The sequence below is a fragment of the Dendrobates tinctorius genome, unplaced genomic scaffold (assembly GCF_039654945.1).
Source record: "Dendrobates tinctorius isolate UK_male_01 unplaced genomic scaffold, ASM3965494v1 ptg000099l, whole genome shotgun sequence".
NCBI classification, from domain to species: Eukaryota; Metazoa; Chordata; class Amphibia; order Anura; family Dendrobatidae; genus Dendrobates; species Dendrobates tinctorius.
The window spans coordinates 1,512,087-1,799,152 of record NW_027361767.1 but is presented as its reverse complement, the minus strand read 5'-3'; the positions used below and the strand labels follow the sequence as shown (position 1 = coordinate 1,799,152).

The following is a 287,066-nucleotide window of genomic DNA, read 5'->3' as shown; positions in this document are numbered from 1 at the left end:
AAGAGACCAGTGCTGTGAACGCAGCTGAGATGGAAGTGCTGCTGAGGAAAATGCAAGCAAAATGTCAATATGTTGCCTCACATCATCTCCTTGTGAGTAAAGTTTTTCAGCGGACATCTATGTACACCTGCACCCTTCTGTAATCACTAATTTTAGAACCACTCTACTCTCAAAGAGACACACTATCCCAAAGTGTTCACCCCATACACTGCTGTTGGGCAGTTTTATGCAAACATTGTGCAGCACTGCTATTAGATTACTTCAGAATAGAGCTGTCACAGTATGAGGGTAATGTGCCAGCACTATATGGCATTGATACTTCGTGTACTGTACAATATATTATTTTGTAGTGTAAGGTGCAGCACTCCATTGCCATACACCATGTGGTCGGAGGTCCCTCACAGAAGGGATCACACAGGGTATCGTCCAATATAAGGCCCCCTTAGAACGGATCATCTGAGAGCACCAGGCACTGGGCCTGGATTGTCAGGAGTGAAGCTGAAAGCCGAGAGTCACTGGGCAGGACCACCGGAACCTGGAGACTGTCCTGTAAATGGTTACTGTGTACAAAAGTACAAGAGAATATAAGAAACTTGTCGTCCTCCTGAACGCTTCAGTCATTCTGAAATGCTGCTAACACCCATCATGGTCAAAACCAGATTACCGCTGCCTATTGAAGTCTATGTATGGGGGCAGCATCGAGACAGTAGTGGGAGACACACTATTATGACTTTCCTCCAAGGCCCCAATCTGGAATAGCAGGTCTTAAAGAGAATCTGTCATGACAATTGAATCACCCCACACACACTCCAAATTGCCCATATTGTCATGTATCCAGGGGCGCAACGGTCGCGGTCCCCCATCCTGTTATATATGTTCCAAATCCTGGTATACATTTTCCCCATCGTGATACACGTGTTCCCCATCCTTATACATGTTCCCCATCCTGGTATACATGTTCCCCATCCTGATATATATGTTCCCCAGCCTGGTATATCTGTTCCCCATCCTGATATATATGTTCCCCAGCCTGGTATATCTGTTCCCCATCCTGATATATATGTTCCCCAGCCTGGTATATCTGTTCCCCATCCTGATATATATGTTCCCCAGCCTGGTATATCTGTTCCCCATCCTGATATATATGTTCCCCAGCCTGGTATATCTGTTCCCCATCCTGATATACATGTTCCCCATCACGATATGCATGTTCCCCATCGTGATATATATGTTTCCCATCCTGATAAACATGTTCCCCATCCTGGTACACATGTTCCTCATCCTAATATAGATGTTCCCAGTTCTGCATAATAATAAAAAAATACATTCTTCTTCCTCTGCTCCGTCGACATAGGTTGACCTGTTAAGGGCTCGTGGAGGGGGAGGTGGGGTGGGCCAGCCCCAGCGTCTACTTTAGCTGGATGTGCGCCCTCAGACCAGGATTGGTGACATAGATGCCAGGAAGGGCTCCAGGATAAGGGACATATATACCAGTATGGGGGACATATATACTAGGAAGGGGCCCAGGATGGGGGACATATACACTGCTCAAAAAAATAAAGGGAACACTTAAACAACAGAATATATCTCCAAGAAATCAAACTTCTGTGAAATCTAACTGTCCACTGAGCACATCCCCCATCTGTGGACGTCGGGTATTCAGACCATCCTCTTGGAGTCGGTTTCTGTTTGTGCAGACACATGCACATTTGTGGCCTGCTGGAGGTCATTTTGCAGGACTCTGGCAGTGCTCCTAATGTTCCTCCTTGCACAAAGGCGGAGGTAGCGGTCCTGTTGCTGCTTTGTTGCCCTCCTACTGCTCCCTCCACATCTTATGGCGTACTGGCCTGTCTCCTGGTAGTGCCTCCAGCCTCTGGACACTACGCTGAATGACACAGCAAACCTTCTTGCCACAGCTCGCATTGATGTGCCATCCTGGATGAGCTGCACTACCTGAGCCACTTGTGTGGGTTGTAGAGTCCGTCTCATGCTACCACGAGTGTGAAAGCACAACCAACATTCAAAAGTGACCAAAACATCAGCCAGAAAGCATTGGTACTGAGATGTGGTCTGTGGTCCCCACCTGCAGAACCACTCCTTTATTGAGTGTGTCTTGATAATTGCCAATAATTTCCATCTGTTGTCTATTCCATTTGCACAGCAGCATGTGACATTGATTGTCAATCAGTGTTGCTTCCTAAGTGGACAGTTTGATTTCACAGAAGCTTGATTTACTTGGAGTTATATTCTGTTGTTTAAGTGTTTCCTTTATTTTTTGAGCAGTGTATATCAGGATCGGGGACATATATGCTAGGTAAGGCCCAGAATGGACGACATATATGCCAGGAAGGGGCCCAGGATAGGGGACATATATGCCACAAAGGGGCATGTGGGAAACACATATGTCTTTGCAGGATTTAGAATGCTACAAGGGCCCATACATCTGACCTACATGCAGGGATGTCCCAGGTCCATATTTTGCACCAGGTCCATATTTTGCACCAGGTTCCATCGGACTCTATTTACCCCACTGCATGTAGCTAATTGAAAGATAAGCCAATCTATACCGTGTTTTGTTGGTTTGACATCCTCTAGCTGGACTATATAGTAAGTGAACTGTCAGTCAAGCAGAAGATGATGGTAAAAACTGGGGAGTAGAGCTGGGGAGACAGAGGCTTCTGAAATGCTCCGCTCACACCCAGAGCATTTTAGCCTCTTTTGCATATGGATGAAAATGTGGATTTTTTAGTTATGGAGCTACAGCTTTTATAAAGAAAGGCACAGATTGGTTTATCTTCCAGTGACTAACATCATAATATGGGCAGGGTGGGGGGAGCAGAAGTTTGATCATCATGACAGAGTCACTTTAAGCAACATGGAAATGTTCTACTGGTGCAGCAGAAAGGAGGAGCTGGGCTGTAGGCATGATGCTAAACTGATGCAGCAGAGCAGGGACATTGAAGATTTATGTAATAATGACAGCTGATGTGGCAGAGCTGGAACAACAACAAAACAACAGAGTTGTAGCAGTGGAGGCTTATAGCAGAGCTAGAACAAGGATGTAGCAGAGTTATAACAGCGGAGGACGATAGCAGTGCTGGAACGGGGATGTAGCAGAGTTATAACAGCGGAGGCTGATAGCAGTGCTGGAACGAGGGTGTAGCAGAGTTATAACAGCGGAGGACGATAGCAGTGCTGGAACGGGGATGTAGCAGAGTTATAACAGTGGAGGCTGATAGCAGTGCTGGAACAGGGATGTAGCAGAGTTATAACAGCGGAGGCTGATGGCAGTGCTGGAACGAGGATGTAGCAGAGTTATAACAGCAGAGGCTGATGGAAGTGTTGGAACGAGGATGTAGCAGAGTTATAACAGCGGAGGCTGATAGCAGTGCTGGAACTAGGATGTAGCAGAGTTACAACAGTGGAGGCTGATAGCAGTGCTGGAATAAGGATGTAGCAGAGTTATAACAGCAGAGGCTGATAGCAGTGCTGGAACTAGGATGTAGCAGAATTATAACAGTGGAGGCTGATAGCAGTGCTGGAATAAGGATGTAGCAGAGTTACAACAGCGGAGGATGATAGCAGTGCTGGAATAAGGATGTAGCAGAGTTATAACAGCGGAGGCTGATAGCAGTGCTGGAACTAGGATGTAGCAGAATTATAACAGTGGAGGCTGATAGCAGTGCTGGAATAAGGATGTAGCAGAGTTATAACAGCGGAGGCTGATAGCAGTGCTGGAACTAGGATGTAGCAGAATTATAACAGTGGAGGCTGATAGCAGTGCTGGAATAAGGATGTAGCAGAGTTATAACAGCGGAGGCTGATAGCAGTGCTGGAACTAGGATGTAGCAGAGTTATAACAGCAGAGGCTGATAGCAGTGCTGGGACAACGATGTAGCAAAGCTGTACTAATTTAGTCAAAGTGGATGAGGAATTCCAGCACTAAATAGTGGCAGAACTCCAACTACTAAAATATTCATCAAGCCTTGTCTTGCCGCCTGATTCGAGTTATGTGGCCTGACGAGAGGCATCACAGGAATGTGACAGGTTGCCACAGCAAATCGACTCCCAGAAGCAGACAAAACAGGATGATGGAGAAAAGCAACGAGACTCTCACTATTGGCACCAGGAAAAGGCGAGTAACATGCACTAATCACTGTAGGTTTATAGTGAATGTTCATCGCACCCCAGGGCTGGATTCACAGCTACGCTGCTCAGTACTGATGTATAATATCCTCCATGCTGCTGCTCTTCTAATCAAGTACTGCATAGAGACAGGAGAGCAGGAATCCCTCATGTCTGTATGTGCGGTGTATGGGAGACATCATAATGCCTAGTCTCCACCCAGTAGCTTAAAGACAAATGAAAACTGAAGAAAAGGCCGCCCTGACTGTTTTAGGTGCTAAATCCCAAAATCTGAGACTACATAGCTTGTAGGGTGGATAATAGAATACCGACAGATATATAAGAGCATCTATGCTGTATACGCAGTGTCCTGGCCCAGTTTCTGCACCAGCAGCCCGTCCCGTCAGGTCACACCGGAGCAGCCGCTCCTGCTTACATTTGGGTGATTTTTCCACTTGAACCTCATGTAATTAGAAAAATGTATCATCATTAGACAAAGAAGCCTGCAACCCCTTGTGTCCATCTGTCAGATCTGTCACACAGCATTAGGATGAGGGATAAGCAGATGGCGCAGGGGGACGACTCCGCCTGCTTCACCGGGGATTTGGGAAGCTTAAGTGCTGCCATCCAGCACCGAGACACGACGTTACCCCGCAGAAGCATCTTCTCTCATTTTATAGGATTTTGGGGCTCAAAAAACAATATTCACACTCAGGCACGTCCCGGCCTGTTATGTTAGCATACACCTTTCATATACAGTGCTCAGCATTAATGAGTACACCCTCTTTGAAAAGTACAATGTTAATCAATTTCTCACTTCAGCACAATAAAAATCTCCATGTTGTTGACAGCTCTGAGTTTCTTAGAACATTTTTTACCTCATAACTTGAGAGTAAGGTGAATAATATAACTTTCATTACAAAATCTACAGGAGAGGTTCCCTCGTGGCCGCCCCCCATGCAGCCGTTCCCCTGCAGTGTACGCCGGACTGTGTCACCCCGGTTGGGCTTTCTGCTTCTTTAGCTAACAGCAGTGATCTTACAGGTGGATTTTCTTCATCCCTTCTCACCAGAAGACGCTCCTGTCTAGGTGGTAACTTCCGTGCTCGGCCTGGACGACTCTGTGAGATGGATGCAGTTTCATCTTCCATCACTTATGCTCCAGTACCTGACTGATAAGTAAACCTATGCTGATCTTCCTGTAGCCTTCACCTTTCTTGTGTAAAGGAATTATTTTCTTTCTCAGGTCTGGTGACATTTCTCTTCCATGTGGTGCTATTGCTGTCAACATGAAATCTGGTGTGATGACCCTTTTATAGTCACCTACTGTATGTAATGAATAGACTTACCTGTGGTTGGATTCTTGTCAAGTAGAGTTTTGTTGTCTAAACTTCAGCTTTGCTCCTAATACTTTCATTGGGGTGTACTTAATTTTGCAACATGGTCTTGAATGAATTTGTTCGCAAAATTACTTTTTTTGGGGTGTGCAAAATAACAAATTTGATTACATTTGTGGGAGTATTTTGTAGTATCGCGTCCCATAGAAAATGCTGAATCTGAAAGGAAATGAAAGGTTTTCTGACAAATCTGCTGGGGTGTACTCATTTATGCAGAGCACTGTTTATATTCCGTATCAATTCCCAACAGTTTTCAAGATCTCTGCTTGCTGTCATTATATAGGAATTTCATAATATTTTATTTCCAGGGGCTACAAAACAGTGGTGGTCACAAGTCATAGCTCTGATAACTCTGGCCGGCTGGGACGTCACTGTCCGTACTGGGACTCTGAATGTCGGAACTATGAAACTGGCCTTACTGGAATGAACCATGCAGCTGTGTGCAATGAGGTCCAGAAAATGAGCCATAAGGAAGCACATGCAGCCTAATCAGGGAAGCAGGCCATGTGTGGTAGCACCTATGGAGTTAGCATGTGGTCTCCTTGTACCCCTAATCAAACCACTGCCAAATACATGGCCAAAGACATCCCCATTTGGAAATGCTGGATGGCTTCCACCTTATTTGGGCTCCATAAGGCAACAATTGGGCGACTCCAGCTGAAGTTACCTTCATATCATATTTACTCTTCCTAAAACTTTCGAAGCGGATTATTATATCCAGACTCCCATTGCTTTTCACCTACCTTCATCACCCGCCTTATTTTCCTTTCCCACATCCCTTGGTTAATTATTACCTCTTTTCTTATGCTGATACCATTCTGATTTAGAGGTAATGCCAATTTGTCAGCTCTAAGACGAATTTCCACAGTCAGACTCGTCCCAAGCCGCTCCACTTAACAGGTTTCAGAGGTGCTGTGGTTCTTACCCTTTAATGCCTATATATCGGAATCTACAGGGTTTCCCATGTTATACCTGTAGAGTATCTGCCAACCGGAAACAGAACCAGAAAGACAGGGACAAGGACAAACATGTACCCAAATGTGAGCTCAGGGAAAGTTAGGTCAGGGTCCAAGAAGCCAATCAGAATAAATAGGAAGACAGGAGTCAGGTAGTCCAAAAGTCAAACCGTTAGGGCATGCAAGGGTTAATCAGGAGAGCACAGCAATTAAAAAGCACCATGGTGTTATCCAAAAGGTACAGACACTGGTGATTGGGCATAGTGGAGCAGCTACTGGTCACCAAACCCTTGATGAAGCTCCTGTGATCACAACACTAACTAATTGGCCTTTAAAAGGCCCCTCTAAGTACACTAGGGTTATAACACCTGAGGACGTCCCATCTAAGTACACTAGGGTTATATCTCCTGAGGACACCCCCTGTAAGTACACTAGGGTTATATCTCCTGAGGACACCCCCTGTAAGTACACTAGGGTTATATCTCCTGAGGACGTCCCATCTAAGTGCACTAGGCTTATAACTCCGGAGAACGCCCCCTGTAAGTACACTAGGGTTATATCTCCTGAGGACACCCCCTCTAAGTACACTAGGGTTATAACACCTGAGGACGTCCCATCTAAGTACACTAGGGTTATATCTACTGAGGACACCCCCTGTAAGTACACTAGGGTTATATCTCCTGAGGACACCCCCTGTAAGTTCACTAGGGTTATATCTCCGGAGATCGCCCCCTGTAAGTACACTAGGGTTATATCTCCTGAGGACACCCCCTCTAAGTACACTAGGGTTATAACACCTGAGGACGTCCCTGTCATGATTTGTAGTCTTGCCCTGTCCTGTATTTTGTATAATATGTCATTTAACTTTCCTCTGGTTCATTTGCTGTAAATTAACCATGTCTCCTTCCCCCAATACTTTGCAATGTCTTGTGATATACCTGGACCATAATCTAATTTAGGCTTGTGTCAACAGCTAGTGGAACTTTGGCTATTGTTTTCCTAAGCAGAAGATAACCTACAATACACATCCTGTAGACTCAGTGGAGCCCTTACATTTCTAGAATCTTCTGATGGACCAAACCATTGAATAGTAGGTGTGACCCCTACCCCCCTTCAGATGGACTGATCCCAGGAGCCCTGACAATACATTCTTGCTTTAAGATCAGATGTGAGTTGGATGCTAAAAGAGAAGGACGAGGCTGTCTGAGGAAGCTTCGGCCTCTCTGTGATCGTGGTGGATTTCTGGGACTCTTAAAGGACTATGGTTTTGTGATCTGGCACAAGGATTGTCGGGAGGTGCCCCCGAATCAGTTTCCTGTGGACTTATTTTGGGACTCTGCAAATTACCTTCATGTTGTTCCTGTTTTTTGGTCAATAAATCTGTTGGATTATTCCCAGGCCTGTTGTCCCTCCTTGCTCTGGAGAATACTCCCGTCACAAACTGGTTGGCAGCGCTGGGATCAGAGCAGAAGGAATGGAGGACAACGGCCCATCAACATCTGGAACCAGCACCGCAGAGTACAAGAACTGGACTGCGGTGAACCTACAAACAAAGGCCCGTGAACTGGGAGTCAGCTACAAGGGACTCTCCAAGGAGCAGCTGATTGAGGCTTTGGAAGCAGTTCGCCTGCAAGATGATGCTGAGGAAGGATTCTCACAGCAAAGACAGGAAAGGCGGCAGTCGGAGGTAAATACCCAAAAAAGTCAGTGGGTTGTGTGGTACGAGGAGGAGATGGCCTTGCTAGGAGAAGAGGCTACCATAGAAGATAAGAGGGAGGTCATGCGCACAGCCAAGGAGAGACAGCGCAGGATGGAGGAGAGGGCAATGCTGGAGAGGGAGATCACTTTGGAGGCAGCGAGAAGCTCCAGACAGACTGTACCCACAGCATCCCCCATGAGGGAACTCCCCAGAGTGTCCCGCAAAGACTTCAAGCCGTTTAATGAGGCTTCCGGTGACATTGAGGGCTTCTTCCTGGACTTTGGGCATCAGTGTCGATTAATGGAAGTCCCGGAAAGGGATCGCGTCCGACATCTTGTGGGGCTCTTAGAGGGTGGAGCTGCCGCAGCCTATAGAGCTATGGACCCTCGGTTGAACTGTGAGTATGCGGAGATTAAACAGACTATTCTAGAACATTATGCTGTGACCCCAGACACTTACAGGACTCAGTTCCGTACTTTAGCCTGTGATGAGGAAGTGTCCTTCAAGATGTATGCTCACAAACTCAAACATATATGTCATCGCTGGCTGGAGGCAGAGGAGGCCATAACCTGGGAAACGTTCCTGCAGGTCATCCTAAAAGAGCAGTTTTATTTTAAGTGCCCCGCTGAGATCCGGGAATGGGTGCGTGAAAGGAGACCAGCAACAGTGGAGGAAGCTGCAGCTCTAGCTGATGAGGCTCTCACCATCAAGCCTCAGTGGAAAAAATTACTACTCAGGGAGAAAAACACTACCAGCCCCCCAACGCTGGCGGCCCCTGGTCCTTCTGCCTCCAATATTCACCATCCCACTAGACCATCAACTCATGGTGACCTTCGTGTGACTGTGCCTCGCATTACTCCTGCTCCACCTTTGGGACTACGACGTGGAGGAAGAATCCCAGAGCGCAGATGCTATGGATGTGGGCAGCCCGGGCATATGCAATTCCAATGTCCAGGTGTACGGAGGCAGAACACCTACAGACCGCCTTTGCCTGTTCATTATCTACAGACCCCCTCACCTGGAGAAGAGATGGATTCAGTGCCTGATGACTTGCCAAGTGACTCTGATATCCTGGCTTCCCTACCAGGAGTCTATGGGGTGCGAGCCCCAGCCACCTGTTCTTCTGATCTTCAGCACAAACATCTACAGGAGGTCATGCTGGATGGTCAAAAAGTTGTTGGCTTCCGTGACACTGGGGCTTTTCTCACCATAGCCGATCCCCGAGTAATTCAACCAGAAGCAATTCAAAAGGGACCAGGAATTGCCATTGAATTGGCTGGAGGTACCCAGAGATATATTCCAAGAGCGAGTGTGATCCTGGATTATGGCTTTGGGGCCAAACAATGCATGGTCGGTGTGATGAGCGGCCTCCCTGCAGACGTTCTTCTAGGAAATGATGTGGGGAATCTTCATTGCCACTTTGTCGGTGCGGTAACCCGAAGTCAAGCCAAGAGAGCAGCAAATGTGGACGTGTACAACCCATCCATGGAAATGAGGCCACCAGAACCGCCGTCACAGCCGGTGAGTGATTCTTCTTGTGGGGATAATATGAATGTTACCTGGGATAAAGTTCAGTTTAGACAAGAAGTGGAGACTGACCCCACCCTAGCTAGTTTTAGAGCTCGAGCTGAAATAGGGCAGCTAGGGGAGAATGGAGAAAGAATTATCAGAGAAAATGGACTTCTGTATTGGGTTACCAATGCCGACACCCTAGATAAGCCCTGGACTTATAGCAAACAGCTGATTGTTCCTCAGAAATACAGAATTCCCCTATTACACCTTGCTCATGATATTCCTACTGCTGGCCATCAAGGCAAAACCCGCACCGAGAGGCGATTGACTCAATCTTTCTATTGGCCTGGGATTTCCCAAGCAGTGGCGCATTTCTGCCGAACTTGCGACATATGTCAGCGTAGAGGGCGACCCGGAGATCACCCAAAGGCACCCCTGCAACTGCTCCCTATAATAGAAGAACCCTTTCAAAGAGTAGCTGTTGATATCATTGGACCTCTGGCTAAACCAAGTAAATCTGGAAAGCAGTACATTCTCACTGTTGTGGACTATGCCACCCGATATCCAGAAGCGGTGGCCTTGTCAAGGATTTCTGCAGCCAAGGTGGCCGAGGCCCTGGTTACCATTTTCACCAGAGTAGGATTTCCCAGTGAGATCTTGTCGGACCAAGGCTCCCAGTTCATGTCAGAGCTGGTCCAGTGTCTGTGGCGCACCTGTGGAGTACGAGCGATCCGCACGACCCCGTATCATCCCCAAACAAATGGACTTTGTGAACGATTTAATGGCACTCTGAAGAATATGCTGAGGGCCTTCACTGACAGAGATTCAAACTGGGAGAAGTACCTACCCCATCTCTTGTTTGCCTATCGGGAAGTTCCCCAGGAGTCCACTGGGTTCTCCCCCTTTGAACTACTCTATGGAAGAAAGGTCCGAGGACCCTTAACCCTGCTCAAGGAATACTGGGAGGGGCAAGTTGAAGATACAGGGGCCCCTGTTGTCCCTTATGTCCTAAAGCTGCGAGAAACCCTGGCCCAACTTGCTAGTTTTGCCCAGAGTCATGTGCGGATGGCTCAAACCAGACAGAAGACATGGTATGACCGTAAAGCACGCTACCGGGAGTTTGTAGAAGGACAACAGGTCTTAATGATTGTTCCCCATCGGCAGAATAAACTGCAGACAACATGGGAGGGTCCCTTCCGGGTTCTCAGAAAACTGAATGACACCAATTACCTTCTTGCTTTAGATGATCAGGGGCTAAGACAAAAGACTGTCCATGTGAATATGATTAAGGAGTACCATGACCGGACCCTTCCAATGATAGCAAGCTGTCGGCTAGCTTCAGAGGACGGTCAAGAGGATGAGGACTCCCTACCTGATCTCGTGGAAGCAGCGAGTGCCCCATCCACTGTGGAACAGGTTCCTCTGGGAGATCACCTGGATTCCTTACAGAAAAACCAGATGCTGGGAGTGCTTCAACAGAGACGTGCTGCTTTCTCATCCCAACCAGGTCGAACCACCGTCACCCAACATCATGTGGACACTCAGGGCATCCGTCCCATACAACAGGCACCTTACCGGGTACCTGAATCAGTTCGAAACACCATGCAGCACGAACTGGAGGAGATGCTACAGCTTGGGGTAATCCAGGCCTCCCATAGCCCTTGGGCCTCTCCTGTGGTGTTAGTACCCAAGAAGGATGGGAGTACTCGATTTTGTGTGGACTATCGACGACTAAACGACCATACCGTCAGTGATCCTTACCCAATGCCTCGTATTGACGAACTTCTAGACCGACTGGCTGGATCCCGATATGTCACTATCTTTGATCTCAGTAAGGGATACTGGCAAATCCCTCTGACGGAGGAGGGGAGAGAACGGTCCGCTTTTATAACCCCCTTTGGTCTGTATGAATTTCTAAATATGCCCTTTGGAATGAAGAATGCCCCGGCCACCTTCCAGAGAATGGTGGACCAGATCCTCCGGGGATGTGGTGACTTTGCTTGTGCCTACTTGGATGATATCGCCATCTTCAGCCAGACGTGGGAGGAACATCTGAACCAAGTAGCCGTTATTCTTGACCTGCTTCTTGCAGCAGGCCTAACCATTCGACCAGATAAATGCCAATTGGGGATGGGTGAAGTCCAGTACCTAGGGCATAGAGTAGGAGGAGGGAAGCTCCGTCCCGAACCTGCCAAAATCCAGGCTATTAGAGACTGGCCTGTACCCCAAACTAAGAAACAAGTTATGGCTTTTTTGGGCACTGCCAGTTATTACCGAAAATTTGTTTCTCATTTCAGCACTGTGGCCAAGCCTCTTACCGACCTGACCAAGAAAACGATGCCCCGGCTGGTGATCTGGACTCCAGCCTGTGATGAGGCTTTTAACCAGCTGAAGGACGCTCTGGTCTGTGACCCTGTTCTGGCTGCTCCAGACTACAAGAGGAGATTCATTGTGCAGACGGACGCCTCTGCTTATGGACTGGGAGCTGTACTCAGCCAGGTGAATGCAGCTGGGGACGAGCACCCCATTGCCTACCTCAGCCGGAAACTGCTGGACCGAGAAGTGGCCTATGCAACTGTTGAAAAAGAATGTCTGGCTGTAGTGTGGGCCCTTAGGAAACTAAGGCCGTATCTGTATGGACGAGAATTCACTGTCATTACTGATCACAATCCCCTCACCTGGCTGAACAGAGTCTCTGGGGACAATGGACGCTTACTACGATGGAGCCTGGCTCTGCAGCCCTATAACTTTACCATACAGTATAGAAGAGGCAGCCAACACCAAAATGCAGATGGACTGTCCAGGCAGGAGGAGCCCTGAGTCCTGTCAGCCATGCCTGTGTGTACTTAACCAGTGACCTGTAGAGGTCCCTAGTACGTACACAAATTAGGAGGGGAAGGGATTGTCATGATTTGTAGTCTTGCCCTGTCCTGTTTTTTGTATAATATGTCATTTAACTTTCCTCTGGTTCATTTGCTGTAAATTAACCATGTCTCCTTCCCCCAATACTTTGCAATGTCTTGTGATGTACCTGGACCATAATCTAATTTAGGCTTGTGTCAACAGCTAGTGGAACTTTGGCTATTGTTTTCCTAAGCAGAAGATAACCTACAATACACATCCTGTAGACTCAGTGGAGCCCTTACATTTCTAGAATCTTCTGATGGACCAAACCATTGAATAGTAGGTGTGACCCCTACCCCCCTTCAGATGGACTGATCCCAGGAGCCCTGACAATACATTCTTGCTTTAAGATCAGATGTGAGTTGGATGCTAAAAGAGAAGGACGAGGCTGTCTGAGGAAGCTTCGGCCTCTGTGTGATCGTTGTGGATTTCTGGGACTCTTAAAGGACTATGGTTTTGTGATCTGGCACAAGGATTGTCGGGAGGTGCCCCCGAATCAGTTTCCTGTGGACTTATTTTGGGACTCTGCAAATTACCTTCGTGTTGTTCCTGTTTTTTGGTCAATAAATCTGTTGGATTATTCCCAGGCCTGTTGTCCCTCCTTGCTCTGGAGAATACTCCCGTCACAGTCCCATCTAAGTACACTAGGGTTATATCTCCTGAGGACACCCCCTGTAAGTACACTAGGGTTATATCTCCTGAGGACACCCCCTGTAAGTTCACTAGGGTTGTAACACGTGAGGATGCCCCATCTAAGTACACTGGGGTTACATCAGCTGAATATGCCGCTTCTAGGTTGTGCTGGCGGTGGGTGATGACCCACTGCACCACTGTCCGGAATTACCCTCGAGGGGCGTGACTAAGTGGCTACTGTACCTGGTCTTCACTAGGAGGTGCGGCCTGGTACATCAAACATCTCCAGGAATTCTCCTAAATCGCGGGTCTCAGGACCTCCATGTTCCCAAATGGAGTTTGCCCAAGCCAAGGCTTGTCCTGACAGCTGAGAGACCATAAATGCAATCTTGGTATGGTTCAAAGGGAAAAGATGGGCATGGAGTGTGAAGTGGCACTGGTCTATAAAGTCACGGCTCTTCTTGGGGTCTCCATTGCAGCGGGACAGTAGTGAAAGCTGGAGCTTAGCTGCATCACCTGAAACTGGTTTCTTAGACCGTTCCCCTGGAGAGGCTGTCTATCCTGAGGAAGGATGGCAAGACATGGTGAGGCACGGATCAGAGGAACAGAGTGGAAACTAAGGAGGACAAATCCTGCAGCTGGGTTGCCAACACATGAATTGCCTGCATCAGCTGGTCTTGACGCACACACTGAGCACAAACTTCCTCTTACAGAACTTGAACATAAGTCTTGGGGTCTTTGGGACACGATTTGTCAATGGGGTCCATGGCCTGAACTTACTGTGACAAAGGTGGGTGTGGACCCACTGCGCCACTGGCCGGGCTTAACCTGGAGGGGCGTGAATAAGTGGCTATGTTGTCTTCGTTAGAGCCTCTGATGGTGAGGACAGGCTTGGGTCATTAGGATAGACATCAGGTGCCACTCCAGGACAGTGCTTGGACCACAGGTCAGGGCAGGGATATGAGGCCCAGAGGGCATAGACAGAGACGTGGTAAGAAAGTCAGAGGTTGGCGAAGGCAGCACAGGTTCAGAATAAAAAGCTGAGATAATTAGCGTTGAGGTCAGACAGGACTGGAGTACAAGCCGGGCCAGTAACAGGAGAGTCAATACAAACATGCAGTTAGACAGGATATTAGGAGACAAATTGCACTAGGAACCTAAGTTCAGACATGGTGTGGAGGGCGGAGCTGCCTAATATATCCCTTGCTGGCAGGGGATAGGCCAGAGAACTTAAACTCTGCATGACACACAGGGGTTAAATTCCTGCATAGTCTATCCGCACCTTTCTGTAGCCAGATGGTGATTCTCAGCAAGAGAAGGATGTAGCAATGCTGGAAGTGTTGCACAAGGCAGCTGAGCGAGATGGCCTAACACTGAGACGAGCAGAGCGGTGAGCACAGTGAGTAGAACAGCACTGAGAAAGCATTCACGTTACCGGTGTGACATAGGTTTAGTAGGGTTAGATCACCTGAGGACGCCCCCTGTAAGAACACTAGGGTTAGAACACCTGAAGACGCCCCTTCTAGGTACACTAGGGTTAACTCACGTGAGGATGACCCCTTTAAGTACACTAGGGTTAGGTCACATGAGGATGCCCCCTCTAAGTACAGTAGGGTTGGATAATGTAAGGATAACCCCTCTAAGTACACTAGGGTTAGATCACCTAAAGACGCCCCCTCAAAGTACACTAGGGTTAGATCACCTGAAGACGCCCCTTCTAGGTACACTAGGGTTAACTCACGTGAGGATGACCCCTTTAAGTACACTAGGGTTAGGTCACGTGAGCATGCCCCCTCTAAGTACAGTAGGGTTGGATAATGTAAGGATGACCCCTCTAAGTACACTAGGGTTAGATCACCTGAAGACGCCCCCTCTAGGTACACTAGGGTTAGATCACCTGAAGACGCCCCTTCTAGGTACACTAGGGTTAACTCACGTGAGGATGACCCCTTTAAGTACACTAGGGTTAACTCACGTGAGCCTGCCCCCTCTGAGTACACTAGGGTTGGATAATGTAAGGATGACCCCTCTAAGCACACTAGGGTTAGATCACCTGAGAACTGAACTCAGGCTGACTAAGCGTAAATTATTATAAATAGTGCTGCTATAATTAGATTATATATTAAGGTTAATTATATTGTGTACTGTGAGTAGGTATTTTAGCGTGGCATTAAGTCCTAACTGGATCTTATATGAGCTGTGATATTGCCAGTTTGCAGCAGTATATAGTTGAGTTGCAGCCACGCACATATACGGTATGTGAATGTTGGTAAAATGTGGATTATCCATATAACACCCAGATTTAAATAGTGCAGCCTGTATGAATACTTCAAGTCCTGCTGCTAAAGTTGGGTGGGCTGCGGTTAGCAGAGTAATCAGATGATATCAGCGCCTGCACTGCTGGGAAATAATAGCGCTCGTGTGGGTAGAAAGGAATTATTGCTTTAATGCAGGTTGTATTACTTAAATATGGGTATTATATGGTCAATCCCCTTTTTACCAACATTGAGATATACAGTATGTGTGTGGGTGCAACTCAGTTATATAATGCTGCAAAATGACAATATCACAGCTCAAATAAGATCCAGTTAGGATATATGTCACATCTTTTTGCCTAATTATCCACTCACATACATATACAGTATGTGAGTATTCATGACCAGTGGCGTAACTAAAGGTCCATGGGCCCTGGTGCAAACGTTGAACCTTGGTCCCCACCTCCATGTTGGTCATATGTAAGGACCCTTGAACACTCTAGTTCCCATAAAGACACACTTACGCCCAACAGTGGCGCACGTGGATTTGTGGACCCAGTGAGCCACAGGTCCGGGCCTACCTAAGAAGGGACCGTAGATAAGCAGCTACCTAGGGTTCACTGGCGCTCCAGGTGTAGAGAGACTGGGCAGCAGGTAGCCACCAGGTACCACTTCTAGGCAGATCCTGGCACTGCAGCTGCTGACCCCAGGGGTCAGGTTCGCTGACATAGACTAGGGCGATGTTCAGACACAGCAATCTAGGATATTGAATCAGGAACTGGCTACACATGGATCGGGGAACAATGTTCAGGCACTGGCCACATTGACTAGGGGACTTCGGATTTAAGACTGGCTGTACCAGGACCAGAGGACAACGTTCAGGCACTGGCTGCACTGGGACGAGGGATTCAGGTTCAGGACACTGGCCACCCAAGGGTCAGGGGACTTCACAACTGCACTAGTAGAGCACGACACTACCTAATGACTAAACTTGTTGCTTGGTGACTCTCTAAGGGAAAGGTAGTCTTTTATACAGGATAACTCCCAGCAATAATTTGAGAGCCTTCCAGTAGCTGAAGACATTATGCTATATGTCTCTAAGCTACATGCTGTGGGCATTTTACTATATGTGCACGCTATCCCTTTAAGAGCAGGAGAGGCACTAGGCACACCACCGGAACTCTGCACAGAGCACGAAGGATGAAACACTGGGGACCACGCCGCGGGGCCAGGACGATGAGTAAGACAGCGTCACCTGCGAAAAGGGAGAAGGGGACACCCTGCAGGAGAACCGACTATAGCGCTACACTACTACCCTTATGCCCCCCCTTTCTTCAAGCCCGCAAGGACTCTCTGCAGAAAAGTTGGAGGCTGACACCTCTTCAAGGACTCCCATGACTTCTCTTCAGGACCACAAGTTCTTCTGTCCACTAGAAGAAAAGTGACACATCTATCTTCACTACTAGTGTGCTTCTCTCCATCAAGCCATCCTCAGCATAGTACTGGGCACTGGAAAGTCTTTCTCCATTTGACCCCAGAGGATTCAAGGACATACTTGAGTTCTTCCGCCTGGTTGGTGGATTGCAGAGACTTGGAATATGCCACTCCCTTGACGTTCTTTTCCCCAGACCACCTAGAGACTGAAGAATCCGCCTCTGTATCTGTGGCGCCCCTGAGGCTTCAGTCGCCCACCACAGAGGTACTGCACCTTCTCCTAAGGTGTATTGCCCCACCATCCAGGTAGGCTGGGAACTCCTTTCCGCATTCCAACACCTGCACCCCCACACACAGGATAATTCAGCAGGGACCCATCCATGCTTTATGCTGGAAAGGTCATAGGGTGCTTTTTGTGGTCCCTCGCTTCGTAACACGAGAGGTGCTGGGGAGGTGGGTGGAGTTAGATATAAAAGAGAGGGAAGGTGTAAGGATTAGTGGTTAGTTGGTTAGAGGAGAGAGAAGATGGGTGTCTGAGGGACGTGCTGCAGCAGGTCCCAGTGATCTGGGCTGCTGGCACGCGAAAGACCAGAGAAAGACTGATAAGATTGATAACCTAACCTTCCATAAGAGAGACAGAACAGATCGGAACGAAGGAGAATAGAAGGACGGTGGGAAGCAGGTTGAGAAAGAGAGAGAACCCTTCCAGTCCAGAGAGCGCAAAGGCCGGGGCCCGGTCCCCGAGGTTGATTGGATCTTTATGTCCGGCAACAGACACCGGAGGAGTAGTGAGCCGCTAACACCTTGCTCCCATCATAGACTTGTGACAGAACAGCAACTGAATAGAGTCGGGACGCAGTGAGGAGTCCCCGAAGCAGGCTACAGCTGTCTGTCATACAAGTAAGACTAGGAACACCTAGAGAGAGGCATTCCAGGGTAACTAAGTACTGGAGTGCTTCGCACCTAAAGGCGCATTGGAGGAGTCGTTCAGTAAGGTACATGTTGGCGGAGTGTGGAAGGGAGAATCCTATCCTGCCTGGAGGTTGGCTGGAGCCCTGACCTGGAGAACTGCAAACAGTGAGTAAAACTTTGGAACCGCATACTCTGGTGTCCTCCAGTTATTCCAGCACCGCTACATCTGGGTAACCAGCCTCCATACCATTCTGCGCCTCTCCTCATCCATTGCACCTACACTGCCCTGGGACTACAGCTCCACCTGTGGGGAGCTATACCATCTCTGCTGCACCACACCATCAGTCCTAGCGGATCTGCATGCAGCGTTGGCTTACCATCTTACTTGCCAAACACCACGGGTGGCGTCACGAACTACCTAATAAACTTTAACACCATTAACATCACCGCCATTGATATTGGGCGCCCAGGGCCACGGACCGGGTCGCCGCTGCTGTGACACTTTCCCGCCTCGACACCGGCCCGGTACCGAGTACCCCGCTGCCCTGAGTGTGCGAGGGCGACCCATTTCCATTTTCAGCCTGGTCTAAAAAAAATGACACATCCACGAAGTGGGGAAGTTCCTCTGGGCAGATCATTAGTACAGTCATCGGGACTGTGTGAAGATATCACCTCTGGTTCTCTTTCTTCGGAGATACCAGCACGTAGCAAGTCTGCGACTAGCCTACCTGGTGGAGAAGATGGCGACACTGCTGACTGACCTGAAAATATGGAGACCAGATACTTCTTGTGACTCGGATGTCCCCAACGAAGCACCACACGGGATTTCCAGACCAGAACACTGATTCAGCACAGGCAGTTGCCTCAATAGGCTGAGGAATGGGTTGTCTTTGAAAGCACAGGGAGAGACATGATAGTTTCCTCACAAACATCACCTGTCTAGTCTGCTCCTGGAAGCTGGGAAAGGAAGTCTTTGCACAAGATTCTGAATTCGGCTCGTCGACGACCCTTCGAAAGGCCACCAGGAAGGCCTGCAGGTTTGAAGTGATAGGAGCCCCTTTTTCCCATATGGGGTTGAGCCATGCCAGGGCATCTTCTGCTAGGTAGGACATCAGGAATCCCACCTTGGCCCGATCGGAGGAAAACTGCTGACTGAAAACTTCATAGTCTAGCATACACCACTCCAGGAACCCATGGTAGTCCTTTGGATCTCCATAGTAAAGAGGTGGATCAGACAGAATGGGTTCCACTCCAGAGGCATAGGTTTTGGGTTGCATAAGCGCAGCTGTAGGTACTGCAACTTGGGCTGGTGCAACTGACGTCAGGGATTCCAATTGGCCATCTAGTTGTTAGAATCTGTTCAGTTTGTGACTATCCAGTTTTCTTGTAGTGTTCTGGCTGATGGTCTTTTTCCCCTGGTGCTGGGTTTGTCTTGGTTCAGGTGATTGTATTACCCTTTATTAACCTGCACCTGTCTCCCATTCCTTGCTGGACAACAGTATTAATCCGCTTGAAGTCTGGCTTGGAGCCTTGCTTTGCCTTCTATGTGTTTAATTAGTGCAGTTCTGGGACCTCTGGTTCTGCAAGTCTTAGTTTCTGTTTTTCAGTTTGTTTCTGCAGCCTTATTTGTGTTTTCTGTTAGGAGGTGACCCGTTTTTGTACCCAGTCCTTAGATCTTTCAGGGACCCCCTTCCCCCTATCTATAGGTCTTCGCTTGAGATTAGCCTAGGATCGTCAGTGGGTCTATTCACAAGGAATGGGTCGCCCACCCCATCGTAGGGTATCAGCCTAGCCGCAGTGCAGGGTCAGTTTTCCCCCTCCTACCCTAGTCATGTGCTGCAGAACCGTAACACGAGTATCTGCAGATGGTACAAAAATTTTTTATAAACAAGAGAAAAAAAAAAGCTGTTTTGTCAGCTCACCAACATGTAGACAGGAATCAGGAGCACGGAAGACAGCGGTGCAGCAGGAAAATGAATCGATCACAAAGTAAGGTCCAGCTCCAGAATATCCATAAAAATTATTTCTTATTTATAATTCATTAAAAAATATATTTTTGATACAATTGGCATAAATGTCACAAGACCCCTATGTGGAGTTATATAGTAGCATACGCGTTTCAAACCTTGCGGTTCTTAATCATTGCTCCATGGATAGTCGCACAATAAACTGTAGGAGCTGATATAATAGGTAAAGGGCAGCCATTCAACAATTCACAAACATCAATTCAATCTATAACAAGAGTCAATGTTCAGACTCATATGAATAATGGCCTATGTCTCTGGTCCCTCTGAAGAAAAATACATCTGGCCTAATTAAGAGTGAATGCAGTGTTGTCACAGCTTCACCCAGAACGTGATAGGGCAAACCAAAATGGGAAAATGGAAAACACCTGCAAAGGAGCAAACCAAGAAGGGAGAATAAGGACAAAAGAAGAATCAGCATTTGGACAAAACATGATTCTTCTTACGTTCCTCCGCTCCCATGATGTGAAGCGTCCTCTTTTGTAGCTGACTCCAGTGTGCCGGCAGGGTCAGCGCATGATATCACTGTCATGCTCTGCTCGTGACCAGCACTCCAACGTCAGCTGCTGGCCTCTGATTGGCTGGTGGTGTATATTGCAGCGCAGGGAGCCGGGGAGTAATTTAATGATTATAATAAAAGTTAAATTTTAATATTATTTATTCACATGTCTATACCTTTCTTTAATTTTCTTTAATGGGTATACACTTCGTTTGAATATAGATATCGGAGGGTGGTACTTGTAAATGCCCCCATAAGTACATTAGGACTAGGACACGTGAGGGACGCCCTCAAAAAACAATTGTACTAGAGTACCTGAGAAACGCCCCACCAAGAACAATCAATCTATGAACAATTGAGCTAGAACACTTGTGGATGACCTCCTAAGAACAATTGTGATAGAACACACGTCCAGATAAGTACTTTAGGGCTAGAACACCTGAGGACACCTCATCTTAGGATACTCACGTTAGAAGACCTCTAATAACACCTGCGCTATAACACCTGAAAAGACCACCTCTAAGGACACCCCCTCTTCAGACACTCACACTAGTACATCTGAGACGACCCCATCTAAATATGCACATGTTATATCACCAGGCAAGGATCTAAAGACAATTATGATAAACGGCTGAGGAGACCCCTCTAAATACCCTTGCCATAGAATACATAAGAAAGCACCTTCTTTAGACACTTGGGCAAAAATAGCTGATAACGACTCTTATGGGGACACAACAGCATACCTAATGAGGCCCCCCCAGTAAAACACCATGGTGAATCCCCTCCTATACACACTTATGCCCCCTCTAAGGACACTCTGGGAGGTTCTTTCACTGTGATTGTCTCCAGCAGATTTCCATCCAGATATTTTCTATTGGACCACTTTAACAGTCCAGCTTTTCCTTATTAACCCTTCATGTGTATCTCAGGTTCATAATTTTGCCGTAGGACCTATTTTTTTTGTTGTTTTCTTACATTATAGAGCACATTTTACTATAAAATGCTCTGATGTTCCTCTGCTGTATTGTTTCTTTAACACATTCAATCCCTCTAGTCCCACAACAATATGGCTGCTCTGCCATGTGCCGCTGAAGGTCGGTATGTAGGTTTTTTTCTACAGGTTCCTCCACAATATGTCTCCATAGGTAGGCGGACACTTTTGTGTAGACGTTCCTCTGCCTCGTGTCACTGTAGGTATGGGGCTTTGCTTTGTAGGCTGGTGTGCATTACATTAGCGCTCCAGTCTGATTTAATCTATCCACAGAATACTATCATAGACGGATTATGGCTTGTGTTACACAAGCAGGTAACAAACGTGGTTCGTGGACCCACTGTGCCATGGGGACAGACTTGCCTAGGAGGGGCATAGCTAAGCTGTTACCTGGTGTTCACTGGAGCTCCTGATGGTGGAGTCAGGCTTAAGCTGCAGCTGGCCACCAGGTACCACTCCCAAGTAGTCCCAGGTACTGCGGCTGCTGACCTCAGGGGTCAGGTATGAAGACTAGATAGGACTAGTGCTCCATTCGGACTACTAGGTTCAGGATCCTCGGGCAGAAGGGCTACTGACACAGAGTCTCAGACAGGGCCGATTCGGAGACAGATAGGACAGTCCCCATACACAAAATATTCGAATAAGCACACGTTCAGACACACTGGTATCGGATATAGATTCAGGTACCACTGGACTGGCTTCAGGGTTCATGGAATCATATAATATTATATTTGGAGGGACCTACAGCGTCATTGTGTATCTTCTCCGTCAGTTTAATTCCATTGCTTCTCGGGTTTCCATGTGCAAATGAGAATAAGGATGATCCCTCTACGCTGTGAGCACCCTTCAGATATTTGTAGACATCTATTATGTCTCCTCTGAGTTTTCTTTATTGCCAGCTAAACTTTCTCAGATCCTTTTATCCGTTCCTCATAGGACATTTTGCAGTCCGATCACTATCCTTCAGTACTGGCCACACAAGGACCAGGAACTACGGGTTCAGGCCTGCCCACACAAGGATCTGCGACATCAAGTTCAGGTCTGGCCCTTTATACAAGATGACTCGAAATTATTGGCTGAGAGCCATCTTGCAGGGGCCTTTAAGAACAAGGCAGCATGCACTAGGCGTGCCGAGAACCAAAAAAATCGCCGAGAGACACGGCCTGGGTGGTATGTCGACATTCCTGCATGGAGGGGAGCCATGCTGGGACGCTGGCAGTGGTGTAACAGTTTGTGAATTTTGGGTGAAATTTGGCCACTCTTTTTTTATGCTGTTCATAAAGGGGCATTCCAGTACATTTATATTGCTGGCCTATCTCATCCATTACAGCTTGGTGGGGGTGCGACTTCTGATGCCCCTGCTGATCACCTGTTCCCGGTGTCGATCAGCCGTTCATGGTGTGAAGATCTAGAGTTGTGGGTGTTAGTAATCACCTAGGCAGGTTAACGATGCAACAAGTTTTATTTCTATCCATACAAGCATTTCAGTAAGTCCAGGTAGATGACCCCAATGTAATGCTCCCAGTCCACGGGATCAGCAACAAGTCAGTAAAAATAGTCCATGGGTTAATTCCTAGGGGAATATAGATCTCACGACCGAAGCCCGAGAAAACTTAGTTCCAAGTTCGATAGTCCATTCATGGGTTCTAGGAGCGGCCTTAACTCTGCTCCTTTCGCTTCAGATCCCCAGACACAACTGCACTACCCCATCAAGTCTATCAACTCTACTCCCAACCCCCTAACCAAATCCAACATTCCAACCCCCTTCACCAATGAACATTGAATTCACAGCCAGTGAAGTCTCCGGCCAGTCTGGAGTGGTGTGAACCCAAGTGGAACCCCTGCCGAGAGAAAGAAAGGCACATATCCCCCCACCAGATAAGGTCATTGCATGTAAATACAACATAAATTGAGGTAACTAGTCATCTGTGCTGGGAAAGTATTTCAGTTCCTCACATTCCTCCCCCACTTTTCCAGCACGGCAAGTATTTGGCTCCAATTCATGAAATTGACTATCCTTCTTCTGACGACAATTACCAGAGTTCGTGGCTTCCTCAGTCTGTCTCGGTAGTCCATCAGCTTGGCCGTGGTCTCTCCCACACTGGCGGGAGGTTATTTGGCATGTCGAGGTCTTCTGATGCAGCGGGAATGAGTCCTTGGCTTCGGGCTGCGACACTGGTCCAGTGGCACACCCACCCTGCTCCTAAGTTGTTGCCCAGCAACACATCCACAGGTAGGTGTCGCACTACCCCCACATCCACCATTCCCTTGCTGTGTCCCCAGTCTAAATGTAGTCGGGCTGTCCGAATGTTCAGAGATTTTCCTCCAGCTACGTGGACTCGAATGTGCCCGGCATTCCCTGGCGAAGTGTCCCCTGCGTCCGCAGTTATGGCAGCTTAATCCACCTCGCCCTGATGTGGGCCGTACTTGGGGTTTTGGGGGACCTCCCCCTCTTTTCTCGCCCCCAGCATTCCAGCCCCATTGCAGTACACTGTTCACAGGTTGGAAATGCGGATGACGTGGACCTGAATGGGCCCGGCATTCCCTGGCGAAGTGTCCCATGCGTCCACAGCTATGGCAGCTTAATCCCCCTCGCCCTGATGCCGTACTTGGAGTTTTTGGAGACCTCCCCCTCTTTGTAGAGTTCGAAATCCTCGCAGTTCCTCCTCTCGCTGGACCATGGGTCTCGCTGGCCTCTCGGGAAGCCCCTGTTCCCGACTTGCCGGAGCTGTTCTCCCACACTGCCCTGGACGATTGGCAGACCAATCATCAGCCAATCTTGCAGCCTCCTCCAGACTCCGTGGTTTTCTATCCGCCACCCATTCCTTTATGTCACGTGGGAGCTTGGACATAAATTGCTCCCGCATGAATATATCCAAGACATGTTCAGCTTCCCGAGCTCCCAGTCCTTCGATCCACTGAGCACATGCTGTATGTAATGTGTTGGCAAACTCCCGGTGCGTATGTGCATTAGGCTTTTCAGTCTCCCGAAACTTCCTCCGGTAGGTTTCAGGTGTGACGGCATACCTCTCCAGTAATGCGCTGCGAATGGTAGCGTAACACCTCTGATCCCCAGAAGACAAGTTATTAAAAGCTTCTCTGGCTTTCCCGGTCAGGCCAACACTCAAAAATCTCGGCCAGTCCTCAATGGACACCTCATGAAGCACGCAGAGGTTCTCAAATAATCGAAGATGGTAATCAATACCCGTGGTGTCTTCATTAAACTGTGGTATGTCCCGGTACCTCAAAGATGCAGGTCCCTCTCTCCCGTTATCCACTGTCATCTGCGCAGAGGGTGGTGGGGTTACGGCTACATGGACACCCAGATATTTGCTTATCACAGCCGCCCGTTCTCTTTCTGTGGCCCGCTCTCCTAGCGCAGCCAGCACCCGCCCCAACTCGGTCAATCGATCCTCTGCCATCGGAATGATTGCCCGCGGCTGTTGTCCGTCCACTGGGCTGTCCTCTTCTACATCTGGACTGATCTCCTCCTGTGGGTGTTCTCGATCCCACTCGTCCAAGCGTTGTATTAGGGCCATCCGGTTGTCCTCCATCGACCACTCCAGCTCTGTCCCAGAGCACAGGGCTCTCAGCTGCTCCTACTTAAGTCTCTTGTAGATGGAGTCTGCCATCTCTTCTGCCAAGTCACCATCAGTAACTTTCTCTGTTACGCTGTTCAGAGATAGGTGATCCCACCGCTGCCACCTCTTGAGAAGATCTAGAGTTGTGGGTGTTAATAATCACCTAGGCAGGTTAACGTTGCAACAAGTTTTATTTGTATCCATGCAAGCATTTCAGTAAGTCCAGGAAGATGACCCCAATGTAATGCCCCCAGTCCACGGGATCAGCAACAAGTCAGTAAAAATAGTCCATGGGTTAATTCCTAGGGGAATATAGATCTCATGACCGAAGCCCAAGAAAACTTAGTTCCAAGTTCGATAGTCCATTCATGGGTTCCAGGAGCGGCCTTAACTCTGCTCCTTTTGATTCAGATCCCCAGACACAACTGCACTCCCCCATCAAGTCTATCAACTCTACTCCCAACCCCCTAACCAAATCCAACATTCCAACCCCCTTCACCAATGAACATTGAATTCACAGCCAGTGAAATCTCTGGCCAGTCTTGAGTGGTGTGAACCCAAGTAGCCCCCCTGCCAAGAGAAAGAAAGGCACATATTCCCCCACCAGATAAGGTCATTGCATGTAAATACAACATAAATTGAGGTAACTAGTCATCTGTGCTGGGAAAGTATTTCAGTTCCTCACATTCCTCCCCCACTTTTCCAGCACGGCAAGTATTTGGCTCCAATTCATGAAATTGACTATCCTTCTTCTGACAACAATTACCAGAGTTCGTGGCTTCCTCAGTCTGTCTCGATAGTCCATCAGCATGGCCGTGGTCTCTCCCACACTGGCGGGAGGTTATTTGGCATGTCGAGGTCTTCTGATGCAGCGGGAATGAGTCCTTGGCTTCGGGCTGCGACACTGGTCCAGTGGCACACCCACCCTGCTCCTAAGTTGTTGCCCAGCAGATCAGCCGTTCATGGTATCAGGCCATCAGCTGTTCCCGGTGTCGGACGATCAACTGTTCCCAGTGTCGGCAGATCAGCTATTCTCGGGTCGGTTGATCAGCTGTTCCCGGTGTCGGATCATCAGCTGTTCCCAGTGTCAGTCAGCTATCAGGTATTCTCGGTGTCAGTTGATCAGCTGCTACCAGTGTTGGACGATCAGCTGTTCCCGGTGTCGGCCAATCAGAGGTTCCCAATGACGGCCGATTAGTTGTTCTTGGTGTTGGACGATCAGCTGTTCCCGGTCTTGGACGATGAGTTGTTTCCAGTGTCGGCCGGTTAGCTGTTCCTGATGTCGTACGATCAGCGGTTTCCGGTGTTGGACAATCAGCTATTCTCGGTTTCGGAAAATCAGCTTTTTTCGATGTCGGTTGATCAGCTGTTCCCGGTGTTGGACGATCAGCTATTCTCAGTGTTGGTTGATCAGCTGTTCCCGGTGTTGGACGATCAGCTGTTCCCGGTGTCGGCCGATCAGCTGTTCCCGGTGTCGGTCGATCAGCTGTTCCCGGTGTCGGACGATCAGCTGTTCCCGGTGTCGGTCAATCAGCTGTTCCCGGTGTCGGACGATCAGCGGTTCCCGATGTCGGACCATCAGCTGTTCCCGATGTCGGACGATCAGCAGTTCCCGGTGTCGGACGATCAGATGTTCTCGGTGTCGGACGATCAGTGGTTCCTGATGTCGGCCGATCAGCTGTTCCCGGTGTCGGCCGATCAGCTGTTCCCGGTGTCGGCCGATCAGCTGTTCCCGGTGTCGGCCGATCAGCTGTTCTCGGTGTCGGCCGATCAGCTGTTCCCGGTGTCGGCCGATCAGCTGTTCCCGGTGTCGGACAATCAGATGTTCCCGGTGTCGGACGATCAGCGGTTCCCGATGTCGGACCATCAGCTGTTCCCGATGTTGGACGATCAGCGGTTCCCGGTGTCGGACGATCAGATGTTCTCGGTGTCGGATGATCAGTGGCTCCTGATGTCGGACGATCAGTGGTTCCTGATGTCGGACGATCAGCTGTTCCCGATGTCGGACGATCAGCGGTTCCCGGTGTTGGACGATCAGATGTTCTCGGTGTTGGACGATCAGCTGTTCCCGGTGTCGGACTTTCAGCTGTTCCCGGTGTCGGACGATCAGTGGTTCCTGATGTTGGACGATCAGCTGTTCCCGGTGACAGACGATCAGCTGTTCCCGGTGTCGGACGATCAGCTGTTCCCGATGTCGGACGATCAGCGGTTCCCGGTGTCAGACGATCAGCTGTTCCCGATGTCGGACGATCAGATGTTCTCGGTGTTGGACGATCAGCTGTTCCCGGTGTCGGACGATCAGCTGTTCCCGGTGTCGGACTTTCAGCTGTTCCCGATGTCGGACGATCAGCTGTTCCCGGTGTCGGACTTTCAGCTGTTCCCGGTGTCGGACGATCAGATGTTCTCGGTGTTGGACGATCAGCTGTTCCCGGTGTCGGACTTTCAGCTGTTCCCGGTGTCGGACGATCAGTGGTTCCTGATGTTGGACGATCAGCTGTTCCCGGTGTCAGACGATCAGCTGTTCCCGGTGTCGGACGATCAGCTGTTCCCGGTGTCGGACGATCAGCTGTTCCCGGTGTCGGACGATCATCTGTTCCCGGTGTCGGACGATCAGCTGTTCCCGGTGTCGGACGATCAGCTGTTCCCGGTGTCGGACGATCAGCTGTTCCCGGTGTCGGACGATCAGCTGTTCCCGATGTCGGACGATCAGCTGTTCCCGGTGTCGGACGATCAGCTGTTCCCGGTGTCGGACGATCAGCTGTTCCCGGTGTCGGACGATCAGCTGTTCCCGGTGTCGGACGATCAGCTGTTCCCGGTGTCGGACGATCAGCTGTTCCCGGTGTCGGACGATCAGCTGTTCCCGGTGTCGGACGATCAGCTGTTCCCGGTGTCCGACGATCAGCTGTTCCCGGTGTCCGACGATCAGCTGTTCCCGGTGTCGGACGATCAGCTGTTCCCGGTGTCGGACGATCAGCTGTTCCCTGTGTCGGACGATCAGCTGTTCCCGGTGTTGGACGATCAGTGGGTCCTGATATCGGACGATCAGCTGTTCCCGGTGTCAGACGATCAGCTGTTCCCGGTGTCGGACTTTCAGCTGTTCCCGATGTCGGACGATCAGCTGTTCCCGGTGTCGGACTTTCAGCTGTTCCTGGTGTCGGACGATCAGATGTTCTCGGTGTTGGACGATCAGCTGTTCCCGGTGTCGGACGATCAGCTGTTCCCGGTGTTGGACGATCAGTGGGTCCTGATATCGGACGATCAGCTGTTCCCGGTGTCGATCAGCTGTTCCCGGTGTCGGACGATCATCTGTTCCCGGTGTCGGACGATCATCTGTTCCCGGTGTCGGACGATCAGCTGTTCCCGGTGTCGGACGATCAGCTGTTCCCGGTGTCGGACGATCAGCTGTTCCCGGTGTCGGACGATCAGCTGTTCCCGGTGTAGGACGATCAGCTGTTCCCGGTGTCAGACGATCAGCTGTTCCCGGTGTCGGACGATCAGCTGTTCCCGGTGTCAGACGATCAGCTGTTCCCGATGTCGGGCGATCAGCTGTTCCCGGTGTCGGACGATCAGCTGTTCCCGGTGTCGGACGATCAGCTGTTCCCGGTGTCGGACGATCAGCTGTTCCCGGTGTCGGACGATCAGCTGTTCCCGGTGTCGGACGATCAGCTGTTCCCGGTGTCAGACGATCAGCTGTTCCCGGTGTCGGACGATCAGCTGTTCCCGGTGTCGGACGATCAGCTGTTCCCGGTGTCGGATGATCAGCTGTTCCTGGTGTCGGACGATCAGCTGTTCCCTGTGTCGGACGATCAGCTGTTCCCGGTGTTGGACGATCAGTGGGTCCTGATATCGGACGATCAGCTGTTCCCGGTGTCAGACGATCAGCTGTTCCCGGTGTCGGACGATCAGCTGTTCCCGGTGTCGGACGATCAGCTGTTCCCGGTGTCGGACGATCAGCTGTTCCCGGTGTCGGACGATCAGTGGGTCCTGATATCGGACGATCAGCTGTTCCCGGTGTTGGACGATCAGTGGGTCCTGATATCGGACGATCAGCTGTTCCCGGTGTCGGACGATCAGCTGTTCCCGGTGTCGGACGATCAGCTGTTCCCGGTGTTGGACGATCAGTGGGTCCTGATATCGGACGATCAGCTGTTCCCGGTGTCGGACGATCAGCTATTCTCGGTGTCGGGATAACTTGATTTTATATCCCTTCAAGTCCAAAAATGTCTCACGACTAAAGAGTTAAATAATGACGTTGGCTACAACACCCCATATACAGTAGGGTGATGTGCACTTATGGGGGATTATCACTGCAAATGGGGGGCACAGCTCCAGAATAAAAGCAGGAACAAACAGCTCAAAAGCACAGCCATGATTCCAGCCCCCAAAATGAAAGCAGCGTTTTTATTGGTCGCCTACAATCCCCTTCTCACAACATCCCACCAGTTTTCCTTTTAAATTTTTCATTTTTCTCAAGCGCCCAAAACAAAGATGGCGCCCTCAGACGGTCACGTGCTGTAGCGCAGTCGGCATGGCAGCATTTGAAATAGCCCAGGCCAAAGACGGCGGTCGGGAGGGGTCATACAGAACTGGCTCCGCCTCTCTGACGGCAGTTTATTGGTTGGTTGTAAAGGTGCAAATGACGTCATCAGCCCGCGCGCTCTCTCTTTCTGTGTCTGCGCCGCTTGCGAGTCTCCTCCATCCCTGCGAGGTGAGCGGCGCCGGGGGGGATAGAGGAGCGGGAAGGAGCCGGCGGCGGAGGTAGAGGAGGGGGAGGGCCGGCTGCAGGGCCGGGGTGAGTGTGAGTGCAGGCGAGAGCTACAGGTGGGAGCCGGCCGGGCCGGAGGAGTGATTTATGGGGAGGACGGAAACCACAATATGCGACGGGATCCATTGAGCGAGACGTATGTGGCGGATAGGAGCCGGGAGGTGTGCAAGTGTGAACACGGGCTGTGATTGTTCCACTCTGACTGGGTCTGTAAAGTTCCCGGACCAATCATTTCACAGGATCTACTGGGGCAGAGGGTGGCATCTGGGATCTGCCATGGTAGGTGGGGGCAGCGGGATCTGCCGGGACAGGTGGGGGTAGTGGGATCTGTTGGGGGGCAGCAGAATCCGCTGGGGCAGATGGGGGGTAGTGGGATCTGGTGGGGGTAGTGGGATCTGTCAGGGGCAGATAGTGGTAGTGGGATCTGCTGGGGGCAGCAGGATCTAGTGGGGGTAGTGGGATCTGCTGGGGGCAGCAGGATCTAGCGGGGGTAGTGGGATCTGCTGGGGGCAGCAGGATCTAGTGGGGGTAGTGGGATCTGCTGGGGGCAGCAGGATCTAGCGGGGGTAGTGGGATCTGCTGGGGGCAGCAGGATCTAGCGGGGGTAGTGGGATCTGCTGGGGGCAGCAGGATCTAGCGGGGGTAGTGGGATCTGCTGGGGGCAGCAGGATCTAGCGGGGGTAGTGGGATCTGCTGGGGGCAGCAGGATCTAGCGGGGGTAGTGGGATCTGCCGGGGGCAGCAGGATCTAGTGGGGGTAGTGGGATCTGCCGGGGGCAGCAGGATCTAGTGGGGGTAGTGGGATCTGCCGGGGGCAGCAGGATCTAGTGGGGGTAGTGGGATCTGCCGGGGGCAGCAGGATCTAGTGGGGGTAGTGGGATCTGCCGGGGGCAGCAGGATCTAGTGGGGGTAGTGGGATCTGCCGGGGGCAGCAGGATCTAGTGGGGGTAGTGGGATCTGCCGGGGGCAGCAGGATCTAGTGGGGGTAGTGGGATCTGCCGGAGGCAGGTTGGGGGTAGTGGGATCTAGTGGGGGTAGTGGGATCTAGTGGGGGTAGTGGGATCTGCTGGAGGCAGGTTGGGGGCAGCAGGATCTGCTGGAGGCAGGTTGGGGGCAGTGGGATCTGCTGGAGGCAGGTTGGGGTCAGTGGGATCTGCTGGAGGCAGGTTGGGGGCAGCAGGATCTGGTGGGGGTAGTGGGATCTGCCGGGGGCAGGGTGGGGGTAGTGGGATCTGCCGGGGGCAGGGTGGGGGTAGCGGGATCTGCCTTAGGAATCTGGAGTTTTCCCAGGTAGATCAGGGGTCACCTTAAAGAACAAAACCCCGGACCTTTCTTGACTGGATCCATATCTGACCCTCCACATGAGATATTATCTCTTTGTCTGATCTGTCTCGGGATCACATCATCAGTTGCGCTCCTGACGATTGACAGTTGGGGTTGAGCTAACTGTCCGCACTGTGCACCGTCCGCTGCTGCGGTCACAGGCAGGATTCACTGCAGCATCAGAGGAGAGCGGATCTGGTGATCTTCAGAGTAGATCTTGGAAGAGTTGTTCTCATTGTCTTGGAGACTAGCCACCTCTGATAGGTTGCAGAGGTAGCTGGTAACCTAGGCAATGAGCAGTATATTATACATAAATATCTCTTCTTTAGGCTAGAGGATTATTAATAAGAGGTAGCAGATGATTGATGTATGAGTACATTCCAGTATACCCTCTTATGAAGATGAGACCCCGTTAATCAGATGTACTTACACTGACGTCAGTCTGATGCCTGCCGTGGTCCGAAACGTGAGATCAACGGCCGACGCTACTGACCTGGATCTGCAGATAAATATCTTGTGTCTATGGCTGCCGACCGATATCCTGTGTACACATCTGGGGGAGATCTGTGCTTTGCAGGGAGAGGAGAAACCTTCTGCTATTTAGAAGGAATCAGTTACCAGGTTTTTTTTTAGTATGTAATCTAAGAACAGTATAATTTAGGGGAATAGACCCTGATTCCAGCGATGTCACTCGGCTGCTTGCTGTAGTTTTGATTGAAAACTGTTTTCTCATTGCAGATCTCTGAATGCTGACCTCTGTATAATCCCAACACACCACTGATTGGCAGCTTTCTGCCTATGCACAGTGTACATAGAAAGTGCCAATCAGTGGCGTGGGTGGGGTTATACAGAGCCCTTGAATAGGGAGGCCCACATAGCAGCAGGTTTACTAATCCTCTATTGATAGCCACCTGCTGAAAAAACAGTGAGTTTATCAAAACTACAGTAAGCGGCTAAGTAAGTGACACATCCTTGGAATCAGGGTCTCTGACCATATATTATGCTACTATCAGATGAGGTGGAAAAATCCTGGTAAAAGGTTCCCTTTAAAGCCCCCCATACAGAAGTAACAACTGTCAGATGAACACTGGTTCAGCTGACTACTCTTCCGACTCCTCCATGCATGGGAGTGCTAGGATCTTTTGTGCAAGAGCTGCTGCCGGCCTCCTCCCCGCTCCTCCCGGCCTTAAACCGTAGGTTTCTTCAGCAGCAGAGTGTAATGGACAGTACCTGTTGGATTTACAGTACAGCAGTGCCCCCGGCAGGCAGAGGGGCAATACTGCACGTCTGTGAATATTGGTGATGTTGAGTTTTCCTTCTTTGTCTTCTTGCAGCCTGTGGTTGTGAAGATGGACTGGCGTCCGGATGAGGAAGGATTACAGCAAGTCCTGCAGCTCTTAAAGGACTCTCAGTCCCCAGACACAGCCACCCAGAGGGTGGTCCAGGACGTATCCTTCACATCACATGGTGATCAGTGTCTGCCAGCTTCTGCACGCTCACACTGCGTCTGGTCGCTGACTGGCGGCTCTTTCTGTGCGTCTATCCTTATACATGCAGGGCAGTTCTTGCTAAATGTGGGGGGTAGTGGATGTATAATATGAGGGAGCGGGGGTCTATATTCCAGTTCTGTCACAGCATATGGTCGCTCTCTTCTCCTTAACCGTCTCTCAGAAACTGAAGCAGCTGAATCAATATCCTGACTTCAACAATTATCTGATCTTTGTGCTGACGCGGCTCAAGTCTGAAGGTGAGAGGGGGATTGTCGGGTGTATGAACCGCCATGTCTGAGGGTGTGATCCCCCAGGTCACAGTGTAGGTGGGGTATCAACAGTGGAAACGTGCCATACTGGGGCTGATCTATGGGAAGGGGGTATGGTCATACTGTGTATAGAGTGTGTTTTCACAGGGTATGATATATGTGGCAGTTGGTGAACACATGGTATAGCGTACTGGGTCGTGGTATCTGTGGATGCTCGTCGTGCTGTACTGGATAGATCATGCACATGTGCCGACCGGGCTGTACTGGGTAGATTATGGAGATGTGCCCGCTGTGCTTGGTAGATCGTGCAGATATTGTTCGTGCCTTATTGGATCAATTTATGTGGATTTGCCCACTTGGCTGTACTTGGTAGATCGTGCAGATGCGCACTGTAGTAGGTAGATTAGCATGGATGCGCCAGCTGTACCACGCTGGGTAGATGAGCGTGGATGTGTCTGTCGGGCCGTAAGGTGTAAATTAGTGTGGATGTGCCTGTCATGCCGTACTGGTTGGATCGTGCGAATGCGTCTGTCGTGCCGTACTGTGTGGATTAGCGTGGATGTGCCTGCCGGGCCATACTGTGTAGATTAGCATGGATGCAACCGTCGTGTCGTACTGGGTAGATTAGCGTGGATGCACCCGTTGGGCCGTACTGGTTGGATCAAGTGGATTAGCATGGATGTGCCCGCTGGGCTGTACTGGGTAGATTAGCGTGGATGTGCCTATCGTGCTGTGCTGGGTAGATTAGTGTGGATGCGTCCGTTGGGCCGTACTGGTTGGAACGTGTGGATGCTTCCGTCGGGTTGTACTGTGTAGGTTAGCGTGGAGGCGCCCATCCGTCGGGTTGGATCGTGTAGATGCGCCTGCTGTACCATGCTGGGTAGATTAGCGTGGATGTGCCCGCCGGGCTGTACTGGGTAGATTATGGAGATGTGCCCGCTGTGCTTGGTAGATCGTGCAGATATTGTTCGTGCCTTATTGGATCAATTTATGTGGATTTGCCCACTTGGCTGTACTTGGTAGATCGTGCAGATGCGCACTGTAGTAGGTAGATTAGCATGGATGCGCCAGCTGTACCACGCTGGGTAGATGAGCGTGGATGTGTCTGTCGGGCCGTAAGGTGTAAATTAGTGTGGATGTGCCTGTCATGCCGTACTGGTTGGATCGTGCGAATGCGTCTGTCGTGCCGTACTGTGTGGATTAGCGTGGATGTGCCTGCCGGGCCATACTGTGTAGATTAGCATGGATGCAACCGTCGTGTCGTACTGGGTAGATTAGCGTGGATGCACCCGTTGGGCCGTACTGGTTGGATCAAGTGGATTAGCATGGATGTGCCCGCTGGGCTGTACTGGGTAGATTAGCGTGGATGTGCCTATCGTGCTGTGCTGGGTAGATTAGTGTGGATGCGTCCGTTGGGCCGTACTGGTTGGAACGTGTGGATGCTTCCGTCGGGTTGTACTGTGTAGGTTAGCGTGGAGGCGCCCATCCGTCGGGTTGGATCGTGTAGATGCGCCTGCTTTACCATGCTGGGTAGATTAGCGTGGATGTGCCCGCCGGGCTGTACTGGGTAGATTAGCGTGGATGTGCCTGTCGTGCTGTACTGGGTAGATTAGTGTGGATGTTTCAATGTGAAGCAAAAAGAGAAGAAATATGCAGCACTCACCGATGTAGCTGAAAAACTGTGAGTCTTTATTTCACATAATTTCCATCAAATGTGTGGACAATCAGGACGTAGAGGAATGCTAGGGGAGGGAGGTGCCGGACAACGGCCGTTTCGCGATTACTCGCTTCTACGGGTCCAGGTGGACCCGTAGAAGCGAGTAATCGCGAAACGGCCGTTGTCCGGCACCTCCCCTAGCATTCCTCTACGTCCTGCATGTCCACACATTTGATGGAAATTATGTGAAATAAAGACTCACAGTTTTTCAGCTACATCGCTGAGTGCTGCATATTTCTTCTCTTTTTGCTTCACATTGAAATATTCATGTTTTTTCATGCAAGCACCTCCATTTTTTGACTGAATTATATGCCGTAATACTTCAGATAGGTAGCTCCGTCTGGTAATGTGGTGATTTGTGTGCCCTAGTATGCCGTTCATTTGTTTGCTCTTTGCTGGGAAGATTAGCGTGGATGTGCCTATCGTGCTGTGCTGTGTAGATTAGCGTGGATGCGTCCGTCGGGCCGTACTAGTTGGAACCTGTGGATGCTTCCGTCGGGCCGTACTGGGTAGATTAGCGTGGAGGCGCCCATCGGTCGGGTTAGGTTGTGTGGATGCGCCTGCCGTACCGTGGTGGGTAGATTAGCGTGGACGCGCCTGCCGTACCGTGCTGGGTAGATTAGCGTGGATGCGCCTGCCGTACCGTGCTGGGTAGATTAGCGTGGATGCGCCTGCCGTACCGTGCTGGGTAGATTAGCGTGGATGCGCCTGCCGTACATGCGCCTGCCGTACCGTGGTGGGTAGATTAGCGTGGATGCGCCTGCCGTACATGCGCCTGCCGTACCGTGGTGGGTAGATTAGCGTGGATGCGCCTGCCGTACCGTGCTGGGTAGATTAGCGTGGATGCGCCTGCCGTACCGTGGTGGGTAGATTAGCGTGGATGCGCCTGCCGTACCGTGGTGGGTAGATTAGCGTGGATGCGCCTGCCGTACCGTGGTGGGTAGATTAGCGTGGATGCGCCTGCCGTACCGTGGTGGGTAGATTAGCGTGGATGCGCCTGCCGTACCGTGGTGGGTAGATTAGCGTGGATGCGCCCGCCGTACCGTGGTGGGTAGATTAGCGTGGATGCGCCCGCCGTACCGTGGTGGGTAGATTAGCGTGGATGCGCCCGCCGTACCGTGGTGGGTAGATTAGCGTGGATGCGCCCGCCGTACCGTGGTGGGTAGATTAGCGTGGATGCGCCCGCCGTACCGTGGTGGGTAGATTAGCGTGGATGCGCCCGCCAGGCCATACTGGGTAGAATAGCGTGGATGTTCTCCCCCCCCCCCCCCCCCCCAGGCCGTACGGGGTAGATTAGCGTGGATGCGCCTGCTGGGCCGTACTGGTTGGATCGAGTGGATGCGCCCGCCAGGCCATTCTGGGTAGATTAGCATGGATGCGCCCGCCAGGCCATTCTGGGTAGGTTAGCGTGGATGCGCCCCCCGGGCCGTGCTGGGTGGATTGTGTGAATGCACTCGCTGGGCCCTACTGGGTAGGACCTGATTAGGCTCATTCACGCTCTGCACACCGAGCCTATGGGGTCACCGTGTTGCGAAGGTCGCAGTATAATAACCAGTGTCTGTATTACAGATGAGCCCACGCGCTCCCTGAGTGGTCTGATCCTAAAGAACAACGTGAAGGCTCATTACCAGAACTTTCCCCAGCCAGTGTCTGAATTCATAAAGCAGGAATGTCTGAACAGCATCGGAGATGCGTCCTCCCTCATCAGAGCCACCATCGGTGAGTGCAGCCGTGGAGGTCTCTGCTGTTGGCCCCTGGACATGATGCAGATCCGTTATCCCTGACGTACAGTGAGGGCTCTTGTATTCATACTGTCTGATCCAGTGACCGTGTTATGGCCCTACACACCTGTCATCCGCACAAGTGTAATCCTAGCATTAGACGCTTAGTTGTCGCTTTTGTTGATGTTTTCTCTTCAGGAATCCTCATCACCACCATAGCATCAAAGGGAGAGCTGCAGACGTGGCCAGAACTACTACCTCAGCTCTGCAACCTGCTGAACTCGGAGGACTACAACACCTGCGAGGTGAGCACTGATGGCTATGAGCCTCCCTGAACCATCCTGTTATATATACCATGTGACTGGCCCAGGTCATGGCTGATCATCAGATATGCAGCGATCTGTAACACTACTGAGGCTCTGGGCCGCCGGGGTCTCCATCTGTGCATGCGCCGCCTCTAGCGGCCCATGGCTTCAGGAGGGTGGCCGCAGGGAGGCTAGTGGTGTGCTTGGCTCTGCTCGCCGTGGACGCCGGGCCGCGGCGTCGCCACGTTTCTGCCGCCGCCATCCTGAGGAAGGGACCCTGCTCAGGTGCACTCGGCACCGTCCGCCATCAACACGAGCTTCAGCATCGCCACACCTCTGCCTCCGCCGGATCCGCTGCTACACCACTGCCCCAACCTGCCTGTAACCCTGTGATCAGACTATAAGACCCCCCCATTTTTGCGCCCAAATTTTTTTGGGAAAAAGTACGTCTTATAGTCTGAAAAATACAGTAGTTTTTCTCATGTCACATGTAATGAATATCTCCTGCAGTATTACTAGTGCCAATTCCAGTGTCGGTAGTGTTACTATGTATTTTACAGTTATTAGATTCTTTAGAAGGACGTAGATCTGGGGATTTATTGTGACGGAATATAGGCTGAACTGGATGGACAAATGTCTTTTTTTTTTTTTTCAGCTTTGCTAGCTATGTTACTATGCTGTTACTGCTCCCAGCAAACCCTGACATGCGCCTTAATGCAGATCTGTGTAGAAACCCAAAGACTATCTCAGCAGTGACCCCGGTGGTCTTTGGACACCCTCTGATGGTGCTGTACAGGGGTCTTGTGGTCCGACTTCCACTGATCTGATATTTCTTCCTTTATTATTTTTAGGGGGCGTTTGGCGCTCTTCAGAAAATCTGCGAGGATTCCTCCGAGCTCCTGGACAGCGACGCCCTGAACCGACCGCTGAACATCATGATCCCCAAATTTCTCCAGTTTTTCAAGCACTGCAGCCCCAAAATCAGGTCCTTCCAGTCACTCCGGTCAGTGCCCTAAAGCCGCCTCTTGTACCCACATTTGACGCTCTCTCCTCCTGCCTCCAGGTCCCACGCCATCGCCTGTGTGAACCAGTTCATCACGGACCGTGCCCAGGCTCTCATGGATAATATCGACACGTTCATCGAGGTTTGTGTTCCTGCGGGAATCCGTGACCGAATCCCTGGATCTCTCCCAGGTGTCATTGGAGAGATGAGACTAACGAAGCCCCTCTTCTCCTCAGCACCTTTTTGCACTTGCGGTGGATGAAGACCCCGAGGTCCGTAAGAATGTGTGCCGGGCGCTGGTCATGTTGCTGGAGGTGCGGATAGACCGGCTACTTCCTCACATGCACAGCATCATCCAGGTCTGTGATGGTCTCTCCTCCTCCTGCTCTGTCATGGTGGGTCAGAGCCGCTCTGCTCAGTCGTGTCCTCCTCTCCCTCCTCCAGTACATGCTGCAGCGGACGCAGGACAGCGACGAGAACGTGGCGCTGGAAGCCTGCGAGTTCTGGCTTACGCTGGCGGATCAACCGATCTGTAAAGACGCTCTGTCCAATCACCTGCTGCAGTGAGTACCCAGCTTGGCTGCCCCTTTATATCCGGGGGAGCAGGTCTATCATTACACATCCAGGGCAACAAGGGAAGTGTCCCTGTCATGATCGGGGTGCAGAATATTTAAGGGGGCCCTTGATTAATTATCATAGATCGTAGTCTGGAGAGAATCTCGCTGATAATGTGCCCCATATTAGAAGTCTGCACCCCTCCTTCCGTACAGAGACCCTCATGGTTGTATGATTGGTAGTGGAGGTAGAACTGTGCTCTTTGTCTTGCAGGCTTATTCCCATCCTGGTGAACGGTATGAAGTACAATGAGATAGACATCATCCTCTTAAAGGTGAGTGCATCAAGTGCTGGACCTGTGAAGAGCAGGGACATGTCCAACCCATAACCTAATGGGTTAACCCATAACCTAATGGGTTAACCCAGAGCAAATAAGGCCGGTGCTAATTGCCCCATAATCAGTGAAGGGTTAATTCCTCACTCCACACACAGCAACCAGATTAGTGCCTAGGATCAAGTTCCTATCCCCAAAATGTAATATTCCATGAAAAGCATCCATGTCCTTGAACTTTTTTTTTTAGAGCATCAACCATTACAGCATTGTGTGGTAGAGAGTGCTGTAATCTCACTGCTCGCACAGTAAAGAATCCATAGTCTCACTGCTTTCATAGTATCACTGCTCGCACAGTAAATACGGTAATCCATAGTCTGACTGCTCGTACGGTGAAGGGTCCCGAGTGTCTCTGCTCACGCAGTAAATAATCTGTGTCTGTGATGATGATGCCTCGTCGCTGTTGCAGGCCCAGGTGTAATCTCATTATACAGCTCTGTCCCCTCATATATTTGTACATTGTAATAAGACGCCCCTAAGTCTTCATCATCCCAATCTGAATTCCCCCGGTGTGATTTCCCCCATCTCCTGCAGTCACCCATTCCAGTAGTAACCAGCGGGTGAGAGCAGTGTGGGGGGGGGGGGGGTGTTATTATTTTTAAAGCGGATGTATATAAGTAGATGCAGTTTGTAGTACTGGGTGGGGGGCCGCGTCTCTGGAGATGATGATGATACATATAACATGAAATCTATATGATGTTTCGCATTCATACTGCCTGATCCAGAGATCTGTCCTCACACTGCCCTGTATGGAGAGCCCGTTATACCATTCCCCGCCCCCCATTATACAAGCTCAAACACTATATTGAGTATATTATATCTTTCCCTTCCCCCATGTAATAAGACGCCTCTAAGGCTTCATCTTCGCAATCTGAATCCTCACCCCCCAATGTGAGCCCCCGTCTCCTGCAGTCACCCATTCCCGTAATAACCCTGACCGCTCTTCTCTGCACCCGCTCAGCGATCTCCTTATACACCGGAGACCAAAACTGTGCCCAGTATAAGTGTCCGCACCAGGGTATGGAGACCGTACTGTGTCCTCGTCATGAGCCTCGCCGCCTCCTCTAATCCTTCCCGTTACTTTCTTGGCCCTGGCAGCAGCTACCGGACACCGGTCACCGCTCTTCTGTTCTTGTGGCTTTTCTGTGTTTGGGGTAATGCCTCGGGTAATAATCTGTTCTGTCTCCCCAGGGGGATGTGGAGGAGGATGAGACCGTCCCAGACAGCGAGCAGGACATTAAGCCGCGGTTCCACAAGTCTCGCACCGTGACGCTACAACATGAAGAAGAGCGTGTGGAAGGAGAGGACGATGGTGACGATGAAGATGATGACGATGATACGTTGTCTGACTGGAATTTAAGTATGTACCGCTCCTGCGTAAGGCTCTCTTTACATTAGGACCCTCCTGAAGTGATGCAGATACCCCATCCCCTGAGTTACACTGAGGGTCTCTTGTATTCATACTGTCTGATCGGAGGGTCCGGGCTTGGCCTTGCCTTTCTCTGGGCCTCGGCCTCTCACACCTCTCTCTCTCTCTCTCTCTCTCTCTCTCTCTCTCTCTCTCTCTCTCTCTCTCTCTCTCTCTCTCTCTCTCTCTCTCTCTCTCTCTCTCTCTCTCTCTCTCTCTCTCTCTCTCGGCCTCTCGCCCCTCTCTCTCTCTCTGGGCCTCGGCCTCTCACTTCTCTCTCCCTCTCCCTCTGTGACTCTCTCGCTTTCTCTTTCTCTCTCGCCTTTCCTCTCGGTGACAGGGTGTTGTGTTTTTCTCAGGGAAGTGTTCGGCTGCTGCCCTAGACGTCCTGGCTAATGTTTTCCGTGAAGAACTTCTTCCTCACCTTCTTCCGCTTCTGAAGGACTTGCTGTTCCACCCAGAATGGGTGATAAAGGAGTCCGGTATCCTGGTGCTCGGGGCCATTGCTGAAGGTAGCACTCCTCATTTACTTTGGTTGTAAGGTGCTGTTTTAACCCCTGACATGCTCAATAGTCCATGTTCTGGTTGGCTGCAGGCTGCATGCAGGGCATGGTCCCCTACCTGCCAGAGCTGATTCCTCACCTCATCCAGTGCCTGTCTGATAAGAAGGCTTTGGTCCGCTCCATCGCCTGCTGGACACTGAGCCGATACGCCCACTGGGTGGTCAGCCAGCCCCCCGATCTTTATCTGAAGCCCCTTATGACTGAGCTACTGAAACGAATCCTGGACAGCAACAAGCGAGTGCAGGAAGCAGCATGCAGGTAACGCTGGCTGAAGGGAGAGGTCGTCTTTTAAAGCCTCCGTATAATGCCGAGGTCAGATGGTGTACTCCAGTCTATGCTGGGAGATGTAGTGTGTGGTCTCGGAGGATAATCTACATCCTCCATATTAGTCTCGGGACTACCAGGGCTACAGGGAGATATCTTGGATACTATCAGGGTAATATTAAAACTCCTAAATACAGCTTTGGATGTGACTGGAGTAATAAAGTGGTGAAGTCAGAAGACTGGGAATGGGTCGCAGGTGTATTCCCATTTGAGTAGACGATGGCGTATTGTTAGAATATCTCTCGGACCCTCCCCGAATCTGAGAATGAAGGTGCTGGAGCATTGCGCAGGGCCATGGACTACTGCTGTGGCCACTTCACCAGAGTCCTGCCAGTCGCTTCTCTCCTCTCTAGTGATGGCTTATCTGACAACTTTCGCACCAAACTGTTCTAGATTCTGTCCCATGTCCCTTTTACTATTTGTCATCGTGGCTGATAGAGGGGAACAGTAGCTTGCATTGGACTGACTGTTCTTGCTGAGATACAGATGAGCCTTTTCTCTCTTAGTGCATTCGCAACCCTGGAGGAAGAAGCCTGCACCGAGCTTGTACCGTACCTGAGCTTTATCCTGGACACTTTGGTTTTTGCCTTTGGAAAATACCAGCACAAGAACCTCCTCATCCTGTACGACGCCATCGGGACCCTGGCCGACTCGGTGGGGCACCATCTAAACCAACCGGTGAGTGCAGGGGAGGGGGGTATTTTTTTTATAAAGCAGATGTATATAAGTGGATGCAATTTGTAGTATGGGTGGGGGGGCTGCGTCTCTGGAGATGATGATGATACATATAACATGAAATCTATATGATGTCTCGTATTCATACTGCCTGATCCAGAGATCCATCCTCACACTGCACTGTATGGAGGGTCCGTTATACCATCTCCCCCGTTATACAAGCTACATCATGTAATGTATCTAATATATCTCTTTCCCTCCCCCATGGCTTCAGGAGTACATTCAGAAACTAATGCCCCCTCTGATCCAGAAGTGGAACGAGCTGAAGGATGAGGATAAGGACCTATTCCCCCTCCTGGAGGTGAGGCTCGGTCTGCATGTAGTGGGTGCTTGTGCGAGGGGTGGTCCCATGTGTTGGTATCTTGTATTCATACTGTCTGACCCCCGGTGACTGGCACAGGGTATAATAGTCAGCAGGTGCCACTTGCCCGTCTGTGTAACGAAGTGTTTTCTTCTAGTGCTTGTCCTCCATCGCAACCGCCCTGCAGAGCGGATTCCTGCCGTACTGTGAGCCGGTGTATCAGCGATGTGTCACGCTGGTGCAGAAGACCCTCGCTCAAGCCATGGTGAGTACATCTAACCCACCATCGTGCCTATGTGACGTTAACCACTTCCTGCGCCTTAGCGTAATAATTTGCTGAGAGCGTCAGCACTGCCATGGATGTCAGGATGCGATGCGTCGCCTCTGTACCCCCGGGATGCGATGCGTCGCCTCTGTACCCTCACATTATCTGCAGAGAGAGCAGGTGTAATTTACAGCCACTCCATCTCCACAACTGCCGTGATTTGGAAAAACTCCTAATCCCAGGACGCTGATTAAGAGCGGGGCACTTACTGCAAAATATCTGCACCCATCACCGAGACGTTTCCTGCCGCTGTGTATTGTGCTGATCCGTTTTCTCCCTGGCAGATGTACAGTCAGCATCCGGACCAGTACGAGGCTCCCGATAAAGACTTCATGATCGTGGCCTTGGATCTTCTCAGTGGGCTGGCAGAGGGGCTCGGAGGCCACGTGGAACAGTTAGTAGCCAGAAGCAACATTATGACCCTCTTGTTCCAGTGCATGCAGGTGAGGGCTGTGGCTTTGCTCTTGGTAAATCATGAGCTCCTTGGGGAAACTGACCGTGTTCTGAGGCTTCTCTCCCTTTTACTTATAGGACATCATGCCAGAGGTTCGGCAAAGCTCCTTCGCTCTCCTGGGTGACCTGACGAAGGCTTGTTTCTTGCATGTGAAACCTTATATCTGTAAGTAACTTATTGCATTTTATATGAGCATGAAGGGGTTAAAGCCGTTCCACGATTACCTGGTACATATACACTTATATCTCGATTTCTCATGGCGTGGGCACAGGGGCTGAACCAACAACGCAGATTTTGACTGCTTTATTCATCCAGTCCCTGCTTCTACCAGCAGCGATTGGAGCCAGATCTGATCGCTGCTTTCTAACCCCATAAATGCTAAGGTCAATCACTGATACCGGCAATTTAAAGGGATCCTGTCAGCTGATACATGCTGCTCACGGGCAACAGTGTCTGATTCATAACTTCACCTTTGCACTTCGGGGTAAATATAGTGTAAAGATCTGGCTAGCTAACATAGGGCGAGACAAGACCAGTCCGACACCAACCCCGGCCTGTTTCTCTAGTTGATTGACAGGTCTTTTCCATGTGTGTATACGTAGAGAGAAACCTGTTACCCATCTGGAGCGGCACTAGGAGACGCTGCCCAGGATGGCACTGGACTAGTCTCGTCTCGTCTCGTCTCCATTTTCCTCCAGTGATTTCTTCTATAGTTCCCACTGGATATATAAGTCACATTTTATCTGAAATTAGTGTTTCAGAGACATATGTAGCTGCAATTGTGTAGTTTAGGCTCTGATTTGTGCTACCAGTGGTTTGGGCAGCATGAATCGAGTGAAACATTCCACTGAATTGGAGGGTCAAGTCCCCCATGGGGACTAAAAAAAAAAAACAATGTAAAAAATATTAAAAGTAAAATGAAAAAAATCCCTGTTCTTTTCTTTACAGCGGAGTTTATGCCAATTCTTGGTACCAATTTAAACCCGGAGTTCATATCTGTGTGTAATAATGCCACATGGGCCATCGGGGAGATCTGCATGCAGATGGGTGAGTATATATGTAGTTCTGCTCCTGATCTCTGTATACAGGGCCCAGCTCACCTCTATTTACGGGCTGCCTCTGCCGGCAATGTCTGACCTCCCTGCTCTCTGCCAGGGGCCGAGATGCAGCCGTACGTTGCCATGGTCCTGAATAACCTGGTAGAAATCATCAACAGGCCGAATACGCCCAAGACGCTGCTCGAAAACACAGGTTGGTGGCATCCTGATATTTTCTGCTCCAGCTCAGTCGTCTAAGGCTAGTTTCACATTAGCGCTTTTGAGCGCAGCGACGGCCTGCGCACGGCCGCCGCTAAGCCCCGCCCCTGCCATGCCTCCGCCGGTAGCTCCGCCTGCCAACGCATGACGCTGCATGCGTCCTGCGTCCCCTATCTTTATCACTGGGGGCGCAGGCCGTGCGCAGTATGCGTTTGGCGGCGCATGCGTCCTTTTGACAGTGCGCCGACCAGCGCCAAACGCAACCTGCTGCAGTTTGGTTGCGCTCGGCGCACCGTCAAAAAGTCGCATGCGCCGCCAAACGCATACTGCGCACGGCCTGCGCCCCCAGTGATAAAGATAGGGGACGCAGGACGCATGCGCCGGCAGGCGGAGCTACCGGCGGAAGCGGGGCTTAGCGGTGGCCGTGCGCAGGCCGTCGCTGCTCTCAAAAGCGCTAATGTGAAACTAGCCTAAGCGAGTGCCAGCCGACGGCCCCTCAGCTGATTGCTCTCTCTCCTTAGGGGGTCTTATAGCATGTAAAGGGTTATTCTGAGTCTCTGCCAGTGCACAGGGCTTCGTTATACATCCACAGGAGCTCGTGACACCTCAGCCACTGCCTCCTACTCTTTCAGAATACACTGGACCCATCTCACATTAGATGTAATGTGACAGCAGCACACGCCTCCCGGGGTCTCCATGATGAGCACTTCCAATCTCCCGTACACAATGGGTTCTTCCAACCCAAAAGCAGGAAGTCTTACCCAGTTGTCAGATCATGCAGGGGCAGAGAGCCGACAGCTTCTGTCATTGTTGTGCTTCGTTCATGGGCCATGGCTGCTAGCGTTAAATGACACATGAACGTTTTTATAATTACAAGTATGAGAGAGGTTTTATACTTGGGTCTCCTTTTGCTTCCTGAAGCTTTCCAGGAGGTGATGGAATAGAGTAATAGCCTGTTCTTCCTTAAAGAAAAAAAAACCAGTGCATTTTTAATCCCTAAATGTTTTACTGAAACACTCCTGGACCCACCCAAATCCCCCACCCAAATGAATGTGGCTCACTAGATGCAGAAGGCCTATTACCTCTGGTCTAGGCCACAGGTGGGCAATTAGTCTTCCCAAGGGGCCACCTGAGAAATTCACTGTTGTGATGAGACGAACCAATAGGGTTTTATCTATTATATAAAGCTCAAGTGTATGTATGTTTGTATGTCTGGGATTGGCATCCGCACCGTCGCAGATACAGCCACAAAATTTGGCACAGTCACACGTCTGGACCCCGAGAGCGTCCTAAGCTATGTTGTGAGGCGAAATTTTAACCCTGCACGTTCCAATTCACCAAACAACTTTGCCCCTATCTACATAATGGGGGAAAAAGTGTTTGTATCAAGCCCCGCTCATTATGATGTCATAATGGTTGACTATGGGATGGAGGATATGTATGACGGGTATATGGGCACGGGACTATGGGATGGAGGATATGTATGATGGGTATATGGGCACGGGACTATGGGATGGAGGATATGTATGATGGGTATATGGGCACGGGACTATGGGATGGAGGATATGTATGATGGGTATATGGGCACGGGACTATGGGATGGAGGATAATTATAATTTGCTATAACTAACCACAGTTAGTTACTATGCCCGGGCAGCGCCGGGCTCTTCAGCTAGTCGCTTTATAAAAAGCAGTATAATGTGTGATGTCGATTCGCTGCTAATGCTAACAATACATAGTGTATTATACAAAACACGTAGCATAAGCTCTGGCAGTGGCTACTGCCGCTTTGTCGGCTCTGGCGGTGGCCACCGCCGCTTTGTCGGTTCTGGCGGTGGCTACCGCCGCTCTATCGGCTCTGGCGCTGCTGCTCTCGGTGTGCAACTCACCTAGCAGAGTCCATACTGAATGTCAAAAGCGCCCACAGACAGGCACGCACAGCGTGCAATGTCGCTTTTGTGCTCCTGGCCTTCATATCTGCGACTCCCGAGCAGGGCCTGGTGTGCATTTAGCTGTCCTCATCTATGGACGACAATTTGCCCCGGTTTGGTGTTGGTAACAATCTGTGAATCGCTCTCCATCCTGACTGCACTGATACGTAGTAACACATTCTCAGCTGTGTGAGTCGTTTTGATGTTTAGGAGCAGGATGAGGTCTTCCAGATATTTTCCGCCACTGAATTCAAACCGGACTGGTTTTTTACCATTATTATTATAGCGCCAATTATTCCTTGGTGCTTTACATGTGAAAGTGTATCCATAATTAAAACAAGTCACCGACTGGCACAGGAGGAGAGAGGACTCGGCCTGTGTGGACTCACGGTCTACAAGGGATGGGTGAGGCTATAGGAGGGAAGGGCAGAGCTGGTCCATGAATCCTGGTCCAGGTGACTCTGCTTTCTGGACCCTTTGTTCTCCAGCGTCTCATGTGTCCCTCTTCTCTCCCAGCTATTACCATTGGCCGCCTTGGCTGTGTCTGTCCCCAGGAGGTCGCACCCATGCTGCAGCAGTTCATCCGGCCCTGGTGAGTTGGGGGCTGTTGTTCCCCATCCTGATCTATAGCTGTGGGTTATATGGGATTTTCATCACCATCTTCTCATGTAACAGGTGCACGTCCCTGCGTAATATCCGCGATAATGAGGAGAAGGACTCGGCCTTCAGAGGGATCTGCATAATGATTGGTGTGAACCCTGGAGGAGTAGTGCAGGTATGTGGGACACGCTGGGGTCTCTTATTGGATGGGTCTCTACTGCATGGTCTTCACATTCATCTAATTTATGTTGCAGGATTTCATCTTTTTCTGCGACGCTGTGGCCTCCTGGGTGAGCCCCAAGGATGATCTGAGAGACATGTTCTATAAGGTCAGTCTAGGGGGGTGACTGGAGCGTGTGTGCACAGGTCCCACCATAAACCCTCCGAGGACTGGTGACCTGCACGGAGAAGGGTTAGGGTCATAGGTTGGGCTCCTTAAGCAGCGCACCTGTACCTTATGATTAGCAAGGAAAGCCCCCGACTATGGGGTTACCCGGGCCAGATTGTGTCATTGCTAATAACTTACTGAGGTTTGGTAGATATCCTAAAAGTGAGGACCTGTCGTTGAGACAATCCCCATAGTCTTATGAGTAAGGGGGTCTGAGTTTTGCAACAGTCGACAGCAACGGTCTAACGTGCGCTGCTACTTAAGTCCGACAAAAGTGCTCTGAACTGCGGATCGGTGGGTGTCGAAGGAAAGACCCTCACAGGTCTAAAAGTTAGTACCGGTCTTGTGGATAGGCGATACCTTGTCGTTACCAGAACACCGCTTTTAATTTGGCTTTCCTGGACATCACTTGTAGAATGGTCCTAGGCAAGAGCAGAGATTAAAGTCCGAGAGAAGCCTAAAGTGAACCTGTCAGGTGATACACTGCGCCTATCACCAAGGGCGGTATTCACTCTGAAAATATGAGCAGGGATCGAGAGGACTAGTTCCAGAAGAGACCCCACCCCCACCCCGATGGCTCTTCCTCTCCACCACACCCCCACCCCGATGGCTCTTCCTCTCCACCACACCCCCACCCCGATGGCTCTTCCTCTCCACCACACCCCCACCCCGATGGCTCTTCCTCTCCACCACACCCCCACCCCGATGGCGCTTCCTCTCCACCACACCCCCACCTCGCTGGCGCTTCCTCTCCCCCTAACCCCCCCCCCCCAGCTGACTTCTACCTGTCCCACTCAGCTAGATTGCTAGATTGACAGGGAGAGGCCTCTCAATCCATGTAGACCCTGGCAGAGGAGAATGAGCCCCGTCGCCAGTCTTCTCCATTCCTGACTTGTAGCACTGCAGCATTTCGGAGCGTTGCTTCACGCTGATCCCATGGTTGACGCAGCAGGTTCCCTTTAAGGGAGGGAAGGGATTGAGAGCGGACACCGGAGGACATGCTAACATTCCACCTTATCGCTTCTGTCACCTTCTGTCTTACAGATTTTGCACGGTTTTAAGGAACAGGTCGGGGAGGATAACTGGACGCAGTTCTCTGAGCAGTTTCCTCCTCTGCTGAAGGAGCGACTGGCTGCGTTCTATGGGGTGTAATGTGATCATGGGCAAATCTACACATACCCAGCGTGGGAGGTAACGGTCGGTGGGGGTGTACGTTGCGGGCAGTGTGTGCGTGTGAGAGTGCTGCGGGTGGTGGGTGGGTGTGTGCTGCAGGTGGGCGGTGTGTTTGTGTGTGCATGCTGTGGGCGGTGGGTGTGTGTGCTGCGGGCTGTCGATGTGGGGATGTGTTTGTGCGCTGTGGGGGTGGGTGGTGTGTGTGTGTGGGGATGTGTTTGCGCTGTGGGTGTGTGCTGCAGGCGGTCAGTGTGTGGGTGTGTGTTTGTGCGCTGTGTGTGTGCTGATGGTGGTCGGTGTGTTTGTGCGCGGTGGGTGCTGCGGTCGGTGGGTGTGTGTTTGTGCGCGGTGGGTGCTGCGGTCGGTGGGTGTGTGTGCGCGGTGGGTGCTGCGGTCGGTGGGTGTGTGTTTGTGCGCGGTGGGTGCTGCGGTCGGTGGGTGTGTGTTTGTGCGCGGTGGGTGCTGCGGTCGGTGGGTGTGTGTTTGTGCGCGGTGGGTGCTGCGGTCGGTGGGTGTGTGTTTGTGCACGGTGGGTGCTGCGGTCGGTGGGTGTGTGTTTGTGCGCGGTGGGTGCTGCGGTCGGTGGGTGTGTGTTTGTGCGCGGTGGGTGCTGCGGTCGGTGGGTGTGTGTTTGTGCGCGGTGGGTGCTGCGGTCGGTGGGTGTGTGTTTGTGCGCGGTGGGTGCTGCGGTCGGTGGGTGTGTGTTTGTGCGCGGTGGGTGCTGCGGTCGGTGGGTGTGTGTTTGTGCGCGGTGGGTGCTGCGGTCGGTGGGTGTGTTTGTGCGCGGTGGGTGCCGCGGTCGGTGGGTGTGTGTTTGTGCGCGGTGGGTGCCGCGGTCGGTGGGTGTGTGTTTGTGCGCGGTGGGTGCTGCGGTCGGTGGGTGCTGCGGTCGGTGGGTGTGTGTTTGTGCGCGGTGGGTGCTGCGGTCGGTGGGTGTGTGTTTGTGCGCGGTGGGTGCTGCGGTCGGTGGGTGTGTGTTTGTGCGCGGTGGGTGCTGCGGTCGGTGGGTGTGTGTTTGTGCGCGGTGGGTGCTGCGGTCGGTGGGTGTGTGTTTGTGCGCGGTGGGTGCTGCGGTCGGTGGGTGTGTGTTTGTGCGCGGTGGGTGCTGCGGTCGGTGGGTGTGTGTTTGTGCGCGGTGGGTGCTGCGGTCGGTGGGTGTGTGTTTGTGCGCGGTGGGTGCTGCGGTCGGTGGGTGTGTGTTTGTGCGCGGTGGGTGCTGCGGTCGGTGGGTGTGTGTTTGTGCGCGGTGGGTGCTGCGGTCGGTGGGTGTGTGTTTGTGCGCGGTGGGTGCTGCGGTCGGTGGGTGTGTTTGTGCGCGGTGGGTGCCGCGGTCGGTGGGTGTGTGTTTGTGCGCGGTGGGTGCCGCGGTCGGTGGGTGTGTGTTTGTGCGCGGTGGGTGCTGCGGTCGGTGGGTGCTGCGGTCGGTGGGTGTGTGTTTGTGCGCGGTGGGTGCTGCGGTCGGTGGGTGTGTGTGCGCGGTGGGTGCTGCGGTCGGTGGGTGTGTGTTTGTGTGCGGTGGGTGCCGCGGTCGGTGGGTGTGTGTTTGTGCGCGGTGGGTGCCGCGGTCGGTGGGTGTGTGTTTGTGCGCGGTGGGTGCCGCGGTCGGTGGGTGTGTTTGTGCGCGGTGGGTGCCGCGGTCGGTGGGTGTGTGTTTGTGCGCGGTGGGTGCCGCGGTCGGTGGGTGTGTGTTTGTGCGCGGTGGGTGCTGCGGTTGGTGGGTGTGTGTTTGTGCGCGGTGGGTGCTGCGGTCGGTGGGTGTGTGTGCGCGGTGGGTGCTGCGGTCGGTGGGTGTGTGTTTGTGCGCGGTGGGTGCTGCGGTCGGTGGGTGTGTGTTTGTGCGCGGTGGGTGCTGCGGTCGGTGGGTGTGTGTTTGTGCGCGGTGGGTGCTGCGGTCGGTGGGTGTGTGTTTGTGCGCGGTGGGTGCTGCGGTCGGTGGGTGTGCGTTTGTGCGCGGTGGGTGCTGCGGTCGGTGGGTGTGCGTTTGTGCGCGGTGGGTGCTGCGGTCGGTGGGTGTGTGTTTGTGCGCGGTGGGTGCTGCGGTCGGTGGGTGTGCGTTTGTGCGCGGTGGGTGCTGCGGTCGGTGGGTGTGCGTTTGTGCGCGGTGGGTGCTGCGGTCGGTGGGTGTGCGTTTGTGCGCGGTGGGTGCTGCGGTCGGTGGGTGTGCGTTTGTGCGCGGTGGGTGCTGCGGTCGGTGGGTGTGCGTTTGTGCGCGGTGGGTGCTGCGGTCGGTGGGTGTGCGTTTGTGCGCGGTGGGTGCTGCGGTCGGTGGGTGTGCGTTTGTGCGCGGTGGGTGCTGCGGTCGGTGGGTGTGCGTTTGTGCGCGGTGGGTGCTGCGGTCGGTGGGTGTGCGTTTGTGCGCGGTGGGTGCTGCGGTCGGTGGGTGTGTGTTTGTGCGCGGTGGGTGCTGCGGTCGGTGGGTGTGTGTTTGTGCGCGGTGGGTGCTGTGGTCGGTGGGTGTGCGTTTGTGCGCGGTGGGTGCTGCGGTCGGTGGGTGTGTGTTTGCGCGGTGGGTGCTGCGGTCGGTGGGTGTGTGTTTGTGCGCGGTGGGTGCTGCGGTCGGTGGGTGTGCGTTTGTGCGCGGTGGGTGCTGCGGTCGGTGGGTGTGCGTTTGTGCGCGGTGGGTGCTGCGGTCGGTGGGTGTGCGTTTGTGCGCGGTGGGTGCTGCGGTCGGTGGGTGTGTGTTTGCGCGGTGGGTGCTGCGGTCGGTGGGTGTGTGTTTGTGCGCGGTGGGTGCTGCGGTCGGTGGGTGTGCGTTTGTGCGCGGTGGGTGCTGCGGTCGGTGGGTGTGTGTTTGTGCGCGGTGGGTGCTGCGGTCGGTGGGTGTGTGTTTGTGCGCGGTGGGTGCTGTGGTCGGTGGGTGTGCGTTTGTGCGCGGTGGGTGCTGCGGTCGGTGGGTGTGCGTTTGTGCGCGGTGGGTGCTGCGGTCGGTGGGTGTGCGTTTGTGCGCGGTGGGTGCTGCGGTCGGTGGGTGTGTGTTTGCGCGGTGGGTGCTGCGGTCGGTGGGTGTGTGTTTGTGCGCGGTGGGTGCTGCGGTCGGTGGGTGTGCGTTTGTGCGCGGTGGGTGCTGCGGTCGGTGGGTGTGTGTTTGTGCGCGGTGGGTGCTGCGGTCGGTGGGTGTGTGTTTGTGCGCGGTGGGTGCTGTGGTCGGTGGGTGTGCGTTTGTGCGCGGTGGGTGCTGCGGTCGGTGGGTGTGTGTTTGTGCACTGTGTGTGTGTGCTGTGGGCATTTTTGGAATATGCTGTGACTATATTGTGTCCCTTCTCCTTCCTCCAGGTTCCTGTTAGGTCCATGAGGTAATTGGGATTGGTGTCCTACACCCCACACATCCAGTCTTTAGCGGGGTTTCAGGGAACAGTGTCCTGGGTCAGCGACATCCCTCCATTCCAGACTCCTTTCACCCGACTCCCAAGACACCTCAGCGGAGAACAGCAGGATGCAATCACTACGCCGCCTTCCCGCCCTCGGAGATCTTCATCTTTTTTTAATTTTTCTTTTCTAGTAACAGAGCATGATGGGGGGAGTTGTCTTAGGATTGAGATGTTAACCCTTGTAGGGTGGGGGGTGGAGGAGCTGGTCCCACATCAGGGCAGGAGGGTTAGACTATAGAGCGGGAGGGAGGAAGGGGATCTACGGCAATAGACAGTGCGGAGCAGGTTAGGGGTCACATTAAACAATAAAATGGCAAAAAAAAATCCAATCACAGCAGAATAGGGTTGTATCCACAGACAGGAAGGTCGGCCATCATCACAAGGCCCAGGTTCAGGCGGAGGAAGAGATCGTAAAGTCACGAGCTTGTTTATTTATTTTTTTTAATTTTTTAATTTTTTCTTTGCGTCTTACTACTTTTGCTCCCTTGCTAATTTGCACAAGAGGTTAATGGTTCACTACAAGTTCTCGTTTATCAGCAGCCTTTATCATCATGGCAGGAAGAGTCTCAGACGGGTTGAGGTTTCCTCATATTATTTTTTTTTAATTATTTTTATCGTAAATCATTTCCAAGGGGGTGAACGACTTTGCTGCAAAGTTCAGACCGGCCCTTTGAGGAAAGAGGTGGTTTTGTAGAAAGTGAGTAGGGGGCCACCTAGTGGGCAAAAATGAATTCTAGCTCCCGACGCAATGTCCGATCCTTAATGGGGTAATGGCGAATTAATGAATATTTTCATCAGAGATTTCGATCATTAATCATAGATTACGCCAGACCCTTGAACGTGACGTCGCTGTCGGAGGGGGCTTCAGATTAATGGGCATCAGCAATAAGGAGGAGCTTTATGTGTCTGGACTTTAAGGCGAGATAAGTGAAGGGTTTCTGTGTAGGACTAGATGGCCAACGCTGTGATCCCCTGCTGCTCACACTGGGGCCTGTAGGGGGCAGCGTTTTGCATTCATCATAATTGTGAGAAATGGTCACTATCTGAAAATGTAGGGGGCGCACTGTGGCAATGGTGTCCCCAAATAATGGCACTCCGAGCTTTTTACTGAGGTATATGGCACGGTTTAACCCCTACTTGTATAAGGGTAGACGCCATTTATGCAATGTCAACTCTGGCCTCCAGTACTTGGTGGTCCACCGGGGTCTTTGGCGAGAAAGTGGATGCCACCGCCACTAAAATTCTAAAATGTGACCAATTTGCCCCCTCCTCAGTGTGTGCAGGGGGACAGGTCATGCCTGATCCTCAGCGGGGCGTCCTGCCCGTGAAGGTCTTTAAAAAGTGATTGGGCAGAGCCAAGCAATCTGCCAATCCTTGAGTGCCATGGGCCATGCATGGTGTATCAGGTCATTCCTAATGGTAGTCGGCTTCAGGTGAGGCAGCGGGCGTCATGTCGGCGTCTTACCCGGCGCAGGGAGCAATAGAGGGCACTTGCTAAGGGCAAAGTCTCCATTCCCCCCACTTTTGCATTTAAAGCGTGGCGTGAACCAACCCGTATCTGGGAAGCATCAGACGGTCTGCGACCAACATTCCAGTTTACAAACCGACAGAAAGCGTATATCTATGTATTAATTTTATATATATATATATATATATATATATATGATATAAATTTGTAGCCATTTCCAGCAGATGGAGGAGGAGAAAGGTCCTGAGACTTGACTGACACTGTGAAAAGGGAGACGAGTGTGGACCGTGGCTTTAGGCTTGGTGTGGTCTAGGGAAGGGGGCCAGGGAGGGAGGGGAACGGTTTTAATAGGTAGAGCAGGGTTTCTGCGGCTTAGAGGGCATCCTGGTACGTGTTGTGAAGTGTGAGCTCCTGGGCCGAGGGGTCATTAGCATCCTCCCTTCCTGTTTTGTATAGTAGGGCACACCACTAGGCTCCAGGCGAATTCTGGGACTGTATATTGGTATTTGTGATGTAATGTTTCCTATGGTAAAACTGCAGTGTATTTAGTGTAAAGCCGTCTGCTTGCACCTTTGCTCAGATGAGAATTATATTCTCATTTTATGTATATTTTTTTTTTTTTTCTTAACTAAAATGCAGTTTTTTTGTGACTCTACTCGTCTACTGTCCTGTTATTTGTACGGATGGGACGGAGGGTTAGCATCGGTAGTGCCGGTGCACGGATCTCACACAAGATCGAGGGGAGATCCAGCTCCAGTGCGGAAAGAAGCATAAAGCGGCGCTCACCACGTGGAGCAGAATTGCTTCTTCAGTAAAGTCCCTGTATAACTTGGACCGGGGTGCACGGACTGGCCGGCGGCACTCCCCACTGGAGCGTGGTAGCTTCATGTATTTCTATGCAGCCGTCCTGCTCGTGTAAGCAGAGCCGCCAGCCAGTCCATGTGCTGCGTTACAATCTCTGCCCAGTTTTTACGGGCGTCTGACTGTGCTCTTAAAGTAAACCTGGGCGGGATGGGTGTTTTCAGGGCGGCACCTCCTTATTATATACCGTAAGTCATCGTGCACACAAGTTGGAGAAATACATAGTAAGGGCCCATTCACACAAGCGGATGAAAAATCGTTCAGTTTCATCCAGAAAAGTGGGAATATTTTTTTTTTTTCTCTCGCTTCTCATCCGTGTACAATCTGTTTCTACTAACCTTTTACAGTTTCTAATGGGTCTGTAAATATCGATGTTTCACTGTGGACTCTACGCCATCCATTTTTCTTTTTTTTTTTTTTTTTTACTTGAATGGAGGAGCCTCATCTGATTTTCGGAAGAAACTAGCACATGCTGCTATTTTTACTTTATTTTTTTTTATGTGCGCAGGTTTGGTAAGTAAAAAAAAAAATTGCACGTCTGCACCGCCCCGTCACAATCATGCTGTCCGGTTGCTTTCACGGATAGTAGATGGACCCAAAATCTGGTCGTGTGCATGAGGGTAACACTACTTAATTTATTAGTAAGAATGTGGGAAAAGGGTAAGTGATCCCGGCCACAACGGAATATACGATATTGGATTTGATAATGGTAATTACAATAAGGATAGTGCTATCACCTACAGACGTTCTAGTACATAAAATACTGCAAGGGAACCGTTCAGATCTCTAAAAAAGTGTGTACACGGCCCTGCTATGGAGCGTTTTACATATGCTTTATTGGGAATGGAATCAGTAATATGTTTGCTTATTCTTTAGGGAAGAGGCATACAGCCAGGCAGACGAGGATCGCATGCGCGGACTGGCCGTTGGATATTCCCACTCGAGCGTGACCGCATGTATTTCTATGGAGTTGTCACACACTTGGCTGGAGAACAGATGGCCAGTCCGAGGATTCACGTGCAGACTTCCCGCCACATTCTGACTAGACGTGTCCGGCCTCACTCAACACAATACATCTAGTTGGCATGTGACCACACATATGCAAATCCCATATTATAAGTCACGTGCCCACCAAGTCCGTACATTGGGGTTTTTTTTTTAAGGTGGGTCTCATCCAGCCAGTGGTCTGATTGCCAGATACTTGAGCTGGGGTTTGGCAATACTTATGGCACCAGTGCTGTGTAGGAAGGGTCTGTATGCATCATCCGTGACTAGAGGCCACTGCACCTTTTGGTTCTTGGGTTGTGTCTGAACTCTGGAGGTGAGAGATGGAGATCTGGAAAGCTGTAATAGCTGATGCACATTAGTAAGTTGTATTTAAGGTTGTGGTCAAACATTTGTTTCACAGACCGGATCTAGAACGTAATGTTTATGCCCATAGTGGGGTCTCCTGACCTGAACTCATCATCCCCCTATCCTGGGAATGGACTAATTTCTGGACAGGCCAAGGTTCTCCTAACTGCACTAGCCTCGCAGATGTGGATGCAGCTCTGCAGCCGGTCCAGCAACATGGGCCATAAAACATGGGCCTGTGAGTGTCCTAAATATGCTACCAACTTATGCCCAACATAGTAGGCAACAGAATTACTGCAGAATGAATTTATAAGTAAATGACATGGCGGTATAATTTATTACAAAAAAGGGAAGTAATGCGTTACTTTAATATGAAAGGTTAAACACAATCCCTGTCTGGGGAGGGGGGGTGAGCTCATCTGTACATAGCCAATCTTGGGTGATGGAAGGACTAGGGATGACGCAGCAGTGACCACTGGCCATGAAGAAGGACTAGGGATGGTGGAGCAGTGACTACCGGCCATGAAGAAGGACTAGAGATGGCGCAACAGTGAGCACCGGCCATGAAGAAGGACTAGGGATGGCGGAACAGTGAGCACCGGACATGAAGAAGGACTAGGGATGGCGGAACAGTGAGCACCGGACATGAAGAAGGACTAGGGATGGTGGAGCAGTGACTACCGGCCATGAAGAAGGACTAGGGATGGTGGAGCAGTGACTACCGGCCATGAAGAAGGACTAGGGATGGTGGAGCAGTGACTACCGGCCATGAAGAAGGACTAGGGATGGTGGAACAGTGAGCACCGGACATGAAGAAGGACTAGGGATGGCGGAACAGTGAGCACCGGACATGAAGAAGGACTAGGGATGGTGGAGCAGTGACTACCGGCCATGAAGAAGGACTAGGGATGGCGGAACAGTGAGCACCGGCCATGAAGAAGGACTAGGGATGGCGCAACAGTGACTACCGGCCATGAAGAAGGACTAGAGATGGCGCAACAGTGAGCACCGGCCATGAAGAAGGACTAGGGATGGCGGAACAGTGAGCACCGGACATGAAGAAGGACTAGGGATGGCGGAACAGTGAGCACCGGACATGAAGAAGGACTAGGGATGGCGGAACAGTGAGCACCGGACATGAAGAAGGACTAGGGATGGCGGAACAGTGAGCACCGGACATGAAGAAGGACTAGGGATGGTGGAGCAGTGACTACCGGCCATGAAGAAGGACTAGGGATGGTGGAGCAGTGACTACCGGCCATGAAGAAGGACTAGGGATGGCGGAGCAGTGACTACCGGCCATGAAGAAGGACTAGGGATGGCGGAACAGTGACTACCGGCCATGAAGAAGGACTAGGGATGGCGGAACAGTGACTACCGGCCATGAAGAAGGACTAGGGATGGCGCAACAGTGAGCACCGGCCATGAAGAAGGACTAGGGATGGCGGAACAGTGAGCACCGGCCATGAAGAAGGACTAGGGATGGCGGAACAGTGAGCACCGGCCATGAAGAAGGACTAGGGATGGCGGAACAGTGAGCACCGGCCATGAAGAAGGACTAGGGATGGCGGAGCAGTGACTACCGGCCATGAAGAAGGACTAGGGATGGCGGAACAGTGACTACCGGCCATGAAGAAGGACTAGGGATGGCGGAGCAGTGAGCACCGGACATGAAGAAGGACTAGGGATGGCGGAGCAGTGACTACCGGACATGAAGAAGGACTAGGGATGGCGGAACAGTGACTACCGGCCATGAAGAAGGACTAGGGATGGCGGAACAGTGAGCACCGGACATGAAGAAGGACTAGGGATGGCGGAGCAGTGACTACCGGACATGAAGAAGGACTAGGGATGGCGGAACAGTGACTACCGGCCATGAAGAAGGACTAGGGATGGCGGAACAGTGACTACCGGCCATGAAGAAGGACTAGGGATGGCGGAACAGTGACTACCGGCCATGAAGAAGGACTAGGGATGGCGGAACAGTGACTACCGGCCATGAAGAAGGACTAGGGATGACGCAGCAGTGACTACCGGCCATGAAGAAGGACTAGGGATGGCGGAGCAGTGACCGCTGGCCATGAAGAAGGACTAGCCATGTATGGAACCCCAGACCGAGGAATATTGACAGTCCTCTTGTGTTTCTTCCATCTTCTAATAGTTATGCCAGCAGTTGTTGCCTTCTCACCAAGCTGCTTGCCTATTGTCTTGTTGCCCAGCCTTGTGCAGGGCTACAATTTTGTCCCTGGTGTCCTTAGACAGCTCTTTGGTCTTGGCCAGGGTGAAGAGGTTGGAGTGTGACTGAGTGTGTGGTCAGGTGTCTTTTGTACAGGTAACGAGTGCAGAGTAGGAGTTTTCTTAAAGAAAAACTAACGTCGATGAGAGACAGAATTCTTGCTTGTTAGCCGGTGATCAAATAATTAAATTGCATTTTATTGCATAGGAATCCTACAATGTGATTTTCTGACTTTTTATTGTTAGACTCTGTCTCTCACAGTTGAAGCGTTCCTACTATAAAAATTACAGTCCTCTCCATTCTTTGTAGGTGGGAAAATGTGCAAAATCGGCAGCGGATCACTTATCCCCCCACTGTGTCTATGCAGAATCGGGACAGCACACGTGTATAGATTTTAATTTATTTCATTGCTATGCCGCTTTTTTACCAGCAGGGTGTGCACTCTCCTAACAACGCAAACAGCTGCTATTATCCCGTCCTTTGACCACGCCCCCATACATTTTATTGGTTCCTTTAGTGTTTCCATGGTTACATCTAGTCGCCGTTCTGCACAAGGTGTTCCGGTCGCAGTGACGTCATCTCCAGGCGTCGGGTGTCCGGGCGGTGTCCTAGGAGACAGGTGTGTAGAGCTGGTGATGGTGAGGAACGTCGCGAAATGTCTATCTGGCGGCGGCTACTCGGTGCTGCCCCTGCTGTGCGCCGTGTACACGGCCGGCTGCCCTCAGTGTGGGGCTCGTGTATAGAGCTGCCACTGTATACCGCCTGTATTGCCTGATACTCTCAGTAAATGGCTATCAAGCGTCATAGACTGGGTGTAGACGGTAACACTGCGGCAGTGTAGCAGATAGCTGTAGGTATTGTGACAGAGGCCTTAAAGGGGCTGTCACCGGCTGCCTTGAAGGGGCTGTCACCGGCTGCCTTGAAGGGGCTGTCACAGGCTGCCTTGAAGGGGCTGTCACAGGCTGCCTTGAAGGGGCTGTCACAGGCTGCCTTGAAGGGGCTGTCACAGGCTGCCTTGAAGGGGCTGTCACAGGGTGCCTTGAAGGGGCTGTCACAGGGTGCCTTGAAGGGGCTGTCACAGGGTGCCTTGAAGGGGCTGTCACAGGGTGCCTTGAAGGGGCTGTCACAGGGTGCCTTGAAGGGGCTGTCACAGGCTGCCTTGAAGGGGCTGTCACAGGCTGCCTTGAAGGGGCTGTCACAGGGTGCCTTGAAGGGGCTGTCACAGGCTGCCTTGAAGGGGCTGTCACAGGCTGCCTTAAAGGAAGGAAAGTGTCTGGAATGCCATAATAATCCCACTCTCCGCTTTGTATCCTGCTGGTGATTGTGGTGCAGCAGTGACATCGTGTAGACACGTGACTGAGCCAGCCAATAGCCAGCCTCGCCTGTCTTGCGCAGAGATTGGCTGTAGTAGTCAGGTGATATTGTGTGTGATAGCTGTAAGTCCACTATCCCTCCCACTTAGCATGAAAATACCATTTATTATACCCCTATCCTATACCCTCCTAGCCTGTCCGGTGGGCATTGCTGGTCTTGCTAATCTTGTCTTCCTTCCCACTAGTCTCGAGCACTGTCCTGTTTGCTTCTCGTGCCAGGAAGCAGGAGGATGAAGACCAGCAGCGCCCATCAGTCCAAACTGCAGCGTATGGGGGGTATTCATGAGAATACCGTGAAATAGCTTTAAAGGTGGCGGCCGTACTTTCTATTGGGAAAACCTGGTGACAGCTTCCCTTTAATGGAGAAAGCGTTTGTGCAGATGTAAAGGAAAAATCCGCATTGTATCTGTGCAAGATCTGATGGGCAGATTTGATCGTGAATTTTAGCCCCCCTGTGTTGAAAGCAGTGAGAGGATTCACTGCTGGGTCCCCAGGGATCAGCTGTAATGTATTGGGGAACTCGGCAGCAAGTGCTAAATTTACCTGTGGCGCCATCACAGGAGGAATGAAGCTTTACGCGTTTCTTCTTGAAATTAATGGGTTGTCTATGTAAGGCTATGTTCACACAGTCAGTATTTTACATCAGAATTTGTAAGCAAAACCCGGAGTGGAGCAATCAGAGGTATAATAGAAACACGTCACCACTTCTGTATTTATCACCCACTCCTGGTTTTGGCTATGTCAAATACTGATCATGTGAATGAGGCCTAATACACAGCAGGTCCTCCCCAGCGAGACTCTTTGTAACCACCTGAGCTTGTGTGAATCTATATGCGTATCCCAATGACCACAACGGCAGTGAGTGGCCCCTAGGTATCTGCAGCTCGTCTTTTATTTAGCCAGACTGGAATGACGCCAGACCAGGCCAGCTAATCAGAAGAAAAAGCGCAGATGCCGTCAGGCGAGAGGTTGGTCTCCTTCACCCGTCCAGCGGCTCCTGACCATTATCGTAGCCTGAGTGTGAAGATTCACACCAAATCTACTATCTACCATGTAAATCAGTGTTCCCCTAACTCCAGTCCTCATGGCCCCAAACAGAGCATGTTTTCAGGATTTCCTTAGTATTACACAGATGTGAGAGCCTGCGGCAATTTCTGATTCCACGATCATAATTTTATCACCTAAGGAAATCCTGAAATTTTGATCTGTTGGGATTGGAGTTTGGGAAACACTATGGATGTAGGAACCCCCTTGTATTAAAGGGAATCGGTCAGCTGTTTTTTGCTATGTAATCTAAGAGCAGCATGATGTAGGGGCAAGGACCCTGATTCCAACAATGTTACTTACTGGGCTGTGTTTTGCTGTTTTAATAAGATCATTGTTTTATGGTCCAACGACAACACTTATTAGTAGCTTTGTCACTATACATTGTCTGCCAGTCAGTGGTGTGGACGGGGTTATACTGGGCTCAGCATTTCGAGCTCTGCTAGAGCAGCAGGAGAGAAAGCTGTGAGTTTACCTGAACTGCTGCACCCAGTAAACTAAGTGACCCATCCCTGGAATCAGGGTCTCTACCCCTATGCTATGTTGCTGTCAGACTACATAGCAAAAGCCTCCTGCTTGATTCCCTTTAGTTATGAATGGCCCTAATATTGTATTTGATAGTGGATTTTGTTACCTAGACAGCCCCTTTAGGCCTCTTTGGTTGATGTGAATGATGGCCAATGCAATGAAATTAGCAAATTATTATACTCAGGCATACACGTGAATAACACAGGCCAATCTTCTGTCTCATGACTTACTTTTGCCTTCTAGTTTTCCTGCCTTTGGTGTAGATGCACAGATAGGACCGTTCAGGGACTTTGCCCACTGTGATTATCTCCATGGCAAGTGCCCGGGAGGCAGAGTCTGATAATGACTCTGATGGGGAAACTGGGGAAGACCCTGAAAGACAAGCAATGGATTATGTCTCAAGGGTCTTAAGTACTGTAACGCTACAAGATAAAGCCAGGCGACAGCCGCACAGTCTGCCAGTGGAAGCTCAGGATGGGATCCAGCATGGCGGCCTGGATCTGAAGAAGTCTCCTGTATCGGGGGAGGATGCAGAGGTGACGTCGCTGCTGTTACTTCTTCCCCTGGAGCTTATCTTGCACATACTGTCGTTTCTGGATGCACGGTTCATCCTCGGCGTGCTCCCCCTGGTGTGCCGCATGCTCAGAGACATCGTATCACAGAAGATTACCTGGAGGCTGAGGGTGCAGAAGAAAATCGGCTCCAGTTTCCCCGTGGTTAAACGTGAGTTATATTCCTGCAATTCATTAACCTCTCCTAATACACAGTGATCAAGACAGATAGAACTATTCTCCTAATATACAGACACTAATACACACAGACCTCTCCTCTTCCTAATATGCAGACATCAGGACACACAGACCTCTCCTCTTCCTAATATGCAGACATCAGGACACACAGACCTCTCCTCCTCCTAATATGCAGACATCAGGACACACAGACCTCTCCTCCTCCTCATACACAGACATCAGGACACACAGACCAGACCTCTTCTCCTAATATACAGACATCAGGACACGCAGACCTCTCCTCCTCCTAATATACAGACACCAGGACACACAGACCTCTCCTCCTAATATACAGACACCAGGACACGCAGACCTCTCCTCCTAATATACAGACACCAGGACACGCAGACCTCTCCTCCTCCTAATACACAGACATCAGGACACACAGACCTCTCCTCCTCCTAATACACAGACACCAGGACACGCAGACCTCTCCTCCTAATATGCAAACTTCAGGACACACAGACCTCTCCTCTTCCTATTATACAGACATCAGGACACACAGACCTCTCCTCTTCCTAATATACAGACATCAGGACACACAGACCTCTCCTCCTAATATACAGACATCAGGACACACAGACCTCTCCTCCTAATATGCAGACATCAGAACACACAGACCTCTCCTCTTCCTAATATACAGACATCAGGACACGCAGACCTCTCCTCCTAATATACAGACACCAGGACACACAGACCTCTCCTCCTCCTAATATACAGACATCAGGACACACAGACCTCTCCTCCTCCTAATATACAGACATCAGGACACACAGACCTCTCCTCCTCCTAATATACAGACATCAGGACACACAGACCTCTCCTCTACCTAATATGCAGACATCAGGACACACAGACCTCTCCTCTTCCTAATACGCAGACATCAGGACACACAGACCTCTCCTCCTCCTAATACACAGACATCAGGACACACAGACCTCTCCTCCTAATAATAATAATAAATTTTATTTCTATAGTGCTGACATATTCCACAGCACTTTACATTTCAGAGGGGATTTGTACAGACGATAGACATTACAGCATAACAATAATCACATAGATTATAACAGATACCAAGAGGAATGAGGGCCCTGCTCGCAAGCTTACAATCTATGAGGAAAGAGGAGACACGAAAGGTGGGTGGTAACAGTTGCCCTGATTGTATGGAGCAGCCATAATGTTAAGTGTGTAACAGTACAGACACAGAGGGCTAATGGATGCATAAAGCATGTGGGAACATGATGCGGGGAACCTGGTTATGGTAAAACTTTTGGCTGTGCCACACAGGGATAGATTAGGTTAATGTGTTGAGGCGATAGGCCAGTCTGAATAAATGCGTTTTCAGGGCACGCTTAAAATTGTGGGGATTGGGGACTAATCGTATTGACCTGGGAAGTGTATTCCAAAGAATTGGTGCAGCACGTGTATAGTCTTGGAGACAGGAGTGGGAAGTTCTGATTACTGAGGATGCTAACCTCAGGTCATCAGCAGAACGGAGGGCGCGGGTAGGGTGGTATACTGAAACGATGGAGGAGATGTAGGGTGGTGCTGAGCTATGGAGGGCTTTGTGGGTGAGGGTAATAAGTTTGTACTGGACTCTGTAGCGGATTGGTAACCAGTGTAATGACTGGCACAAGGTAGTAACGATTGGCGAGGAATATGATCCTGTCTGCTGCATTCAAGACAGATTGTAGGGGGGAAAGTTTGGTAAGAGGGAGACCGATTAGAAGAGAGTTACAATAGTTGAGAGGAGAATGAATAAGAGAAACAGTCAGAGTTTTTGCGGAGTCAAAGGTAAGAAAAGGTCGAATTCTAGAAATGTTTTTGAGATGCATATAACAAGAGCGAGCCAGTGATCGAATGTGGGGGGTGAATGAAAGCTCGGAGTGAAGTATGACCCCAAGACAGCGGGCCTGTTGCTGGGGAGTAATAGTGGAACCACACACTAATACGCAGACCTCAGGACACACAGAACTCTCCGCCTCCACAAACCTTAGGACACACAGACCTCTCCTCTTCCTCCTTATACACAGACACCAGAACACACAGACCTCTCCTCCTCCTAATACACAGACATCAGGACATACTTCTTCCGGCCCTTTTCTTCATCTTTTCACAGAAGAAGACTTTGATTGGACTTCTGCCTGTATAGAGCTCGAGGAGCAGCTCTCCCATTGGTCAGATAATGGGACTCCAGAACATTTCTCATTGGCTGAGGGCCATTACGCCCCAGTGGACGCGGTTCTCCTATTACAGGTGTGTCCGCGGGTCTGTGATTTCCTGTATCTGTAGCTCCTTACTAATGTCCATACAATACACCTGATCTATGACTTCTGGCGCTGCTGGACATGCACTGTGATCTTTGGTTCGGGCCCTCACCTGCTTGCAGAGGTAAGTCTTCTTCATTTACATGATCGGACTCCTTTATTCTACTTCTCAGGATGGCTCTCTGTGTGTGTCTGGGTCACGGGACAGGAACGTCTGCCTCTGGAATCTACAAAACCTGGGAAAAGACGAAGAGAAAGTTTTGGTGAAGCCCTTAGGGACAGAAAAGACCGGTACCCATAAGGTATGCACAGTACAGTTCACTACTGTTACACCAGAGGGTGCTATAAGAGTCACAATAGGTGTAAGATCATTCCTGCAGCACTAGGGTCCCTGACCTGGCCTTGATGGAGTAGGGCCCCTTAGTTACTTGTGTTGTCATTCTTCCTAGGGCTGGGCCTGGTCGCTTGCCTCCTGTGAGGATCGTGTCTGCTCTGGGTCCTGGGACAGCACCATGAAGATCTGGGATATTGGGGCTGAAGGTCAACTGGTCCAGGATATCAAGTAAGACCCCATAAAATGAGAAGTCCCTTGTATTATATCAGACCATATCTGGAGGTTACAGATAACGTGTCGCTACTCATCATAATTAAAGTGTCAAAGAAGCTTTTTGGTATGTAGTGGCCGTTGGTAAGCACTGTTGGTTGTGGGGCTCGGGTCATGAGACCCTCTTCGATCATTTGAGCTGCCAAGGGGTTGAAGTGTATGGGCTGAGTGAACGCGCTGTGGGTCTGTACTCTGCTGTGTGCACGCTCCTTCATGGCGCAGCGCTTCTCTCTCTTGTATTAAGTAATCTATGGATTGTCAATACCCCACCAATCAACCATTTGTGAACGGGGGGCTACTTCATGGTAAAAAGCCTTTCATATTTATTTCCATGTACACAGCCGCACTGCCCATAAAGGTTCACATACTTTTCATACTAAAAATGATAGTGAGAGAAGAGCTGCCGGCGACGACACTCCGCTCCAATGTCGACTCGTCTGTGGGATTGTCTGAATAAGTCTATCGTGAGTAATTGGGAGAGTCCTTACCACTGGAGCTCCTCGCTAGGGTCACCAGATTGATTTTTTTAGTGTCCTCTATAGTTTTGAAACCTTTAAAGGGGTTGTCTCATTATGCTAAATGGTTAAAATTGCAAAGTGCTTGTAAAGAAAAAGAAAAAAAAAACGGAGCTATTATTCAATTTGCCCCTTATTTAAAAAAATAAAAAATCTTTGTTGTACAGAATGGAGGAATTTTTAATCCTAGGTGACCAAAGCAGCACATGGGACAAATTAGAAGTGCGCGGTTACAGGCCCTTTGCCTGCTCCTGGAGTTGGCCAGATCTGAAGGGCCGCCGCGCTAGTACTGCCTCTGTCTGCAGCATTTGAGAAGGTGTCGTTTGGAGCCAGTGCCACTGTGGCAACCATGCTGGTCGCCATAACTGTCAATCTTTAGGAGCGCACTGCCACCAGCAAGCAAGAAGCCGGGAGTCAGAGGAGCTGTGCGCTCCCGAAGATGCGATCATGAGAATATCTGTCTAATACAGTATTAACTTAGGATGTTCATTCTGATCCAGTGGATGGTGCTGAAGCGTTCTGGTGAGGGCGATCGGCCTGTGAGCCTGACATATTAACCACAGGATGGCCAGCTGGTGGCTGCTGGGACATGCCTGTAATGACATCAGAAGGATAAAGTGAGCTAATATGTTCCTTCACAACTCCACGACCTAGGGCCAGGTCCACATGACATGTTTCTGGTCACGCATCCTTACATACATGCTCATTTACATATGGTACTGCCCTTATGTGTATGGGGGGCTTCAGGATTACCTCCTTTCCGAAATAATTAGTCCGGATCATGAGTTTCATCACCTCCGTTCCTGCTCTCACAGGAGGTGAGGCTCGGATCACACTACTGCAAGGATGGAAACTAACGGTAACAGACCCCAGTAAGTGTAACGGAGTGTGTTTGGGTGGCTCCATCTCAGCACATTTAGTTTTTTTTAAACCATAAACTTTTTATTAATTTTAATAGTCATATTTTACAACAATTTAGCCTTCAATCATTGTACATCGTTACAATATCTTCCTCAATCATTTGACAGCTGAATATCATTGGGATGTATAATATGGCTGCCCTATAATACCTCACCACTGAGGGGCAGCCCAGTCCTCCCTCTGTTATTGGGATGTATAATATGGCTGCCCTATAATACCTCACCACTGAGGGGCAGCCCAGTCCTCCCTCTGTTATTGGGATGTATAATATGTCTGCCCTATAATACCTCACCACCGAGGGGCAGCCCAGTCCTCCCTCTGTTATTGGGATGTATAATATGGCTGCTCTATAATACCTCACCACTGAGGGGCAGCCCAGTCCTCCCTGTTATTGGGATGTATAATATGGCTGCTCTATAATACCTCACCACTGAGGGGCAGCCCAGTCCTCCCTCTTTTATTGGGATGTATAATATGGCTGCTCTATAATACCTCACCACCGAGGGGCATCCCAGTCCTCCCTGTTATTGGGATGTATAATATGGCTGCCCTATAATACCTCACCACTGAGGGGCAGCCCAGTCCTCCCTCTGTTATTGGGATGTATAATATGGCTGCTCTATAATACCTCACCACCGAGGGGCAGCCCAGTCCTCCCTCTGTTATTGGGATGTATAATATGGCTGCTCTATAATACCTCACCACTGAGGGGCAGCCCAGTCCTCCCTGTTATTGGGATGTATAATATGGCTGCTCTATAATACCTCACCACTGAGGGGCAGCCCAGTCCTCCCTCTGTTATTGGGATGTATAATATGGCTGCTCTATAATACCTCACCACCGAGGGGCAGCCCAGTCCTCCCTGTTATTGGGATGTATAATATGGCTGCCCTATAATACCTCACCACTGAGGGGCAGCCCAGTCCTCCCTCTGTTATTGGGATGTATAATATGGCTGCTCTATAATACCTCACCACCGAGGGGCAGCCCAGTCCTCCCTGTTATTGGGATGTATAATATGGCTGCCCTATAATACCTCACCACTGAGGGGCAGCCCAGTCCTCCCTCTGTTATTGGGATGTATAATATGGCTGCTCTATAATACCTCACCACTGAGGGGCAGCCCAGTCCTCCCTCTGTTATTGGGATGTATAATATGGCTGCTCTATAATACCTCACCACCGAGGGGCAGCCCAGTCCTCCCTGTTATTGGGATGTATAATATGGCTGCTCTATAATACCTCACCACTGAGGGGCAGCCCAGTCCTCCCTGTTATTGGGATGTATAATATGGCTGCTCTATAATACCTCACCACTGAGGGGCAGCCCAGTCCTCCCTCTGTTATTGGGATGTATAATATGGCTGCTCTATAATACCTCACCACCGAGGGGCAGCCCAGTCCTCCCTGTTATTGGGATGTATAATATGGCTGCTCTATAATACCTCACCACCGAGGGGCAGCCCAGTCCTCCCTGTTATTGGGATGTATAATATGGCTGCTCTATAATACCTCACCACTGAGGGGCAGCCCAGTCCTCCCTGTTATTGGGATGTATAATATGGCTGCTCTATAATACCTCACCACTGAGGGGCAGCCCAGTCCTCCCTCTGTTATTGGGATGTATAATATGGCTGCTCTATAATACCTCACCACCGAGGGGCAGCCCAGTCCTCCCTGTTATTGGGATGTATAATATGGCTGCCCTATAATACCTCACCACTGAGGGGCAGCCCAGTCCTCCCTCTGTTATTGGGATGTATAATATGGCTGCTCTATAATACCTCACCACTGAGGGGCAGCCCAGTCCTCCCTCTGTTATTGGGATGTATAATATGGCTGCTCTATAATACCTCACCACCGAGGGGCAGCCCAGTCCTCCCTGTTATTGGGATGTATAATATGGCTGCTCTATAATACCTCACCACTGAGGGGCAGCCCAGTCCTCCCTGTTATTGGGATGTATAATATGGCTGCTCTATAATACCTCACCACTGAGGGGCAGCCCAGTCCTCCCTCTGTTATTGGGATGTATAATATGGCTGCTCTATAATACCTCACCACTGAGGGGCAGCCCAGTCCTCCCTCTGTTATTGGCATGTATAATATGGCTGCTCTATAATACCTCACCACCGAGGGGCAGCCCAGTCCTCCCTGTTATTGGGATGTATAATATGGCTGCTCTATAATACCTCACCACTGAGGGGCAGCCCAGTCCTCCCTGTTATTGGGATGTATAATATGGCTGCCCTATAATGCCTCACCACTGAGGGGCAGCCCAGTCCTCCCTCTGTTATTGGGATGTATAATATGGCTGCCCTATAATACCTCACCACTGAGGGGCAGCCCAGTCCTCCCTCTGTTATTGGGATGTATAATATGGCTGTCCTATAATACCTCACCACTGAGGGGCAGCCCAGTCCTCCCTCTGTTATTGGGATGTATAATATGGCTGCCCTATAATGCCTCACCACCGAGGGGCAGCCCAGTCCTCCCTCTGTTATTGGGATGTATAATATGGCTGCTCTATAATACCTCACCACCGAGGGGCAGCCCAGTCCTCTCTCTGTTATTGGGATGTATAATATGGCTGCCCTATAATGCCTCACCACTGAGGGGCAGCCCAGTCCTCCCTCTGTTATTGGGATGTATAATATGGCTGCCCTATAATACCTCACCACTGAGGGGCAGCCCAGTCCTCCCTCTGTTATTAGGATGTATAATATGGCTGCCCTATAATACCTCACCACTGAGGGGCAGCCCAGTCCTCCCTCTGTTATTGGGATGTATAATATGGCTGCCCTATAATACCTCACCACCGAGGGGCAGCCCAGTCCTCCCTCTGTTATTGGGATGTATAATATGGCTGCTCTATAATACCTCACCACTGAGGGGCAGCCCAGTCCTCCCTCTGTTATTGGGATGTATAATATGGCTGCCCTATAATACCTCACCTCTGAGGGGCAGCCCAGTCCTCCCTCTGTTATTAGGATGTATAATATGGCTGCCCTATAATACCTCACCACTGAGGGGCAGCCCAGTCCTCCCTCTGTTATTGTGATGTATAATATGGCTGCCCTATAATACCTCACCACCGAGGGGCAGCCCAGTCCTCCCTCTGTTATTGGGATGTATAATATGGCTGCTCTATAATACCTCACCACTGAGGGGCAGCCCAGTCCTCCCTCTGTTATTGGGATGTATAATATGGCTGCCCTATAATGCCTCACCACTGAGGGGCAGCCCAGTCCTCCCTCTGTTATTGGGATGTATAATATGGCTGTCCTATAATACCTCACCACTGAGGGGCAGCCCAGTCCTCCCTCTGTTATTGGGATGTATAATATGGCTGCCCTATAATGCCTCACCACTGAGGGGCAGCCCAGTCCTCCCTCTGTTATTGGGATGTATAATATGGCTGCCCTATAATGCCTCACCACTGAGGGGCAGCCCAGTCCTCCCTCTGTTATTGGGATGTATAATATGGCTGCCCTATAATGCCTCACCACTGAGGGGCAGCCCAGTCCTCCCTCTGTTATTGGGATGTATAATATGGCTGCCCTATAATACCTCACCACTGAGGGGCAGCCCAGTCCTCCCTCTGTTATTGGGATGTATAATATGGCTGCCCTATAATACCTCACCACTGAGGGGCAGTCCAGTCCTCCCTCTGTTATTAGGATGTATAATATGGCTGCCCTATAATACCTCACCACTGAGGGGCAGCCCAGTCCTCCCTCTGTTATTGGGATATATAGTATATCTGCTTTGACTCTGTGATGTTTTTCCTGCCATATGTATTTTAATATGATTTTTTGTAACTGAGTATTTTCATGGTGACTGTGATGGGGAGGTTGCGGAATACGTACAATATTTGGGGGATTATGAGCATTTTTACGGACTCTATTCTTCCTAACCAGGACATGTTGCGTTGTTTCATGCGCAGCATGTCGCCTGTGAACTTTTGTCTCAGAGCCTCATAATTTAGTGAGAGCATTCTATCTACTGAGGGGGGTAAGCGGATTCCAAGCTATATTATATTCTCACTGTCCCATTGATATTTAGGTTTACAGGATGTGGTAAGGAGGTTGTTAGATGTAGAATTTGGCATTTGGGGTTATTTAATTTATAGTATGACACTCGGGTAAATGTGTCTATCACTTTCATTACTCAGGATTGAGAAGGTATAAAATAATGTCGTCAGCAAATAGACCGATTATGTGCTGTACATCATTCCCGAAATGAGAACTGAGGCTGACTGGATAGAGGATAGATGGGTGATCTCCCGGTGTATGTTACCGCTAAATCCAAATTTGGACAGCACTTCGAACAAAAACCCACAATGCAACCAATCAAACGCCTTTATGGTCTCCAAAAAGAGGAGCAAAGAGGGAGTCCGCCTCCCCCCCGGCTATATGGATGATATCGATCCTCCTTGTGCCGTCCAAGATCTGTCTAGATTTAACAAATCCCACTTGATCTTTGTGCACTCAGGCCGGGATTATTTCTGAGATCCCATTAGAGTAAATTTTAAGATCTGTATTCAATAATGATATCGGCCTAAATTTTACGGTTTGATCAGGGGTTTTCCCTGGTTTGGGGATGGGTATAATTGTTGCCTGAATCATTTATTTCGGAATCTTCCCGATTTGCATAAAATTTTGGAAAATTGATGTCATGTGAGTATTCGCTAATTAGTCCATCAGGCCGGGGTCTTGTTGTTTTTCATTCCTCCAATTATTTGCTGTATTTCTGCTTGGGATATTGGTTGATATAATATATGCAATGCCTCATCTGTATTTTAGGAAGTTTTAGGTTATGTGCACATGTGACGGGGTATATGACAGAGCAATAAGGGACAACAGACCGAGGGACGATCCAACGAGATTTATTAAGGCAGGGAGCATACAACATCAAATATCCATAATGTCCTTGGAGTCCATGAGAAGTCCACAATAAGTCCACACAATGGAAACAAATCCGGGCACCTCACGATAGTCCTTGTGCCAGATGCAATAACAATAATCCTTGCAATAGTCCACAGGATTCCACACAATCCCACGGACGTCACGAGCTGGCCTCAACTCAGTTTGTGACTCCTTCACGTCTGCACTCAAATCACAACTGATCTTAAAACAAGAATGTATTGTCAGGGCTCCTGGGATCAGCCCATCTGAAGGGAGTAGGGGTCACACCTACTATTCAATGGTTTGGTCCATCAGAAGATTCTAGAAATGTAAGGGCTCCACTGAGTCTACAGGATGTGTATTGTAGGTTATCTTCCGCTTAGGAAACAATAGCCAACGTTCCACTAGCTGTTGACGCAAGCCTAAATTAGATTATGGTCCAGGTACATCACAAGACATTGCAAAGTATTGGGGAAGGAGACATGGTTAATTTACAGCAAATACAACCAGAGAAAAGTTAAATGACATATTATACAAAATACAGGACCGGGCAAAACTACAAATCATGACAGCACACATTGCAGATTTGCCTGCATATTTTTCTGCACAAAATCTGGACCTCTTGGCAGAAAACACAGGTAAAATTCGGCGCTATTTTGATGCGGATTTTCATGCGTTTTTTCATGTGGATTTGTCTGCGTTTTTGTAAGCTAAATAAAGATATGTTTAACAAAAATAAAAGAATTTGTGATGTCATTTCTGGTCCAACCCACACTCTATTACACAGACAGACAGATATATGGATAGATAGATGGTTAGACAGCTTTACGGCACAACAGCGTGAGAAACTTCTCACACTGTAGTGCCGCTAAGTGACAGGTGAACTCAGGTTACCTGTCGGCGGCGGAGCCATACAATGCAGAGGATTATCTCCGTCACTGTATCACTGGAGCCCCTGGAGAGCGGTCGCATCAGCTGATGTGACAGCTCTCCACGGGAGATTGTCGTGGGACAGTTGTTATTAATTGGATTACGTTGGACACAGGGAGTATAGTGTTTGTTTTTTAAATTTTTTTCAGGTGAGCAAGGGCTTCGGGGATTAGGTGTAGATAGTGAGGTTTTTTTTTTTTTTTGCTTTTTTTCACATTCAACACTTTAGCCGGATGATGGAACTACTACTGTCCCATCATTGGCTAATTTGTCAATCCATCACTTGTCGTCCCATTGGAACATGCACAGTTACCGCCCACACACTATACACGCACAGTCACCGCTCACACTCTACCCTCCTCCCGATCTGCAGCGTTTCATCCGCAGCAAAACCGCAGATCTTTTTTAGACCTGCATTTTTGCTGCGGATATGACCGATTCAATGCAAGTCAATGGGTGCAGAAACGCTGCCGATCCGCACAAAGAAATGAAATGCTGCACAAACTGAAACGCTGCGAATCTGCATTTTTTTTCTGCAGCGTGTTCACACCATTTTTGGATTTCCCATTGATTTACATAGTGTGCACTCTGCACTGCGGATTTGATGCAATTCCGCGCGTCCACAAATGATGCGGAAACTCATCAAAAACCGCATCTTTTGCACATACCCTAATGCGCTCCAAGAATTTATTTATTAGTTAAGGGGTGGGTTGGGGTATTACGGTATTTACCTGCAGATTATAGAGGGAGGAATAGTATTGTGAGAACGTGTTAGCAGTTTCCTTAGGGTTGTATATTATGTTTTTTTTCGGTCGTCCTGTATGTGGGATAATCTTTGTTTGGTCGTTTTGGCTTGGATTTTGTTAGCTAATATTTTGCCCGTTTTGTTTCCCTGCCGGTAATATTTGGCTTTGCTTTTCCGTAAATTGTGCTGATATTTGTATTGGGGCAGTTGGTATAATTCATACCTTAGTTTCTGTAATTCTTGGAATATTGCCTTTGTGGGGCGACGTTTGTGCGTCTCTTCTATTGCGACTATGTTTTGATTTCCTCAATTTGGCGTAGTCTTGCGCTTTTATTTTGGGACGCTATTTGGAGCAGTTTACCTCGGATGTAGGTCTTGTGAGCGCACCGTACTGTAGATATGGACACATCATTGATTGTGAAATATTCTGCTAATGCTTCCTGTAATTGGGGCCTAATTTTATGGGATGTAATTGGGTAGTTATTTATTCTCCATGTGGAATATGTCGGGTAGTTTTATCACTCTCTAATTTGGCAGGAGACCGGGGCGTGGTCCGACCATGTTATGTTCCCTATCGTGGCTTTTTGGATGTCCTGTAATAACCATTTATTTGTAACCATTAGATCAATTCTGAAGTCGCCTCTATGTGAGTGTGAGTAGAAGGTGTAATCACGCTCGGAGGTGTGCAGAACCCGCCAGACATCAGAGTTCTTCCGCTAGGGGGGTCTGAGAGAGTGATCGGGTATTTTCTTTCTTTTGAGGAAGTACCGATTTATCAATGTTGGGATAAGGGGTGATATTAAAGTCCCCACAGACTAACAAGGCGCCTTTTTTAACCTTTGCTACTACCGCCATGGTGTCTTTAAGGCTATGTGCACATGTTCGGAAATGTTGCAGAAACTTCCACAACATTTCCGCAACTCCCGCCGCGGGTAAAACTCATGCGAATTCACATGCGGTTTTCCGCGAAAACCAAGCGTTTTGCAAGCGTTTTTCGCTTGCGGAATGCTTGCACGTTCCAAGCGATGCTTGAAATCGATTGACAGGTTGGTCACAAGCATAGCGCTTGACAAGTGTGACCAACTTTTTACTATTGATGCTGCCTATGCAGCATCAATAGTAAAAGAATGTTAAAAATAATTAAAAAAAAATAATATATTGTTATTCTCACCTTCTGACGGCCACCGGAGTCCTTCCCACCTCTCATCACACTCCCGGCAGCTTCTGGTCCCAGTGATGCTTTGTGCGAATGACCGCTGATGACGTCACACTCGCAAGAGCGCGACGTCATCTCATGTGATTTGCGCAAAGCATCACTGGGACCAGAAGATGCCGGCAGTGTGGATGAGGGTGGAAAGGACTTCGGGGGCCGCCGCAGGGTGAGTGTATCTCTGTTTTTTTTCTTCTATTTTTTACAGCAATATGGTACCCAGGGCCTGGAGGACAGTCTCCTCTCCTCCAGACCCTGAGTACCATCCGCAAATTGAGCGCTCACTTTACACATGGTGGGCACAGCATGGAATACGACTGTGTTCTTTATCACAATTGTCACTCCTCTTTTTTTTTTATCAATTGCATGGGAGTGAAAGACCTTTGGGAAGTTCCTATTCTGCAGTCTGGGGGCGTCAGTGCTATTTACGTGGGTTTTCTGAACACCCAATACGTCGGCTTTTAGGGATTGGGCCTCTTTGCGTAACAGGGATCTTATAAACGGACTATTCCCTTTACATTAATGCTGGAAATGTCAAGAACCATGTACAGATTACAGATAAAATCTATGCGTCACCACTAGACAATGAGGAAAAAATGGGGGAATAACAAAAAAACAAATCTTAAATTTGTGAAAAACTGTAACCATTTCAAAAATAGAGTTCGGTTCTAAGTGACCGTCCTAGATATGCTCCGTTATCCGGTATATAGTGGGGGTATTGGGGGCTGATATGCTCCGCTATCCAGTGTATAGTGGGGGGGTATTGAGGGAAACAAAAATTCTCCTCTCATGCCTCCGCAGACCATGGTGAAAAGAAAGCCTTCAACGACCACTTCTGCAGGAGAGTAATGGCCTCTCGCTGGGAAGTCAGGACCTGCATGGCTCCGTTTTGGTGACGATCAGCTTCACCGGGTAGCCCCACTTGTATGCAATCCCGTTGTCCCGTAGGATCTTGGTGGCTGTGGAGAATTACCGTCTTCTGTTCAGGGTGACTGCGGAGAGGTCGGTGAACACCAGGATGATCTTGAACCTCTCCGGGAGCTCCGGTCCGCCCGCTGCAGCTTTACTGATGGCTTCTTTGAAGTGGTAAAAGTGAAGTTGGGTAATTACATCCCTGGGTGCAGAGGCGGGGGAACTTTTGGGTTTGGGGATTCTGTGCTCTGTCTATTATGAGGTCTCGCTGTTCCGCCTCGGGGACTAGTATGGAAAAAAAAATCTGTTAGGAACTCCTTCAATGCATCCGCAGCAACGCTTTCCGGTATCTCACTGAAGCGCTGATTATTGCACCTGGAGCCGTCCTACGGGTCCATCAGCTTCAGTTTTAGAGCGCGGGATCTCATCTGCCTCATTGTGAGTGTCCACGAAGTGATTGTGGGCTGTGGTGACTGCTCCAGCTTCTCCTCAATATGTGCTGTTCTGTTCCCTATGTGCACAATGTCTTTCTGTAGTGCAGTGAAGGCTGAAGTAATGTCACTCTGTATGGCAGCTTTAGCTCGCCTAGCAGGGACTTCAGTGTGGCCTCTGTAATGGGTGTGGAGCTGTGCCCTGTGTCAGGTGCATATACTTGCGGTTTGGCCCCTGATTTGTCCGGGCTCCCTTATGGTGATCTGCTCATCTCCCCCTGTACCTGCTCCATACGGCTGATGCTCCTCCGGAGAGGTCTGACCTGGTGTCAGGCGATCAGACCTCCCCAGAGCGCTCTACACTGCTGGCGACCACCTGGTGAGTGCTGCCGCTGCCATCTTGGATTTTGCTGGGCGCCGTACAGAGTCCGCAATCTTGCCCGGCGCTGCTCCTGCTGACTCGCCGCATTGCAGACCGGAGTGTGCCTGAGGCTGCGGTGAGTGTTTTGCAAGGGTTTCCCCGCCGTTTTATGCTGCTGTGAGCCGCTACAGGTCTGCAGTAGCACTGAGCTAGCGCTGCCTGCTACCGCTCAGCTCCTCATCCGGACACGCGCTCCTCCCAGCAGATTTAGGTTGCATCCACCATTAATCTGCAGATAATTATCTAACATGGAAGTACCTTCGAGAGCCCCTGCAGCAACTTGATGACTGGAAGCAAGCGGCTGCAGGGATAACTGAACTTCATTTTCTCCCAGTAGCTGCTATAGTCAGGTAGTCGCCATGTAATCTTCCTGCAGATTACATCTATACCCACAGCTAAATAGCTTTTCTAGAGGAAATAGGTTGCCTCTTAAGGGGGACTACAGCCCATAAATCTGATACCCTTATCGCCTGGAGACATGTGACACAAGCGATTGATCGTGGGCCTGAGATTCTTGTGACTTTTAAGACCATTAAGTTATAGAAATTGCTGACATCTGAGAACACAAAATAGTGAGAGTGAAGTTTTAGTGCCAGCCATACAATATATTGGTGAGGTACAATGACATCTTAGGACGGTATCCATGACATCTCGCCTTGTCTCTATACAGGGGGCAAGCCGCAATCCTTTGCCTGGCGTTTCTGCCGGACATCCTGGTGGCCGGATCCTATGATAAGAGAGTGAGTGTGTATGACCCGAGAGGTGAGATACCGTGTTGGGGGGACGTGTTTCCTTGCCTTGCGCCTCATTATAATATTATTGTATATTAGCCATATACAGTATTTATATATTTGTTGTACATAAAGGTCCAGTGACTTTTTCTACTAATTCTCTTTTCAGCTTCTTCACCATTGATAAAGTCTCGTAAGATCCATTCCAGCCCGGTGTTATCGCTAGCTGCCGATGACCGTCACATAGTGTCCGGAAGTGAGGACAGGACCTTGGTGGTGTTTGATCGCAGGGCTAATGCAGTTTTACAGAGAATACAGGTGGGGTTATAGGATTATTCCCCTTTCCGCCTCTCCTTCCTAGAAAATTATTCCACTTGTCCAGCACCTTAATGTAATAGTACGTCAAGGGCGATAGGTAGCTGGTGCTCCCCGACATCCTATAAAGTGATGGACGGGCTTGGCCATTGTTCTTACATGGTCACCAGCTGGGATTAGAGCAGACTCTGATCCTGGCGGCTAAGCCTCTCATTGCCAGGATCCAGTCTGGAGACTGCTCGGGACCAGATGAAGATTCCCAGGGCTGTGTCTCGTAGAATCTTGTTAGTGCAGATCAGTGGTTTGTCGTAATGCATATTTCAGTTTACATAAGTATGGCAGTGTATTGTAAGAGGATGAATGTGGAGGAAAGACCGGTTCCTCCCACGTCACCAATGTGACGTAACTACACAGGCACAGCTCTCCGGCGCCCCCTTCGTCTCTCAGGTCAGTAAGGGAACTGCACCTAGAGCAATTGGCCGCCGGGGAGGACGTCCTGTTACCCGCTGGGTATTCTAAGATCTGTAATAAGAGTAAAAGCATCAGCCCAAGATTAATTTCATGGTTTAATTGCCTTAAGGGCGCACTAGATAATTACAGAAATCTAAAGTAAGCTATACAACGGAATTACAGTGGATTTGCAGTCAGAATAAAAATATAACAATAAGGGTACAAGACTTAGAGTTATTAAGCTGGAGGTCAATTTATCAGGTTGTAGGTTGCATGTGGATGCCGGGAGCTCTGCAGTCCACAGGTACAAGAATCTTAGTTGCCGGACAGACCCCAAAGCGCGGGCCGCTGCTCCCTTGGCAGGTCTGTCCCCAGTTCCTTCTTAGATCATCATCTGGTTCTTCTGTGAGAGAGAGGCTGTCTGCCGTGTGCTCCCAGTTCTTAAGCATGCTGGGTTCCTTCCCCCGTATCAGAGGGTGGGCTAATAATCTCCACCCTTTAGCTCCCTGCAGAACTTATTCCCAATATCTAAAAAGGGGGTAACTTCCTCCAGGATGATCGAATCAGGACACGAGAGGTACCAGTGAAAGTGGTTTGTTTTGCCTGTCGTGTGGAGAGCAAACATGGCCCCATTGGGTCGCTGTGGAGGGCCAATCTCTATATCTCAGGTCCCAGAGCCCTCACCGACTCAGGAGCCGCACTGCCAGATGCGCGATTTCCTCAGGGTCACGCAGATATTTTTTTATGAGTGTATAACTCAAAAGGTGTGCTCATAATCTATGATCCTAGAATGGAGTCGGAGCGGCTGGGAGAGACAATGGATGTGTATTTCTGTGTCCAGCTGACAGGTATATTCTAATTCATGCCCCCATGCTGGCAGGGCTCCTACTCAAGCTTTGAAGTTCTTTTTTGGCCTTATCTCATTATCATACTAAAAGGCCTTGCTATTCAACATTGGAGCACTAAATCCTGTTTTCTTCAATATGCTTACAGGCCCTGGGGGGGTAGGAGCAGTTAGCTGCCTGTAATTCTTGTGAACTCATACCAAAATGGCGTCACGGGGACAGGCCAAGCTCAGACATGAGGCAAGCATTAGGCCCCATATCCAAGATGGCGGCTGCTCCTTCATCACAGATGGCAGCGTCTCGAAATAGCACAACTCTTTAATCGCGTAACTACAAACTAGCTAATAAATCACTAATCACTGGGGGACTGGATGTTGAGACCCCATATGTTCTCCAGAACGAGCTCTATAATGGTGCAGTGGCCACACATATGGTACGGGGGAGATCAAGTTATTGCCCCGGTTATCACCTACATTTTGCACACCAAAATTGTTCATGTAGCGACTATAAAATGTCTGGCAAAAAAAAATCATGTAGCTTACAGCGGCCTATAACTTCTGGGATCAGAGATGACTCCGATCTCAGCAAATTTAACCCCTGAGATGCCATAGTCAATAGCTCCAGCGGCTTCTAAGCAGTTAGACATTTCCCAGTGAATACAAAAAAATGATCACAAAGAGAGTCCCAAAACAGAACCAAGCAAACAAACACGACTGCATCGAAGGAAAAATAAAGAAAAAGTCATAATTTCAGAATATGGCACAAACCAATTTTTTGTTTCTCCTTCGCCTCATTGGGGGACACAGATACTGTGAGTGTATGCTTCTGCCGCTAGGAGGCTGACACTAAGTGAAAAAAAGAGGTTAGTTCCTCCTCCGCCATATACACCCTCGCCCCTATTGCGGGCGGAAATCAATTTTTTGCTTCGTGTCCATGGAGGCACACGTCTGTTTTTTTCTCCAGACTTTTTTCGTCTTTTTCCATGAAGTTTTGACAGGGGCAACGGATCCTATTGAAAGGGTCCGATTTCCCCAAACCAACAACGGGCAAGCATCTGCGAGTGTCCCTCCACATATCCTCTCCCGCGTCGTCGGACACGATGCCGGACTTGGCTCTGAGCACCCCTAGGTATTGAAACCATGGGCTGTACAGAGGCACAAGACTAGTCCGTGCGGCCCCCACTGCTCCACCAATGCTTAGACTGCGGTGCTGCAAGGTGGCGGACGGTCCCTCTCCTCACCCCCTGAAGAGGTTAGATGGAGCTAGGGTGCCTTCACCGTCCTGTTTTTATCAAGGCCCCCTCACATACCTGCGCTCAGGCTGAAGAGGCTCATCGGTGAGGAGAGGGTCTGGGAGGGCTCCTGCAAAGATCTCAGGGCTGGAGCCCCCAGCCGGCGGAAGCCACTGGCCATGCAAGGCTGAGGGTGTCTGGATCCGTCAGGCGGCGCCGCGCAGTTAGTGGCGCCATGTTTTTTGGGAACCGCCCACCCCCCGATCGGGTAGGGGAAAAATTGAGTCCGCGGCTGCAGCCGGAGCTAGGCCGCGGCGGGAAGTCCCGCCCCTGGAGCCACGCGTCACTTCCGGCGGCCCGCCCCACACTGGGCGGCGTCGAAGACATTTAGGCCCCGGCTTCGGAGCGCGGCTAGGCCGCAGAACGGAAGCACCGCCCCTGGAGCGGTTTTACATGCTTGCTCACTCCCACAGCTGGTGGCGCGCGATTTGAAGGAAGCAGCCAGGACGGGGGGGCGCAGGACTAGAGTAAGTGCTGCCCGAGAGGCCACGCTACAGGGAAAACGAGGTACTACCTCCTCCCCACATCCCCAGCAGCGGACAGATACAGTATGTCCGAAAAGGCAAAGACGCACACGTTCTTTTATGCTGCATGCATCTCTTGTCGGGCTGCATTTCCGCGGGCGCAGAGCAAGCGATTATGCGAAGCCTGCGAATCCGAACGCGCCCAGGAGCCCTCCCCTGCGACCGCGACCAATGTGTCAAATCCCCCGTAGTGGGGCCCGATCACTGTCACAGTCCATGGCGTCGCTTATGAGAGCAATAGAGTCCTTTCAAGCCCCAGATAGGGGCAGGGACGATGGCTCGCCGGCCTTAGAGGGAGCCTTCACCTCACAAAAGCCTCCGGCCTGCAGGGGCCGCTCTCACTCCAGGCAGACCCGGAGGAAATGAATCCACACGGTGTCACCCAGTCCATCTGGTGCCTTGGCATCCGTAAGCTCTGCTTCTTGCTCCCCGTCACCAGTGGTTGATAGCGAGCAGACCTCAGATTGCGACTCAGACGAGCCCCATGACCTGGACACTCCAGGGTCACGTGAAACAGTGGACAGCCTCATAAAAGCCGTCAATCAGACCCTGGGGATTGAGGATGATCCCGCAGCGGCTACGGGGCATAAAGTGAAATTTAAGTGAGTGAAACGCCCGTACAGAATTTTTTCCTCTCACCCAGAGTTTGAGGTTATAGTGCAGCGGCACAGAGAACGTCCAGACAGGCGTTTCTGGGGTCAAAAGGCACTTGAAACAAGGTATCCGTTTGCTCCGGACCTCCGTAAAAGATGGATGGAATCCCCGATGGTGGATCCTCCGGTTTCACGCATTGCCACTAAGACCCTGCTATCCGTCCCTAGTGTTTCCTCGATTAAGGATCCCACGGATCGCCTTATACAGAGCTTAGCTCGCTCAGTATATGAGGCGTCAAGGTCAGCACTCGCTCCCTCGTTCGCAGCAACTTGGGTAGCCAAGGCTACAGTTGTGGCCAAAAGTATTGACACCCCTGCAATTCTGTCAGATAATACTCAGTTTCTTCCTGAAAATGATTGTAAACACAAATTCTTTGTTATTATTATCTTCATTTAATTTGTCTTAAATGAAAAAACACAAAGAATTGTCCTAAAGCCAAATTGGATATAATTCCACACCAAACATAAAAAAGAGGGTGGACAAAAGTATTGGCACTGTTTGAAAAGTCATGTGATGATTCTCTAATTTGTGTAATTAACAGCACCTGTAACTTACCTGTGGCACCTAACAGGTGTTGGCAATAACTAAATCACACTTGCAGCCAGTTAACATGGATTAAAGTTGACTCAACCTCTGTCCTGTGTCCTTGTGTGTACCACATTGAGCATGGAGAAAAGAAAGAAGACCAAAGAACTGTCTGAGGACTTGAGAAACCAAATTGTGAGGAAGCATGAGCAATCTCAAGGCTACAAGTCTATCTCCAAAGACCTGAATGTTCCTGTGTCTACCGTGCGCAGTGTCATCAAGAAGTTTAAAGCCCATGGCACTGTGGCTAACCTCCCTAGATGTGGACGGAAAAGAAAAATTGACAAGAGATTTCAACGCAAGATTGTGCGGATGTTGGATAAAGAACCTCGACTAACATCCAAACAAGTTCAAGCTGCCCTGCAGTCCGAAGGTACAACAGTGTCAACCCGTACTATCCGTCGGCGTCTGAATGAAAAGGGACTGTATGGTAGGAGACCCAGGAAGTCCCCACTTTTTACCCCGAGACATAAAAAAGCCAGGCTGTAGTTTGTCAAAACTTACCTGAAAAAGCCTAAAACGTTTTAGAAGAATGTTCTCTGGTCAGATGAGACAAAAGTAGAGCTTTTTGGGCAAAGGCATCAACATAGAGTTTACAGGAGAAAAAAAGAGGCATTCAAAGAAAAGAACACGGTCCCTACAGTCAAACATGGCGGAGTTTCCCTGATGTTTTGGGGTTGCTTTGCTGCCTCTGGCACTGGACTGCTTGACCGTGTGCATGACATTATGAAGTCTGAAGAGTACCAACAAATTTTGCAGCATAATGTAGGGCCCAGTGTGAGAAAGCTGGGTCTCCCTCCAGAGGTCATGGGTCTTCCAGCAGGACAATGACCCAAAACACACTTCAAAAAGCACTAGAAAATGGTTTGAGAGAAAGCACTGGAGACTTCTAAGGTGGCCAGCAATGAGTCCAGACCTGAATCCCATAGAACACCTGTGGTGAGATCTAAAAATGGCAGTTTGGAGAAGGCACCCTTCTAATATCAGGGACCTGGAGCAGTTTGCCAAAGAAGAATGGTCTAAAATTCCAGCAGAGAATTGTAAGAAACTCATTGATGGTTACCGGAAGCGGTTGGTCGCAGTTATTTTGGCTATAGGTTGTGCAACCAAGTATTAGGCTGAGGGTGCCAATACTTTTGTCTGGCCCATTTTTGGAGTTTTGTGTGAAATGATCAATGTTTTGCTTCATTCTCTTTTGTGTTTTTTCATTTAAGACAAATGAAATGAAGATAATACCAAAGAATTTGTGTTTGCAATCATTTTCAGGAAGAAACTGAGTATTATCTGACAGAATTGCAGGGGTGTCAATACTTTTGGCCACAACTGTATGATATCATGGTCAGAAACATTAAACAAGGTCGCGCAGGAGCAGGATCTACCTGCAGATATTTCGGAGGTCGCAGGTCAGATGGCGATGGCCGGAGACTATGTAATCAATGTGTCTTGGATGCGGCCAATTGCTCGGCACTTGCTGCCACTAATGCAGTTTCGATCAGAAGAGCCCCATGGTTAAGGACATGGCGAGCCGAATCTTCTTCTAAGAAGTCCTTGACTTCCCTGCCTTATCAGTGCAGCTGCCTATTTGGGGAGACGTTGGATCAACTTATCTCCGACTCCACAGGAGGAAGGAGCGGGTTCCTTCCTCAACAAAGGGTCAAACCGTTTCAGGCACGTTTTCGGGCTTTTCGCAACACCGGGTGGACTACAGCGGCCAATTCCGCCGCCTCAGTCCACCCCGACCAGGATAGGGAGTGGCAGGTCTCTTATAGAGCTAACCCATTGGGGAGATTGCGTACTCGGCAGCCCAGATTGAGGGGATCCAGATCCCAAAGATCGTCGGCCAAATGACTCGAGGCCTTTACCAGACAACATCGGCAAGGTGGGCGGCCGTCTACTCTGGTTTTTCCACGTCTGGGCCAATGTCGCTCACGACGCATGGGTAAAGGAATTGGTGGCCTCAGGTTACAAAATAGAATTTGTCAGATACCCGCCAAGACGGTTTTTTCTTTCCCGGCTTCCCAGAGTGGATGCCCAGGCAAGGGCTCTATTGGGAGCCACCAAATCGCTCCAGCACAACGGAGTCATTGTTCCAGTGCCGGAACACGAAAAAAATCAGGGGTTCTATTTCAACCTTTTTGCGGTTCCCAAAAAGGACGCGTCTGTCAGGCCTGTTTTGAACCTGAAGCTTCTGAACAAATTCATCAGGATCAGACATTTCCGGATGGAGTCTCTCCGGTCAGTCATATCGGCCATGGAGCAGGGAGCATACTTGTCCTCAATAGATATCCAGGACGCATATCTGCATGTTCCCATTTTTCCTCCTCATCAGAGGTTTCTACGCTTCGCCATCAGCAATCTACGTTTTCAGTTCGTAGCACTACTTTTCGGGCTAGCCACGGCCCCCAGAGTGTTCACAAAGGTTATGGCAGTTGTCATGGCCATACTGCATTCTCGAGGCATAGTCGTCTTGCCTTATCTGGACGACCTATTGGTCAAAGGCCCTTCAATACGGGCATGCGAGGAAAATGTCAGCATCACGCTAAATACTCTTGCCCGCTTAGGGTGGTTGGTCAATGCGAAGAAGTCATCCCGTGTGCCAGCTCAAAGGATCTCCTTCCTAGGAATGAGTCTCGACACTCGCCGAGGGTTGGTAATTCTCCCTCAGGAAAAGGTGCAAGCGCTCCGGCAGGGAGTCCGGACACTTCGGCAACCCGTTCCTCATACCATCCGATCCGGGATGAGGAGTCTAGAGAAAATGGTGGCAGCAATGGAAGCGGTACCGTACGCCCAGTTCCATCTTCGCCCCCTGCAGCACGCCCTTTTGTCAACTTGGGACAAGAATCCCTTCACGCTCGATCGGCAGTGCCGACTGTCTTTTCAAGTCAGGCAGTCGCTCGGATGGTGGTTAACCAGTTCCTCTCTGACCCAGGGGAAACCTTTCCCCACAAACCATTGGTTGGTGATGAACACCGACGCCAGTCTCCTCAGCTGGGGAGCGGTGTTTCGCCACCACACGACCCAGGGACGGTGGTCTCCACAGGAGGCACACCTCCCGATCAACTTATTGGAGGTACGAGCAATTAGGCTGGCTCTGCAAAAGTTTCATCACTTTCTAGCAGGCCGCCCTGTCCGGATTCAGTCAGACAACTCCACGGCGGTGGCTTACATAAATCACCAAGGGGGCACCCGCAGCAGAGCATCCATGCGCGAGGTGGGGCACATTCTGCAGTGGGCCGAAGCAAACCACTCCGTGATTTCGGCTGTCCACATCCCGGGTGTGGAAAATTGGGCGGCAGACTTTCTCAGCTGGCAGGGTCTTGCGTCCGGAGAGTGGTCTCTACATCCCGAAGTCTTCTGGCAGATTTGTCAGCTGTGGCGAACTCCGGATGTGGACATGATGGCGTCCAGAGTGAACGCCAAGGTGCCCACATATGTTGCTCGGGCCAGGGACCCACAGGCAATCGCTGTGGACGCGTTGGTTCTGCCATGGAACCAGTTTCGCCTCCCAGATCTATTTCCCCCGCTGCCGCTACTCCAGAGGGTCATCAAGAAGATCAAGACTGAAGAGGTCCCGGCGATTCTGCTGGCCCCAGACTGGTCCCGTCGAGCGTGGTGCGCAGATCTAATGCAGCTGCTCGCCGACGTTCCTTGGCGCCTGCCAGAGCGCCCAGATCTACTTTCTCAAGGGCCGATTTGCCACCTGAACTCAGGGGCCCTGTGTTTGATGGCATGGCCGTTGAATCTTCGATTCTAACCCAGGCAGGGTTTGGGAGCAAGGTGGTCGCTACAATGATTAGCGCCCAGAAGCCTGCTTCAGCACGAATTTACCACCACACCTGGAAGGTGTTCTTTGCTTGGTGTCGAGGCCGCGGTGTTTCTGCGCTGAGATTCTCGATCCCCAACATCTTGACTTTTCTCCAATCGGGCCTAGACTCGGGCTTAGCCCCAAGTTCCCTCAGGAGACAAATATCGGCCTTATCCGTCCTGTTCCAGCGCAGAATTGCTACCAATCTGCAGGTGAAGACTTTCATCCAGGGAGTTTCCCACTTGGTACCTCCCTATAAGGCGCCTGTGGACGCCTGGGACCTTAACCTGGTCCTAAGTGTTCTGCAGGAAGCTCCATTTGAACCGCTTCAGGATATCTCCCTGAGGTACCTTTCCTGGAAAGTGGTGTTCCTAGTGGCCATCACTTCTATCAGGCGGGTTTCAGAACTGGCAGCCCTATCCTGCCAAGCCCCGTTCCTCACTTTACATAAGGATAAGGTTGTGCTCAGACCAGCCCCTCCTTTTCTGCCGAAAGTCGTGTCCTCTTTTCAAATTAATGAAGATGTTGTCTTGCCTTCATTTTGTCCAGCACCGGTGCACCGTGTGAAAAAGGCTCTTCACACGTTAGACCTGGTAAGAGCCCTCCGGAGGTACGTGTCGATGACGGCACCCTTTCGTCAGACGGACACGCTGTTCGTGCTCCCCGAAGGGCGCAGGAAGGGACTCGCTGCCTCAAAATCGACCATAGCCAGATGGATTCGTTTGACTATTCAAGAGTCCTACCGCATTAGAAGCACGCCGATTCCAGCAGGGATCAGAGCGCACTCTACTCGGGCAGTGGGCGCCTCTTGGGCGCTTCGGCATCAGGCTTCGACGGAACAGGTTTGCAAGGCAGCAACCTGGTCCAGCCTGCACACATTTGCCAAACGTTATAATATCCATGCTCAGGCCTCGGCGGATGCGAGCCTGGGTAGAAGGATTCTCCAAGCAGCGGTGGCGCACCTTTAAACAAGAGGTGTATGTAGCTTGGATCGGTGAGTCAATCTCCCACCCAGGGACTGCTTTAGGACGTCCCACAGTATCTGTGTCCCCCAATGAGGCGAAGGAGAAACATGGATTTTTGTGATAACTCACCGTAAAATCCCTTTCTCAGAGACGCTCATTGGGGGACACAGCACCCACCCTATTTGCCAGTTGCCTCTTGTTTTGTTTAATTAATATACATTTACTTATTTGATATAAGGGTGGTGTTTTGGACATGTTGTACCTGTATTAAGGCTGATTTTGTTGTCCTCCTACTGCTTTGGCACCAAACTGATTTCCACCCGCAATAGGGGCGAGGGTGTATACGGCGGAGGAGGAGCTAACCTCTTTTTTTCACTTAGTGTCAGCCTCCTAGCGGCAGAAGCATACACCCACAGTATCTGTGTCCCCCAATGAGCGTCTCGGAGAAAAGGATTTTACGGTGAGTTATCACAAAAATCCATGTTTCAGGTTTATTTTGATACATGGCTATGTAATTTTCATCATGCTGTGATTGCATGAGTCCACAGGGAACGCTCTAAAAATGTAATTAAAAAAAAAAAACCCACCGGGAATATTTTGTTTTTCATTACATTATGCATTTAACTACGCTAAGTAGAACAATTAAAAAAATGCAACTCTTCTAAAACTCAACTTCTCATGTTGATGATTAAACCGAATGCGGGGATGAGAAGCTGAAAGTTGGTTGCGTGTTAAACAGAAATTGTGATTAAGGGGGAAAAAAAAAAGTACCTCTGTACTAAGTATTGGGAATTAATTGTACATGCAGTTTTTTTTTTCCAGAAGTGGATCCAGCAAGAAAAAGAAAAACAAATTTTGTGTTCCAGCAAGAAGAATACAACATATTTTTATACTTCCCATTCCTTCTAAAATCAGTCCCTTCTTTTTTAGAAGGAATGGAAAAGTGTGAATACAACTCTTCCTTTTTGTCCCTTCTTTGATGCTTTAGGCTTCAAAAACCGTGACGCGGCTAAAAGTGACCGGTCCGTTCTTCTGGTGGCTTCCTGCCGTTAAAGTCATGTAAAATGACTCATATTTCAGGGAAAAACGTCATCAACATTTTCTTCGAGTCTTCTGCTTTGGAAACAATGGTGTATAAAAGGTGCCATGTGCCCATACCGGTAGAGTGATGCAGCGGGGGTTAATCATTTCTTGTTTCTCTCCCTCAGCTTGAGAACTACCTCTTCTGCATGTCGTATGAAGCTCCACAGCTATGGGCCGGAGACAACCAAGGCCTGATCCACGTGTACGGGAGCCACGGAGGGACATTCCAGCACCTGCGGGTACAGGAAATTGCAGTTGTCTGCATCCAAAAAGTACAGTGCCATCTGTGTTGTAGATTGAGACCCGGGCATGAATCCACGCCCCAAATACTGCTTACACCAGCAGTACGAAGCGAGGAGGGAAAGCGGCGGCTGAGTCTGTGCACAGCCGGAGTGTAACGTAGCGTCTGTATACGGCACATAGTAGGGTTATATATAGGATATACAATTACTAGAGTTGAGCGAAACAGGTCGGCCAGATTCATAAGTCGCCTACTTATGGCAAAGTTGGGTTTTGCCGACTGAAACCCGACCACAGCGTGAAGTCGGCCATGCGGTCGGCAAAACGAGCGCCAAAGTCGGATTTCCCAGAATGCTTGCACGTGACTTTTTTCAGCCACTGAGCAAGGACGTACACTGTAGGCAACGAGATGACATGTGCAGTGTCGAGAGAGAGAGTTTTCACGCACTTTAAAAAAGCGGTCCGGCATGTAGGTGTGTTTACTGTCCTCCACTCCCTGCCGACTTTGCTTCCCCATTGACTTGCATTAGGTTTTGTGTTTCAGTCGGACCTTCGACTTTTCCCGATAGTCGGCTGATTTCGTTCAACTCGACTTTTGAGAAAGTCGGGTTTCATGAAACCCGACGACCCTAAAAAAAGGCAGTCGCTCATCTCTAACAATTACTATTACCGACTGTGACGTCTTCCCCTTCTTTATAATCTCTCCTCCTCCCTTATTCTCCTTTTTTATTTTTCTGACCATTGCTCAGTGTTTCGACGTAGGTCACACATCCCAAGTCACTGGTATCTGGCATTCGACAGGTGCGCTGTACACCACGTCCACCGACAAGACCATGAAGGTAGGGGCGTGGTGCGTTCTGTATGACGTCATATTCTCGCTGCAGGTGGATGGATCCTGACGCCGCTTTCTGTTTCCAGGTTCACATTCCTACTGATCCTCCCAAGACGCTGAGCACACAGACGCACAACAACGTAGTCAACGGGGTAAGAACGCCACACAGGACTCGTCCTTAGGGCTCATACTCACTTGCGAGAGTCTCGCACGATTGTCGTGCAAGTCTCTCGCATGAAAACCTGGCACTGCCGCCGGCACTCGGACCAGACCGTGCAGCTGCATAGAAATACATGTAGCCGCACGCTTCGGTCTGAGTGCTGGCGGCAATGTCAGGTTTTCATGCGAGAGACTTGCACGACAATCGTGTGAGACTCTCGCAAGTGAGTATGAGCCCTAAGGGTGTGTGCACACGTTGTGGATTTTGCTGCAGATCCGCAGCGGATTTGGCCCTGCGGATCCGCAGCAGTTTCTGCTGCAGTGTACAGTACCATTTTAGTCTATGTAAAACGAAAAACGCAGTGCACATGGTGTGGATTTGCTGCGGTTTCAAAACCGCATCATATCAGGTATTTGTGCGGATTCCGCAGCGTTTTGGCACCTGCTCCATGACAGGTGTCAAACCGCGGGGGAAAACTGCAGGCTAAACCGCACTAAATACGCAGATAAACCGCAGATCTTTTGACCTGCTGATTTAGACAAATCTGCGCGGCAGAATCCGCAACGTGTGCACACATCCTAATGCTGCACCTTTCCATCAGCTTTAAAGGAGCTACGTGAGGAAACTATAGATTACCTGCCAAGGTTTATTAAGGGTATGTCCTTCCAGAAAATGATGTAGATTTCTGACATGGGTGGGATTTGAAGAAATCAGTGAGGGTCTGACCCTAAATGATCTGCAGAATGGGGCCCTCTTGCCTCACGCTCCATTCATTCTCGCACCTGGCTGTTTCTAGAAACGCTGTAGAGAATGAACGCAGTAGCAATCTGGGTCTAATCTGCCACTTCATGCTGTAACAAGGCTAAGAGTTCCCTGTCATGGATACAAATCCTCCGTTCTGCCGATTTGGTGCAGGTCCCAACAGTCGGACCCCCCCTCAATCATTACATACATGCATATCATCAGTTGTATTCACTGGACAGCCCCTGGAAGACTCTCAGCATTGCCCACGGTAGAGATGATGGAACGGCTGCAGATTACACTATCTGCATTGCGGATCTGCCTCACTGGTCAGTCAGATATGTTACTGGGTTTGGTGAAATCTCATCCCCAATACCCCTGTTGTAATTCACTATCCATCTCCTGCTCGGTGGGATAATATTTCTTTATTGAATACCATCAGTATGACATACGCGGACATGCTTTACGCCTCTTCAGTTCTTTATCCATAGCATGGCTAAATGCAGTAATCAGGTACCAAATATTTAACTCCTTCATATGCATCAGGTTACCACATTTGTGCAGTTCTCCACAGCATCATACACTTGTCCTGTATGTTTGGACGTCTGATGGAACTCTGCGTGTTTTTTGTTTTTTTTTGTTAGATCTGTCAATTTTATAAGTTTTTTACTATTTTTGGGAGAAGGGATTAATAAAGAGTGGCAAGTCTGGCTTATTTTTTATGGACTTAACCGTTATTGAAAAGTAATGTTAGTTTTGTTGTAGGGGTCATTGCGGTGCTGTCAATACAATTTTATATATACTTCTGTTTTATGTTTTTTTTCGCAAAGCATTTTGTAATTGGGGGAATGTTTTATTCCTTTTTTTTTTAAAAAACATTTTATTTAGCATTCTTTCTAGTCTCTTGAGCGTGTGATCCCATACACCTCGGTATAGCAGTATATTATGTCCTTTTCTATATTTGGCCTAATAGGAGTCCAAAGATGGCTGACATATCGGCCATTACTAAGCTCATCGTTGACAGAGAAACCTATTTTCACCCTGCGATTGGCTTGTACGGGCACCAACGAGGTGACACTGCGCACCCTTCCTATGTCTAACCGCTCTTAGATACTGTAAGTAGTATGGACTTGGCAATATATTAGATGCCCTTCGAATACCCTCTTATTGCCATTTGTCGTGAGAAAATCATCCGGCTCTTTTATAAAAGCTGTCCTAGTGTCGGCCATCACTACCTCCTGTGGTCGGCATCCTATAGTGACTGCTCTAACTGTAAAGAACCCTTTCCTATTAAGCTGCCAGAATCGTCTTTCTTTCTCCTGTAATAAATGTCCCCTGGTCCTTGGGAGGAATAAATTTATGTGCCATCCTTTGTATTGACCACACATGTAGTTATACATATAAATAAGATCTCCCCTGAGACGTCTTTTTTTCCTAACTAAACAAGCCCAACTTTTCCACCCTCTCATTATAAGAGATCCCCTGTAATTTTCGCCTTTAAACCGACTCTGCTTAATGCCTCTTTATCTTTGCATTTTCTTTTTTTTTTTCCCATCCATCTACCCAGAGCCACAACTTTTTTTTTTTATTATTATTTTAATCTTTGCATCAACATCACCATATGAGGTTTTTTGTTTTTTTTTGCAGGACGAGTTGTAGTTCTCATTGGTGTAATTTATTTTATTGTATAATGGAATTATTCTTACTCCATAGTTTTTGATTACAAGTACAGTGAAATAGTGAAGGGAAAAAAACCCTCACAATTCCACCGCAGTTTTTAGGTTTTTGTTTTTACCGAGTTAATTGTGCGGTAAAGATGGGTACATAAAATATTTTGATCAATTTTTGTTTTTTTTTTCCTGACAAGTGCAGTTCTGGCTTAATTATTTATTTTTATTTTTTACCATACAAGTTATTTAATATTTTGAAGGATCAGACTTTTACAGACCCCAAATATGTTTGCTTATTTATTTAACATTTTTAATCCCTATTTTTTTTTATTGAGAGAAGGGATATAAAATTCATGGGGAAGTGTGATAAATAAGATTTAATTCCTTCTCCCAATAAAAAAGAGGTTAGCAATAATAAAAAAAAAACTAAAAATGCCAACATTGCTCCTGTTGAAAAACAAATTAATAAAAAGTGATCAATATTGTATGTACCCCCAAAGTAATACCAATTATTTTTTTTTTTTTTACAAACCATTCAACCACTAATATATATACCTGAACCACGTTGCTGCCCATGGTTCAGGTTTAGCAAACACTTTCCTGGAGTGCTCTATCTCCAGACTCACGCTGAACGCTAAAAGCTCTGGCCTTCAGCCATTTAAGCCCACACCTGGTGACTCTTCCATCATGTGATCACATGATCCTGACTTCACACAGGTCCTGTCAGGACTCTGCATGTGGAGATATGGTGGACCCCTCCCACCCGCTCTATGGCAGTCCACTAAAACCAGCCCATAATATAACTGTCAATAAACCGTAACAACGCGTAGTGTGCTGGAGGAAACTATTCTGGCTTTACATCACTGATACCATCAGGCGCAGTGACACGTACAGTATATCCCCTACATCACATCACCAGTGACTCTGTCACATAGCCCCCCTCTGCTCAAAGCTGGTGGAAGTCCTGGAGTGCCAGAAACCACCTAGTTACCTGGGCATTCTTCCCCTTCTTTTACCTCATCCATCTCAGGAGTGCATGATCAGATATTAGCCTGAACTTCCTGCCTAACAGATATATCTCAGGGTGTCAATTGCCCACTTGATGGCCAAGCACTCTTTCTCCACGATGGCATAGTTCTTCTCACAGGAGGAGAGTTTCCTACTCAGGTATAGGACTGGGTGTTCATCGCCATCTATTACCTGGGACAGCACAGCTCCTAAACAGACTTCGGAGGTGTCCGTCTGGAGTACAAAATCCTTTGTAAAGTCTGGTACGACCAAGACTGGCTGTCGGCACAGGATGAGCTTCAACTCCTGTAATGCCATCTGTGCTTCAGAGGACCATTTGACCATCATTGACTTTGTGCCCTTAAGAAGATCAGTCAGGGGGGCAGCTATCATGGCGAGAGTCGGGGTAAACCGCCGATAATATCCCACAATTCCCAGAAACCCCCTAACCTGCTTTTTGGAGACTGACTGTGGCCACTTGTTTATTGCCTCCACTTTGTCTATTTCCGGCTTTATCTCGCCCCTTCCAATGATGTAGCCCAAGCACTTCGCCTCCTTTTTCCCGAGGGCGCACTTCTTCGGATTTATGGTAAACTCCGCTTTCCTTAATGCATCGAATGCCGCATGGATCTTCTGCACGTGACTTCCCCATTCTGGGCTAAAGATCACGATGTCGTCCAAGTAAGCGCTGGCGTACTTCTTGTGTGGGACTAGTATCCGGTCCATAGCCCTCTGGAAGGTAGCTGTGGCTCCTTGTCGGTTGAACGGCATCCAGGTATTGAAAGCACCCGTCAGGTATAGAGAAGGCCTTTTTCTCCTTGGCACTTGGAGACAGGAGAATTTGCCAGTACCCCTTTGTTAGGTCCAGGGTAGTGATGTACCTGGCTGACCCTAGCCTCTTAATAAGCTCATCGACCCGTGGCGTCGGATATGCGTCGAACTTGGACACCTCATTGAGCTTCCTGAAATTGTTACAGAAGCGCCACTCTCCATTTGGCTTCTGCACCAGGATAATAGAGCTGGACCAGCCGCTGTTTTACTCCTCGATGACACCCAGGCTCAACAATCTCCTCGCCACCTGAGAGATCACCTCGCATCGAGCTTCAGGAATCCGATACGGACTTTGGTTCACCCTCACATGTTGTTCAGTTAGGATCTCGTGCTCCACCACCTGTGTACTTCCTGGTAACTCCGAAAACAGGTCTCGGTTACCCTGAAGCAGCTCACGGCACTGTTGTTTCTGGGCCGGCGACAGTGTCTCTGCCACTGTGATATCCTCGACCTTGGCTTCAGGATGGGCCCGTAGGCACTGTGCTTCTACCGTATCCCTGTCTCGCCATGGTTTCAGCGGGTTGATACACTTGGTACAGCTTCCTTCTCCCTGGTTGGTGGACCTTACAGTTGAAACAGCTAACATAGAAAAAATTCAAAAAAATTCACACAACAAGATATGGCCTTACCAAAACCCTGTCGGATGCCAAATGTACATACTGTATAGCAGGATTCAGCGGGCCTCCACTAATAAAGGCAAGGGGCAGCTCAGGTGCAAACTACAGATAAAAACAACCACCCCACACCTAACAAACCATGGTGGTTGCCTTTATTAGTGGAGGCCCGCTGCATCCTGCTATATGTGCATTTGTCATCAGACAGGGTTTTGGTAAGGCCATATCTTGTTGTGTGAGTGTTTTTGAATTTTTTCTATTTTAGCTGTTTTGACATTGGTGTTAGGGACCTGCAATATTATGAGGACCCTTGACGTTGGCTTGCAGGCTCGATCTATTTTGGCCAAAATATTAACCAATACCTCATTTAATGTACTCAGTGTATGCATTAATTTTTTGCACTTATGTCACTTTTTGCAAGATGCAGCCGTGCCTCTTTTTGTTGGCTTGGTCTATTGGGGCGTCTGTCACTGTGTGTTGCATATTATAGTGCTGTAGCAACCCGCCTGATAATACTATGGGCGTCATTAATAGGTTGCAAGCCAGACACTTTGCATCACACTTATATGTGTGACTGGCGTCCTATGCAAGCCTTATCTATGTGCATTTTTCCTACTAGGCAGACAACCCCACCATGGTTTGTTAGGTGTGGGGTGGTTGTTTTTATCAGTAGTTTGCACCTGAGCTGCCCCTTGCCTTTATTAGTGGAGGCCCGCTGCATCCTGCTATATGTGCATTTGTCATCAGACAGGGTTTTGGTAAGGCCATATCTTGTTGTGTGAGTTTTTTTGGACCTTACAGTTGACATCATTCAAATTTTCAACCACCTCATGTGGCACTTAGCCACTTGGCAAGGAATTTGGTTTCCTTGGTGGGGATCAACATGAGCACCCGGTCCCCAGGGCTAAACTTTCTCAACCTCGCGGCCCGGTTGTAGACCCTCGCCTGGGCTTCTTGTGCTTGAAGGAGACTCTCCTTCACAATCGGCATCACCCTTGCGATTCGGTCCTGCATTTGCACATGCTCAATGACGCTACAGTGGGGTGTAACTTCTGCTTCCCCAGTCTCCTTCGCAACATCTAGAAGTCTCCAGGAGTGCTGTCCGTATAACAGCTCGAACGGTGAGAAACCCGTAGAGGCCTGTGGGGCTTCCCTAATAAAGAACAATAGGTATGGGAGGAGGCAAGTCCAATCTCGGCCATCCTTCTCCACGACCTTCTTCAGCATGGACTTCAAGGTCTCATTGAACCTCTCCATCTGTCTGCGGATGGTACACCGACGTTCTAAGTTGGGTAATCTGGAGGGCCTTGCGCAACTCCCTCATTACCTTGGACATACAGTTGTGGCCAAAAGTATTGACACCCCTGAAATTCTGGCAGATAATTCTCAGTTTCTTCCTGAAAATGATTGCAAACACAAATTCTTTGGTATTATTTTCATTTAATTTGTCTTAAATGAAAAAACACAATAAGAATTGTCCTTAATTAAAGCCAAATTGGATATAATTCCACACCAAACATAAAAAAGAGGGTGGACAATTTGTGCAATTAACAGCACCTGTAACTTACCTGTGGCACCTAACAGGTGTTGGCAATAACTAAATCACACTTGCAGCCAGTTGACATGGATTAAAGTTGACTCAACCTCTGTCCTGTGTCCTTGTGTGTACCACATTGAGCATGGAGAAAAGAAAGAAGACCAAAGAACTGTCTGACGACTTGAGAAACCAAATTGTGAGGAAGCATGAGCAATCTCAAGGCTACAAGTCCATCTCCAAAGACCTGAATGTTCCTGTGTCTACCGTGCGCAGTGTCATCAAGAAGTTTAAAGCCCATGGCACTGTGGCTAACCTCCCTAGATGTGGACGGAAAAGAAAAATTGACAAGAGATTTCAACGCAAGATTGTGCGGATGTTGGATAAAGAACCTCGACTAACATCCAAACAAGTTCAAGCTGCCCTGCAGTCCGAGGGAACAACAGTGTCAACCCGTACTATCCGTCGGCGTCTGAATGAAAAGGGACTGTATGGTAGGAGACCCAGGAAGACCCCACTTCTTACCCCGAGACATAAAAAAGCCAGGCTGGAGTTTGCCAAAACTTACCTGAAAAAGCCTAAAGCGTTTTGGAAGAATGTTCTCTGGTCAGATGAGACAAAAGTAGAGCTTTTTGGGCAAAGGCATCAACATAGACTTTACAGGAGAAAAAAAGAGGCATTCAAAGAAAAGAACACGGTCCCTACAGTCAAACATGGCGGAGGTTCCCTGATGTTTTGAGGTTGCTTTGCTGCCTCTGGCATTGGACTGCTTGACCGTGTGCATGGCATTATGAAGTCTGAAGACTACCAACAAATTTTGCAGCATAATGTAGGGCCCAGTGTGAGAAAGCTGGGTCTCCCTCAGAGGTCATGGGTCTTCCAGCAGGACAATGACCCAAAACACACTTCAAAAAGCACTAGAAAATGGTTTGAGAGAAAGCACTGGAGACTTCTAAGGTGGCCAGCAATGAGTCCAGACCTGAATCCCATAGAACACCTGTGGAGAGATCTAAAAATGGCATTTTGGAGAAGGCACCCTTCAAATATCAGGGACCTGGAGCAGTTTGCCAAAGAAGAATGGTCTAAAATTCCAGCAGAGTATTGTAAGAAACTCATTGATGGTTACCGGAAGCGGTTGGTCGCAGTTATTTTGGCTAAAGGTTGTGCAACCAAGTATTAGGCTGAGGGTGCCAATACTTTTGTCTGGCCCGTTTTTGGAGTTTTGTGTGAAATGATCAATGTTTTGCTTCATTCTCTTTTGTATTTTTTAATTTAAGACAAATTAAATGAAGATAATAATACCAAAGAATTTGTGTTTGCAATCATTTTCAGGAAGAAACTGAGTATTATCTGACAGAATTGCAGGGGTGTCAATACTTTTGGCCACAACTGTAAATAGTGTTCCCTGGTCTGTCAGGATCTCCTTCAGCAGGCCCATCTGGGAGAAAATATGGACTAGCTCTCGTGCTATACTTCGGGCAGAGGAGTTTCTTAGAGGTACCACGTAGCTTAGTCCATTACCACTAGGTTGTATTGATGACCCATGGCGGCCCGACCAGGTGCAATGCAATCCGTTCAAAGAGGACGTCAATTAGGATTAACGGAACTAGGGAACTGCAGAAGTGTGATACAGGGGCAGTTAGCTGACAGGGCAGGAGCAGCAGAAATTAACAATGTCCCTGTGACACACAGGCCAGTATAACCTCTTAAGGACTCGTTCTTGGGTCTTATCTACACCTAGGTGCCCCCCCAAGACATGAGCATGGGCCAGATCAAGTACCCTACATCTATAGGGTCCCAGGACTAACTGCTGCTCTAATACTTCCCCTCTCTGTTTATTGACCCGATATAGCAACTCCCCATTGACCGCAAAGTACGGGAACCTGGTGTTGGCCCCCAGCTCTTGGGCAATCCCATTTATCACAGTTACTTTTCCCATTTTTCATGGTCAAGTCCTGCATTTGGGCAGTTCAAAAATTCCCCTCAGAAACCCCCAGTTCAGAAATTTTAATCTCACTTGTCACCATTTCGTCCTCGTCACCAGCTAGGACACCCAAGGAGAACTCATCCATCTTTGATGGGTGATGGGGTTTCAACAGGGTTTAGCTGGCTCCTGTCTGCGTCCTTTGATATCTCCGCCTTCCCCCCACAAGTTCCAGAAAAGGCTGTAGTCCCTCCAAGTTATCACGGGGTGTAGCAAACCTTCGACCACCCCGACCTCATAGGGGTCCGTACCCTGGCTTGTTTTAACCGACACTCTGGCAGCAGGATAGTCTTTGGTGTCCCTGTGGATACAACGTTCACCCACGTGTTTCCCTGGGATCAATTGATGGGGAAGTGTGGCCCTTATCAGGGTCACCAAACTCCCTGAGTCTTAAGAGTACTTTTACCAGCACCCCATTTATTGACACAGGACAGGCCCGCGGCCCCTCAATGGTCTGATAGTCCACACTGCAGGCAGGGTAGGCATAGTAGGAGCAGTGCCTCACTAGGCTACAGTCCATCTCTTCAGAGGACAAGGGACAACGGGCGGTTCTGCGTCCAGGACCACAACATCTCCAGCAAAGCAAGTCTTTACCTGTGGCCTTTGACAACCCCTCAGTGACCCCTTGGGATCTAGTACTCCCCCCCCCCCCCCCCCCCCCCCCCAGTGGTGGCTTTATTACTCCTCTTTTGGGGCTCAGGTTCTCACTGGGTACCCCAGTATGAGGATGCACCACCCCCTAGCTTTCTTAGGGACCTCTCGACCCCCTGGAACCAGTCCACTAGGCTCAGCAGTTCTTCTGCATTTCGGAGATCTCCCTGGGCAACCTGGGTCTGCACCTACTTAGGAAGGGAGTGCACAAACCTGTCCATGACAATGCGCTCAACCATCTGGGGTGGAGTGGAGGATTCCGGCTGCGGCTATTTTTGCACCAGATGCAGTAGGTCAAACATTTGGGATCGAGGCGGTTTGTCCTTACAGTAGGCTCAGTTGTAAACCCATTGTACGTTGATCGACATGGTCACTTGCGCGCATGCCAAAATTTCAGTTTTTAGTTTGGCATACTCCTGCGCATCCTGCAGTGTCAAATCATAATAGGCATTCTGGGGCTCATCAGTCAAATAAAGGAGGCCAGCACCTCTGCCCACTGCTCTGGTGGTAGCTTCTCAAGCTCCGCCACATGCTTGAGCACAGTCAAAAAGGCCTCCACATCATCGCCCTGGGTCATTTTTTGCATGGTTCGTCTTACAGTCTTCCGTACGTGTCGTCACCTGGACTTAGGGGAGGGGCTGCTAGCCTTCCATGAACATCCTCTGCCAGTAAGTCAATCTGATGCTGCTGCTACATTTGTTGTCTAAGCAACTTACTGGTCTCTTGTTGCGCCCTCTGTTGCTGCTGTAATTGCTGCTGGTGTTGTAGCTGCTGTGCTTGTAGCAGATGTTTGAGCAGGTCCTCCATCTTGCCTGATATCTGCGCTGGCTTGTGGCCGCCACACGTGTTCTCTGGAAACGCTGCCCGCACTTCTAACACCACCTGTGGTAAGGCGGCTCACCCGTCTGGACACAGAGGTATAACTGGAACACTGTCTCATAAAGAAAAGGCTTGGTTTATTGCAGACAGCATAAACCAAGCTTGGTAAAGTAAATATGGCCCTCTGGGAAAATGGCGAAACAAAGAAGCAAAAAAAAAAAGGATTTTCCTTGCGAGAATCTGCCTGTTCCCAGGCAGTAATGCTAGAGGTTCAGGTTTAGACTCAAACTTAAAGCTCTGGCCTTCAGCCATTTAAGCCCAGACCTTGTGACTCCTCCATCATGTGATTCATCATCACACAGGTCCCTCCATCACTTAACCAGTGACTCTGTCACAGCGTGTTCATTACTTTTTCCTCAATATAATGACTGAATTTATGGACATGTATGGATGATTTCTTTGCTTGGATCTTCAACAATTAACACAACTGACATGATATATCAGAAGTTTTCTGAAAGTGCAGCTGCACTTGAAACCTACATATTTATATGTGTGGCTGACGTTATCCCAAAAAACAGCGCTACCCCTGTCTACAAGGCATATCCTGTATTGCAGCTTGGTCACAATGAACGGATAACGGCATGGTGGCTCAGTGGTTGGCATTGCAGCCTTGCAGTGCTGGGGTCCTGGGTTAAAATCCCACCCATGACAACATCTGCAAGGAGTTTGTATGTTCTCCCCGTGTTTGTGTGGGTTTCCTCCGGGTTCTCCGGTTTCCTTCCACATTCCAAAGACATATTGATAGGGAACTTAGATAGTGAGCCCCATCGGGGACAGAGCCAATAATGTCTGTAAAGTGCTGTGGAATTAATAGCGCTATATAAATGAGTAAAATAAAAAAAATAAAATAATGTGATAGAGACGTGACCTATACGGTGCAACAATGGTATGTGACCCGGATAATGAAAATAAAGGGAAGAAGAAATCTGAATTTTTATAATGGTAGAAGTGATAATGACACAAATCCCCCAACCCCTTCATCACCAATGGGTGCAGATTATTCACTAATAGCTAATACGGCTGAGAACTGGAGGCAATTATATATGTGCTGGAAAGCGAGGCTCATGTTGTAAAGTGACAGATTTAATAAGACATCTGTTTCCATGGTAACAGGAACCCTATCGCAGGTTTAAAACGACAGAGAGGATCCAGAAGGCCACAGCATCTGATCTCTACTACTCCTACGCTGATTAGAAGCACTTCACCTTCATATTAAATGGTGCAGGTTTCTTTTAGCAGGGCAGGGGTTAATCTGCTCAGTTGAGAGTTCTTGGAAGCTTTCCTGCATAAGGCTCTCAGCTGTTGACTGTTGGTCACTCCCATTTCCTATATAATCTGGGCCCTGGCACTGACTGTCAGAGCTAGCTTATTCTGCATGGCTGGAGATGGTTATTATTTGAGTAGGTATTTGGTGGGTTTATCTGTGACTGTTTCTGAATGTGTGATAATTCCTTTCTCCTAGTTTGGTTTTACCCCATCCTTCACTCCCTGGTGCATTCCTTTGTTGATTTTGTGTGTGTGTGTGTATATTTGTATGTTTGGTATTTTTCGTTACTCCTTTTTGCACTACTACTCCCCTCTTCCCTGGGTGGGGGAAAGGTACAGACTGAGGGTGGATTCAGGAGCTAGGGTAAGGTGCGTGGCCCTGGTGTCTTCACCATAAGAAGTAATCTGGGGAGCAGGGTGAGCTATGGCGCCCTTGGTGTTGGGGACAGGGAAGGAGCCCCTGGTCCTGGGACACCTGACAACAGAGTTGTGACAAACCCAATATAACTTACGATCATTGTAATACAACATATGTGGAATATTTGGTAACCTGTTTGATGTGCAATACCCGAAATGCAGACCCTACAAAACTGCTCAGTTTCTTTTAATGCGTGCTGGCATTAGCATACATAATTCTAATTGGCTAAGTTATCACTGTTGATATCGAGCTTGTGATCTAGGTATCGTACTGCCCCCCCCCACACACACACACACACACACCTAAGTTTCATTTTTTTTCTACTTTCCTAGGTTTTCTCTAAAGGCCCTGTCACACACAGCAATCTCACCAGCGAGATCGCTGTGTGTGACGGGGATCAGTGACCGCCCCCCCCCCCCCCCCCCGCCAGGCATCGCTGATCGTGCACGATCGTCCTGGGCCATTATTTGATCGTTGCTCTCCCGCTGGCCAGTGCGCATCGCTGCGTGTGGCAGCGGGAGCCAACGATCAGCGAGGCTCCCAGCGCTCTAAGCAGGCGCTGGGAGCTGGTATCTAAGGTAAATATCGGGTTACTAAGCGGCGTGCGTCACTTAGTTACCCAATGTGTACCTTAGAAACCTGCATGCTCCCAGCTCCCGGCACGAGCACGCAGGTTTCTAAGGTACACATCGGGTAACTAAGTGACGCAATATTTACCTTAGATACCCGCGTCCTCGCTGCTGCTGATCGCTGGTGAAGCTGCCTGTTTGGCAGCTCACCAGCGATCATGTAGCGACACACCAGCAATCCTGACAAGGTCATATCGTTGTCGGGATCGCTGGTGCATCTTTAAGTGTAACGGTGCCCTACGTCTGTTAGACAAAGAAAGACATTCCTGAGACCCCCCCTTATCTGATCATAGACTCCATCTTGAAAGGAAAAAGATGCATGTATAAAGAACCTAAGATGACTATAAATCCTGCTCTCACACCTGGATGGATGTTCTCAGTGTTAACATGACCACAGAAATATTATAGTCACTGTGTTCAGATAATGTGACAAATCTACAGATCGCTTCCGTTATAAATGATTGTGTTATGTCTTACCACAAAAAATGTCTCCCTTCTGTCTACTGCCTGTTGTCAAATGTGATCTGTCTATGGCAACAGAGACTCCGAGAGGGAGTACAGGATGTGGGGGCGGGTCTTTGCTGCTGTACAGGATGTGGGGGCGGGTCTTTGCTGCTGTACAGGATGTGGGGGCGGGTTCTCTGTTGGTGTACAGGAAGTGGGTCTCTATTGCTGTACAGGAAGTGGAGGCCAGTCTCTCGCGGTACAGGAAGTGGGGGTGGGTCTCTTGCGGTACAGGAATTGGGGGAGGGTTTCTGTTGCTGTACAGGAAGTGGGGGAGGGTCTCTTTCTGTACAAGAAGTGGGGGCAGGACTCTGCTGTACAGGAAGTGCGGGAGGGTCTCTGTTGCTGTACAGGAAGTGCGGGAGGGTCTCTGTTGCTGTACAGGAAGTGGGGGAGAGTCTCTTGCGGTACAGGAATTGGGGGAGGGTTTCTGTTGCTGTACAGGAAGTGGGGGTGGGGTCTCTTGCTGTACAGGAAGTGGGGGAGGGTCTCTTTCTGTACAAGAAGTGGGGGCAGGACTCTGCTGTACAGGAAGTGGGGGAGGGTCTCTTGCTGTACAGGAAGTGGGGGCAGGACTCTGCTGTACAGGAAGTGGGGGAGGGTCTCTGTTGCTGTACAGGAAGTGGGGGCGGGTCTGTCTCCTTTTTGCTCCTACCCTACGTACGGGTATAGCAGAGGGGCAGCCTTTTAGTTCACAGTGGGCAAAGCATTAGATCATTTTTAAGAGCTTTGCATTTTAGGAAATTAATGTAAGTTTCAGCACTTATAACGCTGGCAGAATGTTATTGAATAGGAAGCACATGCAAAAAAAAAAAAAGGATTGGAATTTATGTAGCGAGAGAATAGGAACACTTCACGACATACTAGATTGGTGTGGAGAGTTTCACCTTGTTTTAGGGGCTGAGGGCAACAAGACCATGCCTTCCTATAGATGTTGAGGGAAAGGTATACTTTAATCTGTCTTACTATGTGTCTGCTGGCTGTTCTTTACCAGTGAAGTGTTTTTAGATTCTCTGCCATAGATGCTTCTCATCTCCCCCCTTGCTCTTAAGTGACGGCTCTAGCGTCCGTCCAGGAGACCACCATAATGTGACTCCAGCTCCCCCCACTGTGGAGGAGTACATAGTGCATGTGTGCTGTTCCCATAGCTTTGTAACCTGTGCTCCCCATTTTAACTGTTTTGTTTTCCACCATTTTTTCCCACCAGGTATGTGCGGCTGGGAACACGGTGGCTGCAGCCTCTGGGGGACAGACGGTGGAGATATGGAGGTTTCCTGAATAACACACATCACCATTAACACTTGGCGTCTGAGTCTGAACAGCCATGCAAATATGAACAAGAAATATTCAATACGAGGAGGTGACCTGCATGTGAATCAATATTTTGCAGGGGACAAGGCTGGTGTCTCGGGGGTCCTCCTTCCATAAATGTGACATGTATGCTGAGATTTGCACATACAGAAGAAGGGCCGTTATGGTGAACAATAGAATGATGCCTGTTCATGCTGTCACACCCTTAACCGCTAAAAACAGGTGGACCTGGGGCTGATTGCTCTGATCGCAGGATGTCCAAGTTATCAGCCAACCAAAATCGGGAGCTGGACCAACCCTGGGTCACCGGCCTCCAACCTGTGGCTCTACAGCTGTTGTTAAACGGACAGCCTTCAGCATGCTGGGACTGGTAGTATCTGACAACCAGAGGTTGGCGGTCACTGATGTAACCAAATACCATCTCCTGATCTCAGTAGATCGGGCTTCCATACTCAGGTTTTTAGTCACCATATTAAAGATATGAAAATAAATTAAACAAAATCCTTGGAAAGAGTCCTGGCATCAGCGTCTTGTGATGTTCCTCCATAATACTGAATATTATAAGTTCCGGTGTTGCATTGATGAACCATAGTGATGAGGATGAACAGATCCTATCCTAAAAGAGGAACTAGCATCGCCCTGCAGAAAACTTGTATTTATGCGAGTGTGAGCAGATCCTTATATTGGGTGACCAGATATATCCGGATGCGCTTAAGGGCCCAATAGTGATTATTAAGGAACTGGGTCAGAACATCTAGAAAGTCGTCAGTCTTGTGGGGTGTTACTGCTATACGGCAGGTCTTATGGGGGTATTCCCGCTATATGTCAGGTACTGTGGGGTGCTCCAGCTATATGGCAGGTTTTTTGGGGTGTCTCTGCTATATGGCAGGTATTGTGCGGTGTCCCTGCTATATGGCATGTATTGTGGGGTGGTCCCGGTAAATGGCAGGTCTTGTTGGGTGGTCCCTCTATACAGAAGGTCTTATGGGGTACTCCCGCTATACGGCAGCTATTTTGGGCTGTTCTCTGTATATGGCAGGTCTTATAGGGTGTTTCCACTATATGGCATGTCTTATGGGATGTTCCCGATATACTCCAGGTCTTGTGGCATGTCGCCTGTGTATGGCTGCTCTTGCAGCATGTTTCTGCCATTCTTCAAGTCTTATGGGGTGTTCTTTGTATGGATTGGTTGGCACATACCAAAAGTGATCCATGGAAGGTCACGAAGAGCATTGCAGCTACGGTAGAAAGGTGTTCGGTCGCGTTGAGCCATCGCAGCTATGATAGGAAGGTGTTAGGACATACTGAACATTGCATCTACGATCGGAAGGTGTTGGGATACGCTGAGCATCGCAGCTGCGATAGGAAGATGTTGGGATACGCTGAGCATCGCAGCTACGATAGAAAGTTGTCAGGACACACTGAGCATCTCAGCTACAATAGAAAGGTGTTAGGACACGCTGAGCATCGCAGCTATGATAGATAGGTATGTAATCGCAAAAAAATTGCCCAATAATCACACATTCCCCATTAGGGGTAATATACCACTAATAGTAATAATCACTTTATGGTAACCAAATAGTGAAGAAATCTGGTACCACACAATGGTATAGATTATAAAATCACATCTTTATTAACATAAAAAACAATACACATGAGTACAAAGAAAGGTGTCAGACAATAAACAAAGGGACTAAAGATGTCCATAAGAAATCCCAGACTACCCTGGAAGGGGCGTAACTAATGCAGCTACCTTGGTCTTCTCTGTAGCCTCTGATGGAGAGGTCAGGCTTGTGCGGCAGGTAGCTGCCAGGTGCCACACCAGGGTGGTGTCTGGCTGTGGCTGCTGATCCCACTGGGGAACACTGGCAGGCGGGCACGGCTGACTGGGAAGGCACAGGGACTCTGGCAGGAAGGAGTGGTGTATGGAATAGGTAGGGACCTGTTCACACAGGAGGTTCAGGTACTGGTACGGGAAGGACGGAAATGTAGATGAGTATGAAGGAACAGGTTTGGACCTGTTCACACTGGAGAAGAGCTGCAGTTAGCAGCTAAAGGTTCTGCAGAACAAGGCAGGGCCCCAAGAGTGCGGAGCACAGGCAGGCGGAGAGGACACAATGATACACAGCAGGGAAAGGAACCACAGACAAGGAGACGGAGAAACAGAGGTAGGACAGAGTTCAGACAAGGTAACGGTACGGGACAAGGTACAGGACCAAAGGCACAGGGACCAGGATATTCTGCCTCCTGGAGGGCAGGCAGAGGTACAAGATACAGGACTAGGAATCAAGCCTCCAGAGAAGGCAAAACAGGACAGGATCTGGCAGCTCAGTAGCAAGACACTTAGTAAAGGCGTTGCTCAGGCAACTTCCACTGGGTCAATCTGCCCTAAATACTTGAGGCCTCTTGGTGATTGACCGGGAGCATATTAGGCAAGTGCACACTGATACCATAAGAACCAGAGTATTGGCGCCTCCCCCCCTATGCACACAGCCAGGAAGCAAGAGGCACACAGCATGGAGCCGGCAGCAGACAAAACTCACAGTATGGCCTGGAGCAGTGAGTAAGTTGGTGTGTGGGGGATGGGAGGCCATGCAGTGATGCCGGCAGGGTTGTTACAGGAAGGATTTAGGAAATGCAGAGCATCTAAGCTACGATAGGAAGGAGTTAGGAAATGCAGAGCATCGCAGCTATGGTACAAAGGTGTCAGGACACGCTAAGCATCGCAGCTACAATAGAAAACTTATGACACGCTGAGCATCACAGCTGTGAGAGAAAGATGTTTTAAATCTTTCCAGGAGCATGGCAGTCTGGTGAAGACATGATGAATTGAGGACTGGAGCTTGGCGGTTATAAATTGCTTCATTGTGAAATATGGTTGTCAAGTTGTTTCATCTTGTGAAAACTCTGGAACCTTATACCCATCCACTGCGTGGCTGCAACATTTATGGCAAGGAGTAAAGCCTGATGGATGACTGTGTATTGAGAGTGAGACCATAAATCTGAGTCGGATAACCCTGACAGGCGTAAGGTAGGAGAAGGGATTAATGGGATTTTCCATACCTTTAGGTGATCCACTACAGTATGCCAGTAGGTCAGTCTTTGGCATAAAGTTACTTGACAGACAGTAGGCCAGAGTTTTGTTTTTTGTTTTTTTTAGACTTTTCAAGTGTGTAAATCCCAGCCGTCATCCAATCCCAGGATCTGGCAATGAACATAACAGAGACACCAGAGAGGAATTCCCTCCCTGACACCAGGAAACACAAGGTTTTTTTTTAATTATTGATTGTTTTTTTTGCCAAATCCTATGGGAAAGTTTCTGGCCCTTTTGAGTTTCTGGCCCAAGTGTTAAAAGTCTTTAGAAGTAAAATTTATGGGCCTTGGTGCTGTGGAGAAAAAGTCTGGAGCTATCTATAATCTAAGAAAACAAATCAGGGAGAGCAGCCCTGGCCTGAACGTCGTGTCTCTGCAAGTTCATGTATCTCCTCCTCTATGTTCGGTACTTGTCAGCTGAAACGATCAGTGAGGAAATGGCTGTGTCTCCTGATCTGAACCCGACCGATCACCTATGGGGAATTCTGAAGACATGTTGTCATCACTCTCCCATCCAGCTTCCAGGCTCTAAAATGGGTTGTTCTTGGAGAATAGAAAAAGATAGATGATACAATGCAGTCATAGCCAAAAGTGTTGGCACCCGTCAAATTGTTCCAGAAAATGAAGTATTTCTCCCTGGAAAGTATTGCAGTTAAATTACACATTTTCTTGTACATATGTTTATTTCATTTGGGTGTAATGATACAACACAAATAAAAATAATTTGGACATAATTTCACACTAAACCCTCAAAATGGGCATCTTTTCAAGATTGTGGGTAAACAACTTTGTTTCAAGCAAATGATGCTCGCTCAAACTCTCCATCTCAAGAGATCTTGATGTCCTTTGTCCACAGAGTGCAACATAAACAGGAAATTTACAACCCATGGCACTGTAGCTTATCTCCATGGATGTGGATGGCAGAGGAAAATTGATGAAAAATTGCAGCAGGCTAGTCCGGATGGTGGATGAGCAGCCCCAATCAAGTTCCAAAGAAATTTAACCAGTCTTGCAGGCTCAGGGTGCATCAGTGTCAATGTGAACTATCCACCAACATTGAATTAAATGAAAGGCTATGGCAGGAGACCCAGAAGGACCCCACTGCTGACACAGAAATAAAAAAGCTAGACTGCAGTTTGCCAAATGAACATGGGTAAGCCAACATCTTTCTGGGAAAGCATCTTGTGGACAGATGAGTCCAAGCACATCATTCTATTTACCGAAAATGGAATGAGGCCTACAAAGAAAATAACACCGTACCTACACTCAAATATGGTGGAGGTTGAAAGATGCTTTGTGGTGGTTTTGCTGCCTCTGGCACTTGGAGCCTTAACTGTATGCAAGGCATCATGAAAACTGGAGATTACCAAAGGATTTTGGGTGGTAATGTAGGGCCAAGCTCAGGGTGTATCAGTGTCAACGTGAACTATCCGTCGACATTGAATTAAATGAAAGGCTATGGCAGGAGACCCAGAAGGACCCCACTGCTGACACAGAGAAATAAAAAAGCTAGACTGCAGTTTGCCAAATGAACACGGGTAAGCCAACATCTTTCTGGGAAAGCATCTTTTGGACAGATGAGTCCAAGCACATCGTTCTACTATTTACCGAAAATGGAATGAGGCCTACAAAGAAAATAACACAGTACTTACAGTCAAATATGGTGGAGGTTGAAAGATGCTTTGTGGTGGTTTTGCTGTCTCTGGCACTTTGAGCCTTAACTGTATGCAGGGCATCATGAAAACTGGAGATTACCAAAGGATTTTGGGTGGTAATGAAGAGCCCAGTGTCAGAAATCTGGGTTTGCATCGTAGGTAATGGATCTACCAGCAGGACAAAGACTCCAAACATACTTAAAGAAGCCACCAGAAATGGATGGAAACAAAGCTGGAGAGTTCTGAAGTGGCCAGCAATGAGTCCAGATCTAAATCCCATTGATCACCTGCGGAAACATCTTATAATTGCTGTTGGGAGAAGGCGCCTTCGCATATGAAAGACCTGGAGCAGTTTGCATAATTCCAGGTGAGAGGTGGAAGAAGCTTGTGGATGGTTATAGGAAGCGACTGATTGCAGTTATTTATTCCAAAGGGTGTGCAACCAAATATCAAGCTGAGGGTGCTGACAATTTTGTCCAGCCTATTTTGAGGGGTTTGTGTGAAATTACGGTATGTCCAACTTGTCGTTTTTTGTTTTTTTTTGTTTGTTTTAATGCACACAAAGGAAATAAAAATGAGTATAACAAAACATGTAATTGCAATAATTTTCAGGAACAATTTCAAAGGTGCCAACACTTTCGGCCATGCCTGTATGTCGCCAACCTGTTCATTCCAGGCCTAGAAGACTCGGTGCTGTCCTTAAAAATCATGGAGGTCATGCAAAATACAAGATGTAGTAGGTTTAATGTGGGGTGTACTCATTTTTTGCATCAACTAATATGAGTAAATCTTAATATTTTGTAATGAAGTTATATTAACCCCTTCCTGACATGAGACGTACTATCCCGTTCATGGGACCCGGGCCCCTATGCCCATGGACGGGATAGTACGTCTACCGCGATCAGCGGCGCCCACGTGGTGAGCGCCGCTGATCGCGGCCGGGTGTCAGCTGATTATCACAGCTGACACCCGGCACAATGTGTCAGGGGCGGTCACGGACCGCCCCCGACACGTTAACCCCTTGCACACCGCGATCAAACATGATCGCGGTGTACTGGGGGTCATAGGGAAGCATCGGCAGGGAGGGGGCTCCCTCCGTGCTTCCCTGAGCCCCCCACGGCAGCGCAATGTGCAGCGCTGCTGCCGGGGGCTCCTTTCCTGCAGGCCCCCGAATCCAAGATGGCAACAGGGGCCTGCAGGAAGCTGGCTTCCTCAGTGCCTGCAAAGCGCAGGCATGAGGAAGCCTTCTGCAGTGCCTGTGACAGATCGCTGATCTGTCACAGTGATCTGTGATGTGACAGATCAGCGATCTGTCACAGGACAGTGATGTCCCACCTGGGACTATTTAATAAAGTAAAAAAAAGAAAAAAAAGTGTTAAAATAAATTTAAAAAAATCGCCAAATAAATTAGAAAAAAAAAAAAATATTCCCCCAAATAAATCCATTTTTTAGAAATAAAAACAAAACAATAAAAGTACACATATTAGGTATCGCCGCGTCCGTAACGACCCGCCCTATAAAACTGTCCCATTAGTTAACCCCTTTAGCGAACCCCTTAAAAAATAAAAAAATAAGCAAAAAATAATGATTTATTATCATACCGCCAAACAAAAAGTGTAATAACGCGCGATCAAAAAGACGCATATAAATATCCATCGTACCGCTGAAAACATCATCTTGTCCCGCAAAAAACGAGCCGCCACACAGCATCATCCGCAAAACATAAAAAAGTTATAGCTCGCAGAATAAAGCAATGCAAAAATAATTATTTTTTATATAAAATAGTTTTCATTGCATAAAAGCGCCAAAACATAAAAAAAGACCTAAATGAGGTATCGCTGTAACCGTACTGACCCGAAGAATAAAACCGCTTTATCAATTTTATCGCACGCGGAACGGTGTAAACGCACCCCCCAAAAGAAATTCATGAAACGCTGGTTTTTGTTCATTCTGTGTCCCAAAAATCAGAATAAAAAGCGATCAAAAAATGTCACGTGCCCGAAAATGGTACCAATAAAAACGTCAACTCGTCCCGCAAAAAATAAGACCTCACATGACTCGGTGGGTCAAAATACGGAAAAATTAGAGCTCTCAATATGTGGTGATGCAAAAACTATTTTTACAACAAAAAGCGTCTTTTAGCGTGTGACAGCTGCCAAACATAAAAACCGCCATAAATAGTAAATCAAACCCCCCGTTATCACCCTCTTAGTTAGGGAAAAATAATAAAATTAAAAAAAATGTATTTATTTCCATTTTTCCATTAGGGCTAGGGCTGAGATTAGGGTTAGGGGTGTGTTGGGGTTCAGGTTGCAGTTAGAATTGGGGGTTTCCACTGTTTGGGCACATCAGGGGCTCTCCAAATGCAACATGGCGTCTGATCTCAATTCCAGCCAATTCTGAGTTGAAAAAGTCAAATGTTGCTCCTTCCCTTCCAAGCTCTGCCATGCGCCCAAACAGTGTTTTACCCCCACATGTAGGGTATCAGCCTACTCAGGTCAAATTGCAAAGCAATTTTTGGGGTCCAATTTCTCTTGTTACCCTTAGGAAAATAAAAAATTGGGGGCAAAAATATCATTTTTGTGGAAAAAAATTATTTTTTTATTTTCACGCCCGAGCGTTATAAACTTCTGTGAAGCACTTGGGGGTTCAAAGTGCTGACCACACATCTAGATAAGTTCCGTGGGGGGCCTAGTGTCGAAAACGGGGTCACTTGTGGGGAGTTTCAATAGTTTAGGTACATCAGGGGCTCTCCAAACGCACATGACACCCGCAGACCATTCCATCAAAGTCTGCATTCCAAAATGTCACTGCTTCCCTTCCGAGCCCCGACGTGTGTCCATACAGTAGTTTTCTCCCACATATGGGGTGTCAGCGTACTCATGACAAATTGGACAACAACTTTTGGGGTCCAATTTCTCCTGTTACCCTTGGGAAAATAAAAAAAATTGACGACTAATTGATCATGTTTGTGGAAAAAATACGATTTTTTTATTTTCATGCCCTGGCATTATAAACTTCTGTGAAGCCTTTGGGGGTTCAAAGTGCTCACCTCACATCTAGATAAGTTCCTTAGGGGGTCTAGTTTTCAAAATGGGGTCATTTGTGGGGGATTTCCACTGTTTAGGTACATTAGGGGCTCTCCAAAGGCAACATGACACCCGCAGACAATTCCATCAAAGTCTGCATTCCAAAACGTCACTACTTCCCTTCCGAACCCCGACGTGTGCCTATACAGTAGTTTTCTCCCACATATGGGGTATCAGCATACTCAGGACAAATTGGACAACAACTTTTGGGGTCCAATTTCTCCTGGTACCCTTGGGAAAATAAAAAAATGGTGACTAAAAGATCATGTTTGTGGAAAAAATACGAATTTTTTATTTTCACGCCCGGGCGTTATAAACTTCTGTGAAGCACTGGGCGGTTCAAAGTGCTCACCACACATCTAGATAAGTTCCTTAGGGGGTCTAGTTTCCAAAATGGTGTCATTTGTGGGGGGTTTCCACTGTTTTGGTACATCAGGGGTTTTCCAATCGCGACATGGTGTCCGATCTCAATTCCAGCCAAAAACGTCAAATGGCGCTGCTTCCCTTCCGAGCTCTGCCATGCGCCCAAATAGTGGTTTACCCCCACATGTGGGGTATCAGCGTACTCAGGACAAATTGCACAATATCTTTTAGGGTCCTGTTACCCTTGGAAAAATAAGAATTGAGGGTGAAAAGATCATTTTTGTGGAAAAAATGATTTTTTAATTGTACCGCTGTACGTTCTAAACTTCTGTAAAGCCCTTGTGGGTTCAAAGTTCTCACCACATATCTAGATAAGTTCCTTGTGGGGTCTAGTTTCCAAAATGGGGTCACTTGTAGGGGGTTTCCACTGTTTAGGTACATCAGGGACTCTCCAAACGTGACATGGCGTCCGATCTGAATTACAGCTAATTTTGCATTGAAAAAGTCAAACGGCGCTCCTTCCATTCTGAGCTCTGCCATGTGCCGAAACAGTCGTTCCCCCCCACATATCAGGTATCAGCGTACTCAGGACAAATTGCATAATAACTTTTGCAGTCCAATTTCTCCTGTTACCCTTGGTAAAATAAAAAAAATTGAACCTGAAGTATTTTTTTTGTGAAAAAAAGTTAGATGTTCATTTTTTTTTAAATATTCAAAAAAATTCCTGTGACGCACCTAAAGGGTTAATAAACTTCTTGAATGTGGTTTTGAGCACCTTAAGGGGTGCAGTTTTTAGAATGGTGTCATTTTGGATATTTTCTATCATATAGACCCCTCAAAGTGACCCAAATGTGATGTGGTCCTAAAAATAAAATGGTGTTGTAAAAATGAGAAATCGCTGGTCAACTTTTAACCCTTATAACTTCCTAAGAAAAAAAAATTTTGGTTCCAAAATTGTGCTGATGTAAAGTAAACATGTGGGAATTGTTAGTTATCAAGTTTTTTGTGTGCTGTATCTCTGTGATTTAAGGGCATAAAAATTCAAAGTTGGAAAATTGCGAAATTTTCAAAATTTTCGCCAAATTTCCGTTTTTCTCACAAATAAACGTAAATTATTTGAATGAAATTTTACCACTAACATGAAGTACAATATGTCACGAGAAAACAATGTCAGAATCACCGGGATCCATGGAAGCGTTCCAGAGTTATGACCTCATAAAGGGACAGTGGTCAGAATTGTAAAAATTGGCTCGGTCAAGAACGTGCAAACCACCCTTGGGGGTGAAGGGGTTAATAACCTTATTTTCATGGTATGGGTTAAAAAAATGTTCTATGAAACGCAGAATTGTGAAAATTTTAGAAATTGCTCTTGTATAAAATGAGAGTGATTCAAATGTTACTTTTCATAGGGGTGTACTCATTTATACTGAGCTCTGCATCTCCTTGTAAGTGTCTCTGACAATTTGGGGTTTGTTCACAACAAATTTTAAGTCTGAATTTTGCTGATAGAATTGGTGAGTTGAACCATGAGAGCGCCGAGAGGTTCCCGCAGCTCGGCAGGGTGATTTTGGTGCGTCTGGTAGGATCTCTGATGCCGTCAAATTCTGTACATCGTGTACTGTTTATTCAAATGGGATTAGTCCCGTTAAGCAGGCAGCAGCGGTCGCTAATTCAATTAGTGGCTGCACAAGAAGTCTTTGACGCTGCGAAGGCGGAGACACGACATAAATCCACAAAATCTGCCAGGCTGTAATAAAGTCACAACTCGTGATAATCTCCCTTGTATAATCACCACCACGTCTGACAGAACTCAGATCTTCCCAATGTCAGAAGATGTGGAAACAGTAATGCCACCTTGAATATCAGATTCAGAAAAACACTGATCAATCAGGCTTGGATCCAAAACAATGACAAGGTACCATTTTTTTTTTTTTACGTATGTGAATAATACAAGTACTCTTGTGCACGATGCCTAAGCTAGTGCAGCTTAAATGTCACTGGGGCACAAGATGTTTATGGTCATAGCAAAGGTGCTTGGTGATTAGTTTATTGGCACCGATGCTTGGTAGTTGTGGTATATTTGAACAGATGCTTGGCGGTTGGGGCCCCTTGGCATAGATACATAGTGGTTACGGTACCTTGGCATAAATGCTTGGTGATTACTGCTTATAGGCCCAGATGCATGGCAGTTATGACCCCTTGGAACAGATGCTTGGTGGTTGCGGCCCTTTGGTGCAGATGTGTGGTGGTTGTGGACCCTTGACGGAGATGCTTGGTGGTTGCGGACTCTTGACACAGATGCTTGGTGGTTGCGGACCCTTGACGCAGATGCTTGGCGGTTGCGGACTCTTGGCGCAGATGCTTGGTGGCTGTGGACCCTTGGCGCAGATGCTTGGTGATTGTGGACCCTTGACGCAGATGCTTGGTGGTTGTGGACCCTTGGCGCAGATGCTTGGCGGTTGTGGACCCTTGGCGCAGATGCTTGGCGGTTGTGGACCCTTGACGCAGATGCTTGGCGGTTGTGGACCCTTGACGCAGATGCTTGGCGGTTGTGGACCCTTGACGCAGATGCTTGGCGGTTGTGGACCCTTGACGCAGATGCTTGGCGGTTGTGGACCCTTGGCGCAGATGCTTGGCGGTTGTGGACCCTTGGCGCAGATGATTGGCGGTTGGGGACCCTTGGCGCAGATGCTTGGCGGTTGGGGACCCTTGGCGCAGATGCTTGGTGGTTGCGGACCCTTGGCGCAGATGCTTGGCGGTTGCGGACCCTTGGCGCAGATGCTTGGCGGTTGCGGACCCTTGGCGCAGATGCTTGGCGGTTGCGGACCCTTGGCGCAGAGGCTTGGCGGTTGCGGACCCTTGGCGCAGATGCTTGGCGGTTGTGAACCCTTGGCGCAGATGCTTGGCGGTTGCAGACCCTTGGCGCAGATGCTTGGCGGTTGCGGATCTTGGCGCAGATGCTTGGCGGTTGCGGACCCTTGGCACAGATGCTTGGCGGTTGCGGACCCTTGGCACAGATGCTTGGTGGTTGCGGATCTTGGTGCAGATGCTTGGCGGTTGCAGACCCTTGGCACAGATGCTTGGCGGTTGCGGATCTTGGTGCAGATGCTTGGCGGTTGCAGACCCTTGACGCAGATGCTTGGAGGTTGCAGACCCTTGACGCAGATGCTTGGCGGTTGCAGACCCTTGACGCAGATGCTTGGCGGTTGCAGACCCTTGACGCAGATGCTTGGCGGTTGCAGACCCTTGACGCAGATGCTTGGCGGTTGCGGACCCTTGGCGCAGATGCTTGGCGGTTGAGGACCCTTGGCACAGATGCTTGGGAGTTGCGAACACTTGGCGCAGATGCTTGGCGGTTGCGGACCCTTGGCGCAGATGCTTGGCGGTTGCGGACCCTTGGCACAGATGCTTGGGAGTTGCGAACACTTGGCGCAGATGCTTGGCGGTTGCGGACCCTTGGCGCAGAGGCTTGGCGGTTGTGGATTCTTGGTACAGATGCTTTGTAGTTGCGGATCTTGGTGCAGATGCTTGGCGGTTGCAGTTGATGAACATATTAGGTTGAGGGTTTCAACTAACTCGCTGTAACGCTAAGGTAAACACTGTCCAGCTCAAGTCTCTGATCAGATCCATCTTTGCTCATGATGGCGAGGATCAATCAGCTTCCGACTTCACAGGATGCACAAACCTGCAACCTCGCATACAGATTACATTGGCTATGCTTGAGCTGGTCAGTAGCCATACCAGACTACATACTCAGGAGAACAGTGAAGAGACCGGGAACCACTCAGCCAGGTTACACCAGGACCCTGCACTTGTAGCAGTGAATGCCGATCGGCCCAAGGACTCCCAATACCTACAGGAACTCTACAATCGCAGAAGCACCTCCTGGTGTGGCCCAAGAAGTCTTCTGACAGGTCAGTCACTACACTCTCCAGTATGCCGAACACTTCATGATAGTCTAGTCTCTGCAGAGCCATATTACTGCCTGTGAGGAAAGCTTGACTCACTGGCTTGAGGTCCTGCTAAAATAAGATCATCTGACCATATGTCTTTACATTCTGTACATACTTGGGGTCGTTGCGCATGGCGTTTTGGATGAGGTCTTTGCTGCAATATGTGGCCAAATCGAAAGAAAAGAAGCAACATGCATTACATAGCGGTCTGGTCCTATTTCTTGTAATGGCATTCAGTGGGATATGCAAGAAGTTTGGGCTGGTATATATGAAACTGGGGTTGTTGTATTAAGTCGTGGTGGTTGATTGGGTGGGTGGGCGTAGGCTGCCAGGCGTAACGCCATGCTGGCTCAATAGTCGCGACATTTCTGCCTGAGCTGTTGCTGTTCTCGGCTGACCGGCTCATCCTCGGGTGGTCATACGTGCAGCTCCCACCCTCTTTAAAAGGGGTTGTCCCATGAACAAACGACTTGGTAATAAGTTTCACCATTGGATGTGTTAAAACGGTTCCTCTGCTGAGATAATCTTGTACATGTGCTCCTCTATGTGCTGTGTTATGGCCGAGTCTGACCGTGCGGAAGCTTAGTCTGAACTCTTATTCCAAGGTCTATTGATTAGACTGTAATTTGTGGGACAACCCCTCTAACTGCACTTGTCTTCAGTTATGGCCTGAGGCTTTTATCTCTCCTCCTTTTCTGAGTAATTTAGTTCATCCGGTTCTTCAGCGTTTTTTGAAGATGAGCTATTCCTATTTTCTTACTGACCCAACTTGTTTCTATTCAATTCTTTTTATTTCTGCCAGTTCTGACCTTTTGCATTACATTGTTGTAATATAATGTCCCGGGCTTTTCTGACTACACTTTGTTAGCCATGGTTACCACAATTGAAGACACAGAGACTACTTTGGGGACAGCGACCTGTGAATTTCCTGCCGTTAAGCCCTCATCTCCATATGGAGGATAAAAGGATGAAAACCGGAGAATCTCTAAGGCTATGTCTGTACGTTGCGATTTTGCTGAATTTTTTTTCTGCAGGCAAAACCTACTCTCTTGGCACTAACGTTGCTTATAAAAAAGGCAGGTTTTGCCGCATTTTTTTGCTGAGTATTTCCTGCATTTTTTCTTCTGTGTTTTGTTGTCTTTTGTGTGTGCTGATAAAATTTAGTGCCGCCCCCCCCCCCCCCCCCAAAAAAAAAAAAAAAAAACATGATAGAACTTCCTTGGGGTTTTTGCACCAAAAAAACACAGCAAAACCTGATACCTGCATTTTTTGTTGCGTTTTTGCACTTACTCATTGCTTTCTACAGGTGGAAAAAAACGTTGAAAGAATTGACATGCTGCAGTTTTTCAAATTGGTCATGAAAAAAAACCCAATGTGTGTGCATGAGATTTCTGAAATCTCAGACTTTCCTGGTGCTGTAAAACGCAACTTAAGATTTACATTAAAAAAAGCCTTAAAAACGTAACGTTTGAACATAACCTTAGACTCCTCCGCTCCACTGTTTAGCCCAACACCAAGTCCACACCAACCTGACTGGTCCGCATCATACTTGATGGGCCTTGTGTCCCTCGATAAAGTTGGTTTCCTATTGGCAGATGTGTCACGTTGAGGTAAATGCACTTATTAGGTTCCCTCCTCCGGTAGCTTTAGTTCCGTGTACTTTGTACATATAGCGGGAAGGCCCTCCCCTTTGGGCAAGCCAAGTCTAGGTCCTTTCCTGCCCCCGTCTATTTTGAAGCCTCCTGTCATGTAGCAAGGTGAGATATTAGAGTTGGGGTCCATCCTGATGGATAGACCTTGTCGAGGTGGGATGGCTTTTATGCTTTGTGTTTTTGTTTTTTAGAGCAATGTTCTCCACACTTCAAGTTCTTGATACATACTCGCCTGTTTCCATGCTTCTATCCATCAAACCTGAACTGTTTTCTCCAGGGGTATACCTAGAAATAATGGGACTCCACAGTAATTTCTTCACTGATGCGTTTTCCAACTTTGGACACAGGTTGCCAACAGCAGTGCATGTCATTGTGGAGTAGTTTCTACGATTTGGCAACACATCCAAAAAAATAACTTCATTGTCCTGAGATGCACCACAAGGAGGCTTGGATTTAAGGAGGACTGCCACAGAAAATCCAGTTGTGAGCCTTGTGAAGAAGTAAAATGAGGTGTGAAGGTAGACCGGAGTAGAATTGTCCTTTTTTTAACTTTCTTTTGAAGCTTAACTTTCCTCCCTGACAGAGAGGCGTTTTGGTGTAAGGTCAAAATAATTACTGAGCAAAGTACTAAGGGGTTTTGTCACTTTTCCAAGGTTAAGAATCTTCCTGTGATCCGCTATCCATTTGTGTACTGGGCAGAGGAAAGAAAATTATGATCTTGTAAGCCGCAGTTGGGGCTAGAAGGAAAGACAGACAGGATTCAATGATGCCAGAGGTGGGCTCAACTAGGGCGACTGGTGAATATGCGGCAGCTGTCGGTGAGAACCCAGGCTTCTGATGTGTAGGCTGAAGGCCACAATCGGACCTCCAGGAGGAAGGCTACATAGACCGATTGCATGAAGGTTGACTTGGTGAAACAATATCTTGGACTTAAAGGGTTATTCCTACCCTAAGGATAGGTGATGACTTTCTGATATACATAGAACATCAGGAATATATATGTATATACACACATAGAATCGTAGAGTTGGAAGGGACCTCCTGGGCCATCTGGTCCAACCCACTCCTCAAAGCAGGATTCGCTAAATCATCCCATCAGATGTCAGTCCAGCCTCTGTTTGAAGACTTCCATTGAAGTAGAACTCACCACTTCTCGTGGCGGCCTGTTCTAGGACCTTTCCATTCTACTACAGATGTCTATGGGCATATATGTACGGCCATGCCAAGCATGCCTCAGGCTTTGTGATGGGGTTGGTCATCGGTGGGTGAACACAGATCCCCACATTGGTTGGGCTTGGGTAGTCGCAAAAGTTGGTGTGGCCCTGGCCCTGTTTGGTGTGCACCTCGCCAGCAAGAACAGTGATCTGGCGTGTCCATTCCACGGTCACAATGGCTCCATCACTGGATTTGTTTTTTGACACATATTGTGCCACGTTGGCTTTGCCTTTTTTTGTGTTAATTGTGTGTTGGGGACTGGTTTGGGGTATAACATGTGTGCGCCTTATGTGTGCGCCAAGATCTGTTTGAAAGTTTTGCACAGAGATAATTATTGCTCTGCAGCTAACAGCCTGAGGGGGAGGTGGGGAAATCTAGGACATGTCTCGAGGATGACAAGTGGGAGGAGGGGGTTCATTTCAGAACTAATTTTCCCACATCACCGGCCGCAGATCACATTGGAGAGAGACTCTGGGCAGCTGCTGCGCTGAAGAAGGTCTGTACCCCAGTGTATAATGACTATGCCATGCAGAATAGGCTTAGACACACAGTATTGTACATGATGGGCTTAGATGCAGCAGATGTCTGTGGATCCAGCATTAATCCTGATCTTAGACCTAACCTCCGTTTGTGACGTATGGCGCTGCGTGGATATTGGGTGCAATGTTGTAGTTTGGGGGGGGGGTGATGAGGAACAGGAAAAGAAAAGACGACGTGCAGCATCACCGGTGCTGGTCCGTTTATGACGTCTGCATGTCCTACATACTCTGTGTGCAGCAGGTAGGGCAGAGAGAGGTCTGCAGCCATGTACAACGTATTCCCTGCGAACCTTTCCACATTTTTTTCACTGATGCCCACAAACTTGTAAGTATTTTATTGGGATTTTATGTGATATTCCAACGCAAAGTAGAAGGTATTTGTGACGTGTAAAGGAAATGATACATGGTTTTCTAATTGTTTAAAAAATATAAATACAAAATTGTGATGTACATTTGTATTCAGACCCCTTCCCGAGCCAATACTACGTACAACCACCTTTCGCTGCAGTTACTGAAGCAAGTCTTTTGGGGTCTGTCTCTACCAGTTTTGCATATCTAGAGGATGATCTTTTAGCCCATTCTTCTTTTTCACAGATTCTCAATGGGATTTTTGGTCTGGATAGTGACTGATCCGTTCACACAAAGGAAGAGGCTTTCATCTAAACCAGTGTTCCCTAACTCCAGTCCTTACGACCCCCCTCATGTGTTCAGGACTTCCTTAGTATTGCACAAGTGATAACTGCATCACTTGGAAAGGCAAGAATTCCATCACCTGTGCAATACTACGGAAATCCTTCAAACATCACCTATTGGTGGCTCTTTAGGACAGGAGTTGGGGAACGCTCATCTAAACCATTCATTATAGCTCTGGCAGGATGTTTAGGGTCATTGTCCTGCTGGAAGGTGAACCTATGCCCCAGTCTCAAACCTTTTGCAACATCTAAGAGGTTTTCCTTTAGGTTTGCCCTGTATTTAGCTCCATCAACTCTAACCAACTTCCCTGCCCCTGCGGAAGAAAAGCCTCCCCACAGCAGGATGCTGCCATCACCATATTTGATAGTGGGAATGGTTTCAAAAATGTTTTCTTCTTGACACTATTCCATAAAATAATCACACAATGATGTCCAACAGTAAATCCATACCATGTTTGGGTTAATGTAACCCTTAAATACTACCGTACGTTATTCACAAAATAACCAAAGAGAAATTAATGCACTAGTAACACAAGGTACTTAATAATTAAAAGTAATTTTATTGATGTAACTATATTAAAAAGTATTAAAAGCAAGGTGCTAAGTCATTAAAAAAGGGACAAAATGCCATAGGGTGCCATGTAAGACAAGCTATTCAAAAATAGCAACCTAATGCGAAGCGATATACAATAAATCCTGAGAAAAATACAGGGCTGGAAAATTTGTATATAAATCATCAATATACTCAATATAGTGATAACCAGAAGATATGGCCAAGTAAAGCAGCAGACTGTAGGAAATAGACAGGAAACAAATAGCAGTCACAAAAGGATGAATCTGTGTTACTATGGGCAGTAATCATTACATGCCACATATAGGCAATGAAAGATGCAAAATCCTAGGTACTGCAGTTTACTGAGGGGCTGCTAATGGTGTAAACATAAGCCGCACTACTGGCAAATCAAATGTATAAAATGTAACAGCAATAGGGCATATAATACATGTGGTGTGCACGTGGGTATCCCGGGCGTTCCTCTGCCCCGACGCGCGTTTTGCACTGCTTCTTCGGGAATTATAAACCAGGATATTTTTAATTCAAGGATCCAGCACTGTTCTCTTTTTTTTTTTTTTTTTTTTTTTTTTTTTTTTTTTCCCTTTGGATTTATATTTGCGTCGACAAACACTAAATCTCCGAGCATGCCAAAATATTCGGAGATCACCCGAGCAACGAGTATACTCGCTCATCACTAGTGGTGACCTGTTTCAATCATACGTTTCCTCTGATTGTTCCACTCCTGACTTTGGCTTGCAAATACTGAACGTGTGAACGTGGCCTATGGACAGATTCTCCCTCCTGAGCTTGTGGATCTCTGCAGCTCCTACACAGTAACCATGGGCGTTTTGGCTGCTTCTTTAGTTAGTGGTGTTCTTGCAGGATGTCAGTGTAAGTGGTCGGCCATGTCTTAGTGAGTTTACATTTGTGCCGTACTGCTTCCATTTTTGGATGATGGATTGAATTTGAGCTGTTCTGTGCTTGGGCTTTTTTTTTTTTTTTGTATAACCACTTTATCCCTGACCTGTCTGGTGTGTTCCTTGGCTTTCATGCTGTTTTATCCCTGGTGTTCTCACACAAACCTCTGAGACATTAACACAGAACTGCTGTAGTTACACTGAGAATATATTACACACAAGTGGAGTCAATTTACTAATCATGTGACTTCTGGAGGTGATTGGTAACTCCGGATATTATTTAGGGGCATCAGACTACAGGGGGGCTGAATACAAATGCTCATCACAGATTTCAGATTTATATTTTGAATCTATTTAGAAAACCATGAATCCGTCACAAATACTTGCTACTTAGTGTTGGTATATCACATAAAATCCTAATAAAATACATTCACTTTTGTGGCCTTGAAAAAAATGTGGAAAAGTTCATGGGCTATGAAGAATTTTTCAAGGCACTGTACATAATGTACTGTATATATGATACAAGTTTAAAGGGGTTATTGAACAAACTACGTACAACATTTCCACAGTTTGGTGTTGGATTCCGAGAATGGGGGTCCTGTTTCCCCTTGTGAATGAAGTGATAGACTACATCTGAGACCACTTTTTTGATTTGGGTCTATAGGAGCAGTGCTGCGCGTGTGTGACCACCAATCCTGCCGATGGAGCTCCTGACATGCATTGCAGTACTGCTTCATACAGGGGACCCCCATCCCTGTCATTGTGGGGGCTCATGGAATAAAGATTTGGATGAACTCAGCGTTTTAAGAGAAGCCACCAGCCACCAACTAATGCGTATGGAGGTGAACGGACTCTCCCCTGATAGGAGATGTCTGTGGAATGGAGGAAGGGGAATGTTGGCATTCCATTAATTAGAGTGGTCTCATACCACTGTTAATTAGAAAGCTAGGGTTATTGGACAATCCCTCGCGGTAGGAAGAGCTATTGATGACGCAGTGAACGTTGGGTGACGCTCCCCCAGCTTTCAGCTGTAATTGCAGGCGAGCCCAGTGGTCAGGGGGATCGGCCAACCATCTAGTTTGTATGGGGCCTCCTGATCTGTCAGGAAACAAAGATGGGGCATTTAGAATTCAGTTTCCCCATCTTTTCGTTCGGTGGAGAGATGAGCAGATCTGGCAGTGGATCAATCACGGAGAAAACGGGAGCGCAAAGCCGAGCATTCCTGTATATGGGGGGGAGATTGTGAGCTGAATGATCATTCCTATGGCAGTGTATATGTGGCCACAAATACATGTTTGCACTTGTATATTATGAGCCCACTTGGCTTTGGGATTACGGTACTTTAGTGGCCATAAAGTTCATGGTGGACCCCCTAACAAAAATATTAGCAAGTCTTTTATATACTTTTTTCTTAATTAAAAACAAGTAAAGATGCGTTGTCATATTTATGACGAACTTTGACACTCTCAGTGCTGGATTGAATGTGTCGCATAGATTTATGTCTTTTTACATCAATTAAGGAATTTCCTTTTAAAACCTTGCGGGGCAACACAGAACTAGACCCCAATCAGAGAACCATAAAACATCCGGACTCCTTATCTATGAACTGGTCCAATGTTTATATTTATGTTTCTCCCTCTCCCATATTGATAGTTCTGCTTCACGTCACTTGTCTTATCTATTGCATTTTTTCTAGGCTGTATTGTGCATAAATATGTGACTTCAGATTTTGTATTAGTCTATGCCTGATGAAGAGACCTGAGTAGTCTGGAAAGCTTGCAATGTGTTACCATCTTTTCAGTTAGCCATTAAAAGGTATCAACTACTGAGGACTCTCAATCCTGAATATTTTTCTTGTCATTTACCAGCACTCATCTCTTCTGTCTGTTTTCAACCATCTTTATCCCAAAGGCTCAGTGATTGTAAAAAAACAAACCAAAAAACCCTGCACTGTACTTTCTCGCCCAGGTCCAGCTTTGCCTTCCACACTGCTCCGGTCTTTGTTGATCGGCAGCAGCGGTGGCACTGCAGACAATCCGTGAGCTCAACCACTTGAGTGGTCTAAATTGGTAAATGGCTCAGTGATTGGCTGCAGTGCTGTTGACATGTAGCCGCCACTGGAGCATTGGATGAGACGTCACGTTGGATCCCGGGAGGATAAGAGAAGGGCAGTTTTTTTGTTTTCAAAAACAACTAAAAAAAAAGTTGCTTGTCTGTCACTTCTGGATAAGTTCTAGGAAGATAAATAATCAAGCTGATATCTGCTCTCCAGCCTGAGTTCTGATATATTGTCCCCCCGGGCCTGTCTTTTGTCATACCACTGACTGTGTAATGCAAATGTCCTCACACCCTCGTCTTCCTCCTTCTGCAGGTCTTCTATTCCTCATATGACCTATCTGTGTAATCACCAGAGCCTTGGTTCGTACGATATGTCTCAAGCTGTCAGTTTGCATTGAAGCTCTTTATAGGATTTGTCCGCTGAAGAAAATGTATCACTTGTCCATAGGATTGGTGATGGCATATACAACTCTTGCAAAAATAAAGAGACCATGGCAACATTTTCAGTTTGTCTGATTTTTCTCTTTATAGGTATATTTTTGAGTAAAATGTAAATTGCTCTTTTATTCTATAAACTACTGACAACATGTCTCCGAATTTCCAAGCACTAAATTTTGTATTTATTTTCAGAAAATGAGAAATGGTCAAAAGAACAAAAAATTACAGTGCTTGCAGACCTCAAATAATGCTAAGAAAACAAGTTCATAATCATTTAGAAACAACATTACTAATGTTTTAACTCAGGAAGAGTTCAGAAATCAGTATTTTGTGGAATAACCATGATTTGTAGTCACAGCTTTCATGTGTCTTGGCACTCTTGCCACCAGTCTGTCACACTGCTTTTGGGTGACCTTATGCCACTCCTGGTACAAAAATGTAAGCAGTTCTTTGTTTGATGGCTTGTGACTATCCATCTTCCTCTTGATTACATTTTGATGGCTTGTGACTATCCATCTTCCTCTTCTTTACATTCCAGAGGTTTTCAATGGGGTTCAGGTCTGGAGATTGGGCTGGCCATGACAGGGATTTGATGTGGTGGTCCTTCATCCACACATTGATGACCTAGCTGTGTGGCATGGTGCATTGTCCTGCTGGAAAAACCATCCTCAGAGTTGGGGAAACATTGCCTGAGCAGAAGGAATCAACTGTTTTTCCAGGATAACCTTGTATGCGGCTTGATTCATACGTCCGTCGCAAAGATTAACCTGCTCAATTCCAGCCTTGCTGAAGCATCCCCAGATCATCACTGATCCTCCACCAAATTTCACAGTGGGTGCAAGACACTGTGGCTTGTACGCCTCTCCAGATCTCCGTCTAACCATTAGATGACCAGGTGTTGGGCAAAGCTGAAAATTAGACTCATCAGAGAAGATTACCTTACTCCAGTCCTCTATGGTCCAATCCTTATGGTCTTTGGCAAACTTCAGCCTGGCTCTCCTTTGCTTCTCATTGATAAAAGGCTTTTTTCTTGCTTTACATGACTTGAGCCCTGCCTCTAGGAGCCTGTTACGAACTTTGCCATTCCTTTTGTAGGTCACTTGATGTCATCCTGCGGTTGCTGAGTGACATTCGAATAAGATGACGGTCATCCCTGTCGGTCTGTAGCTTTGTTGTCCCCAATGTTTGCTGCTTGACCTTGTTGTAATGGACTGCCGTCTTAGAAATTTTAAGGATGGAGGCAACATGACGCTCACTGTATCCTTCTGCTAGTAAAGCCAGAATTGAGCCCTTCTTTTCCTCACTCAAGACTTTTCTCTTCAGCTCCTTTGGCATGGTTAAAAGTTATTTTTTCATTCCTATTACTTTTGGGATATTACTAGCACTTGTTTTGCCATCCAGCTTGTCCTAGTGCAAGAGGATTGTGAACACCACAGCAGGGATTTTTTTTTTATACTTTCCTTCGTTAAATAAGATTTTCTTCAGGTGATCACCTAATCAGACGCACATTAAGTAGAATGAGGTGTACTCTGGTTGGCGTTCAACTGACACTGGAATGGAATGGCTGCCAAACATGTAGAGAAGCTGATTTTTATAAAACTGTGCAGTCCTCTCTTAATTTTTGCCAGAGCTGTAGATCGGTGGAGGTCCGACTGCGGGGACCTGCACTGCTGACCAATACGGGGAACTAGAATAAATAGCAGACATCGGCACTCAAAAAAGTGAAATTTATTGAACTTTAGGCGGGACTAGATAATCAGATATGTGTTAATTCGACATTTTGGCACATCATAGTCTTTTTCAAGATATACTGAAGGGAGTAGGGTCACCAGGTACGGGAGAAAGGTGTCCTTAGGACATCTTTCTCCCGTACCTGGTGATACACTCCCTTCAGTATATCTTGGAAAAAAATACTTAATAGGCCAACATTAAAGGCTCTCCCATTATGATCAAGAACCTATAGAAACATAAGAGTACTAGCTAAAAGGTACATAACAAGGTTTTTCACTTTATTAATTATTAAGATAATTTTAATTAATTTTATTAAGATAAAATTAAAATATATATACATTTTTTTTATATACAGTTGTGCTCAAAAGTTTACATACCCCAGCAGAATTTCTCCTTTCTTGGCCTTTTTTCAGAGAATATGAATGATAATATCAAAACTTTTTCCCCACTCATGGTTAGCGGTTTGGTGAAGCCATTTATTGTCAAACTACTGCGTTTCTCTTTTTAAATCATAATGAGAACTCATAATGCGCATAAAAAAATCTTAATAAATGTAATATAGTCAATAATTCATATTCAAGGGTATGGATTGATGAAATTAATATAAAATATGTTGTGGAATGAAATCCTACACACAAAATGATAATAAGAAAATCTCATACATTATTACAAATACATAGGTGAGAACGTATCGGCGGATCAAATGCTAAGGTGCGGCACTCTAATAATGTATATGAGATTTTGGTATTTTATGTGTAGGATTTCATTCCACAATATATTTATATTAATTTCATCAATCCGTACCCTTGGCTATGAATTTTTGACTATATTACACATGGATTATTTATTCACGTCTTTTTAACTCTTTATTTAAACATTTTAGCAAAAAAAATTACACAACTGTGACAAGTCATGAGATACAATGGAATAATGATAACATGCGATGCCACAAGAGGCACCCTAAGGTGCTTAAAACATTTTGAGACAAGGTTTCAGGAAAATTGGAAAACGAATAACTATGACTACTAAACAACAAAAAAAGAGTGCCTAGAAAAGGGACCTAACCATATCCAGGATATATTGGGCTGTATCAGAACAGAAAAGGAGTATCAAGTGAGATCAGTGTAAGACTTCAATAGTGCCTATAATAACAGCAGAGAGAAGAGAACCGAGAACCTGGAATCTGACGCACCTAGGTTTTAGAGGAAGAAATTAGAAAAACAAAACTGAAGCAAAAAATGTGGTCAGTTCTATACTTAATATCTCCCATCCTGGTATGCATGGCTCCCTTATCTCTATCCTTATATACATGGCCCCATCCTTATCCTGGTATGATGGGCCCCAATCCCTATCCTGGTATTCAAGACCCCATCCTTATCCTGGTATGATTGGCCCCAATCCCTATCCTGGTATCCAAGACCCCATCCTTATCCTGGTATGATTGGCCCCAATCCCTATCCTGGTATCCAAGACCCCATCCTTATCCTGGTATGTAGGGCCCCCATCTCTGTCCTGGTATTCAAGACCCCATCCTTATCCTGGTATGATTGGCCCCAATCCCTATCCTGGTATCCAAGACCCCATCCTTATCCTGGTATGTAGGGCCACCATCTCTGTCCTGGTATTCAAGACCCCATCCTTATCCTGGTATGATTGGCCCCAATCCCTATCCTGGTATCCAAGACCCCATCCTTATCCTGGTATGTGGGGACCCCATCCTTATCCTGGTATGATTGGCCCCAATCCCTATCCTGGTATCCAAGACCGCATCCTTATCCTGGTATGCAGGGCCCCATCTCTGTCCTGGTATTCAAGACCCCATCCTTATCCTGGTATGATTGGCCCCAATCCCTATCCTGGTATCCAAGACCCCACCCTTATCCTGGTATGTGGGGCCCCCATCTCTGTCCTGGTATTCAAGACCCCATCCTTATCCTGGTATGATTGGCCCCAATCCCTATCCTGGTATCCAAGACCCCATCCTTATCCTGGTATGCAGGGCCCCATCTCTGTCCTGGTATTCAAGACCCCATCCTTATCCTGGTATGATTGGCCCCAATCCCTATCCTGGTATGATAGGTCCGAATCTGTTAGACCAAAATGGTACAGGAGTTCAGGGGTCCTGTACCCCACCTGGACAACATTTTGAGTTTTCTTGCAATAAGGAACATTTGGCGAAACCGAGAGTTAGATAAGATAGAATCTATTTCATCTTCCGATAACAAAATATTTAATTCTTTTTCCCAGGGATATATAAAGGTTGGTTTATAGGGGGATTGAGGTGAGATCAGATGGTTATAGATCTCTGAGATATAGCAGAATGAAACTTGGCACTCAACGGATGTGGTCCAAACATAGTACAACAACTAAAATGAAGAGAAATACAGTATAACAATAGCTAAAAGAAATTATGCCCGTCCATGTACTTTATATTTAGTTATTGTTGTTCTGTAATTCTTTTCATTTTAGTACACGGATGAAGGTCGTGTTTCAACCGAAACGTTTTCATTGTTGTACTATGTTTGGACCACATTAAATTCTTGCCCACACATCCGTTGAGTGCCAAGTTTCATTCAAATACATTTTAAGGTCTGGAACCCTGCTTTGAGCACCAATCTACAGTTGTGCCACATCATACATCTATGCTAAAGAGCTTTGAGATTACGCTAGGGATGGCATAACAAAGCTGACTTAGCATATTAAGCCAGGTCCACGATTTATTCAAAAACTTAAATAATAAATATATATAATGAGAAGTCATAAGCCACGCAAGGGACCTCCACTATTTATTCAGATCTTATGTGCTCTAATTAGCTGTATATTTGGAAGGCCCTTGTGTGGCTTATGCCTTTGTCTGACATTTTCCTTTTACTTTATATTTTTAATTTTGTCTTGATATTTGTTTAATATAGTTTAAACTTTTTAATGTATTTTCGACTAATACTCCTATGTTTCTATAGTGTTTTTTTTGTAATGATTGTCATATGAATTACCTGGGACCTGTCCTATAAAAATGGAAACACTTTTTAAAGGGACTGGACATCCCCAGCTTAATCAATTTAGGACACAAAATAAAAACAATCTCTACTCTTCTTCACGCATCGGCACTGTTGTTCCTGGAGAGTGATGACTTGCTGGGTCACGTGGCGGCTGTAGTCAATGAGCGGCCACTAGTCACCCGCAGCCTTTACTATTTCATTGCAGCGGACATTCTGACAAGTGGTCACTCATTGTCCACAGCTGGCACGTGACCCAACTAGTCGTCACTCTCCAGGAACATGGACTCTGACATCCTTGGAGCGGTGCCACTGCGGGAGGTGAATATAGATTAATAGGATCCTGAATTGATGAAGTAGACTGTTCCCCTGTAATAAAACACTTCTCGGAATCTCGCTTATGTCAATTTGTTAAAATTCGGCAAATATAGTAGTATAAGGGTCATAGTCCTGACCTTTCAAGAATGTTCTCGTGAGAATTGTCAATGCAGCAAGTAACAACCAGTTTTTTCTAGTGTTTATGCTGCGAGCGAAAAAGGGAGTGGTTGGACGTCTGACATTCTGCACCATGTGCACTGACTTCACCGTCTGTCTAAGGTGTTGGTGCATAACGGGTCGCCCCCTCGATTTTATCCATCTATACTGGTGACTTTTCTGTATGCCCCACATTGACAAAAAAAAATCCCTACTGTAAAAACTGTCGTTGGCACGCCATGGAGCATGGCTACCCACGCCATGGTGGTGGCTCTGAAGTGCCGGACATCCCACTGCAAAAAAAAGTAGGACTCGTCCATCTCCCCTACATTATGCCTGACTTCTTACAGTGCAGTAACACAAACCTCTATCGCGTCCTGCAGGCTGAAGTGTGAAATGCATCGTATCCCTCTTCAACCTATCACTAACTTCTGGTACCTTCCCTTCTGCTTTCAAACATGCCACAATCACGCCTATCCTTAAAAAGCCAACCCTCGATCCAACAGCCACATCCAGCTATCGCCCAATATCGCTGCTCCCATTCGCTTCTAAACTCCTGGAGCAGCACGTCCACGCTGAACTTTCCTCCCACCTCTCATCTAACTTGCTCTTTGACAATCTACAATCTGGCTTCCGCCCCCATCATTCCACTGAGACAGCCTTGACCAAAATTACCAACGACCTACATACAGCCAAAGCTAACGGACAATACTCTATACTCCTGCTTCTAGACCTGTCCTCTGCCTTCGACACAGTTGACCACTGCCTCCTACTACAGATCCTCTCCTTCTTTGGAATCAAAGGCCTTGACCTATCCTGGATCTCCTCATACCTTTCCAACCGCACATTCAGCATCTCCCACTCCCATACTACCTCCTCATCCCACCCTCTCTCTGTTGGAGTCCCCCAAGGCTCTGTTCTAGGACCCCTACTCTTCTCAATCTACACACTTGGCCTGGGGCAACTCATAAAGTCCCACGGATTCCAGTACCACCTTTATGCCGATGATACTCAGATCTACCTCTCTGGCCCAGACCTCACCTCTCTGCTCTCCAGAATCCCAGAGTGTCTATCAGCCATATCCTCCTCCTCCTCTCGCTTCCTCAAACTCAATGTGGACAATTCTGAACTGATCATCTTTCCCCCATCTCACAGATCTTCCTTACCCAACCTTTCTATAACAATTGACAACACCACACTTTCCCCCGTACCAGAGGTCCGCTGCCTCAGAGTAACCCTTGACTCTGCCCTGTCCTTCAAACCGCACATCCAAGCTCTCTCCACCTCCTGTCGCCTCCAGCTCAAAAATATTTCCAGAATCCGTCCTTTCCTCAACCCTCACTCTACTAAAATGCTTGTACATGCCCTCATCATCTCCAGCCTCGACTACTGCAACATCCTTTTCTGTGGTCTCCCTGCTAACACCCTCGCACCTCTCCAGTCCATCCTCAACTCTGCCGCCCGACTAATTCATCTCTCTCATCGCTACTCCTCCGCTTCTCCCCTCTGCAAATCTCTTCACTGGCTCCGACTCCCTCAGCGTATCCAGTTCAAATTACTAATACTGACCTACAAGGCCATCTATAACCTGTCTTCCCCATATGTCTCTGAACTAATCTCCCGATGCCTTCCCTCACGTAATCCCCGGTCCTCCCAAGACCTCCTTCTCTCCTCCGCACTTATTCGCTCCTCACCCAACCGCCTCCAAGACTTCTCCCGAATAGCCCCCATCCTCTGGAATTCTTTGCCCCAACAAGTCCGACTATCAACCACATTTGGATCCTTCAGAAACCTGAAAACCCACCTCTTCAAGAAAGCCTACAGCCTGCAATGACCCCGCTACCTCCTTCTCTCTCACCACTACCGGTGATATCACCTCAACCAACACCGGGACTGCTGCAACCCACCAACCTACTGTCTCCTTCCCCACCATCCTGTAGCATGTAAGCCCGAAAGGGCAGGGTCCTCTCCCCTCTGTATCAATCTGTGATTGTTAGTTTGTTTACTGTAGGTGATATCTGTAATTTGTATGTAACCCCTTCTCATGTACAGCACCATGGAATCAATGGTGCTTTATAAATAATAATCCCTCCATACGGTCCATCACATTCAGTGCCCATCTCCACATGGTGTCTCGCCAATCTACCAACAGCCACCGCCGCACTCTACAGTGCCATGCTAACTTTCCTCTCCACCATCTTGGATGATGCAGCACCCCTCCCGTGTCTCATTTGTATCATCTCTGATCAGACCAATTTCACCTACGGACCGTTTCCATAAAAAAAAAAAAAAAAAGTCTGGAAAGTCGACAAATCATTCCAGCCTTCTGCATGCCCGTCTGTCCCCCCTTACTACATCTAGTCAGTTTTCGACCTTGTCTTGTTTTCAATGTTTTATTAAATATCAAAAGATAGTTGGCAACACATTATAAAACAATTGAGATGATACAACTGGAGTATTATGACAGTTCTTATCGACTTAGCAGTATATATAGAAACAAAAGAAAATAGCAGCCAAATCACCTACAATGCGGAATGCGTTCAGTCATTGGCAACAAGAATACTTAACAAGTGATTCTTGTTTTTTTTCTAAATTCAGAGATTAGAACAGTGTATCTTTAAGTTCAAATTATAACTTCTCCAAGGTAACTAGAATCAATGGATAGGAAAAGTATGGACCTGGGGAACTAAGATGCAACAAAAGAAGGGGCGAAGATAATAGAGTGGCGGGGAGGGGGGTGTAGGTCCGTTAGCAGCTCAGAGATATCTCCTTTTTATAAGTGAGGTCTTCAGTAGATAAGGAAATAAATTTGGCGGAATTCCTATAGGACCACCATGGGTTCCAGACACGTAGGAAGAAGGAAAGGTTTTGTATTGAGAGGGCTGCCAGTTCTTCAATATGGTATAGTTGATCAATTTTGATTGAACTTGATTCTTACTTGGAATGTTGGATGTGCACCAAAGCGGAGGTATAGGAAGCTTGTCAGCTGTTAAAATGAAGGAGGCAAGTCCTGATAAGTATTGAGAAATTAAAAAAAAAATGTGCTCCAGTGTTAGAACTATGTGAGTGTGTAATACTTCAGTCAGAGTTAGGGATACAATAGCCCAAAAATCTTTTATGATCTGTCAAGACCACCAAACATGGAGCTATGATCCCCTATCTCTTTCACATCTCCAGCAGACATCTGGGGTGGTAGGGAACCTTTGATGTGTCTGGAGAGGTGTGGAGTACCTTCCGGTGATTACTTTGTAGCTCTTTTCTTGGGCTCTAACACATTGTGAAGGACCATGCGAGAATTTGTAAATGTGTTTGATTTGGGGTTCAGTAAAAGAGGGGCCTAAGTTTTTTTCTGTTCCCATTTCAGCAGGAATGCTCTTTTCGGACAGGCATCTCCTGTAAGCAGAGTATCATAGAGGAATGATAGCACTTTAAGCATAGCATATGGTTTCATAAGCGGTGGGCGGTCTTGTGGGATCCCCGTTGGACATGATTTGACGTATTGTCCTCTTTAAAGACTCGTAATGGATGATAGTGTAGTTGGACTTTGTAGGTAGCGCCTTCAAATCTTGGAAGGATATGAAAGTGCCTTCATTGTACTGATGGTCTATTAGGGGTGATGTATCAGTGATTGCGGTTTTCCCTAGGTTTGGGGCTATGATGTCCGATACTCAAGATAATGGTGAAGGGAACGGGGATAGATAGGATGCTACAGATTTCCAACAATTAACCCTTGTGTGAGTAAAGAGGTTGTGGAACGTAGTTTTATGTGTTGGAGCAGAGGAGAGGATAATTGATCCCAATTGTATGGGAGAGATATTTTCATCTATGGAGAGCCAGGGTTTCTCTTTTGGTTTCCTGACCCACTCAATAGTTCTTGACAATATGGCAGCTAGGTAGTAGTTATGAATATTGGTGGCTCCCATACCGCTATGCCTATTGGGGACTGAAAGTGTGTGTGAATTAAGCCTTGGACGGTGTTTGTTCCAAATGTAGTTAAAGAATGAAGAGTTGATTTTGGTTAGGATTGTTTTCAGTAATGTAACAGGTAACATTTGGAATAGATAGATGAGTATGGGTAGGAGAATAGTTGTTCTGCCTTCTTCCACGTATGACGCTGTGTGGATTGCAGCATACAGCTTAACCTTTCATCCACTCCCAGAAACAAGACTGTTTGGGTGCTTAAGTCTATTATTTATTGGGATGATATGGACAACGATGGGAGATAACAGATGGTATAGTAGAACACAGTAGTAGATGAGATCAGGAGTTGTTGTACAAAGTGTGGATGATTCAGGTAAAGACTACAAAAGACAGATAATACAGCATGTCAGTACCAATAGACAGTATACAATACACGAACACTGGCAGGTAATAGCAATGCAGGGTATTATCACAACAGTAGCAATGATACAGGATGCTGTTATCATGCGTTATATAAGAGCTGAGCAATATAACACACACAGCAGCAAAGGAGAAAGAAATATCTAACACAACTAGTGGCTGCCAGCTTTACACTCACTGAACAGAGGATGCATAACTAGAGAATGCTGATAACAAACATGCAGTGAAATAACATCACTGGAGCTGAGCATGCATTGCAAACATCATGGGGGGCTGCATTATGGCTGCTGACACAGATGCATAACTAATAATTGCATTATCCTTACCAGAATCCGCTTGTTATAGCAATGGTTTTGCAAAGAGCTGAGCTGAGCAGGTGTCAGCTACTCCTGAGACAGCTAGAGAATGGTTACATGTTGTTGACCAGGGCAGAAAGAAGGGGCGGTTCTTAACAATTAACCATTTGGGGAACAGAAAATTCCAAACACATGAATAAATGAACATTTAACTTTTTTCACAAAAAAAATTAGTTCAGGTCCAATTTTTTTTATTTTACCAAGGGTAACAAGAGAAATTGGACTGCAAAAGTTATTGTGCAATTTTTCCTGAGTACGCTGATACCTGATATGTGGGGGGAACCACTGTTTCGGCGCATGGCAGAGCTCAGACTGGAAGGAGCGCCGTTTGACTTTTGACTCACTGCAAAATTGGCTGGAATTCAGATCGGACGCCATGTCAAGTTTGGAGACCCCTGATGTGCCAAAACATTAGATACCCCCCCCAAAAGTGACCACATTTTGGAAACTAGACCCCCCAAGGAACTTATCTAGATATGTGGTGAGAACTTTGAACCCCCAAGGGCTTCACAGAAGTTTATAACGTACAGCCGTACAATTAAGAAAAACTATTTTTTCCACAAAAATGATCTTCTCACCCCCAATTTTTTATTTTCCCAAGGGTAACAGGACCCAAAAAGTTATTGTGCTATTTGTCCTGAGTATGCTGATACCCCACATGGGGGGATAAACCACTATTTGGGCTCATGGCAGAGCTCAGAAGGGAAGCAGCGCCATTTGACTTTTTTGGCTGGAATTGAGATTGGACGCCATGTCGCGTTTGGAAAGCCCCTGATGTGCCAAAACAGTAGAAACCCCCCACAAATGACACCATTTTGGAAACTAGACCCCCAAAGGAACTTATCTAGATGTGTGGTGAGCACTTTGAACCCCCAAGGGCGTCACAGAAGTTCATAACGCCCGGACGTGAAAATAAAAAAATCATATTTTTTCCACAAACATGATCTTTTAGTCCCCATTTTTTTTTTATTTTCCCAAGGGTAACAGGAGAAATTGGACCCCAAAAGTTGTTGTCCAATTTGTCCTGAGTATGCTGATACCCCATATGTGGGAGAAAACTACTGTATGGGCGTATGGCAGAGCTCGGAAGGGAAGTAGTGACGTTTTGGAATGCAGAATTTGATGGAATGGTCTGCGGGTGTCATGTCGCGTTTGGAGAGCCTCTGATGATGATTATTATTATGCATTTATATAGCGCCATTTATTCCATGGCGCTTTACATGTGAAAAGGGGAAATATAGACAAGTATAATAAACATGTGTAAGACAAGGGACACACAAGTGCATAAGGAGAGGGGACCCTGCCCGCGAGGGCTCACAGTCTACACTGATGTGCCTAAACTGTTTATACCCCCCACAAGTGACCCCATTTTGGAAACTAGAACCCCCATGGAACTTATCTAGATGTGTGGTGAGCACTTTGAACCCCCAAGATATTCACAAAAGTTTATAACGTAGAGCCATACAATTAAAAAATCATATTTTTTTCCACAAAAATGATCTTTTCACCCCCAATTTTTATTTTCCCAAGGATAACAGGACCCCAAAAGTTATTGTGCAATTTGTCCTGAGTACGCTGATACCAGATATGTTGGGGGGAACCACTGTTTCAGCGCATGGCAAAGCTCAGAAGGGAAGGAGCGCCGTTTGACTTTTTCACTGCAAAATTGGCTGGAATTTAGATCAGACGCCATGTCACGTTTAGAGAGCCCCTGATGTGCCAAAACAGTGGAAACCCCCCACAAGTGACCACATTTTGGAAACTAGACCCCCCCAAGGAACTTATCTAGATATATAGTGAGAACTTTGAACCCCCAAGGGCTTCACAGAAGTTTATAACGTACAGCCGTACAATTAAGAAAAACTATTTTTCCACAAAAATGATCTTTTCACCCCCAATATTTATTTTCCCAAGGGTAACAGGACCAAAAAAGTTATTGTGCAATTTGTCTTGAGTACGCTAATACCCCATATGTGGGGGTAAAACACTGTTTGGGCGCATGGCAGAGCTTGGAAGGGAAGGAGCACCATTTGACTTTTTCCACGCAGAATTGGCTGGAATTGAGATCAGACGCTATGTTGTGTTTGGAGAGCACCTGATGTGCCCACACAGTGGAAACCCCCCAATTATAACTCCAACCCTAACCCCAACACACCCCTAACCCTAATGGGGAAAATGGAAATAAATACATTTTTTCTTTTTATTTTTCCCTAACTAAGGGGGTGATAACGGGGGGTTTGATTTACTATTTATGGCGGTTTTTATGTTTGGCAGCTGTCGCACGCTAAAAGACGCTTTTTATTGTAAAAATAGTTTTTGCATCACCACATATTGAGAGCTTTAATTTTTCCGTATTTTGACCCACCGAGTCATGTGAGGTCTTATTTTTTGCGGGACGAGTTGATGTTTTTATTGGTACCATTTTTGGGCACGTGACATTTTTTGATCGCTGTTTATTCTGATTTTTGGGACGCAGAATGAACAAAAACCAGCATTTCATGAATTTTTTTGGGGGGGGTGTTTACACCGTTCCGCGGCCGGTAAAATTGATAAAGCGGTTTTATTCTTCGGGTCAGTACGGTTACAGCGATACCTCATTTATGTCTTTTTTTATGTTTTGACACTTTTATGCAATGAAAACAATTTTAGATAAAAAAATAATTATTTTTGCATCACTTTATTCTGCGAGCTATAAGTTTTTTATTTCTTCGCTGATGATGCTGTATGGCAGCTCGTTTTTTTGCGGGACAAGATGACGCGTTATTGCACTTTTTGTTCGGCGGTATGATAAAGCATTGTTTTTTGCTTTGTTTTTTATTTTTATTTTTTTAAGGGGTTCACTAAAGGGGGTTAACTAATGGGACGGTTTTATAGTGTGGGTCGTTACGGACACGGCGATACTAAATATGTGTACTTTTATTTTGTTTTTTATTTCCAAAAAATGAATTTATTAGAGAATGTTTTTTTTTTTTTTAATTTATTTAGTGTTTTTTTTTATACATTTTTACTTTTTTTTTTTTTTAATACTTTATTACATTGCCTCGAGGGGTGGGGGACATCACTGTAATGTCAGATCACTGATCTGACAGTTTGCACAGCACTCTGTCAGATCAGCAATCTGACAGGCGCTGCACAGGCTTCCTCACTGCCTGCTCTCTGCAGCCACTGAGGAAGCCGCTGTTTTGGGGGCTCCTGCAGGGACGGAGGCCCCCAGAGCAGCGCAGCACATCGCGCTGCTCGGGGGGGGGGTCTCGGGGAAGCACGGAGGGAGCCCCCTCCCTGCCGATGCTTCCCTAATCCCCCGGTGCACTGCGATCATGTTTGATTGCAGTGTGCCAGGGGTTAATGTGCCGAGGGCGGTCCATGACTGCCCCTGACACATAGTGACGGGTGTCAGCTGTGATAATCATCTGACACCCTGCCGCGATCACTTGCGCCCCCCAGGAGCGCCGCTGATCGCTTAGACGTACTATCCCGTCCCCGGTCATAGGGTCCCGTGGACGGGATAGTACGTCTCATGTCAGAAAGGGGTTAAGGTATTGTTTTGCAGCGTTTGGCAGTTAAGGCTTCCAGATTTTGATGTAACAAAGTTCTTTTACGTTGTGTTTCTAGTGTGGCTGTTGCGTCAGAGCGTTCCTGTGTAATCTTTTTGCGTTGTTTGTTTAGATGGGAAGCTATGGAAATCAATTCACCTCTCACCACTGCTTTGTGAGCTTCCCGCAAGGTGGGATAACTCGCTTCTGGTGTGTCATCAACTTTGAAGACGTTGGTTGGGGTAGTTTGGATTCGCTGTTTGTTAGAGTCTGAATTTAAGATAGATTCATTTAGTCTCCATGTACGGTATATAGAGTGGGGTTTGGAGAGTGAGAAGCAAACTGAGACTATTGAGTGGTCGGAGTGGATCGAGGGGAGTATTTCTGCTTTCATAGAGGTCTTGGTAGGAAGATGTAGTCAGTCCTATGATAGGAGTTGTGGGGATGAGAGAAATAAGTAAAATCCAAATCAGTGGGATGGAGGTGGCACCAGATATCAATAAGAGAGAGAGTGTGAGATGTGATTTTTTTACCCTGACAATATTTCGATAAGAGATCTGACATTTTTTTGAGGTGGAATCCAAGGAAGGGTCTAGGAGAATGTTAAGGTCTCCTCCAAGGATTGGTGTGCCCTCTATAAAAGACTGGAATTTATTTAGCTTGTATATGATCCATTTGATTTGTTTTCTATTGGGGGAGTAGAGGTTACCAATAGTCACCAGGGTTAAATATATCGCCCTTCTGTATCAGTCAACGAGCCAATTAGAAGGAAGGGAATGTTCTTGGCGAATGCAAGTGAGACCCCTCTAGATCCCTTCTAGGGGTCAAGTAGCATGGTACCACTGATTATAGTTCGCCTTTTCAAAATAAGGGAGCTTCTCTTTTTGAAAATGGGTTTCTTGTAAAAGGAGTATATTAATGAACCTGTTTAATGTCTGGGATCTCGGTATGGGGGAATTTAGGCCGTGCGTGTTGGTTTGCTAATTTAAGAGTACCTTGTTTAGTCTCAATGTGAGAAGTAGGGGTGCAGACCTTTAACCTTTATAGCACCCGGGGTGGACCTAGGGAAGAGGAGAGTAAAGGGAAGCGGAAGACAGGGGTGTAAGATCACTAGAACAATAGAAACAAGAGCAGTACACAGATATATGCAAGTACATTTAACAGTATAATTTAACATATTAATGTGGAACAATAAGCAGCAAGGGAAACGTAGTGGTGTCACAGCGGTAGGCTCCGTGCATGACTTATCATCTCCGATCCCGGGGGACCAGATCCATCCCCGCGCCCATAGCTAAAGGAAACAAAGGCAGAGTAAGAGGAGTCCCACGGGGAGGGAGATACCAATCTATGATTAGTGAATGGAGCCAAAAGTACAGGTAAGGCAATTTTTAACTTGTGGCATCAACTGACAATGTGTCATCTCTGTATGCATCCCTACTCAGACAAGAGAGTATTTGGCCATCCTCAGGATCGACCTTGTCAACCCTTGATTGGCCATCCCATCTAATCATTCCTAAATGCCCCCTCTGACATCAGGTCTGGTGCCACCCTACTTCCTAACCATTGCTGAAGGAATATTTTAACGCTGCCACATTTTGTAAATCCTAAAAATGTGACATTCTTTAATCAGGTGCAAAAAAAAAAAATAAGTGCACAAGTGTTATGAGCTCATTTTCTCCTTCACCTTTGATGTCCGATGAACTCCCTCTGCTGGTGAAAGGAGGTAGTGAAATGGATTTGGATGGGAAAAACCTGTCATCTGAACAGGTGGAGTGTGATTGGACATCTGGAATCTCTGAGTGGATATAAGGCCGCCGACGCCCTGCTGGGTTGCTGGTGATCCTCTCTGCTCTGAGCTATGGCCTCCAGTTTAGTCCTGTCTACTAAAGCTAAGTTTTTGCTCTATTGTTCCATGAGATTTTGTCTGGTTTACTTAGTGTTTGTGTTTAGCCAGCCCTGGTTGGGACTGGCTGAACTCCATTTTTGTCTCTGATCAGTTGATCTCTTTGCTCTGTTTTCAGAATATACCTGAGTGCTGATATAGTGATTTTGAAGTCTAGTGACTTCAGGGCCTTTTCTATCAGACGTGTTGGACATTATTTTTGGCAGGGTTTTTGCGTGATTGCAGACAGTTGCTTTTTTTTCCTGTCCTATCTAGTTAGTGAGGGCCCCATCGTTTGCTCAGCCTGTCTTTCTGTCTTTGTTTGTGTTTTCATCTGTTTTCACCGTCAATACATGTTGGGGGCTGTCTATTGCTTTGGGGTCTGCTCTGGGGCAGTTTAGTTTTTCCCCTTTCTTTCTTTAGGTTTATTTAGTTCTCCGGCTGTGAACGAGGTGTCTAGGACCACCGTAGGAACACCCCACGGCTACTGTTAGTTGTTGTGAATAGGATCAGGGGTCTGCAATCCGCTAGCTACCAACCTCTCCGGTTTTCTGGATTTAGCTTGTATTTTTTTTTTCCTCCTCCGGTGACTCATTAATAACACACAAGGGTGTGGTTTAAGGGGGATTGTAAGCCTCTAACAATCCTTTCCCAAACCCTTCCGAACCACAGTAATGGTCAGGGATTTGTGCCCTTCATTTCCTGAAGCGTAGGAACAGCTCCTTTTTGCTCTTGCATCCCACTTGGACTGCCACCCTAGTGTCCACCCAGAGCCTCTATTGAGGCTACCTCGCTCCCCTCTGAGAAGGGAACAAGAGTTTGCAGGGGGCTGAGGACCCTGATGATCACCCCTTTCCTTTTTGCATTGTGGTGTATGAATTGATCGCCTTCTTATCATTTTGCCCTTCATACCCTGCCCCATAGAAGTCCATCGGTGGAGAACAGATGAGTTAAACTGTGCCATAAGCCATGGTATATTGTGGCTGAAAAGTTAGTGAACCTTTTAAAAATGTTCCATATTTCTACATAAGTTTCATAACTGCATCAGATTATCATACATGTCCTAAAAGTAGATGTGATATGTCCGCTTTAGATCCTTCCATAGCATTTCTATAGGATTAAGGTCAGGACTGTATCTTGGCCATTCCAAAACATTTTTTATTTTATTCTTCTTATTCCTTTGTAGAACAACTTGCGGCTTTGGTTGTGGCCTTTCTGCAGGAACCGCTGCATTAAGGGCATACATCTCCTATTCGGTGTGCTGGGGGGTTCTGTAGCACGGCTCCCCCTTTTCAGCAACGCGATCGGCATACACAGTCTGATCCTTAACGGATCGGCTTGGGGATGACCGAAGTCTATGGGGTTGGTACAAGTTCCGTTTGTCAACTTAGTCCATCGGCATTACCATTTTGTTTGCCGGGTCTGTAGTGGATGGTGAAGTCTAGAGGTTGTAGGGCTAAACTCCACCGCAATAATCTGGCGTCTCCAGAGACCCGATTAAGCCACACTAGAGTATTATGGTCCGTTAGGAGGGAAAACTGTCGTCCATACAAATATGGTTGTAACTTCTTGAGTGCCCATACTACTGCCAGGCACTCCTTCTCGATGACCGCATAGCTTACTTTGCGGGGCAGTAGTTTCCGACTCAGGTAAGCTACCGGGTGGTCTTGACCGTCCGGCCCGACTTGGCTCAGCACTGCCCCCAATCCAAACATAGAAGCGTCTGTGTGAACAAGGAAACGTTTAGTTGGATCGGATGCGGGCAATACCGGGGTATTTATGAAGGCGTCCTTTTGCTGGCGGAAGGCTTCCTCACACTCGGTTCAGGTTACCTGGCGGGGGAGGTTCTTATGGGTCAGATCAGTGAGGGTCTTGGCTACGCTGCTGTAATTGGGGACTGTTAGAGATCTTATCAGATCTGGGTCTCAAGACCCCACAAAATTCCTATAATACCCTGCTGTCCCTAGAAACGCCATGACCTGGGTTTTAGTGCGTGGGGTGGGCCATTTGGCTATGGCCTCAATCTTGGCTGGTTCTGGTCGCTGTTTCCCACTTCCCACCCAATGTCCTAAATACTGAACCTCTGCTTTGCCCACGTGACACTTGTTGGGGTTCAAGGTGATTCCGACCTTGTGGATCCTGTCCAATACTGTCTAGGTGATTTAGATGCTTATCCCATGTCGCGCTATAGATGGTGATGTCATCCAGGTAGGCACAAGCCTAGTCCTGAAGACTATCCAGAAGCCAGTCAGCCAGCCTCTGGAAGGTCGCAGAGGCATTCTTCATCCCGAATGGCATAACTCGAAACTGGAATAAGCCGAATGGGGTGACAAATGCAGACTTGGGAATAGCGTCAAGACTTAGGGGGATCTGCCAATAGCCTTTGCATAGATCGATTGTGGTCAAATACTTTGCCCCGCCACCCGGTCTAACAACTCATCCTCACGCGGCATGGGATACGCATCCGTCACAGTTTTCTCATTTAGCTTGCGATAGTCTACACAAAACCGGGTAGTCCCATCCTTCTTGGGCACTAACACTATGGGGGATGCCCAGGGACTATCTGACTCTTCAATGACCCCTAAACGCAACATCTCTTGTATCTCTTGTCGCATCCCTTCTCGTACAGACTCAGGGACACGGAAGGGGGGTTGTCTCAGGGGGGTCTGATCCTGGGTCTCAACCTTGTGTTGTGCCAAGCAGGTGTACCCCGGTCTCTCTGAAAACATCCTCTGTCGCTGCCTCAACAACATCTCAGCCTGCTGTCTCTCCTGGGGTCCTAGGTTTTCTCCCAAGTGTACCTGGTCCCATGTTTTAGACTGGGTCCTCTCCCCTAAGACATCAGGCAAGGGGAGTCCTGCTACATCCTCTGCTTCGGGTGCACAGATGGCCACTACCTCTTCAGGGCGCTCCCGGTTGGGCTTCAGCATATTCACGTGGAACATGGGGATAACCCTGGGGTCGCCACAATCGGCGACATTGTAGGTGGTGTCGGCTATTATCCCCACTACCTGGTAGGGCCCCTGCCATACAGCTTTGAACTTGTTCTGCCTAGTTGGTTCTAACACCAGGACCTTCTGTCCTATCTCAAAGGTGCGTTCTCTGGCCCTCCGATCGTACCATACGCGCTGGCGTCGTTGGGCCGCCTGCATGTTCCCACGTACAGCCTGAGAGTCAGCTCCTGTTGGCGGTCCCGGAATTCCAGCACATAGGGCACAATAGGTATCCCTTCTATGGTTCCCTCCCCTTCCCAGTGTTCTCGCACTAAGTCTAGGGGTCCCCTTACCCGCCTCCCGTATAACAGTTAGAACGGGGAGAACCCCGTGGATTCTTGGGGCACCTCCCGATAGGCAAACAGGAGGTGTGGCAAGAATTTCTCCCAGTCCCTGTAGGTCCTGGTAAAAGTCCCAATGAGTTGTTTTAATGTTCCGTTAAAACGTTCACACAACCCATTGGTTTGTGGGTGGTATGGGGCGCTTCTAATGGACTTAACGCCACACAGCTTCCACAGTTGGTTGGTCACCTCTGCTGTAAACTGGGTACCCTGGTCCGAGATAACCTCCTGGGGAAATCCAACCCGTGAGAAAACTTTGAGCAGGGCAGCTGCCACTGTCTCTGACAGTATGTTAGGTAATGCAACCGCCTCTGGATACCGTGTGGCATAATCTACCACTGTCAATATATACTTTTTCCCTGACGGACTGGGTTTGGCTAACGGCCCTATCAGATCGACCGCTACTCGGCTAAATGGCTCCTCCACAATGGGGAGGGGGTGTAGTTTGGCCTTGCATTGATCTCCCCTCTTGCCAATGCGCTGGCAACTGTCACAGGTCTGGCAGTACTGACGAACATCATAGGTTACCCCCGGCCAAAAGAAGTTTTGTCAGACGATGCCTGGTGCGACTGACGCCGAGGTGCCCGGCCAAGGGTATGTCATGAGAGATTTGCAGTAGCTCCTGCCTATACTTCTTGGGAACTACCAGCTGTCGTTTTATAGTGGGGCTCGTCCCTGTGTGGCGCTGCTCTGTAATCCGGTAGAGGAGTCCCTGATGCCATACAAACTGTTCCCCTTCCAGTACTCCTCTCCCCTCCTGTGCCTTCCCACGATAACCCTGTAGTGAGGGATCCTCAAGTACCTCCATTTTAAACTCAGCTGTGGTGGCCCAAGAAATGTGTAGGGCTAGGGTGTCTTACCTGGGCCTCCTCTGAGTGTGAGTCCGCCTCCACAGCTCGTGCTTGTCTCCGGGTGGTCACAGGATAGGTCTCAGCCAGAGGGGCAACTGAGAATGCAGACAACATAGGCCCCAAGTAATTTCCCAGCAAGACGTCTGCAGGCAAATCCTCCATCAGGCCAACCTCAACAAGGCCATATCCGACTCCCCAGTTCAGGTGAATCCTGGCAGTGGGCAGTCGATGTATGGCTCCCCCTGCTACACGGACGGCCACTGACCGGTCCGTCTTCTCTTGGTCCCGGACGAGATGAGGCTTCACAAGGGTCAAAGTTGCTCCGGAATCTTAGTCCCTGCATACATTTCCCATTAACCCACACCGCCTGTCGATGCTGTTGTCGATTATCTGCCCGGGCTCCCTGCACGGGGTCTACTTCATGCAGCACTTTCTCCATCTCTTCGCCCTGATAGTAGTGTACAGCGGCCCGGTTGACGGTAGCCGTTCCTGCCTTTGGCCACTGGGTACGCTGAGTCCGGTTGGGACATTGTCTTTGCAGGTGGCCCAGCTGATGGCAGGTGTGGCATCGCACCCCAGGGGGACTCTGGTAAGCGGGGTTTTAGCTGATCCCCCGGCAATCTTCTGTGGTTTAGGAGCCTCCAGACCCATGGGAGGGACCCTAGTGACAGTCTTTGATCCTGACAACTGAGACCTCCTGGCATCATGATGTTCATCGGCCAGACGAGCGGCCTCCTCAAGAGTCATTGGCCGTCTGTCCCGAAGCCATTCTTGTGTCTCGGGGTTTAGTCCAGTAAAGATTCGCTCTAACAAGAAGAGCTGGAGGACGTCCTCCTTAGTGGTTGCTTGGCTCCCTTGTACCCACTGAAGCAGTGACTGCTGTAGTTTACAGGCCCATTCAGCGTGGGTGTCTGTTACCTGTTTTATAATTCTGCTGAACTTTTGGCGGTATGCCTCTGGTGTCAGCGCATACCGGGCCAAGATCACTTATTTGATCCGCTCATAGTCCATACAGTTCTGATCATGGTACCGTGCGATAGGCATCTGCTGCCCGGCCTGTCAGCTTGCTGGCCAGAACCTGAACCCAATCCTCCGGCTTCACTTGATGAAGGGCACACTGCTGCTCAAAGTCCTGCAGAAAGCCATCAATGTCTTCCTCTGCCTCCCCCAACTGTCGGAAGGCATTATACTGGATTTTTTTGTGGCTTACTGCTGACGGTACCTGGGCGGAGGTCAGAGCTCCCCCTGTTCGCTGACTCTCCTCTCTCCGCTCTGCCATCTCCATCTTGGCTAGCTCTATCTTAGCTAGCTCTACTTTGGTCTGCTCTGCCATCTCCATCTTGGCTAGCTCTATCCTGGTCCGCTCTGCCATCTTTTCCTTCAGATCAGTACGCACATCAGCCATCACCTCTCGTACGATCTCTACTGTTCCATGATGGCTGCTATCAAGTCCGCTTTTGTTTTGTTGCTGGCGATTAATCCTCGAGCTTCCACCAGGTCTTTTAATGCATTCCTCTTTAACTTCTGGTAGTTGTTTTCCGTTCAGTCCTCTACTCCTATAGACGGGGTATCATGTCCTGCCACTGCCAGCAGTGTAACGGGGTCTTCTGTGCTGTAATACCTCTTTGCATTACCACCCCGCTTCTCAGGAGGTTCACTCTGCTTTTCCTCACTTCTGAATGAAGGATGCTGGCTCGAAAGGATTTGTAACATGGGAACATATAAAAGATCACTGCTACTCCATGTATTTCCAGTGTGACAACATTTTACTCATTGGTCTCAGAATATATATACATACAGAGTGCAGGACAATCAATGTGTGTCATGCCAGTAGATAACAGGCTCCAATTAAGACGCCAGACGTACATTACAATAGCCATGGGATTAACAAAGGTGGGGGAAGGTCAGAAGTGGGATATCTCGTTTACCTCTGCCCAGGGGGTCGCAGCCCGTCGGTTGCTGCATTAAGGGCATACATCTCCTATTTGGTGTGCTGGGGGGTTCTGTAACATCGCTGTCATGCAGAGTTTTTCTTTCTCCATATCTACAAGTGTTTCTCACTAAATTAGAATATCATCAAAAAGTTAATTTATTTCAGTTCTTCAATACAAAAAGTGAAGTAATGCCTATATTATATAGAGGCATTACACACAGAGTGATCTATTTCACGTGTTTATTTCTGTTTATGTTGATGATTATGTCTTACAGCCAATGAAAACCCAAAAGTCATTATCTCAGTAAATTAGAATACTTTATAACACCAGCTTGAAAAATGATTTTAAAATCCGAAATGTTGGCCTACTGAAATGTATGTTCAGTAAATGCACTCAGTACTTGCTCGGGGCTCCTTATGCATCAATTACTGCATCAATGCGGCGAGGCATGGTGATCAGCCTGTGGCACTGCTGAGGGGTTATGGAAGCCCAGGTTGCTTTGATAGCAGACTTCAGCTCATCTGCATTGTTGGGTCTGGTGTCTCTCATCTTCCTCTTGACAATATCCCATAGATTCTCTATGGGGATAATATCAGGTGAGTTTGCTGCCAATCAAGCCCAGTGACACTGTTGTGTGTAAACCAGGTATTGGTACATTTGGCAGTGTGGACAGGCGCCAAGTCCTGCTGGAGAATCACATTTCCATCTCCATAAAGCTTGTCGGCAGAGGGAAGCATGAAGTGTTCTGAAATATCCTGGTAGACGGCTGCGCTGCCTTTGGTCTTGATAAAACACAGTGGACCTACACCAGCAGATGACATGGCTCCCCAAACCATCACTGATTGTGGAGACTTCACACTAGACCTCCAGCAGCTTGGATTGTGGCCTCTCCACTCTTCCTCCAGACTCTGGGACCGCGATTTCCAAATGAAATACAAAATTTACTTTCATCTGAAAACAACACCTTGGACCACTGACAACAGTCCAGTTCTTTATCTCCTTGGCCCAGGTAAGACGCTTCTGATGTTGTCTATTGGTCATGAGTGGCTGACACAAGGAATGCGACACTTGTAGCCCATGTCCTGGATACGTCTGTGTGTGGTGAAGCAATGACTCTAGCAGCAGTCCACTCCTGGTGAATCTTCCCCAAATTTTTGAATGGCCTTTTCTTAACAATCCTTTCCAGGCTGTGGTTATCCCGGTTGCTTGTGCACCTTTTCTACCACACTTTTTCCTTCCACTGAACTCTCCATTAACCCCGGAGGTTGTTCCGTTTTTGTTCCCATTCTTCTCAGAGCCATAACTTTTTTTATTTTTCGGTCAATATGGCCATGTGAGGGCTTGTTTTTTTGCAGGACGAGTTGAGTTGATCGACACCATTGGTTTTAGCATGTTGTGTACTGGAAAACGGGAAAAAAATTCCAAGTGTGGTGAAATTGTAAAAAAAAAAAAAGTGCAATTCCACAACACTTGTGTTTATTTTATTTTTACCATGATCACCAAATGCTAAAACTGACCTGCCATTATGATTCTCCAGGTCATTACGAGTTTATAAACACCAAATGTGTCTCTCTTCTTTTTTTTTTTTTTTATTTAAATGGTGAAAAATAAATTGAAAGTTTGTTAAAAAAAAAACAAAAAAAAAAAAACAATTTGCGCCATTTTCCGAGACCAGTAGCGTCTCCATTTTAATGCAATGTCGCAGTGAACAAAAAAACGTAACTCTGGCGTTTGACTTTTTTTCTCGCTACGCCGTTTAGCGATCAGGTTAGTTTTTGTTTTATAGATCGGTCGATTCCGAACTCAGCGATACCAAATATGTATATGTTTGATTTTTTTATTGTTTTATTTTGAATAGGGCGAAAGTGGTGATTTAAATTTTTAAGCAATCTTTTTTTTTTTTTTTTACTTTTGGCATTCTTCAATAGTCTCCATGGGAGACTAGAATCTGCCATAACCCGATCGGCTCTGCTACATACAGGCGATGATCAGATTGCCTGTTTGTAGCAGAATCACTCACTTGCTATGAGCACCGACCACCAGGCGGCGCTCACAGTAATCCGGCAGTGACAACCATAGAGGTCTCCAGGAGACCTCTGGTTGTCATGCCAGCCCACCGGTAACCTGCGATCACGTTTCGGGGGATCACCAGTGGGCGGATTTCCGTCTCGATGGCCGGAAGCACGCGATAATTGCCGCTGTTGTAGTTTGACAGCGGCATTTAACGAGTTAATAGCCGCGGGTGGATCGCGATTGTTCCGGGCACATGTCATACCCCCTCTCTTTTCCTCCAGCATTCATGGCTCTTTATCTGATCTTTTTGCTCCCATACTTATGGGCTTGATATCTTAGGCTGTCTCTTCTTGTTTTACTTCAGGGAATGGCTTACTTGTTCATTTTATTTTGTTTTACACATTATTATTATTTATTATTATAGCGCCATTTATTCCATGGCGCTTTACATGTGAGGAGGGGTATACATAATACATACAAGTACAGTAATCTTAAACAATGCAAGTCACGACTGGTACAGGATGAGAGAGGACCCTGCCCGCGAGGGCTCACAATCTACAAGGGATGGGTGAGGATACAGTAGGCGAGGGTAGAGCTGGTCGTGCAGTGGTTCGGTGGTTACTGCAGGTTGTAGGCTTGTCGGAAGGGCAGTTCCATGGTAACTTACGTTACATTCTCAAGCCAAAAACAGAGTTAATAATGGCTACAGACTGTTCTTTGAAGGCAGACACAAAAATGAGTGAATGTATATTGTACATTAAACTATTCTCAATAGATTTCAACACAGTTTGATTTTTCAACAATACAAATTAAATGCAAAATACAGTGTTATTACTTGGTAACTTGCGTTATACAAAAAGGAAAGGCAATTGTCCATATCATGAGGCTGCCAAATTTCTGTTCTGGTAAACAGGGGAGAAGCACTATTTTTATTGTATTAAAACACCATAGTCAAAGCAACATTAGCAAATTTATTTTAACCTCTCAAGTTAAATGCAACAGTTTTTATTATAAGATATGTAGGTAACTTACGTTACAACACAATATAGTAACTTATGTTACAAAACAAAGAATGTGTTCAACTTTGTCAGTGTTCATATTTGAGAAGGCAAACTGACTTTATTTAGACAAAACATAGGTTGCATGTGATGATTAATGCACGCTTGCGAGGTCTGGTAGGGACCCGGGGGGGTAGTGCTTGCTTGTGGAGTATAGGTGGGCTACCGGGGGGGTTAATGCATGCTTGTGGGGTATGGTTGGGCTCCCGGAGGGGAGGGGGGATTAATGCATGCTTGTGGGTTCTGGTTGGGCTCCCGGGGGGATTAATGCACGCTTGTGGGTTTTGATTGGGCTCCCGGGGGGGATTAATGCACGCTTGTGGGGTCTGGTAGGGCTCCTCACTGTGGGGGGAGGATTTGTCCGGATTTTTGTGGGGTTTGGTTGGGCTCCTGGGGGGGCGATTAGTGCACTCTTGCAGGGTCTCGTTAGGCACACTTGCGGCATCTGGTTAGCCCCCAGGGGGATTAATGCATACTTTTGGGGTCTAGTTGGGCCCCAGGGGGGTTAATGCACGCTTGTGGGGTCTGGATGGGCCCTGCATTAACCCTCCCCAGGAGCCAGACAGACTTCACAAGCGTGCATTAACCCCCCCAGGAGCCCACCAGACACCACGAGTGTGCATTAACCCCACCACGAGCCCACCAGACCCCACAAGCATGCATTAACCCCTCAGGAGCCCAACAGACTCCACAAGCCTGCATTATGCCCCCAGGAGCCCACTAGACCCCACAAGCATGCATTAAACCCCCCTCTCCATGAGCCCAACCGGATCCCACAAGCGTGCATTAACCCCCGTGTTTCTGTGGTCTGGTTGGCCTCCCGGTGGGGCGGGGTTAATGCCCGCTTGTGGGGTCTGGTTGGGTTTCTGGGGGTGGGGAGACTAAGGGTAGGTGCACACGTAGATTACCCTGCAGATTTTTCTACGCGGGTTTGGCTAAATCTGCAGGTAAATTGACCTGCGTTTTACCTGCGGATTTAGTACAGATTTTCTGCGGATTTTCGTCTCTTCATCTTTTCAGCTGGGGTTAATGGCATTGTGACTCTAAAAATACAAAGAATGACCTTATAATATAAAGTAACATGAACATCAAAATTATGATAGTATTTAATTATTTCAAAAAGCTGACTGTAAGTGTTGTCCAAAAATTGAAAGGCAGGTAACTTACATTGAAAAGCTGAAGTAACTTACGTTACAAAGCTGATGGTAACTTGCGTTACAATAAGTTTACTTCATACAGAAACTGTGAAACTTTTAGCAGCAACATGAAACTTAGAGAATAGTTAATACATTATGCAATATAAGAACTCTGCAAGCTACAACTTAATTTATGCTTAGTTCTCAATTCTACAAAAACTTTTTATCTTTTTGGTAACTTATGTTACTGAGAAAATGTCTACAATGGATATATGCAAAATTTCTGGTGAACAATAATCTTACAAAACCAAAGATATTACAGTATTTTGGTTTCCTAACAGTACTACTTTTATATTTACGGAGCTTAAGTTATGCATGTTGCTAGTTAATAGTAATCCACTTACCAATATAGCCTGTTACTGTATGATTCCAGTAAGAACAGTAGGTGTTCACATGCAGCCCTCTGCCATCTTGGAAATATATGGAATTTGAAAGGAACAGTGTTGCCACCTTATGCCATGAAGAATTTATAAAAAAATTAACTATTTCCAAAATATTTGAAAATTTTGAAAATATTCCTTCTCAGCATGGAACTGCCTGGAAGAGGTCGGTCTAAAAGTTCTTTTTGAAGGTTTCCATGGTAGGCGAGAGTCTGATATGTTGTGGTAGAGAGTTCCAGAGTACGGGGAATACGCGGGAGAAGTCTTGTATGCGATTGTGGGAAGAGGAGATAAGAGGGGAGTACAGGGGAAGATCTTGTGAGGTTGCATGCAGTTAAGTACTGGGAGAAGAGGTCACAGATTTATGAAGGACTCAGGTTGTGGATGGCTTTGTATGTCATGGTTAAGGTTTTGAATGTGAGTCTTTGTGTAATGGGGAGCCAGTGCAGGGATTGACAGAGGGAAGAGGCCGGGGAATAGTGAGGGGACAGGTGGATTAGTCGGGCAGCAGAGTTTAGAATAGATTGGAGGGGTGCAAGAGTGTTAGAGGGGAGGCCACCGAGCAGGAGGTTGCAGTAGTCAAGGTGGGAGATGATGAGGGCATGGACTAGGGTTTTTGCAGATTGTTGGTTGAGGAATGTACGGATCCGTGAAATGTTTTTGAATTGAAGTTGGCAGGAAGTAGAAAGAGCTTGGATATGCGGTTGGAAAGAGATATCAGTGTCAAGGATAACCCCGAGGCAGCGAGCTTGTGGGACTGGAGAGAGTGGGCAGCCGTTTACTTTAATGGATAGGTCCATTGGGGGGGTTGCGTGAGATGGGGGGAAAGATGATGAATTCTGTTTTGTCCATATTAAGTTTTAGAAATCTAGCAGAGGAAGGATGAAAGAGCACACAGACATTGTGGGATTCTGGTTAGTAGGGAGGTGATATCTGTCCCAGAGAGGTAGATCTGTGTGTCATCAGGATAGAGGTGATAATGAAAGCCGTGAGATTCTATGAGCTGTCCGAGGCCAAAGGTGTAAACGGAGAAGAGCAGGGGCCCTAGGACTGAACCTTGCGGGACTCCGACGGATAAGGGGCAAGGTGAGGAGGTGGTGTGGGAGACGCTAAATGTCCGGTCTGTTAGGTATGACTCGATCCAAGATAGGGCCAAGTCAGTGATGCCAAGAGATGAGAGAGTCTGTAGCAAGAAGGAATGGTCCACTGTGTCAAAGGCAGAGGACAGATCTAGGAGGAGGAGGACAGAGTAGTGTCGCTTGGCCTTGGCGGTTAATAGGTCATTGGTGACCTTAGTTACTGCAGTTTCAGTGGAGTGGTGTGACCGGAAGCCAGATTGTAATCGGTCAAGGAGGGAGCAAGAAGAGAGGTGGGAGGACAGTTCAAGATGGACGTGTTGTTCCAGGAGTTTGAGGCATACGGGAGAAGTGATATAGGGCGATAGCTAGACACAGAGGATGGGTCAAGATAGGACTTTTTGAGGATAGGTGTGATTGAGACATGTTTAAAGCTTCAGGGGAAAACACCAGTTGTTAGTGATCAGTTGAAGAGGTGTGTTAGGGTTGGGATGAAGATTGTGGTGAGGTTTGGGATGAAGTGGGATAGGATTGGGTCAAGTGCCCAGGTAGTGTAGTGGGATGTGATGTTGAGTGGAGAGTTGATCTTCTGTAATGGTGGAGAAGTTGGTTTTTGAGGAGGGCAGGGTAGTTGGGAGGAAGGGCTCTGGGGGTTGTTGATCAAAACCGTGTCTGATGTTACATTGGATTTACCATCTTGTGGTCAGGCAGTGAGTCAGTTCATTACATTTATTATATTAACATATTTTGGGATATTTCTACCTTGTTTTTTTTGCTTGTTCCCTTGTTTTCACATCTAGTCATTTATATGGTGCTTTGAATAAGCATTTAAGTCTTGCAATGGATCAGCTATACTGACACTATGTGATTTTGTGCTTTGTACACATTTGACATGTAATGATCATTTGTTCGGAGCCTTGCATTGATTGTTCTCATGCTGTGTGGGATTTAGTGTGGGATTGCCCCATTATGGGCATGGCTAGTCAATGTTTTTAATTGTTTGTTTCATTTGTGTTTAGCGTTTGCTCTGTATGTGCTTTTGTAAATTGAATAAAATGTTGTTACCCCTTTTTTCTATTTAAATTTGGGTGTTCCCAACTCTGTGGGCATGTTCCTTTGTTCTTGTATCTATCGACATCAGGGTATTGTTACACCCGATGTTGGAAAGGGATTAATATGCTTGGATACAGCACTCTGTGAGCAGCCGGCTTCTTTTGCAATGACCTTTTGTGGCTTCCCCTCCTTGTGGAGTGTGTCAGTGACTGCCTTCTGGACATCTGTCAGCAGTCTTCCCCATGATTGTGGAGCTACTGAAACAGACTAAGGGACCTTTATAAACACTTAGGAAGCATTTGCAGGTGATTTTTGATAATTATTATAATTTACTGAGATAATGACTTTTGGGTTTTCATTGGCTGTAAGCCATCATCATAAGAATAATAATAAATTTTATTTCTATAGCGCTGAGGACATATTCCGCAGCACTTTACATTTCAGAGGGGACTTGTACAGACGATAGACATTACAGCATAACAATAATCACATAGATCATAACAGATACCAAGAGGAATGAGGGCCCTGCTTGCAAGCTTACACTCTGAGGAAAGAGGTAGACCCGAAAGGTGGGTGGTAACAGTTGCCCTGATTGTATGGACCAGCCATAATGTTAAGTGTGTAACAGTATAGACACAGAGGGCTAATGGATGCATAAAGCATGTGGGAACATGATGCGGGGAACCTGGTTATGGTAAAACTTTTGGTTGTGCCACACAGGGATAGATTAGGTTAATGTGTTGAGGCGATAGGCCAGTCTGAATAAATGCGTTTTCAGGGCACGCTTAAAATTGTGGGGATTGGGGACTAATTGTATTGACCTGGGAAGTGCATTCCAAAGAATTGGCGCAGCACGTGTAAAGTCTTGGAGACGGGAGTGGGAGGTTCTGATTATTGAGGATGCTAACCTCAGGTCATCAGCAGAATGGAGGGCGCGGGTAGGGTGGTATACTGAAACAAGGGAGGAGATGTAGGGTGGTGCTGAGCCATGGAGTGCTTTGTGGTTGAGGATAATAAGTTTATACTGAATTCTGGAGTGGATGGGTAGCCAGTGTAATGACTGGCACAAGGCAGAGGCATCAGTGTAACGATTGGTGAGGAATATGATCCTGGCTGCAGCATTCAAGACAGATTGGAGAGGGGAGAGTTTGGTAAGAGGGAGACCGATTTAGAAGAGAGTTACAATAGTCGAGACGAGAATGAATAACAGACACAGTAAGAGTTTTTGCAGAGTCAAAGGTAAGAAAAGGTTGAATTCTAGAAATGTTTTTGAGGTGCAGATGGCAAGAGCGAGCCAGTGATTGGATGTGGGGGGTGAATGAAAGCTCGGAGTCAAGTATGACCCCAAGACAGCGGGCCTGTTGCTGGGGAGTAATAGTGGAACCACACACGGAAATGGCAATGTCGGGTATAGGTACATTAGTAGAGGGAGGAAACACAAGGAGTTCAGTCTTTGACAGGTTCAGTTTCAGATATAGTGAGGACATGATGTTAGACACAGCGTTTAGACAATCGCCGGTGTTTTTTTTAGAAAGGCTGGCGTGATGTCTGGGGAAGAAGCGTATAATTGGGTGTCATCAGCATAGAGATGGTACTGGAAACCAAATCTACTGATTGTTTGACCAATAGGGGCAGTGTGCAAGGAGAAGAGGAGGGGGCTTAGAACCGATCCTTGAGGAACCCCAACAGTAAGGGGAAGATGAGAGGAGGAGGAGCCGGCAAAAGATACAGTAAAGGAGCGGTCGGAGAGATAGGAGGAGAACCAGGAGAGAACGGTGTCCTTGAGGCCAATGGAACGGAGCATAGTTGAGGAGGACCTGATGATCCACAGTGTCGAATGCTGCAGAGAGATCCAAGAGAATTAGCATGGAGTAATGACCATTTGATTTAGCTGTTAGTAGATCATTAGAGACTTTAGTGAGGGCAGTTTCAGTAGAGTGTAAAGAGCGGAAACCGGATTGGAGAGGGTCGAGAAGAGAGTTATCAAAGAGATAGCGGATGAGACGGGAGTGGACCAGGCGTTCCCGGAGTTTAGAGATGAAGGGAAGATTAGAGACAGGTCTATAGTTAGCGGCACAGTTTTGGTCGAGGGATGGTTTTTTAAAGTAGTGGATGCATGACTGCATGCTTAAATGAGGAGGGAAAGATACCAGAAGAGAGAGAGAGGTTAAATATTTTAGTTTGGTGAGGGGTGACAGCAGGGGAAAGGGACTGGAGGAGATGTGACGGAAATGGGTCACTGGTGCAAGTGGTTGGGCGAGAAGATGCAAGGAGCCTGCTTACTTCTTCTTCTGTGACTGGTTCAAAAACAGAGAGTGAGCTAGATGTAGTGGGGGAGGGAGGACGGTGCATGGTATGAGGTGATTGGGAGATAATTTCCTGTCGAATCTGGTCAATTTTTTCTTTGAAGTAATTGGCCAGATCGTCAGCTCGGAGCTCTGTGGTTGGGGCCTGCACTCTTGGGTTGAGTAGAGAATGAAAAGTGTCAAAGAGACGTTTTGGGTTATTGGACAGTGAGGTGATGAGGGTGTTGAAATAGGTTTGTTTGGAGAGGTGAAGGGCAGTGTTGTATGTTCTAAGCATAAACTTATAATGGATGAAATCTTCGTGTAGATTGGATTTTCTCCACAGACGTTCGGCGCACCTGGAGCACCGCTGCAGGAAACGTGTTTGCAGGGTGTGCCAGGGTTGTCGCCGTCTGTGTTGTGGTGTTCTATTTATAGGGGGTGCAAATTCATCCAGGGCACTTTGAAGTGTTTCATTGTAATGCTTCAATGCAGAATCAGGACAGGAGAGGGAGGAGATAGGGGCCAATGAAGACTGCAAGTTCTTCATAAGTTTCTGGGTGTTAATGGCCTGTATGTTTCTATAAGTCTGGACAGTGGGGGTGACCTGAGCAGCCTGGCAGTTCTTGATAGAGAATGAAAGAAGATTGTGGTCAGAGAGCGGGAGAGGGGAGTTTGCAAAATCATCCACTGCACAAAGCCGAGAGAAGACCAAGTCGAGGGAGTTTCCGTCTTCATGCGTTGGAGAATTAGTAAGCTGCGAAAGGCCAAACGAGGAGGTTAGAGATAAAAGGTGAGTAGCAGATGGGGAGGGGGAAGAGCAATGGGGATGTTGAAATCTCCCATGATGAGGGTAGGGATGTCACAGGAGAGAAAATGTGGAAGCCAAGTGGCAAAATGATCCAGGAACTGATGGGAGGGGCCGGGAGGACGATACACCACCGTCACTCGCATGGAGAGGGAGGTGTAGAGTCTGACGGCATGGACCTCAAAAGAAGGGAAGACTAGTGAGGGTAATTGAGGGATAACCTGAAAGGTACATTTTGATGATAGGAGCAGACCAACGCCTCCACCTGCTCTTTTGTCTGATCTTGGAGTATGAGAGAAGTGTAGTCCCCGTATGAAAGAGCAGCAGCAGCGGTAGTGTCTGACTGCTGGATCCAGGTTTCAGTAAGAGCCAGGAGGTTAAGAGAATTAGAAAGGAAGAAGTCATGGATGAAGGAGAGTTTATTACACACTGAGTGAGAATTCCAAAGGGCACAATTAAGAGAGACAGAAAGCATGCAGGGAATATTAATAAGATTAGAGGGGTTTCTGAGGGTAGCAGTCGGGGCGTTTGACTTTCTATAACGTGGGGGACCAGGGTTGGGAGCAATGTCTCTAGGAGGAGGAAAGAAAGAGTGAGCAGATGGTTGAGTGATTTGTGAGAGCGTCTCTTATGTTGGATGGTGGGACTGACTGGATCTGTGCAATTTGACAATGTGAAAAGAGCGTGAGTGCTATACATAGGAGAGGAAAGGAGTGAGGGGCTGATATGGATGGAGTGTAGAGAGTTAATGCCAGGGCGGTGGATGTGTGTCATCATCAACATTAACAGAAAAAAACATGTGAAACAGATCACTCTGTGTGTAATGACTCTATAGAATATAGGAGAGTCACTTTTTGTATTGAAGAACGGAAATAAATGAACTTTTTGATGATATTCTAATATTGTGAGACGCACTTGTAGAGCTTCTCATTCAGGCCTCAGAAATCTTTGTTTTGGTCTCATCTGTCCCGAAAACATGGCCCTAGTTGCCTTCTGGCTTGTTCAGATGATCTCTTGCCAACTTTAGACAGGCAGTGATGTTGTTTCTTGAGAGCAGTGACTTTCTCCTTGCAATCCTGCCATGTACACCATTGTTATTCAGTGTCCTCCTCCTGGTGCACTCATGAACATTAATGTGAGAAAGGCCTTTAGTTGCTTAGAAGCTACCTTGGGTTCCGTTGTGACCTTATCTCATTGATGGTGAAAGGGTCTGGAGTTTTCAGTTAAATTTTCTGCTAATTCTAAGGGTTCACATACTTTTGCCCCTCACAGATGTGATATTGGATAATTTTACTGATTTAAAGAACGACACAATCTAAGACCTGTGAATGTTTTATTTGATTTTTCCTCTACTTTCCGGACTTGTGTGAAAATCTGATGTAGTTTTAGGTCAGATTTATGCAGAAATATGGAAAATAGTCATGGGCTGACAAGCTTTCAAGCGCCATTGTAATTAACCATCACACTAGATGCTGGATGGAAAATCCACAGCGCTGGTGCGGGAGATCGTACATGGTGATCGTACTGGGGCAGCGCAGGCCTACCTGCCCATAGCAACCATGTGAGGGCATTCATGGGCGGTAATGGCGGAGTGGGACCTGTGGCGTTACTCCGCGGCCTATCTGGGGAGCTGCCACCTGGACCCCGCACCGCGCTAACGTGCCAGTGCGCACAGGACAGAGGTGCGGCAGGCGGCCGCGCTGTACGGCAGTCACACAGCAGCATTACAGCTCTGTCGCCTGGCAACAAGCTGGCGCTGAAGAGCCGGAAACTAGGTGCACCACGTGCCTGGGGTTACCCGGCTGGAAGAGGGCGTGGTCACATGGTCTCCTCCAATCTTACCGCAGAGGTCGCTTTGTAGCTCCGCCCCGTGCCCGGCGGCTGCTTTGCGGCTTCCTTGAGGGGCAGAGTCAGTCAGCTATGCGAGCCGGCTGTGTGCGATGGACGTAGGTGATGTGTGTATACTGTGTATATATGGTGTGTGTGTATACTGTGTATATATGGTGTGTGTGTGTGTGTGTATACTGTGTATATATGGTGTGTGTATACTGTGTATATATGGTGTGTGTGTGTATACTGTGTATATATGGTGTGTGTGTATACTGTGTATATATGGTGTGTGTGTGTGTGTGTGTATACTGTGTATATATGGTGTGTGTGTGTATACTGTGTATATATGGTGTGTGTGTGTGTGTGTGTATACTGTGTATATATGGTGTGTGTGTGTATACTGTGTATATATGGTGTGTGTGTGTATACTGTGTATATATGGTGTGTGTGTGTATACTGTGTATATATGGTGTGTGTGTGTATACTGTGTATATATGGTGTGTGTGTGTATACTGTGTATATATGGTGTGTGTGTGTGTATACTGTGTATATATGGTGTGTGTGTGTGTATACTGTATATATGGTGTGTGTGTGTATACTGTGTATATATGGTGTGTGTGTGTGTATACTGTGTATATATGGTGTGTGTGTGTGTGTATACTGTGTATATATGGTGTGTGTGTGTATACTGTGTATATATGGTGTGTGTGTGTGTGTATACTGTGTATATATGGTGTGTGTGTATACTGTGTATATATGGTGTGTGTGTATACTGTGTATATATGGTGTGTGTATACTGTGTATATATGGTGTGTGTGTGTATACTGTGTATATATGGTGTGTGTGTGTGTGTGTATACTGTGTATATATGGTGTGTGTGTATACTGTTTATATATGGTGGGTGTGTGTGTATACTGTGTATATATGGTGGGTGTGTGTGTATACTGTGTATATATGGTGGGTGTGTATACGGTGTATATATGGTGTGTGTGTGTGTGTGTATACTGTGTATATATGGTGTGTGTGTGTGTATACTGTGTATATATGGTGTGTGTGTGTGTGTGTGTGTATACTGTGTATATATGGTGTGTGTGTGTGTGTATACTGTGTATATATGGTGTGTGTGTGTGTGTATACTGTGTATATATGGTGTGTGTGTGTGTGTATACTGTGTATATATGGTGTGTGTGTGTATACTGTGTATATATGGTGTGTGTGTGTATACTGTGTATATATGGTGTGTGTGTGTGTATACTGTGTATATATGGTGTGTGTGTGTGTATACTGTGTATATATGGTGTGTGTGTGTGTATACTGTGTATATATGGTGTGTGTGTATACTGTGTATATATGGTGTGTGTGTATACTGTGTATATATGGTGTGTGTGTATACTGTGTATATATGGTGTGTGTGTATACTGTGTATATATGGTGTGTGTGTATACTGTGTATATATGGTGTGTGTGTATACTGTGTATATATGGTGTGTGTGTATACTGTGTATATATGGGGTGTGTGTGTATACTGTGTATATATGGGGTGTGTGTGTATACTGTGTATATATGGTGTGTGTGTGTATACTGTGTATATATGGTGTGTGTGTGTATACTGTGTATATATGGTGTGTGTGTGTATACTGTGTATATATGGTGTGTGTGTGTGTATATATGGTGTGTGTGTGTGTATATATGGTGTGTGTGTGTATACTGTGTATATATGGTGTGTGTGTGTGTATACTGTGTATATATGGTGTGTGTGTATACTGTGTATATATGGTGTGTGTGTGTGTGTATACTGTGTATATATGGTGTGTGATGTGTGTATACTGTGTGATGTGTGTATACTGTGTATATATGGTGTGTGTGTATACTGTGTATATATGGGGTGTGTGTGTATACTGTGTATATATGGGGTGTGTGTGTATACTGTGTGATGTGTGTATACTGTGTATATATGGTGTGTATACTGTGTATATATGGTGTGTATACTGTGTATATATGGTGTGTATGCTGTGTATATATGGTGTGTATACTGTGTATATATGGTGTGTGTGTATACTGTGTATATATGGTGTGTGTGTGTATACTGTGTATATATGGTGTGTGTGTGTATACTGTGTATATATGGTGTGTGTGTATACTGTGTATATATGGGGTGTGTGTGTATACTGTGTGATGTGTGTATACTGTGTATATATGGTGTGTATACTGTGTATATATGGTGTGTATACTGTGTATATATGGTGTGTGTGTATACTGTGTATATATGGTGTGTGTGTGTATACTGTGTATATATGGTGTGTGTGTGTATACTGTGTATATATGGTGTGTGTGTGTATACTGTGTATATATGGTGTGTGTGTGTATACTGTGTATATATGGTGTGTGTGTGTATACTGTGTATATATGGTGTGTGTGTGTATACTGTGTATATATGGTGTGTGTGTGTGTATACTGTGTATATATGGTGTGTGTGTGTGTATACTGTGTATATATGGTGTGTGTGTGTATACTGTGTATATATGGTGTGTGTGTGTATACTGTGTATATATGGTGTGTGTGTGTATACTGTGTATATATGGTGTGTGTGTGTATACTGTGTATATATGGTGGGTGTGTGTATATATGGTGTGGGTGTGTGTATACTGTGTATATATGGTGTGGGTGTGTGTATACTGTGTATATATGGTGTGGGTGTGTGTATACTGTGTATATATGGTGTGGGTGTGTGTATACTGTGTATATATGGTGTGGGTGTGTGTATACTGTGTATATATGGTGTGGGTGTGTGTGTATACTGTGTATATATGGTGTGGGTGTGTGTGTATACTGTGTATATATGGTGGGTGTGTGTGTATACTGTGTATATATGGTGGGTGTGTGTGTATACTGTGTATATATGGTGGGTGTGTATACTGTGTATATATGGTGGGTGTGTGTATACTGTGTATATATGGTGGGTGTGTGTATACTGTGTATATATGGTGGGTGTGTGTATACTGTGTATATATGGTGTGTGTATATATGGTGTGTGTGTGTGTATACTGTGTATATATGGTGTGTGTGTGTGTATACTGTGTGTATACTGTGTGTATACTGTATATTGTATGTGTGTATATACTGAGTGTGGTGTATATATCTATTGTATGTGTGTGTATACTGTATGTGTGGTGTGTATACTGTGTATATATGGTGGGTGTGTGTGTGTATACTGTGTATATATGGTGTGTGTATATATGGTGTGTGTGTGTATACTGTGTATATATGGTGTGTGTGTGTGTATACTGTGTGTATACTGTGTGTATACTGTATATTGTATGTGTGTATATACTGAGTGTGGTGTATATATCTATTGTATGTGTGTGTATACTGTATGTGTGGTGTGTATACTGTGTATATATGGTGTGTGTGTGTGTACTGTGTGATGTGTGTATACTGTATCTGTGTATATGCATTGTGTGTGTGTATACTGTATCTATTGTATGTATATGTGTAATGTGTATATACTGTATGCGTGATGTGTGTATACTGTGTATATATGGTGTGTGTGTGTATATACTGTGTAATGTATATATACTGTATATGTGATGTGTATACTTTATGTGTGATTTCTATATCTATTGTATGTGTGTACACTGTGTGTGTGGTGTATATATCTATTGTATGTATATACAGTGTGTAATGTGTATATACTGTATATGTATTGTGTGATTTCTATATCTATTGTATGTGTATAATGTATACTGTGTGGTGTTTGTATATACTGTATACCTGTGTGATGGGTATATACTGTATGTGTGTGATTTGTATAGATGTGTGTGTATACACTGTATACTGTGTGTGATGTGTATATACTGTGTACACGTGTGAGATATATATATATATATATATATATATATATATATATATATATATATATCTCTACCGTATACGTGTGTGTGATGTGTGTATACTGTATACATGTGTGTGTGTGTGTGTGTGTGTATGTATATACGGTGTACGTGTGAGATGTTTACAGCGACATTCAGCGTTGGAGAACTGACCCCTGAAAACTCCATCTAGATATCTTATGCAGCACTCTGCTTTCAGCTCCGGGTGGAGCGTCGTTACCAGACATCACGTGTTTTCCTCTCTCCCTCAGGCGCAGATCACCACCATGGCTGAGGAGCTGCCCAAAGATGCCAAAGGGGCAGTGCTGATGCCCAGTGACTCCCTGCCGGAAGGAACCACCCAAATCCGTGGCTACGATTTCAATCGGGGGGTGAACTACGAGGCCTTGCTGCAGAGTTACCTGACCACCGGATTTCAGGCCACGCACTACGGTCAGGCGGTGCGGGAGGTCAACAACATGGTGAGACCCTCAGAGATGGCATTGTAGCAAACCTTTAACTGTGAGAAGTTTTGGATCCAAGCAGCTTTTTACCCTCCAGATGTAAAGAGGAAAGTTCTCATTCCGTGACAGTAAGCCGAGATCTTAAAAATGCTACGAAATAGAAAAAGCTTAAAAATCCTGAGAAGTGGAAACCATTAGAAAGTTAGAAACCTTTGACATGAGGCTGGAGGAGCTGGCCGGACACGGCTGTGGTTGACGTCTCTGATCTCAGCCATGTAACCCCATAAATGCTTAGCTGTGACTCCTGATATGTTGCCTTAGCCGCCTGGGATCTGTAACCAGCAGATCGATCCCCCGCTGTTCTGTTTCCACTTCCTGGTCCTGCCTCCGCTCACAGGAAATGCCTGCTCTGCCAATCATTAGCTGCAGCTGGGACCCGCCTCCCCCAGTAATTGGCTGGCGGGACCTGTGCGTGGAGGCAGGACCAGGAAGTAGAAGTCGCAGGAGCAGCAGGCATTTATTATAATTTTTTCTGTTTCTTTGTACAGATTGGGATCAAAATTCCCAACATGCTCATAAGTATAGTCGTGAAAAGAGATTTATTCACATCCGTGATACAGTGAAAATCAAATAAGGGAGCAGATCAGGTTGATGATACAGACAGGCAACTATGGAATATACTGGACGTTTCGCCCCATCCCGGGTCTTAATCAATAAGTTGCTGTAAAAGAAAGAAATCCCGCGTGAGAATTCAAAAACATAACATAAAGTTGGCAACACCGAGTTTGGGACATAAAATGATAGATCAATCTCATCGGTAGCTCAGAGGGTGTGTCTATAGCGATGTGTATCGTAAAACTGGAAACGCGTCATCCGGTCCGGGTGCTGAGAAAGCGTTGTGTAGGTGTGGTCCGTGTGCTGCCTATGTCGGCCCTGATCAGTTTGTCACAGATGTTGGGGTGGTGGGGGGGTCTCTTCCTGCATGTTAATGCTGTGTTGAAGGCTCCAATCTGGAGATTTGCTTTAGATAGAAGAGGCCAGTGTTTTCTAATGGCAGCATATATTTTGGGCGTTAATGGATGATAGATGTGTACGAAAGGTACTTGATCTTGTTAAGTGGTGGATGAGGAGATTGTGGGATAAGAGTCCATGGTCTTTGAATAAAAAACAGTCTTGTTGGATAGCATGTATTTCGAAATTTCCGTGACATGTCCTCTGTCTAGTTGGAAGTAGGTTTGGTCTGTAACAATACTAGATAACCATTGAAATTTTGAGCTTGGTAGGCTGTTTTTGGTGGCTTTAGGGTACCGTTACACCTAGCGACTCACCAGCGATCCCGACCAGCGATATGACGCGGTCAGGATCGCTGGTGAATCGCTAGGTGGTCGCTAGTGAGCTGCCACTCGGGCAGATCTCACCAGCGACATCGCTGGGGACGGGGATCGCTACTTACCTGTCAGACGCGGCGATCCTGCGTCCTCCCGCCCGGCTCCACGCATCGCTCATCGTCACAGCAGGAAGCGCCGCAGGAAGTGGACGACAAGGAATGATCCAGCAGCTTCTCGCGCGATCAGCGATAACCAGCGGGGGAGCGGTCGGAGGTAAAGCGGTCGGAGGTAAGTATCACATGTAGCGATATCGCTAGCAATATCGCTGCAACTTCACAAAATCGGTGACGTTACAGCGATATTCCTAGCGATATCGCAGTGTGTAACGGGGGCTTTAGGATGGCAGTTTTGAGTTGTAAAGTAGGTTGTCACAGTCTGTTAGTTTGCTAAATAAATCAGTGGGTAAATAACCCCAGTTGTCCTTAATGGCTAAGGTGTCTAGAAATGAGATTTGATAGGTGTCCTAGTTCATGGTAAACTGGAGCTCAGTAGTGATGGAATTGATATGTGAAAAGAACGACTGTAGAGATTCTGCTGTCCCTCGCCATATGCAAAAGATGTAGTCAATGTAGTGGTGATAAGTCATAGAGTATTGATTGAATAATTTGTTGTTGTGTTTGTGTTCTTCATCAAAACAGCTCATATAAGCATTTGCATAGGCCGGCGCTACGTTCGACCCCATTGCGGTAACCCGTGTCTGGACATAAAACGTCTTCAAACAGAAAAATTCTCATGTAATACTATTGTAAGGAGATCAAGACAAAGTTGGATTGAGTTAGTAGACATGTTGAACGTTGTTAAAAGAGGTTTGACTGCTTCAATGCCTTTGTTATGGGCGATGGAGGTGTATAGGCTGTTCACATCAAATGTAACTAGTAGGCTGTCAGGTGGGACTGAGTTGAGGCCCTTGATAGTATTCAAGAAATGGCTCTCGTAATAATGATTTTGTGGTTGTAACCAATGGTGTGAGGATTATTTGTAGAAAACTAGAAAGGGGGGACAGGATAGAGTCAGTTGAGGTGACTATGGGTCTACCTGGAGTATTGGTGAGAGATTGGTGTGACAAGATGAGGGTTTGTTAGGAAATCAGCTGTTTTCTGATCAATCATTTGGATGTGTAAATATGTCCTCACTAGGGTCTGGATTTTTTTGTTAAGCATGGTGGTGGGATCTCTGGGGACTGTTTTGTAGGTGTCTGTGTTGGATAATTGGCGATGGATCTCATTTGTATACATGTTATGGTCCATCACAACAATAGCACCCCCCTTGTCCGCTGGTTTGATAATGATTCTCTTGTTGTTCTGCAGTGATTCAAGAGCTTGTTTTTCTTCTAATCTGAGGTTCTGATGAGTGGGCAAGAGTCCTTGTTGTGATATTTGTTTAATCTCCCTGTCTACCAGTGAAATAAATGTTTTGTTTGCGTGATGTGAACGTAGTGGATTAAAGTTGCTGGGATTACGTAGGCCTAGAAAAGACATGGAGAGCTCCGGAACAGAGGCGTCACCAGATGGACACGCTTTGTTAGCGGAGATCTTGTTAAGTGTGCTAAAATGTGTTTAGAGCCGTATTAAGCAATTAAATCGCTGGAGGTCCTTTTCCAGCTGGTACGAGTCTCAGTTGGGGGTTGGACAAAAAGTTAATCTCTTGTAGGACTGAGAGTTCCGCAGGGGAGAGTGTATAACTGGAAATGTTCATCACCAGGTTCGGCTGCTTACCTGGGACTGAGTAGTCATTCTTTCTCCTCCTCGATCTTCGGGCTTCGGGTTGATCTGCATGGTGGTATCCTCCCTTGCAGCCTTTCGTTAAAAAAACGCTATATGGTTGGTCCAATTGAAGAGTCTCTTCCAGAGCTGAATGATTCGGTTCTGCTTGGACCCTGCTGGTGTCGCCACGGGAAAAGTGTTGGTGGGCTCGGCCCATCTTATTGGCGTGGTCCTCGTTGGAATTTCAAACGTCATCTCTCCTGGAGCGACTTTTGGTGGTCTGAAAGAATTTTGTCAGTATTACTTCTTAGGTTGGACCAGTCGGCTGAAGATAGAGTTGTTGTTAACTGGGTCTCGATGGCTTGGATGTTTTGCTGGGTCTCGGTTATGGCTTTTCTGGAGGTATTCAACTGTGAGAAAAATAATGTCAAGTGACCATTTATTCAGTAACAAAGGGTAGGGCGTAAATGACTCCTGAGCCCCTTGGAATTTAGTTCTGTCTGAGGACTCTTAATATAAGAGAGATCTCGCTGCTTTCAGACCAAAGTTAACAACCATTATAGATATTACATTGTCTCTGTCCCCAAGCATGCGTTCCTAGGTCGGCCACAGATGCCACGTATACATCAACACTATTTAAGCATACCATGTATACGGTATGAGTTTGATCTATTTATTCTTTTTTTCTAATTTTACTCCCTTTTTATTTTTTTTCCCACTTATTTACTTACGAGTGTGCGGGGAATTTTGATCCCATTTGAGTTCAGAGCTTTTTCAGCCCGTTCCACCGGCACCTCACCTTTCTGACAATGTGCACACTAATTATCACCTGAATCTTCGTACAGATTGACACCAAGCTGTCCTCCCCTGGCGGGTGCGTCATCTTATTGGGATACACCTCCAATCTGATCAGCTCAGGGGTCCGGGAGACCATCCGATACCTGGTGGAGCACAAGATGGTGAGAGCCTCGACGTGCCAGTATATAAATGATGCATGTACGTACGTACGTACGACTGTCCGTTATCTGTCCAGGTGGATATCATTGTCACCACCGCTGGCGGGATAGAGGAGGACTTGATTAAATGCCTCGCCCCTACGTATCTAGGAGACTTCAGCCTGAAGGGGGCAGAGCTGAGGCCAAAAGGCATCAATAGGTGAGCGGGCGATATACTGGGGCAGAGTTGGGCTCACCCTGCCGTTTCTGACCCTGTACCTGATTGCTTACAGGATCGGTAATCTCCTGGTCCCTAATAATAATTACTGCCTGTTCGAAGAATGGATAACACCGATCTTGGACCAGATGGTGCTAGAACAAGACACTGAGGTGAGGGCATGATGTACGCCGGGGCGGGGAAGGATCCTGGAGCTGTGACATCATCTAATCACGATTGTTCTTCTTCACTGCAGGGGACAAAGTGGACACCATCCCAGATGATCGCCCGACTAGGAAAGGAAATTAATCACCCCGATTCTGTATATTATTGGGCCCAAAAGGTAAATGCCAGAAAACGGGCAAGGGGTGTGAGGTGTACAATATGGAACTGCCGAATGACAGGAGGGCAGAACTACTGGACATGGAGTTTTCCCATCCCAACACAGGGTGACACCGACAAGAGGGAGGAGCTGTGACATAGCTTTAGCTCCTCCCTCTTTGTCACACTGGTGGGAGGAGCAGACTCCATCACACATAGCTCCTTCATCCTCCCCGTGTTACCCTATGATGGGTTGAACAATGTGACATGGCGCTTCATGATATGGAGTCTGTCCTTCCATTCACTTGGTGGTAGTCAGGTGGAAGGAGCTATGTGGTATGGAGTCTGTCCTTCCCATCACTTGGTGGTAGTCAGGTGAGAAGAGCTATGTGGTATGGAGCCTGTCCTCATTACTTTGTGGTAATCAGGTGGGAGGAGCTATGTGGTATGGAGTCTATCCTTCCCATCACTTGTTCGTAGTAATGAGGGAGGAGCTATGTGGTATGGAGTCTGTCCTTCCCATCACTTGGTCGTAGTCATGAGGGAGGAGCTATGTGGTATGGAGTCTGTCCTTCCCATCACTTGGTCGTAGTCATGAGGGAGGAGCTGTGGTATGGAGTCTGTCCTCATCACTTTGTGGTAATCAGGTGGGAGGAGCTATGTGGTATGGAGCCTGTCCTCATCACTTTATGGTAATCAGGTGGGAGGAGCAATGTGGTATGGAGTCTGTCCTCATCACTTTGTGGTAATCAGGTGGGAGGAGCAATGTGGTATGGAGTCTGTCCTCATCACTTTGTGGTAATCAGGTGGGAGGAGCAATGTGGTATGGAGTCTGTCCTCATCACTTTATGGTAATCAGGTGGGAGGAGCAATGTGGTATGGAGTCTGTCCTTCCCATCACCTTTCAGCAAAAAGTTGAAGAGGGGGAGAGAAGCCAAGAGAGCGCTACCTAAGTGGAGTAAAAAACTTTAAGGCCGGGGTCACACTAACGGACGCAAAATACGGTCAGTATTTTACATGCGTAATACGGATGAATGGCCCCTAAACAGTGCTCCGTAGGTCATCCGTAATCAAGGTGTGGTCGCGTATTTTGCGCATGTAAGCATCCGTATGTAATCCGTATGGCATCCGTATGGCGAGATTTTCTCGCAGGCTTGCAAAATGGACATATAATGGAGCCCTATGACAGGGTTTCTAACAGAAACCAAAGAATAGATATAGACACATAGAATACATACAGTATATATATATATATATTCTATGTGTATATATCTATTCATTCGTTTCTTTATTAAACCTGTCAGTGTGAGTTTACTGTACAGCGCACTGAATTGCCGGCTTTGCTAAAAGACACCAGGTGCGTATTTCTCGCAAGTCACATGTGTGGTCCGTGTGTAATCCGTATTTTTTGCGTACCCATAGACTTGCATTGGCGTACTACGGGCGTAGTACACTGACAATCGCAGCATGCTGCGATTGGCACGGAGCGTAGAATACGGATGAGAAATATACGGCTGGTGCGAGGGACCCCATAGAGAATCATTGGTCCGTGTCTAATGCGTGCTTTTGGCGCCTCTCACTCGGCTGTATTCCTCGTCAGTGTGACCCCGGCCTTAGGGTATGTTTCCACGGTCAGTAAACGCTGCGGATTGGACGCTGCATACAGCCGCAGCATCCAGATGTTACAGCATAGTGGAGGGGATTTTATGAAACCCCGTCTCCACTATGCGTGCAGGGCCACCTCCGACTTCCCTGTATATACACACATGCGGCACGTCTTTCTAGACCGCAGCATGTCTATTTATCTTGCGGTGACACTCCGTCTCTGCAAAATAAAGTCACCCATACAATGTATAGGACGCGGTAATTCCGCACCGCTCAATGAACACATGCGGAATCACCGCGCGTACAAAAGCTGGCAGCGTTTTGGATGGAGCGGACATGAACTGCGTCCAAAGCGCTGCCAATACTAACCGTGGAAACATACCCTAAAATGACAATGGTGATGTGTTTGTATATGTCTTCTGTAGGGGATGCGCGGACCAGGCACAACTCTATGAATGGTTTTGTTAGGCGTTGGATTCCAGCTTCGTGGCTTGCTGCCCATCCGAATAGGGTGGAGAAGTGTTAGTCCTGTTCCTTTCACTGCTCAATATGGAAATATAGTGGACAAAGCTTTTTCAGAGGCGCTTCCCTCTAATAGCTGGAATCACCAAAAGACCTTGATTCTTTTATTATTATTTATTTATATAGCACCATTGATTCCATGGTGCTGTACATGAGGAGGGGTTACATACAAATTACAGATATCACTTACAGTAAACAAACTTACAATGACAGACTGATACAGAGGGGAGAGAGGACCCTGTCCTTTCGGGCTTACATGCTACAGGATGGTGGGGAAGAAGACAAGTGGGTTGGGGGTTTGCAGCAGCTCTGGTGATGGTGAGGCGGTAGCTCCTGTAGTGGTGAGGTGGCAGTGGGGTCATTGCAGGCTGTAGGCTTTATTGAAGAGAAGGGTTTTTCAGGTTCCGTCTGAAGGATCCGAGTGTGGTTGATAGTCGGACGTGTTGAGGTAAAGAATTCCAAAGGATGGGAGCTATTCGGGAGAAGTCTTGGAGGCGGTTGGGTGAGGAGCGAATAAGTGGTGAGGAGAGAAGGAGGTCTTGGGAGGAACGGAGATTACGTGAGGGAAGATATCGGGAGATTAATTCAGAGATACACACGTGGTCAAAATTGTTGGTTCCCCTCGTTTAATGACAGAAAAACCCACACTGGTCACAGAAATAACTTGAATCTGATAAAAGTAATAAATCTATGAAAATGAGCAAATGAAAGTCAGACATTGCTTTTCAGCCATGCTTACACAGAATTTAAAAAAAAAATAAAGCTCATGAAATAGGCCTGGACAGAAATAATGGTACTCATGAAAATAATGTGACAAAAGGGACGTGTTACATCGCGGTGTGTCGACTAATTAGCATCACAGGTGTCTACAATCTTGGAATCAGTGAGTGGGCCTGTATAGAGGCTACAGATCCTCACTGTGCTGTTTGGTGACATGGTGTGTATCACACTCAGCATGGACCAGAGGAAGCGAAGAAAAGAGTTGTCTCAGGAGATTAGAAAGAAAATTATACACAAACATGTTACAGGTAAGTTATAAGACCATCTCCAAGCAGCTTGATGTTCCTGTGACTACAGTGACACATATTATTCAGAAATGTAAGCGCCATGGGACTGTAGACAACCTCCCTGGACGTGGCCGCAGGAGAAAAATTGATGACAAATCAAAGAGACAGATAATACGAATGGTAACAAAAGAGCCCAGAAAAACTACTAAACAGATTAAAGGTGAACTTCAAGCTCAAGGAACATCAGTGTCAGATCACACCATCCGTCGTTGTATGAGCCAAAGTGGACTTCATGGGAGACGACCAAGGAGGGCACCATTGTTGAAAAAAAAATCATAAAAAAGCCAGACTGGAATTTGCCAATCTACATGTTGACAAGCCACAAAGCTTCTGGGAGAATTTCCTATGGATAGATGAGACAAAAATGGAACTTTTTGGCAAGGCACATCAGCTCTATGTTCACAGACAGAAAAATGAAGCATATCAATAAAAGAACACTGTCCCTACTGTGAAACATGGAGGAGGCTCTGTTATGCTCTGGGGCTGCTTTGCTGCATCTGGCACAGGGTGTCTAGAATCTGTGCAGGGTACAATGAAATCTCAAGACTATCAAGGGATTCTAGAGAGAAATCTGCTGCCCAGTGTCAGAAAGCTTGGTCTCAGTCGCAGGTCATGGGTCTTGCAACAGGATAATGACCCAAAACACACAGCTAAAAACACCCAAGAATGGCTAAGAGTAAGACATTGGACTATTCTGAAAGAACTGAAACATGCCATCTTGAAAAGGCAACCTTCAAACAAGAAACAACTGGAGCAGTTTGCTCTTGAGGAGTGGGGCCAAAATACCTGTTTAGAGGTGCAGAAGTCTCATTGACAGTTACAGGAATCGTCTGATTGCAGTGATTGTCTCAAAAGGTTGTGCTACAAAATATTAAGTTAAGGGAACCATCATTTCTGTCCAGGCCTATTTCATGAGTTTTGTTTTTTTTAAAATTCTGTGGAAGCATGGCTGAAAAGCAATGTCTGACTGTCATTTGTTCATTTTCATAGATTTTTGATTTATTATTTTTGTCAGATTCAAGTTATTTCTGTCACCATTGTGGGTTTTTCATTGTGGTCATTAAATGAGGGGAACCAAGAGTTTTGACCACGTGTGTATATGGGGGAGACAGGTTATAGATGGCTTTGTAGGTCAGTAATAGTAATTTTAACTGGATATTCTGAGGTAATGGGAGCCAGTGAAGAGATTTTCAGAGGGTAGACGCAAAGGAGTATCGAGGAGAGAAGTGAATTAATCAGGCAGCAGAGTTAAGGATGGAGTGGAGAGGTTCGAGGGTGTTAGCAGGGAGGATACAGAAAAGAATGTTGCAATAGTCGAGGCGGGAGATGATGAGGGCATGCACAAGCATTTTAGTAGATTGAGGGTTGAGGAAGGGACGGACTCTGGAAATATTTTTGAGCTGGAGGTGACAGGAGGTGGAAAGAGCTTGGATGTGCGGTTTGAAGGGCAGGGCAGAGTCAAGAGTTACTTCGAGGCAGCGGACTTCCGGTACTGGGGAAAGCGTGATGTCGTTAATTGTGATAGGTCAGGTAAGGAAGATCTGTGAGATGGCGGAAAGATGATGAGTTCAGATTTGTCTACATTGAGTTTGAGGAAGTGAGAGGAGAAGGAGGAGGATATGGCTGATAGACACTCCGGGATTCTGGAGAGCAGAGAGGTGACGTCTGGGCCAGAGAGGTAGATCTGAGTGTCATCAGCATAAAGGTGGTACTGGAAGCCATGAGACTCTGAGTTGTCCCAGGCCAAGTGTATAGATGGAGAAGAGTAGGGGTCCTAGTTCTAGAACAACCTCCAGGTCTTGTTCCAGAGGAACAATATTACACTTGCGTGTTTTACAGTTAAATTTACACTAAAAATATTTTTTACGTGCTCGTGCACTAACAACGTGAAAAACTTTTAAAAATACTTTTTAAAAAACACAACGCATTTCTGCTCTGAATGAGCCTTCCTCAGGTGGATGACATGATATGGCATATGGGGCGTTTTATATTCGGCCCCGTCAGATGTGGGATATATATATATATATATATATATATATATATCTCTCTATATAGCTCAAGATTTTTTTTTTCTTTAATTACATAATTCTTTTTAGCAACTTGAGAATAAACAAGGAGCAAATCTCCTGTTTTCAACAATACAGGAAAGACGAGGTTTCAGGATAGTGACCACACTGAAATCTGACGGGGCTGTGTGTAAAACTCCCCATGTGTCTCGTCATACACCTGAGGAAGGCTCATTCATGTTAGTGCATGAGCACGTAATAAATATTGTTAGATTAAATTTATTTGTAAACACACAAGTGTAATATTGTTACTCTGGCACAAGACCTGAAGGTTGTTCAAGAATCAAGGTCTTTTAGGGATTCCAGCTATTAGAGGGAAGCGCCTCCGAAAAAAACTTTTAACAGTATATCATCCCATCACTTTGTGACAGTCAGGTGGGAGGAGCTATGTGATATGGAGGCTGTCCTCCTCACCTGGGACAGTCAGGTGGGAGCAGCTATGTGATATGGAGGCTGTCCTTCTCACCTGGGACAGTCAGGTGGGAGCAGCTATGTGATATGGAGGCTGTCCTTCTCACCTGGGACAGTCAGGTGGGAGCAGCTATGTGATATGGAGGCTGTCCTTCTCACCTGGGACAGTCAGGTGGGAGCAGCTATGTGATATGGAGGCTGTCCTCCTCACCTGGGACAGTCAGGTGGGAGGAGCTATGTGATATGGAGGCTGTCCTCCTCACCTGGGACAGTCAGGTGGGAGCAGCTATGTGATATGGAGGCTGTCCTTCTCACCTGGGACAGTCAGGTGGGAGCAGCTATGTGATATGGAGTCTGTCCTCACCTGGTGACAGTCAGGTGGGAGGAGCTGTCCCTTATATCTGATGATGACTTTCTCTCTCTGACAGAACAATATTCCGGTGTACAGCCCGGCCCTCACAGACGGATCCATAGGGGACATGTTGTATTTTCACTCCTACAAGAACCCGGGGTTGAGGTTGGACATTGTTGAAGGTGACATTCCTGATATTCTCATTATCGGCCTCCCTGATATGCCTGAGTGTGCCATCATAGGTGGCAAGATCCTCCCCGACGCTGCCATGCTCACCCTGCAGCAGATCTCAGGAGCTGTGTATGGCAGCCTGTAGTCTGCGTATGGGACAGGGAATACATCATCCCCTCTCCTGCCTGCACTGCCCGGAGGGGGTCGCACCTCTCGCCCTTTGTGCCCCGAGTATTGATGTTATTGCTATATATGATGGTGAAGGATCATTGTTCCTGTGGTTTCTCAGACATTCGGCGGCTGAATTCTTCGGTGGTGTTTGCTAAGAAGACGGGAATGATTATTCTTGGAGGTGGACTGGTGAAGCATCACATCTGCAATGCCAACCTCATGGTACGTGTAGAATAACGCCCATGACAGAGGGAGACCATAGAGATGAGCATGTAATACTGTGCGCGTATACTGCTCGCAGAGCAACTCGCCATCATCCCTGATAATTTTTCCTTCTGCAGAGAAACGGTGCAGATTATGCTGTTTATGTGAACACGGCGCAGGAGTTTGATGGATCGGACGCTGGAGCCAGACCAGATGAGGCCGTGTCCTGGGGAAAAATCCGCATGGATTCTAATCCTGTCAAGGTAAGGAAGTGATGACTGTACCCTCAGGAAAGAGGAGCAGTATGTCCCCTGGCCCCTAAATAAAACCCTCACCTGTGTTCAGTAATCATTCTGTATATAATTGCTATAATACTGATCCAGCTGTGTACAAGAATAGACAGCTGCTATACTGCCCCCTATGTCCAAGAATGTAACGGCTATACTGCCCCGTGTGGACAAGAATATAACCACTATAATACTGCCCCTATGTACAAGAATATAACTGCTATATTGCCCCTATGTACAAGAATGTAACGGCTATACTGCCCCGTGTGGATAAGAATATAACTACTATAATACTGCCCCTATGTACAAGATAATAACTGCTATAATACTGCCCATATGTACAAGAATATAACTGCTATAATACTGCCCCCTATGTACAAGAATATAACTGCTATAATACTGAGTGATGAGCGAACGTGCCCAGGTAAGGTGTTATCTGCCATGCTCTGGTGCTGAGTGTCTTCGGCGTGCTTGAATAATATGTTCCGAGTCCCCGCAGCTGGATGTCCCACGGCTGTGTGACAGCTGCACAACATGCAGGGCTCTCCTAGCAGCCACGAGACATGAAGCCGCGATGACTCGAACATATTATTAGAGCATGCTGAAGACACTCTGTTATCACTATTTGTTAGTAAGATCATGGATGTAGGAAAGTTTGCTGTAGACAGAGCGAGCGTTCTATAGAGCTCCTGTCGGGGACTGGGGAAGCGGGGGCTGGGCAGATGGGTATAAGGTAAGGGGTTGGGGAAATCTGTGATAAGAGTAGATGGGAGGTAAAGGTGGTTGTGAAGGAGGGTCAGGATTTGGATAGATATCACTGGCAGTGAGGAGGAGCAGATAAAGTGTTAGGTGGGTGTAGGAGATGGCATGAGTAGGCGGTCTGTCTGGAGACACAGGATTGTGTGTTAACCCCTTAACCACCGGAGCGTTTTCGGTTTTGCGTTTTTGTTTTTCGCTCCCCTCCTTCCCAGAGCTATAACTTTTTTTATTTTTCCGTCAGTGTGGTCGTGTGAGGTCTTATTTTTTGCGGGACGAGTTGTTCTTTTGAACGACATCATTGGTTTTACCATGTCGTGTACTCAAAAACAGGAAAAAAAATCCAAGTGCGGTGAAATTCCAAAAAAAAGTGCAATCCCACACTTGATTTTTGTTTTGGCTTTTTTACTACTTTCGCTAAATGCTAAAACTGACCTGCCACTATGATTTTCCAAGTCATTACGAGTTCATAGACCCCAAACATGCCTAGGGTTTTTTTTATTTAAGTGGTGAAAAAAAATTCCAAACTTTGTTTTAAAAAAAAAAAAAAAAAAGAAGTCATTTCTCGTGATCTCGGGTTGGATCAGGACTTATTTTTTTGTCCGCCGAGCTGACATTTTTAATGATACCATTTTGGGGCAGATATGATCTTTTGATCTCCCGTTATTGCATTTTAATGCAATGTTGCAGCGACGAAAAAAACGTAATTCTGGCGTTTTTACTTTTTTGTCTCGCTACGCCGTTCAGCGATCAGGTTAATCCTTTTTTTTATTGATGGATCGGACAATTCTGAACACGGCGATACCAAATATGTGTAGGTTTGATTTTATTTTTGTTTTATTTTGAATGGGGCCGAAAAGGAGGTGATTTGAACTTTTGTATTTTTTTTATATTTAAAAACTTTTTTTTTTACTTTTGGCATGCTTTAATAGTCTCCATAGGAGGCTAGAAGCTGCCACAACCTGATCGACTGTATGATCAGATCGCCTCTATGTTGTAGGAATGCTGACTTGCTGCGAGAGCCGACCACTGGGTGGTGCTCACAGCAATCCAGCCCTGACAACCATAGAGGTCTCCAGGAGACCTCCAGTTGTCATGCCGACACACCGTAGACCCGCGATCAGGTGACGTGAGTCACTGGTGGTTGTATTTCCGGCGCGACTGCCGGAAGTGCCATTTAAATGCCGCTGTCGGTGTTTGACAGCGGCATTTAACTAGTTAATAGCCGCAGGTGGATCGTGATTCCACCCGCGGCTATTGTGGGCATATGTCAGCTGTTGTAAACAGCTGACATGTCCTGGGAAAGATGTAGGCTTACCACCAGAGCGCACATCAAAGAGAGGAAGTCCGACATTGGAGTAAATGTACACCCGAAATCGGAAAGAGGTTAAGGAACAGATCTGAGGCGAGACAGATGGGGAAAATGGAGGGAGAGCCGACCAGTTCCTTACTAGGTGTAGGGATTAGGTCGGGTTAGTAGAAAGTGAAGGATTATGTTTCCGCCCCCCAAACAGAAACATTGTTCACTGTGACTATGTATCTAGTTTTCTTCTGGTCTAATTCATTGCAGTACACCTAAGTGCTGCACTTGGATGATGTACTGGGAGTATGACTGCTATAGCACTACCTCATTATTCATGAAAGTAGCGTCACCCCACTATACTGCTCCTCATGGACGAGTTTATGAATATAAACCTGTTTTTAAATTTCATATAAAGGAAATCCGGGTTGCCACGTATAACTCTCTCGCTTTCCTCCACAGGTGTATGCCGATGCCAGCCTGGTTTTCCCATTGCTTGTAGCCCAGACATTTGCTCAGAGACACACGGATTTATCCAGCCGGGAGAAGGAGCAGGACTGATAATGTGCGGAGCTGTGTCCGTTCGGGTTATGCACGCTGCATGCTTCGCTCCGGGCTGTATTCAGCTTCCATCCTCGGCTGTCTCCGCACAGGAGCATCGTAGAGATGACCCAGGCGTCAGATTACAGCATGTTACCGTGTGCACACATACCGCGCTGTATCTGCAGCGCCATACAAGTATACCGGTATAGGAAAGCGTTAGGCAATCCAAAGCTCCCAATCTGCGGTGCCTGGAGTGTATGGGAGTTGTAGTCCTTGTGATGGGCGGGTCACTAATGTTTTACCATAATGCCCTAAACTGGAAACCAAGTAACGTTATGTATTTATGTTATATGTGGGGGAGGGGGAAAAGGTCGGGGTAATGGGCGTGGAAATAATAAAAGATTGTTTCCAAAATGTCACCGACTTTATTGGTTATAAAAAATGAAATTGAAACAGAGTCACTGTGACCCGCTGCCACTGTCCTCCTCCGAAGGCTCACCCCTCCAAACCTGGACTTCTCCCTCACTGGCGGTCAGCAGACACTGTTCAGTGGGATGATATGAGAGCGACTGTACGACTCCTTTACTGACCGGGAGTGACAGTGTGAGGGATCCCTGTAGGAAAGAAGAGAGAAGGCAGGTGATGGAATACTGCCCCCTATGTACAGGAACATCTCTACTATTATACTGCCCCTATGTATAGGAACATCACTACTATAATATTGCCCCTATGTACAAGAATATAACTACTATAATAATAACTACTATAATACTGCCCCCTATGTACAGGAACATCTCTACTATAATACTGCCCCTATGTATAGGAACATCACTACTATAATATTGCCCCTATGTACAAGAATATAACTACTATAATACTGCCCCCTATGTACAAGAATATAACTACTATAATACTGCCCCCTATGTACAAGAATATAACTACTATAATACTGCCCCCTAAGGCTGAGTTCACACGTGGCGTTTTTTTCGTGTTTCCGCGGTGGTTTTAACCGCGCGATTTTGCCGCAAAAAATAAGCATCCCATGCATTCCTATGGGATTCCGCAATGCTGTGCTAATGCTGCGGCTTTTACCGCGGCGGATTCGCTTCGCGGTAAAAAACGCAGCATGCTCAATTTTGCGGAATCGCGGCGATCCCGCACCCATAGGAATGCATTGTTCCCGCATGTGGCTGTGCACACCATGCGAAAAGTAAGAAGAATTGCGGATGGTACCCACGGCCCGGAGGAGAGGAGACTGTCCTCCGGGCTTTGGGTACCATATCCCTGTAAAAAATAGAATTTAAAATTAAAAAATATTGTTATTCTCACCTTCCGACGTCCCGCGCAGCCTTCCCGCCTCTCTCCACGCTCCGGTTCCCAGTAATCCTTTGCGAAAATGCCCGCGATGACGTCTGTTCTCGCGGGATCGCGAAGTCTCGCGGTCATTCGCGCGACGTCGTCGCGATCCCGCGAGAACAGATGTCATCGCTGGCATTTTCGCAAAGGATTTCTGGGAACGGGAGCGTGGAGAGAGGCGGGAAGGCTGCGCGGGACGTCGGAAGGTGAGAATAACTTTTTATTTTTTTTATTTTTTACATTTTATCTTTTACTACTGATGCTGCATAGGCGGCCTCAGTAGTAAAAAGTTGGTGACACTTGTCAAACACTATGTTAGACGAGTGTAACCAACCTGTCAATCAGTTCTCCAACCGATGCTACAGATCGCTTGGAAAACACTAGCATTCTGCAAGCTAATTACGCTTGCAAAATGCTAGTTTTTCCGCGGGAATTTAAAATGCGATTTTCCCGCGGAATGGAATTCCGGAACTCTCGCGGTAATTTCCACGAGAGTTCCGCTACGTGTGAACTTAGCCTAAGTACAAGAATATAACTACTATAATACTGCCCCCTATGTACAAGAATATAACCACTATAATACTGCCCCCTATGTACAAGAATATAACCACTATAATACTGCCCCCTAAGTACAAGAATATAACTACTATAATACTGCTCCTATGTTCAAGAATATAACTACTATAATACTGCCCCCTAAGTACAAGAATATAACTACTATAATACTGCCCCCTATATACAAGAATATAACTACTATAATACTGCCCCCTATGAACAAGAATATAACTACTATAATACTGCTCCTATGTTCAAGAATATAACTACTATAAGGGTATGTGCACACGCTGCGGATTCGCAGCAGTTTTTGCTGCGGTGTACAGTACCATTATAAAAATCCGCAGTGCAGACGGTGCTGATTTTTCCGAGCGGTTTTTCTGCCGTTTTGAAACCGCAGAAAGAATTGACATGCCAATTCTTTCTGCGGACTCCGCTGCGGTTTGCCATCTCCTCCATTGTGAAGATGAAAAACCGCAGAGCAATCCGCAGGTATTTTGACCTGCAGATTTACCTGCGGATTTTACAAAATCCGCGCGGCTAAATCCGCACCCAATTCCGCAGCGTGTGCACGTAGCCTAATACTGCCCCATGTACAAGAATATAACTACTATAATACCGGCCCCTATGTACAAGAATATAACTACTATAATACTGCTCCCTATGTACAAGAATATAACTACTATAATACCGGCCCCTATGTACAAGAATATAACTACTAATAATACCGGCCCCTATGTACAAGAATATAACTACTATAATACTGCTCCCTGTGTACAGGAATATAACTACTATAATACTGCTCCTATGTACAAGACTATATCTACTATAATACTGCCCCCTATGTTCAAGAATATAACTACTATAATACTGCCCCCTATGTACAAGAATATAACTACTATAATACTGCCCCCTATGTACAAGAATATAACTACTATACTGCCCCTATATACAAGAATATAACTACTATAATACTGCTCCTATATACAAGAATATAACTACTATAATACTGCCCCTATGTACAAGAATATAACTACTATAATACTGCTCCTATGTACAAGAATATAACTACTATAATACTGCCCCCTATGTACAAGAATATCACTACTATAATACTGCTCCTATGTACAAGAATATAACTACTATAATACTGCCCCCTATGTACAAGAATATCACTACTATAATACTGCTCCTATGTACAAGAATATAACTACTATAATACTGCCCCCTATGTACAAGAATATAACTACTATAATACTGCCCCCTATGTACAAGAATATAACTACTATAATACTGCCCCCATGTAGAAGAATATAACTGCTATAATACTGCCCCCTATGTACAAGAATATAACTACTATAATACTGCTCCTATGTACAAGAATATAACTACTATAATACTGCTCCTATATACAAGAATATAACTACTATAATACTGCCCCCTATGTACAAGAATATAACTACTATAATACTGCTCCTATGTACAAGAATATAACTACTATAATACTGCTCCTATATACAAGAATATAACTACTATAATAGAATCATAGAATCGTAGAGTTGGAAGGGACCTCCTGGGCCATCTGGTCCAACCCCCTGCTCAAAGCAGGATTCGCTAAATCATCCCAGTTAGATGTCTGTCCAGCCTCTGTTTGAAGACTTCCATTGAAGGAGAACTCACCACTTCTCGTGGCAGCCTGTTCCACTCATTGATCACTCTAACTGTCAAAAAGTTTTTTCTAATATCTAATCTGTGTCTCCTCCCATTCAGCTTCATCCCATTGCTTCTAGTCTTTCCTTGTGCAAATGAGAATAAAGTTGATCCATCTACAATGTGACAGCCATTTAGATATTTGTAGACAGCTATTAAGTCTCCTCTCAGTCTTCTCTTTTGCAAACTAAACATTCCCAAATCCTGCAACCTTTCCTCATAAGACAGGGTTTGCAGACCGGTCACCATTCTGGTCGCTCTTTTCTGAACTTGCTCCAGTTTGTTGATGTCTTTTTTAAAATGTGGTGCCCAAAATTGGACACAATATTCCAGATGAGGTCTGACCAAAGAGGAGTAGAGGGAAATAATGACTTCACGTGATCTAGACTGTATGCTTCTGTTAATACATCCTAGAATTGCATTTGCCTTTTTTGCTGCTGCATCACACTGTTGACTCATATTCAGTCTGTGATCTATTAGTATACCCAAGTCTTTTTCACATGTGCTGTTGCTTAGCCCTATTCCTCCCATTCTGTATATGCTTTTTTCATTTTTATTGCCCAGATGTAGTACTTTGCATTTCTCCCTGTTAAAAACCATTCTGTTAGTTGCTGCCCACTTCTCCAGTTTATTTAAATCTTTTTGAATCCTCTCTCTCTCTTCTCTAGTATTAGCTATCCCTCCTAGCTTTGTGTCATCAGCAAATTTAATCAGATTACCCTCGATTCCTTCATCTAAATCGTTGATAAAGATGTTGAACAATACAGGGCCCAGGACAGAGCCCTGTGGTACCCCACTTGAGACATTCTTCCAACTGGATGTGCAGCCATTTACGACCACTCTTTGGGTCCGATCACTAAGCCAGTTATGAATCCACCTAACAGTTGCCTTGTCCATTCCATACTTAGTCATTTTTTCAATAAGTATTGTATGAGAGACTTTGTCAAATGCTTTGCTGAAGTCAAGATATACTATATCTACAGCATTTCCTTGATCCACCCAATCAGTAATACCGTCATAGAAGGAAATTAAATTAGTCTGACATGACTTATTAGTTACAAACCCATGCTGACTCTGTTTAATCACTTCATTCTTATCCAAGTATTGACATACATGTTGTTTAATAATTTGTTCAAAGATCTTTCCTGGTATAGAAGTCAGACTCACCGGCCTATAGTTGCCTGGGTCCACCTTCTTCCCCTTTTTGAAGATAGGAACAACATTTGCTCTTCTCCAGTCTTCTGGCACTTCTCCTGTTCTCCAAGAATTTTCAAAGATTATGGAGAGGGGTTCAAAAATTTCTTCTGCTATCTCCTTCAGTACTCTGGGGTGTAATTCATCTGGACCTGGAGACTTGAATTCATTTAGGTTAGCTAAGTGTTTCCTCACTATCTTTCTGTTTATAGATATCCTGGATTCTTCTATTCCCTTAATAGGACAGTGAATAACAGTTGATGTTACATTTCCTTTCTGAGAGAAAACAGATGCAAAATAGGAATTTAAAAGTTCAGCCTTCTCAACATCCTGTCTTACCATTTCATCATTTTCATCCTGTAAAAATCCTATAGCATCTTTGACTTTTCTTTTACTTTTGACATATCCCCAAAATCCTTTACTATTGCTTTTGACATCTCTTGCAAGTCTCAATTCATTTTCAGCTTTAGCTAATCTGATTTGTGCCCTGCAGGTTCTGCAGACAGCATTATATTCTTCTTTAGATATGCCTCCCTCTTTCCATTTTATAAACATTTTTTTCTTCCTTTTTAGCATGTGCTTAAGTTCTGTGTTCATCCAGGTTTCCTTAAATGCTTCCTATTCTTCCCTCTTTTCGGAATTGTTAACAACTGTGCTTTGAGAATCTCATTTTTCAAGATTTCCCATCCTTCCTGGACATTTTTGTCTTTAAGGATATCCAGCCATTGGATCCCTCCAATTCTCTTTCTGAATCCCTTAAAATCTGCCTTTCTGAAATCTAACCTTGACGTCTGAGTCTTCACAGGTCTTCCGCCTCTAGTTATCCAAAATTCTAAAATAGCATGGTCGCTACCTCCTAGGGTCCCAGCCACTTTTACCTCCTCAACCATTTCCTCCCTGTTTATAAGGATTAGATCCAAGGTAGCAGTTCCCCTTGTTTTCTCCTTTACCTTTTGGAAGATAAAGTTGTCAGCAAGAGAGGATAAGAATTTCCTTGACCTGTTAGTTTTGCCTGAGAGAGATTCCCAACAAATGTCTGGATAGTTGAAATCTCCCATGACAACTATGTCATATTTTTTGGAGAACTTGGCCATTTGATGCATAAAGAGTTCATCCATATCTACAGCTTGCACAGGCGGCCTGTAGTAAATGCCTACAATGGTGTCCTTTCCATTGTTCTGTCCTTGTATTCTTACCCAAACAGTTTCCACAGAACTCCCAGTCTCTTCAATCTCTGTGCAGATATACGCATTTCTAACATACAATGCGACACCTCCTCCTCGTTTATCAAGTCTGTTTCTTGCAAATAAGTTGTATCCTTCTAGTCTTGTATTCCAGTCATGTGTATTGTCCCACCAAGTTTCAGTGATTCCAATGACATCATATTTCTTTTCCTGTGTTAGTAGTTCCAATTCTCCTTGTTTGTTGCCCATGCTTTGTGCATTAGTATAGAAACATTTTAGTTTGTGATTGGTTTCTCTTTCTCCAATATTTTTATTAGATTCTTTCGTCTTTGTTCTTCCTTTCCACTTCTAATAGCAGAGTTCTCAATAGCATTTGTCAGGTGTTTGGCTTTTTCTGGTCTTTTGCTTCCCTTCCCATGTTGTTCTAGTTTAAAGCTCTCCTTACAAGTGTAGCAAGGCGACTTCCAAATACATGCTTTCCAGTCTTCGTAAGGTGCACCCCATCTCTAGCAAGTAGTCCATCGTATAAGTAGTTCACTCCGTGATCCAGAAATCCAAATCGTTGCTGACGGCACCATCGACGTAGCCAGTTGTTCACCTGCAGAATCTTATTCCACCTCCTTGTTCCATGGCCATCCACTGGGAGGATGGAAGAGAAGACCACCTGCCACCTGCTAATACTGCCCCTATGTACAAGAATATAACTAGTACTGTATGTCACTACCTACCATTGGAGGTATATGTCTGGAGTTATACCAAGCAGATGTGTTATGTATGAGGGTCTCACTAGCTGTGCCTAATCTTAACAATGGAGGGGGCCACAGCCCATTTAAAGAGGTAAAGCCTCATTATGAAGGCGGAGACCTCGCAGCTGTGAGCTTTTGATGAGGTCTCTGATAAGATGTCATCCATGGAGTGGTCTCTCACTTGGAAATCTCAATTGTTATTAAGTTTCAAGCAGCGGCCACATATAATCCTGAAGATTAAGCGAAGCGCGTCCTCACCTCCACTAGGTCCCAGAAGCAGACGTTGCCGTCCTCTGAGCAGCTCACCACATGCGTGTCCTTCTCACTGAGGCAGCTGTCCAGTTTATAGCTCGTGTTCTTGTGTCCTGAGTACCTGGTACAGAACAGAGACGGCCAGTTACAGGGCAACTGGGCAGACTAATACTGCAGCACGTTGGTTTGGGCTCCCCGGGTCAAGATTCCTGTTATTGGGAACAGTTCAGCTGAAGATGAAATGATCTCTAAATGGCTGAACGTTACAGGTGACAGATTTCTGCTGTATTTGATGAAAAAATATATATTTTCATCTTTTACATTTTAAAAATTACATAAAGGAGAATGGGCCAATTTTAATAGTTTGTGCGCCCTGTGTGGTTAGTATCTAAAAGCAAACCCATGGGCCATGCACACAGTGAACCAGTCTGTAGGACAGTGTTCACACCACCATAAGACTGAAGCACAGAAAAACAATAACGTGTATTTTTACATGTTTTATTGTTTTTCTGTGGTTAGTATCTAGTACCACCCCCCTTTTGCAGGTATCACAGCTTGTAAATGCTTTTTGTAGCCAGCCAAGAGTCTTTCAGTTGTTATTTCTTGGAGAATTCCTCCAGTTCTGTGAGATTCCTGGGTCGTCTTCCATCCGCTGCTATTTTGAGGTCTAACCACAGTTTTTCAATGATGTTCAGATTTGGGGACTGTGAGGGCCATTGTAAATCCTGCAGCTTGTGCCTTTTGAGGTCGTCTATTGTGGATTGTGACGTGTGTTTGGGATCATTCTCCATGTGTAGCAGCCATCCTCATCCTCTTTTCACCTTCAGCTTTTTTTTACACATGGTGTTATGTTTGCATCAAGAACTTGTTGAAATGTCATTGAATCCATTCTTCCCTCTACCCGTGTAATGTTCCTGATGCCATTGGCTGCAAAACAACCCCAATGCTTGATTGATCCATCCCAATGACTAATGGTTGGAAAGATGTTCTTTTCCTGCTATTCTGTGCCCTTTTTTCTCCACACATGCCTTTGATGATTGTGGCTACAAAATCCTATTTTAACCTCATCTGTCCACAGGACTTGCATTTTGGAAACATCAGGCTTGTATAGATGTTCTTTTACATACTTCTGCCGCTGAATTTTATGGTGAGGATGCAGGAGAGGTTTTCTTCAGACTCTTCAATGAAGGCCATATTTGTGCAGGTGTCTCTGAACAGTAGAACAATGTACCACAACTCCAGAGTCTGCTTAATCTTTCTGAAGGTCTTTTGCAGTCAAGCAGGGGGGGTTCTGATTTCCCTTTCTAGCAATTCTACGAGCAGCTCTCACTGACATTTTCCTTGGTCTTCCAGACCTTATCTTGACCTCCACTGTTCCTGATAACTGCCATTTCTTAATTACATTTTGAACTGAGTAAATGGCAACTTAGAAAAGCGATTTCATCTCCTTATTGCCTTCTCCTGCTTAGTGGGTCTCCACCACTTTGAGTGTTGGGCAGCTGCTTAGAAGAATCAATGGCTGCTGTTTTTTGTCACAAAGTTAGAGGAGGCTGGGTTTTATAAAGCTGGGAAATTGGCATCACCTGGACTTTCCTAATGAAGATAGTAAACAAGCCATAACCCAGGCTAATTAAGGTCTGAACCTTGGTCAAAGTTGTCTCAGCACACACATCTCCAAGGGCGCCCAAACTTTTGCATCTGTTAATTTCTTTTTCTGTAATTTTGAAAATGTAAAAGATGAAAAATATATATTTTTTGCCTAAAAATGTGTCATCTGTAACTTTAGGCCCTTTAGAGATCATTTCATCTTCAACTTGCCTAACTGTTCACAACAACAGTCATTTTACACGTCACTGTAATTTCTGCGGACGACTCGGTGTCACAACCTCACTCCGTTTCGCAGCAGGGCCGTGGTGGTGCGAGGGCATGTTACTCACTCTCCGAGCAGTTCTCCTGTGTCCTTATCCAGGAGGCGAAGGCAGGAATCCAGGGAGGAGGCCAAGAGACACTGCGAGTCCTGACTGAAACTCACACACGTAATGGGGCCTATAGGAAAGTAACAACATTGACTGGTCACTATTGGAAAAATGCTTGACTAGTAATCCCCTCCTAGCCCGGTGACGGCTCCTGTGTAAGAGGTGTCCTCTCTGTAATCACACTGGCCCTGCTCCTTTGCCTTCCTCCTCAGGACAGGAGCTTGGGGCCACTGCACCCTGATGGTGCATTTGTTTGGAGGCCTGGGCAGTTAAGCATCTCTGCCTTTTTGCTGTGTTTTTGAACTTTTGGAGGATTTTCAAGCCGCCTTTTTGTGCTATTGCGTGCTAGTAGAGGAATAAAACATGGCTGCACACATGTCGGGGGCAGAGACCGGAAGTGGTTAGCACTGCAGCCTTGCAGCGCTGGGGTCCTGGATTCAAATCCCACCAAGGACAACATCTGCAAGGAGTTTGTATGTTCTCCCCATGTTTGCGTGGGTTGCCTCCGGGTTCTCCGGTTTCCTCCCACGTTCCAAAGACATACTGATACTCAAAGAGGAGATCCCAAGAGGGAAAAAAAAAAACAGATTCCCGCGCTGCTATATTTCAACCATCAAATAGAGGAAATCTAGTAGATTGTAGAAATTGTTTCCAATATCAGTACTTTATTTATGGTACATACAGAGACAACGCGTTTCGAGGTCCATTTAGTGCCCTCTTCTTCAGGTCCAATATACATTCAACCTGAAGAAGAGGTCACTGAATGGACCTCGAAACGCGTTGTCTCTGTATGTACCATAAATGAAGTACTGATATTGGAACCAATTTCTACAATCTACTGGATTTCCTCTATTTGATGGTTGAAATATAGCAGCGCGGGAATCTGGTGTTTTTTTTTTTCCCTCTTGGGATCTCCTCTTTGAGTAATGGAAGCAGACGCTGTCTGTCTACACCATCGTACTGCAGCTTCATGGCATGTGACTAAGCGCATACAGTAGTTGTGGCTTTACACAACTATTGAGGGTGAGTACCTTGCACAATTTATATTCATTATATCTGCACTGGTAAGGCCCTATGGGGTGCACTTTTGTGGTTTCTTTTATCTTTAAAGACATACTGATAGGGAATCTAGATTGTGAGCCCCATCGGGGACAGCGATGATGATGTCTGTAAAGTGCTGTGGAATTAATGGCGCTATATCAATGAGTAAAATAAATAAGCTTACTGCCAATGTAATCCGCACCCATCTCGCCTACCCGCAGGTCGTAACGGCGTAGGTTCCCATCCACAGACCTAGGGCCGAAAAAGAGAAGTCACCGAGTGATGAGGCTCCCATTATAGGGTAACAGAGGAGCAATGTCACCGTCTGCTCCTCCCACTATAGGGTAACACAAAGGAGCAATGTCACCGTCTGCTCCTCCCACTATAGGGTAACACAAAGGAGCAATGTCACTGTCTGCTCCTCCCACTATAGGGTAACGTGCAATGTCACCATCTGTTCCTCCCACTATCGGGTAACACAAAGGAACAATGTCACCGTCCCACTCCTCCCGCTATAGGATAACAGACATAAGGAAGGAGGATAATGGGACGGACCCGGCCAGGATCTCGTGGTCAGACACTTTGATGCTGGAAATCCCGTCTTTGGCTTCATCCAGGATCTGTATGGCCTCCGGTCTGCGGGATCGACAGTCCCAGCACCTGATAGAAGAGTCTATAGATCCTGAGAGATCAGAGAAGAGTGACATTCAGTGCTCAGGAGAATGCCCGCCAATATCGCGTCACCCCGCCCTAAAGTGCTCAGGAGGACGCCCACCATATCACGTCTCCCCGCCCTAAAGTGCTCAGGAGGACGCCCCCCCATATCATGTCACCCCGCCTTTCAGTGCTCAGGAGGACGCCCCCCCATACCATATCACCCCGCCCTTCAGTGCTCCGGAGGACGCCCGCCATATCTCGTCACCCCGCCCTAAAGTGCTCAGGAGGACGCCCGCCATGTCACCCCGCCTTTTAGTGCTCAGGAGGACGCCCCCCCCATACCATGTCACCCCGATCTTCTGTGCTCAGGAGGATGCCCGCCATATCACGTCATCCCACCCTTCAGTGCTCAGGAGGATGCCCACCATATCACGGCACCCGCCCTTAAGTGCTCAGGAGGTCACCCGCCATATCAGGTCATCCCACCCTTCAGTGCTCAGGAGGTCGCCCGCCATATCACGTCACCCTGCCCTTCAGTGCTGATGAGGAGGACGCCTGCCATATCACATCACCCTGCCCTTAAGTGCTCAGGAGGTCGCCCGCCATATCACGTCACCCTGCTCTTGCCAGGACAAAAGCCAGAAAGCGCACAGCAGCTGGAGGGGCAGAAAATCTCACACAATCAAGGGAACAAGATGGATGTTACCTGATATTATCACAGTGGACTCCTCATTAAACGCCACGCAGTTCACTTTCTGCAGAGAAAGAGATGCAGACGCCACTGTCATAACACCATCGTATCACAACAAATCATGTTTGGAGGCGGCAGGTTACACTAAAAGTCGTCTACTTCCAAAAAGGACATCTAGCAGCTGCCATCAGCTCATCACTGCCACGTGTACAGGGGAGGATGTGCTGCCATCGGCTCATCGCTGCCACGTGTACAGGGGAGGATGTGCTGCCATCGGCTCATCGCTGCCACGTGTACAGGGGAGGATGTGCTGCCATCGGCTCATCGCTGCCACGTGTACAGGGGAGGATGTGCTGCCATCGGCTTATCGCTGCCACGTGTACAGGGGTGGATGTGCTGACATCGGCTCATCGCTGCCACGTGTACAGGGGAGGATGTGCTGCCATCGGCTCATCGCTGCCACGTGTACAGGGGAGGATGTGCTGCCATCGGCTTATCGCTGCCACCTGTACAGGGGAGGATGTGCTGCCATCAGCTGATGGCTGCCACGTGTACAGGGGAGGATGTGCTGCCATCAGCTGATGGCTGCCACGTGTACAGGGGAGGATGTGCTGCCATCGGCTCATCGCTGCTACGTGTACAGGGGAGCATGTGCTGCCATCAGCTCATCACTGCCACGTGTGCAGGGGAGGATGTGCTGCCATCGGCTCATCACTGCCACGTGTGCAGGGGAGGATGTGATGCCATCAGCTCATCACTGCCACGTGTACAGGGGAGGATGTGCTGCCATCGGCTCATCGCTGCCACGTGTACAGGGGAGGATGTGCTGCCATCGGCTCATCGCTGCCACGTGTGCAGGGGGGGATGTGCTGCCATCGGCTCATCGCTGCCACGTGTACAGGGGAGGATGTGCTGCCATCGGGACGATGGATCTGTGGCTGAAGCTCCAATTTGTAGAAACATTACAATATTGCCGGGTTTAGCTTTGTGTTGCTGCAGCCTAAATTTGGGGAAGATTCCCTCAGTACAAATGTGGAGCAATCACCCATAGCAACCAAAAAGATTTTAGAAAAGTAATGGCAACGTCCTGATTGGATTCAATGGAAGTTGGGTAGTCATCCCTGGCAGCCAGTCATTTACTGGCTCGTACTACATCAGTAATGGAAAGTACCGCTCACCCCTGCGTGTCCACGAAACTTCCGAACCACCTGACCCTGCGCCACATCCCACAGGACAACAGTTTTGTCTGAGCTGCAGGAACAGATCTGGCTGTTGTCACAGGACCTGAAAGAGACGCAACGTGAGAAAACCCCCCAAAGAAGCCACACGGGGGCCCCGCTCATCCATTCAATACACAAAAAGAACATCAATGAGACAGTGTAATACGACTTCTCCCCAGGAGAGGGCGGTCAGTGCTGCCACCACCAGATTCCTGGGGGTTCGGGGGGTCCCCACAGTGGGCTTCCTGCAATCACTGGGGAATACAATGTATCAGACCCTGGAGACTTTATCATCTTATGTCAGCAGGAAGGATTGTATCACCGGACAGCAACGAGGGAGAAACTGGCACCAATCATACCCCCTCACTAGTGGGACCTTATATGGGGGAGCGGGATCTGGAGGTGGGGATCTTACAGATCACACAATGGATCCACTGTTACCCTCACACGACCCCGGCTATAAGACCTGTAATGAGGGACGGTTACCCTGCGGCGTCCAGCACCTCGTATCCGTGCCCGCTGTACGTCTTCAGCAGCGTGCCCTTGTGCGGATTCCACAGCTTCAGAGACTTGTCACTGCCACACGTCATACAGTAATTACCGTCCACTGCCGACCGCAAGGAGAGAAGGCTCACATCACAGGGAGTACACAGCCAACGGGGAGGAGCTAGGTGACATGGAGTCTGCCCCTCCCACCACAGGGTGACAGGAGCTATGTGTTATGGAGTCTGGTCCTCCCACCAAAGGGTGACCCCGTCAACAGTGAGGAGAGATGCCAAGGTGACACACAATGATGGGGAGGAGCGAGGTCGTCAGGGCGACAGACAATAGGGAGGAGCGAGGTTGTCGGGGCGACAGACAACGGGGAGGAGCGAGGTCATCAGGGAAACAGACAATGGGGAGGAGCGAGGTTGTCGGGGCGACAGACAACGGGGTGGAGCGAGGTCATCAGGGAAACAGCCGACAGGGAGGAGAGAGGTTGTCGGGGCGACAGACAATAGGGAGGAGCGAGGTTGTCGGGGCGACAGACAATGGGGAGGAGCGAAGTTGTCGGGGCGACAGACAATGGGGAGGAGCGAGGTTGTCGGGGCGACAGACAACGGGGAGGAGCGAGGTCATCAGGGAAACAGACAACGGGGAGGAGCGAGGTCATCAGGGAAACAGACGACAGGGAGGAGGTTGTCGGGGCGACAGACAATAGGGAGGAGCGAGGTTGTCAGGGTGACAGACAATGGGGAGGAGAGAGGTTGTCGGGGCAACAGACAATAGGGAGGAGCGAGGATGTCAGGGCGACAGACAAAGGGGCGGAGGGAGGTTGTCGGGGCGACAGATAATAGGGAGGAGCGAGGTTGTCGGGGCGACAGACAATAGGGAGGAGCGAGGTTGTCGGGGCGACAGACAATAGCGGTGTCGGGGGCACTCACCGTTGTAGCGCACAGCCCGCACTGCCCCCTGGGCACACAGCAGCCTGCGGTGCAGATATCGGGGTAGTTCTGGGGGTCTCGGTTTAGGTGCTGGGAAGGACATGGCGCAGGAGCGGCTCCTGTAAGTAATGGAGGCTACAGAGGTGACGGCTGTGACAGGATCACACAGAGCTGGGGCCCTTAAAGTGACAGGGGCCCAGCTGGGGGCAGAATTACCATCTGGGACTATGGAGAGGTGAGGTGACTGCACTGAAGGCCATTATGACCATGCTGGGACTTGTAGTCCTCCGCTCACCTTCACTCAGAGTCTCTGGGAGCAGCAGAGAATTCGGGGTCTTGTAGTTCGCGCAGCAGCTGCTGCGAACCGACCATGTGACCCTATGACCTAGGTGCTCGTAAACAAGACCACGTGTTTCGGAAGCACTTCCGGTTCGCCCGGACTTTTTCTTCCTGTTGCGGCACCGGAAGTTCCCTGATCAGCAGGAGAGTTGTCTACGGAAAGGAAGGGAGAAAACATGACCGGGAATGTCGGGAGCGACCCCAGGAGGCCGGCCAAGGTGCAGAGGTGAGGCGCAATGGAGACGGAGGGGTTAATGTCAGAGTAATATGCAAATTGCCTCTTCAGAGAGGGAGAGGACTTGAACTCGGTAGCGCCACCAATTGGTAGTAGCGATCCTACAAGTCACAATCAAAACCTTTAACGAGTCGTGTAATATGGGTTAGGATAAAAGCCAAATCAGAATCTCCGTTTGCAGACACAGTGTTTCGGGCTATTGGCCCTCGTCAGCGCAAAGTGTGAGAACTGATTTGGCAGAGAATAGTGGTTTATATGGGGTGGGGGTGCAGTTGGATGTCAGACACTGATTGGCTGCAGTGGTCACGTGACAGTTCTCCCCTGTGGATGGTACCGGAGGGCAGTATGGCGGCGAGCTGCTGCTCCTGGCGGAGGAATGTCACTGTTTATTTCTCTTGTATTATGTCCATCACTCCGGGACCGGATTCGTCCTGGACATGGAGGCTGCTGAATGGAAGGTGAACCCCGTATTGTACTGAAAGGGTTAATCCTACAAGTAAAAATGATCCCCCATCTAAAGTGTAGAGGGTAACCTGCCAGGACCCGGGAGCGGGGCTGTGCGCGGCTGGGGGGGACCCGGGAGCGGGGCTGTGCGCTGGTGGGGGGGACCCAGGCTCCGATCTCGGGAGCACCAGGTCCACCCCACCGTGCAGAGCCCCGGTCTCGGGAGCACCAGGTCCACCCCACCGTGCAGAGCCCCGGTCTCGGGAGCACCAGGTCCACCCCACCGTGCAGAGCCCCGGTCTCGGGAGCACCAGGTCCACCCCACCGTGCAGAGCCCCGGTCTCGGGAGCACCAGGTCCACCCCACCGTGCAGAGCCCCGGTCTCGGGAGCACCAGGTCCACCCCACCGTGCAGAGCCCCGGTCTCGGGAGCACCAGGTCCACCCCACCGTGCAGAGACCCGGTCTCGGGAGCACCAGGTCCACCCCACCGTGCAGCGCCCCGGTCTCGGGAGCACCAGGTCCACCCCACCGTGCAGAGCCCCGGTCTCGGGAGCACCAGGTCCACCCCACCGTGCAGCGCCCCGGTCTCGGGAGCACCAGGTCCACCCCACCGTGCAGAGCCCCGCTCTCGGGAGCACCAGGTCCACCCCACCGTGCAGAGCCCCGCTCTCGGGAGCACCAGGTCCACCCCACCGTGCAGAGCCCCGCTCTCGGGAGCACCAGGTCCACCCCACCGTGCAGAGCCCCGCTCTCGGGAGCACCAGGTCCACCCCACCGTGCAGAGCCCCGGTCTCGGGAGCACCAGGTCCACCCCACCGTGCAGAGCCCCGGTCTCGGGAGCACCAGGTCCACCCCACCGTGCAGAGCCCCGGTCTCGGGAGCACCAGGTCCACCCCACCGTGCAGAGCCCCGGTCTCGGGAGCACCAGGTCCACCCCACCGTGCAGAGCCCCGATCTCGGGAGCACCAGGTCCACCCCACCGTGCAGAGCCCCGATCTCGGGAGCACCAGGTCCACCCCACCGTGCAGAGCACCGGTCTCGGGAGCACCAGGTCCACCCCACCGTGCAGAGCCCCGGTCTCGGGAGTACCAGGTCCACCCCACTTATCTGCTCTACTTTGGATGGAGGGAGGGAGGCGCCATTTCAATTTTTGGAATTCATAGTTGAAAGTAAAAGTAACATTATTGAGTTACACCTATAACCCTTTCAGCACATTTATCCACCCGTCTTGGCCAAGTGACACCATTTAGTAGCCTCAATGTACAGGAAGAATCTTAAAGGAGATGTCCCTTGACATTTAAAGGGGCTAGGTTAGTGCAAGAAATATCCTGTGGATTGGTGAAAGCTTTTGATTCTCTAGCACTGATGCCCTGTGCCATCCCAGAGTGGGTACTCAACTTTCTAGTTCCCGGTTGGGGGGGTTCTGCTCCCACAGCCAGTGATCATACGATGGTAGAGTTGGAAGGGACCTCCTGGGCCATCTGGTCCAAACCCCTGCTTAAAGCAGGAGTCACTAAATCATCCCAGACTCTGTCCAGCCTCTGTGTGAAGACTTCCATTGAAGGAGAACTCACGAGCTCTCGTGACAGCCTGTTCCACTCATTGATCTCTCTGTCAAAAAGTTTTTTCTAATATCTAATCTGTGTCTCCTCCCATTCAGTTTCATCCCATTGCTTCTAGTCTTTCCTTGTGCAAATGAGAATAAAGTTGATCCTTCTACAATGTGACAGCCCTTTAGATATTTGTAGACAGCTATTAAGTCTCCTCTCAGTCTTCTCTTTTGCAAACTAAACATTCCCAAATCCTGCAACCTTTCCTCATAAGACAGGGTTTGCAGACCGGTCACCATTCTGGTTGCTGTTTTCTGAACTTGCTCCAGTTTGTTGATGTCTTTTTTAAAATGTGGTGCCCAAAACTGGACACAATATTCCAGATGAGGTCTGACCAAAGAGGAGAAGAGGGAAATAATGACTTCACGTGATGTAGACTGTATGCTTCTGTTAATACATCCCATAACGGTATTTGCCTTCTTTGCTGCTGCATCACACTGTTGACTCATGTGCAGTTCACCAGTTTCCTAGGTGATGTTCTGAGAGGGAAGGGTCGGGCACGCTGACGCTCACTGTCCGATCTGTGTGTTCTCAGAGCAGATATGCAGCCATTAGAGGTACCGGGCTTCTGACGCTCCTGCCCTCATTGAGATTCCCCCCCCCCCCCCCGCACGGCAGGCTGAGGCCATGGTGGATATATGGAGGGGCCTGGATGAAGGGAGGGAGCGCCCTGTGCTGACTCTGATTGGGATTTATGGGGTCCTTTAGTGTTACAGTAACGGCAGCCAACATCCTACTGACGATGTGTGCAGGAGTTTGCTATTACATGAGACGTATAAAGTAAGAATGTAAAAAAAATGCAGAATTTGGAATAAAAATAATTTTTGTTACATTAAATCCTACATATAACTCATCTCACCTGAAGCCTGCGCTGCACCAGGGAGACCGGCGCTCTGCAATGGTGGCAGAGGAGGTGGGCACGACATCGGTGCTCTGTGTGGCTGGTGGGGGGGACCAGTATTCTGGGTGACGGGGGGTGGTGGGTGGGGCGACACCAGTGCTCTTGGCAGGGTTGGGGGGACACCAGTGCTCTGGGCAGGGTTGGGGGGACACCAGTGCTCTGGGCAGGGTTGGGGGGACACCAGTGCTCTGGGCAGGGTTGGGGGGACACCAGTGCTCTGGGCAGGGTTGGGGGAGCACCGGTGCTCTGGGCAGGGTTGGGGGACACCAGTGCTCTGGGCAGGGTTGGGGAGCACCGGTGCTCGGGGCAGGGTTGGGGGGGCACCAGTGCTCTGGGCAGGGTTGGGGGACACCAGTGCTCTGGGCAGGGTTGGGGAGCACCGGTGCTCGGGGGGGGGGCACCGCTGCTGTGGGCTAAGTTCTGCCGCTTCTTCACTGTGTGCAGCAGTCAGGGTGGGGGTCCAGTCCCTGCCCGTCATGGTGTAATTGCCCCTTTAATCTCTATGATCTCCTTTTCCAGGGACACGTAATCCGGCTGCGGGGTGACCCTGCTGTTCCGGGAGTAGGGCGGACACGTATGTTCCCTCTAAGCCTCCGCACGGCCGAGCAGCGGGGGCTTCATGGCTTCTCTGAGTCATCGGACAGTTGATCCCGGCCGGGATCATCATTTTAATCCATGTTGCTTTTTCGCAGCCCAAAGCTGAAGGCTGTGATATAATATGTCTGTCGCCCATCTGCTCTGCAGGGAAACCCAATCTGTTGCTCCCTGTTATCAGCCATCTCCCGCAGGTGACCCAGTAGAGCTTTCGGTCTGCAGCCCGGAGACCCTCTGCCCCTTCTCTTCCTCTAGTCCAGTGTATAATACGGAGGCCCTGCGCTGCCTGTTACTTTCTCATGTCTCTTCTTGTCTCCATCTTTCCTACATAGGCGGCCATGTTTCCCAGATATCGTGTGGCCTCTACCATTGAAGCCTAAATCTTGGGTTAGAAAATCATGGCAGCTTTCTCCTAATACAGCGCCCCCTCTGTCCGCAGGTCAGGTATGGTATTGCAGCTCAGCTGTAAGTACACACCCGATGCAGACAAGATTGGCGCTGTTTATAGAAGAAAGCTGCCATATTTTTCTAACTCTGCACAATAAAAGTGAGAATCACACGAGTAATCACCTTTTATGTCTGATTTAGATATAAGCCCCCCACCTCGGAGAATTCGCCCACGCTGGACGACCCGACCCCAGACTACATGAACCTGCTGGGCATGATCTTCAGTATGTGCGGCCTGATGCTGAAGGTGAGTGCGACCTATAGACACAAGTGGCAATGAGCGCTGCTTAGATAGGACTACAACTCCCAGCATGTCCTGACAGCGGGGGAAGAGTGCAGGGAAAGGCAGGGGAACTGGCGATTGTGTCCCGTTTTTTTTTTCCCTTCTGTTTTGAGTACATGGATCAGATTCTGTCAGGACTTGCTGGGAGTTGTAGTTCTTCAAGCTATGTGTATGATCTGCTTCTACTGTCATGTCCTGCAGCTGAAGTGGTGCGCCTGGATCGCCGTCTATTGCTCCTTCATCAGCTTTGCCAACTCCCGCAGCTCTGAGGACACGAAACAAATGATGAGCAGCTTCATGTAAGTGGGGGAGAGGGGGCGATCGTATCCACTATTCAAATCTTCCCCTTTCATTATTTGCTCTTCGTCCTCGCAGGTTATCGATCTCCGCCGTGGTCATGTCTTATCTACAGAACCCGCAGCCTATGTCTCCCCCATGGTGACGGCCGTCCCGGCGTCTCGTTACTGTCTGTGTATAGAAGGAATAAACGCTGATGTCGCACTGTGTGTACAGAGTCTTATTTTACCTGCAGGATCCTGGCTGATGCCTCCCCCTGGTGGCGAGAAGCGGCACTGCAGCGGACGGTGAGTGGCGGCACACGGATCCCGGCGCTGTCGCCTCCCCCTGGTGGTGAGAAGCGGCACTGCAGCGCACGGTGAGTGGCGGCACACAGATCCCGGCGCTGTCGCCTCCCCCTGGTGGTGAGAAGCGGCACTGCAGCGCACAGTGAGTGGTGGCACACAGATCCCGGCGCTGTCGCCTCCCCTGGTGGTGAGAAGCGACACTGCAGCGCACGGTGAGTGGCGGCACACAGATCCCGGCGCTGTCGCCTCCCCTGGTGGTGAGAAGCGACACTGCAGCGCACGGTGAGTGGCGGCACACAGATCCCGGCGCTGTCGCCTCCCCCTGGTGGTAAGTGGCACTGCAGCGCCCGGTGAGTGGCGGCACACAGATCCCAGCGCTGTCGCCTCCCCCTGGTGGTGAGTGGCGGCACACAGATCCCTGCGCTGTCGCCTCCCCCTGGTGGTGAGAAGCGGCACTGCAGCGCACGGTGAGTGGCGGCACACAGATCCCGGCGCTGTCGCCTCCCCCTGGTGGTAAGTGGCACTGCAGCGCCCGGTGAGTGGCGGCACACAGATCCCAGCGCTGTCGCCTCCCCCTGGTGGTGAGTGGCGGCACACAGATCCCTGCGCTGTCGCCTCCCCCTGGTGGTGAGAAGCGGCACTGCAGCGCACGGTGAGTGGCGGCACACAGATACCGGCGCTGTCGCCTGCGGCCCGACACCTTTATCGCTGTACAAAGGAAAAATTATTTTCGGACTCCGCTATGGACGTTCTTCAGGTGCCGCATCTCCGCCCCTCAAAAGTGGAGAAAACACCCCAAAACGGTACCAGTAAAGCAATAAAGCCATCAGCGCCATCTCAGCAAAGGGCAACAAGCGAATATTAACTTTATAGAACATATTCTTTTAATATAAAGAAAATAGTAATAAATGTGTTATGTATAAGAATGTAAAATATAAAAAAAGTGATGACTTATGAAACAAAGGCTGGGAAAATGCAGGAACTGAAGATAGCTGGAGATCGCCGCTCCTCCCCGGTCCGTGCACACTGACACCGCCGTGCTGAGGGGTCGGCCGCCTGTGCCTCCGGGGCATGGGGTCCTGGGATGAGAGGAGCTATCCCTCTGCCCTGGCGTGCTGGGAGTTGTAGTCCCACTGGACCTTGCTGCTGGAGTCTCCTCCGCTCCTGATGTTAGCAGAGACGAGTTTACCAAGTGACATCGCTGCACAGCTGTCCTGTTCATCCAGGTCTGCCTGGTTCAGGCCCCGTGTGAGGTAATACGCCAGAGAGGACCGGCTGTGGGGAGTGATGGCGGCAGCGGTATACCCGGGGGCTGTATACTCGCTGTATACAGGCACGATTATCCCGCCCTGTGATGTCTGTAGCGCTACTCGTGTTCGCCCCCTGGTGGCAGAGTTTGTGTACTGCTCTGGTTATCAGCTGCTGTCTGGTCATGTGACCTTCAAACTTGGCTAGCGAGCAGCTTGGGGGCGTGGTCTGTCGCAATCACATGACTGTAAATTCCCGCACCGGTAATCCGGTGCTGCCAGTAATGATGGAGCGCTGCCGGCACCGGGGGCTGCTCGTCCTGCTGCTGCTGGGAGCGGTACACCGGGGGAGCGGCTGCGGCCCGGAGGCGAGTGACCCCATTATCATGTCTCCTCTTTACGACTTCTCACTAAAGCAGGAAGCAAAGTGTGATATGGTGTCTATGAGGAAGGAGGAGGAGAGGGGCTCAGTATACTGAGGGGAGGAGGAGGAGAGGGGCTCAGTGTACTGCGGGGAGGAGGAGGAGAGGGGCTCAGTATACTGCGGGGGGGAGGAGAGGGGCTCAGTATACTGAGGGGAGGAGGAGGAGAGGGGCTCAGTGTACTGCGGGGGGGAGGAGAGGGGCTCAGTATACTGCGGGGAGGAGGAGGAGAGGGGCTCAGTATACTGAGGGGAGGAGGAGGAGAGGGGCTCAGTGTACTGCGGGGAGGAGGAGGAGAGGGGCTCAGTATACTGAGGGGAGGAGGAGGAGAGGGGCTCAGTGTACTGCGGGGAGGAGGAGGAGAGGGGCTCGGTGTACTGAGGGGAGGAGGAGGAGAGGGGCTCGGTGTACTGAGGGGAGGAGGAGGGGGGCTCGGTATACTGAGGGGAGGAGGAGAGGGGCTCAGTATACTGAGGGGAGGAGGAGGAGAGGGGCTCGGTGTACTGAGGGGAGGAGGAGGAGAGGGGCTCGGTGTACTGAGGGGAGGAGGAGGAGGAGAGGGGCTCAGTATACTGAGGGGAGGAGGAGGAGAGGGGCTCAGTATACTGAGGGGAGGAGGAGGAGAGGGGATCGGTGTACTGAGGGGAGGAGGAGGAGAGGGGATCGGTGTACTGAGGGGAGGAGGAGGAGAGGGGATCGGTGTACTGAGGGGAGGAGGAGGAGAGGGGCGCAGTATACTGAGGGGAGGAGGAGGAGAGGGGCGCAGTATACTGAGGGGAGGAGGAGGAGAGGGGCGCGGTATACTGAGGGGAGGAGGAGGAGAGGGGCTCGGTGTACTGAGGGGAGGAGGAGGAGAGGGGCTCAGTGTACTGAGGGGAGGAGGAGGAGAGGGGCTCAGTGTACTGAGGGGAGGAGGAGGAGAGGGGCTCAGTGTACTGAGGGGAGGAGGAGGAGAGGGGCTCAGTGTACTGAGGGGAGGAGGAGGAGAGGGGCTCAGTGTACTGAGGGGAGGAGGAGGAGAGGGGCTCAGTGTACTGAGGGGAGGAGGAGGAGAGGGGCTCAGTGTACTGAGGGGAGGAGGAGGAGAGGGGCTCAGTGTACTGAGGGGAGGAGGAGGAGAGGGGCTCAGTGTACTGAGGGGAGGAGGAGGAGAGGGGCTCAGTGTACTGAGGGGAGGAGGAGAGGGGCTCAGTATACTGAGGGGAGGAGGAGGAGGAGAGGGGCTCAGTGTACTGAGGGGAGGAGGAGGAGGAGGAGGGGGGCTCAGTATACTGAGGGGAGGAGGAGAGGGGCTCAGTGTACTGAAGGGAGGAGGAGAGGGGCTCAGTATACTGAGGGGAGGAGGAGAGGGGCTCAGTGTACTGAGGGGAGGAGGAGAGGGGCTCAGTGTACTGAGGGGAGGAGGAGGAGGAGGAGAGGGGCTCAGTGTACTGAGGGGAGGAGGAGAGGGGCTCAGTGTACTGAGGGGAGGAGGAGAGGGGCTCTGTATACTGAGGGGAGGTGGAGGAGGAGAGGGGCTCAGTGTACTGAGGGGAGGAGGAGGAGAGGGGCTCAGTATACTGAGGGGAGGAGGAGGAGAGGGGCTCAGTATACTGAGGGGAGGAGGAGAGGGGCTCAGTATACTGAGGGGAGGAGGAGGAGAGGGGCTCAGTATACGGAGGGGAGGAGGAGGAGAGGGGCTCAGTATACAGAGGGGAGGAGGAGGAGAGGGGCTCAGTATACAGAGGGGAGGAGGAGGAGAGGGGCTCAGTATACTGAGGGGAGGAGGAGGAGAGGGGCTCAGTATACTGAGGGGAGGAGGAGGAGAGGGGCTCAGTATACTGAGGGGAGGAGGAGGAGAGGGGCTCAGTATACTGAGGGGAGGAGGAGGAGAGGGGCTCGGTATACTGAGGGGAGGAGGAGGAGAGGGGCTCGGTGTACTGAGGGGGGCAGGAGGAGAGGGGCTCGGTGTACTGAGGGGGGCAGGAGGAGAGGGGCTCGGTGTACTGAGGGGGGCAGGAGGAGAGGGGCTCGGTGTACTGAGGGGGGGAGGAGGAGAGGGGCTCGGTGTACTGAGGGGGGGAGGAGGAGAGGGGCTCGGTGTACTGAGGGGGGGAGGAGGAGAGGGGCTCGGTGTACTGAGGGGGGGAGGAGGAGAGGGGCTCGGTGTACTGAGGGGGGGAGGAGGAGAGGGGCTCGGTGTACTGAGGAGGAGAGGGGCTCGGTGTACTGAGGAGGAGAGGGGCTCGGTGTACTGAGGAGGAGAGGGGCTCGGTGTACTGAGGAGGAGAGGGGCTCGGTGTACTGAGGAGGAGAGGGGCTCGGTGTACTGAGGGGGGGAGGGGCTCGGTGTACTGAGGAGGAGAGGGGCTCGGTGTACTGAGGGGGGGAGGGGCTCGGTGTACTGAGGAGGAGAGGGCCTCGGTGTACTGAGGAGGAGAGGGCCTCGGTGTACTGAGGGGGGGGGGGGGAGGAGAGGGGCTCGGTGTACTGAGGGGGGGGGGGGGAGGAGAGGGGCTCGGTGTACTGAGGGGGGGGGGGGAGGAGAGGGGCTCGGTGTACTGAGGGGGGGAGGAGGAGAGGGGCTCGGTGTACTGAGGGGGGGAGGAGGAGAGGGGCTCGGTGTACTGAGGAGGGGAGGAGGAGAGGGGCTCGGTGTACTGAGGGGGGGAGGAGGAGAGGGGCTCGGTGTACTGAGGAGGGGAGGAGGAGAGGGGCTCGGTGTACTGAGGGGGGGAGGAGGAGAGGGGCTCGGTGTACTGAGGAGGGGAGGAGGAGAGGGGCTCGGTGTACTGAGGGGGGGAGGAGGAGAGGGGCTCGGTGTACTGAGGGGGGGAGGAGGAGAGGGGCTCGGTGTACTGAGGAGGGGAGGAGGAGAGGGGCTCGGTGTACTGAGGGGGGGAGGAGGAGAGGGGCTCGGTGTACTGAGGGGGGGAGGAGGAGAGGGGCTCGGTGTACTGAGGGGAGGAGGAGGAGAGGGGCTCAGTATACTGAGGGGAGGAGGAGGAGAGGGGCTCAGTATACTGAGGGGAGGAGGAGGAGAGGGGCTCGTACTGAGGGGAGGAGGAGGAGAGGGGCTCGGTGTACTGAGGGGAGGAGGAGGAGAGGGGCTCGGTGTACTGAGGGGGGGAGGAGGAGGAGGAGAGGGGCTCGGTGTACTGAGGGGAGGAGGAGGAGGAGGAGGAGGAGGAGGAGGAGGAGAGGGGCTCGGTGTACTGAGGGGGGGAGGAGGAGGAGAGGGGCTCGGTGTACTGAGGGGGGGAGGAGGAGGAGAGGGGCTCGGTGTACTGAGGGGGGGAGGAGGAGGAGAGGGGCTCGGTGTACTGAGGGGGGGAGGAGGAGGAGAGGGGCTCGGTGTACTGAGGGGGGGAGGAGGAGGAGAGGGGCTCGGTGTACGGAGGGGGGGAGGAGGAGGAGAGGGGCTCGGTGTACGGAGGGGGAGAGGAGGAGGAGAGGGGCTCGGTGTACGGAGGGGGAGAGGAGGAGGAGAGGGGCTCGGTGTACGGAGGGGGAGAGGAGGAGGAGAGGGGCTCGGTGTACGGAGGGGGAGAGGAGGAGGAGAGGGGCTCGGTGTACTGAAGTATTTGCGGAGGACTTTTGATGGAAATGCATTGGTCTGGTGGAGGACAGGGTTCCCGGTTTTTCGGCTGCTGTGTATGGGGGACTTTCCTGTGTTGGTATATGGAGGGGCTCCGTGGTGTCCTCCGTTTCGGTTACACTTCCCATCAGACCGTTCTAGGATAACGCTGCTGTGAGTCACCGTGGATTCCTCTCCTCTTCCTTGCTGTTCCCCGTAGTGGGGGTCCGGGGGTCCTCAGTAATGGGGATTCTGAGGTTCTTTACGCTGATCGGTGGGATGTCAGTTGTGCAGCTCTCTGTGGGGGCAGTAGATGGGATATTGCTCTCACCACAGAGGACAGTGGCCGTTTGCAGGAGGTGATGGGGGTAGTAGTGAGCGGAGAGAAGTATGGCCTGTGGTGGAGGGAGAGGGTGTTGTACGGTCGGTGTAGGACGAGGGCTTCCGCCATAGCTGAGACCTGCTGATCAGATCGCTGCCATCCTTCAGTGAATCCCTGTAATGCCTTTCTTCCTGCAGACCTGCCCTGTGGCCCCCGAGGGCTTCCTCAATGTGCACCTCGTCCCCCACACGCACAATGATGTGGGCTGGCTGAAGACGGTGGATCAGTATTACTACGGAGGTGAGAAGCCCCCCGGAGATGATGATAGCTGCCCCCCTCGTCTATTCTTTCGTGGCCAATTTTTAGCTATTTGAGTATTTCACATTTGTCCTCGAAATCGATCACAAGATAATAAAATTACAAAACTCAGGAAATCCTCTGCAAGAGGGAAGTGTCGTTTATCGCTTCTCCAGAAAGCATACCTTTACCTTAATTGGCTTTTTTTTTTTTTAAAGGGGTTTTCAGATCTAGAAAACTTCTGCCCAAGACTTATAAAGTTGGATGATCACCAATGGCTGTGGCTCTGCATTCCCAAGACTTGCACGTAGTGTAGCGGCATAGGTGCAGAGCAGATATGGCGGCATCTGTGATCGCTGTCACACTTATACTTTATGCATTGCAGCACGTAACAGCATTCAGCACGCTGGGGTGCAGTATATTCTGGATTCGGTCGTCCAGCAGCTACTTGCAGACCCCAAGAGACGATTTATCTATGTGGAGAGCGTGTTCTTCTGGCGCTGGTGGCGGGAGCAGAAGGAGGCGGTAAAGAGGGATGTAGTTCAGCTCGTGCAAGAAGGTGAGCACTAGAGGGCGCTGTGGTTGCCCTTGCTCTGCCATGATACTGACCGTCCCCTCTACACGATAGGCCGATTGGAATTTATTAATGGAGGTTGGACAATGAACGATGAAGCGGCCGCACATTACAGTCCAGTTATCGACCAGATGACCCTCGGCCTGCAGTTCCTACAGTCTGTGTTTGGGGAATGCGGTAGACCTCGCGTGGCTTGGCACATCGACCCCTTTGGACACTCCAGAGAACAAGCATTGCTCTTTGCACAGGTATGTTTAATAAGATGTCCTGATCTCCCCACTATGTATAATAATGAGACGAGAGGGGGTCAGGGGGCTGCCGAGTCTCACGTGCTAATACCCGGCACTGCCGCCGGCACTTGGGATCGGCTCCGTGTATTGCTCTGCGGCCGCACGCTCCGATCCGAGTGCCGGGTGTTAACGTGCGAGACTCAGCCGTATGTGTGATCCCGGCTTCAGTCATAGGATACAAAGGAGGGCAGGGCATATACCTATATGTAGAGGGAAGACCGATCACAAAACTTAATTGCATTACTATACCCAAGGTGTGTGCCGCACTGGCATCATAAACCGCAGGAAAAAAAGTGCAAGTACCACAAAGGAGAAGAAATCTAAAATAACAAATGTTCCAGTCATTTCTGAAACTCCTCCCGTTGGGATATTTGGTATTTCATGTTAGAATCCAGACTGCTTCCCTCGTGGCGTTCCCGTTTATCACCTCCACCGATAGGATTATTACTCTTTCCAATGCCGTATAATCTGAACTCCGAGACATCGCCCCTGTGGATGATAACAAAATGTTTCTAATCTCCTGAATAAGAAGCATTTTTATTATTGATATTAGAAAGACGTTCCGCTGTGAATTTATTTATTTTTTAAATTTATCTGGTGTATTATATCCAATATAGGTCAGATGGCATTTTTGGCAGCAGATGCAGTAAACCACGTGTCACAATTAATAAAGGATTTGATCTCTTGGAATTTACCAGAGACCAATTGGAATGATTTGGGTTTTATCTAAGGCGTACATGCAGACATTGCATCTGCTGCCAGAACACTTGGGAAACCCTGTGACAGTCAGCCACGTAGCTGTGTAATCAAGCTAGGGGATAGTCACCCAGCGTGAGACCCCTCCGGGCCACATGTCTACAGCCCTGCTTAATGATACTACACAGCATATCATCCTGATTTGTGACCGGTAAGTATTTTATATAATTTAGTTGAATTGGGGACTATATGGTGTTGAATAAGTCAAAATTGAATTAGTATTGTGAAAAGGGGAAGAGACAAACGTTATGAGAAGATAGTGATCAGGGTCTATTGGACACTTTATTAAAAAGCATGTTTTATATCCCCTCTCACTTAAAAAAGAAATTATCATTTTACTCTTGTAATATAATACTGCCCCCTATGTACAAGAATATAACTACTATAATACTGCTCTTATGTATAAGAATATAACTACTATAATGCTGCCCCCTATGTGCAAGAATATAACTACTATAATACTGCCCCTATGTACAAGAATATAACTACTATAATACTGCTCTTATGTATAAGAATATAACTACTATAATACTGCCCCCTATGTACAAGAATATAACTACTATAATACTGCTCCTATGTACAAGAATATAACTACTGTAATACTGCTCCTATGTACAGGAATATAACTACTATAATACTGTCCCCTATGTACAAGAATATAACTACTATAATACTGCTCTTATGTATAAGAATATAACTACTATAATACTGCCCCCTATGTACAAGAATAACTACTATAATACTGCCCCCTATGTATAAGAATATAACTACTATAATACTACCTCCTATGTACAAGAATATAACTACTATAATACTGCTCCTATGTACAAGAATATAACTACTATAATACTGCCCCTATGTACAAGAATATAACTACTATAATACTGCCCCTATGTACAAGACTATAACTACTATAATACTGCTCCTATGTACAAGACTATAACTACTATAATACTGCCCCTATGTACAAGAATATAACTACTATAATACTGCCCCTATGTACAAGACTATAACTACTATAATACTGCTCCTATGTACAAGAATATAACTACTATAATACTGCCCCATATGTACAAGAATATAACTACTATAATACTGCCCCTATGTACAAGAATATAACTACTATAATACTGCCCCTATGTACAAGACTATAACTACTATAATACTGCTCCTATGTACAAGAATATAACTACTATAATACTGCTACTATGTACAAGAATATAACTACTATAATACTGCCCCTATGTACAAGAATATAACTACTATAATACTGCCCCCTATGTATAAGAATATAACTACTATAATACTGCCCCATGTACAAGAATATAACTACTATAATACTGCCCCATGTACAAGAATATAACTACTATAATACTGCCCCCTATGTACAAGAATATAACTACTATAATACTGCCCCATGTACAAGAATATAACTACTATAATACTGCCCCCTATGTACAAGAATATAACTACTATAATACTGCCCCATGTACAAGAATATAACTACTATAATACTGCCCCATGTACAAGAATATAACTACTATAATACTGCCCCATGTACAAGAATATAACTACTATAATACTGCCCCATGTACAAGAATATAACTACTATAATACTGCCCCATATGTACAAGAATAGAACTAGTATAATACTGCCCCCTATGTACAAGGATATAACTACTATAATACTGCCTCTATGTACAAGAATATAACTACTGTAATACTGTCCCCTATGTACAAGAATAGAACTAGTATAATACTGCCCCCTATGTACAAGGATATAACTACTATAATACTGCCCCCTATGTACAAGGATATAACTACTATAATACTGCCCCCTATGTACAAGAATATAACTACTATAATACTTTCCCTATGTACAAGAATGTAACTACTATAATACTGCAACAAATGGGTAAATTTAGCTTTCCAAATCCAGTTAAAAGCGTAACAAAGCAATGTATGACTGATGGCGTCTTTGTTTGTTACGCTTGAAACGCGTCAGAAGATGTCTGTTTGTATCCTGATTATAATACTCCATGTGTTTTTTTTTTTTTTTTTCTGTTGAAATAGCCAAGCTTTTAGCTGGATTTTCCTGTTTTCTTTCTGCTGTATAAAGTGGCCCAGTGATGCTGCTCAGCTTGGTCAAAGTCCAAAATTTGGTGACCCGTAGTCTGCCTTTTTACCTCCTGTAATAGTGCCTCCTATGTTCAATTATATACAGCGGGTAAAATAAGTATTGAACACGTCATTAATTTTCTTAGTAAATATATTTCTACAGGTGCTACTGACACTACATTCTCAGCAGATGTCTGTAACAACCCATCCAATCCACTCAGGCAAACCATAGATGTCCTTAAATAAGGCTGTGTGATAATGAGAAATGATCCAGGGAAAAATAGACATGCAAAAATCTAAGGAAAGTCATGACAGTTGCTGAATTCAATCAGTAATCAGAAAGCAATCGTACCACTTGGTGAAAAAATACTAGCTGATGGCCTATAAAGAGGTGTCTCGTTACCAAGGTGCCGCACAAGAAACCTCTTATGATTTGTAAAACCAGTGAGCTGTCTCAAGACCTTTGCATCATTATTGTTGCAAAACATACTGATTATGCGGATGTGGAAAGAACATCATTACACCATAAACCGGCCATTACCAGGTGTTCCCCACAAGATTTCAGACAGATGAGTGAAAAAAAAATTCTGAAGAGTTGTCCAAGGACCACCTGTGGAGAGCTACAGAAAGACCTGAAATCAGCAGGTACAATTGTTTCAAATAAAACCAGAAGTCATGCAGCCACCTCCATGGCCTGTGTGCACGCTCGCCACGCCACCTCCATGGCCCGTGTGCACGCTCGCCACGCCACCTCCATGGCCCATGTGCACGCTCACCACGCCACCTCCATGGCCCGTGTGCACGCTCGCCACGCCACCTCCATGGCCCGTGTGCACGCTCGCCACGCCACCTCCATGGCCCGTGTGCACGCTCGCCACGCCACCTCCATGGCCCGTGTGCACGCTCGCCACGCCACCTCCATGGCCCGTGTGCACGCTCGCCACGCCACCTCCATGGCCCGTGTGCACGCTCGCCACGCCACCTCCATGGCCCGTGTGCACGCTCGCCACGCCACCTCCATGGCCCGTGTGCACGCTCGCCACGCCACCTCCATGGCCCGTGTGCACGCTCGCCACGCCACCTCCATGGCCCGTGTGCACGCTCGCCACGCCACCTCCATGGCCCGTGTGCACGCTCGCCACGCCACCTCCATGGCCCGTGTGCACGCTCGCCACGCCACCTCCATGGCCCGTGTGCACGCTCGCCACGCCACCTCCATGGCCCGTGTGCACGCTCGCCACGCCACCTCCATGGCCCGTGTGCACGCTCGCCACGCCACCTCCATGGCCCGTGTGCACGCTCATCACGCAAGACTTCATTGCTGAATAAAAAGCATGCGGAGCATAGGATCCAAGATGGCCGCTGAGGGAGCAGGGCACATTTAAAGGAGCTCCTGCTTCATCTGAAGCAATCCTCAATATCTAGCCTTGGAGCCGAAGTAAAAAGGCCCCCGGAGCTACTAAGGCCATCTAACCTCACCATAGGTTGCCTTATTTCAAGCCCAGAGCCCTTTCTCCCACCTATAGAAGGGCTATAGCTGACACACGCGGGAGACGGCGAAGCGTGGGTCAGACTCAAGACCCAGAAGGCTGGATCTCCTCGCAGTTCGTGGATGTCCGTTCACAGCGAGAGGAATGGCGAACACATCGATCGCAGGCGGTATAAACAGGTACCTGAACAGGGAGTCCTGAGAAGCAGAAGATCGGGTGCACTGAAGTTGGCGTGAGACAGGAGACACTCGGCGGGAATTCCCCTCCAGGAAGCCGAACGTCCATCTCCCTTTGCAGCTGCACGAGCCGTCCCCTGAGACAAACACAGACCCGCTTATCATTGCGTCGATCCTGGTGGGACTGAGAGTGTGCCCTTGGGACTCGGGTGAGGGGGAAGCGGGAGTGTGATACTTCCCTCTTGCTAGGAGGCTAGAAACTAAAGGTACTGTCACACTTAGCGATGCACCAGCGATATGACGCGGTCAGGATCGCTGGTACATCGCTAAGTGGCAATGTGACGTTATAGCGATATTGCTAGCGATATCGCTTAGTGTGACAGGCCCTTAACACCGCTGTTATCTACTGATAGGCCCAAGGTCAGGCCCTGAAAATACAGTGGCTTAGGGTACCGTTACACCTAGCAATGCACCAGCGATCCCGACCAGTGATATGACGCGGTCAGGATCGCTGGTGCATCGCTAAGTGGTCGCTAGTGAGCTGCCAAACAGGCAGATCTCACCAGCGACATCGCAGGGGTCGGGGGTCGCTACTTACCTGTCAGACGAGGCGATCCTGCGTCCTCCCGCCCGCGTCCACGCGTCGCTCGTCACAGCAGGAAGCTGACGACGAGAAATGGTCCCGGAGCTTCTCGCGTGATCAGCGATAACCAGCGGGGGAGCGGTCGGAGGTAAGTATCACATGCAGCGATATCGCTAGCAATATCGCTATAACGTCACAAAATCAGTGACTTTACAGCGATATTGCTAGCGATATCGCTATGTGTAACGGGGGCTTTACATTGGTAAAACGCTCCATAACACCTATTTGACCCTAGAGCCACCGTTACACACTACGATATCGCTGTAAAGTCACCGATTTTGTGATGTTGTGCCCGGCGTCACTGTGCACGTTAGTAACCAGCGCGCTGATGCAGGAAGCTGGTAACTAACGTACACATCGGGTATCTAAGGGACTCACGTCCCTTGGATACCTGATGTGTACATTAGTTACCAGCTGATCACTGCTCTCCCGCCTGTCACACGCAGCGATGTGTGGTGGCCAGCGGGAGACCAGCGACCAATAAAAAGTCCTGGCCTTTCCTGCAGCGATACCGGCAGGGGGGCCAATCGCTGTCACACACACAGCGATCTCGCTGGTGAGATCGCTGTTGTCACAAAAATTGTGACTCGGCAGTGATCTCGCTAGCGAGATCGCTATGTGTGACGGGGCCTTAAGATAGCCGCTCCCCCCCCCCCCCCCACAGGTGGACTCGTGCAGTAGTAACCCTGTCAGGACACCCTGAGCACAATCCTACATCCCCTTTATGTTCTAAAGACCGTGCTGTGCCGAGGATTCCTCACCGTGGGGTTAAGTGGAGCTTATCTGAGCAAATCACTATTTTTTTTTTTTCTTTTTCTCTACAATGATTTAAAGAACTCGACACTTTGCCCATCGGGGAGAAATATTTATGATAGTTCCATGATGATCGAGAGAGATGAGGCTCCCAGAGGTTATCGGGAAGCTGCTTCCTATCTAACAAAATAATGCTTACTGCTGAAAGAATTGCAAGAAGATCCCTCTGATTTTTTGGACTCAGACCAATATCCAGAGGCTTCATGAAATAATTTTATCTTCAGCCCTGGCTCCTTTAGCGAAAGACTTATCAACAATTAAAAAAGATATCCAGCAGATAGGAGGCAGGGTGGAGGAGCTAGAGGAAGCACATTCCGAATTGTCTGCCTTCTCTGGGGACCTACAATCAGGTCTTCAACAAAAAGAGGATCATATCAATTCCCTTTATACAGCAATGGAAGACATGGAAAACAGGAACAGAAGAAACAATCTCAGAATCCGGGGGTCCTGCAGGCCCCCGACCAAGAAGATGTGCCAGCCATTCTCCAAGAACTTTTTCTACCTATGCTAGACCCAGAGGAGGGAAAGATGTTAATCCTCGAGAGAGCACACAGGGCGTTGGAACCCAAGCCCAAACAATCAGAATTTCCAAGAGATATAATTTGTAGAATTTTGGACTTCCGCTTGATAGAAAAGATTCTAAAAAAGACAAGGTCGCTGGGCACCCTGGAGTGCTCTAAAATCCGTGTTTTCCAGGACCTGGCACCATCAACCTTGTCCAAACGATATCTACTGAAACCTTTTACGGATGCTCTCAAACAGAGACAATTTCTTTTTCGTTGGCTTTTCCCATTCGGCATCTTCATCACGGCAGACGGCAAGAGCTTTACGGTCAAGTCATCCTCTGACACCGCCAAGGTGTGCACAGAGCTGGACATTCAATTGGACCAGATACCGGATCTTCGCCTTGCCCGCACCGACTTCGGCCTCCCGGACCGGTCATCACAAGAACCCTGGAGAAGAGGGGGCGACTCCAAAGAGCAAAGAAACAGAAAAAGGCAAGCAGGGAAGCAGAACCTTCCACTGTTTGAATTGGAGACCCTTATCCCTTGAGATTCCTGGCATGCAACCTCTCAGATGATCCACAAGGATTATCTCGCCTCCACATGGAACAATTTGACAACTTAGTCATGTTTTCTTCCGTTCTACTCCCCGATGGCTATTATAGTGGTATTCGTAATTTTGGTTATAACGAAAAGTTACTAATTTTAGGGCAGCAAGCCCTTGTCGTTGATCACATGTTAACGTTTTTGTCTTTTACCTTTTCTCTCCTTTCACAACTTTTCCCTTGTCCGTTGGCGAATCCTCTGTTATCTCACTCTGAGCCCTGGTATCCACTGACCTGTCATGGCTGACCGAATGCAAGAAACGACAATTGCGTCATGCAGCGTAAGAGGACTGAACGCACCAATTAAAAGAGCACAGGTACAGGCACACATTAAGAGATTAGGGACTGACATTGCACTCCTGCAAGAGACCCACTTTATACGGGGTAAAACCCCGAGTTATGAGAAACACTACTATAACACATGGTTCCACTCATTTTCCTCTGCCAGGAAGGGGAGAGGAGTGGCAATCGCTTTTGCAAAAAAATACACCTTTTCAGTATCTCGAGCAGCTCCACGACAAAGATGGTAGCTATATTGTCATAAAGGGGATTTTAGCACATAAACTGGTCGTGATAAGTTGTATATATGCCCCTAACGCAAAACAAGACTCCTGGTTTTCTAGACTTATGAGAGAGATAAGCCAATTTACAGAGGGAACTTAGATTATGGGGGGAGATCAGAATGTTCCTCTTGAGCCACCAATAGATTCCTCCACTGGGAACTCTAGCATCTCAAAAAACGCATTAGCACGCATCCGAGCAACCCTCCATCTACACCAATTGATTGACACTTGGAGATTTCTTAACCCTACGGCACGTGATTTTTCACATTTCTCGCAGGCACAATCGTCCTATAGTAGAATTGATTACCTATTCATCCCATTCCAGACATCTTCATATCTGAGAGACTCACAAATCCGAGCGTTCACTCCGATCACTCCATATTATTAAACTTCTGATAGGCCATAGACCAAACAATAACCCTTGGAGGTTAAATGAAACTTTAATTGCAGACGAACCCTCCAGAAATAAAATAAAGAAGAAAATTCAGGAGTTCTCTGAAATCAAATTGAGTGAAAATATTCAATTTCCAACTATCTGGGAGGCTCACAAGGCCGTAATCGGAGGCGAATTGATCTCTATGGCCTCGCATAAGAACAAAAGCAGAAAGGAAAAACTTGAGACTCTATATAAAGAGATTCCAACATTAGAACGAGATCATAAGGCGACTCTTGACCCCAATGCCCTGACCCTGCTCACTCAGAAGAGACAATCTCTTAGAGACTAAAGGCCCTTTTACATTTAGCGATGCACCAGCGATCCGACCAGCGATCCCACCCGGTCAGGATCGCTGGTGCATCGCTAAATGATCGCTAGTGAGCTTTCATACAGAAAGACCTCACAGCGATGCAGCAGCGACGCAGCGCACGATACTTACCATTCACACGCAGCGATCCTGGCGTCCTCCCGCCCGCGTCCAGCGTCGCTCGTCGTCACAGCAGGAAGTCTCAGCAGGAAGCGCCCGACGAGAAATGGAGCCGGACATTCTCGCGCGATCAGCGATGGACAGCGGGGGAGCCGGTCGCTGGTAAGTATCACAGATAGCGATATCGCTAGCAATATCGCTATAATGTCACAAAACCAGTGACGTTTTAGCGATATTGCTAGCGATATCGCTTAGTGTAAAACCCCCTTTACTAAACAAAGAATTGATAAAAATCTACACCAGATGGAAACTCGGGGTTTGTGCACATGGGGACAAAATGACGAAATTTATGACATCCATGATTAAAAAACGTAAAGCTAAATCTCTTATCTATACGGTTAAAGGTTTGGATGGAATCAAAATTAGAAACCCGGACGGAATAGCTTCCGCCTTCAAGGAGTGCTACTCAGCCTTGTATGACTTAAGACCGGGAGAGAGTGCAGAGCAACGGGAAAAAAGACGAATTAATATAAAAGAATTCTTACAAAATTTAAACCTCCCAACTTTATCTGAAATTCAGCGACAGGAGCTGTCTGCCTCTTTTACAATCGGGGAACTCCAGTCCACCCTGTCGGGTTGCCCGATGGGCAAGAGCCCAGGTCTTGATGGCCTTCCGACATCCTATTATAGGGCTTTCCGGGAGACGCTGGGTCCGCATTTATTAAAGTTGTGTAATGACCTATTGAGGGGTGAAGCTTTTGCGAGACAAGCATTAGAAGCACATATCTCATTAATACACAAAGAGGGCAGGGATCCCAGACTGTGCAGCAATTATAGGCCGATTTCACTGTTGAACAATGACTTAAAAATATTCGCAAAGATGATGGCCACAAGGGTAAGCCTGACCCTGGACACGCCGATCTCTCCTGAACAAGTGGGTTTTGTGAAAGGAAGAGAGGGGAGAGAGAACTCCCTGAGAGTACTGCACCTGATGCAACATGCGCATAACAATCACAAACCCCTAGTTTTGATGGGTACTGACGCAGAGAAGGCATTTGATAGGGTGGACTGGACATTTATGCGTGAAACCCTGGTGAGGTTTGGCTTCCCCCCCATGGTTATTGAAGCCATCTTTCAAATGTACAAGTCTCCATCTGCAAAAGTAAGGGTAAATGGGGATTTGTCACCTCCCTTTGAGATCAAAAATGGCACACGTGAGGGCTGCCCCCTCTCTCCAGCGTTGTTTGTCCCTAACCATTGAGACGTTAATTCAGAGTATTAGACAACACCCGGCAGTAGAGGGCATTGGGATTGCGGACTCCGCACATGTAGTGGCGGGGTTCGCGGACGACCTTCTCTTGCTCCTATCGGACCCGGAGAGAGAAATCCCGGCGGTACTGGAGAGGTTTGAGGCTTTTGGAGAGCTTTCGAACTTCAAGATCAACTTAGAGAAATCTGAGGCGATGGGTATAAATATAAGTCCTAAAATGATCCAAAATCTGAAAGCAACTTTTCCAATTAAATGAAACTCTAAATATATTAAATATGTAGGTATTAAATTAAGCTCACATTGGAACGCCCTTTTCTCACTCCATTTCGTGCCCCTTCTTGATAATACTCTAGAAGTCATTAAGTCGTGGAGGGCCGCCTATGTCTCCTGGATGGGGAGAAAAAACCTCATCAAAGGGTTCCTTTTACCCAAGTACAGTTACATCTCCAGAATGTTACCAATTACAGCTCCTGACTTGTTCTTCCAGAGGGTTCGGTCTCTTTTAGGAAGATACATATGGGGGAGTTTAAAACCCAGAATAAGTTATAACTCACTTTCCCTGCCTAAACACAAAGGGGGTATGGGAACACCAGATCCACAAAAATACCACACAGCGGCAACTTTATCACTACTAACTGACTGGGTGAGGGACAGCGATCACAAACTCTGGACAGGAATGGCGAAGTCATTATCAGTACCAATCTCTACTATACTCCACTCGTCTACGGTCTCTTTAAAAAAAGTTTTCTCCCAAAACGCAATAACCAAGAACTTGATTAAGTCCTGGTCTAAATTCTCATCCTCACTGATGCCGCTCCCATCTCCTCTGATAAAAGTAAGGGACCTACCTGGCCTCTATTTAGACCGCCCCTATATTAAAGACACAGACTCATTACATAAGATAAGCGAAAGTCTGGACGATCTTATGGAAGATGGAGCGATCCTCCCTTTACAAGATTTACAAGCGAAATTCCCGCACTACCATATTAACGTTCTTCATTACAACAGGCTCAAAAATTCGCTCAGGTCATTTTTACAATCTGGACTCCCATTCAGAGAGTTGACTGCTTTTGAAAACTTGATAACCCAGACAAATAAACCAAAGGGCGTGCTGGGTAAGCTTTATCAGAGGCTCTTGACCCACTCTACCTCAGCTAAAAGAGCGTTCATATTAAAGTGGGAGAGAGACCTTGGGGATGAATTGCAAGAATGGGAGGTTGACGAGATATATAAACACTCGCATGGTCCTTCTGGCTGTGTGAAGGTCCAAGAAAACTCTTACAAAGTCCTTACCAGGTGGTACTCCTCCCCTGACACTAGAAAGAAGTGGCAGCCTGAGGCATCCTCGGATTGTTGGAGATGCCTTGGAGAGACTGGATCGTATACGCACATTTGGTGGCAGTGCGATAAAATTCGGCCATTTTGGAGAGATTTGCTTAAAATTTCAACAAAACTTTGTCAACTCCCAAACCCCCCATCCTTGAAAAAATGGATCTTCTTGAATTGGTTTGGTGAATTGGCACAATTTAAACACAAAAAACTTCTTATGTATTTATTAGCAGCAGCTAAAATGCTAATTCCTCTATACTGGATATCTCAGAACCGTCCTCCGGCAGAATGGCTACAGAAAGTCAATCAGATATACCATACTGAAGAAATAACAGCTAGCACGACCGTTGGGACAAGTTCAGCCTGATCTGGGCGCCATGGACGCTCTTTAGAGAAACAGATGAGAACTTAAAACTACTAAACTCTCAGTAAAATATCTTCAATTTATGCAGAAAGCAGCATGGGTTGATCTATCGAGCGAATAAAGTGAATTCGCGGCTGGCCGGACATTACTCCCCACTGGTCTCCACCCTGCCCCCAAACTCTCTTCCTCTCTAGAATCTGCACTGTCCCTTTCTTCTATTCTGTCTGTTTAGCTAAAACTTCATATTTTAGTGCGACAGCTACAGACATATTTATTCGAAATTTATGTCAATGACCTTGTATTGGACTTTTATTCTCAGAAGGTTCTGAAGCATTGCAGCTGCTTGTTCTATCAACAGCAAATTGTAATAAGCAGTAATTAGGAAAACGCTGAGAATTGTTCAGTGAGACTGGTCATATTAATTATGAATCTGATGGAAATGAATCTCGTCGCATGAAATGTAATCTCTTCTTGTTTAAAATTAATAAAAAGAAGTTTAAAACAAAACAAAAAGCATGCAGAGATTGTTTGTGTGGCAGAATGGGACAAAATCACACCTGAGCAATGCCTGCGACTAGTTTCTCCATTCATGATCACCAAAGGCTTTTGTACAAAATATTAAATACATTTCAGTAAGCGTATCCAATACTTCTTCCCTGTGTCGTTCCTCATTGTTACTCATAACTTCATTTATGGACATCGATGGATGATTTTTTTGCCTGTGTGGATTGGATGGGATGTTACTGAGATCTGGGGAGAATTTCATGTCAATAGCACCGTTAGGAAATTGATGTCATGTTCAATACTTCACCCTCTGTAACTGCTATAATTCAGCCCCCCATATGTACGGTAATGCTATACTGCGCACCTGACATCCTCTGCTCGTGTTTGGCAGATGGGATATGATGGATTGTTCTTCGGGCGGTTGGATTATCAGGACAAATCGAATCGTGCGAGCAAGAAAGAAATGGAGATGATCTGGAGGGGCAGTGATGACCTGGCTGCGCCCGCTGCCGACCTGTTCACCGGTCAGTCACCTAGAATGATATAATGGCGTCATACAGCGAGTATCTCCTGCGGTCATTGGAAGACCTGTTCTGAGATAAGGCAGCGATGAATGTCACTTGGCAGCTAAGTAGACTCCTCTTTAATTAGAGGCTTACATAGGGCTGCAAGTGATGCAGCTGTCATAGAGCAAAACCTGGGTTTGCACCATCACAGGCTGCCACATATATCGGACCCTAAGAGTATCGTGACAGTTCTAGCTCTGCTACATCACTCCTGGGAACTCCTAGGACACAAGCATTATTGATGTTTGCATTGTCACCAGGTGTTTTGCCCAATGGCTACAACCCTCCGGACGGTTTCTGCTGGGATCAGTTGTGTGCGGACCCCCCGATAATGGATGATCCGCAGATGGAGGACAATAATGTGGGCGCCGTGGTACAGTCATTTCTGAAGACCGTGAGACTGCAGGTAATACATACTACTTGGTGCTGTGGCGTAGCGGGGGGCCGGGGTCACAGGAGCAGTTTTTGGGAGTGACTATATTTTTGTGGGGCAAAATTTGCCCCTTCTGTATTTTTCCCCGCAGGCGGCCAAGTATCGCTCCAGTCACATAGTGATGACCATGGGCTCTGACTTCCAGTATGAGAATGCCATCCCCTGGTATAAGAACATGGACAAACTTATAAGTCTGGTGAACGCTCAGGTGGGGCGCTGCTTATGCCCCTTTATCTGTTGGGGGTTGGGGACTCTTCACTGATTTACGTTTTTCGTTATAGCAAGTGAATGGAAGCAACGTGAATGTGATTTACTCCACCCCGAGCTGCTACCTGACGGCACTAAACCGGGCCAACCTGAGCTGGTGAGTCTGCGCTTATAGGGAGGGTCCACTATCCTGCGGCCCAGTCTGCCCGCCGGCTCCTCACGGAGTATCCCTCCATCTCCTTATTTCAGGCCCATGAAGATGGACGACTTCTTTCCATATGCGGATGGTCCACACATGTTCTGGACAGGATATTTCACCAGCCGGCCAGCATTCAAGCGCTATGAAAGGCTCAGCAATAACTTCCTGCAGGTGAAAATGTATTATATGTAACTGAACATGGAGGAGATGTCGCCACCCTGAGATCTGAGCTACGTAATAATCTGTATGACCAGGTCTGCAACCAGCTGGAGGCCATAACCGGAGCAGCAGCCGCACACGGACCGTACGGGACTAGCAGTAGCACAGCGTTAAGTGAGTGTCCTGTCATCCTCTTATTACAGTAACCCGGCTCCTGATCCCCTTATTACCCCTGTAACCTATTATTACAGTAACCCGACTCCTGATCCTCTTATTACCCCTGTAACCTCTTATTACAGTAACCCGGCTCCTGATCCTCTTATTACCCCTGTAACCTCTTATTACAGTAACCCGGCTCCTGATCCTCTTATTACCCCTGTAACCTCTTATTACAGTAACCCGGCTCCTGATCCTCTTATTACCCCTGTAACCTCTTATTACAGTAACCCGGCTCCTGATCCTCTTATTACCCCTGTAACCTATTATTACAGTAACCCGGCTCCTGATCCTCTTATTACCCCTGTAACCTCTTATTACAGTAACCCAGCTCCTGATCCTCTTATTACCCTGTAACCTCTTATTACAGTAACCCGGCTCCTGATCCTCTTATTACCCTGTAACCTCTTATTACAGTAACCCGGCTCCTGATCCTCTTATTACCCCTGTAACCGCTTATTACAGTAACCCGGCTCCTGATCCTCTTATTACCCCTGTAACCTCTTATTACAGTAACCCGGCTCCTGATCCTCTTATTACCCCTGTAACCTCTTATTACAGTAACCCGGCTCCTGATCCTCTTATTACCCCTGTATCCTCCTATTACAGTAACCCGACTCCTGATCCTCTTATTACCCCTGTATCCTCCTATTACAGTAACCCGACTCCTGATCCTCTTATTACCCCTGTAACCTCTTATTACAGTAACCCGGCTCCTGATCCTCTTATTACCCCTGTAACCTCTTATTACAGTAACCCGGCTCCTGATCCTCTTATTACCCTGTAACCTCTTATTACAGTAACCCGGCCCCTGATCCTCTTATTACCCCTGTAACCCCTTATTGCAGTAACCCGGCTCCTGATCCTCTTATTACCCTGTAACCTCTTATTACAGTAACCCGGCTCCTGATCCTCTTATTACCCCTGTAACCCCTTATTGCAGTAACCCGGCTCCTGATCCTCTTATTACCCTGTAACCTCTTATTACAGTAACCCGGCTCCTGATCCTCTTATTACCCTGTAACCTCTTATTACAGTAACCCGGCTCCTGATCCTCTTATTACCCTGTAACCTCTTATTACAGTAACCCGGCTCCAGATTTGATTTTTTTTTTTTTTTTTTTCAGGACGCGCCATGGGAGTAGCTCAGCACCATGATGCAGTCACTGGAACAGCGAAGCAGCATGTGAATGATGACTACACCTTGCAGCTGTATAGAGGATGGGAGTCGTGCCAGGTAACATCACCCAGTACTTTAACTTTGGAAGAATTGCTTCTTATGGATTGTCAAATCGAGAGATAATTATTTTTCTGATGAAATGGTATCAGTTCTTAAAGGGCTAGTGACGATGTTATTATGTTAATGCTTTGTGATGGTACATTTCATGCATGATTTAATCATTTTTGTTATGGACACTCAGCTGGCGCCATAGTACACACATAGATACACTGCAGCTTACACTTATTGTATTATCCTGCCTTGTGTCCTCCCAGCATCTCTTCTGCGTTTATCATCTTGCAGGTTGTGATCAGTAACGCGCTCTCCAGCATGACAGGGACCAAGGAAAGTTTTACATTTTGCAATTTACTGAACATCAGTGTGTGCCCGACCACGGAGGAGGCTAAAAATGTGAGTCCATTACAAGATAATGTATGCACAGTGACTTCCCCAGCAGAATAGTGAGTGCAGCTCTGAGGTATAATACAGGAGGTAACTCAGGATCAGTAATGTATGTACACAGTGGCTGCACCAGCAGAATAGTGAGTGCAGCTCTGGGGTATAATACAGGATGTAACTCAGGATCAGTAATGTAATGTATGCACACAGTGACTGCACCAGCAGAATAGTGAGTGCAGCTCTGGGGTATAATACAGGAGGTAACTCAGGATCAGTAATGTAATGTATGTACACAGTGACTGCACCAGCAGAATAGTGAGTGCAGCTCTGGGGTATAATACAGGATGTAACTCAGGATCAGTAATGTAATGTATGTACACAGTGACTGCACCAGCAGAATAGTGAGTGCAGCTCTGGGGTATAATACAGGAGGTAACTCAGGATCAGTAATGTATGTACACTTTGACTGAACCAGCAGAATAGTGAGTGCAGCTCTGGAGTATAATACAGGATGTCACTCAGGATCAGTAATGTATGTACACAGTGACTGCACCAGCAGAATAGTGAGTGCAGCTCTGGAGTATAATACAGGATTAGTACAGGATCAGTAATGTAATGTATGTACACAGTGACTGCACCAGCAGAATAGTGAGTGCAGCTCTGGGGTATAATACAGGAGGTAACTCAGGATCAGTAATGTAATGTATGTACACAGTGACTGCACCAGCAGAATAGTGAGTGCAGCTCTGGGGTATAATACAGGATGTAACTCAGGATCAGTAATGTAATGTATGTACACAGTGACTGCACCAGCAGAATAGTGAGTGCAGCTCTGGAGTATAATACAGGATGTAACTCAGGATCAGTAATGTAATGTATGTACACAGTGACTGCACCAGCAGAATAGTGAGTGCAGCTCTGGAGTATAATACAGGATGTAACTCAGGATCAGTAATGTAATGTATGTACACAGTGACTGCACCAGCAGAATAGTGAGTGCAGCTCTGGGGTATAATACAGGAGGTAACTCAGGATCAGTAATGTATGTACACTTTGACTGAACCAGCAGAATAGTGAGTGCAGCTCTGGAGTATAATACAGGATGTCACTCAGGATCAGTAATGTATGTACACAGTGACTGCACCAGCAGAATAGTGAGTGCAGCTCTGGGGTATAATGCAGGATGTAACTCAGGATCAGTAATGTAATGTATGTACACAGATACTGCACCAGCAGAATAGTGAGTGCAGCTCTGGAGTATAATGCAGGATGTAACTCAGGATCAGTAATGTAATGTATGTACACAGATACTGCACCAGCAGAATAGTGAGTGCAGCTCTGGAGTATAATACAGGAGGTAACTCAGGATCAGTAATGTATGTACACAGTGACTGCACCAGCAGAATAGTGAGTGCCGCTCTGGAGTATAATACAGGATGTAACTCAGGATCAGTAATGTATGCACACAGTGACTGCACCAGCAGACTAGTGAGTGCAGCTCTGGGGTATAATACAGGATGTAACTCAGGATCAGTAATGTAATGTATGCACACAGTGACTGCACCAGCAGAATAGTGAGTGCAGCTCTGGAGTATAATGCAGGATGTAACTCAGGATCAGTAATGTAATGTATGCACACAGTGACTGCACCAGCAGACTAGTGAGTGCAGCTCTGGGGTATAATACAGGGTGTAACTCAGGATCAGTAATGTATGTACACAGTGTCTGCACCAGCAGAATAGTGAGTGCAGCTCTGGAGTAGAATACAGGATGTAACTCAGGATCAGTAATGTATGTATACAGTGACTGCACCAGCAGAATAGTGAGTGCAGCTCTGGGGTATAATACAGGATGTAACTCAGGATCAGTAATGTATGTACACAGTGACTGCACCAGCAGAATAGTGAGTGCAGCTCTGGAGTAGAATACAGGATGTAACTCAGGATCAGTAATGTATGTATACAGTGACTGCACCAGCAGAATAGTGAGTGCAGCTCTGGGGTATAATACAGGATGTAACTCAGGATCAGTAATGTATGTACACAGTGACTGCACCAGCAGAATAGTGAGTGCAGCTCTGGAGTAGAATACAGGATAGTTAGTGTGGCTTCTTTTACTCTGCAGATTGGACTGTTGCATAGAATTTGAGTTTCCCATAATTCGCCTTGTAGCTTATTACATTTTCTCCTCCTTACAGTTTAATGTGTTCCTATATAACCCGCTGGGACGTGCAGTAACGTGGATCGCTCGTCTTCCAGTCAATGGCTTTGTCTACACAGTAAAAGGCTCCTCGGGGGCCATTGTTCCCAGTGAGGTGAGATGTGAGGTTTTCCATCATGCTGCGGGATTACTCTGTGCTGCTTGTGATTCTGTTTTTCATACATACATATGTCTATCTCGTGTGTTGCGGAGGATTTGCTTATTAACGGTGAATAGGAAAGGATTGTTTTGATTTTGAGGTGTTCTTTCCTTCTCTCTTTGGCTATCCTCATCATCCCATCTTCCAATTTCCAGGTGACTCCTATTTCTAATTTCACAAAAGACGTCCGCAGGGACCAGGGAGCGGCTGAGCGAGAGCTCATATTCCAGGCGGAGATTCCTCCTTTAGGTTTCAGCAAGTTCACCGTTCAGAAAGTGTCTGTGCAGGAGAGATTCTTCACAAAGACAAATAAGAGGACGAGTCCTGCAAAGATGGAGAATAAAGTGCGTCATAGAATAGTAATCCAGCTTCGCCTCCGCCGCTTGTGTGAGTGATCCGCTGACTGTTCCCGCTCTCTCCAGTATTACAGAGTGGAATTTCACCCGGAAACCGGATTAATCTCAGCCATTCATAATCTGGAGAAGGGGATCTCTTTACCTATAACACACAACTTTTACTGGTGAGAATCTTTATTAGTGCGGCCTCAGGAGTTTCAGTACATGATACAATAAATAGCGTCATCCTGCCATCGTCCGGCGAGGTCGATAAGCGAAATACTAAAAATGAATGGCTCTTGGAAGAAGGGGAGAAAAAAAGCAAAATTGGCTGCAGCAGAAAGGGGCTAACGATGGGGTGTAGTTTGTGTGACAGCAGTATCTTAATGTAAGAAATTGCATGTTAGTCATCCTTCACCAGGACTGCCACCCCTATTCTCCCACAGGTATAACGCTAGCATTGGCAATGAGGACAGTGTGCAGACCTCTGGAGCTTATATCTTCAGACCCAACCAGTCCACCCCTTTCCCTGTGACGCAGACTGTCCGCAGTTACCTGGTGCAGGTAGAGTTCTCTTTTTCTTGTACGTTGTGTAGTATGTGGCTGCAGAGCATTCTTCTGCAATGGTCGGACTGCAGTCAGTAAGTGCGGTGTGCTTGTGTGCAGAACACCCTGGTGCAGGAGGTCTACCAGAACTTCTCCTCCTGGTGCTCACAAGTGGTCCGGCTGTACTCGGACCAGCGCCACGTGGAACTGGAGTGGACGGTGGGGCCTATTCCTTTGGGGTGAGTGCGGACTGATTCTGAAGGAGAATCCCAGGGTGCATCCCAATATCAGAGTATAAATGGCTTCTTCTCATTTCAGGGACAACAGAGGAAAAGAAGTGATCAGTCGCTTTGACTCCGCGTTACAGACCAATGGCATGTTTTATACGGATGCAAATGGAAGACAGGTTCTGCAGAGAAGGTGACTCAGCCTGTGGCGGAGGAGCAGACGCAGCGTCACTCGGCTCCCACCTCCCGTCTGTCGCCCAGTGGCGGAGGAGCAGACGCAGCGTCACTCGGCTCCCACCTCCCGTCTGTCGCCCAGTGGCGGAGGAGCAGACGCAGCGTCACTCGGCTCCCACCTCCCGTCTGTCGCCCAGTGGCGGAGGAGCAGACGCAGCGTCACTCGGCTCCCACCTCCCGTTTTGCCCTGTGGCGGAGGACCAGATGTCATGTTACCCCGCTTCCCCTCACTTTTATTTTTTCACCTAGGCGAGACTTTCGGGAAACCTGGCTGCTGGTACAGACTGAGCCCATAGCTGGAAACTATTACCCCGTGACAAGCCGGATCTATATGAAGGTAATTGATGATTAGAGCTGTCGGAGGATAACTCTCATCAGCTTGTCCTGTAGGCTCTGACCACGCAGAGTGACTCTTGCCCAGAGAAGCCATATTACATCCCTGCAGCCCCCCATCCATCTCATAGCAGATGAGGTGTCTGAAGGGTCCATTTTGTCTTGCAGGACAAAAATATTCAGTTCACAGTATTGACGGACCGATCACAGGGAGGATCCAGCATCGCTGACGGGTCACTGGAGCTGATGGTGAGCAACTGCAATGAATGTTAAAGGGGGGAAAAAAAACTTTTGGGGGGGAAGAATTATTTTTTTTGTCATTATGAAGGTGTTTACGTTTCCTATGTTCCTGATCTAACATGTGCCATCACCTCTTCTTTCCTGCCAGGTTCACAGACGTCTCCTGTACGACGATGCCCGAGGGGTGGCAGAGCCGCTGCTGGAGCCTGGGCCGTACGGTGAGGGGATTGTAGTGCGGGGAAGACATTTGCTGCTGTTGGACACCCCACAAGATTCTGCAGACTTGCATCGGACTCTGGCGCTACAGGAATACATGTCGCCCCAAGTCATCCTTTCCTCTGGAGATGGGGTGCCTTATAGCTCACAGGACGGCCCCGCCAACCAGGTACGTGCCTCTGGGTTATATATTGGGGGTCCCTCTGACATGTCTTATTATCGGTGGTGTCGCTATAGGGGAGACATTATCTGTAGCCACATCCCCGTCCTGGGCCTGAAACAGTCCTTGCAACCTCCCCAACCATTATCCTGTATTGGACCCCACAAAATATCCTTTCCCTCTTATGTGCACTTACTGTCTCACTTTGCCCACAGTTCTCAGCGCTGCGGTCCCCTCTCCCCAGCAACGTGCACCTCCTCACTCTCGCTCTGCATGAACCAAATCGGCTTCTCCTCCGGTTGGAGCACCCCTTCCAGGGACACGAGAGCAGGAACTACTCCCAGCCGGTCACCATCAATCTCCAGGTGAGACCTCAGCCCGTAGCCGACCCGTCCAGTATATAACGTGTGGACTCCCGCGTCCTGATCCGCTCTGATTTCTGGTCACGCAGGATCTGTTCTCCACCATCGCCTTGTCCGAGGTAGAAGAAATGACTCTGTCTGCAAATCTGCCAAAGAGTAAGATGCACCGTCCACGCTGGAGAGCGGAAGGAGGTGAGAGCCGGAGATGGGACATAATACCACCACCTCTGTCAGCTCAGCTTTACAGATGACGGTTCAGAATTCTGAGCGCAGCTCTGTGGGACAAACTGATGTATCACAAATTCAGGAAAGAGTAGGGATTCTCAAATCACAGGGCCCTCAAGGTCTCATCTCTATATACGTACATGTCAGTGGGGACAGAAGGTGCCTTAGATTCTTTTAAGAAGAAATGGGAGAGGCTCATCCCAGATACACAGGGTGAGGAATGGGAAGAAATCCTGGAGTCACCAATATGGGTATCTCCGTCTGCCAACAACAGGATGATACCGTTATATATTATTAATCAGTCATATTTGACTCCAGTTCGACTCTTTAAGATGGGCCGATACCCGTCATCGGAATGTTTGAGCTGTCATTCAATAGGTGCAGACTTTATCCATATGATCTGGTGCTGTCCTGTTGTTGCGCAATACTGGAGAGGGGTGACGTCTTAACGTCCTTGGTACAAACCCCAGTTCCCCTTGAGCCACTGATCTGTCTTTTTGGAGTGTGGGATGAGGAAGCATGGGGTCATTATGTTGGGATTTTTTTTGCGGAAGACACTGTTCATGGCACGGAAGATACTAGCATTACGGTGGATGGGGGGGGGTTCGCCTCCTTCTCTTGGGTCCTGGATCTATCTGGTAAATTCTATTATCCCATATGAACGTACACTATCAGAATAGAGGGTGCCCGGGTAAATTCGAGAAGATTTGGGAGAGGTGGAACTCCTCTCACCTCACTTTTCAGAGGGGAGATGTCGCACAGTAAACTGCTCTTTCTATAGATGTAGGCTGCGGGATAGTTTAGTAGATGTAGGTAGGAGGGTTTAGAAGCCAGGCAGGTTTTATCACTGGTATAATAAAATAACATAACACAATACTACTGTGATTCAGTTGATGTAATGTTTGCTTTATTTACACACAATTGATGCACATATTATGCTTCATGTTTTTATGTTATCTGAACTAATATCCATTCTGTATCAAACTTGACATCTTGTACTGGATGTGTGTATTATATAACGGCTTATGGTTAATAAACAAATTTAAAAAAAAAAAAAAATTCAGGAAAGAGATGGAAATCGTGACCATTTTATGTAGGTTTTAATGGATCAAAACAAAATCTTTGCTGTGATAACCTCAGACACTGTTGCAGGCACCTTCTCTAGAGGATTATATTTGCTCCTCTGCAAAACCCAAACCACCCAGTCCACCTAGGGAAAAAAAGACAAAACGGTTTTTGGTCGGTAGCTCCTATGCCGAGCGATGCATCTGGTTGAGTCGAAGTCTTTAGTTGTCATCGTCTTCTATGCGCTTTTTGGATAGTTTTGATGCATTGAGTTTAAAAACTAATGGTTGCAAAAGTATTCATACCTTTTAATGAAGATGATTTTTCTCAAATATTAATCTATTTTTCTTTTCTCTGCAGCTTCTGATTTGCCCCGAGGAGATGATTCTTTCTTCCTGGACCCCACAAACATCACACTGAACCCCATGGAGATCCGCACCTTCCTGGCTACCGTCCAGTACAGAAAATATGCCGGTTGGGAGTAGTGGATCACAGCAGTCTCCCTATGGGGGGGGGGGGGGGGGATCTCCACAGCTGCCTTACTAACACCTTGTACTCTGTGTGACAGGTTTCAAATAAAATATATTTTCAGTAAATATATATTTATTGAAGTTTTTTTTTTTTTTTTTAAACAGTAAAAGCAGTACAGAGAGCCATTTACCATGTCCAAGGCTAAACATTAAAAGCAGCACACTTATAGCCAAACAAGGACTCTGGCATATATAGGATACATGCTTGCTATCCTGAAAAACATCTCCAGATATGAACCTTATAAACAAAGTAAATAACCTGTAAGAAAAGCAGTTATAGAGATAGAAGAAGGAAAGCAAGATAAAAAGAGAGAAGAGAGAACGAAGGAAAGAAAAAAAAAAGAAAGAAGGGGGGTGGAATAGGAAGAAAGGGAGGAGTAGGGAGGGAGAGGGTTAAAGGGGACCCAATAGCATCAGTGTCCACGTATTGAGGGTTGTGAATATGTACGTAGCCAGTTCAGGAACCCCGCGCTCTCCTTGAAGGATTGCCAGAGGAACCAGGTGCGCCCCTGTTCACATGCAACATCACCGCCACCATTGACTCCAGACGATGAAGTCTCTCCATTTCAGATATCCATTCCTCCGTGGAGGGAACCTCAGTGGACCTCCAATGCCGAGGAATAACCGCTCTGGCAGCCGTTAAACAGATTCTTAGAATCCCCTTTTTAACCAAAGCTATCGAATTGGGAATCAGGGATAGTAGGGCAATTTGGGGGGAGGGCTCATGGCGGACCCCAGTCATCAGATGAAAGGCATCAAACACCGAGCTCCAGAAGGGTTGCAGGAGACCACAGGACCACCAAACATGAAGCATAGAGCCTGCTGCGGATCCACATCTCCAACAGGTATCCGGGGTCTCCGGGTTAATTCTATGGAGAAGTGTGGGACATCTATACCAGCGCGTCAGCAATTTAGAATTCCTCTCCTGCGACTGACTGGACATTGTCATCTTGTGCGCGAGAGTGAATATTTTTAAACTATCTGCCTCAGAAAAGGTGATCCCCAGGTCCCTCTCCCAAGCCTCCATGAAGCCGAGCGTAGTAGAGGGAAGCGAGTTCAAGACCAGGCCATAGAGCGCCGAAACCACATGAGAGGGACCCTCGGTAGGGAGCATCAGAGACTCAAATGGCGTTGGCGCCCCTAATGGTAAACTGAGAAGGAAGCTCCGCAATTGCAGAAACTCCAGCCAGGACAGCGGCGTCGTTTGACCAGGGCCCCGCAACCCCCTCACATCGGAGAGCCCCGCAAGTTTATCCCTCACCTGACCCAGTACCACCTCGTCAGGTCGCGACCAACACAAAAACGTAGATCTATTCATTGCTGGGGGAAAGGCCGGATTGTCAAAAAGGGGACTCAATCTGCTCAATCGAGAGGTCAGGCGTAATTTCACGTAGGCTCTGTCTCAGAACAACCTGTGTGAGTGGAGCATAACTTGACACAGGCGGGCGTCCGATCCCCCCCAGCCAAGGTAGCCAATACAAAGAAGAGGGCGATAAAAGTTTCTCCAAGAACACCCACTGTTTGAGCATCGCCAAACCTCCAATCGACTATCCTAGAGAGCAAGACTGCCTGATAATAATGTTTAAAATCAGGGAGGCCTACCCCCCTTTAGTCTTGGGTCTCACTAGTACCGAGAACCGAGTCCGCGGCTTCCTAGTTCCCCAAATAAAGCTATTGGTAGCCGATTGCAGGCGCCTGAAAAAGCAATCCGGGACCTGCACAGGAGCCGTCTGAAAAAGATAGAGGAATCGGGGCAAGATTTCCATCTTGATCACTCCTACCCATCCGAACCAAGATAGCTGAGGTCTGTTATATCGTTTAAGGTCCAAGATTGTCCCGCTCCTGCAGAAAACTTAGTTCAGAGCATATGTTGCGTTAATGTCAGCAGGTATTAAGACTCCTAAATATTTCAAGGCGGCCGTCTTCCACTTATAAAATATATTTTCAAAGAAAAACTGTAATTTTTCCAGTCTCCCATGACAGCACACACGAGAGAGGGGATCTGCCCAGTCCGGACAGGAACCCTACTGAAGATAAAAGGGGCGGTACCTCTCCCTCGCTTCAGTTAGGTTTCCTGTCCTGACCGGGACCTGTGTACTGAGGAACACGTACCTGCCCCTCTCTCGTGCCGGCGTGGCAGAACAGGCAGGGTCCTGGGCGCCGTACGTCGGGAAGCGCCGTCTGCGGGTCCCCCGGGGGCTCAGCGTCCGAGCGGGCGCAGAAGCAGCACGTCCCGGGGCTCTGCCGTGCCACCCTCTCCCCCTCTGCTGCATCCAGGAAGCACAGCGGCATCAGGAGCGGCCGCTTCCGGGTCGTGCCGCTCTGACGTCACACGCAGGGCACGCTGGGAAAAAGGCGTGCCTGCCTGACGGGAGGCGGCGCCGGCAATCCAAGATGGCGCCCATAGCAAACAACGCCGGCCAGCGAAAGGAGATCCCGGTGGCAGGAGGGACTGTGGGGGTAACCGGAGGAGGCGGAGAGTGCAGTGGATCCCCCTTACAAAAGGGGGATGACCACAGAAGACTCACTCATACCCAAGGCTTCATGATGGAAGTGGGGCAAGACCTCTCGCCAGATGCCAGGCCGGGCCACCAGCATACCAGGAACAGTCACTTGAGTGGTGGAAGCGGCAGTCATAAACGCAACCGGCATGACTCTGAGATGTCCAGGAGAAACGTCACGAGTGCATCTGAGGAGCCTCAGAGATCGGTACCCCTGATTGACAGCGGTGGTGAGTGATCTACGTGAATGTCACCCTTGTGGTAACGGGGTTCCATTTTCTCTGTTTGATCACTAGGGGTCGAGGAAGGCCAGCAGCAAAACCAAAAATAGAGAATGCGCCCTATGTAAACACCCGCTGGCAGACCAGTGGCAGAAAGACCTCTGCGCTGACTGTATAAACAAAACTATACAAGAGAAGACCCCTGATTTGGTGACTAGCCTTAAACAGTTAATACAACAGGAGGTGAAAGGTTCACTAAGGGCAGCCCTTAAAAAGAAAGATAAAAGAAACCGTATAAGGAGCTCCGATTCAGAGGCCTCGCCAAGGCAGAAGGGGCGGGATAGATCCTTGTCCCCCTCCACCTCCTCTACTCAGTCCTCAGAATCCTCCTCGGACAGCGATACAGGCGGCCGTCCATGTTTCCCAACGGAGGATGTGGAAAAGCTGGTCAGAGCGATTAGGGCTACAATGGGCCGTAAAGAGGAAAAGGCTCCCAAATCATTAGAGGATGTAATGTTTGGAGGACTGGAGGAAAAGCGAAAACGTACCTTCCCTGTAAATGATAAAATAAAAGCACTAATTGACAGGGAATGGACATACCAGAGAGGTCAGGGTGCTTACCTTCCACATCAAAGAGGTACCCTTTTGAGCAGAAGGATTCAGAAACCTGGGATAAAGTCCCTAAAATTGATGGGGCCGTAGCCAGATCCTCAAAAAAGGTATCTCTACCATTAGAGGACTTTGCCGTGTTGAAAGACTCGCTTGATAAAAAAGCAGACCGTTTCCTGAAGCACATCTGGGAAGCTTCAGCAGGTGGATTGAAACCAGCGATAGCTGGTACCTGTACCGCTCGTGCCCTCATGGTCTGGCTACAACAAATAGAGGATCAGATCAAGGATAGAGTTCCTAGGGACGAAATTCTGTCTAATCTGACACTGGTGCACGGAGCAGCGGCTTTCCTAGCAGATTCCTCAGCAGACTCCGCAAGATTGATAGCTAGAGCAGCAAACCTGTCAAATGCGACAAGACGAGCCCTGTGGCTTAAAGGGTGTCCCGGAGATCTACCATCAAAGCATAGGTTATGTTCCATTCCATGTGATGGCCAATTCCTCTTCGGGAAAAAACTAGAAGAGATTTTGGAACATGCGGGGGATAGGAAGAAAAGCTTTCCCCGATTTCCGGGAGAACCTAAAAAGCAGCCCTTTCGGAGGAGGAGATTTAACAGGGGTCGTCCCCCGGGAGATAGAAAAAGCTGGGACTTTAAAGAAAAAAGAGGATCGGGCTATATGTTTAAAGGGCCCTCCACTTCCTCCAAAAAATCTCCCCAATGACATTGGGCCGGAGGTAGGGGGAAGGCTTTCTCTCTTCCTTTCCGACTGGGCAAATATCTCCCCCAGTACATGGGTCCTAAATATAATCAAGGACAGCTTAAAAATAAAATTCATCCGTCCGCCCAGGTGTACCTTCATAATGACACCCAGAAGGAAAGCCCAAGAGCAACAGCTGGCCCTGGAGACGGAAGTCTTGGGACTAGTGAAAAAACAAGTCCTACAGTTAGTCCCAGTGCAAGAAGAAGGAAGGGGGTTCTACTCCCCCCTCTTCTTAATACAAAAAACAGACGGCTCTTGGAGAACCATTGTCAACCTGAGGAGACTCAATCAGTGGGTAGACAATTGCTCCTTCAAAATGGAGTCAATCAACACGGCCACAAAGATCCTGTTCCAGCATTGCCTCATGGCAGTGATAGACTTAAAAGATGCCTACTATCACATCCCAATCCATCGGGAGTATCAAAAATATTTGAGAGTAGCGCTCTATGTCCAGGGGCAGGTGAGACACTACCAATATGCAGCCCTTCCATTTGGCCTGTCTACAGCCCCCAGAGTATTTACCAAAGTGATGGCCGAAGTAATGTCTTTTCTTCGTTCCAGGGACATGGTGATCGTCCCATACTTAGATGACTTTCTTGTAATTGGTAGGTCGGAGTCCCACTGCGCACACCAAGTGAAGGAAGTGATAGCAATTCTAGTAGGAATAGGAGGGATAGTAAACATCCCCAAATCAAGGATAACCCCAGCAAAAGAGCAATCCTTCCTAGGGTTGATATTGGACTCCGAGCAACAACGCTGCCTCCTACCAGAGAGCAAAGTGACCAAGGGGCCTAGCTCGCACAGCAATACAAAGACCAAATATGACACTGAGGAACGCAATGTCCCTTTTAGGCTCACTGACATCATGCATACCCGCAGTAGCATGGGCGCAGTACCACTTAAGGCAACTACAGTGGGAAGTTCTGTCAGCACAGAAACAATTAAAAGGGCATTTAGAAGGCAAACTATGTCTCTCAGTGGCTGAGATTTCCTGCTCTGGTGGACGGTAGAAAAGAATTAACAGCCGGTGTCCCGTGGCAAAAACCAGTCGAGGACATCATTACAACAGACGCGAGTGCCTCAGGATGGGGAGCACACCTGAGATCCCACACAATACAGGGGACTTGGTCCTCGCTAGAAAGGGATCACGGTTCAAATGTAAAAGAACTATGGGCAGTGGAAAAAGACGTGAGACATTTCCTTCCCTTACTTCGGGGCCGCCACACCCGGGTCATGATGGACAATCAGGCAGTAGTAGCCTACATCAATCACCAGGGGGGAACGAGATCTCGGGGCCTCATGCAAATATCAGATCTACTCTTCCAGCTAGCAGAACAACATCTGTTATCCATCACAGCACTGCACATAAAGGGGGCAGAAAATATACAGGCAGACTTCCTGAGTCGCAGGCACCTAAGACAAAGGGAATGGTCCCTAAACCCCCAAGTCTTCCAACAAATAGTTCAGGCCTGGGGCAAACCAGAAATAGAGCTGTTCGCCACCGCACACAACCGGAAGGTCAGGAAGTTCTGCTCACTAAACCCAAGGGAAAACCCCTTCGCAGTAGATGCCCTACAAATACCCTGGAAGTTCATCCTGGCCTATGCATTTCCCCCCCGATAACAATGATCCCAGTAGTGGTCAGGAAAATCAGGGAGGATTGAGCGAGAGTAATTCTTATAGCTCCGTTTTGGCCGAGAAGGCCTTGGTTCTCCCTTCTGAGACTCATGTCAGTGACAGATCCATGGATACTACCGGAGATTCCAGACCTGCTTTCCCAGGGACCAGTGGTCCACTCTCAGGTGAAGGGCTTCCATCTAGCAGCCTGGAATTTGAGGGGGCGCTACTGAGTCGCCAGGGATTCTCTCCAGGGTTAGTCTCCACCCTGTTGAAAAGTAGGAAACCTATAACATCCCAAATCTACGGTAGAACATGGAAAAAGTTCCTAGACTTCCTGGGAGAACCCTTGGGGGATGTAGCGCCAGTGGGACCTATCCTAGAATTCTTACAGTTGGGGCTACAACTGGGGTTAGCCACTAACACCCTCAAAGTTCAAGTCTCAGCTTTGGGGGCCCTATATAACTGCAACTTAGCAGCCAATAGGTGGGTGTCCCGATTCATAAAGTCCTGTGGCAGGTCAAGGCCGGTCATTATCCCAAAGACACCACCCTGGGACCTCAACCTAGTCTTAGAGGCCTTAACCAAAGATCCCTTTGAACCACTACTAGAACTGTCACCAAAGCTACTTACACTTAAAACTGTCTTACTGGTAGCCTTAACGTCAGCCCGAAGAGTCAGCGACCTACAAGCTCTTTCTATATGTCCTCCATATACACAGATCGTGGATGACCGAGTGGTTCTAAGACCAGACCCGGCCTATCTCCCCAAGGTAGTCCAAAAGTTTCATAGGACTCAGGAGATCTCTTTGCCATCGTTCTGTAACAATCCTAGAAACCCTGGGGAGCAAAAGTTCCATACATTAGACGTAAGAAGAGCCATAGTACAATATATGTCAGTAACTAGTCAGTGGAGGAAAGATCAGTCCCTTTTTGTAGCCTTTCAAGGTAGTAGAAAAGGGCTTAGAGTACCATTGCCAGATGGATCAGGGAGGCCATTATGTTATCCTACTCCGCAAGTGGTGCTCCGGTTCCAGAAGGCATCAAGGCTCACTCCACCAGAGCCGTGGCTACCTCCTGGGCAGAGAAGGCTGAGGTATCGATTGAACAAATTTGTAAAGCCGCTACTTGGTCCTCACCTTCCACCTTTTTTAAGCACTACCGCCTTGATCTGCCTTCCTCTACTGACCTAACCTTTGGTAGAAGGGTGCTGCAAGCGGTGGTCCCTCCCTAAGGTGTCTTATTCTACAAAAGTCTCATGTGTGCCGTCATGGGAGACGGGAAAACACCAAGGTTACTTACCGGTAGCCGTTTTTTCCGGAGCCCATGACGGCACCTGTATATTCCCCGCCTTTTCACTCCTTTTGGTGTGCACTATAGTTTGGGTGCTTTTTTAGTTAGATAAAATGTGGTGATAGTTTTACATTGTGTACTAACCCGGGGGGCCTCTCATGCTCTGTAAACCAACTGAAGCGAGGGAGAGGTACCGCCCCTTCTATCTTCAGTAGGGTTCCTGTCCTGACTGGGCGGATCCACTCTCTCATGTGTGCCGTCATGGGCTCCGGAAAAACCGGCTACCGGTAAGTAACCTTGGTGTTTCCTTTCCAATGAAATGCTAAAAAACAGAAATGTCCATCCACAGTCTGAGAAGCCATGGTGTAGTAGATAAATCACAGCGCCCTCATACGGTTGTGGTATTTTCTTCTGATGGAAGCGGGGTCCCAGGACACCCCCCAGAGTCATCCAGCGAATGTGAGTAGCGGCAGCTGTCACCCAAGTCACAGGTACCCTGGAGAAGGCAAAGACGGGAAAAATCAGATTCTAACGGGTTGTGGACAGGATCTAAAATTTTTAACCAATTAAACTACACTAGTTCGGTCCTACCATAATCGTACCGACAATCATTTCACCAAGTCATTTTTACAACAAAAATCTTAAGACCATAGCAATTTTTCACTGGAACGAGTAAAAATAAAAAAAAAAGTCACTCTGTCACGTCAGAAAAGATGGATGCAGATTCTGCTGCACTGGAGCTAAATGCAGACACCCCCTTCTTGCATGGTGGCTGCTCTTCCAGCATCTATTGCTGGGTGTCTGTATATTGCCCCCTGCCGGCAGGGACTGTACATTACAGGGGTGCATATCATGTATTACTGGCTCATATCTAGAACCACAAGCCCCAGCCACTCACCTGCTTGTATTTCTTACACGTGAACTGTTTGAGGCTTTGATCTTCCGGGGCGCCTTTCCTTTTGTTCTGATTATGTTTCCTCCTATCGTCCAGAGTCGTCGATATTCCTCCCCTGGAGGAGACAGTCCAGAGTCAGTGATTCCAATATGAAGCGACACCAGACCCCCCCCCCCCCCGATTAACCTACAACCCTCCTCATCCTGAGCTGTACTGGAACAGACTGTGGCTGTGACCCTCAACTATTATGTGCACAGAACAGTTGGTGAATACTGAGGCGCCATAGTTTTGGAGCGGAGCGCCGGACCCAGTACCATTATTAGACCGATGTGACGGACCCGGTACGTACCCTGCCTTAGCTCTGGCTTTTGGCCCCCAGTTGGCCTCTGGATTTTCTTGAAATCTCTTTAAGCCCAACCTTCGCGAGTTGGGATTTGCATCCTGTCGGATTTCAAAATTAGCCTCAATCCTGCAAATAATTCCCCCAGATTAGACAGCGGAAAGACGGGGGACTCGTGTGCGACTGTGACGGCCATAAGAGGCATCGCACACCTACCTGGGCTCTGCCCCGAGGATGTGGTGGGCCGGGCAGCTCTCCGATAGCTTCTCCCTTTTCACTGGATTCAGTTTCTCCTGTTCGGGACATAATCACATCTCCGTGTAACACATCCTTTATAATCTGACACTTCATGGTCCCTAAATCCTGATAATCTGGTACATGGCCCCATGTTAGATTAATAGGTTCCTTCCTCTCTGACAGTAGGCTCATCTCACTCATTAATACGAAGCTCTCCCTTCTCATCCTAAAGAGGTGCTGCAGCAGCTACAAGACCCAGTACAAGCTGCTGCTTGATGACGACCATTAATAAGACCACTGGAATTTAGGACCCCCTCCCCCTTCCCGACAAGAGAAGCCATGCCGATCATCACTCAAATAACCTCAGATTCGCGCAGATGAAGAAATACAAAGTGGCTCACCCAGCATCTCATTATGTCCCAGATAACAGAGGGTGGAGCGTCAGTCTTTATGGCGTTCTGGCAGGCGTGTGACAGCGAGACTTTATACCCAGCATGCAGCAGGGCAGACCTGGAAGACAGGGTTAAAGTGATTGTGTACCACGCTCGATAGATGATGCCGCCGCCAGGAATCCTGCTCATGTCCTATTAATCGGGACACGATGACCCTCTGTCCCGGGTGAAAGGGACGCCCACGGGCAGCAGCGTCACTCCACAGGACTCAGACATATGGGGGGGAGGGCTGCTGCTGCAAACATAAGGAAGGGCTGCAGGAACTCACCTGAACTGCAGCAGCGATGGGGTGTTACAGCGCACGGTGCTGCTCAGGTTGTCCAGGGTGTAATATAACGGGATATTCAGCTCCTGGCGAAAAATAAGGTTAAACGCCATCAGCTGGTGGATGAGCAAGAGTATGGCTATGTGCACATGTTGCGGATTGCACTGTGGATTTTGTGAAATCCGCAGGACAAAAGTCCTGCGGTTTATCTGCGGATTAGCCTGCGGTTTTGCCCTGCGGTTTCACACCTCATAATGATAAGGTGTGAAACCGCTGTGGAATCCGCACAAACAATTGACATGCTGCGGATTGTAATTCGCGGAAAAATCCGCAGCGTCTGCACAGCGGTTTTTGTTTTTCATAGGCTAACATGGTACTGTACACCGCTGCGGGTCCGCAGGGCCAAATCCGCTGCGGATCCGCAGCAGAATCCGCAACGTGTACACTAGGGTGACCGGATCTCATATGGGGGGGAAAAAATGTCAGAATTTTGTCCGTCTGGACCCCACAGAACGATTCCCCTTTCCAGATATTGAGAGAGCCAAAATTTGAGCTCGATCAAACGACGTTAACCCGTGCCGCTCGTCGCTCAAAGTTTGAAAAAATCCAAATTGAGGTATTTTAAGATTTAGGTACAGTCATATGTAAAAGTTTGGGCACCCCTATTAATGTTAACCTTTTTTCTTTATAACAATTTTGGTTTTTGCAACAGCTATTTCAGTTTCATATATCTAATAACTGATGGACTCAGTTATATTTCTGGATTCAAATGAGGTTTATTGTACTAACAGAAAATGTGCAATCTGCATTTAAACAAAATTTGACCGGTGCAAAAGTATGGGCACCCTTATCATTTTCTTGATTTGAACACTCCTAACTACTTTTTACTGACTTCCTGAAGCACTAAATTGGTTTTGTAACCTCATTGAGCTTTGAACTTCATAGCCAGGTGTATCAAATCATGAGAAAAGGTATTTAAGGTGGCCACTTGCAAGTAGTTCTCCTATTTGATTCTCCTATGAAGAGTGGCATCATGGGCTCCTCAAAACAACTCTCAAATGATCTGAAAACAAAGATTATTCAACATAGCTTTTCAGGGGAAGGATACAAAAAGTTGTCGCAGAGATTTAACCAGTCAGTTTCCACTGTGAGGAACATAGTAAGGAAATGGAAGAACACAGGTACAGTTCTTGTTAAGCCCAGAAGTGGCAGGCCAAGAAAAATATCAGAAGGACAGAGAAGAAGAATGGTGAGAACAGTCAAGGACAATCCACAGACCACCTCCAAAGACCGGCAGCCTCATCTTGCTGCAGATGGTGTCACTGTGCATCGGTCAACAATACAGCGCATGCATAACGCCTTTTTGTATGACCAAACAACTCAATCTTTGTTTCATCAGTCCACAGGACCTTCTTCCAAAATGTAACTGACTTGTCCAAATGTGCTTTTGCATACCTCAGGCGACTCTGTTTGTGGCGTGCTTGCAGAAACGGCTTCTTTCGCATCACTCTCCCATACAGCTTCTCCTTGTGCAAAGTGCGCTGTATTGTTGACCGATGCACAGTGACACCATCTGCAGCAAGATGATGCTGCAGGTCTTTGGAGGTGGTCTGTGGATTGTCCTTGACTGTTCTCACCATTCTTCTTCTCTGCCTTTCTGATATTTTTCTTGGCCTGCCACTTCTGGGCTTAACAAGAACTGTACCTGTGTTCTTCCATTTCCTTACTATGTTCCTCACAGTGGAAACTGACAGGTTAAATCTCTGAGACAACTTTTTGTATCCTTCCCCTGAAAAGCTATGTTGAATAATCTTTGTTTTCAGATCATTTGAGAGTTGTTTTGAGGATCCCATGATGCCACTCTTCATAGGAGAATCAAATAGGAGAACTACTTGCAAGTGGCCACTTTAAATACCTTTTCTCATGATTTGATACACCTGGCTATGAAGTTCAAAGCTCAATGAGGTTACAAAACCAGTTTAGTGCTTCAGGAAGTCAGTAAAAAGTAGTTAGGAGTGTTCAAATCAAGAAAATGATAAGGGTGCCCATAGTTTTGCACCGGTCAAATTTTGTTTAAATGCAGATTGCACATTTTCTGTTAGTACAATAAACCTCATTTGAATCCAGAAATATAACTGAGTCCATCAGTTATTAGATATATGAAACTGAAATAGCTGTTGCAAAAACCAAAATTGTTATAAAGAAAAAAGGTTAACATTAATAGGGGTGCCCAAACTTTTACATATGACTGTATTTTGCATAGTCTGTTAGACTATAACGAATGTGACAACAACATTGCAGAAATAGCCCTGACCAAATTTTCGAACCATTTGTGGTATTTGAATGCAGAGTTGGTGGGATTATCGTTTTTTGATCCCACCATTACAGACAATGAAAAGTTGTTAATGGCTAATAAATTGCTCAGTAGCACAGATGAACCATCAGAGCACGCTAACCTACATGAGTTGATAATTTTACATAGTTATCTAATCTATTCTAGAGCTTTTGTTAAAGTAGTTTTTGAAACGTCAGAATATAATGCTCGGCATTTGCTTACAACTTGCAGGACATATTGCTTTTGTTCTTCATCTTTTGTCAGAAGGTCGTTAAAGTCGGTTACTTCCTACCTCTTTTAATTTTTATTTCCTAACTTTTGGATTTACAACCCTAGCGTGCTCTGATGGTTCATCTGTGCTACTGAGCAATTTATTAGCCATTAACAACTTTTCATTGTCTGTAATGGTGGGATCAAAAAACGATAATCCCACCAACTCTGCATTCAAATACCACAAATGGTTGGAAAATTTGGTCAGGGCTATTTCTGCAATGTTGTTGTCACATTCTTTATAGTCTAACAGACTATGCAAAATACCTAAATCTTAAAATACCTCAATTTGGATTTTTTCAAACTTTGAGCGACGAGCGGCACGGGTTAACGTCGTTTGATCGAGCTCAAATTTTGGCTCTCTCAATATCTGGAAAGGGGAATCGTTTTGTGGGGTCCAGACGGACAAAATTCCGACATCGATTTTTTGCGGTCACCCTAGTGTACACATAGCCTATGGCTCTGCCAGGACCGGGCAAGTGTGGGGAATGTCCAGGAGGGGGTGCTCTCTGACCTCGGTCACCATGCTTAGCACTCCCTCTATCCTGTCCGAGGTTTTGAAGCGTTTTGGGTTTTTCTCTGACGCGGTCAGGACTTTCTGTACAAATGTTACATCGTGGAGGGGCTCGGCCCAGATAGGTCCTCCGACCTGAAACACAACACAGGGTCACACGGGGCGGCGGGTGCAGGACTGACGGCCACCATATAACGGGCGGTCTCACTACCTGGTGCTTCTGTCGGCAAAACTCGCAGCTTGTTCCCACGGGAGGCCCGGTCCCGGCAGAGTACTTCATACTGCGAAATGAGAGCGTTACATCCATTAACTACAGCACCAATGTCCACCGGCAGCCCTGCAGACTCCGAGCTGCACTCGCTGTAGCTCCCTGTTATCAGCCACTTCGGGCTAGAGCCAATATTCTGCACTGTAGAGACCTTCGACGCTCCAAGGATCAGCCGATCACTTCTGCCCCGTTGGATCGCAGAGCTACCTGCCCACCAAATCAGAATTTATCCGCCCGACATGTCAAACGTTGGCTGAAAGTTTAGTTACCCTTTAACCCCTTCATGATCACTCCATTTTTTTATATATATTTTAGTATTTAAAAAATAACGTTTTTCTTCATTTTGACGTTTTCTGAGTCCCGAATCTTTATTTTTAGTCTTTTAGTATATTATATGAAGATTTTCATCTTATTAATTTTATTTTTCCATTGAAGGCTTTTTTGTTTTTTTTTTTTAGTGTACCATTTTGGGGTATTTACAAAGTTTTGATTGCTTTTTTTATGTATTTTTATCGTAGATGCAGTGAATGAAAAATGACAATTTTATCTTTGATCGGACAAAGGTGGACTTAGACTTTTTTTCTGTTTGTTACTTTACTTTTTAGTCCTTCTAGGACATTTGACCACTCGTACTATATACTGGAATATCACAGAGCTGCAGTATATAGAAGAAATTACCATCTGTGCCTATAACTGAACTACATGGGAGTACAAAGATGGCAGCAGCAGGGGTCTTAAGTAGGCTCCGGGATGCCGTGGCAACTCACCGGCACCCAACAATTACGTCACTGCCAATGGGCGCGGGAAAACACGCTTTATGTGATCGTTTAAGTGGCTGAAAGGCCTCGTGTGTTATCCATATGCCTGCGCCCGACGTGTGAAGTTCAAGAAGGGCTTCCCATGGGCTAAGAGGCTTTATAGGCTTCCGTCAAAGCTCTTCGATATGTAGTCTCACCTTACTGACTTGCTTCAAGCGATTTATATAAAGTGAAGTGCTGGTAAATTTCCCAGTCATTGAAGCAACTCACTTGTTTCCATGAGCGACAGCTCTCCCCATCCGCTGCAGATGGTACGTTCCGCAGCCCACACAATTGTACACCAGGGCTTGTTTACTATGGAGATAAATGGGGGGGGAATTACGGTTATATTTTTTAGTTATAGATACACTTGCGCGGTCTCCGGAGCAGCACTCACCTGGCGGACATCTTTACCTTGGCCTGTCCAGTGAAGACTCGCACAAACACCCGTATGTAGAAGTCGGCGGAGACGCTGAGCAGAGGAACAATGTAACGCTGGTAACAATTGGCGCGCAGATCTAAGCTGTGTAAGAGGATACGCAGGGCCTGGGGAAGACGGAAAATAACACGAGGATCATCTACAATGGGGCTCGGAAATAGAAGCGGTGCAGGATGTTAATTGGGAGACTTCGTAGACTGTGCAAGAGTATGGCGTAACCTAGTGGCACTAAAAGCAATAGTCTATCACTAGAAGACCCGGTTAAATAATAATAATCTTTATATAGCGCCAACATATTCCGCAGCACTTTACAGTTTAAGGCTGTGTGCCCACAATGCGATTTTTAAGCAGTTTTGCCGCGAATTTCGGCGCAAAAACGTTTAAAAATCGTGTACAGAACGCCCCCCCCCCCATGCATTCCTATGGCATTCCGCACATGCTGTGCTAATGCTGCGCTTTTTTCCGCGGCGGAATCGCATCGCGGAAAAAAATCGCAGCATGCTCATTCTTTTGTGCGGAATCGCAAAGAATTGCCGCGATTCCGCACCCATAGGAATGCATGAGAATCGCTTACTTCCCGCATGTGGCTATGCCCACCATGCGCGAAGTTAAGCGTCTCATGTGGGGTTGGTACCCACGGTGTGGAGGAGGAGACTGTCCTCCAGGCCCTGGGCACCATACCCCTGTAAAAAAAAAATCGGGGTATATTTACCTTCCGGCGTCACGCGCTGCCTTCCTGGCCTCAGCGTTCCCAGTAATGCCTTGCGGCAAGGATCTGTGATGACGTAGTCTCGTGAGATCGCTATAGCAACGCGAGACCAACGTCATTACAGGTCTCGCAAGGCATCGCTGGGAACGGGAGCGCCGCTGAGACTGTGCGGGACGTCGGAAGGTAAATATACCCCGATTTATTTATTTTTATCATTTTTAACATTCTATCTCTTACTATTGAGGCCGCATAGGCGGCCTCAATAGTAAAAAGCTGGTCACACTTGTCAAACACTATGTTTGACGAGTGTGACCAACCTGTCAATCATTTTCCAAGCGATGCTTCAAATCGCTTGGAAAGTGCTTGAATATCACACGCGAAAATTGCGAACATAATCGTGGTGAAATCGCGCGGAAAAAAAACGCGCGATTTCTGGGAAGGAGTCCGGTTTTTAGTGTCCGGATTAAATCGCTACGTGGGCACATAGCCTGACAGTTTCAAAACACAAGTCATAAGTAACAACGTTAACAATACAATAATTAAAGTAAAATAAGCCGCCCCTGCTCGTGAGAGCTTACACTCTACAATGAGGTGGGGGAGATACAGAGTACAGGTGTGTATTTACAATGGTGTATTTACAATGATGGTCCAGCCATCTTGAGAAGGTGGGGGACAGAGATAGTGAATGGGCTACATACTCACACTTGCACATAGAATGACTTTGATTAGTGAACATGATAGGCTGCTCTGAATAGATGTGTTTTGAGAGAGCATCTAAAACTGTGCAAAGTGTGGGTAGTCCTAATTTCTTGGGGTAGAGCATTCCAGATGATTGGCACAGCGCAAGAGACGTCTTGGAGTCGGGAGTGGGAGGTACGGATTAGTGCAGAGGTTAGTCGAAAGTCGTTTGCAAAGCGCAGTGGTCGGATAGGCCGATAGACAGAAATGAGGGAGGAGATGTAGGGGGGTGCTGCACTGTGGAGAGCTTTGTGGGTGAGAACTAGTACTTTGAATTGGACCCTATAATGAATGGGCAGCCAATGTAAGGACTGGCGAAGAGCGGACGCGTCCGAGTACCGATTAGCCAGGTAGATGACCCTGGCTGCTGCATTAAGTATGGACTGGAGAGGGGAAGTCGAGTAGCGGGGAGGCCAATTAATACAGCGTTGCAGTAATCCAGGCGGGAGTGGATCAATGCTACAGTGAGGGTTTTTGTTGTTTCCATGGTGAGAAAAGGGCGAATTCTGGAGATGTTCTTTAGGTGTAGGCGGCAAGAGCGTGCAAGACATTGTATATGGGATGTGAAGGAGAGGTTGGTGTCAAACATAACACCCAGACAGCACGCCTGCTGCCGGGGTGTTATTGTGGTGCCACCCACGGAGAGGGAAATGTCAGATTTAGGGAGGTTAGTAGATGGCGGGAGCAGAAGAAGTTCAGTTTTGGAGAGGTTGAGTTTCAGATAGAGAGCAGACATGACGTTGGAGACTGCGGACAGACAGTCACTGGCATTCTGTAGTACAGCGGGGGTAAGGTCGGGGGGGATGATGTATATAGTTGTGTATCATCAGCATAAAGATGGTGCTGAAAGCCAAATTTGCTGATGGTCTGTCCAATTGGGGCCGTGTAGAGAGAGAAGAGAAGGGGGCCAAGGACTGAGCCCTGAGGTACCCCGACAGTGAGAGGAAGAGGAGATGAAGTGGAGCCAGAGAACAAAACACTGAAGGTACGGTCAGAGAGATAGGAAGAGAACCAGGAGAGAGCAGTGTCATTAATGCCTAGTGACTGGAGCCTAGAGTAGGAGGTGGTGGTCAACAGTGTCGAAAGCTGCAGATAGGTCAAGATGAATGAGCAGAGAGTGGTCACCGCTATGTTTTGCTGTCAGAAGGTCATTGGTCACTTTGATGAGTGCAGTTTCAGTCGAATGTAGGGGGGCGGAAGCTGGACTGTGAAGGGTCTAGAAGGGAGTGAGTGGAGAGGTAACGGGTAAGGCGGCAGTAGACTAGGCGTTCCAAGAGTTTAGAGATGAAGGGGAGATTGGAGACTGGTCTGTAGTTGTTTGTGCAGGATGGGTCGAGAGCGGGTTCCTTTAATAATGGAGTAATGATAGAGTGTTTGAAGGTGGATGGGAAAATGCCCGAGGAGAGGGAGAGATTAAAGATTGTAGTTAGGTGAGTTGTGATGACTGGAGAGAGACTGGAGGAGATGTGAGGGAATGGGGTCGGTAGTGCATGTAGTTGGGCGAGAAGAAGAGAGGAGTCTGGAGACTTCTTCTTCTGTGATGGGATCAAATGTGGAGAGTGAGCCAGGGAAGATGCAGGAAGGGATGGGCGTCACAGCACTTGGTGGTTGGGAGCGGATTTCCTGACGGATATAATCTATTTTCTCTATAAAATGGGAGGCCAGGTCATCTGCCCAAATGTCTGAGATAGGAGCTTGTGCTTTTGGCCTGAGGAGGAAGTGAAAGGTGTCAAAAAGTTTCTTGGGGTTGTTGGCTAGTGAGGAGATCAGGGTGGTGAAGTAAGTAGGTCTGTTTGGCGAGGTGAAGGGCAGAGTTTTAGGTTCTTAGCATAAATTTGAAGTGGATGAACTGGTCCAGGAGTGTCGGTAAATGTATAGTCGACGATCCCAAAATCTCATGCCTATTGCCGTCTCTCACCATTTCATGGCAGAATCTGGACTTCAGGGACATGGAGCCATATTTGCTGTAGCATGTCTCCCCGCTGTTACCTGCGAGCACGGCCATGTCAGTACAAGTAACACAGAGCAGCCCTGCGGAGGAGACACAATACATAACGGGGGGGGTGAGAATATGGTATCGCTATCAGTACCGATGCCTTCATGGTGGAACTCCTCAGCGCAAATGCTGGGTTCCTAAAGAAAACGTCGTAATCTACCTCCTTCACCGACACTCTGCACCGCTGCATCCAGGAACATGGCGGGGCTGCCATAAGGATCGAGATCGATAACATCGAAGCGATCGTGTTTTCCCATCCGGTTATACATCAGCATCCTAAAGAAAAAATAACACAGTCACCACCAGAGGGAGCAGTGAGGCCTGGACATATACACGCAGGCACCACCAGAGGGAGCAGTGAGGCCTGGACATATACACGCAGTCACCACCAGAGGGAGCAGTGAGGCCTGGACATATACACGCAGGCACCACCAGAGGGAGCAGTGAGGCCTGGACATATACACGCAGGCACCACCAGAGGGAGCAGTGAGGCCTAGACATATACACACAGTCACCACCAGAGGGAAGTGAGGCCTGGACATGTGCATTAAGCTCCCTCACCCCCCCTATTGGTGGCTGCAGGAATACACACACCTTAAAGTGGTTTTAGGATGGCAGGAACGTAGTGTCCATTGTTTCCAAGTGCACAAGGAATAAATAGCAATTATACCTAATTCCAGACGAGGCGAGTCAGTGACACAGCCGCATTCCTGTGAATGCTAATCATGTTATTATATATGTGCCCAGCTCCACCCGCAATGTCAGAACATAGTTTCTTACAGGAATTGGTATATGCAGAGTCCCAAATATCACTGCAGCGTCCCATAGCAATGGCTGCGATAGCGGGAAAGTAATACTTTACCTGGCACTCCAATGGCAACACTTCCAGAAAGTGGTCCAAAATCTGCCTCCTCGGCACCAACATGGGACAGCAATGAGGCAACAGTGTAAATGGGTATCTTCCCATGTGCAAGGAAGGCCGGATTGGGGCAGGTATATATTTTCTCCCAATTGCAACCAACATTAAATCAGTGAATCCCTGTCTAATTTTAGCTGCTTTCTTCCGTGCCACCTCTGTCCACCGGTTGTCGTCTATTCGAACGTATGGAAACTATTGATTTTAAGTTTCAGGTTTGGAGTCCCCTTCATTAACCCCGTACGCTTACCTGGCATCACTATAGCTGGCAGTCACAAGCTGCTCTACGCCATTGAACTGGATGTTTCTCTTGATCAGCTTCACCGCACTGGCAGAGAAGTCGTTGGCCACAATGCTCTGCAGTCCGGGCACCTCCAGGGCAAAACGGATGGAACGGAGCCCAGATGCAGCCAGACCCTCCAGGACCCGCAGCCCCTCCTGACAGAGAGACGGTGGGAGATAAAGTCCAGAGATTAGGGTGAGAGGAACTAAACACATAGAAAAAACAAGAGGAGTGCAATCATAAGTGATGGCACCCTGGGGTATCGTCCTGGAGGTGCTGCCTCCTATTCTAGGATGTTTTGGTATTCAGGCATTTGGAAAGCTACATGACGCCCCCTGTAGGAGCTGCAGGTGGCAGAATGGCAGCAGCTCGGTAGGTGTGTACCCACTTATTTGTGCACCCACTTATTTGTGCTTTCTTGAGGTTGAAGCAGACGTCTGTGCCTCGGTCCGAGCATTGACTGCCTATGCTCGGACGGGCCGGCGGCTCTCCCAACCTCAGCGTTGAAGCTTCATACGTTTCTGTGAGACTGTCACGTTCGGGTTGAGAGGCCAGTGGCCACTCAGTGCATTGTGGTCTGAGATCGGACTGAAATCCACAGACGTCTGCACGATCCTTTACCCCCCGTGGGTCGGTTTTTAATTAAAAGAAAACAAGTTGCAGAAAAACCATTTAGCCAAAATCCTGTGCCAACTGCTAATCAGATATTTGGCACGGATCTTGGAGATGCCCTCCTGACATATTACTCAGCACTTACTGGACAGGACTCTCCTACAGTCACACGGCGTCTCTCTGTAGGAGCAGGATTATTGTCAGGGGCAGATATCTCACAGTCCTCTCCATTGTCTGACAGATCCACCACCACTTTCTGCTGCTCCTTCTCCCCTGGCACCACCACTGCAATAGAAAAGAAAATACAGACACGTCAGGATAAAGAGACAGGGACTCTAACCCAAAATGTGCAGGGGCCCATGTGGAAGAAGGGGGTCGGGCGCACTGCATGTATCTCAGTCAGGACACTACAACAGGTCATTTTGTTTTCTCCCGCATTGGGGGAATGACCCCTGGGAACTGTCGGTGCTCAGTAGATGCCTTTGTGGTTAAGCATTTAATTTATTGAAGAGTAATCTCAGAATTCAAAATCACAACCTCTAACTTGGTGGGTAGACAGCCCAGGAATGAGGCACAGATTAGGCAGAGTCAATCCTCAAAGATCTACACAGCATTCTTCTTCTTTACAGGCATAATGTACTGGTACATAGAGATAAATATCTATATATCTGTACACTTCTACATTATTTTATTTTAGGGATACAAATAAAGTAACTTTTTTTTCCAAACAAAAAATGAAGAAATCACAATAATCATATTCTTTTTATACTTTTTTTTAAATGGAATATCACATATCTGTAAATAACATGGAAATATCCTAACAACGCATGTGTGTGTATCTTATGTATGTGTGACTACGGTGAGTGGTGACTATGCATATATATGTAGCGTGTGCTCAGACACAGGTCCTGTCCAAGGGCCTGTCCCAGTCCGCCCTTGCAGTAAATCCTTCTTGTGTAGGGGCATTACAGAAACCTCATACTCACGGTCGATGCCTTTCTCTGCCAGCTGCATACGAGCAAACTCTGTGAGGACAGCACAACTGAGGATAAAACAGAAGAATATATTGGTGGTGCCACATCCACAGATGAAGATATACAGACTATCACCCTGCCTTTATGATGCATCTCGGCCCATTAGTGAAACCCCTCAAGGGCATGATTCCACTTACGTCAGGTCTCGGTTGAACTCCTGCACTGGGTTATAAAACACTTGGTTGGCGCTGGGATAGATGACATTGGCTTTCCCCTCTGTGATAACAGTCTCTTCTTGGGAGGGTGCAGCCCCCTCCATCATGAACGCGCAGGAAATCCTTCTCAGACTTTTGGAAGTAAAGACTGAAGCCCTCAGTGGAAGAGAATGGAGCCTATGAGCGATGGAGAACATCAGACGGAACTGAAGGGGAAAAATGTTTCAGTAGTAGCACTGGTTATAGATCTAGGGGCTGTCTTGTTCCTAGAGATTCTCCATGTAGGTTTCTACTAATAGGACAGGACCACTCGTGCCCGTGGTTGCATCTGGCATTGCAGCTCAGTCACTGGAATATGAGACAGTCGTGGACCAGAGTGGTGCCTTTTCTTGAATGTAAAAAACAAACATCCTCTTACTAAACCTGGAGAACCTTTTGTGATGGATCCATTATACACACAGACAAACGGAGATCCGACCTCTATAAATGATGCCCTGGTCTGGTACTGATTTTTTATCCTAAGGCTATGTGCACACTGAGGGCTTTTTTTTCTTTGCAACATGTCACTTTCTCTTCCTGTAAATATCCGTTTTAATTGTGGATCCTCCACAAAGACTTGAATAAAATGAGGAAAATCACCAGATAATTGCACCATGTTATCAGTAACGTTTTATCAACGCTAACAGGAAGTTTCCAAAACAAAGCAGTTTAACAAAAAAAAGGACAGTTAAAAAAACGAGATAAAAATGCACAAAAACAAGAAAACAGGTTGCCCAAGTTAGGTAACTAGTGCAGAAAACCTGCACTGTCAAAAACTCACCAAACACTTATGGGAACTTAAAGGGGTTATCCATGATGTAATTATTTTTTTTAATATGGGGCAAAGCACTTATAGGCAGGTAGTTGGGAATCACCTGTCTCTTCTGCTATGCCACAATCTCTCCAGGCTCAGGCAGACACAGCCCGCTCCTGACGGCCATTCTCCTGCCTGCTGTGACGTCACATTGACAGAGCAGCTCCTTCTCTTCCACTTCTGTCAACAGAGCGTCACTACCAACATCAAGGGCTGTCACAGTGTAGAGGATGATCAATGAGTGTAACAGTCTGCCACGAGCGGTGGTGAGTTCTCCTTCAATGGAAGTCTTCACACAGAGGCTGGACAGACATCTGTCTGGGATGATTTAGTGAATCCTGCTTTAAGCAGGGGGTTGGACCAGATGACCCAGGAGGTCCCTTCCAACTCTACCATCCTATGATTCAATCATGTGAATAAACACAATGTCCACAGTGAGAAGAGAAGGAGCTGCCCTGTCATCATCACGTCACAGGAAGCAGAAGAGTTGCCGGCCAGAGCTTTAAGAGTAAGAAAAGAAATCACATTCAACCATAAGAAGGGAGGGGATGAAGAGAATTTCTTTTAGTTCTAAACTGCAGTCCAAAGGATTAAAATCTGGGGCATAAATTAATCCACCTCTGATATGAAGTCTGACCCACTGGAAAACTTCCACGCTGCACATTTTCTCTCCACTCTGCTGGTGCTGAAAGACGTTGTGGATATCTGCCCTATACGAACATTCCCTTAAGAGGGCGGCCCGAGGCTGACGTAGGATCGGTCATCAGTACCGAATCAATATCTGCTCCAGTACTTAAAGGGGTCGTCCAGTCTAAAGGTACAAGTGGGTAGTGACTGTGTGTGACTGCAGACTTGTGGACACATCATGCGCACTGTGTGTCCTGGGAGGAGTCCTCGGTGTCACAGATCATCTGACTGCAAGTACGCGACATGCATAGCAAACCCCCCCCCCCCCGGCCACAATCCGACTAGACTGGTTCTGGCCTCACACAATACACTTGCACTGAGTAAGCCGTGCACGTCTAGTTGGTCTGTGGCCGGGGATGGATCAGTCACGTGGTCTCCTTCAGGCAATGAACAGAGCAGCGCACAGCGTCCCTGACATTATGCTGACAGTCATCCATATACTGTACAGAGCAGGGGATACACACTGTGGCTGTAGAGCTGTTTCTAAACTACAACTCTCATCACGCTGACGGTCGTCAGGCCACGGTAGGAGTTGTCGGTTTGCACCAACTGTAAACCCGCGCGCTGTGCGCACACGGACATCTCCGGTCACGTCTCCTCTCTCCAGACTGGGCACACTCCGTCTGTCACCTCCGCCGAGCGTCCCCCAACCTGGTCCCCTCATACAATCACCTCACTAACACGCACGACGGCATGTTCACCTGGGCGCCGCCATCTTGCTCCAGCCGACTCGTCACGTGACGCCCTCTAATCAATCAAAACCGCAAGTCCGACGGAGAGCGAAGAGGATCAAACTTCCTTCGGGCGCGCTTTACTCTCCATGGAGATTTTTTTTTGTATATTTTGCGCCTTGTTCTTGTTGTAGAAGGACAGGTGCCAGCAAGCAGAAGGCTGAAATCATGGCACCTTGTTATACAGGGATTTATATCCAGGGACAGACCAGCCCTGGAGGGAAATAGTCATTAAAATGATAATACATCACATCAGGGTGGCCATTAGTGAGACTGCGGTCCTAGCTGTGACTGAGGGGTCAGTGTCACCCCCCGGGGCTAGGTTATCATCCAGAGATACTTATTCTGGAAAATCCGGACTATCCGCCACGTTCGGACCCCAGAAGCCCCCGATTATCGGACCTTTTACCATTGCACTGGTCGCCCCCATAGACATCGCTGTGATTACACCGGACACCTGGTGGAGAGACTGGCACAGGGTTTATAATGTGGCTCCATGGCTTCAAGGGATTGTTCACATGTAAATTCCACACTAAGCGGAGATTGGCCCCTAAAGAGGCGCATTAGCGCAGGACAGGTAACGCCAGAGCCCCACAATGGCCTTCAGCCGCTGGGATTCCGTCTTTGGCTGTTCTCCCTCCTTCTTTGCATTCCGTCTAGGTCCTGCTCTGCCCTCGTCTAGGTCCTGCTCTGCCCTCGTCTAGGACCTGCTCTACCCTCGTCTAGGTCCTGATCTGCCCCCGTCTAGGTCCTGCTCTGCCCCCGTCTAGGTCCTGCTCTACCCTCGTCTAGGTCCTGCTCTACCCTCGTCTAGGTCCTGCTCTGCCTCCGTCTAGGTCCTGCTCTACCCTCGTCTAGGTCCTGCTCTACCCTCGTCTAGGTCCTGCTCTACCCTCGTCTAGGTCCTGCTCTGCCTCGTCTAGGTCCTGCTCTGCCCTCGTCTAGGTCCTGCTCTGCCCCCGTCTAGGTCCTGCTCTGCCCCGTCTAGGTCCTGCTCTGCCCCCATCTAGGTCCTGCTCTGCCCTCGTCTAGGTCCTGCTCTGCCCTCGTCTAGGTCCTGCTCTGCCCTCCTCTTGGTCCTGCTCTGCCCCCGTCTAGGTCCTGCTCTGCCTCCGTCTAGGTCCTGCTCTGCCCTCGTCTAGGTCCTGCTCTGCCCTCGGCTAGGTCCTGCTCTGCCCTCGGCTAGGTCCTGCTCTGCCCTCGTCTAGGTCCTGCTCTGCCCTCGTTTAGGTCCTGCTCTGCCCTCGTCTAGGTCCTGCTCTGCCCTCGTCTAGGTCCTGCTCTGCCCTCGTCTAGGTCCTGCTCTGCCCCCGTCTAGGTCCTGCTCTGCCCCCGTCTAGGTCCTGCTCTACCCTCGTCTAGGTCCTGCTCTACCCTCGTCTAGGTCCTGCTCTGCCTCCGTCTAGGTCCTGCTCTGCCCTCGTCTAGGTCCTGCTCTGCCCTCGTCTAGGTCCTGCTCTACCCTCGTCTAGGTCCTGCTCTGCCTCCGTCTATTTTGAGGCCACCCAGCACAAAATAAAGTGAGTTACTAGACTTAGGGTATGTGCACATGCTGCGGATCTGCTGTAGTTCAGTGTACAGTACCATGTAAATCTATGGGATTTACAATCCGCTGTGCACATGCTGCGGTTTTTTTACTTCGGAAAAGCTGCGGTTTTGAGTCTGCAGAAAGAATTGACATGTCAATTCTTTCTGCGGATTCCGCTGCGGTTTGCCACCTATTCCATTGTCCAGGTGTCAAACTGCAGGGAAAAACCGCTGGCCAATCCGCAGGTCATTTTAGCGGCGGTTTTACCTGCGGATCCACAAAGAAAAATCCGCTGGTGAATCCGCAGCGTGTGCACATAGCCTTAGGGACCTTCCTGATTTGGTACACTTTGTCACAGTGGGATGGCTTTTACCCACTTTAGATGAAAATGGTGTCAACTAAGGCATACTTCCCATCTTTTGAAGAAAATCAAAGCGAACACCTCCAGTCCCTGAACGGCATCGCTTCCCAGGACTCACATCCAATGATGATATTTTGAATTTTTTTCTTATTATTTGATGATCTCTGCAGCTCTACCAGAGTGACCATGGGCCTCTTGGCTGATTCTCTAATTAGTGCTGTCCTTGTGTGATGTCACTGTACGTGAACGTCCATGTCTTGGCAGGTTTGCAGTTGTCATACTCCTTCCATTTTTAGATGATGGATTGAACAGTGCTCCATGAGATATTCACAGCTTGGGATATTTTTTTTTTTTATAAACTAACCCCATTTTACTCTACTCCACTACTTTATCCCTGACTTGTCTGGTGTGTTCCTTGGTTTTCATGATGTTGCCTGATCCATAATGTTCTCAAACCTCTCTGGCCTTCACAAACAGCTGTAGTTCTACTGAGAAATTACACACAGGTGGACTCAATCTGGAGGCAATTGGTCACTAAAGAATTTATTTAAGGGTATCAGACTAGACAGGGCAGAATAGAAATGCACCTCAGTTTGCAGATTTATATTTATAAAATAATTAGAAACCACTGTATCATTTCATTTACACTTCACAAATATTTGCTACTTTGTGTTGGTATTACCTAAAATTCTAATAAAATACATTTAAGTTTGTGGGTGTAACAAGAAAAAATGTGGATATTTCACGGGGTATGAATACTTTTTCAAGGCACTGTAAACGTAGTATTGCTGTAATCTTACTGACCCAAAGAATAAAGCTGCTTTATCAATTTTACCACATGGTGTACAGTATAAAAAAGCAAAAAAAAACCCCCAAAGAATTCCTGAATTGCTGTGTTTTATTCATTCTGAATCCCTGAATCGGAACTGAAAGCCATCAAAAACATTATACACCCCAAAATGGTACTAAAAAACTTAGTCACCTAGTTAAAACCAAGCCCTCACATGTCTCTGTCAGGGAAGAAAATGGAAAAATTATAGCTTTCAAAATATGGCAATAGATGAAAAACAAATTTTCTGCAAAGTGTGTGATAGTAGCAAAACATAAAAAAATTAATACTTTTGGTATGGCTCTAAACCAGAGGTTCCCAAACTCCAGTCCTCGCGGACCCCAACATGTCATGTTTTCAGGATTTCCTTAGTATTTCACAGGTAATGGAAGTATCATCAAGGCATCAGGAATTCTCTCACTTGCGTAACACTATGGAAATCCTGAAAACATGACCTGTTGGGGTCCGCTAGGACTGGCGTTGGGGAACCACTGCTCTAAACGCACTGGCATGAGAAATAAAGCAGTATTATCACTTATACTACAAGGTGAACAATTTTGAAGCAATTTTGTAACTGTTGTTTATTTGTTCATTCTGCCTCCCAAACATCGCAATAAGGTTTGGCGCACATTTATACTGCGCTCTACGCTGGGCACTTACACCAGGGTTTCCGTGTAAATTTCAATGTCATAACATTTTGTATATTATCTGTTGGTTTAAAATGCTCATTACACATCTAGATAAATTGCTCAAGGCATGCAGGATCCAAAATGTGGTCACTTGTAAGGGTTTCTGCTGTTTTGGCGCCTCAGGGGCTCTGCAAATGTGACATGGTATCCACAATGTTTCAGCAAAAATTGCACTTCAGAAGTAAAATGTCAAAAGTGCAAGCCCTCCCATGCACCCAAACAGTAGTTTCCAGCCGTATGTGAGGTACTGTTGTACTCGGGAGATAATGGACCCACCAGTCTATTGTGGAATCTCTCTTGCTACCCTCGTGAAAATGTGAAATTTGGGGCTAAAGCAACAATTTTGTGGGAAAAAAAAGTAATATTTAATTTTAATGACCCAGTATTATAACATTCTGTGAAGCAGAAGATTGTCATCACACCTATGAATTCTTTGAGGGGTGTAGGCTCTATATTGGGGGTTACTTGTGCGGGTTTTGGCACCTCAGAGGATCTTTGTTCCAGCCAGTTTTATGCTCCAAGACTCAGACAGCGTTCCTTCCTTTCCAAGCACGGCCATGCACCCTACCAGTAGTTTTCAAGCACATGTGGGGTATAGTTGTACTCAGGAGAAATTGCATCAACAAACTGTGGTGTCCATTTTCTCATTTTACCTTTGTAAAACTGTGTGGGGCTAAAGCGACATTTAAGTAAAAAAAAATGTAATTTTTTTTTTCATTTCTTCCTTCCAGATTGCATTAATTCCTGTGAAGCACCTAATGAGTTAACAAAGTTCCTGAAAGTCCAATAAGAGCAAAATGAAGGACAAAGATCAAATGTGCAAGAATAAAAATGCAAATAAATGTATATAATTTATCCAATGTGATTTTCTGGATTTTATTCTTCATATTCTATCTCTCAATGTTAAAATGAACCTGCCCTTAAAATTATAGACTGTTCATGTCTTTGTCAGTGGGCAAACTTACAAAATCAGCAAGGGATCAAATACTTATTTCCCCTACTGTAGGCCTTTTAACCCCTGAAGAACCAGGGCTATGTTCCGTTTTTCTGTTTCTATTTTTTGCTCCCCTTCTTCCCAGAGCCATAACTTTTTTATTTTTCCATCAATGTGGCCTTGTGAGGGCTTGTTTTTTTGTGGGAGAAGTTGTACTTTTGAACAGCATCATTGATTTTACCATGTTGTGTACTGGAAAACATGAAAAAATTTCAGTGTGGTGAAATTGCAAAAAAAAAAAAAATGCAACTCCACAATTGTCTTTTTTACCATGTTCACTAAATTATAAAACTGCCCTGCCATTCTGATTCTCCAGGTCATTACGAGTTCGTAGACACCAAATATGTCTAGGTTCTTTTTTATTTTTTAAGTGGTCAAAAAAAATATATATTTGCCATATTCCGTGACCCGTAGCGTCTCCAATTTTTGTGATCTGGGGCCGGGCGAGGGCTTATTTTTTGTTCGCCGAGCTGACATTTTTATTGATACCATTTTGGTGCAGATACAATCTTTTGATCGCCCGTCATTGCATTTTATTGCAATGTTGTGGCAACCAAAAAAAGTAATTTTGCCGTTTTGATTTTTTTTTTCTAATTTCACAGTTTACCGGATTGATTATTTTTATATAGATAGACTGGGCGATTCTGAACATGGCGATACAAAATGTGTATTTTTTTTTATTATTATTGTTTTATTTTGAATGGGGTGAATGGGGGGTGATTTGAACTTTTATTTTTTTTATATTTTTAAAAACTTTTTTTTACGTATTTCAATAGTCTCTATGAGAGACTAGAAGCTGCGATTATCTCATCGCTTGTGCTACAGCGCTGCATGCTGCGTTCCCAGGTGGCTGAACTGCGGTGACCTCGGTGAGATCCCTGCTAGCATTGTGAGAAAGTCTCATAGTGCAGAGGCGAGTTCACTGTAGTTCAAATTCACTGCAGTTAGATTCTCCCGGTGAACTCGCCTCTGCACTATGTGACTTTCTCACGATGCTAGCAGGGATCTCACTGAGGTCACCGCAGTTCAGCCCGGCTGGAGGTAACCTCGATGCTGTCATCCCTAGTCACTGAGGCTGTGCTCACCAGTGGTTCTCAGCCTGGACAGTCGCATATTGGCACCATCAAGGTTGAAAACTGTTTATCCTCCAGACATGGATTACGGCGTGGGACAGAACGACCATCAGGTGAGGGTGTTGTTTTTTTTATTTTAGTTTAAACTTTCATTACAGGAGAACAAGGGCTTTGGTGAAATAGGTGTTAGGTAAGTATAACGGTTCATTATTTTTAAATAAAAAAGGAAAACTGTGTTTTATTTCTAATAAATAACTTTATTCTGGCTGTCTTTATTTACCATATAACTATAGGATTAGTAATGGATGGGTGCCTTATAGATGCCTCTCCATTACTAAGCCATGGGCTTGATGTCACCTTTGTATTGTCCTGTGACATCAACCTCACAATTATGAACCCCACTTGCTACCGCTACAGGGCAAGTGGGAAGAGACGGGCAAAGCGCCAGAATTGGTGCATCTAATAGATGTGCCTTTTCTGGGTGGCTGCGTGCTGCTGTTTTTAGGCTGGGGGGCCTATATCCATGGCCCCTTACGAACCTGAGAATACCAGCCCCAACTCTGAGCTTTAGCTTGGCTGGTTGTCAAAAATTAGGGACCCTAGCTGAAGCTGAGGGTTGCAGTCCCCAGCTGTGTTTGCCTGGCTGGTTATCAAAAATACAGAGGAACCCACGTTTTTTTTTTATTTACTGCGTAGGCGCTGGCTGATTAGTACTCCCATCCGCCGCTCCTACTGTCACTGTTATTAGCAGAAGCAGGCGTCGGCTGATGGGAGCTGTAGTCCCATCAGCTGACACCAGTGATGGGAGGTAAACTTTATACCTCCGATCACAGCTGAGTGCTCATGCTGTCTTTTGACAGCGTGGGGGAACTGTGGCTCTCTAACCAGCGGTGATGGTTCTACTGCCGATCAGACACGGTGTTTGCCATGCTTTCATGCACATGACAGCGTAGCAAACACTGGATTTTCACGTCCCCCATTCAAGTGACTGGGGTCCGGGTTTGGGTCCTGTTCTTTTTGTAACTCTTCGTCCGAACCTGCCGGAACGGAACATCCAGGTGACTGCCCAGCTCTATTGATGACCCATTGTTTGACATAGGAGCTGATCTGCAGTACTCGACAGTGACGACTATGCTATGAATATTCAGTTCTCAGCTCTTCAGCTCCATTCACAGTCTGTCTGGCATAATGTCTCACTGATCGTGTGGCTGCCAGACTTCAGATCCCACTGTCCGATATTGATGACCTATGCTGAAGATATATCATCAATAATATTTGCCCAATGTGGTTATATCCTGAAGAAGTGTGTCAACATTGAAACGCATCGATAATAAAACCGCATCACTACTGCCCTCCTGAAGTATTCTGTCATACTGACAAATCAAGGAAGGACAGGGGCCCAACTCTTTTTGGTGTTTTCCGCTTTTTTTCAATTACGCCTTATTCTTCTTTTAATTTCCTTCTCTTTTTTATAGTCTAGTTTTTATTTGTTTGCCTGTTTCCTTTTGTTCGCAGTTGTGGCTGAGATTTAAAGTTACCAGGGTTTTTTTCTGCCGATTCATCAATTCTTTTTAAAAAGTTGCTAAACTTTTTGGCAGAAATGTACTCCATCACGGTATTGGGGTGATTATACATGGAAAGATGGTGTAAATTCAGAAAAATTTTAACAGAACGTGACATTTTTACACAAAGAAATAGCACAAAAAAAAAAGCTGAAAGACCCATGGAAGCAGATTATATCCACCGAAAAGGTCTGTTTCCGCACAAAAAAATTGATATGCTGCAGATTTAAATGCAAAAAAACCCCCAACACACTACACATCATGTAGAAAGAGGTTGTCCACTTATTGGACCACCTCTGCTTAATCTCCATGTCGCCCCCTTGTAAAATAATAACACTGAAACTCTCCGTTCTAACGATGTTGTTACATCACACGATCCCTGCAGCCAATCAGAGCTGACTTTACTCAACCACCTTTGGACGAATCACATATATCCAGGGATAATAAGAGAGCAGCGCTCACTTCCTCTGGATATAAGTGAATCATCTGAAGTCGGGGGAAGTAAAGTCAGTGCTGAATGGCTGCAGGGATCGTGTGATGTAACAATGTACTGCAATCCCCTGGAGAGTCAGTGCCGTCACTGCTGGAACTGCGCCAGTAATGGTGGTATGTGTTAAAATTTTACAAGGGGGAAGCCTGAGAATTGTGAAAGGGGTGTCCAAGTAGTGGACAAACTCTTTAAATAAACTCTCATCCACTTTTCTGGTGCAATAAAATGCTGCGGATTTTACTTCAGGACAATCTGCACATAAATTCTGCAACGTGTGAACCGAGCGCAAGAGCAGACTTATAAGGTATCCACACGGTTATAACAATCTAAACAATTAATTTACCAGGTTAATTAGTGTGAAAACAATCTGCATATAAAAATAAATAAATAAAAAAGTAGATTTTTTTTATTCATGCTATAAAAGAAAATGATAGAAGTTACATAAAAATATTTTGCAGGACTTCAGTCTAATGGCCACATCAGTAGTCTGTGACGGCTGGACCTCCTCCTACCGACAGACATCTCAGGGGCCACATGAGTCGTCTGTGACGGCTGGACCTCCTCCTACCGACAGACATCTCAGGGGCCACATCAGTCGTCTGTGACGGCTGGACCTCCTCCTACTGACAGACATCTCAGGGGCCACATCAGTAGTCTATGACGGCTGGACCTCCTCCTACGGACAGACATCTCAGGGGCCACATCAGTAGTCTATGACGGCTGGACCTCCTCCTACCGGCAGACATCTCAGGGGCCACATCAGTAGTCTATGACGGCTGGACCTCCTCCTACCGACAGACATCTCAGGGGCCACATCAGTAGTCTGTGACGACTGGACCTACTCCTACCGACAGACATCTCGGGGGCCACATCAGTAGTCTGTGACGACTGGACCTCCTCCTACCGACAGACATCTCAGGGGCCACATAAGTAGTCTGTGACGACTGGACCTCCTCCTACCGACAGACATCTCAGGGGCCACATCAGTAGTCTGTGATGGCTGGACCTCCTCCTACCGACAGACATCTCGGGGGGCACATCAGTAGTCTGTGACGGCTGGACCTCCTCCTACCGACAGACATCTCAGGGGCCACATCAGTAGTCTGTGACGACTGGACCTACTCCTACCGACAGACATCTCGGGGGGCACATCAGTAGTCTGTGACGGCTGGACCTCCTCTTCATCCCTGCCGACATCTCGGGGGCCACATCAGTAGTCTGTGACGGCTGGACCTCCTCCTACTGGCAGACATCTCAGGGGCCACATCAGTCGTCTGTGACGGCTGGACCTCCTCCTACCGACAGACATCTCAGGGGCCACATCAGTCGTCTGTGACGGCTGGACCTCCTCCTACTGACAGACATCTCAGGGGCCACATCAGTAGTCTATGACGGCTGGACCTCCTCCTACCGGCAGACATCTCAGGGGCCACATCAGTAGTCTATGACGGCTGGACCTCCTCCTACCGACAGACATCTCAGGGGCCACATCAGTAGTCTGTGACGACTGGACCTACTCCTACCGACAGACATCTCGGGGGCCACATCAGTAGTCTGTGACGACTGGACCTCCTCCTACCGACAGACATCTCAGGGGCCACATCAGTAGTCTGTGACGACTGGACCTCCTCCTACCGACAGACATCTCGGGGGCCACATCAGTAGTCTGTGACAGCTGGACCTCCTCCTACCGACAGACATCTCGGGGGCCACATCAGTAGTCTGTGACGACTGGACCTACTCCTACTGACAGACATCTCAGGGGCCACATCAGTAGTCTGTGACGACTGGACCTCCTCCTACCGACAGACATCTCAGGGGCCACATCAGTAGTCTGTGACGACTGGACCTCCTCCTACCGACAGACATCTCGGGGGCCACATCAGTAGTCTGTGACAGCTGGACCTCCTCCTACCGACAGACATCTCAGGGGCCACATCAGTAGTCTGTGACGACTGGACCTACTCCTACTGACAGACATCTCAGGGGCCACATCAGTAGTCTGTGACGACTGGACCTCCTCCTACCGACAGACATCTCGGGGGCCACATCAGTAGTCTGTGACGACTGGACCTCCTCCTACCGACAGACATCTCAGGGGCCACATCAGTAGTCTGTGACGACTGGACCTCCTCCTACCGACAGACATCTCGGGGGCCACATCAGTAGTCTGTGACAGCTGGACCTCCTCCTACCGACAGACATCTCAGGGGCCACATCAGTAGTCTGTGACGACTGGACCTACTCCTACTGACAGACATCTCAGGGGCCACATCAGTAGTCTGTGACGACTGGACCTCCTCCTACCGACAGACATCTCGGGGGCCACATCAGTAGTCTGTGACGACTGGACCTCCTCCTACCGACAGACATCTCAGGGGCCACATCAGTAGTCTGTGACAGCTGGACCTCCTCCTACCGACAGACATCTCGGGGGCCACATCAGTAGTCTGTGACGACTGGACCTCCTCCTACCGACAGACATCTCAGGGGCCACATCAGTAGTCTGTGACGACTGGACCTCCTCCTACCGACAGACATCTCAGGGGCCACATCAGTAGTCTGTGACAGCTGGACCTCCTCCTACCGACAGACATCTCAGGGGCCACTTGTGATTATTTGGCCCAGAGCGACGTCCTGGATGTGGCGAGACAGACTCGACCACTAATCAGAAGACGGAGGAGTACGATGATCACGGAGCAATAACGTGGCCCCTGATCCTGCAAAGATTCATTATGTGCCCCCCAAAAAGTGTAATGTCTTTGTGTACAGTGCGATGGAATATGTTGGCGCAATATATATTACTATTATCAGTAAATGCAGAGCTGCCAGGAATCCCCATGATGTAAGGGTTACTCTTCTCCGTCCCTGTACATGATTCTCTACCACCCCCGGGGCTAATTCTCTCGTCTCCTCATGAGCAGCCGTAGACTCTTCTCCACCTCAGGAGTCACGTTCCCGGCTCCGCCGCCTCTGGTGTCTGCAGTCAGCGCCGCCAGGATTCGGCGCTCTGCCATTGACTCGTCACTCCGGTGTTTGCATGTTTTCCTTTCTGTCTATTAATGGAAGCTCGATGCTTGATTCGTCTCCCCTGGGCGTCTGCTCCATTGCTCGGCGATCCTCTAGCCTGCCCCGCCAATTTGCCTCGTCCGTCTGCTCGATATTCCTTTCCCTCCGCCCCTCGGGAGTGCAGTCTGCTCGATGCTCTCGGCCATCTCCTCCTCTCCCCTGCAGTGCGGGTCCTGAGCTGGCCTCGGCTCGGCGCTCCATTGTGCCTCCTGGGAGTCTGTCTGGTCGGTTGTATCGGCGCTCGCTCTCTCTCCCCTGCCTATGTGACCCGCAGTCTGGGGCTCCAGTCGCCGTCTCGCGAGCTCCGGACCATCCGTCTCTCCCGGTAACGTGATCTGCTCCGTGGTACGTCCCGCTGCCGGTATCTTTCTCTTGTTTTCCGGACCAGCGCTCCCCGCTGACCGTGCCCGTCCTGTCCGCAGTCTTATCGAAGCATCTCGCCTCCATCGCTCGCCCTGCCCCCTCCCGTCCCCGCTCCCGAGCAGTCTTCCCCAGACACTCACGCTTCTTTCCTCCCCGCGACACATTTTTATTCATTGCTCGTGTCTACAGTTCGCCTCATTCATATCGGCCCTCGATTGCTGTCGCCTGCTCTCTGTCTCCTGCCCCTCCCCCTTCTGTCTGGCTCGCTGTCATCGGCGCTCAGCTAATGATGCCTGTCTATCTCTTCTCATAGTCTGGCTCGCTGTGATCGGCGCTCGTTGGCTCCCCCTGTGGCTGTTCTGTGATCGGCGCTCGCTCGCTCTCCCCTTGCTGGCGATGAATGGCCGCCGCTGCTGCTCCCGGAGCCGCTAAGACCCGAGCACCGCGAGCGGGAACCGGGGGGAGCGGACCGCGGTAAGAGCAGGAGGACCGACCGAACACCTGGGTATGTGAGTCTCGTGTTATCATCTGTGTTCTCAGGGATGATCCGGCGCCGCCATCTTTATTTATCCCATTCTCATAGGAGCCCTGTGTATAAACAGGAGAGAAGTCCACACAGGAGGAGTCTGGGGGCGTGAGGCGCAGGGGAAGTGTTGGGGGGGAGGGGGGAGTGAGGAAAGTGTTGGGGGGGAGGGGGGAGTGAGGAAAGTGTTGGGGGGGAGGGGGGAGTGAGGAAAGTGTTGGGGGGGAGGGGGGAGTGAGGAAAGTGTTGGGGGGGAGGGGGGAGTGAGGAAAGTGTTGGGGGGGAGGGGGGAGTGAGGAAAGTGTTGGGGGGGGGGGAGTGAGGAAAGTGTTGGGGGGGGGGGAGTGAGGAAAGTGTTGGGGGGGGGGGAGTGAGGAAAGTGTTGGGGGGGGGGGAGTGAGGAAAGTGTTGGGGGGGGGGAGTGAGGAAAGTGTTGGGGGGGGAGGGGGGAGTGAGGAAAGTGTTGGGGGGGGGAGTGAGGAAAGTGTTGGGGGGGGAGGGGGGAGTGAGGAAAGTGTTGGGGGGGGGAGGGGGGAGTGAGGAAAGTGTTGGGGGGGGGGAGTGAGGAAAGTGTTGGGGGGGGGGGAGGGGGGAGTGAGGAAAGTGTTGGGGGGGGGGGAGTGAGGAAAGTGTTGGGGGGGGGGGAGTGAGGAAAGTGTTGGGGGGGGGGAGTGAGGAAAGTGTTGGGGGGGAAGAGTGAGGAAAGTGTTGGGGGGGGGAAGAGTGAGGAAAGTGTTGGGGGGGGGGAGTGAGGAAAGTGTTGGGGGGGGAAGAGTGAGGAAAGTGTTGGGGGGGGGGAGGGGGGAGTGAGGAAAGTGTTGGGGGGGGGGGAGTGAGGAAAGTGTTGGGGGGGGGGAGTGAGGAAAGTGTTGGGGGGGGGGAGTGAGGAAAGTGTTGGGGGGGGGGGAGTGAGGAAAGTGTTGGGGGGGAAGAGTGAGGAAAGTGTTGGGGGGGGGAAGAGTGAGGAAAGTGTTGGGGGGGGGGAGTGAGGAAAGTGTTGGGGGGGGAAGAGTGAGGAAAGTGTTGGGGGGGGAAGAGTGAGGAAAGTGTTGGGGGGGGAAGAGTGAGGAAAGTGTTGGGGGGGGGAAGTGTTGGGGGGGAAGAGTGAGGAAAGTGTTGGGGGGGGAGAGTGAGGAAAGTGTTGGGGGGGGGGGGAGTGAGGAAAGTGTTGGGGGGGGGGAGTGAGGAAAGTGTTGGGGGGGGGGGGAGTGAGGAAAGTGTTGGGGGGGGAGAGTGAGGAAAGTGTTGGGGGGGGGAAGAGTGAGGAAAGTGTTGGGGGGGGGGGGAAGAGTGAGGAAAGTGTTGGGGGGGGGGGGGGAGAGTGAGGAAAGTGTTGCGCGAGGTGTGGGGAAGTCTCGCCGTCAGTATCACACAGGATAGAATTAGATACACGGCTCAGCAGTCAGTATTGCAAGGGTAGGATTAGATACACGGCTCAGCAGTCAGTATCGCACAGGGTAGGATTAGATACACGGCTCAGCAGTCAGTATCGCACAGGATAGGATTAGATACACGGCTCAGCAGTCAGTATCGCACAGGATAGGATTAGATACACGGCTCAGCAGTCAGTATCACACAGGACAGGATTAGATACACGGCTCAGCAGTCAGTATCGCACAGGGTAGGATTAGATACACGGCTCAGCAGTCAGTATCGCACAGGGTAGGATTAGATACACGGCTCAGCAGTCAGTATCGCACAGGACAGGATTAGATACACGGCTCAGCAGTCAGTATCGCACAGGATAGAATTAGATACACAGCTCGGCAGTCAGTATCGCACAGGATAGAATTAGATACACAGCTCGGCAGTCAGTATCGCACAGGATAGAATTAGATACACTGCTCAGCAGTCAGTATCGCACAGGATAGGATTAGATACACGGCTCAGCAGTCAGTATCACACAGGATAGGATTAGATACACGGCTCAGCAGTCAGTATCACACAGGATAGGATTAGATACACGGCTCAGCAGACAGTATCACACAGGAGAGGATTAGACACACGTCTCAGCAGACAGTATCACACAGGATAGGATCAGATACACAGCTCAGCAGTCAGTATCACACAGGACAAGATTAGATACACGGCTCAGCAGTCAGTATCACACAGGGTAGGATTAGATACACGGCTCAGCAGTCAGTATCACACAGGATAGAATTAGATACACGGCTCAGCAGTCAGTATCACACAGGACAGGATTAGATACACGGCTCAGCAGTCAGTATCACACAGGATAGGATTAGATACACGGCTCAGCAGACAGTTTCACACAGGATAGGATTAGATACACGGCTCAGCAGACAGTTTCACACAGGATAGGATTAGATACACGGCTCAGCAGTCAGTATCACACAGGACAGGATTAGATACACGGCTCAGCAGTCAGTATCACACAGGACAGGATTAGATACACGGCTCAGCAGTCAGTATCACACATTATGTGCTTAGATACGTTGCTCTCCTCTTTCCTTGGATGAGGCTTACACTGACATAGCAGAGCGGAGTCAGTGCTCGGAGCACAGCAGCGTGGTACTGTGGTGATGGCGGTGAGAACAGCACGGGTCGGGCAGCCTGACATTGTACTACTAGAAGTCACAGCCATGCTTTCACCACTCAGGGCCGCGGTGCCGACATGTTGAGGGAATCCCTCAGCTGTGAACTGGGCTCGCCCCTTGCACTGTTCACAGTTGGGGGCAGGCACCATTTTTTGTAGCCCTGAACTAGTTTCCCCACCACTGGTCACAGTGTTAAGGAGTGAGCGGTGACAGGAGCCTGGGGCAGCGGCAGTGACCACTCATACCAGGCTTCTAAGCTGCCGGCCGTCCTCAGAGACACTGTATCGCTTTGCAGTCACCAGTGATCTCTCCACACTGTGATCCTAAAACTTTATCCTCCCTTATCATTTTGCAAATCCCCAGAAGGGGAGGAGCCATCACACCCATGTGACCAGATCCCACACACTTTTACTGCAGTCGTAATGCGAGCTAGCACCGCGCTAGGTTTTCATGGCAAATGTCAGCAGCTGCTCCCCCTAGTGATCAAAAGTTTAAAATATTATTTTTCATACATAATACGATTTAAAAAAAACTTTTTCCTTATGAAAGCATTAGCACGTTACTTTATGTTTTGATTTTTTTTTTTTCTACGACATATTCATATATAATCTTTTATGTGCAGGTCAATTAAAGGGGTGTTGCCTTACCATAATGGGCAGCTTACTCAAAAAAAAAAAATAAAATATCCCTAGTAAAATATAACTTTTATTAAGTATAATAAAACTTAAATTAATTGATAACCCCTAAATAGAAGTGCCTAAATGCATGATAAATGTATAGCAAAGGGCTACAAAAAATACCAGCGGTCAAAGATATTACACCCACTAGTCTACTAAATTTGCCAGTGAAAACACCATCTGTCTAAGGACCACCGTAATGGGTCAACGATATCAGCATGGCAGGGGTCATCCACCCCCACTAATCAGCATTTCTCATCCCCGGCGATGGGGAAAGGGGGGTTCAGACCACCATCAAGTTGATATTGATGATCTATCCTGAAGATATGTCATCATTATTATCGTAGTGCAACACCCCTGTAACAGGTCGGGGGCACTTGAACGTCTGTAGAGTGAAGTAGCGCCCGCGCAGAGTACGATGCCCAGAATGGTGTTGGTCAGTCTGACCTCTGGGGTCCCCGGTGTGACTCTTAACTAACAAAGGGCAAATTCTGGAGCAGTGGAGATCCCATGTGCCCCTATTACTGTCCTTTATGGGGTGAGTCTTGTATCTGCCCACTCCCTTCCCACTGGAAGAGCACAGAGAAGTGTTCAGAGTCCTCACTGAGCTCATATCCTGCTGGAATGATTGCATGAGCTCCCTTCGGCTTCTTCTCTAGTGCTCTCCCGGTCAGTGCAGCCAGTGCAATGCCGCAGAAGGGACATGTCGATCCTAAATTTGAGAGAATGCACAGGATCTCCCTGTAGTGATGTAAACGTTAGGCTGCAATCTCACCAGGGTCCAGGCACAAGAACAGTGGGTGATGGTGGGCTTGCTTTATAGCTGTGTACAGTGGAGCATTTCCATAGGGCAGCTGCCTGCAGATTATTCATGCAGACTACATGGGCAATGCTGGTTTACTGCCAGGCTGCAGGGTATGATGCATCGGCACATGGGCACCATCAGTGTGAAATTGGGGCAGTAATGTCTTGGCTCCATAAACTGCCATACATTTTTTCATGGGTCCATCCAGGCCGTCTCTTTAAATGCCAATTGATCACCATTTTCGGGATCTCTGCAAATCAAAATATTTCTTTTGGGGGCTGAAAATCTATACTGAACTAATACATCTCACAGCTGAGGGTTTGTTACAGCTGCATTTATATTTTAGTTTAAATGTTTCTACCTAATTTTTTTTATTCACTTTATTTTTTAATTATTATTTCCTTCCCCCCCGCAGCCTCTCTATCATCCGACTCTCACGTTCTCGCCCTGATCTGTTGTCATGTCTCAGACTCTACAAATGGAGATCCCAAACTTTGGGAATAGTATCCTGGAGTGTCTGAACGAGCAGCGGCTGCAGGGTTTGTACTGTGATGTTGCCGTCGTGGTCCGCGGACACCAGTTCAAAGCCCACCGGGCCGTCCTGGCAGCGAGCAGCTCCTACTTCAGAGACCTCTTCCACAGCAGCAAGAACCCGGTGGTGGAGCTTCCCGGCTCGGTCCAACCTCAGTCCTTCCAGCAGATCCTCAGCTTCTGTTACACTGGGCGGCTCAGCATGAACGTAGGAGATCAGTTCCTCCTCATGTACACAGCCGGCTTCCTGCAGATCCAGGAGATCATGGAGAAGGGGACAGAGTTCTTCCTAAAGGTGAGCTCGCCCAGCTGTGACTCCCAAGGTCTTCACCCTGAAGAAGCACCAAACTCTGAACCTCCCAGCCCGGCGGCAGCAGTAGCGGCAGCAGCCATAGCGGTGGCCTCACTGTCATCGTCATCTTCTTACTCTGTGTCCCGGCTACCCCGGGTGAAAACAGAAAGCCAAGAATCAGATTCAGTGCAGTGCACACCAGTGGCCAAAAGACTTTGGGATGGGGGACAGAAGGAGGCCGGAGGGGCGAGTAGAAAAGTGCCACGCTTTTCTCAAGGAGCGGTCGGAGGGCAATCTGGGGCCGTGGCCCCACTGGGGTCAGAGAGGACGAGCCCAGGAACATCCAGCGCATACACAAGTGACAGCCCGGGGTCTTATCACAACGAGGAGGATGAGGAAGAAGAGGTCGCAGAAGATGGCACCGAGGAGCAATACAGGCAGATATGCAATATGTATACAATGTACAGCATGATGAACGTCAACCAAACTGGTAAGAGTCTGTGTGCGCCCCATACATCAACACCCTCAGTCCTGTCCAGAGCTGCATTCAAAGTTCTGCTCAGTATTGCAGTGAGAGCAATCTCTAATGCCTATGTGAGCATCTGTGATGAGAACTGCAACCTGAGGAAAGGGTCTGATCACTAGATAATGCTGACCCAAAGGTCACTGGCCCCCCATGATCAGCTGTTAGCAGCCCTGGATGATTGTAGCCCGTGTACAGCGCAGAACACCATGTAGTGGCTGTTCCCTGTACTGCTCCTATTCACTTCAATGTGAGGTGCACTACACAGACCTGCTAACAGCTGATGGGTGGGCGAGCCAGGCTCCGGACCCCACTAATCTGATCTGACTTGTCCTGTCTGATAAGTTCATAGATGGGAGGTTAGTAGTGCGGGAGTGATGTCAGCTCTGGAGTATAATGCTGCCTGTACTGATTTGTGGTGCCATGTGCAGCCGTCACTGTATGATCTCGGGTGAGGGGCATGTGTGGCTTTATATACTGTACATATGTCCCTGCTGTGTGATATAACGTGTACCTGTCCTCTTGTCAGTAGAATATTCTTTGACTTCATCAGCTGAGAAGGTGGAGGCTCTGCCGGACCCCGTCTTCTCAGACGCCAGGAACCGCGTCCGTGTCAAGCAGGACCTGGCCACCCTCCCAGCAGAGCTCATCAGCCAGATCGGCAACCGATGCCACCCAAAACTGTATGAGGAGGGCGACCCAACTGAGAAGATAGAATTGGTGACAGGTACTTGCATAAGGAGGTCTTTACTAGTCGTGCCAGTCTATAGGGGGTGGATTATGACCTCCCTCAACTATGAGATGGAGCCTGCCTCCGAATCTTCATGAAGGGGCAGGTAAGTGAGCGAGGGGCGCACAAAGGCAGGGATGAATGGAGCTGGAGGCTCCTCTGGAAGTCTTTGCTTTAGGAATTGTGCACCGGTCTCAAACTGCTATAGATCAGCTCTGTGTGTGCGGAGCGTCGGAGGAATCGTCAGAACATGTGGGATCAGCGAGGGCATATATAGATATATATTAATAATCCCCCCATGCTCCCTGCTTATCGCTCCCTCATGCCATCTGTTTCTGATCACTTTTCTCCTCCATTCAGGAACCAATGTGTTCATTACCCGCGCCCAACTCATGAACTGTCACATCAGCGCTGGGACGCGCCACAAGGTGCTGCTTCGCCGGTTGCTGGCGTCTTTCTTCGACAGGTAAGTGGGACACCCCCTTGCACATGAGAACTCGCCCCCTCCCTCAGTATCATAAATGTGACTTTCCGATCTCCCTCATTACTCCAGGAACACCCTAGCGAACAGCTGCGGCACCGGTATCCGCTCGTCCACCAATGACCCCAGCAGGAAGCCCCTGGACAGCCGGGTCCTGCATGCTGTGAAGTGTAAGTGCTGTCAGTTCGCCTACTCACATTTTCCTATGGGAATGCGCCCACATCCCTCCAGGGCGCTGCCGCACGCATCCATTATACACCTTTTGACCCTTTTCTTTTTTTTTTTTCCCCTTAGTCTACTGTCAAAATTTCGCCCCGAACTTCAAGGAGAGCGAGATGAATGCCATCGCAGCAGACATGTGTACGAACGCCCGGCGTGTGGTGCGCAAGAGCTGGATCCCAAAACTGAAGCTGCTGATGGCCGAAGGAGACGCCTACACGTCCTTTATCAACGATACCGGCAAAATGGAGCCTGATCTGATGGGCGGAGCCACCCCTGTAGATCACAGCGTGGTCTTCGAGGCTTCGAGTCGGGAGAGGGAATGCCCTCTCTTTTGCACGACCCCTAACCTAACCCCCTCTTCCCCCCACACCGCCCAAAAAGAAAATTAAAAAAAAAAATTGTAAACATCCCTTCCCCCGACTTTCAGTGAGGAGGGGAAGGAGGAAGGACAATATGGCACCCAGGAGACGGGCTGTTGTCTGTACGCCATAGTAGGTGATGCTAAGTCTGACTGTACGCTGCTGCACGACCTCGGGAGCGGTGCGGAGGGACTCGATCACTATACACTGCTGCATGAGATAGTCATTTATACAACGCCACGTCGCCATTATCAGCCTGCAGGTATACTACGCAGCGTCATTATATAGCGCCTCCATTATCAGTGTATATCGTCGTCATCCAACGCTCGCTTTGGGGGGGGGGGGAACTTGTAAATATTCTGCATTAGTTCATGGTGCAGCCGGGGTAAGACCCCCGTAATCTCACTGGCCCTCTGATAACCCAGCTCCTGGGAGAAGAGAGACTTTTTTTTTTAAGTAACTTTGCTAAATCTTAACACCCCTCCCCCCACGTGCGGACTGGAAAGGAGAGCGCTGCCTGCACCCGGAGGATGAGCGCCGTCGTAACTACAACACTCAGCATGATGCGAGCTGTAGTCTGGCGGCAGACGGGAAATCGATGCTTTAGACGATTATGTCCAAAGCGACCAAAATCTGATTGGTGGCCACGGACAATTTATTTGCACAGCTACTAATTGCACATTTTATTTTTTTTTTTTAATTTTATCGTGTCCCCAGTTTCTGTTTTGTTGTGTATGTTGGGGCACTACTGTTTTTTTTTTTTGGGGGGGGGATGAGGTTCCCTTAGGTTTTTTTTAAATTTCCTGCATGGAATTAGAGGTTTGATTTCCGGAGAGCAGCCGTTTTAGTGATTGCATTATGGACGGAGTTGGATGGGAACCGTATTAGGTGGGGGCGGCGAAATTGTCGGTTCCATGGACAATGTACATTAATGCTGCTTGTCCTGTTAATGATCAGTGACGTCCATAATCGCCTCCTCGTAGTCTGGATTGACGTCTCACTAAACACTTGTGCCCACAAGATGGCTGCCCTCTATAAAGGACAGGCACTCGGTAATTCAATCCTGATGGAGGTGGTCGCCCCCTTTTGGTAATTTTTCACATTACCCAAAGTGTTTTTTTTTTTTTGTTTGTTTTTTTAATTGGACGCACGTTAACATTAAACTCCTTGACGTGACAGTAGCACAAGGCGGATTCCTAAGCAACTTTCCTAGAAGTGTTGATTTTTACGGTAGATGACTCACATTAATTGCTACGTACGTAGGTAGAGCGTCTTTAATCGTGCAGGCGAGAGCGTCAGCTTCTGCGGTTGAGACTGTTTTTAGTATTCCACTATGTCAGAGGTAGTCCAGTCGGGTCACTCGCAGGTGATTTTTGTCCGGTTTGGTCACTTGAGTTTTCCCAGTGAGCTGAGCAGACATAGAGTACTGCGCTTCCATTCATGCCAAACTGGGGCGCTGTGCCCCTAAACAGTACCCGCTCTCCTATAACCACTCATGAGCCCCAGCGGGTAGGACATTGAGTCCTTAGGACACGTATATACCATCACTTTAGATTTTTTTTTTTTTTATATTTGCAGTACTGGAGTATCATGAATATTTATGGGGTTAATTAAGGGGGTTGTCCAGACTCTCAATATTGGTGACCAAACCTTTCAGATTGGTTGTGGTCCATGGACATGCCTACTGATCAGCTATTTGTAGACCGTATATAGAGCTAGAATAGGTCAGCTCCGCACGCCCCCCCCCGTTCCACATCAATAGGAGCTGAGATGCAGTACCCCAGAGCAGCCACTACACGGTGTACCGAGCAGAGCTATCCTGGCTCCATACTTTTTTTTTTTTTTTTAAATCTGGCTTCCAGTGCAGCTGCAAATAGCTGATCGGTCTCGGGTGTCAGATCCCCAGCAATCTAAGGTTGTAAGGTCTGGGCAGCCCTTTGATGGGCGACACATCAAATCAAAGGGCCTGACCTGTGCATAATGTTTATTCTCTTGGGAAGTACAGGGCTACGTTGCAGTACTAGGCACGGGCTGTTCACAGGAGTGGCGCTAATTTGTCCTTACCCAACGTCCTTGGGTTGAGCCCTTTTCCCCATGACCATTGATCTGTGTCCTCGGTGCTTTTATATGAAATCCTATACGCAAAATTCCATTTGATGCTTCCCTCTGGTAATTAACGAACAAATTGTTAGGCAACTCACCAAACCCTGACTAATGCACTGGCAGGATACAGCAAAGCCCCAGTGATAAAGGCTGCCCCAGCCTTTATCACTGGGGCTTTGCTGTATCCTGCCAGTGCATTAGTCAGGGTTTGGTGAGTTGCCTAACAATTTGTTCGTTTTTTGTAAATTTTTGGAAAATTTATTTTTTCTTGTGTTCGCCCTCTGGTAATTAACTAATCATGGAGTCCTATGGGAGAGCCAGCGTGTCATAGCACAGCGCCCCCTGCTGGGCGTGCGATTACGTGTTTATTTTGTAAATATGTGTATAGCGTAGCCTGTAGGAGGACGGTAATGGCCGTAGTTTCTAGGTTCTGGGACAGAGAGGGAACTATATGACACGATCATACGGATAACACTGTAGTTCTGCATTAAGGCTGATACACTGATGTGAGCGGGAATGCTGGTTTCGCTGTAAACCAGATTATTCCTATTCTTGGCAACATCCTTTCCCCCGTGAGTCATACCTTCTCCCCTCCTGTTCCCAGCATTATATATAACCCATACATCGTGAGTCAATAGTAAGAAATACGGTCTGTATGAGGGGTATAAGAGGGTATTTTACCAATCCTCAATATGCAGTGACGGATGATTTGAGTACAAGGGCTGCCGACGAGTCTGAACTATATCTTGCCTTTGCGTGCATGATATCGTTGTACATATATATGTGTATATGTATATATAGTGACCCCTCTCTTCCCATGTAGTAGGGCTGTAATGGGATGTAAATATTTGAATTAATATTTTTGCAGGCAATAGGGGGTGGGAATGAAGAGACTGAAAGAAGCAGCCCTCAAAAGAAAAAAATCCGTTGTGTGTATGTGTATATGCAGAAGTGCTTGGCACAATGTATATACCCCTTTTTCCTTTTTTTTAGGCAGACTTTTTTTTTTGTTTTGTAGGATAATATTCATAGACCACATTTTCACCATAGTCATTTTTTAAAGGGAGATTTCACGGTTGTACAAATGTATTTTATAAGCCCATTTGCTTCTAAGAAAATAGTGAGCGCAGCTCTGAATTTCAGACACTAGATGGTGCTGTTTTGTTTATTCAGACGTTAGTGCACCATCTAGTGGCTGTCCGTAGGTACTACGTTCAATCTTAAATTTTCCTTCTAGACAGCATGACCCTTAACTTATAAAATATAGTTTTGATGAAGGATAAAAGTGATTTCTCCCTTGTTAGCTGGCAATATTAATGGCATTTCCACAGACAGACTGGTAAACTTTAGATTGATACACTAGCAGAGAGGAGGGCTGCATACTTTCCACAGTTTTTATTTTCCTGCCCCCCCTGGGCTGGTGATTTATTTTGTTTGTTTTTTTAATAATATTTTTTAACTGTAGAAAATTAAAATTTAAAAAAAAAAATCCATATTTCCTTCTGCCATAATTAACTTCACTAATTGCACACTCTTGATTGTGAATCGCATATGCTTGACAGACGCTCCCCATCCCCTTTGGCCTCGGCACAGCGGGTGGGGAATTTTCTTTTTGCAATTTTTTTTTCTAGATCGCTCACTTTACATGTCCCCTTCTCCCTTCTGCTCTCTTTAAGTGCCAAGATATCGCGGTGTGTTCCCTTAACTGTGAGACAGGAGCATTGCACATTATGGAAAAAAAAAATCTGAAAACATATTAATAAACGTTTTTAACAAAATAGGAAAACGTCTGCTCGTCTTATTTCCTGAACCCGGCTGGGATTAACCCATGCTTTAGTCTGCAAAGAAACTACTGCTCCTATCATGTCATGGCAAACCTCTGCAGTAATCCCCAACATCAGCCCTTACAGCCACAAAGGGGAGACAGAAGAAGCTGCTTTATCCAGTTATATGGAGGAGATGGAACTGAGAATCTGGTATTTTTCTTTTTGGCCAATTCCACATATTCTGTAAAGTGCAAGTACATGGGTTGTATTTAGTAGAACCACCCATTTAATTGTCAAATGTTTAACTACATACATTTTCCTTCCTCAGGGACTTATTATAATTTCCGTTCCAGTTATCGCATACCCTATTGGCCATTGGGTGGGTGAAATTCTGTTTTGTTTTTTTTACTGACTGGATCCAGTAAGCAAAAAAAAAATGGATGGCTGATTAATGGATCCACTTTTCCGAAGATCTGTTCTAGAAAAAACGGACTAAAGAGTTGTCTGCACAACTTTTCTGCCAACAGATTGCTGATGGATCCGTTCTAACTAATCACTACTGGACATCTGGCCACAGCCTTATACTAAAGAGTTGGTCTAAAAGAAAAAAGTGCCCATGCTGCTGTGATTAAAGGACTTTATAAGGCTGGTTTCACATTAGCGTTGAAACAACGCTGCGCACTGCGTCGGTAAGCCCCGATCCGGCTCCCTGCCCGCCCCATCCGGGATCACCGCCTACTATCGCATTTGCATGCATGCGATTGGCGCACCCTATCTTTAGCATAGGGTGCGCAGATCATGCGCTACCAGTGTGAAAGTAGCGTGCTGCGCACTTTTGACGGTGCGCGCCGAAATGCAGCATTTCGGCGCACCGTCAAAAGTGCACAGCACGCTACTTTCACACTGGCAGCGCATGATCTGCGCACCCTATGCTAAAGATAGGGTGCGCCGATCGCATGCGTGCAAATGCGATACTTGGAGGTGATCCCGGATGGGGCGGGCAGGGAGCCGGATCGGGGCTTACCGACGCAGTGCGCGTTGTTTCAACGCTAATGTGAAACCAGCCTAAAGGTAGAACGTTCATGCTGTAGTTTTGAGTGATATATTCAGGCTGTTTTAGCCGTGTATCTCGGTGGGGGCGTAAAGGACTACAAGAGCTACAATGGAGCAGCCCGCTGATAAAGAGCAGAGGATACACTATGCGGGAAACAGAATATACCCAGAGCCACAGAAGACGTTTTCCAGTAGAGCCTTGGAGAAATCCTTTTAGGTGCCTTAATATGGGTAATGATAGGTGAATTTACTACATGTGCTATATGCAGTTTAAAGAGCAGAAGAAAAAAAATCAAGTATTCACAGTTTTGCATCTTTTCTTAGTGATGTGTGGGGCATAATTTATTTTCATACTCTGTTTTTTTACATTTATACCAACGTCGCTGACAAAAGTAACAAGTGTCCTTTTTTATAACTACAAATACATTTTAAAAGTTGTTCCCCTTTCTGTTACAATTAATCTTATAAACCTGACAATTGTATTTTCTTTTACGGGGGCAGGGCTAGCAACAGCGATATGGAATAGCAGCAGCTTTTTTTTGTTATTTACTTTTTATATTTATACTAGCTGAAGAGCCCGGCGCTGCCCGGGCATAGTAACTAACTGTGGTTAGTTATAACAAATTATAATTATCCTCCATCCCATAGTCCAGTGCCCATATACCCATCATACATATCCTCCATCCCATAGGCCCATGCCCATCACACATCCTCCATCCCATAGGCCCATGCCCATATACCCATCACACATCCTCCATCCCATAGGCCCATGCCCATATACCCATCACACATCCTCCACCCCATAAGCCCATATACCCATCATACATATCCACGATTACATATCCGCCATCCCATAGTCCCATGCCCATCACACATCCTCCATCCCATGCCCATATACCCATCATACATATCCACGATCCCATAGGCCCATGCCCATATACCCATCATACATATCCTCCATCCCATAGTCGAGTGCCCATATACCCATCATACATATCCTCCATCCCATAGTCCCATGCCCATATACCCATCATACATATTCTCCATCCCATAGTCCCGTGCCCATATACCCGCCATACATATCCTCCATCCCATAGTCGAGTGCCCATATACCCATCACACATCCTCCATCCCATAGTCCCATGCCCATATACCCATCATACATATTCACGATCCCATAGGCCCACGCCCATATACCCATCATACATATCCTCCATCCCATAGTCGAGTGCCCATATACCCATCATACATAGTCTCCATCCCATAGTCCCGTGCCCATATACCCATCATACATATTTGCCATCCCATAGTCTAGTGCCCATATACCCATCACACATCCTCCATCCCATAGTCCGGGGCTTGCAACCTATGATGACATCAGCATCGCCATGGCAACCATTATGACATCATAATGAGGGGCGGGGCTTGATAGGGGCAAAATTGGTGAATTGGAAAACGCGGGGTTAAAATTTCGCCTCACAACATAGCTTAGGACACGCTCAGGGTCCAGACGTGTGACTGTGCCAAATTTTGTGGCTGTAGCTGCGACGGTGCAGATGCCAATCCCGGACATACATACATACACTTGAGCTTTATATATTAGATATATATATATTCCACATTCTGCTCTCCTTTAGGATCATGCACAACCTTTTGTGAACATATAAATATGGTTTTATTTTTAATCTGATTTCCCCTGTAACTTGGGCTGGTATATTAGCCCCAGTTACAATGGAAATGCAGCCTCCTGGTTGTATAGCAGAGCTAGTCCGATACTGCCCACTCTTTTCATAAAATAGGACAGACCCAGATTTGGGATAGATTCTCTTGAAGGGCATCATTATAAGGGGTTTATATGTAGATAACCTCAGAACAGGAGCCCTACTCAAGTCATGTAGACATATGAATGGTGTCTTCTCCTTGGGACCTTCCTCCCCTTTTCGTACACCAGAATGGAGGACTTTTGCTGTTCCTGTATTACTAGGCTCAACGGTTGATGTAATATTAAGCATTTTATTTTAAGGAATTGGATGGACTAATCACAGATTTAACCAAACAAAAGCATTTGTCATAAATTGTATTAACGAAGTATAAATCAGCAGGCGATCGTTTGGCACCTTACAGAAAGGCACAATCCGTCTTCATTTTCCAGGGAGGGAAATACATTTCCGTCCCCATTTGTAACTTGCAGTCTCCATGTATACAGCACTGGGATGCTCCGATCACTCGTCACGGGGGTCCTTTCATGACGGCAATGTGAGTAGCAGTATCAGTACAATAAAAAGAATAGCCACCAAGGTGATGATGGCGCACCACTGCCGGCGGTCTGTGAAGGAGAGAAACACCTGCCATTACTCCACACATCAGCAGTATAGGAAGGTGTCCACACTGATATAACATGTATAGGCTTCTTCATGATTAGAAAGAACAAAAGCAGGAAATCTGCTAATCCCCCGTCGATCTGTGATCACTTTACGGCGATGTCACGTACATCCTGCAGCCAATCATTGGTCATCAGACACGACTCTAAACCAGTGATTGGATGCAACAATCATGTGATCATACGTGACATCACCACCGCAATGCAAAGCCCAACCGTAATGGCGGGGGATTATAAAGGTGAGCTGTATTTTTTATTTTAGCATTTTCTTATCAATTCCTAGATCATCATAACAGTTTGATGGCTAGCGATAAGAACAGGGCATTTTGGAGAAAGCGATGCATTTATCAGCGATAAGGGCGCTCTGTTGCTCCCTGGTATCGGCCATTTCAGGACATGTGTACAAGGGCGAGTGAAATCTTATCCGCACTCGGGCGGCAGAATTGATTTTTAATCATCTTTGACAAGAGACAAATACTTAATATTTTTTGACAATTTCTTCACTTTACAATATTCTTTGTCCATCTGTCAACAGGTAATTCCCTTGTTAAAAACACATTTTCAGCTGAGCTCTGAGCCGCGTCTGCACCTCTTCATCACACGGGGATCGTCATCCATCCTCGTACGACTTCTTTCAGAGATCCAAACATGGACACTTGTGTGACCTTCCCTGAACTTCTCTACTCATTCATACACTATTCTTGGTGACAAATCACTTTCTCCATTCTGTGCACAAAGCCTTGGATAAGTGCTGATAAGACGGTGCGGATGAAGAAAGTAACCGGAGTGTGGAAAAATAGAAGCCTAATATACGGCTCTTCACTGGGAGGACGGAGAACAGTCCTAAGCTACAAGTCAGTAGTGACTGCAGACTTGTGAATCGTCACATCGCACACACTGCACGCTGCCAGGAGTCTCTGGGGCAGGACAAATGACAAGTATGGGATTTACATACAGTTGTCGCCAAAAGTATTGACACCCCTGCAATTCTGTCAGCTTATACTCAGTTTCTTCCTGAAAATGATTGCAAACACAAATTCTTTGTTATTATTATCTTCATTTAATTTGTCTTAAATGAAAAAAAACACAAAAAGAATTGTCCTAAAGCCAAATTGGATATAATTCCACACCAAACATAAAAAAGAGGGTGGACAGAAGTATTGGCACTGTTCGAAAAATCATGTGATGCTTCTCTAATTTGTGTAATTAACAGCACCTGTAACTTACCTGTGGCACCTAACAGGTGTTGGCAATAACTAAATCACACTTGCAGCCAGTTGACATGGATTAAAGTTGACTCAACCTCTGTCCTGTGTCCTTGTGTGTACCACATTGAGCATGGAGAAAAGAAAGAAGACCAAAGAACTGTCTGAGGACTTGAGAAACCAAATTGTGAGGAAGCATGAGCAATCTCAAGGCTACAAGTCCATCTCCAAAGACCTGAATGTTCCTGTGTCTACCGTGCGCAGTGTCATCAAGAAGTTTAAAGCCCATGGCACTGTGGCTAACCCCCTAGATGTGGACGGAAAAGAAAAATTGCCAAGAGATTTCAACGAAAGATTGTGCGGATGTTGGATAAAGAACATCGACTTAAGCCCCCGTTACACATAGCAATATCGCTGTAACATCACCGATTTTGTGACGTTATAGCGATATTGCTATGTCTGATACTTACCTCCGACCCCGCTGCTCGTCACGCGAGAAGGTCCTGGATCTTTTCTCGTCGGCCGCTTCCTGTGGCGCCGATGAGCGACGCGTGGACGCGGGGGGGGGGGGGAGGACGTCAGGATCACCGCGTCTGACAGGTAAGTAGCGACCCCCGACCCCAGCGATGTCGCTGGTGAGATCTGCCTGTGTGGCAGCTCACTAGCAACTACTTAGCGATGCACCAGCGATCCATATCGTTGTCGGGATCACTGGTGCATCGCTAAGTGCAACGGTACCCTAACATCCAAACAAGTTCAAGCTGCCCTGCCGTCCGAGGGTACAACAGTGTCGACCCGTACTATCCGTCGGCGTCTGAATGGTAGGAGACCCAGGAAGACCCCACTTCTTACCCCAAGACATAAAAAAAGCCAGGCTGGAGTTTGCCAAAGCTTACCTGAAAAAGCCTAAAACGTTTTGGAAGAATGTTCTCTGGTCAGATGAGACAAAAGTAGAGCTTTTTGGGCAAAGGCATCAACATAGAGTTTACAGGAGAAAAAAAGAGGCATTCAAAGAAAAGAACACGGTCCCTACAGTCAAACATGGCGGAGGTTCCCTGATGTTTTGGGGTTGCTTTGCTGCCTCTGGCACTGGACTGCTTGACCATGTGCATGGCATTATGAAGTCTGAAGACTACCTACAAATTTTGCAGCATAATGTAGGGCCCAGTGTGAGAAAGCTGGGTCTCCCTCAGAGGTCATGGGTCTTCCAGCAGGACAATGACCCAAAACACACTTCAAAAACACTAGAAAATGGTTTGAGAGAAAGCACTGGAGACTTCTAAGGTGGCCAGCAATGAGTCCAGACCTGAATCCCATAGAACACCTGTGGAGAGATCTAAAAATGGCAGTTTGGAGCAGGCACCCTTCAAATATCAGGGACCTGGAGCAGTTTGCCAAAGAAGAATGATCTAATATTCCAGCAGAGCATTGTAAGAAACTCATTGATGGTTACCGGAAGCGGTTGGTCACAGTTATTTGACTAAAGGTTGTGCAACCAAGTATTAGGCTGAGGGTGCCAATACTTTTGTCTGGCCCATTTTTGGAGTTTTGTGTGAAATGATCAATGTTTTGCTTTTTTCTTCATTCTCTTTTGTGTTTTTTCATTTAAGACAAATTAAATGAAGATAATAATACCAAAGAATTTGTGTTTGCAATCATTTTCAGGAAGAAACTGAGTATTATCTGACAGAATTGCAGGGGTGTCGATACTTTTGGCCACAACTGTACATGCCGACTAGACTGTAACTGGCCTTTACTAATGCATGACTGCCCGCTCCTGACACTGAACAATCAACGCACCGCACTCCAGATTCACAAGCCTGCAGACATATAGACTTGAATATAAACACATGGGCCATGCGCACAGTGAACAAGTCTGTAGGACAGTGTTCACACCACCAAAAGACTGAAACACAGTATAACAAATGCATAAAAATACTCTGTTGTAAAAAAGTAACAGTAAACATCAAGTGCTAGTAAAAAGATGACAAAACAGGGTATTTGGTTGATGCGCTTTTTGCCAAAAATGTATACTAAGCCGCTATACACATGGTACGGTTTTTAAATACATCGGTTAGGACTGCTCTGACATGGGGTTACCTTGACGTTTGGTGGAGCGGCTTAGTATACATTTTTTGCAAAAAAAAAACGTATCAACCAAATACCCTGTTTGCCATCTTTTTACTAGCACTTGATGCTTACTGTTACTTTTTTACAACAGAGTATTGTTACACGCTTGTTATTCTGTGTTTCGGACACAGACTTGTAGCTTAAGATTGGATAACCCCTTTAATTAGTAGGAGTTCTTCGGTGCCTCTCACTGAGTGTTGTTAGCCCACACCTCCCAACACACAAGCGTGAAGCACTGAGGACTCCTTTAAAGCCCTATTATGATATCTACCGCTGTAAGAAAGTCTTACCACTGGTCATGTGTGATACTTTGGCCATTCTTTTGAGAACTGTGTCCATGCGACTTTGAGTATTGTCCATCTCGTAGGAAAACTCATTGAGCATCCTGAGTAAGAGAGGGAACGAGCGTCAGATACCAGCACGACGTGTGTGTGTGTGTATAACATGACTGCACGACGGTGACGTACACGGCCTGCTCGTCCAGTTCATCTCCGATCTTCCCCGACATGTTCTTCAGAACCCGGATACTGCCCGATACTAACTCCAGCTCCGCGTCCTGCTCGTTCATAATCAGCTGACGAGATAATACATACAGGTCATATACGTGTTATGCCCTATGTCGTCTGAGGGGGGCGCTCACACCGCTGCACGTGTCATTATGAAACCACACATTTGGGGAGACGATTGCACGATCGGCCATGTCAGCTGCTCATCAGAAAACAAAACGCGCATGATATTTGCCGATTGTGCAGGTGAGTGGGGTCATAACCATCAGCATTAGGGCGCAGGCAGACGACCGGAAAAATAGAACCGTAATGCACGGACTGGCCGGTGGCACTCCTGACCCAAGCGTTTCCATGAAGCGTCCCCGTTAGGGGCATGAGCCGCTAGCCAGTCCGTGCATTTAGATGTCCATCTGACTGCGCCCTTACCTCTGATATTTTAGTACAGTGGTTACAGACCAACTTCTCCGTCATTCATGTGACAGCTGCAGACTATCACACGCTGTACACGGCAACATCGCTTGATGCCAGTGATTGGCTGCAGCGTTCATGATGCTAATGAGTGGACCGGCTGAGACCATTTCTTGCCCAATGTGGAATTATAGGACATGATAAGGATCTACCCTGTCCTGGAGACACCCCCCGCCCCCCCCAATAACAATGGAGGGCACACCTGCTGCTGCGCTTGCTGGTCCTCGATGTAGCGCGAGTTTCCAGAGACGATCTCGTCGTCCAATCGAGAGAAGTGATCGGAGGTCAGAGGGTGAGAGACGCCTAACGCCTGAGAGTGAAGAGACCACAGGTGAGAGTGCGGTATATTATATAAAGTGACCGCCCCGTAGGGAGATCTCGTTACCTCTCGGTTCTTCCGCTCCGTGAAGGCCTGAGCTCTGGGACTGGAGATGTGATCCCTCATTTCCTAAAATTACACACACGTTACCGACATAAGATGGAATCGCAGACTCTACGGCCGCCATAACACTGCTCAGCGCGGCTTCAATGTCCAGTAACGGGAAGACCAGGTAGCCACCAATTTATTTACTTTTTATAGGTATCGTTGAGCGAAGGATTGTTGTTTTTTTTTGGGAGGGCATGACTTGTAATTTTGGATATCATTTATAGTACAGAAAAAAAACACGAAAAAAAGTGGTGAAATAAAACAGTTCCGCCATTTTTTTTTTTTCTTTTAGGATTCCTTTTTACGGCGTTCATTGCACGATTAAAAATTTCCCGGCAGCGCGATCCTCCGGATCAGTATTTGTTTTCCGTCTCCGCTTTCTAACACCCGTCACTTTTTTTTTTAGTTTTCCGTTGGTGGAGCTGTGCGTGAGGAGTTTTCATATTGGAACTGCTTTGGCCGCATTCTATTGCATTATGGTGCAAATTTTCTAGTTTCATTTTTTTCTTCCGTATGGGTTAAATCATTTTTAATGTGATAAATCAGACATTTGTGGATGCACCAAAACCTTAATAGGTTTAGATGTTAAATTTCTATATTTTTTGAATGGGGAAAAGGGTTGCTAACAAATTTTTTTTACAGTTTAATATTTTTTAAACTTTTTTTTTTTGTTATTTTAGTCTGAACTTATGATCTTTTGTTCTAAATACCAGGGCTGTGGAGTCGGAGTCGGAGTTGGAGTCGGTATAAAATGGACCGACTCCGAAAATATATAATAAATTGGGTACAGTAATTTAATGAAGGATGTGCTGAATATTTTTTCATAGGAGTTTGGGAAAGTTATGAAATGTCCTATAAATGGCTGTTCTATTCCTGATCTAAGGCTACATTCACACACAGCGTTTTTCCTGTGTTTTTTGAGGATACGTTTTTCAGCTGCAAAAGCTGATCATCTTTTTAAAAAACTGCATCACCTGAAAGGTTTTTGAGCTCATAGATAATGTTTTCAATAGCAAAAGCAGATTAGAAATCTGCTCTATCTATCCATTTATCCATATCTGTCTATCCATATCGTATCTGTACCAAAAAGAATGAAAACCGGGTAGTACACCAATATATATTCTGTTCTATCTAAATATCTTGATTATTGGATCATAAAAATGATTAAATGTCTGAGGTTCACATTGTACTACAATAAATTTTTCACTTAAATATAAGCAATATGTGTGGGAGTCGGAGTCGTGGAGTCAGAGTTGGAGTCGGTGTAAGGGAAATTGAGGAGTCGGAGTCGCAGGTTTGGCTTACCGACTCCACAGCCCTGCTAAATACAATAATATTTCAGTATACTGTGAAAATTAATGTCACCCTTGTGTCTGGGCTTCACGGAAACATCAAGATGGCCGTGACTAGGGCCGGTTCATGCTGTAGGCACCCTGCGAATAGGCCGATGACTGCTCGAAATGACGCTCCACTGGGATTAATCTACTTACAGGGGTTTTCCCACTTTCAGGAAAATGAACCCCCCAAGACCTAAAATATCAAACGGGAGCTAGTCACCTTCCCCGAGTCCAGCAGCAGCCCCCCCCATCGCTTCTCAGGTCTCAGCGCTTTGATGTCAGCACTGTAGCAAAATACTGATCCCAGGAGTTTTGCAGAGGTAGACAGCATGAACCACTGAGATAAGCGATAGGCTGCAGCGGTGACGTCATTACTGTAGCAGAATGCTGAGACAAACAGTTGTGCCGAGGTAGACAGCAAGAGCCAATGAGCACAGAGATTGAAGCTTCAGAGACTGGGAGTTCTGTGGAAACTGTTTGGGTAAGAATACAAGGACAGAACAATGGAAAGGACACCATTGTAGGCATTTACTACAGGCCGCCTGTGCAAGCTGAAGATATGGATGAACTCTTTATGCATCAAATGGCCAAGTTCTCCAAAAAATATGACATAGTTGTCATGGGAGATTTCAACTATCCAGACATTTGTTGGGAATCTCTCTCAGGCAAAACTAACAGGTCAAGGAAATTCTTATCCTCTCTTGCTGACAACTTTATCTTCCAGAAGGTAGGGGAGAAAACAAGGGGAACTGCTACCTTGGATCTAATCCTTATAAACAGGGAGGAAATGGTTGAGGAGGTAAAAGTGGCTGGGACCCTAGGAGGTAGCGACCATGCTATTTTAGAATTTTGGATAACTAGAGGAGGAAGACCTGTGAAGACTCAGACGTCAACGTTAGATTTCAGAAAGGCAGATTTTAAGGGATTCAGAAAGAGAATTGGAGGGATCCAATGGCTGGATATCCTTAAAGACAAAAATGTCCAGGAAGGATGGGAAATCTTGAAAAATGAAATTCTCAAAGCACAGTTGTTAACAATTCCGAAAAGAGGGAAGAATAGGAAGCATTTAAGGAAACCAGGATGGATGAACACAGAACTTAAGCACATGCTAAAGAGGAAGAAAAAAATGTTTATAAAATGGAAAGAGGGAGGCATATCAAAAGAAGAATATAATGCTGTCTGCAGCACCTGCAGGGCACAAATCAGATTAACTAAAGCTGACAATGAATTGAGGCTTGCAAGAGACGTCAAAAGCAATGATAAAGGATTTTGGGGATATGTCAAAAGTAAAAGAAAAGTCAAAGATGCTATAGAATTTTTACAGGATGAAAATGATGAAATGGTAAGACAGGATGTTGAGAAGGTCGAACTTTTAAATTCCTATTTTGCATCTGTTTTCTCTACGAAAGGAAATGTAACATCAACTGTTCTTCACTGTCCTATTAAGGGAATAGAAGAATCCAGGATATTTATAAACAGAAAGATAGTGAGGAAACAATTAGCTAACCTAAATGAATTCAAGTCTCCAGGTCCAGATGAATTACACCACAGAGTACTGAAGGAGATAGCAAAAGAAATTTTTGAACCCCTCTCCATAATCTTTGAAAATTCTAGGAGAACAGGAGAAGTCCCAGAAGACTGGAGAAGAGCAAATGTTGTTCCTATCTTCAAAAAGGGGAAGAAGGTGGACCCAGGAAACTATAGGCCGGTGAGTCTGACTTTTATACCAGGAAAGATCTTTGAACAAATTATTAAACAACATGTATGTCAATACCTGGATAAGAATGAAGGGATTAAACAGTCAGCATGGGTTTGTAGCTAATAAGTCATGTCAGACTAACTTAATTTCCTTCTATGACAGAATCACTGATTGGGTGGATCAGGAAAATGCTGTAGATATAGTATATCTTGACTTCAGCAAAGCATTTGACAAAGTATCTCACGCAATCCTTATTGAAAAAATGACTAAGTATGGAATGGACAAGGCAACTGTTAGGTGGATTCATAACTGGCTTAGTGATCGGACCCAAAGAGTGGTCGTAAATGGCTGCACATCCAGTTGGAAGAATGTCTCAAGTGGGGTACCACAGGGCTCCGTCCTGGGCCCTGTATTGTTCAACATCTTTATCAACGATTTAGATGAAGGAATTGAGGGTAAACTGATTAAATTTGCTGATGACACAAAGCTAGGAGGGATAGCTAATACTAGAGAAAACAGAGAGAGGATTCAAAAAGATATAAATAAACTGGAGCAGTGGGCAGCAACTAACTGAATGGTTTTTAACAGGGAAAAATGCAAAGTACTACATCTGGGCAATAAAAATGAAAAAAGCATATACAGAATGGGAGGAATAGGGCTAAGCAACAGCACATGTGAAAAAGACTTGGGTATACTAATAGATCACAGACTGAATATGAGTCAACAGTGTGATGCAGCAGCAAAAAAGGCAAATGCAATTCTAGGATGTATTAACAGAAGCATACAGTCTAGAACACGTGAAGTCATTATTGCCCTCTACTCCTCTTTGGTCAGACCTCATCTGGAATACTGTGCCCAGTTTTGGTCACCACATTTTAAAAAAGACATCAACAAACTGGAGCAAGTTCAGAAAAGAGCGACCAGAATGGTGACCGGTCGGCAAATCCTGTCTTATGAGGAAAGGTTGCAGGATTTGGGAATGTCTAGCTTGCAGAAGAGAAGACTTAATAGCTGTCTACAAACATCTAAAGGGCTGTCACATTGTAGAAGGATCAACTTTATTCTCATTTGCACAAGGAAAGACTAGAAGCAATGGGATGAAGCTGAATGGGAGGAGACACAGATTAGATATTAGAAAAAACTTTTTGACAGAGTGATCAATGAGTGGAACAGGCTGCCATGAGAGGTGGTGAGTTCTGCTTCAATAGAACTCTTCAAACAGAGGTTAGACAGACATCTGTCTGGGATGATTTAGCAAATCCTGCTTTGAGCAGGAGGTTGGACCAGATGGCCCAGGAGGTCCCTTCCAACTCTACGATTCTATGATTGGCTGCAGCAGTGAAGTGAAATCACACCTGAAGCCAAAGCTGAGCAGCAGTGGGAACCCGAGGAAGATCTTTTTTTATCTTAGGCATTCTACTGTGTTTCCTGAAAGTGGAAAACCCCTTTAAGTACAGCCATCAGACCCGTTTAATCGGATAAATGGAAGTGAGCGGAGCAGCCATGTCAGGCTAGTGCTGGCGGTTTGACACAGCCAGCAGCTTCCCTGTGTGGCGAGGGCTCTGCTCCGGACCTGGCTTCACAAGCCCCCCACAGCACCCGACACAGGACGTGGCATCACGGGAAGGGGTTAATACAGAAAATAAAAGTTTAGGCGTCACCTTTAAAGAACTCCGCGTCTTCTCCACAAAGTCTCTCCTCTCGGTCAGCTCGGCCTCAGAGATCTTAAACTTCTTCTGGTTTGATTCGACGATGCCCAAGATATGCGTAAAGGAAAAAAAACTCAAAGGTGGGGGGGGGTCTGAGACCCAGGGAATGCTGGGTAACGGGGAACTATGGGGGGAAGGGGGTAGAGAGGGGGGGTCTGAGACCCAGAGAATGCTAGGTAACGGGGAACTATGGGGGAGGTAGAGAGGGGGGGTCTGAGACCCAGGAAATGCTGGGTAACGGGGAACTATGGTGGGTAGAGAGGGGTCCGAGACCCAGGGAATGCTGGGTAACGGGGAACTATGGGGGATAGAGAGGGGGGGGGTCTAAGACCCAGGGAATGCTGGGTAAGGGGAACTATGGGGGGCAGAGAGGGGGGGGTCTGAGACCCAGGGAATGCTGGGTGACGGGGAACTATGGGGGGGGGTATAGAGGAGGGGTCCGAGACCCAGGGAATGCTGGGTAACGGGGAACTATGAGGGGTAGAGAGGGGGGGTCTGAGACCCAGGGAATGCTGGGAGAGGGGAACTATGGGGGGTAGAGAGGAGGGGTCTGAGACCCAGGGAATGCTGGGTAACGGGGAACTATGGGGGGGCAGAGAGGGGGGGTCTGAGACCCAAGGAATGCTGGGTAATGGGGAACTATGGGGGGGTAGAGAGGGGGGGGTCTGAGACCCAGGGAATGCTGAGTAATGGGGAACTATGGGGGGGTAGAGAGGGGGGGTCCGAGAAACAGGGAATGCTGGGTAACAGGGAACTATGGGGGGGGTAGAGACTGGGGGTCTGAGACCCAGGGAATGCTGGGTAACAGGGAACTATGGGGGGGTAGAGAGGGGAGGGTCTGAGACCCAGGGAATGCTGGGTAACAAGGAACTATGGCGTCCGGATACTGATGGTCTCCTCCAAGTCCTCCAGGTCCCACTCGATGCTTCTCAGGGAATTTCGGAGTTCGTTGGTTGTCCAATCAAACTCCTCGGTGCTGGTCATGTGATCCTCCTGCAGGAGCTCGCACCAGCGCTGGTACAGACCCCGGCTGGTGTTCAGGGCCTTCTGCACCTCCCTGAGGAAGAAGAGGGGATATATGGGTCATGTATGCATGGCGACAACAAATACTCATGAAACAATGTATCTTTCCATTAGACGGAGCAGTGGGGGGAGGCTCCTGCTGCAGCCAGCACTCATTCTTCTGCGTGGATCAGTAGCCGGTGAGATTATCACCCCCGCCACGCTCAAAGAGCAGATACTCACCCCCGAACGACTGAGAATGGATCCTCCAGAGACATGGCAGACGATCTCTTCTTCGTTACCGGAGGACTATTACTACTTTATGTATCCAGATCCGGCCTGTACCCCTCCATAAAGCGCTCAGCCCCTAGAAATAAGTCTCACCGGGGAGCGATAAGCAAATGAGTCAACATACAGCCCAAAGGCAGGCGGCTCCTTTAAGATTTAAAGGGGTAGCCTTAAAAATCAAAGTTATAAAGTAAAAACGTCCACTTAAAGCCTACTACTACTAACTAACCAACCAGACCAAATTATACAGAGCCCCCAGAATATTACAGCCCAAAAACAGCTGGTGCATGGAGTGTCCAGTGCAGGCTTATTATGGCACTGTTTTGGGGGGTTTCCTCAGCCCCCTCCCACTCCTGTCGGCTCAGCAGCAGCGCTCCCCTCTCACTTGTCAACCGTCCCTCTTCCCACCCGACCCCACACCCCCTAGAAGCTCCACTTTCCACGTGTTTCCGGTTCTGCCCGCTACGAATCCTGGGAATTGTAGTACGTTCGGTACGCTCTGACGAGAACCCCGCCCACGTAGCGTGACACCTTCACTACAACCCCGCCCACATTGACATCCCGCCTTTTTTCTGTAACCCCGCCCACAGCTATTGGTTGGCGGGAAGTCGTCGAGTGACGCAGTTATTACTGTGTTGAATATTGTAAGGTAAAATGTTCACTGTCTGTGGAGAATAGTTTAGTGTTTGGTTTCTTATTGAAATTTAGATTAAATAGTGATAGAAAATGTCTCGTTCTGCTCTCAGGGTCATTTTATTCCCTTTTTACTGATGAAACTATCATTATGGCCAATGGCAGGTGTTTTCATGCCTCTGGTCAGGGTTTAGCGCCATTTTATTAATCTGTCGTGTGTCTGTGACACATCGGTGCCCGCCGGTTTGTCTCATGGGCCTGCGCTCTCATATCTCTCCACTGAGCGCCAAGACAACGTTATAAAAACGTGAGGTAAAAAATATATATATATAGATATTTTTTTTTTTTTGGCCAAGCTGTAAACATATCCATTTCCTCTGAACAATTTTCATTTTCTTTCTTTTTTTTTTTTTTTTCTGTTTCATCCAAAAGCCATAATTTTATTTTACTGTCAACATAACTCTACAGTGGCGGGTTGCAGATAATTTTACTCTTTAATGTGCTGAAAAACATAGAAAAAAAATCCAAGTTTGGTAAAAATGGCGCAAAATAAACCTCCTGCTCAATCTGACATTTTTTTTTCCTTTATGTTTTTTATGGCGTTCAGTTAACGTTCAGGCTATGTGCCAACGGATGCAGAAAATTTCTGCTTCAAAACCAGACTCCTTCCCAGAAAACGCGCGTTTTTGATGCCTTTTTTTCCCGCGTGTCTTCTGACTCAAAAACGCGGACTTTTCCGCAAAATTAATGAGCATGCTGCATTTTTTTTCCGAAGGAAAAAACGCATCAATGTGCACAAAAAGTGTGGAATTCATTTAAAATGAATGAGATGCTTCTTGTATGCGTTGTTGAAGCGTTTTGACCTGGACAAACAAGAAAAAAAAAAAGCGCTTCCATGGGCACACAGCCTCAAAATGACGGAATACCTGATTCTCCACATCAGTAGGACTGCAGATCATCATCACTGAAAAAAGTCAAAACTTTGTAAAAACGAAAAAAAAACAAAACACTTTTTAAGTCTTCAGTTAATTGTTTTTGTTTTACTTGGTAAGATGTTTTTTTTTTTAATTTTTATTTATTTTTTGACGGGGGAGTGGGAGCACCATTTGGGGTACATATGAGTCTGGTCACCTTTTATTTAACCCCTTCCACATTGCTTCAATTCTTGTGAAGTACCTAAAGGGTTAATACATTTCTTGAATGTGGTTTTGAACACCTTGAGGGGTGCAGTTTTTAGAATGGTGTCACTTTTGGGTATTTTCTGTCATATTGACCCCTCAAAATGACTTCAAATGTGAGGTGGTCCCTAAAAAAAAATGGTTTTGTAAATTTTGTTGTAAACATGAGAAATCGCTGGTCAACTTTTATCCCTTATAACTTACTAACAAAAAAAATTTTTGGTTCCAAAATTGTGCTGATGTAAAGTAGACATGTGGGAAATGTTATTTATTAACTAATTTTTGTGACATATCCCTCTGATTTGAGGGCATAAAAAATAAAAGTTTGAAAATTGCAAAATTTTAAAATTTCTTGCCATATTTCCATTTTTTTCATAAACAAACGCAAGTCATATCGAAGAAATTTTACCACTAACATGAAGTACAATATGTCACGAAAAAACAGTCTCAGAATCAGCAGGATCTGTTGAAGCGTTCCAAAGTTATAAGCACATAAAGTGACAGTGGTCTGATTTCAAAATTAAGGCCTGGTCTTTAACCTACAAAATGGCTTGGTCGTTAAGGGGTTGTACTAGTTGTGGACAACCCCTTTAATAGTTTAAAAGGAATCTGTCGCCACATTTGACCTATGTAACCTCCACAGGGTAATCTTGAACGCCAACATGTCATCAGCTGAAGTACCGAGCTCGGATAGATTTGCCCTCTTGCGCTGACATCATCAGAGGTGTAATCTCAGGAACTGAGTTCACCTCTTCGGAGATACTGGAAGCTCAAAAATTGTTCAACCGCATCAAAGCTGAGCATCAATCAGCCACCCGCCTGAAAAAGACGGTGCTGACCAGACCATTCAAACCAGGTCGTTCCCAACAGCAGCACCAGGATCCACCTCAACTTCTACCCCACCATAGAACACTCCCTTGCAGACCCCCATCTCTGAATCTGAATATAACCCCTGTGACGCCTTTCACCAAGGAGATTTGAGAAGACACCTTCTGGCCATGATGCAAGGGGGCAAACACCTCATCTACAGTCTGGACCTGATCTTGTCATCGGCCTGGTACACTGAGGTGAAGCAGCAGGCGGCCTTTATAACACTACAGGAACTACTGGCTTGACTCCACATATCGTACATCATGATTGTACATATTTTTTTGGGAAGAAATTACCCAGCTTAGAGCACCTCGGGCATAAAATCTAGCACTCATAATAAATGCTACACCAGACAATTTGCAGGAATTTCTCCATGCTAATAAAGATGTATTTGAGCCAAAGAGATTTATTATTTTACTCACTTATATAACGTCATTAATTCCACAGTGCTTTACAGACATTATCATAACTGACCCTATCAGTATGTCTTTGGATTGTGGGAAGAAACTGGAGTACCTGGTAGAAACCCACACAAACACGGGAAGAATATACAAACTCCTTGGAGATCTTGTTCTTGGTGTGATTTGAACCCAGGTTTGATCGGGTTAATTCCTTTTATACATTGATAGATTGAGCGATTCTGAACACGGCAATACAAAATATGTGTATATTTAATTTTTTTTTTATTGTTTTAACAACATGTATATCTTGAACTGTCCTCCCACCTCTCCTCCTGTTCCCTCTTTGACCGGTTACAATCTGGCTTCCGACAGCATCACTCAACTGAAACTGCCCTAACTAAAGTCAATAACGACCTACTAACCACCAAGAGCAAGCGAAACTACTGTCTTCCTTCTCCTGAACCTGTCTTCTGCCTTCGACACCGTGGACCATTCCCTTCTGCTACAGATTCTCTCATCTCTTTGCATCACAGACTTGGCCCTATCCTGGATCTCCTCATACCTAACAGACCGAACATTTAGTGTCTCCCTCTCACACACCACCTCCTCACCTCGTCCCTGTCTGTCGGTGTTCCTCAAGGCTCAGTCCTAGGACCCCTACTCTTCTCCATCTACACCTTAGGCCTGGAACAGCTCATAGAATCCCACGGCTTGCCGTGTCACATCTACGCCGATAACACACAGATCTACCTATCTAGACCTGACCTCACCTCCTTACTGACCAAAATTCCACAATGTCTGTCTGCTATTTCAGCCTTCTTTTCTGCTCGCTTTCTCAAACTGAACATGGACAAAACAGAATTCATCATCTTTCCCCATCTCACTCTATCCCTCCACCAGACCTATCCATCAATGTCAATGGCTGCTCGTTTTCCCCAGTCCCGCATGGGGTGGTCCTCGACTCTGTCCTATCTTTCAAACCAATTATCCAAGCCCTTGCCTCCTCTTGCCACCTCAAACTCAAAAATATTTCATGGATCCGCACATTCCTCAACCATGAAACCACAAAAACACTAGTGCACGCCCTTATCTCCCGCCTCGACTACTGCAACCTCTTACTCTCTGGCCTCCCCTCCAGCACTCTGGCACCACTCCAGTCCATCCTACACTCTGCTGCCTGAATAATCCACCTGTCTCCCCGCTATTCCCCAGCCTCCCCCTTATGCCAAGCCTTTCACTGGCTTCCTATTGCCCAGAGGCTCCAGTTCAAAACCCTAACTGTTATGATTGGGTCACCGATGAGGAGAGCAAGACCAAGCGAAGCCACAGAAAACCAGAGACTTTGGTAACTAAGCGGATTGCAGACCCCTGATCCTATCCACACAACTAGCAGTAGCCGTGGAGCGTACCTACGATGATCCTAGACACCTCGACACAGCCGGAGAGCTAAATAAGCCTAAAGCAAGAAAGGGGAAATCTAAACTGCCCCGGAGCAGACCCCAAAGGAATAGATATCCCCCAAACATATATTGTCGGTGAGACAAGATGAAAACACTAACGCAGTTAGGAAAATAGACTGAGCAAACGATGGGGCCCACACTAAACAGGACAGGAAAGACACTGTCTGCAATCACGCAAAAAACCCTGCAAAAAATGTCCTTCTGATAGAAAAATACTGAAGTCGCACGAATTCGCCCACTTTATGAGCACTCTGGTATATTCTGAAAGCAGAGCAAAAAGAGGCCAATCTAATAAGGGACAAAAACAAACTGGCACAAGCAGTAACATGGATGGAGATTCAGCACAGCCCCAGCCGGAGCTTGCTGACCACACAAAACTGAAATAGACAAAACCAGATCAAATGTGAACACTAGCAAAAGAACACTTAGCTGAGCATGCAGGGACTGAGCTGGAAACTAAGACCTCAGGAGGCAGGAAAAAATCACCAGCAGGGATAGAGGGAGTCGGCTGTCTTAAATCCAGTCTGAAACTCCAGATCTCCAATCGTCCTCATCAGATGGCAAGCCTCTGTTAATCAGATCAGCTCCATTACCTCCAATAACCACCAGAGGGAGCCCAGAAAGAGAACTCGCGACCCCTCTGTCAATATAAACAGCTCCACTACCTTCACTAGTAACCAGAAGTAGGCCAGAAAGCGAATTCACAACAGTACCCCCCCTTGAGGAGGGGTCACCGAACCCTCATCCACGCCACCAGGCCGATCAGGATGGGCCCGGTGAAAAGCACGAACCAATCTATCTGCATGAATGTCAGAAGCAGAGACCCAAGAATTATCCTCCTGGCCATAACCCTTCCTTTTGACCAAGTACTGGAGTCTCCGTCTAGCCAAACGAGAATCCAATATTTTCTCTACCTCATATTTCACATTGCCTTTAACCAATACAGGGTCAGGAGGCGCCGCCATAGGAACTACTGGCTCCACAAACCTCTTCAACAGAGATTTATGAATCACGTTATGGATCTTAAACGTAACTGGAAGAGCCAATCGAAAAGAAACAGGATTAAGAATCTCCAAAATCTTATACGGTCCAATGAATCTTGGCTTGAACTTTAGAGACGCAACCTTCATAGGAATATTCTTTGATGACAACCAAACCATATCACCCACTTTAAACCAGGGACCAATGGTCCTATGCCGGTTGGAAAACCGTTGGGCTTTTTCCTGAGAGAGGGACAGCTTATCCACCACTTGGTCCCAAATCTGCATTCTCTCTACCAGTGTCCACACTTGGGCAGGTCGAAGATTCCACTTGCACTGAAGAAAATCGAGGATGAAACCCAAAGTTACAGAAAAAGGGCGCCATCAAAGTGGCAGAACTAGCTCTATTGTTTAGCGCGAATTCGGCCAAGGGCAGAAATGAGACCCAGTCATCCTGATTAGCAGATATAAACCATCTCAAATAGGACTCCAAAGTCTGGTTTGTTCTCTCAGTCTGCCCATTGGTCTGAGGTTGAAATGCAGAGGAGAAATGTAACTGAATTTCCAGTTTGGAACAAACTGGACTCCTCTGTCCGACAATGTTCTCAGGAATCCCGTGCAACCGAACCACCTGTTGTAAAAACAAGGGCACCAACTCTGAAGAAGATGGCAACTTTGGAAGTGGTACAAGATGGATCATCTTAGAAAATCTATCACAAATCACCCAGATAAGTAATTCTCTGAGAGACAGGAAGATCGGAAATAAAATCCATTGAGATATGGGTCCATGGCCTCTTGGGCACCGGCAGGGGCATCAACAACCCACTAGAACGAGAACAGGGTTTGGACCGAGAACAAGTCCCACAGGACTGCACAAAATTCCTGACATC

At 47.7% G+C, this 287,066-nt stretch overlaps 9 protein-coding genes, 1 long non-coding RNA gene and 3 other non-coding genes across 22 annotated transcripts; 10 read left to right on the top strand and 3 right to left on the bottom strand.

Annotated features, from left to right (window-relative positions):
• Positions 1-29,477: 29,477 nt before the first annotated feature.
• Positions 29,478-53,408, top strand: TNPO2 (transportin 2). Its single transcript, XM_073587403.1, has 25 exons — positions 29,478-29,629; positions 32,343-32,456; positions 32,680-32,755; positions 36,054-36,203; positions 36,404-36,510; positions 37,362-37,495; positions 37,574-37,655; positions 37,750-37,872; positions 37,958-38,076; positions 38,342-38,402; positions 39,651-39,819; positions 40,227-40,379; positions 40,463-40,688; positions 41,261-41,432; positions 41,704-41,790; positions 41,948-42,055; positions 42,400-42,558; positions 42,647-42,734; positions 43,518-43,616; positions 43,725-43,820; positions 46,273-46,348; positions 46,432-46,531; positions 46,611-46,685; positions 47,789-47,935; positions 51,191-53,408. The coding sequence occupies exons 1-24, from the start codon at positions 29,558-29,560 to the stop codon at positions 47,894-47,896; spliced, it is 2,754 nt and encodes a 917-aa protein (XP_073443504.1). The 5' UTR covers positions 29,478-29,557; the 3' UTR covers positions 47,897-47,935; positions 51,191-53,408.
• LOC141099362 (small nucleolar RNA SNORD41) lies at positions 36,239-36,308 on the top strand. The gene has a single exon (XR_012234493.1). It is a non-coding gene; the product is annotated as a small nucleolar RNA SNORD41 (small nucleolar RNA).
• LOC141099365 (small nucleolar RNA SNORD41) lies at positions 39,116-39,184 on the top strand. The gene has a single exon (XR_012234496.1). It is a non-coding gene; the product is annotated as a small nucleolar RNA SNORD41 (small nucleolar RNA).
• LOC141099363 (small nucleolar RNA SNORD41) lies at positions 41,521-41,589 on the top strand. Its single transcript, XR_012234494.1, has one exon. It is a non-coding gene; the product is annotated as a small nucleolar RNA SNORD41 (small nucleolar RNA).
• A 4,295-nt stretch (positions 53,409-57,703) lies between the features above and the next one.
• Positions 57,704-101,832, top strand: FBXW9 (F-box and WD repeat domain containing 9). The gene is made up of 11 exons (XM_073587402.1): positions 57,704-57,822; positions 60,392-60,871; positions 63,056-63,192; positions 63,377-63,505; positions 63,653-63,765; positions 75,469-75,560; positions 75,699-75,847; positions 86,172-86,285; positions 87,036-87,125; positions 87,205-87,270; positions 101,215-101,832. The coding sequence occupies exons 2-11, from the start codon at positions 60,460-60,462 to the stop codon at positions 101,287-101,289; spliced, it is 1,377 nt and encodes a 458-aa protein (XP_073443503.1). The 5' UTR covers positions 57,704-57,822; positions 60,392-60,459; the 3' UTR covers positions 101,290-101,832.
• A 14,919-nt stretch (positions 101,833-116,751) lies between these two features.
• Positions 116,752-173,433, top strand: DHPS (deoxyhypusine synthase). 3 transcript variants are annotated; one of them, XM_073587398.1, is made up of 10 exons: positions 116,752-116,834; positions 158,807-159,016; positions 162,935-163,048; positions 163,123-163,244; positions 163,318-163,414; positions 163,498-163,584; positions 169,662-169,767; positions 170,046-170,149; positions 170,269-170,394; positions 172,937-173,433. In XM_073587398.1, exons 2-10 carry the CDS (start codon positions 158,822-158,824, stop codon positions 173,033-173,035), a joined length of 1,050 nt encoding a protein of 349 aa, XP_073443499.1. In that variant the 5' UTR covers positions 116,752-116,834; positions 158,807-158,821; the 3' UTR covers positions 173,036-173,433. The 3 variants fall into 3 exon arrangements, with proteins under 3 accessions (XP_073443499.1, XP_073443498.1, XP_073443496.1); XM_073587397.1 differs by lacking the exon at positions 116,752-116,834 and adding an exon at positions 154,626-154,782; XM_073587395.1 differs by lacking the exon at positions 116,752-116,834 and adding an exon at positions 154,680-154,791.
• Positions 173,420-187,453, bottom strand: WDR83 (WD repeat domain 83). Of its 2 annotated transcripts, XM_073587399.1 has the most exons (10): positions 187,319-187,453; positions 187,024-187,142; positions 186,086-186,206; positions 185,558-185,663; positions 184,395-184,443; positions 183,587-183,713; positions 183,216-183,283; positions 181,952-182,060; positions 180,021-180,135; positions 173,420-173,631 (listed from the first exon to the last, which is right to left on the bottom strand). In XM_073587399.1, the coding sequence occupies exons 2-10, from the start codon at positions 187,124-187,126 to the stop codon at positions 173,476-173,478; spliced, it is 954 nt and encodes a 317-aa protein (XP_073443500.1). In that variant the 5' UTR covers positions 187,127-187,142; positions 187,319-187,453; the 3' UTR covers positions 173,420-173,475. The 2 variants fall into 2 exon arrangements, with proteins under 2 accessions (XP_073443500.1, XP_073443501.1); XM_073587400.1 differs by lacking the exon at positions 180,021-180,135 and having other exon boundaries at positions 187,024-187,407.
• Positions 187,454-187,458: 5 nt separating this feature from the next.
• On the top strand, positions 187,459-192,378 carry WDR83OS (WD repeat domain 83 opposite strand). Its single transcript, XM_073587401.1, has 4 exons — positions 187,459-187,588; positions 191,736-191,841; positions 192,079-192,176; positions 192,253-192,378. The coding sequence occupies exons 1-4, from the start codon at positions 187,539-187,541 to the stop codon at positions 192,317-192,319; spliced, it is 321 nt and encodes a 106-aa protein (XP_073443502.1). The 5' UTR covers positions 187,459-187,538; the 3' UTR covers positions 192,320-192,378.
• Positions 192,379-193,918: 1,540 nt separating this feature from the next.
• On the top strand, positions 193,919-221,461 carry MAN2B1 (mannosidase alpha class 2B member 1). The gene is made up of 24 exons (XM_073587390.1): positions 193,919-194,076; positions 198,206-198,308; positions 198,691-198,864; positions 198,934-199,127; positions 211,558-211,690; positions 211,993-212,138; positions 212,257-212,373; positions 212,447-212,529; positions 212,622-212,742; positions 212,826-212,904; positions 214,073-214,182; positions 214,468-214,575; positions 216,761-216,877; positions 217,078-217,266; positions 217,345-217,442; positions 217,704-217,821; positions 217,924-218,042; positions 218,122-218,223; positions 218,514-218,601; positions 218,766-218,846; positions 218,986-219,222; positions 219,429-219,578; positions 219,665-219,767; positions 221,226-221,461. Exons 1-24 carry the CDS (start codon positions 193,951-193,953, stop codon positions 221,348-221,350), a joined length of 3,021 nt encoding a protein of 1,006 aa, XP_073443491.1. The 5' UTR covers positions 193,919-193,950; the 3' UTR covers positions 221,351-221,461.
• Positions 220,686-244,034, bottom strand: TRMT1 (tRNA methyltransferase 1). 5 transcript variants are annotated; one of them, XR_012234462.1, is made up of 18 exons: positions 243,864-243,972; positions 241,634-241,828; positions 241,449-241,504; positions 240,608-240,747; positions 239,818-240,005; positions 238,812-238,927; positions 238,574-238,686; positions 235,167-235,315; positions 235,001-235,084; positions 233,916-233,985; positions 233,705-233,839; positions 230,589-230,671; positions 230,270-230,378; positions 229,848-229,924; positions 229,641-229,760; positions 229,295-229,406; positions 221,171-228,892; positions 220,686-221,010 (listed from the first exon to the last, which is right to left on the bottom strand). XR_012234462.1 is itself a non-coding variant. In XM_073587393.1 (17 exons), exons 2-17 carry the CDS (start codon positions 241,846-241,848, stop codon positions 228,785-228,787), a joined length of 1,875 nt encoding a protein of 624 aa, XP_073443494.1. In that variant the 5' UTR covers positions 241,849-241,857; positions 243,893-244,034; the 3' UTR covers positions 220,686-228,784. The 5 variants fall into 5 exon arrangements, 4 of the variants coding, with proteins under 4 accessions (XP_073443494.1, XP_073443495.1, XP_073443493.1 ...); XM_073587393.1 differs by having other exon boundaries at positions 220,686-228,892; positions 241,634-241,857; positions 243,893-244,034; XM_073587394.1 differs by having other exon boundaries at positions 220,686-228,892; positions 243,893-243,990.
• A 10,555-nt stretch (positions 244,035-254,589) lies between these two features.
• On the top strand, positions 254,590-264,564 carry NACC1 (nucleus accumbens associated 1). The gene is given in 8 exon segments (XM_073587389.1): positions 254,590-254,862; positions 255,194-255,385; positions 259,859-260,756; positions 261,319-261,516; positions 261,880-261,985; positions 262,073-262,170; positions 262,295-262,524; positions 262,527-264,564. Coding segments are annotated over 6 exon segments (1,527 nt in total). The 5' UTR covers positions 254,590-254,862; positions 255,194-255,385; positions 259,859-259,903; the 3' UTR covers positions 262,569-264,564.
• Positions 264,565-269,502: 4,938 nt separating this feature from the next.
• Positions 269,503-281,114, bottom strand: STX10 (syntaxin 10). 3 transcript variants are annotated; one of them, XM_073587386.1, is made up of 8 exons: positions 280,610-281,110; positions 280,252-280,421; positions 279,317-279,411; positions 274,578-274,640; positions 274,395-274,502; positions 273,686-273,792; positions 273,509-273,603; positions 269,503-269,829 (listed from the first exon to the last, which is right to left on the bottom strand). In XM_073587386.1, the coding sequence occupies exons 1-8, from the start codon at positions 280,642-280,644 to the stop codon at positions 269,747-269,749; spliced, it is 756 nt and encodes a 251-aa protein (XP_073443487.1). In that variant the 5' UTR covers positions 280,645-281,110; the 3' UTR covers positions 269,503-269,746. The 3 variants fall into 3 exon arrangements, with proteins under 3 accessions (XP_073443487.1, XP_073443486.1, XP_073443488.1); XM_073587385.1 differs by having other exon boundaries at positions 274,395-274,640; positions 280,610-281,114; XM_073587387.1 differs by lacking the exon at positions 274,395-274,502 and having other exon boundaries at positions 280,610-281,113.
• A 119-nt stretch (positions 281,115-281,233) lies between these two features.
• Positions 281,234-283,740, top strand: LOC141099234 (uncharacterized). The gene is made up of 2 exons (XR_012234460.1): positions 281,234-281,303; positions 283,109-283,740. It is a non-coding gene; the product is annotated as an uncharacterized lncRNA (long non-coding RNA).
• The last annotated feature ends 3,326 nt before the right edge of the window (positions 283,741-287,066 follow it).

Coding starts and splice junctions, on each gene's coding strand:
- TNPO2 (XM_073587403.1), top strand. CDS start 29,558: ATGACGTCATCAGCCCGCGCGCTCTCTCTTTCTGTGTCTGCGCCGCTT. Junction 29,630..32,342: donor GTCTCCTCCATCCCTGCGAG/GTGAGCGGCGCC, acceptor GTCTTCTTGCAG/CCTGTGGTTGTGAAGATGGA. Junction 36,204..36,403: donor CCTCATCAGAGCCACCATCG/GTGAGTGCAGCC, acceptor TTTTCTCTTCAG/GAATCCTCATCACCACCATA.
- FBXW9 (XM_073587402.1), top strand. CDS start 60,460: ATGGCAAGTGCCCGGGAGGCAGAGTCTGATAATGACTCTGATGGGGAA. Junction 63,193..63,376: donor ACGCGGTTCTCCTATTACAG/GTGTGTCCGCGG, acceptor TCTACTTCTCAG/GATGGCTCTCTGTGTGTGTC. Junction 63,506..63,652: donor AAAAGACCGGTACCCATAAG/GTATGCACAGTA, acceptor CATTCTTCCTAG/GGCTGGGCCTGGTCGCTTGC.
- DHPS (XM_073587395.1), top strand. Junction 159,017..162,934: donor TGCGGGAGGTCAACAACATG/GTGAGACCCTCA, acceptor ATCTTCGTACAG/ATTGACACCAAGCTGTCCTC. Junction 170,150..170,268: donor TCTGCAATGCCAACCTCATG/GTACGTGTAGAA, acceptor TTCCTTCTGCAG/AGAAACGGTGCAGATTATGC.
- WDR83 (XM_073587399.1), bottom strand. CDS start 187,126: ATGTCCTTCCCAGCACCTAAACCGAGACCCCCAGAACTACCCCGATAT. Junction 183,714..184,394: donor GTCCACTGTGATAATATCAG/GTAACATCCATC, acceptor CTGATCTCTCAG/GATCTATAGACTCTTCTATC. Junction 180,136..181,951: donor ACAGGAGAACTGCTCGGAGA/GTGAGTAACATG, acceptor GTTCTGTACCAG/GTACTCAGGACACAAGAACA.
- WDR83OS (XM_073587401.1), top strand. CDS start 187,539: ATGACCGGGAATGTCGGGAGCGACCCCAGGAGGCCGGCCAAGGTGCAG. Junction 187,589..191,735: donor AGGCCGGCCAAGGTGCAGAG/GTGAGGCGCAAT, acceptor TGTCTGATTTAG/ATATAAGCCCCCCACCTCGG. Junction 191,842..192,078: donor TGTGCGGCCTGATGCTGAAG/GTGAGTGCGACC, acceptor CATGTCCTGCAG/CTGAAGTGGTGCGCCTGGAT.
- MAN2B1 (XM_073587390.1), top strand. CDS start 193,951: ATGACTGTAAATTCCCGCACCGGTAATCCGGTGCTGCCAGTAATGATG. Junction 198,865..198,933: donor AGTTCAGCTCGTGCAAGAAG/GTGAGCACTAGA, acceptor TCTACACGATAG/GCCGATTGGAATTTATTAAT. Junction 212,530..212,621: donor AACCGGGCCAACCTGAGCTG/GTGAGTCTGCGC, acceptor TCCTTATTTCAG/GCCCATGAAGATGGACGACT.
- TRMT1 (XM_073587391.1), bottom strand. CDS start 243,886: ATGCCGTCGTGCGTGTTAGTGAG. Junction 233,840..233,915: donor TTTGCCGACAGAAGCACCAG/GTAGTGAGACCG, acceptor GTTGTGTTTCAG/GTCGGAGGACCTATCTGGGC. Junction 229,761..229,847: donor ATCCTCGGGGCAGAGCCCAG/GTAGGTGTGCGA, acceptor AATTATTTGCAG/GATTGAGGCTAATTTTGAAA.
- STX10 (XM_073587385.1), bottom strand. CDS start 280,644: ATGTCTCTGGAGGATCCATTCTCAGTCGTTCGGGG. Junction 279,412..280,251: donor GGACTTGGAGGAGACCATCA/GTATCCGGACGC, acceptor CGCATATCTTGG/GCATCGTCGAATCAAACCAG. Junction 273,793..274,394: donor ACCAGCAAGCGCAGCAGCAG/GTGTGCCCTCCA, acceptor TTATCTCGTCAG/CTGATTATGAACGAGCAGGA.